Source organism: Corvus moneduloides, chromosome 6, assembly GCF_009650955.1.
Source record: "Corvus moneduloides isolate bCorMon1 chromosome 6, bCorMon1.pri, whole genome shotgun sequence".
In the NCBI taxonomy this organism is placed as follows: domain Eukaryota; kingdom Metazoa; phylum Chordata; class Aves; order Passeriformes; family Corvidae; genus Corvus; species Corvus moneduloides.
In genome coordinates, this window is record NC_045481.1 from 23,381,946 (window position 1) to 23,661,696 (window position 279,751).

The 279,751-nt window shown below is 46.7% G+C and overlaps 15 protein-coding genes across 27 annotated transcripts; 9 read left to right on the top strand and 6 right to left on the bottom strand.

Annotated features, from left to right (window-relative positions):
• Nucleotides 1-24,150: 24,150 nt before the first annotated feature.
• FOS (Fos proto-oncogene, AP-1 transcription factor subunit) lies at nt 24,151-26,854 on the bottom strand. Its single transcript, XM_032112661.1, has 4 exons — nt 26,556-26,854; nt 25,910-26,155; nt 25,676-25,783; nt 24,151-25,555 (listed from the first exon to the last, which is right to left on the bottom strand). Exons 1-4 carry the CDS (start codon nt 26,694-26,696, stop codon nt 24,938-24,940), a joined length of 1,113 nt encoding a protein of 370 aa, XP_031968552.1. The 5' UTR covers nt 26,697-26,854; the 3' UTR covers nt 24,151-24,937.
• Nucleotides 26,855-50,017: 23,163 nt separating this feature from the next.
• On the top strand, nt 50,018-66,041 carry TMED10 (transmembrane p24 trafficking protein 10). Its single transcript, XM_032112138.1, has 5 exons — nt 50,018-50,299; nt 54,362-54,482; nt 58,890-58,963; nt 63,261-63,387; nt 63,821-66,041. The coding sequence occupies exons 1-5, from the start codon at nt 50,066-50,068 to the stop codon at nt 63,940-63,942; spliced, it is 678 nt and encodes a 225-aa protein (XP_031968029.1). The 5' UTR covers nt 50,018-50,065; the 3' UTR covers nt 63,943-66,041.
• A 4,303-nt stretch (nt 66,042-70,344) lies between these two features.
• NEK9 (NIMA related kinase 9) lies at nt 70,345-97,551 on the top strand. 2 transcript variants are annotated; one of them, XM_032111669.1, is made up of 23 exons: nt 70,345-70,623; nt 71,016-71,045; nt 71,799-71,976; nt 75,019-75,074; nt 75,918-75,988; nt 79,789-79,894; nt 82,813-82,944; nt 83,920-84,030; nt 84,594-84,658; nt 85,610-85,660; nt 86,384-86,576; nt 87,788-87,932; nt 88,938-89,138; nt 89,556-89,602; nt 90,426-90,581; nt 90,969-91,077; nt 91,617-91,778; nt 92,153-92,323; nt 92,539-92,598; nt 93,172-93,362; nt 93,593-93,757; nt 94,431-94,643; nt 95,043-97,551. In XM_032111669.1, the coding sequence occupies exons 1-23, from the start codon at nt 70,435-70,437 to the stop codon at nt 95,163-95,165; spliced, it is 2,925 nt and encodes a 974-aa protein (XP_031967560.1). In that variant the 5' UTR covers nt 70,345-70,434; the 3' UTR covers nt 95,166-97,551. The 2 variants fall into 2 exon arrangements, with proteins under 2 accessions (XP_031967560.1, XP_031967561.1); XM_032111670.1 differs by lacking the exon at nt 71,016-71,045.
• Nucleotides 97,552-99,197: 1,646 nt separating this feature from the next.
• ZC2HC1C (zinc finger C2HC-type containing 1C) lies at nt 99,198-102,580 on the bottom strand. The gene is made up of 3 exons (XM_032111671.1): nt 102,430-102,580; nt 100,717-101,956; nt 99,198-100,050 (listed from the first exon to the last, which is right to left on the bottom strand). Exons 2-3 carry the CDS (start codon nt 101,947-101,949, stop codon nt 99,790-99,792), a joined length of 1,494 nt encoding a protein of 497 aa, XP_031967562.1. The 5' UTR covers nt 101,950-101,956; nt 102,430-102,580; the 3' UTR covers nt 99,198-99,789.
• A 147-nt stretch (nt 102,581-102,727) lies between these two features.
• Nucleotides 102,728-104,020, top strand: ACYP1 (acylphosphatase 1). The gene is made up of 2 exons (XM_032111147.1): nt 102,728-102,976; nt 103,363-104,020. The coding sequence occupies exons 1-2, from the start codon at nt 102,731-102,733 to the stop codon at nt 103,576-103,578; spliced, it is 462 nt and encodes a 153-aa protein (XP_031967038.1). The 5' UTR covers nt 102,728-102,730; the 3' UTR covers nt 103,579-104,020.
• A 229-nt stretch (nt 104,021-104,249) lies between these two features.
• LOC116445070 (DNA mismatch repair protein Mlh3-like) lies at nt 104,250-112,092 on the top strand. The gene is made up of 3 exons (XM_032111144.1): nt 104,250-104,350; nt 105,144-108,485; nt 110,738-112,092. The coding sequence occupies exons 2-3, from the start codon at nt 105,203-105,205 to the stop codon at nt 110,836-110,838; spliced, it is 3,384 nt and encodes a 1,127-aa protein (XP_031967035.1). The 5' UTR covers nt 104,250-104,350; nt 105,144-105,202; the 3' UTR covers nt 110,839-112,092.
• A 348-nt stretch (nt 112,093-112,440) lies between these two features.
• On the top strand, nt 112,441-125,119 carry LOC116445452 (DNA mismatch repair protein Mlh3-like; the record flags this gene model as incomplete). Its single annotated transcript, XM_032112036.1, has 11 exons — nt 112,441-112,450; nt 112,754-112,824; nt 113,804-113,908; nt 115,886-115,958; nt 116,603-116,674; nt 117,644-117,752; nt 120,847-121,006; nt 122,171-122,194; nt 122,395-122,476; nt 123,752-123,903; nt 124,649-125,119. Coding segments are annotated over 11 exons (936 nt in total), but the record flags the coding sequence as incomplete, so codon positions are not given.
• A 363-nt stretch (nt 125,120-125,482) lies between these two features.
• EIF2B2 (eukaryotic translation initiation factor 2B subunit beta) lies at nt 125,483-131,525 on the bottom strand. Its single transcript, XM_032111146.1, has 8 exons — nt 131,342-131,525; nt 130,588-130,708; nt 129,899-130,047; nt 128,993-129,156; nt 128,613-128,708; nt 127,585-127,722; nt 126,862-126,928; nt 125,483-125,972 (listed from the first exon to the last, which is right to left on the bottom strand). Exons 1-8 carry the CDS (start codon nt 131,502-131,504, stop codon nt 125,815-125,817), a joined length of 1,056 nt encoding a protein of 351 aa, XP_031967037.1. The 5' UTR covers nt 131,505-131,525; the 3' UTR covers nt 125,483-125,814.
• A 9,498-nt stretch (nt 131,526-141,023) lies between these two features.
• Nucleotides 141,024-151,716, top strand: PGF (placental growth factor). 2 transcript variants are annotated; one of them, XM_032110848.1, is made up of 7 exons: nt 141,024-141,184; nt 141,345-141,384; nt 142,035-142,231; nt 143,685-143,761; nt 145,431-145,460; nt 145,551-145,613; nt 146,350-151,716. In XM_032110848.1, exons 1-7 carry the CDS (start codon nt 141,119-141,121, stop codon nt 146,369-146,371), a joined length of 495 nt encoding a protein of 164 aa, XP_031966739.1. In that variant the 5' UTR covers nt 141,024-141,118; the 3' UTR covers nt 146,372-151,716. The 2 variants fall into 2 exon arrangements, with proteins under 2 accessions (XP_031966739.1, XP_031966740.1); XM_032110849.1 differs by having other exon boundaries at nt 145,551-145,570.
• A 647-nt stretch (nt 151,717-152,363) lies between these two features.
• RPS6KL1 (ribosomal protein S6 kinase like 1) lies at nt 152,364-161,552 on the top strand. 2 transcript variants are annotated; one of them, XM_032110845.1, is made up of 10 exons: nt 152,368-152,685; nt 152,985-153,106; nt 153,933-154,025; nt 154,863-154,910; nt 155,678-155,810; nt 157,146-158,054; nt 158,883-158,972; nt 159,126-159,208; nt 159,493-159,588; nt 159,715-161,552. In XM_032110845.1, the coding sequence occupies exons 1-10, from the start codon at nt 152,448-152,450 to the stop codon at nt 159,823-159,825; spliced, it is 1,923 nt and encodes a 640-aa protein (XP_031966736.1). In that variant the 5' UTR covers nt 152,368-152,447; the 3' UTR covers nt 159,826-161,552. The 2 variants fall into 2 exon arrangements, with proteins under 2 accessions (XP_031966737.1, XP_031966736.1); XM_032110846.1 differs by lacking the exon at nt 157,146-158,054 and having other exon boundaries at nt 152,364-152,685.
• Nucleotides 161,553-162,553: 1,001 nt separating this feature from the next.
• DLST (dihydrolipoamide S-succinyltransferase) lies at nt 162,554-178,934 on the bottom strand. The gene is made up of 15 exons (XM_032110847.1): nt 178,817-178,934; nt 174,381-174,414; nt 173,029-173,077; nt 171,980-172,035; nt 171,545-171,619; nt 171,089-171,144; nt 170,279-170,390; nt 169,626-169,784; nt 169,259-169,344; nt 168,490-168,587; nt 166,496-166,626; nt 165,854-165,927; nt 164,920-165,003; nt 164,221-164,388; nt 162,554-163,755 (listed from the first exon to the last, which is right to left on the bottom strand). Exons 1-15 carry the CDS (start codon nt 178,883-178,885, stop codon nt 163,621-163,623), a joined length of 1,386 nt encoding a protein of 461 aa, XP_031966738.1. The 5' UTR covers nt 178,886-178,934; the 3' UTR covers nt 162,554-163,620.
• Nucleotides 178,935-182,928: 3,994 nt separating this feature from the next.
• On the top strand, nt 182,929-187,699 carry PROX2 (prospero homeobox 2). The gene is made up of 4 exons (XM_032110850.1): nt 182,929-184,542; nt 185,123-185,230; nt 185,675-185,869; nt 185,970-187,699. Exons 1-4 carry the CDS (start codon nt 182,950-182,952, stop codon nt 186,153-186,155), a joined length of 2,082 nt encoding a protein of 693 aa, XP_031966741.1. The 5' UTR covers nt 182,929-182,949; the 3' UTR covers nt 186,156-187,699.
• Nucleotides 187,700-196,494: 8,795 nt separating this feature from the next.
• YLPM1 (YLP motif containing 1) lies at nt 196,495-241,280 on the bottom strand. Of its 6 annotated transcripts, none has more exons than XM_032110702.1 (21): nt 240,216-241,279; nt 234,727-234,960; nt 233,604-233,798; nt 231,686-232,428; nt 227,217-229,526; nt 224,184-224,289; nt 221,897-222,140; nt 220,623-220,715; nt 220,075-220,249; nt 219,781-219,926; nt 219,234-219,421; nt 218,574-218,636; nt 218,164-218,283; nt 217,708-217,884; nt 217,400-217,483; nt 217,085-217,168; nt 215,541-215,627; nt 212,475-212,526; nt 207,537-207,667; nt 205,903-206,082; nt 196,495-205,514 (listed from the first exon to the last, which is right to left on the bottom strand). In XM_032110702.1, the coding sequence occupies exons 1-20, from the start codon at nt 241,242-241,244 to the stop codon at nt 205,936-205,938; spliced, it is 6,408 nt and encodes a 2,135-aa protein (XP_031966593.1). In that variant the 5' UTR covers nt 241,245-241,279; the 3' UTR covers nt 196,495-205,514; nt 205,903-205,935. The 6 variants fall into 6 exon arrangements, 5 of the variants coding, with proteins under 5 accessions (XP_031966593.1, XP_031966592.1, XP_031966591.1 ...); XM_032110701.1 differs by having other exon boundaries at nt 219,234-219,388; nt 221,897-222,377; XM_032110700.1 differs by having other exon boundaries at nt 221,897-222,377.
• Nucleotides 241,281-244,754: 3,474 nt separating this feature from the next.
• FCF1 (FCF1 rRNA-processing protein) lies at nt 244,755-252,012 on the bottom strand. Its single transcript, XM_032110943.1, has 8 exons — nt 251,941-252,012; nt 251,784-251,851; nt 251,554-251,625; nt 251,150-251,298; nt 250,664-250,736; nt 249,453-249,540; nt 248,905-248,999; nt 244,755-246,816 (listed from the first exon to the last, which is right to left on the bottom strand). Exons 1-8 carry the CDS (start codon nt 251,941-251,943, stop codon nt 246,768-246,770), a joined length of 597 nt encoding a protein of 198 aa, XP_031966834.1. The 5' UTR covers nt 251,944-252,012; the 3' UTR covers nt 244,755-246,767.
• Nucleotides 252,013-252,015: 3 nt separating this feature from the next.
• Nucleotides 252,016-275,329, top strand: AREL1 (apoptosis resistant E3 ubiquitin protein ligase 1). Of its 5 annotated transcripts, none has more exons than XM_032110938.1 (20): nt 252,016-252,100; nt 257,001-257,262; nt 258,421-258,480; nt 259,146-259,372; nt 261,020-261,257; nt 262,244-262,413; nt 262,492-262,672; nt 263,346-263,593; nt 265,323-265,400; nt 265,905-266,046; nt 266,453-266,574; nt 268,541-268,616; nt 269,037-269,146; nt 269,645-269,824; nt 269,973-270,098; nt 270,293-270,422; nt 270,504-270,562; nt 270,753-270,842; nt 271,813-271,988; nt 272,173-275,329. In XM_032110938.1, the coding sequence occupies exons 2-20, from the start codon at nt 257,172-257,174 to the stop codon at nt 272,273-272,275; spliced, it is 2,607 nt and encodes an 868-aa protein (XP_031966829.1). In that variant the 5' UTR covers nt 252,016-252,100; nt 257,001-257,171; the 3' UTR covers nt 272,276-275,329. The 5 variants fall into 5 exon arrangements, with proteins under 5 accessions (XP_031966829.1, XP_031966831.1, XP_031966832.1 ...); XM_032110940.1 differs by having other exon boundaries at nt 259,146-259,342; XM_032110939.1 differs by lacking the exon at nt 252,016-252,100 and adding an exon at nt 252,443-255,637.
• Nucleotides 275,330-279,751: the final 4,422 nt, after the last annotated feature.

Below are 279,751 nucleotides of genomic sequence, written 5' to 3' on the forward strand. Positions count from 1 at the left end.
TGTTTACTCTCTTCTGGAAGTGGATTAAGCAAAACTGAAGGACGGTAATGCAGAGTTCAGTGTCCTTGCAGGGAGCTCATGCAGAAGAGCCACTGCTCTCACACTCTTTGCCCTCAACACCCACTGCTACATGTGGTAGGGAGATTGCAACAGCAAAGAGAAGAAAAAAAGGGAAAGAACCATCCTTTTGATGCCTGGTGGTGAGAGAAAGCCATTTCCAAACAGAGCAATGGGCATAGAAAGAGGGAGTATTAATTCCTCTCCATTAAAGATCTGGAAAGGACTTGTGAACGTTTCCTTTCCTGCATTATTAACAGTTCTGCAGGATGATATCATCGGGGCCTTTTCCAAACTCAGAGCGTCTCAGACATTACAACACCAGGTTTGGGCTGCTTATACATATCACCAGCTACACCCACCCCAGCCCTCTCCCTGCAACACCCCCAGAGGGACCAGTGAACCCCCACTGCCAGACTCACCAGATCTCTGCTCAGCATCTTTAGCAGTCATAAGCCTCCAAGCTCTCATCCCTGGACACTGTACCTATACCTTACTCAACTGCCCTCAAAAGCAAGCTCAGCTAAAAATAGACCACTAATTGTTGCAAAGAGCCTAACATTCTGAGTCCCATTGTTTTTAAGACCAAGAAAGCTAGTAGCTCATGATGCCATGCACCAGGATGCTGAGAGGTAGGTTTGGAAGTCGGAAGAGGAAGGAGGAGAGCAGGTGCCTCTGAAAGATATCTCCAGCCAGGGAAAGGTGAATGCAAAGGTCCATTTTCCTAGTGCTCCAGAGCAAATCCTGGGGAAATTAACAGCTCCCAGTTGAAAACCTGCTCTTGGCAAGGCTACTTGCAAGCTGGAGAGGAGGAGAGCAGCTCTTTCTAGTCCCCAGCATTTATGTGCACACATTCTGCACTCCAGCAAGTTCACCTCTCTTGCACAGATCTTGATAGTTGCAGCTCTCCTCTAGGTATGGTGGGGCTCATGTCCAAACTAGCTCTGCAACCAGCATAAAGAGGAAATATCTCCACTGACATTAATGAAATTCGTCCCAGAGTGTCAAGCTAGTCCAAGTGAGAGCAGAATCTGGGTATGGTGGAGATTTGCAGCCACAGAGCAGCCTACCAGCACGACAGACAAAAAACAGTGTGTCAGCGAAGAGGTTTTTAGTTTCAATTTGTCCAAGAATCACAGAAAAGCAGCAGTCATTTAAAAAAATGCCTGAGCTGGGTTCCTCAAAATAGTGGAAGTTTCATTTAGTGCTTACCCCAAGCAGTGTGTTAGCAACACACTCAGGGGCGCCTTCTGCAGAGACAAAAAGTGCCAAAGGCAGAAGAAAAATAAACAAACCAAATGCCTGGGCTGTTCCACTGGCCAGCGCAGATGTCAGATTTGCTGTTAATAATGCTCGATGATTTGACCTGCTTCCCTGCCTGCAGTCACGCCCAGGAACGGTGTGAAGAGTTGCAGGACAGCCCCAGAGTTGCAGACAGCATGTGCTCTGAAGTGTGAGATGGTCCCCCAGTGGGTTTGCACGACAGCCCTGGCAGCTCTGCTCTACAGATGTGCTCTGTCAGTTATAAAACATCCCAGGGCTGTCAGCCTGCTCCCAGCAGCCTCATCTACTCCCCCTTATGCTTAAGGATCACAGAATTGCAAGGCTTTCTTCTGTTTACTGTAAGGACATGTTGCCTGGATCCTTTTTGGATGGAAACTCGCTGCTACATTTGCTCTCTAGCAACCTTAGTCAAGGTTTCCCTAGAGTTTTTTTCCAGCCCACCAGACAGTTTAGTTGCTCCAAAACAAGACTGGTTTAGTTCAATTGCAGTATTTGATCCAATGGCTCAGCTACATTCCTGCTAGGATATCTGCCCCTCAGTAGCACCACTGCCTGTTTAGCAAGCAGTCCACGATGAGAAAGACAAGTGCATGCCAGCGGTTACTGGGTTCACCAAAGCGAACTAACCACAAAGGTCCAGAGCTGGCAGCCTTTCACCAGGAAGAGATCTGCTCCTAAGGCTCTGCTTCTTCCATCGCTCTGGCAGCTTTCTGCCACTATTGTTTCCCCTCTCTCTCTCTTCAGAGATTTATTTTAGTACTGACAGGGACCACTGCAAGGACCTTTCTTTCCTTTCTCCATTCTAAGGCACTTCCTTTTCTCTCTCTCCCCACCCTCTGTGTAGAGAGAGGGCCCATTTCCCTGCAGTAATTAATTCCTTTTGCCCTTACAACTCAGAGATTTTCTGTTACTGCTGGTTTTGTCCCTCTCTGATTCAACATGCACCTTGCATCATACAAATAGCTCCAAGCACTTCCCACTGGGAATATGGGTTAAATCCAGCCTGAGTCCTCACAGCAGACAGTCAGAGAAGAACACGGTGGGTAGGGGTAAAGAAAAGTACATGATACCAGTGTACAGCACTGGCAAAAGCATCACTTCCCTACTTTAAAAGGGATGTTGACCACTGGAGAATGGAGGAGGAGAGAGACTGCAATGGCTGCACTATTTGCCCCACAGTAAGCTCAGCCTGTTTAGCGTCTGGAACAGAAGAAAGTGTCTTTATTCCACTGTAATCCCAGGGAGTAAACATGAAGCACTCAAAAAGTCTTAATCTCCTGAAAGTAAGGAAGAACAGGAACCACAGCTGGATGCCACTACCAGGCAACCTCTGATTAGAAATAAAACACTGTTCTGTAGAGTGTGGCTGAATCAAGCTGTGCACACGGTAGATTCCCTGTCTCCATTGGATTCTGCACTGAGGCTGGTTAACCTCCCAAAAGCACTTCTGGAAAGCCCATATTATTGGGTGTGGGGACAGAGGTAACTACTTGAAATAAGGGGCCCAGTCTTATACAAGAGGTGAGGCTGGATGATTGGCCTGTCAGACCTGGGGAGCCTGTGAACTGCCAGAGCTCTCGTTTTTGCCTGTGGCATTTTCTGTAAACCTGCCACTGCTGCTGGTTCAGTGCTGGCATGTGTCCTGGAAGCACACTTCTCCAAGCTGTTCATTGTTCCAGGTCTTGCCAGAGGACTGAATTTGCTCCCCTGCCTCTGGCAAGAAAGTTCAGCTTTCCTTGTATAACCTTGCAGAAGCAGGGAGCATGGCAACCAGAGGGGGCTGGCTTACGCCCTCGAACCACAGACAAGAGGCCATTACGCTCCAGATCCAGAGAGGAGGGTGGCCCAGTCAAGGTGACCCCAGAGTCACAGAGCACACGGCCAACCCAGCAAATCAGCTCAGATGATACGCACTGCAGTGTGGCACAGATGAAGGAGGAACTCCCAAGGTATGCAAATAATCTCAAGGATCCACTGGCAACAGTTGTACAGCAGATCACCTTGCAGCTACAGCCCTCCCAGAGTAATGAGCTAAGGTGCTCCATAAGGCAAAAATTATGGTTCCTGCTTGGGTATCAGGCTGTTTATGCCCAAAAAAAAAAGAAAAAAAAAAATCAAACAAACGTAAGGCTGTGGGGCCATGAAGTTTCTGTATGAGCAATACCCAAGGGAAACTTCAGCTTCTATGTAGCACCCCCCTAGTCTTTGTTGACCCATAAACCTGATGCAAGGGGACAGCATATCTATAGACCAGGCAGGGAAGGCTTCCCAGAAAAAGAAGCCATGCCACCTTGAAAACTTGCCAAGAGCTGATGGGTTGCACCTAAATCCCTGCCAAGTCCCTCAGGATGGAGGCACTGCTTTCAAGCTTCAAGCCTGATTAAAGAGGAGCTTAGAAAATGCAGCCAACCAAGTGAGTCTTAAATGCATGAAGGCTACAGAGAGGTGTATCTAAATCTTCACTCACGAGCACAGACTGTCAAGATTTCTTTCCAGAATTAAGAAGCTCAAGCCGGTCTAGATAAGGATCTTGGAAACAGAAGAAAACAGCAGGTGAGCCAATTTCCACACTGGTGTCCCCTGCCTTTGTACACCTCTCCCACCACAGCATTAAATCCTGGCTTCCTCTTCCCACCTCTCCCATCCCCTGTTCTGGCTAGTTCTGATGCATGTGTGTGCTGGCTGTGGTACCAACACACACCTGCTGTGCGTACAGGGTGTCTGTACATCCCTGGACACAGCAGCCAGACCAGGGTCCAAAACAGCTGCACTCTCCATGTCTTTTCCATGGCATGCACTGAACTGGGGCCTGATTCTTCTGTCCACATGTCCTCACAAAACCTATAGAAATGCAACAATCTTTGGAATTTCTGCTCTTTCTCTCAGATTTGGTGGAAACTGTTTCCACATGTTCAAAAGTTGCAGAAAGGGTCCCACAGTAAACAGCATGATTACATAAACTTTGTCACCTTAGGAAACCAATCCAAACCAGCCAAGAGCCGTATACATCTACCATCCACAGCCCTACAAGGTATCTTGCTGTGACAAGGCCAAGAAGGTGCCCTTTGTGCATGAAGTACAGCCTGCCAGTGGTGCTGTGCTGCCTTTCCAACTCACTTGCACACTGTAGCCTGGACAAGAAATAAACTGCTTATAAGCAGGCAACCCCAGGTTTGTCTGGTTTTTGCTAATGGTGGGTGTCAATCCTCTGACTGAGATGATTCACAAGTTGACACTATTTTTCTGTTCTCCCCTTCTGTCTCCAGCCAGAGCTCCGATATCCCTGGCTCACAGCCAGGGTGCAGAGTGAGTGGTCTCTCACTTGTTTATAGCATGGGCTGGGTGGATGTTTTAAATGAGGGTGGTGATGGGAATCTTGGGAATTTCACAGCACACATAACTGCAGCTACAATCCTTCCTGCAGCTGACAAGTTCCACTCAGGCCAGAGTATAGGAATTTCTTTATCTAAGACAAATCCATTGACCAGCAACTTCTGAAATGAAGGCACACTCAGGGATCACACTAGTTCCAAAGCAAATTTAAAAACCATAATCACTCATGGCCTGATCTTTAAAAGGCAGGAGTACAAATCAAAAACTATGTGTGCAGCTGCATGCTTAGTAGACACATGCAGCTACCATGATTGCCTGCAAAAGAAACACTTGACAGGAGAGAGAGAGTCTGGCTGGACCTCTGTGGCCGAGAGCAGGTCCATGCTGAACTGCACAGCTTCACGTGGTGATGGTGTCAGAGTACAAATCCAGCTTTAAAAAAAAAATTCTCCAGTCATTAGTTTAGTAAGGAAGGCCTACAGATTATTACTAAAGCTAAAAGATTTGTTTAGATCCATGCTGTGTTTCACTGTAAATGTTTATTTTCTTTCAGCACTTCATTCAGCTTGGACAATGACACCAAGCTAATTAATTTCATATTTGTCCATACTTCTAAGCCTTTCTCCTTTACAGGATTTCATGACTGCAATACCAAGATTGTAAGCATGAGTAAAGGCATGCTTGACTTCTTTGGAAAAAGTCTTCACTTGATCACTTATTTTTTATCATCAAGTGATTCCAGTAAGTTTGCTACTAGCTAAAGACTACACTAGAGGGTCAAAACTGACCTGATCATGTTTCCTTACAAAAAAAAACCCAAAAGCCGAAACAAAACCAAAAGCCTGAAGTCTAGCTTAGGAAACTGAAAAGCTTGCAAGCAGAAAAGCTCTTGGAATCAGAGGAAGAGGAATCAACTCTGACATGATACATTATTATTTTTTAATGCCTTACTATTCGAAGGTCATACTTGAAGGGTATGGGTACCCTTCAAGTGGAAGAGTACCAAATGCCAAGACCAGCAACATCACACCTATCTATGCAGTTCAAGACAACAAACACATTCAGGGGCTCTGCAGAACTGTCTGTTTAATGACCCTTTCAAAAAAACCCTTGGGCTCCTTACAAGAGTCTCAAACACAGGAGTCTGGGAAACCCCTAGTCAAACAATGCACTGGAGTGCCTGAAGCTCATTTGTGCGAGGGCAGTTCTGTCTGAGAGTGCAGCTTAGCACCAGTTCAGTGCTGAATTGCTTATTTCTGGGGATGCAGCATTAAAGCACAGGATCCACCACTGGCCATGAGTGCATCACACAGGACCATTTAAGAAGAGAAAGAACCTGAAGACAGAAGGAGCTTGGGCAGCAGCGTGGTCTAACTGCTGCATGTTTCCCACACTGACATCACCAGCACCACTGGCAGAAGCAGTGGCACAGCAGCCTGGGTGCTGAACATCACTTCTCTTTAAAGGTCTCGGTTCACCTTACTAGGGACCTGTAATTGCTGGGGAACTCCTGAAGCAGAGCTGGGTTCCAGCCACCACATGGCACCCTCAAAGTATCCACATGGATCAAGTAATTCCACAGGACAATTCTCAGCTACCTACTCCTCCCTGGACCCACAGTAATAACTCCCCATAAAGGCAAATGTCCCACCTCCCCTTCCCTCCCACAATTACCGTGTATCAAGCCTAATTTCTTCTCTCTGCTTCCTTCCCATATTCTGCCCCAGCTTCCATGTCTCATCTTCAGTAACTTCTACTGATGGACAGTCCTGTCATCACCAACCTTTTGAAAAATAAAAGCTCCATACAGCTATATCACAAGCAACCAAAGATCCTGCATTGCATCCATGCAAAACTTAGGGAGCAGCATCACAAGAGCTGATCCATGCACTGGAAACAGCCGCCTATCTGCGTATCAGCAGGCTCAGGGCTGCCACTGCTATTGCTGCACTGCCTTGACCTGTGCCACTGCTCTGGCCCAATCACTCGGTTCAACAGATTATCCACAGCAGCCACACAGCTGGCAAGTCTTACCAAGTGATGGCACAGCATCAGGGTGACAGGCTGCATGGGAGATGAGGCCAGATAAATATGTAACAGCTGAGACTGGGGGTAACTTGGAAACAAAGTCCGCCTCAGCATTGCAGTGATGAGAAGCTGCGGGAAGCTCTAGAAAAAAAGGTCCTTCTGACTTGCCTAAAACCCCTAAATCCTTCTCTGTTTGAAGCCTAAAATAAAGAAGAACAAGAAAGTGGGTTCCTTATAGCAGAAAGCAAGAAGACAAAATTCCCTCAGAAGAAGCGCAGTATTTTCCACACTGGTCGCTGTCTTATGGAAAGATATCTGAGACACTTCATTAGTCACTGCCTGCAGTTTGCCTCCTTAAACATGTCCCCAAAGCAGTAGAGACCAAAAATAAAATGAGAAAAGAGGAATCTCTCTATCTCCTCAAAAATGTGGAGTGGCAGTTAACTGGAATGGCAGTTTAGATACCACACAAAGCATTTTCTTTGTATATTTTATGAGCCAAACCCTGACCTCTTCTCCACTGCTACTTTCATCGCAAATAACTCCTTTAGAACAGGGGCCAGGTTCAGAACTGCACTACTAAAAAAGCCCAGAAGTAGTTTTCTTCAAACAGGTGTCTTCACTAGTAAGTCCAAATCCTGAAAATAATTTAAATCTGCCAGTTCTCACTGGAGCTTCCCTCACAAGTTCGGAGATGTGTTGGTAAAGAAGCACACATGCTGAAAACTAGGCTGGATGTGAGTACTCAAGGTCCTACCAACTGCGCCCCTAAAGGGAACTGCAAGCCTTCGCTGTCAGGGTCAACAGAGACCACTGGGAGGAGACAGAATAATGGAGAAAGGAGGGATGGAAGATGGTACCGCAGTGCCTAAAATATTTCTTTGCAAATCTGACTTGTATTTTATTAAAATGTTAAGAACCAATAAGGTACAGGACAGGTATTGCCCTTCCAAATCTCTTCTAGACCCTAGTCTGCACATACAGCAGCCACCCATACATGAGATAAACAAAAATACCAAGTGAAGTATGGACAAAGGCTCAGTATCTTTTCTGAGCTCTGACAAATGGCAAAACCACTACATGAGAGTCTTCTAAGCTCACTGGCATTCTATGGTTCTTATCTTTCACACACTCATCACTTCAAAAATAAGGAATAAAATTGGACCTGCCCTTCCAGCTCTGGCAAAAACTGTATGTGAGAATCAGAATTGTTTAGGCTGGAAAAGACCCTTAAGATCATCGAGTCCAACCATTTACCCAGCACTCCCAAGTCCACCACTAAACCATGTCTCTAAAAACCACATCTACATGTCTTATAAATACCTCCAGGGATGGTGACTCTAACATTTCCCTAAGCAGCCTGTTCCAATGCTTGACAACCTTTTCAGTAAAGAAATTTTCCCAATGCCCAATCTAAATCTCCCATGGTGCAACTTCAGGTTGTTTCCTCTTGTCCTATCACTTGTTACTTGGGAGAGGAGACTGACCCCCAGCTCACTATGACCTCCTTTCAGGTAGTTGTAGAGAGCAAAAAGGTCTCCCTTCAGCCTCCTTTTCTCCAGGCTAAACAACCCCAGCTCCTTCAGGTGCTCCTCACAAGACTTGTGCTTCAGACCCTTCAGCAGCTCTGTTGCCTTTCTCTGGACATGTTTGAGCACCTCAATGCCTTTCCTGTTGTGAGGGGCCCAAAATTTGACACAGGACTTGAGGTGTGGCCTTGCCAGTGCCAAGTGCAGGGAGACAATCCCTGTCCCGGTCCTGCTGGCTACACTATTTCTGACATAAGCCAAGATGCCATTGGCCTTCTTGGCCACCTGGGCACATGCTGGCTCATGTCCAATTGCTGTTGACCAGCACACCCAGGCCCTTTTCTGCCAGGAAGCTTTCCAGCTGCTCTGCCCTGGGTCTGTAGCGCTGCCTAGGGTTGTTGTGACCCAAGTGCAGGACCTGGCACTTGACCTTGTTGAACCCCGTACCTGACTGCCCTCAGCCTATCAATCCAGCCTGTTCAGACCGCCCCTGCAGCGCCTTCCTAACCTCCCGCACATCAACACTCCACCCCAGCCTGGCGTCATCTGCGAACTCAGAGACGGGGTCTCCAGAGCCAATCAGGCCCATCAGAGCAGCCAGATGGTTTGGCAAGGGGAAAGCAAGCTTAATTCATCTGTCCTGGCAATCAACCCATGGTCAGCTCTTGCTTGGCCATCCCTCCCTGTGACTGACGGAAGGAGAAAGCCTGTCGAGCCAAGCCAGGCTGCAGAACACGCTGGCGGAGCTGAGAGGCAGCTGCCCGCCCCGTGCTTCCCCGGGTTATGGGGCGGCTGTCTCTGTCCCTGCCGGCGCCCGCAGGCCGTGCCCCGGCCGTGCCCAGCAGCTGCAGCCCCAGGGCCGCTCGCAGCAGCCCAGGCCACGCCGGTGTCCCCGGGCCGGGCCGGGCCGGGCCAGCCGGGCTGCGCGCGGGGAGCGGCCCGTCCACGAGCGGTGGGATGGCGGGCCCGGCCGCGCCCGCGCCCTCTGCCGGCCGCCGCCCGCAGCGCCACCGCAGCCCCCGCCGCCCTCGGCACCACGTCCCGGGACGCCGCCGCGCCACTTCCAATGCTGGAACGGGATGCTGGGGTCGGGGCGCCTCATTTCAGGCGCCACGAGTGTACTCTGGACACGGCACAGCAGTGACCTGTTAACGCCACCGCCTCCTGCCAAGCCTCCCTGCCTCCTCTCTGCGCCAGGAGCACTCTGCAGGCAGACAGATTCCTTCTGCCTGGATTCCCCTTTCAGGAAGAGGAGCAGCCCCAGCTGTACCAGAGCAGAGGGCTTTGTACATCCAGCCGCTGCAGGTTCCTGGCTTTTGTCATCAAATCTTCATCGTGGGTACTCATCAAGCCCCAAACCAGTGTGATTTGCTAAACCACAAGGCCTAGAGTTCACTTGAAGAGCAAACATCCTGCCGTCCGACCAAGTGTGTTCACTTTGGTATGACAGCCTTCACCAACACAAAGACTGAGCCTCTATTTAGGCACCTACAATGCTCTCAGTGCTCTGCAACCTCAAAATAGGATCCAAGGAGCTTCCAGAAGGGAAACAGGGCAACAAACATTGCAAAGAGGGCAAGGGAAATAGTGATGGGGTAAGCTAACATACATTAATTGATCAGCTACAAATTTCTGGGGTGGCGGGAACCTGTATAGGTGCACAGCACTCCCCACAGCTGGCAAGTCATGGTCTCTGCAGGACAGCATGCTGTGAGACATGTTATCAGCCTCAACACAAAAAGATTTGCCGTTTTCCTCACCACCCTTCTCCCACAGGGCAGCCTGTAATTCCCAGATGCAGCTAACAGCAGTCAGTTATCTGGAAATGACTAGTTGCAGTTTCAGGCTATGATAGATGGCACTCACTGGTAATCCTTCCCTCCCTCTCCCCATTAATAATCCTCCTCCCTCCAGTTACCAGAAAATACAGCAGTTCTGCCTTCTGCCTGCCCCTCTCTCCTCCCTCCAGGCTACTCCTTTGGAGAATTGGCTCCACAGCTGGATTGTAAAATAATCCAGCTGTTCCTATGACAACGTGCTGGCAGTGGGCAGAGATGACGGCAGCACACAGTGTTGGCCCATTCACTACCAACACCCAACTCTGTTTTGGTTTGGGAAGCATTTGTTTTTCTATGCGGGCAGCTCTGCCGAGTACATTTCTGAAGGCCGGAGGGGCAGGAGGAGCCACAATCCCAGAGATGCCAAGAAAGTTGCTGGCTCTGTGATTTACCCTTGTTTTGGTTTGGCTTCTTTTTTGCCCCAGCTCCATCTGATGTGAGGATAAAAACCCCTCCAGCAATCTTGCAGCTGCACACAATCTTTGCAAGACTTGATCCAGAGCCTGATTTGGAAGGCACAGTGCAAGACTTTGCGTGTCAGGCTTCCACACGAAAAAAAAAAAGAAAAGCCTTGGGTAGAATCAATAGGGGCCACACTGTCTTTATTTTTATATCTTACCTGTCAGCAGAAGGTTTGCGGGGTAGAGGGAAGTAAAGGAAAAGCTTGGTCCTTGTAAAGCATTAGCCAAACACCTGGCTGGACTCACCCAGCCTCTCCAGCTCTGACAGGAGCTTGCTCATGTACTGAGGGATTTGGACAGAGGCCATTAGCAGGAGCAGAAGGACCTTCTTGTCAGGCTCAGCAAACAGAGGAGGCTCCTCAGGTACTGCAGCTATTAAACCTGCTCAGCAAAGCCAGCTCCTTCAGGGTCACTGAGGTAATTCTGCACACATAGCTCGCCAATTCCAATGACAGGGTTCCCAAAGGAAAGGTCAGGAATATGCCTGACATTCCTCAGGAGAGAAAGACAATTTCTCCAGGACTATTACCCTCACAAGGAAACTCAGCACAGCAAAATGCCCCCATTCTCAGCATCAACAAAACAAGAGGCAGCACTTGCTGCTGCCTGTACATTTCACTATGCCTTCATTTTTATTCTGAAGGACTTGAGAACAGAGCGGAGTTTGTAAGACAGGTGGGACTCCGTAGCTGAGTAAGTGCTAACAAACTGTTTCCTTTCCAAGCCAGGTAATTACCCACCACTACAACCACAACAGTGGCAATTTCTATCGCACAGCTGCAACCACTGCAACGGTTGTCTGGCTGCAGTGACCAGAGCTCACTCTGCTCTGCCATCAACCTGCGGAATGTCAGCAGGTAGGGGGGAAGAAAGATGGTCCTCAGTGGGAAAATAAAATAAGGATAGTGGTCATGTTGTTTTTGAACAGAGACCTCCACGGGCCTCTCTGGCTACAGGACACAAACAGCCAATCAACACAAGTGCAACAAAGGGATTGTATCTCAAACTACTCAGGGTTAGTTCTCTGACTTGGCATAGTGAGCAGCTGAACATAGCAGATTGTTAGGTACGAGAGAAGTCAAGAGATCAACTTAGCTTAAACTTGTAGATGCTTCTTAGATGAGAACAAGAAAAGAAAAACAAATAGAAGCATGACTGTTTCTGGAACTGCCTTAGAAATTGCAGACCCAATTGCAGACCCAATAAAGTACCTATCACGCTGTTTGGACAGACCTTTGCAGGTTCAGGAAGCTACTCTTCCAATGCTGCACCTGGCACGTCTGTAACACTGCTGCTCCGGGGTGCCTCACCTCCTCAGCTGTCCACAGCCACTTCCAAATTGCACTCAGCATCTGCCCACTCTTCAACCATGTAAAAGTTCTGGCCATCAGAGATAGTAGCAGCAACAAGTCAGTGCTGAGTTCAGAAGTCTTCTTAATCCCAGCTTCCCTTCTCACCACACAGGGATTTCTGTCCTTAGCTCAAAAGATCAGAAAAAAATGTAATGTGCCATATGTTGACAGAGCTTTTCTCTTGCTATCCATTTTGCAAGGATGTAAGTAATTTAATAGCAGTGCAGAAAGTTTTGAGGTACCTTTCACCTGGGATGTATTTTCCTACATTTTTACATCCTTTAGAAATGACCCACAACTTAGACTCGCAATGCAATATTTGAATCCAAGAAGCTCAACAGCCTCCTGTCAGCCTCAGTGCCACCTGAAGATCCAGCACAGTAATTACAGCAAGACACCCCTTCCAGGATCTAGTTTCTGTCAACTGTTCAGTATTGGGCTCTCTCGCTGGCCCAAGATAGGCTTCATCTGTTATCTCTCTAAGTCCTTCCTGCAGAACACAGCTCAAAGAGTCAAAAACCAGTAAAATAAACAAAAGCAAGGCTCTTCCCCTGACTAGCACAGCCTGTGGTAGTCCAAGCCCCTTGTGTGATGTGCTTTAGTTTTCAGCACTTCTCAGAAGTGCCAGATCCCAGCCCCACAGTCCCTGCCAGATCCCACTTTTCAGTCTCTCTAACTTTTTACTATTTCCTAGGGCAAAATCTGATGAGAGGTTGCCAGGGCCCTGGTCTGTATGGTGTTTACAGGAACACTCTATCCAAAGCTTCATTAGATAAACAGGACTCAGTATCAGCACATATACGTATTTGAGAGGATTAAGAACAAGATTTCATCAAAAGGTGTTTCAGTTATCAGACAGCAGATACACAGCAAGGCAAAGGACTGAGAGCAAGTCTGGCCATGTGTCAACAACCTGTCCATTCCACGAAAAGTCTACCTGCCTACTTGGTCCTGCCCCAGGAAGCACCCTTGTGAGGCTCGGCAGTCATGGGAAAGCAGATTGGTGAGAGGAAGGACGGGGCAGCCTGAGCGCAGTGTCAGTGGAGACGGGAGATGGGATCAGGTGAGTGACTAGGAAAGAGGTTTTATGGAGAGGACTAGAGGGTCTTGGCAAAGCAGACTGCTGCACTGGGGATGGACCATCAGCTCTTTGGTTCTGATTGAGCCAGCAATTGACTTTAGTTAAGCTTTCAATGCCACCTAACCTAATAACTAAGCTTAGAGAAAAATTAGTGAGATAGGTAGATATTTGCCTCGTGAATAATGAGGTGGGTTGGAAACTGTCTGGATCACCACATTCAAAGGCAGTCAGCAGCACAAAGCCCAAGTGACAACCAGTGGACTCTAGTGGCATCTCTTAAGGGTCAGTACTCTGTGATGCCCTTAATAACATCCTGGAATGGTGTGACAAAGCTTACAGACAGCAAGTTAATGCACAACACCAAATCGGGGGTAGTGTCTGACATGCATTCAGACCAGCGCTACCACTTGGAGGAATCCAAATAGGCTGGAGGAATGGCTGATAACAATTTCATGAAAAAAATAACCAAATGCAAAGTCCCTCACCTGGGAGAGAATAACTCCATAAAACAGTACTGGGTGCCACCTGGCTGAGGAGCCACTTCACTGAAAAAGTGTTTGGCATTTGTAAAAAGTTTGGGAAAGCAGCGAGGAAATACTAACTCTTCAGAACATGTCCCCAGGATCGTGATTGTTTACCGAAAGACTGATCAAATACTGGATTAAGTTGCGCAGAAGTGTTGTAGAACCTCCATTCCCAAGGATATCCAAAATCCAACTGGGCAACAGAGTGAGCAACACACTCATGTTGGACCTGCTTTAAGCCGATGGCTGGAGTAATGACCTCTGGGATCAGAGCACCCTGATTCAATACTCCTCAATGGGCACTAGCCGCTTCTGCTTTTCTCCCCCAGAGTTCAGCTTCCCCGAGACCAGCAGGGAGCAGTGAAAGGCGAGGAATTGAAGACTTAACCCACAAGACCAGCAGCATTCCTGCAGGGCTGCAGACACATGCCGGGACCGCCCAGGGCTGGAGTTCTGAATGCCCAGCCCAGGGAAGCGGGAAAGGGCCCCGGCCAGCAGCCGGCCCAGAGCGGGCATTGCGGGATGCGCCCCCCGGGCGCGGGGCACGGCCGGGAGCGCCGGCGGGGAGCGGGAGCTGCCGCGGGGACGCGGGAGACGAGCAGGCGGCGGGGAGCGCGGGTGGCGACTCTCGCGGGACCTGGCCGAGGCACGGAGAGGCCGGGGGCGTTTTCTACAGCCGGGGCTCGGGCGGAGGGGCTGCCCAGCTGGCTGCACCCACGGGTGCCAGCCCACGAGCCTGATCCCCAGAACTCCCGAGGTCTTCCCGATATTGCTGCTGTCAGCGTTGGATGTTGCATATTGCTGCAAGCGTCTGGGGCTTCAGGGTTCGTATTGCCCAACTCTCCTCCTTGATCTCGAGATATAAACACATGCTTGACAAAAACGGAAATTTAAATTCTTACATAACCACATGACTCCAGGCACTGGGATGATGAAAGCATCAAGTAGCATCAAGACTCTTCCACTGACAACGGACCTGCCAAAACCCAGGAGACAGGGGCCGTTTTACTGGTCAGCTTTGCTACAGCTCAGGGTAGTGCAAATGAGCACCAAGGCCACAAAGACATTTGCACACTGCTGTCAGTTCCAGTATAAATTATAGCGTGTTGATTTAAACTGTAGAACTTTATCCACAAATGACACCTATGGAAAATCAGACACTGGGCAAAAAGAAACCCCAGCAAATGAATGTCTTGGGACCCCAAAAATCTGGGTTTAGAGGTGGCTCAGCTTAGAAGTGCTGCCTCAGGGGTCTAACTCCGGGGTGGATGACTATGACTGGGGTGATTTCAGGCATTCCCATCTAAGTCTCTCCATCCTGCTCTCCTGTCCTGGGTTAACACATCGGTTCCAGGGGAGGCAGAAGAAGAATGGGAACATGAGTCTTTGTCACTGGGCATCAGGGAGCTCTGCACAAGCCCCTTTCCTCAGCCACCTGGTTACCTAATAGCTCTGGGCATGGGCAAGGGTACAGCACAGGCTGTCACCCAGGAGAGCTAGCAACCGTATACACAGCAAAGATAATATTTTAAACTGCTAGTTAGATCTGTCAGAACATGTCATCCAGATCTTAGAGATGCTCATACATATACATAGAGACATTTCATACATCTGGAGTAGTTCCTTGCCACAAACCCTGTGTGTTACCACTCAGCTGCTTTCACACACCACCAGGGCATTACTCAGCTCTCCGTGACCCAACTGATCCTGCCATTCATATCCTCAGTGCATTGGCAAAAGCTGGAAGGGGTCTCTGAAGGCTACCCTTCGATCCCTGCTCAAAGCAGGGTCAGTTAGAGTGGGTGGCTCAGGGCCTCAGCCCTCAGTTTGATTACTTCCAGTTCTGGAGGTTCTACAGCCTCTCCAGGCAACATGCTCCAGTGTTTGACCACTTTCATGGTAAAACATAACGATTTTAGTGCATGATCTGAAGAGTGAACCCTCCAAACTGAACTTAGGCAAATCACTTAGATCCTGGATATGCTGTTCCACTGGAGTTTATACAGCTCTGTCAGCTACAGCACTTTACTGGTTCTGCAGTAACTTTGGCTGGGGATTCAGAGCAGCTTAACTCTCTCACATAAATACATTTGTTGTGCCAGTGTAACTTCCTAAGCCATTTAATTGAGAGGTCATACAAATAACTGCGTAGAAGCCAAGAACGAAACAGAATGACATGGATGAGAGCAGACAAGATAGCAGGACCACACATGAAGATTGACTTAAGATATCCTGAAACTGTAGCTTCTCTACAATAATGCAATATTGGCCTTTGCAAGGGACACAGTTTTCCAAAATTTGGAGAATGAGCTCCCTAAGGACTAAGGACCCTACAGTACCTGCCCGTTCAGACTGCAAGCTATGCTGCTTACACCTGTAGCACAAACACACTGCAACACAAAATCCACTGGGGAGGGGAGAGGGGAGCAAAGCACATATTTGTGTATTAGTCACTTTTGAAGTTAATGCAAAAGTGCTCAGATGCTGCTTTGAATGGTTCATGGTAAGCTGCAAACTAGAACAGAACACTTCAATCATTAGTGCCAATAAGGAGCTCCAAGATCCTCAGGTGGAAATCATTATATAATAAATATTTTGTTCTCATACACACAAATGATTATTTCAGTGCATAGTGTATCTTAAAAGAAAATACAAACCTTTGCTTAAGAGTCAGAGCTAGTCTTTACCACATTCTGTGCCTGATCACCTGCAGGGCACAAGCTGTCATGCAATATCCAGTAATTAAGCTATATTTATTACAAGATTGGAAGCTGTGAGGTCATTCCCTGTGCTACTACACGTGCCTTAAGTTAGCTATGATAATCATTCTCACATGCACCCAACAGTCTAGGCCGTCAGCCACAGTTAATGTCTGATGATAAAACAGCAAGTAACAAAGCGGCACAGAGTGGAAAAATATTGCTGACTTTGGTCATACAGTGATTTGGAAAAAAGAGATTTTTCTCGGTTTGACTGCATGGAGTTACACTCTATTCCATACATCCAGCAGATGGAATAGGTTGTCATTTTTATCGCAAACACAGAAGTATCACCATTCCAGAACCATCTTATTGGTTCCAGAACCATCCTTACCTACTCTATAAGGAAGAAGAATATAAGTTGCATTTATTTTTGGCATGAAAATACTTGCATGGTAAAATCCTTCTCAAATTATAGGTTCTGAAAGATATAAAGAAAAAAAACCCAGTTCTGAAGTGATAAAGCTTTCTTAGCAAATCTTGACTTATGTTAAAGACATATGACTATATGGCAGGTTTATGAAGAAGCCATGTTAATACTATTCTGGTGTAACAAGCAAGAGTCTTGCATTCCTGTAGTGCCTTTCTGCAATAAGGACTAAAGCAACAACAAAAGGGATTTCATTAGGTCTTGACTAAATGTGTTGGGACTAAGATCCAGTGAAGCATTTGCCCTTGGAACCTAAAGGTATGTAGAGTATGGATAAAACTTCTCAAATAAATGTTCCTAATCAGGATCATCCCTTCTGAGGGATGAGGGGTACGTAGCTCATGTGACTATTATTCTGTGGTTCTTAAAGTGTGGAAACCACCCCATCAGCTTGCCATGCCCCTTGACTTAGCTCCCAGACAGAAACAATGCTCTTGAAAATAAGCAACCAGGTAGAATTACATGTTTCCTTGTATGTTATTTCACCATGTTTGCCACCAATTACAGCTACATATCTGTCACTCAGTGAAAAACTTCCATCAATTTTCCTTTAAATCCCTCCCCATATTTAGGATGATTTGGAGATAATTTATCAAACACTGCAGTCATCGGGATTCCTTCTGGAGCACTGAACATGTTACACAACCCTTACAGCAAGGTAAATCTCTAACCTGCTTGTTTATAGCCTGACACAGGCAGCATCTACAATGCCAAGTGAAGCTGCGCCAGGAACTGTTCTGTGGTGGCATGGCTGTGCAGTCACTCACCACATCCACAGCACCTGGCCAGTGGTCACCTCCAAACTACACGTGGTCTTAAATAAGTATTACTTCAGGAGTGTTATTTCAAACACACAGATTTTAATAAAAGAGAGCTTGTGCTGTAGCCCAGAGAGATGATTTACAATATGAAGCTAAAAGAGTTATCATATGCCAAAGCACAGAGGTGTGTTTGACAGTGTGAAACCTGCTGGGATATTGCTGGATCACCCTGTAGAGTGGGGGAGGCCCAGTCTCGCAGAGTCTTGCTCATTGGACACATGCTACCCTCTGAACTACTCCCAACCACCACCTTGGGGGTTGCTGGTTGACACATGCCAAGACTGTTTCAGAAACCAGAATTATTACTGTGTAGGAGAGCACAGTGGAAAAGCAGGAGTCAAATGCCCAAGCTTGGTTCCTACCCTCTTTGATTTAGCAGCACAGGCACAGCCAAGGAACCCAAGCTTGCAGCACCTGGAAATTGCTAACAAATAGCAGCAAAAAAACCATGATGGGGGAGGGAGGGGAGGAGAGGGGGCAGGGGGAAGAGGATGGGAGGATCTGAGAGTCCCATGAATAAAGCTTTGAAGAACTGAATTCTTTGAAAGTCTTGGAGTGAAATCCTTATCGGTGCCGAAACCCCATTCTTGGCTTTGTATTCAGTTCTTATGTAATGACAGCAAATTACTTTGGTTTATCTTCCCTGGTGTCCTCGAGGTTAGTGACACACCATCATTAGGTTATGTTACTATTTTAATTCAATTGCCATACCACATGCCTAAATGCAGTAACAGAGTTTATCCTTCTCTACCTGGCAACTGTTATTTTTCCCACAATTAGAGTTCAAATGCTTCATAGCAGGAATTTCATCACTCTCATGCTGAAGTACCCAATATACTTCAAAGCAGTGTCAAAATAATGTTTTACTTGAAAACCCAAATACCCTTGCAATATCTGAATTCCGTGTACCTTTCAGATGATATGCCTTAAGACTAACACTGCTGCTTCATGACCTTTGCAATACTGTTACCTATTCAGGAGAAATATTTAATTTTGTAAACAAAACCAGATAAATACTGTATTATGAGTTGCTTTCTCTTCCCTTCTTCCCTAACATGAGAAGATTCAAGATGGGCTATTTAAAAAGCACTAATCCTTACCAAGTGGAAGATGTGATGCAATCAGAATTAAAATCACTCTTTTAATGTTGCAGCTGGTTGTCCATAGCCAACAGACCAAGTTACAAAACATTTGTATAAAAGCAGAGCTCAATTATAATTAGTGACAAAGAGCTGAAAATCTATTGTTGTGTGGACTAAAGATGCCAGGGGGTGGCAGGGGACAGGACACCACATCACAGAACAAGAGCTCCTTAATTGGAAATAATAAAGATACATTGTCCACATGCTAGTTACAGCCTTCTTTTGTTTTCCCATGATATCCTGTTGATATAATATCCAGGTCTCTTGTGAACATCCGCTGTTTCCCAATGAGAAGAATGGGTGTTGTTGGTTTCACTTCAGCACCTCACTGGGTCACCAGCCTACCTCTGCCTGGAAAGGTTACCGGAAGCAGCGCCAAAGAACAACCTTATCAGCAAAAGATCTGAACAGATAAGGTGCATAGACATATGAGATCACATCTTGTGGTAATTTAAACAAATTTCAAACACCATTACAATATGGAAGCACAGGAAAGAGCGAAAGTTCAGCTAAATCCCTACAAACCCACATAGAAATAGTCATAATGGATGAAATCAAGCACAGATTTTGCCCCTCTCTTTTATCAGCCACAGTCTTCTGACACTACATGGCAGCAACCACTTGAAGAAAGTAGTAAGGACAAAGTGGTCAGTGTGTAGTGCTGCCTCACCACAGTATTCCCTAAGGCCCCAGAAATTTCAAAATCAGGATTTGCACAGACGAAGGGATTATTTGTGCATTTAATAGTCCTCACTAGCTTTTACCTGTGCTCATTTTCTAGACTTTTCGTCTCAAAAAAAAACCCCTTGTAGTATCCACAAAATCAGGCAAAAAGGTTTTCTGCAAGTACCCACAACATGGAATGAACAACCTTGTCAAGTCTGGTTTTATTCCATGTTTCCCCAAGTTTTGCTTATTGTATGTCATTCTTACACTGAAAGAAACCTCCCTTCACTTGGGTCTGTGAAGCTGAAGAGTTCTAGTTAACTTACCTGCTTCTGGCCTAGAAGCTGTCCCACACCTCCTAACGTTTATCTACTTCTCTGAACCTCTTATGGTGCTCTCTGTCCTTCTAAAGATCAGAACTGTACACAACATTCAAAGCACTGGCACACCATGGATTTATCCCGTGCCATAATGACACTCTCTGCTTTTATTCTCTTGCTCTTGTTCCTTACCTCCTAACACTTGATTTGCTCATTTACCAAGCCTTGAACTGAGGTTTTCACAGAACAATTATTATGCCAAGATCTTGTTACCAAGTGATAAATCAGCTTCTAGGCTGTTTCTGTATGATTGAAATGGATTGTTTACCTCCGGTTTGAAACACTTTACATGTATGTACATCAAATTGTAGCACCCACTCACTTTGTATTGTGACATTTTACTACCTTTGCTCTCAGTCCATGTGCTCCAATTCAGATCCTTGTGGAACTTTGCATATTGACTCATTCTACTGAGAAATACTTTTGCTCCATCTTACAGAGACCTATCTTTAATGCAGGGTCATCTATCCACATGAAAACTTCTCTTACTCCACAGTTTCTTCAGAAGTTTTGCTCATAGATTTTGTTGAATGCTTTTTAGAAACCCAGGTAGAAAATATCAGCTGAATGTCTCTTGTCCACATGCTTTGCTGACTCCTCATAGGACTCCAAACATGTGAGGCCAGGACTTCTCATTAGAAAGGCTCTGCCAGCTGTCATGGTACCATTTTCTCCCTGCACCCACTAGTTCACCTCTTTAAAGTTTTCACTAACTTGGCTTGTACAGAGAACAGGTTCATTTGTCAACAGCTCTCCAGAACTTTTCAGGCTGTATTTTTTTCAAATTGGCATATTGACTATCTTCCCATCCTCTGTTATCAAAGCCCTTCTAAATGCAATGTTACACAAAAACCATTAGTAAGCAGATCAGTTATTTAAGTCTTGACTTCTCTTAGAACTCTTGGATTAATATAATGCAGTCCATTTGTTCGATGTTTTTTTTTTTTTTCCATTTGTTTCACTACCTTTTCTACAGGCCTCCAGCTTGAAACATATCCTCTGATAAATCTTTCACAAAATAAAGTATAAGCACAGGAATATTCTTAAGTTCCTCTACAGTGAGCACAGAGCAAAACACTGATTTAATTTTTCTCCAGAACCTTATCTCCTCTGAATAATCCATTTATTTTTGACTGTCCACTGGCTCTGATAACTTTTTTGGCAGGCTTCCTGCTCTATTTTGAGAGAAAGCAGTAGAGTCAGATTTATTGTAACAAGATAGTAACAAAAAATAACAAAAAGACAAACGGCCCGAGAACTGGCAGAGCAAGTGTTCAAGGATAAAGGTGCCTGGTCACCTGGTATGCCGCAGCCACGTTCGCAGGGCAGCTCTTGTGCCGCAAATGCAGTAAAAAAAAAAAAAGGTAATTCTTTTCTTCCACCGAATGGAGATAAAAGCCAGTTGTTTACTATCGGGGAGGGGGGTGGGTGTGGGTGGGTGTTTTTTTGGTTTGGTTTTATGTTAAGCCAAATTGTATCACTTTTGATTTTCCACCATCACGGATCAATTCTTCCAGCTCAGAGCTGACTATGGAGATTTCGAGGTGGAGGGGCAATGTCACGGAAGCCTAGCTAGGGACAGCGAGAACAACAAACCGCGAGGAGCCAGGCTGGGCCAAGGCAGGGACCCGGGTGCCCGTCCCGGTGCCCGTCCCGCCCTCTTTCCGGATCCTTCCCGCCGCACGCGCCCACCGCCGCCCCGGGAAGCGCGGCGCCGCCGCCTTGCCATATATGGGCACGGCCGGAAGCGCGCGCGTCACGGCGCTGGCTCGCGGCGTCCCCGCGGGGAGCGGGACGTCACGTCACGGCCCCGGCGCGCCCGCGCGCGGCGCCCCGGCAACCAAACAGTAAACAGGGGCGCGCGCAGGCGCGGCGGGGCGGGGCGGGCGCGCGGCGGGCCCGGGCTGCTCTGTGCCCGCCGTGAGGGCCCCGCGGGGCCGGCCCGCCGCGGGAGCCTCGCGCTGATCTCAGGTACCGGCAGCGGCCGCCCCGCCGCGGCCCGGGGGCACGAGCGCCGCAGGCGGGGGGGATGGTGTGCACAGGAGCGAGTCGGGACTGCGGCTGCTGTCAGCACCGCGGCAGCCCTGGATCCGCAGCACCCTCCTGTACCCGGGCAGGAGGTACTGCTGTGCTGGCAGCCCTTCTTTATTCTACCATAAACGCGTTTAAGGATCTTCACGTTGTTTTACAGCTCTACTTTCTGTAATTCGTAGCAACAATCCCACTGTGCCTTGCGTTGTGTTGCAGTTGCATTTCTAAGAATTAATTACACTACTGCCCTCAGAGGGATCAGGAGCGCAGGAGGCGTCAGAAATAACACGAGCGTTACCTACGTGTCTTATCTCGTTCCATTGTTGTGTTTCACAAAGGTCTGTGCCGGTATCTGTGTGATGTATCAGATACAGCTTGTAATTGAAGCACATGCTTATAGCCCATTGCAGGCAGAGATTGCTGCATTATTCCTCAGCTGAAGATAGTGGCAAGATTCCCACTGTTTTAAGTGCAACTTTACTACATAATTCTCAAATGCTAGGAAGCAGATAAATCACATTTATAACACACCATAAATTTTATGTAGCACATCCTGAATTCTGGGTTGTTTGTGACAGAAGGCAAGGACTAAGGCTGGACCCTGGAGTTAGGCATAATGTGTCTCATGTAGTGCCACCCCTGAAGATGACATCTTTGCGTAACAAATGCAAAAGCTGACACTTAGATGTGGCACTTGCTATCACTGCTGTTAAAAAGACAAGCCTTGGTTAGGCTGCAGGACTGCTGTCTCTCTGCATTGAGCTCTAGATTTTGCTTTAGCCTGTGCAGTGATCATGAGAGATGATGCGACCAGGATCACTCCACCTACTATGAGGGAACTGTGTGGTATTTTTGAACTTCGTGGACCCCTGTTCCTTTCTGCCTCTGCTGAATGCCTGGTGATTTTCAGCAGCATGCATGGGCTCCCAGAGACCTGAGTTCTTCAGCTCTGAACTCGATGGTCTTTCAGCAAGACAGCACATTGTGATTCCATATTTACTGACTTCACAGGGTTACCTGTCACTAAGTCTGACTCTCTTGCAGCATCACCTACCACCTACATGACTGCTTCATGGTTCATTGCTACTATGCATTTGCTGCACCTGGGTGTTGCCCGTGTAAACTCAAGTGGCAGCATGAAAGTAGCTCCTTCTCAGTAGCAAGTGGGATTACTCTTCATCACTTGTCAGCTCTGCCTACAGATTAATGTTGAAAGACGGGAAACTGCCCTTGTAATATTTGCTTTTGCACAGGGCAGGCCTTGCTGAGCAAGTCATGGAGCTGCAATACTCATTACTGAGATGAGGTAGATCCTCTGTGTGTGTTCTGATTAGTGAAGGGGTGAAAAAAGTAGAGCCTGCTGCAGTGACCAGGAAATGTGGACTTACAGAAACCCAACCCTGAATGCCAGCCTACAGAGATTCCCTGAGAGCACGGTGTCAAGATGGCCTTCAGCTGGACACACATGCCAGCACAGGTATTATCTTTGCTTTCACCTTGAGAAAGGAGTTCTCAAATTGGAGTGACAGGGCTGGAGACTGTCAGGGGGGCCTTGCTACTCTCAGGGGACTCTTCATGTGTAGCTATTAGGGAGTGAGCAGACTACTGCTCTGCACGCAGGGGTAACCTGGCCCAGCTGCTGTCCTGCCAGCAGAGCACATTTCACTGCGCAAGCAGCAGGGGGAACAGAGGGTAGCAGCCCCTCTAAACTAACTCAGCAGGAGAGACCACATTTACAGAGACCCCAAGGAGGCAGCACATTCCTAGAATGTGTGTGTGCGCCATTTGCCAAAACTCGTTCATTCAAGGACTGGGCTGGCTTTAATAGAAGCTGAAAGGCCAGTGGTTTGCCTTATACCACTCAGCCCAAATTGAGGAGTGCTCTAGATTTTTCTCCTCCCCTCCTGTCCCAAAGAAGATAGGCCATAGGTACTGCTGGAGGAACCAGACCACATCCAGGGGCACCCAGAGCCAGGGTGCACACCCCCTTCTCAGCAGGGGGAAGGAAGCTGGGCTGTTAGGGACATGGAAATGATCATGTGGGCCCCAGCCTAGAGGTGGCCTTCCTGATTCAGAGGCACAAATTCACCTGCCTTTTCACCACCTTTCCAGCAAGGCCTCCAGATAGTTGGTGAAAGGCCACAGTAGGTGACGCACAGACACAGAGTGGGACCAGACCCAGACAGATCAGCTGGGGAAGGCCGTAAGGAGTGACCCTGCTGCCTACCAGGATGGGTGTAACCACAGCCAGCCCTGACTAACACCAGGACAAGGACAGGGCTGGCCTAAATGGTATTCCCACCCTGATGCACCCTAAACCTCGGGAAGATTGCAGTTGTCTGCAGTTTATAAAGCCCAGCCAAAATTAGAGGCTAGGGAACCCCTTTGAGGTCGCAGGGAAGCAAGTGCAAAAGGTAACACAAGGACAGCTCCAGCAGTCAACTTAAATGTTTTTATTGACAATGTCTCTGAACAATAATAAGCAAACAATGCTTAAGGTTTCATCCAAATTCACTTTCCACATGTCAAAAAAGACCTCAAGGTAGAAAAAAATAAAATAAAAATATAAATATCTGAGAATCCGTCTTAATAAATAAATTAAAAACACAATAAAAACGTTTTCATGGAAAACTTATGTCAGAACATTCAGACCACCTCAACAATGCATGATCAGTAAAGTTACAATGAACATCAATGTAGAACTACAGTACATGGATATAGCTATTTATCTACCTACTAGAAAATAAAATAGTCTCTTTCCCCCCACGTAAGATGGGTCATTGCTAAGTCATCAGAACACGATATTGCCAGGAACACAGTAGTTATTGTTAATCAGCTGCACTAGATACGAGTTGGAGATACCCAGCACCAGGTTAAATTCCAATCATTTAAAACCAAGAGATTAATTAGTTAATGCTAGTGATACTAAGGAGGGGAGGGAGTCACCTACCCAGCCATGTGGGACATGCTACAGACTACCAGCTCTCATGGATGGGCCACTGGGGACAAGACAAACTCCATGCGATTTGCTACATCTCTGGAAGAGGTAAGAGACCTCGGTGCATGACGCTCTGCCAGGCCCCGGGGCACCAGGCCAGACAGGGGGTGGCGGTGGCAGGACCCTCCCCAGGCCTGGGGAGCCCCATGGGGCACAGCTGCAAGTCCGTGGGGGTGCATGGGCAGGGGAGGGGGCCCAGCAGGTCAGTCAATGCTGGAGCCCTTCACAAGGCCAGGAGGGTGGGGGAGCTGAGGGAGTCAGACGAGGGCTCATTGCTGCTGCTGCCCTTCCGGTGCGCAGCAGCGCAGCTGGGGAAGGCGTCTGCCTCGGGGTAGGTGAAGACGAAGGTGGAGGTGTAGGTGCTGGGACACGGGGTGCAGGTCACCACAGGGGTGCAGAGGGGCTCCAGCTCTCCGCTGGTCCCGGCAGTCAGCGACTCCCAGTCCGAGGGGTAGAAGGAGGAGGCCCCAGGCAGGTCCATGTCGGGCACAGAGCGGGAGGCCTCCCGCGGCCCCGTGGAGAAGAGCAGCTCGTCGAAGGGCTCAGCCTTGAGCTCCAGCCCGCTGCTGCTGGTCTCCTTGGGCGGCACGGCCGACGGCGCTTCAGGCATCAGCGGCAGAGCAAAGGCAGCCTCCTCGGTCATGGGGGGGCTGGGGGTGCCCAGGTCCAGCGCGGTGGCAGCACTGGCAGCTGCCAGCTCCTCGGAGAAGCACAACTCCTCGGGCATCTTGCAGGCGGGCCGGTGGGCCGCCAGGATAAACTCCAGCTTCTCCTTCTCCTTCAGCAGGTTAGCAATCTCCGCCTGCAGCGCGGACTTCTCCTCCTCCAGCTGATCGGTCTCCTGCAGACAGAGTAGGCTGTCAGCCAGGGCCGGCGTCACTCCCAGCTGGAGTCCCCTTCCTCCTGCCACCGCCGCCCCGGGTACTCCCTCTTCCCCCGCCACCTCCCGGGCAGCACTTACCGCCTGCAGTGTGTCCGTGAGCTCCCGCCGCCGGTTGCGGCACTTGGCCGCTGCCATCTTGTTCCGTTCCCGGCGGATCCTTCTCTTTTCCTCCTCCTCCGGGGACAGCTGCAGGCAGAGAGAGGCCGCTCAGTCCCGCTGCCAGCCCGGTGCCCCCCCGGCCAGGGCAACCCGCCGGCCGCGCGTCTCCCCAGTCCCCCCCCCGTGCCCCAAACAACTCCAATCCGCGCTCACCTGTTCGACTTTGCCCCGGCGGCCGATGCTCTGCCCACGGCCGCCCGGCGCCTTCAGCACTGCGGGGCGGGAGTAGGTGGTGGGGGCGGGCGCCGAGACGCCGTAGGGGTGCCCGCGGCTCTGGGAGGGGGCCACCGAAGAGATGAGAGTGGGCTGCACCAGCCACTGCAGGTCGGGGCTGGTGGAGATAGCCGTCACCGTGGGCACGAAGCTGGCGCTGGAGGCGGCCAGATCGGTGCAGAAGTCCTGTAGGTCAGAGGAAGGGGGGCTGCCGTCAGCGGAACGCCCGGGCCGCTCCCCGCCGTCCCCGGGGCCGCGGCGCCGCGCTGCCAGCGCCGGCTCCACACGAGAGCGGCCTGTTATAAATATCTCTGACGTCCGCGCTGACGCAGACGCTGCTCCGGAGTCTCCTCAATGAACTCGCGTTTTATCAATGAAGCCGCTTTACACACCCGCCGCAGAGCGCGGCCCGGGCCACGGCACCCCCCGACCGCCCCGCCTCGGCACCGGGGCCGCTCCCCACGCCAGTTCCCGACTTGACCTCCTCCGCGGACACCGCCTGCCCCGCGCCACCCGCTCCCGCCCCGTCCCCTACTGAGTGCTCCTGCCCCGGGCAAGAGCGCAGCCGGCACGCTCGGCGACTCACCTGCTGGTTGACAGGCGAGCCCATGCTCGAGAATGAGTCCGCCGGGGAAGGGTAATAGGTGAGGCTGTCCCCGGCCGGGGAAGCGCTGCTGCAGCGGGAGGACGGCGCCTCGTACTCTCCAGCGAAGCCCTGGTACATCATGTCGGCTCGGTGAGCGCAAGCCGGAGGTGAGAGGTGATGCGACGGTGGCGAAGCGCCCTTGGGGATGAAGCGAGGAGGGGTCGGCTGCGTGCGTCCCTGTGCCCGGTCCGCGCCGCGCGTCTCTCCGCTCGACCGCCGGGGCTGCCTGAGCTGCTGGAGTACCGCGCCGCGCCTCCCTTTTATACCCTCCCGCGACGTCACCGGGGACGCGCCACCCGCGCCCACGGGGGGGGGCGTCCCACCCCGCTCCCGCCCCGCGCCTCCCGGGGGCCGCCCCGCACGCCGTCTGCCACCGCCCCCCGCGGGACAGAGGCACAGCATGGGGCGGGGGGCGGCCGCAGGGGCGGCGGAGGCCCCAGGGCAGAGCAGGAGGGAGCGGCCATAGGGTTTTCCCCCCCGCGCGGAGTGGTACGGCCGGGCTCGGGAACCCACTGACGCAGATATCCTTATATGGGATACATCCTGTGCGAGGGGGCGTGACTGACGGGAAGCGCTCCAGGCTGCAGCCAAGTGCGGCGGGCGGGCGGGCGGCGCGCGGGACAGGACGGGACGGGACGGTTCGGGACGCGACGGCCCCTCCCCCCTCGCCTGGCGAGACCCTGCGAGGGCTCTGGGGCACCGACACTGCCCTTGGGGCTGCCGTCCCGCAGCAGGTGACGCCCTCCCCGGGGGCGCCGTCCCGCCGCAAGTGACCCCTCCCCTCAGCGGGACCCCGCACAGCCTTTCCGCGGAGCAAGGTGCTCCAAGAAAGGCGGCGAAGAAGGGCCCCCGCCGGGCAGCGGTGCGTTTTGCGCTGCAAGTCAAGCCCCACCGCCAGCACAGAGCGGGGTCTGCCCGTAGCTGGGCACAGGTACTCGGCGGGCCCCACGCACGGAAAGCTCAACCTACACCCCTCCCCGTAGCGAGGAGCGCGTTACGCTCATGTGTCACTACTGACTTGTCTATTATGTGTGCTTGTAATTGTCGAGAGCGAGGGTAATGGCACAGGGCGGTGGGAAGCACTGCCAGGGAAGCCTGAGGGGCCGCAGCCCTCCGGGAAGGTTGGAAGATCTTAGGAGCAGTGCTCGGGGGGGCTGGGATATCTGCCAAGAGCATGGGCAGGAGGCCACCGGGAAACCACCGACGAGGAGAGAGAGGGGCGAGGTTCGTCCTTTCCTCCAGTTTGGGTTTTGTTTTGATCCTTGTTGCATCGAAGCCCGGAGACACCCACCCACGACGGGGATGTCAGGCAGGCCTGGCTCAGGTCAGGCTAAGGTGGGAGCCAGACCGCAGACTCGCCTTGCACGGGAGCCAAGAGATCGCGGCTATAGATAGTAACAGGGAAGCTGCAGCAGGGAGCGTGTTTACAGCAACAAACAGAGCCTGCAGCGCAGTCTCCAGGCAGGAGCGTCACCCAGCCAGGCTGGGATCCTGCTGGCAGCCTCTCCCTCTGTTTGAGCTCATGGGCTAAATGCAGCGCTTGATGCTGCTGCTGTTGCTGTTGCTGCGCGAGCAACCTCCGTTCTTAGAGATCTGGGCCACGGGGGCGGGAGAACTGGGCCAGCTGCTATTTCTGAACTGCCCGTCAGAGCAGAGGGGACAGCCAAGGACTGCCGCAGCTCACGGCCCGTACCTCTCCCTGGGAAAGGACCTGCGGGGAAAGGACCTGCCAGTGCTGCTCTCATCAGTTCAGCGCTGGCCCGTGGGCTATTCCATCTCGGGGCAGGCATCAGTCACCCCAGGTTCCTGTGCTGCCAAGGGTTCTTTGCCCCAGCCAGCATTCCCCTCATGCCAGCTACCGAAAGAGCAGGGCAAGCATGATCTCTTCGGCAGCCCCAGGGTGCAGGTGAGGAGGCCCTCAGCATTGCCCAGAGGAGGGATGTGCCAGCAGATTAGCAAAGCCATGCTCCTGCCATCCCTGCCACCAGTGAGCACCAGGCCAAACCTCTGCAGCCACATCCCCAGCAGGGCCTAGGTTGACACACTGGTGCCCAGCAAGGGCAAGAGCCTCAGACACAGTTTCCAGTCTCAGACATTTGCCAGGCACATTTCAGAAAAACACTGCTTAGCCCTGCTGTCTACAAACTGCCCCAGGGTTCCTCTAGCCAAACTACCTTCCCCAAAAGAAGTGTCTGGAAATCAGGGGGGGAATCCACTTCACCAAAGCCCACAATATTTTTGTGGTGCCCATGCAAACCATCTGTTGCCATCTCCACTGGCGACCAAGCATGATCGGTTTGTACCAAACGGAAAGTGCACGGATGCCACACATTTCTAACATGTGGAGGCAACGAAACAGAGAAAGCGAAAACACATGACGTGGATTTGTTGTTTGCTCCAAACACAGGGTGCACACGTTTTACCGCAGTATGTGTGAGAACAAAAAAAGGAAGCAGGCAGTACCGCAGGGACAAAACAGAGTCAGAGCGTGAACCCTCCTGCCTGGGTGACAGGGTTACCCTCACCAGCATGCCAGGCTGATGGAGGCTCCTCACCTCCCTCACCAGCTGGGAACAGGAAGAGCCATTAGACCCTCACAAATTAGTGTGATCTGTGGAATGGACCATGAATTCAGTGAACACAACATTATTAAACCTGTACAGCCAGGGCCAGCAGGGTTTTGCCAGGCTCTGGTGGTGCTTGGCTAGGCTGCAGCTGCACAGACACACCCCTCTAGGGACTTTTTCCTTGCTTCAGACAAGCCCACTGCACCTCTGGATCTGGTGCTGGAGGAGGAGGTGGCTGCTGACTATCATCAGCAGGGAGATGGCTCTTCCCAGATGCCTGGCCAGACAGAAGAGGCCATGCCCACTGCACTTCTTGGGCATCACAATGGTGCCAGCAGGGCAGAAGGACAGCAACAATCCAGTGAGGATCTTGTCCGGGATACCAACAGAACCCCTCCACCTGCTTGGCCTCCACTTCTCCTCTTACCAAGCAGGGAGATGGGAAAGCTTGCAGCTCTGAGGCTTACAACAGAACAGCGAGCTCCCAAGCCTCAAAGTGCAGCATGGGAACTTGGCCCTACTTTCACACCCCTCCTTCATTTGAGCTGTCTACTGAGGCTGGCCTTGGAAAACCACACCAGAAAAGCACCTGAGATGTGTGGGCCAGTGCAACTGCACAGCCAAAACCCACTTCAGGGGGAAGAGATGGCTGTGCCTAAATTTGGCCATGTACCAGGGGAAAGTTCATGCCAGCAACATGGCCCTTTGGTAGTCTCATGACCCACTCTCTGTCAGCACCCACTCTCTGTCAGCAACACTGACTGTAGCATGGTTCCATGTTCCTTCTCTAGGCACACAATATGATGGACATCTGTCTCCAGCTAACCAGGGACTGTTGGGGTCACTGGGAAGGAGACTGGACAGCCAGAGTTCAGCAGCAGAGCTGGCATGCAGGGGGCACTGCTGTGGACACCAAGAAATAGCTCCCCTGCACTGAGAATTCATCACTGCCTGGCCAACCATCCTGCCCATACCATCAGAGGATATGCACAACAACTTGTTGTGCTACAGACTTTATGGGCAGGCTCCAGGGGCATTAGTGAAATTCTCCCTGCACACACCTGCACACCCACTGTTCCTGGTGTCCTCCACTACATTCACTCCCAGCATGGCACAAGGGATCCCTTCCATCCACTTGGCCCCAGAGAGGCTTGTAGAGCCAGGCAGAGGCTGTGGCGCCTCAGAAGGAAACAGGATGGAAAAGCAGGAAAGGGGGCTGAAAAACCAGTGGTGGGAGCCTGCCCCCTTTGTTGATGTGTCTGGGGAGCAAAGGGTGGAAGAAGGGCCCTTGGTACATTATCCCAGTGGCCTGAACTCCCCACAAGACACACTGCAGCTGTCACCCTCCCACCTAGCCTGGGAGCCTCCAGGAGGGCAGGGTTCCCACCTCTGCTGGTCTTAAAAGCACAGTGCATACTCAAAGAAAAGTATAAATAGCAATTAATAATCACAGCAGCTGGGTGTGTGACAGGGACATCCTAAAGAATAAACACCGTGAGCAGAGACATCCCGGCATCTCGTGGTCGCACAGCCGCGTGCCGTGGGCCGCCAATTACTGTGGATGACGCTGTCGAGCCATCCCACTTATTCTCACTACTCTGTGCCTGCACCATGGTGGATACTAACTCATCAGGCACGGCTGGTCCTTGCTCCACACACTGAGGAACCCATGCACTGCTCTCAGCCAGCAGGCGTGAAAGAGCTTCGCCCATCGCAGCGCTTCATCTGCACCCCATTGCCCCAGGGCGGGGCTGGCAGCCATTGCCCCACAAGCCAGGGTTCATAACCTGGAGCTATTCAAGCACAAAGTTCTCCAGACAAAACTCCAAAACTGCTGCTGCTGCTGCCACTGATGTGCTGTGTGTGCCATGGTGGTGAGACAAAGCCGGAACACCATGGCCAAGCTGGCCTCTTATCTCTCCACCAGCTCCAACATCATAGGCCCATCCCAGGGCATTGTGCATGCTCACAGTTATAGTCCAGGGCACTGACTGGCTGGGAGGAAAGGAGAGGAAAACGTGCTCAGTGAGAAGCAGCATGTTCAAACCCAGTGACAGGCTAATGCAGGACTTTTCTGATTATCAGACAAGATTCAAACAAGGCAAGTACAGCTGTGATTTCCTTGATGGAACCCCACAAGATGCCTGCAATAAATCCCCACACAATCAAGAGAAAGCTTGGGTTTCCTGTTGTGTCCAATAGCTTTCTGGAGGTGGGAGCCGGATGGTCACATTGCCAAGCTACCTCTTTCCTGTGGGGCTGGGCAGCGATACCAATGCTTGTGCCACGGGCTGGGTAAAGGGACAGGGGTTGGGTAAAGGGGTCCTGCTCTTCTGTTGGTGCAGTGCCTCTTGAGTAAAATGGGCCAAAGGTAGCAAAGGAGGAAGTGCTGAGAAGGAGGAGGAAAATGCCACTGTGCTTAGCTAAGGAGATTTTGTTGCAGATGCAGAACAAAGCTGCTGAAGTGAAGGGACAGGATGTTGAAGATTGTTTAGCTCAGGACAGAAAGAAACCTTCTAATTGTTGTGACTGGGGAGTGCTCTGGGGAAAGAAAGGCTCAAGGGGACTCAGGACAAACAAAGGATCACAACGCTGAGGATAGTCTGGGAGGAAGAAGGACAGTCTGAGCCTTTGTCACTGCCTGGAGAAACAACTCTGCTTCACTGGAGGTAGTCCCCAGATCTTACCTTTCTCCTGTGCCATTCAGCGTCAGACACCAGCATGCCAGGTGGGCTGGCTGCCCTGGAAGACAGTCATGAACACAAGTAAGGTCTCCCTTTTTGAGTCCTCGACTCCTGTAGCGATGGGGCTGTCGCAGGGACTCACAGAGACTCAGCCCGTGGGCGAGTCACATTCAGTTGGTGCTGCTGAAAGGAAATGGCAAGACTTGAAAGCAAGGTGTTTGCACCCTTCTGCAACTGAGCCATGTCTCTGGCTGGACAGTCAGGCTGCACTCCAGGCAGAGCCAAAGGGAGCAGGCAGCTCAGTGCAAAGATGCTGCCACAGCAGGAGTAGAGACCCCCAGTAATAGAAAGAGAACAAATAATAAGGCATGGCTACACTGTGAGTTGGCCTTTTTTGTCCTAGGAACAAATATTGGGAATACCCCAGGAAGCTGAGGTTCCTTAGATGGTATTTAAGAAATGTAACAAATACAAAATTCAATATTATTAAATTGTCTGGGGTTAACAGTGCCATGAATATGTAAACATGTAAACAGTGCAGAGTACTGCCAGCCCAGCCCCGAGGCTTTGATCGTCCCCATGCATCCAGATCTGCCAAGCAATTTGGTGTGGCTGGGGGTAGCTGCTGGAAGAGGAAACATCTTCTGTGTTAACTCATTCCTAAGTATCTGTGCAACCAGAGTTAAGCATATGCTTGTGCAGAGAGACCTGGGAGTAAGACATTTACAGATCATCTGTATGCTCTGCTCCACCTCAGAACAGTGAACAGGGTCTGGAGGAGAGTCTCTCTTGCTCACTGCTAGCAGCTCACAGCTCTTTCCAAGTCGAGAAAAAGCTCTTGCCATCCTCCAGGCCCATACCAGCCTCTGAAGAGATTGTCCATTTTCTTCCCTGTCGAGGTTATATGTTAAACACGTAGACAGTAAACATGTCAGAGAGTCTAGGCCTGGAAACTCAAGGACCTTTCACAGAAGAGGTACAGCAGTCCAGTTTGGGACTGTTTGACTTGGTGATTGCACATGGAGGATGTGCCCTCTGTACTCTCCTCCCAGGAGCCTGACTGCCAGGGGCACAACCGCCAAGCCAGTGGGGTCAGGTTAACTTGCTTCGTCACTGTTTGCTTTAGGATCCATATAGAGCGCAGCGGGCTGCAAAACCAGCTCCTCTCACCCATGTGAGACACCACTTGACAGTGCTGGCCTCTCTGGGCACTGACTGCCAGTGCAGATGTGGGCGCTTGGAAAGAAAGGCGCCCTGTGCTTCAGCACAGAGCCTCAGTAGAGGGCCTGGAGGGCTCCCCCCCCCCCACCCCGGTTCCTCTAAACAGGGGTTCCCTCCTGCCTTCCCCAGGCAAACCCACCATCTCCCAGGGAGGTCTGGAGAGAATGGCCTGGTGCTGGTGAGAAACTGGAGTATGGAGCTGTGAGTTTGGGCTCATGCAGCTGAAATGGGGCACCAGGCACTTGGCCCCACGCAGCACACACCACTGTCTCCCTCCTGCCGTGCAGCACAGCTGTGCAAGACCCTGCCAGGCTGCCATGCCCACCTGCACTGGACACCAGAGTTCTGGGGTGCTTGCTGATACCAACATCCCAGCCAGGCTTCCAGATCTCCCCACCCGACAGCCTGCAGTTTCAGAGTGGCAGGTAGTGTGTGTGGGATTGTATGAATAAGTACGTAGTGCAGGGGACACCTTCAACGTGTTTGCACCTTACCTCCAGACAAGTGCAGCACCCAGAAAAAACAGTAAAACATCGTAAAAAGCTGTGCTGTCAACCTGGCAACCCCAGAGAGACACAAGTAACTGCAACATGCTGGGGTCTGGCATCGGCCAGCGGGTGGTGAGCAATTCTATTGTGCATCACTTGTTTGATTTTATCTCCTTTCCCTTTTATTATTATTATTACTACCATTTGCCATTATTATTGCATTTAACTTTGTTTTCTATTATTCTACTGTTCTTAACTCAACCTACAAGTTTTACCTCCTCCCCGTTTCACCGGGGTGCTGGGGAGAGAGGGGAGTTGAGCGAGCGGCTGCGTGGTGTTTCATTTCCAGCTGGGCTTAAGCCCCGACAGTCCCTTCTGGCCCCGCTCGGCCCCTCAGGCCCGGGGCCAGCAGAGGCGCGCACACCGCGCGCGCGCCGCACCCGGCGCAGCCGCGCAGAGGGGGCGGTCCCGGCGCGCGCGGGCCCCGCCCTGCGGCGCTCCCGGCCAATCGCGGCGCTGTTGCCGAGGCCGGGCCGGGCGCCTGACGTTGCCGGGAGACGGCGGGACGTTGACAACACACAAACCCGTGACGTCGGCGCGTGGTTCCCGTGGAAACGGACCGGCAACGTCATCGCCTCCCCCTCCCACCTCCCCCCGCCGGAGCACGCGTCAGCCGCGCGGGAGGGGCGGGGCCCCGTCGCCGCGGCGGCGGGCGGGGAGCGGTCGCCACGGCAGCGGGAGCGGCTGTTGTTTGTTTGGGAGGCGGCAACCGAGGGCGGGCGGGGCCTGCGGCGGCCCCGACCCCCCCCCCCGCCGGCGTCCTGCCCACGCGGCTGCCGGCGGGGCACCTTGGCCCGGCCCGGCCCGGGGAGCCCCGCGGCCTAGGATTCCCCACGGGCAGAAGGCAGCGGTGTGTGTTGTGGGTTAGCGGAGGTCCCTCCAGCCGGCAGCCCCACGGGCGGCTTGTGGCTGCTGCGCGCCCCTCCGCCGTGCGCCGGGAGGGCGCGGGCTGGTAACCTGAGCAGAGGGATGAGCCCAGGGTTAAAAATATTGCCGCTGAGGAGGAGGATTTATTTTTAACTGGGGTCAGCGGTGCAGCCGGCTGCACTGAGGAGCCTGGCCGGCAGTGCGAACAGCCCAGCTGCAGGAAGAGCCCGGAGCTTGGAGGGTCAAATGGATGGATGGATGGGTGGATGGATGGATGGATGGATGGCTGGGCCAGAGAGGCCACTATGCAGGCACTGCTCTGAGAGAAGTGCGCATGAGCTCTTGCCCTGCTGCAGGTACTGGCTGAGCACCCCCAGCACATGTGCCACAGGTCTGCTGTGCCCATCATCCGGGCTGCTGAGTGGAGCGTGGCTATGAAGTGCATGTCCAACAAACCTGAGAAATCTAGCCTTGAAACAAGTGGAAAGAAACTAAGAAGTGAACCACAGATGTTGCAGTGTTTTCTGGTCCATCTCTTGAAGAGTGGCCTGAGCCCTCAGCATCCTTTCCCAGCAGCATTCTCTGAAAAGCCTGCTCTGCCAAATCTGCCCAGTAGACCACCTAGTGCCATCCATGCTCCTGTCACCAGCAGAGGCCAGACAGACCGAATGCTCCTCTCTGCGTTCCGGGGCACCAGGGGCTGCTCCAGAGAGCCCTGCTCTTGGTGCACCGTTTCCTCTCCGGCAGCCGGCCTTTGGGTGTTCCTTCGGGCGTCTTTCCCTCTGACATCAGCTTCCTCCCCTACAATGTGTGGCGGCCAGAGCCCTTCTAGGTGAAACACCCGACGAAGAGAGCGGCTGGCGGAGGGACCCACCCACCGGCATCCCCGGTTTCCCCGTGCCAGGGTCGGCTGGGTGGCTCCCTGAAGTCCCAAAAGCTGTCTTTGCACTGGGGGTTGCGCAGGCGCTGCTGGCAGACAGGAGAGGAGGGAAGCTCGGGGCCGCCCCGGCCTCGGCCGCTGCGCCGGGTGCCTGCGGGGTGGGAACTCCCAGCGACTGTTCCCGCCGCCGCCATCTGCTGAGGCCAGCAAACTGGAAACCAGCTGCTTGCCCAACCCTCACCAGCAGCCAGGCTGTTGTCATTGCTGTTTGCTTTACATCAGCTCTGTTTAGTTTGGCAGGCTGAGGGCAGCAGGTTCAATCCGGGCGATTTTACGAGGGCTGGTTCCTGTCCCACACCCCTCGGTGGGGAACACGGCGTACGTTGAGGATACCCTCGCCCTGCAGCCCCAGGGCAGGAAAGGGTGCGGCTGAAATTAGTGTTTGCTTCTCAAGGGCAAGCCTGAAGTGCCGGTGTTTGGGAAGGTAATCCGCGGGCGTGAGAAAAGGCTTTCCGCATGGTCACGGCAGCTCCCCGCATTCCGCGGGTGCCCGGTCACCCGGAGACCACTGGCCGTGTGGGAAAGTGTGGGTAGGTGGTCAAAGGCAGGGATCACGCCTGGGGTTTGGGGCTGCAGTACAGTGCCTGTCCAAAGTCACCTGCCAGAGGGACTGAAGCCAGCCAGAGGGATGTCCCGCCAGGACGTGTACTCTCCCACAGCCCTTGCCCCTGACAGTGCCTGCTACTGACACGTGCACAGGGGGGATGCTCCTGATGTATCCAGGCAGCCGGTACCCATGGCAAGAGGCTTCTCCTCTTACCAGTATTTCACATTGACATGAGGAAGGAAAAATATCACTAACGACTCCAATTATTCCTGCTCCTCCCCTTGTCCCAGAACAGGCTGTCAGCCCTCTGGCCCCATCCCATCCCAGGGCGCAGGCAACAGTGCTGCAGGTACAGGCACTCACAGCTCCTGGGCTGCAAGGAGCCACAGAGACCAATTAGCCCAGTGTCCTCCTCATTTGCTCATTCCTGATCTCAGTCCACTGGACATTTTCAGTGCTTTACCCTACCAGCCAGGGCTGCCACTGGGTTGCCACCCTGTCTACTACAGGACCTCATCTGCAGGGAGGGAGGGAGCAGTGGGGCAGAGGACAGGGAAGGAGCAGCAAGGCAGAGGACAGAGTTCAACACCCAGAAGTGCGTCTGCCCAACCCTGCCCAACCCTGCCCCTTCTGCTCCATCCCAAATCTGTCCTGCCCTGTGTCACATAGGCCTGGCTGAATGATGCTGTGGGACAAGAGCAAGCAGCTGGAGACCTGAGATGTGAGGGGAGTGGCAATGTAGCCCTGTGGTGCTTCTAGTCCCCCCCTGCTCGAGTCATGTATTTCATTTCTTTGCACTAGATGTAGGAGCATGTAGCCATGTGGCAAGCCAGTTCAGAGAGCTGACATGGATGGAAACAGAACACTTTATTTCAGCAGGCTGAAGGTCAGCTCAGTCTGCTTGCTGCTCAAGCTTGCCATGGGCTGAGCTACTGCTGGGGTACCCTCCCCACTGGGGGACTCCATTCCCACTCTTTGCCAGGTCCAGTTCTCAGCTGTGGGGTGAGGAGTTGCCCTCTTGTGCTACCCCAAGAGATAACCCTTTGCTGTCTTTTGTCAATCTGTCCTCTGCCATTTTATCATGGTGAACTGATTGAGAGCAGAGTCAGGAGTCAGCAACCAGTGCAAGGAGAAGGCTAGGTCCCATGCCAGGAGGAGTGGGAAAAGCCAGCCTACGGCAGATTGGCTTGCATTGCTGCAGAGTTGCAACCTGGACGGATGGGCACTCGCCTGTGCTGGCACGACACAGGGTGTGGTGCTGGCAGCTGCCCAGCTCCTTTTATATCAGCTGATTCAAATCTGGGAGGCACAGCCAGCACCTTCCAAAACCAGCCAGGGTGCACAGTGCTGCTCAGGAGCCTTGTAATGAGCTGTGCTGGAAGACGACTAACCTCTCAAAGAGAAAAGATGATGGCTCCTCTGACAGAACGGTTCCTGAATCTGGTTTGCCATGTAGTTGTGTACAGTGTTGTGCTGGCACAACAGGGAGGATCTGAGCGAGCTCTGTGGAGCTGGTATTGCTTAGACCACCTCAAACAGCCTCAGCACAAAAAAAAGTGTAAGCATGGCCACAGGGGCAACCTCATGCTATCAGGGCTCCAGATATCAGTGGAGACTCTGAATCCAAGCCTGGGACCAGTCTTTACTGAATTGCTACACTGGGAAAGGAGAGCTGGAGATGAGTTCCTGCAGGAGGGCTTGTCCTTTCACACAATATTTGAATATATTTGCACTTCTCTGCAGAACTGAGTGGAGGCTAGTTGCCTGCTCTCCTGTTCCAGTATATTCCAAGTCTAACATTTTTGCTCCCTGAAGTATTTTAGTTTATTCGTCCATTTCTTGTTTGCTCTGGTGCCAGTTCTGGCAGGTTTAGTGACCTCTGCCCCCGGGCAGCATTCCACATCAGTACTGGAGGGGGCTGTGTTACTGCATTACTGTGCAATAGCATTACTCCTCTCCTGTGTCCACACCCCATCTGTAGGGGCTTACAGAGCTGCTGCACTCTCCACACAAATACTCTTCCTCCACACACACTCGCATAATCTTTGGGATGCTCCCCCGTATCCTACACTCCTCCTCTCAGCTCTGATTATCCTCTCCCTCCCTAGCAAGAAGGCGCACTCTGGAGTGAACTTCTCACTGCGATCGTGACTGTTGTAAAACAGTTTATCTTCCTACGGGAGCGGCAGCTCTTGCCTGTCAGCCTGTGCCTGGCGCTCACAACGCCTCCAGCACTCACAACCCCGCTTCCTTCTGCCTGACGTGCACATATGCACGCTCCTGCACGCACACCCGCCCCTCCTCCGGCATGCCTTTTGCGCCCGCCGCTTTCCCTGGGGATCGTGCCAGCAAAAGGGATGCGGTGGTGTGCTGAGGGGGCTGGGGCTCCTGGCGCCAGTGGGGGATGCATGAGGAAGACAGATATGGGTCCTGTTGGGAACACCCCAAGGCTGCAGTTCTCCCGCCCCAGCCAGTAGCAAATTGGGTGGGTGGGTGGTGGTTGCACATGGACCACAGCCCCCTCCCTTGTCCTGCGGGTTATCCCTCACGCAGCAATGCCTCCTCGGGAGCGGCCAGACAGAAGGTATGGGCATTCAGGCAGGCACATGCTCGGAGGGGGAGGGAGTCAGATGCCGTGGCCACCGCAGAGGCTCGGCGGTGTTCCCAGGAGGTGACTCTTTAGGAAGTGGGTGCGTCCTGCCGGTGCCACGACGGGAGGCCCAGCGGGAACTGCGTGGGAGCGAGGAGAGCCACGGAGCAGGCTGGGTCCTAGCTTGACCCCTGGTCATTAGGGAGAAGGCGGCTTTGACATGAGTCAGCAGCAGAGCTGAGCACAGGGTAAGCAGTACCCAGAGACTGGAGAAGCAGGGAGGTGCCAACTGACATAGTGACACGTCCTAAATACTTTGGCTTGTGCTATTAAATTTGCTTGCTTGGACAAGAAACAAAAGCAAGAGGCATTCCCCAAAACTCCCTCCAGGCAGTGGGCTCTAGCACCTTACCCAGATGTTGGCAGACTCTTCCTATGTCAGACACAGAAAGGAGTCCTGGTCATGCCGCCTCTTGCCAAAAATTCCCAAGCCGGCAAGCCCGAAGCTTGCTGCCCTGCCTCACTAGCCTGGTACCAAGCACCGGAGCATCTCTGACGAACACACCACCCGGGAGGGCCAGGTGTGGAGGAGCCGCAGCCCACACGGGCGGGAAGCCCTGCGTAATGCCTCCGCTCCCTGCAGCTGGGAAATGGCCATTGCGTGGAGGCCGGGCGCTGCGGTCAGCTAGCACAGGACAGGGTCCCCGCCGGCCGCTTACCACGTCGTGGCTTACGTGCGGGAGGTCAGCCCAGGGGGCGGCCCCTGGGGTTTCGCAGCCGTTCGGTCAGTGTCAGACAGAGGTACCCCAGAGCACCAGGAAGCACAGGTAGAAAGGGCAATAGTCCCCCACATCTCCTGCACCCAACGGCAGCAAGCTGCCCAGCACCCAGTGCCAGTCCCTGCCTGGCTCTGCCGAGCCCTTCTGTGGCCCCATGGGCCTCCTGCACACCCGCAGAGGTCCCACCGGGAGAGCAGCCTCCTCCTGCTGTGGCTGCTGCTGCTGCCACCTAATGGAGCCGCTCTTCTTGCCCGGCTGAGGTGAGAGCGGCAGTGTTCCACGGCGGCCGGCCAAAGCCCGCACACCCCGGGCAGCCAGCTGCCCGCCTGTGCCCGAGCCCGCTGTGCTGCTGAGGGAGCACGTATGATGTGCTGGCGCTGGAACGGGTGAAACCCCTGAGTGCATGTCACACTGCACAGCAAGGAGTAGAGCCAGTCTCTCCCCATTGATGGTTGCCCCTGAATCTCGTTGACGCTCTCTCCCTGTCCGTACACAGGGCGCACACGGCGCACACGGCGCACAGGGCACACACGGCACACCGGGCACACACGGCACACCTGGCCCACGCAGCCGCATGGAGGTCTCGGCTGCCGGCAGCGAGCGTCCGAGCCTCTGGTTTAGTGGCAGCTGAAAGCAAAGCAGCTCCCAAGCGACGCGGGTCATGGCAAGATGCTTTATATAACCCACCGCCACAGAGAAAACCAAAATAGCTGCCTCCCTGCTGCTCAGTTCGTCTCTTCCATCAAACACGGATAAAATTAGAGCAGGCCGTGACGTGCACCTACGTCTGCACAGGGACTCCAGGGAGACGGAGGGAGCCGGCTCAGGGCTCTGCCATTAGTGGCACAGCCTGCCAGAGCTTTCAAGTAAGATCTGTCAGCAAGGCTGGTGTGTGGCCGCAGGGGATAGATGTGTGGAAGAGAAGGCGGCAGGGGGGAGCACGGCTGCCGAAGGCTCACGGGGACGGCTCCATGCCTCATCGCTGCCTTTTGGGAATGCAGGCTGAGCGCTCACACGCAAGCTGGGCTTCAGTGCTGCTGCGCTGACCCTCGCTTTTCCAGCATGGACACCACCGTGGGCGGAGCAGGGCTTCTCTCAAGGCTCTGGATTCACTTTGTCTGAGGCCAGCCTCCCGAGCAGAGGAGTACTGGAACAGGAATACTTCTGCCGGAGCTTTCTAGCAAACCTGCTTCTGTGGGCTGGAACCCAGAGCTGCTGCTGTCCCCTGCGAGGTGACCTATAGAGCTGGCCAGCTCCCCTTGTCTGCTGACTTTGCAACCTGGTAGAGCCACAGCCTGTGTAGTATTGAAAGGAGGTGAAAAGCTGACTCAGAAAACACTGTGTGGAGACTCAGACCCTTTTAAGAAGAAAAAAAAAGAAATGAACAGGAAAATAAAGCCAGGAGGAAAGCCTAGATGACAAGCTGGAACACAGTCACACTCCTGTATAGACACATAGATTAGGTCTGAGACTTTCCCTGCTGACATGAGAAATCTCAATTGCTCAAAGCTCCTGATTACTATGTAAAAGTAATAGTGTCATTGTCCAAAGCACACACAGATGAAGGTGTCTATCTTCAGCTCTCTTTTGCATGTGTTTGTTTTTTGCCTGGTTTACTAGTCTGAACAGAGGAGAGGAGCCAGGAAAGTGGTAGTCTGTTATTGTGTGACATTGCTCTGCTCTGTTACTGTGGGCACACTTTCCCTGATGTCTGTGTGTCTGTATGGGTGCTTTGGTATCCCATCCTCAATTCTGGGGCTAATGTTCTCCATCCTCATTTAGCTGACATGTTAAAGACTTGTGAAGGGGAGCAAGTTAATATGATGTCAAACACCAAACATGACTAGAGCCCTGGAGAATATCGCTGCATTTTTCCTTATTTATGGAAAAACAACAACAACAACAACAAAAAAGACAAAATGTTTAAAACTGTTTTCTTGGCCTGAGGGACAAGTGCCCACTCATGAAGATAATATATGCTGCATCCTCTGGACCTCTGCCACCTTCTCCCTCCACCTCTGTCATGTGACAGTGCTGAATACCTCTCCTTTTGGAGAGGTGGCTCAGATCCCAGACAGATCCTGGAGGCAGGAATCACTGATATATATAGCAGCATGGCAAGAGGTGAGTGAGGCAGCTACAGGAGCAGTTCCTCATGCTGGGCTTGACAAAAAAACCAAACCCCAAACCACCCAGAACAAATGAAGTCTGTTCATCTCCCCCATGAGTTCTTGGAGGTGAAAGCTCAACAGGAGTGAAGTGGCTGGATGAAATAAGGAATATCTGTGTCACATGGTGAGGTCCCTCCTCATTCAGTCCCACCCTCAGCCTGGCAAGGCCAGGGGAAGTTGCTTGCATGTTCTTGGGGACATTGTTTGCTGAGTATCCATTGATGACTGTTATCTCACTGATTTCTGAGGAATTGCCCTGCTGCAATCCAAGTGTCTACCATACAGTGCAGAACACGTGGTGTTTCCCTGTGTCTTCTGTTATCTTCTTCTCCTTTGGCCCATGCCAATTCCATAGGATATGGAGTGCCTGGAGTGGCACAGGCTGGTGTTGTGTATTCAGTGAGTCAGTTTAGAGAGTGTGTTTGGGAATCAAAGGACTGTACAGCAAAATCCAGCTTCCCTGGGTAGCTACCAAGGTCTGTGTGACTCCCCCTGCCACAAAATCCTCAATGCACAACTCAGTGCAACCTCATGCCCCTGCGATGCTGCTCCCAGAGGGCTCTGCCCAGTGCTGCCCATGACAATTACCCTATGTGCAAGCAGAGCTCCTGGTGCTTCCTGCCACTAGACAGTGGGCATTCATCTTCTGGCTGCCCAGGTTACCAGGTTCCTTCATTTAACTGAAATTGCTTGTTTATTTGTAGCAGAAAGCCTCTGAGAGAGCAGAGAAGATGGAAGTGGAAAAGGGCAGCAAGGATGGGACAGGCCAGGATGGCCCACAAAACGTGTCCTTTCCCCACAAGCCACAAGTCAGCCCTGCTCAGGCCAGGCTAGCTGTTGCTGAAGAGTTATGAGATACCAAAGGCAGGTGAGGCAGCCAGGGACCAGCTGCTGGGAAAGCAGAGAGAGGGTCACACATCTCCACAGCACAGAATATTGTAAGCCTTTTGTGCTTCCACTGCACTCACACCTTGCCTGTGTCTTCTCCTACAAACCAGCTCTTGAGGAATGGAAGATGTAACACATGCACATGAAATATCAGGGTATATTAGTTGCAGGAAAGGGCAGGAGAGCACCATGATACGGTCTGGGATTTCCCTGCGGCTGTTGGAGGACTGGTTTTGCTAGCGGGACCTCTGCTGGGATGAGATGAATGGGAAGCAGGATTAATTTGCAATCCCTCTTACGTCAACACTTGACAGAGGACTTAATGACTGGGATTTCCCTCTGATTATCCTGGGGGAAATGGAGATCATTCTACCGGCTCTCGCCCAGTGTCAGGCAAAGAGCCATTCTCAGGCTGTTTGAGTCTCTTCAGAAGTCAGGAATAAAAAGTGTTTCCTGTGAGCAGCAGCAATGAGTGTCCTGGCACAACTGTGGTCTGAAAAGTATACTTAAACAGGAGCATCTTTTTCCTCAAAGCCTCAGCATATTCCTCTTTCGTAACTGTTCTGTAGCTCAAAATATCCTGTCCTGGCAGCTGGTTTTACTTGCATAAAGAGGAAGCTGAGGCCCTCAATGAGGTCAAAGGGAAGAGCACCCTGTCTAGACCAACATCCCTGGGGATTTCAGCCCCTGCCTCCTGGAAAACCCCCTGGTCCAGAATTGCCCTGGTGAGTCAGAGCCACTTGCACAAAGCCAGCACTGAGACAAACTCCAGAGCTATCCCACCACTCTGACACCTCTTGGGAAGGCTTCTGCAGGGCAAAGGAAATTTCCACTTTGCTCTTACCACTTGATCCTCATCAGCTCTTCATAGCCATGCTGCAGGATGGATGAGAACCTGTGATTACACATCCTATCCATCTTCACTGTCTGTTTTTCCATTCCCTCCAGACAGAATGCGTCCCCTGTGCAGCTCTCAAAAGGCCTGTCTACTGATACTCTCCATATCAGACATCGCAATGGCCAGCCAGGTCTTGGGTGCTCACTGAGACAGGCACGCTGGCAAGGCTCACATGGCCCACTGGCCTTCGTACGATGCTTAGGACTGACTTGTGACCTATGGCCAACAGTGAGTAAAGCAGTATCCCCAAAGTACTTCTTCCCTGGGTTTTGGGGTGCCTCCTGCAGCCCCACCCAGCCCAGCAGCTCAGTTTGCCTTTGCAGAAGGAACTCCTCAATGCAGAAGTTGCCCATCTGCACCTAGTGGCCACGGAGGCTGTGGTTTGGGTGAGCCATCCTGCCCCCAGAAATCTTGCTGTAGAGGAGTTATTAATATTCTATTGCCCACGTGCCATGCTGACTAGCTTCCAGAGATAAGTGTTCTGCTCATGTGCCTGTGGAGAGAGGGGACTTCCCAGGCCTAATTCAATGCTTCCCATTCCTGCTTTCTTACACACCAATCTCTGCCGAGGCTATGAATATATGCTGCTGAATCAGTGTTCATCCAGCCAACTTCCCTTTTTCACAAGGGGAAATATTTATAATCTAACAGTCAAGCCACCACACAGTGCAGCTGGTGGAAGACATCCAATAAACATCCCATCTAACTGCTGCCTTTGCTGCCAAGCCTCCTCCTGAGAACTGGTGACTTGAGTAGCATTCAGCTGCACTGTTGTTGATATACAAGAGCTAATATTCATTATGCCATTTGTTAGATGCTGGCCATTCTGATGAGTTGCAGGGAGGAATGTTCTTCATGCTAATCTTCAAGTAATCAGCAAGGTTGTTCTGAGTTGAAAAAAATATGTCAGTCTGGAAGAATTAATTAAGTGTTGTCTTCAGTGGAGAACCTGGCCTGGTACTCTCCATTCAATCTAGCATTAAGAAATCTTGGAAATAGATAGTGTTGCTGCACATAGATGTCCTCTTTTTATTCTTACCAGGTGATATGAGGATAATATCATTCAGAAATCATGTCTCCGTAGCTACAGCTGAGATTAGGTCTGTGTTTCAAATAGAGATTTGAGCTCTCTATTGTCTTGGTATTTACTCCCCAGTGTTCTTGCACTTACTCTCTATGTATAAGAAGGAAAGATCTAAGAACAGACAGATATAAATGTTAAATATCTGAGAAGTTAAAAATAATTAAAATTAGCCCTTGAAGAAATATAGCCTCTAGTAACAAAACGTTTTGACGTTTAATCATCACTGTAGTAGAATAACAAAAAGACTTCAGGCTTCCTACACAGTAAAAGCTTCCTGCTCTAATGTGCAAAGCCTACACAAGAGTGTTTATTTTTTAAATTCCTGAGTATTTTTCGCATTACTTTTGACATGTGAAAGTCTCTCTGGATGGTTACATTAAGAATTCAGTTCAGAATTCTTCTTTTAAAAATGCCACTGAAATCACAGCTTGTCTTAACTGGGGATCATTTGGAAGAGTTGCCCTTAGACACACTGATACTCAATCTTTGCCTGGTACCTAACCTGGTACATTTCCTCATCTATTTCCCTCAGTTGCTGTCTCCTCGCAGCTTAGGCAGCCACTGTCCTTGAGAGTGAAATCGACTATGTTCCCATCGGGTACAACTGGAGGACAGGTTCTGTGACAGGCTTGCAGTTACCAAAATCTGAAACTGATTTTAAGGAAATACCTTTACAGACATTGGACTGCAGATCTGGAAAGCACCTGATTAAAGAGTTCATCAATATTAAAAAGCTTTGAAATTTATATGGCTGGCAGAAAGATCCAGTTTTTTAAAAGTGAGTGTATGTTTTAAAAAGGACAGTGAGTCTTCTTCTGAGGGCCTCTAACTCACAGTCATTTGATGCTGAAGTAAATATGTCCTTTCTGCTATGGACTTCGCCATTGTCCTATGCCATATCCATCTCTAGCCTTTATCAGAGAGAGGACTGTGGAGGAGCTAGTCTGAGTGGTCTGGAAGCTGGCCTGGGTGTCCCCAGCAGTTGGCAGGGATGAAGTGAGTGAGGACTCAAGCTGAGCTGCAGGGAAGTGGACCTGGCCAACCACCTCTTATTTAAGATGCTGTACACTGGGTAAGGAGACAGCTCAGTCAGACTTGTGCAGAGCAACAATGCACAATGTAACTGCTGATTAGAGCTTGATTTCAGCATAAATTCAGTTTGAAGAAACCTGGACTGGGATTTATCTCACCAGATTTAGATGTCTCGTTCAGGATGAGAAGACCTCTCTAGGATAATGTCTTTCTCTCCATTGTTTAGAAAGGGGCTGCAGCCCCCAAGGCCCATGAGATGCAGAGATAAGCTTTTAATCAGATGGTTCACAGCTCTGGTCTTTTAAGAAAAAGTAATGATAAAGTTATGCCCCAAACATTAAATGTACTCTCTTTTGTGTTGTTTTGAGCTGGCACTGTGATTCACAACTGAAAGAAAAATAATGGTGTGACTTAACATTGGACAGTTTGCCTGTTGAGACAAGACAATACCCCAAGCTTCTATTTTTTTAGAGTCATGGCTTAGGTAACAAAATCTCTTTTGTAGAGATTCTTGAAAGCCTGTGTAAACAGTAATTTGTTACCCACCCTGAGCAGAGGCATGTTTATCACAAAGGTCAGAGGAGGACAGGGCTGGGAGTTGAGAGGAGGTAACAAGGCAGCTGCTTCTTGCAGAGGTTGGGAGTTTCTAGGTGAACTTTGTATTGGTGTTTGCTGGAAAGTTAATCCCAACACAGCTGCTGGTGAGCAGGAAAGGCCAGCAGGCCTCTGCTGGACAGGGAGCTGGCATGGTGCATGCTGCTGGGGCTGTGGGAGATGCGGGGCTTTGCCTGGAGCCATCTGTTGGGAATGGAAAGGGATATGGGCTTCCCTTGAGTTCCGGGAGGGCAGTAGGTGAAAGTTGCCAGGAAGTGAAGTGGGAGATCACCTCAAAAAGCTGGGAGGCTATTACTTAAAAGCTGAAAACCTGCCTGGCAGTAGGAAAAGCACTGGGGAGAGATGAGAGAAGAACTGCAAATGCTCACTTCCTCAAAGTGGTTTGTGTGTGATTGAATCTGGCTGTCTTTGATGAAGGATGTTTTGTTTCCCTAAATGAACTCCTGTTTTAGATTAAGCCCCATACACTTGATTTCAAGCAATTCACATGCTTGCAGGATTTTGAAGTACTTTGTAGGAATAACTTTAGTCACTGGGTGAAATGGAAGCAGATCTATATAAATATATTGTAACAATAATTTGTCTCCTCAAAGGATTCAACTTAAATGCTTCCTGATATCTAAAGGTTGTTTTGTTCTATGCTTCTTATCCAAACACTATATATTTTAGCTATATGGCCAGTACACAGTACATGGGATCTCTGGGACAGATTACAGGAGAGGTAAAGCAGTGCAACGCTGTTTTATGGCTGTTTAGCCACTGATTTATTTTTAGGTGATTGAAAAACATTTCTGTCTGGATTGTGATCGTGATGGTGACTGTGAGAGTTATATCCCAGCAATGAGTTCAAATATAGCCCCTTAAAAGAAGTGGCCTTGCACTTTCCAGAAGTGGTGGATGAACAATTTTGCATGGTTAGAAAAAACACTGATTAGCATAGTAAAGCATATGTAATTTTTATAGAATTTTCTCAGTATCTGGTAGTGGATTGCCAGGTGCAAGGCAGAATGCAAAAGGATTAGAGCATAAAAGTGTAGAATAGTTTTGAAGGGGAACATTGTTTCAACTTTTTATTGTCCAAAAGAAGAAAATGCAAAAATGCCACAGCAGCTGACGCAGAAACAGTAAAAAAAAGGTCTAATTATGTAATTCATACACATTCATACACATTGTTTCACAGAGGGAGCAAATTAGTGTTGTTTTCTGCCATTTACCATAGATAAAAGATACATTTTGGTATGGCAGGAATTGACTACTGCTAACACTCTGTGAAATTTGTCAGTTAGGAAAAATTAGAAATTTAGTGGGAAAAGGCATATTTTCTTCAACGGCCTTTGCTGCCTCAGACTATAGAGATATTCAAAGGTTTTCAGTGCTCTTCTGCTAAAACAGAACTGAAAGCTGAATAATTCATTGATCTCTTTATCATTTTCAAGACAGCAATAAAACTGCATTAGGGATATTTGGAAATATAAAAGATATACACAAACAAAATGGTTTGAATTTTGTCAGTGTGTCGTGATTGGCAGCATTAATATTTACTTTGGGGATACACCCATTCGTCTATGGATTAGTGCCAGCGAGAACGAATACCTGCTTCCAGCTGACTGCCGAGCTCCCACAATGCTTAACACAGCAGATTGAGCTAAAATAGGTCATCGCTTCATCTGGAAAGTTGTGTAACAAGTTATCAATCTCTCCTTCACCTCTGTTCAGTGTTTCTGAATTACAGGAAGCATTTCATTTTGTGAGTCTCCACTATGTGGAAACATTAAGGCATGTCCCTGCAAGACTGCTATTTCCTAACCTGCAGCTGAAAGGATCTTCAAATGCTTTCCCTCTGCTGTAAGTTACTTTGCACACTCAAGGGAGATTGCCCCATTGCAGGCTTAAATGCTTTAAAGAGCCAAAAACTGGGGATTGTGAAGAGACTCACGGCATCTCTGTACCATTTTCTTTCACAACACACTGAAGCACTGAAGGATCTCTGAGGGGTTTTATAATTAGATCTGAACTTGCCTGTGTGGCAGTTTCTAGAATAATGCCTCCACAGGAGGAGACTACAACAGAAAACAGGGGATAAATTTGTTGGTCATAAGTGTAACTCATCTAAAAATGTACCATGACAAAATGGCCTCAATAGGAAGGGACTGTAATCAGTCACATATTTGCTCTTTTATGGTTGAGTTCACACTTTGATTTTAGAAAACAAGGGTACCTTAACATGAATGAGCAGTTTTCTCTGGAAAATAAGGCATTATTGAATGTTTTAAACATGATAGAGGGCTGGGTACCTGTCATTGGTTTGAGGAGTGTTCTGCATGAAGAGATTTGTCATGCTGTGCCTATTTCATCAGGAATTTTATGGTACAGCATTTCATATCTTCATATTCTAATAGTCTGTGTTTCTTAAAGTTTGTGAAATAATAGCTATTTCTGCCTTAAGTGCTGCAATGGAAAGAATGTTTTCATTGTTCAAATATACTTCGACATATTGCAGAAAGAGCAAAATATTTATTTTATTAGGTTACATTTCCAAATAATTTAATTGTCCAAGTAAGGGAAGGTTTGTGAACTGATAAGAGAAATAAAAATGTATTGAAATGTCCATCAAGTGACTGTAAATCCCACTTCAAACAATAAACTAGAGCTTAAAGTAAGGGCAAAGGTCTAGTGCTGGGAGGTTTTTGTTGTTTTGGGGGTTTTTTTGTGAGGGTTCTTTTTATTTCCCTCCAAGCAAGGAGGTCACTCCACCACTGTACATTTGGGCTTAGTGCCATTTCCTGCAGGAGGGCTTCATCGTATTTTCTCAGTAAGTATGAGCACAAGCAGGCAAAAGTGCTGAACTGTTCTTTAAAATGCTCTGCAGGTGAACATCCAGACATGAAATTCACTGCTTAAAGCCTCTTTAGATTGAAGTTTGTACCAACTCCTTGTTATTGCTTGTCATTAAAGACATGTTTTGACCAGAGAGGGAATGCAGCTGGTGATGTTTAAGGAATAAAAGTGGAACAATGGTGTCATTTTTTTTTACTCAAGCTAATAGAAATTTTTAAAATATTTTGCTTTCTAGCAATGTTACTATCAATTTCTTTCTTCCTGCTTTTCCTTGCATCTCAGCACACCCAAATATTTGCAGCTGATCCTAGGAGCTGACTGCAACTGTGGTGATGATAACCACGCACCTGTGCAATTTTCCCCTCCCTGTTCGCCTGTGTGAAGGCAGGTTACGCTGCAGAGCAAGTCACTGCTCCCGCTTGTGCGTGTTCTTCCTGGCAGCCCCACTACCAACACGGGAGGCCGGGAACAGAGGCGGTGTGGTACCAGGGGGAAGCAGCAGCCCAAAGTTGGTCAGTGGTTACTTAGTGCTACCTTCCTAAAGAGTAAGATATATCAAGAGAAAAAAAAAAAAAAAAAGTAAATCTGAGTACATGCTGGAAAGGGAGAGAAAAAAGTAATGCTCTGTCTTCAAAAATAATCATAATTTTATTTGCTGTCAAAAACACTTGGATACTTCTATCGAATGGCATTCACAAGGCACTGATTCAAAGAAGCAAGACATCTGATAAAACTGAATTTTCTTGTGTGAAGAAATCAAGAGGGAAGTTACTCAGAAATAAAAAAACGCATGCAATAAACAGCAAGTGTCTCTCCCAGCGAAGGACTTCAGCTGCGAGGCAGTCTCAAGGAAATTCAGACTGCTTGTCCATCCTCAGAATGCTCCTCTGCCTCAGAGCAGGGTTTGGTTTTGCTCTAATTTTCCAATTCTTTAACGAGCGAAACCGTTGTTACTCGTTACCCTCCGTTATTACTGGATTAACTCCATTACTCATTTGTTTCATAACGAAACAGCCCCCCCGAAGGGTCACGCCTCGAGGCGCCCAGGCCCGTACCCCGCACCCCTCAGCTCCGTCAGGCCCCGCCCCGGCCCCGCCCCGCCGTGACGCAGCGGCGGCGGCGGCGGCGGCGGTCACGTGCGGCGGAGGCAGGCCCGGCCCGCCGCACCCGGAGCCGCCGCCATGCCGCTGCCGCCGCTGCCGCTGCCCGGCCGCCCCCGCCTCGGGCGGGCCCCGCTCCTGCCGCTGCTCCTGCTGCTCCTGCTGGTGGGCCCGGCGCGGCCCATCTCCTTCCAGCTGCCGGGCAAGGCGCGGAAGTGCCTGCGGGAGGAGATCCACCGCGACACCCTGGTCACCGGCGAGTACGAGATCGGCGCCCCGCCGGGCTCCTCCACCGGACCCTCCGCCAACCTCAAGGTGCGGCCCCGGCCGGCCGGGGGGGCGGGGGTGGCCGGGGCGGGCGGCGCGGCCCCGCCTCCCCTCGCCGGCCGTGCGGGGCGGGGAAGGAAGGAAGGAAGGAAGGGGTGACGTGTTCCACGCGTGACACCGGCCCACGCGGGAACCGACAGCCGCCCGGCCCCGGCCTGCGCCGCACCGCGGGACTCGTCCTGCGCGAGGGGCCACCAGCCCGCCCAGCAGCTCCGGGTGCTGGGCAGCGACGGACCAGGGCAGCGTTTTACTTGGATCCAAATACGAGCTTTTTCTCCCCAAAGATCGAGTTGCAGCGGCCCGTCCCGCCATCTGCCATATAATCCGCACACGATGCAGATTATCCGGCGCCTGGCGAGATGGGCCGCTGCGATAAAGCTGTACCGAGGCTGCTGACACCGTGTGAGCAGGAAAGAATTATGGTGACGTGGCCTTCCGAGGGCTCCCTCCATGCGTAGGGCTTGGCACAACGGGATCCTGGCACAGTGGAATGGGGGCTGAGAAACCAGGTTTTGGTACACAAAATGGCTATTCTCATCTTGCTGTGTCGTGGCTTGCATGGATTTTAGGTAGGCAGGTGTTTGCTGCAGGGAAGAAAATGATCCTGAAGGATCTTAAGGAAATACAGGCTTGGCAGAATATACGTGAATAATACACTTGTGTGACAAGTAGCTATCAAAACTTCAACAGCTTCACTTTTAATTCAACAGCTTCACTTTAATTCTGCCCACAACCTGCTTTCCCTAGGCTTTCTTCAAATTCCTACGTAGCTGAATAAGGTCTGTTACTACGTAGTCAGTTCATAACAGCCTTCTGTTCCTTTTTCTATTTCTGTCTACATTCCCAAGGGTTTCAGTAGTAAGCATGCAAACAAACAGAGGCAGAATGGTCTGCTCAGGAGTTTCTGAACTTGGTGTTCTTGAGTATTGTAGACGTTCTGAAGTCAAGTTGCCTTTCCAGCATCTGCCTGCCAATGCCCGAAGGCCCTGGGTTATTGGCAGTTGTGCTTGGTTATGGCTGGAGAAGGCTTCTTCCAAAGCCCTGCTTTTTAAAAAACCTTGTTCTTCTGTCCTTGCATAATTTGTAAGAGGAAACTTGTCTGTATATGGGCAGAGCCAAGCCGCGTGAAGGCTTTAAAGTGTTGATGTAGTATTTGCTGGGTAAGGCACATGTATTTCAGATGGAGTGCCATGTTCTCACCTGTCTCTTACTGCTTGGTAACCAAACCTTCTGGTTCTCAGGTTGCCCACTCTTAGGTCAGTTGACCCCAAGGTGTCTTCCAAAACTCACTTTTATCACACAGGACTTATCTCGGGAGGTGATGGTGAACCAGTGAATCCCATGTTTAGGTCTTAATTGGCTTTGCTGATGAAGCTGATATCTGGGTAGTACTACTTACAGAAGTTCTTTCTTGTTCGAACTATAAAATAATTAAAAGAAGCCCTGTATAGTTTGAAAAGCTACAAAGGACAAAAAAATAATGAACGCAATTCTTGCTTTCCTTCTTCTGGGTCAGGTATGCTGGGTCCTCCCAATATGATGGGCTTGTTATAAGTGCTGAAACCCCTCTGCTAGGTGCCTGCTTTCTCTGTGGTCTGTGTGGGAAAGGTCAGTTCAGGACATCGTGGCTGCAGGTACTCTCTGTTCTGCACTGGATGGTCTGCTTTGGCCCCTTGGGTTGGGCCACCGAACAGAGGAGGGAGGAGATTGGTACTTAATTCTGTCCGGGCTCAGTTCGGTTCCTGCCGGTGAGCTGAGATGTGTGTGTGTGTGTGTGATACCCAGCGCTAACAGTGGCACCCTCTGTTTTGGAGGAACCCGTGGGCTCTGCCAGCTGGCTGCTGCGGGGGCGTCGGGCGCCTGAGCTCTCACTTGGCAGCCACGTGCCTCTGGCCCATTGTCAAGCCCGACGGTATCGGGCTGTTTGTCAAGGGCAAACAATGCCCTTTCTGTAGGGGATTGCCTTACCGTAAATAACGTTAGAATAGCATGAAAAATCCCTTTCAGGTCGACTCCCCCACAAGCGTTCTGGCTGGGCTATTAGCAGCTTCTCCCGCCCTCGCACACCCGGCTGAATGGGCAGTGTATTTGGCTGATTTGGGTAATGCTATTCAGTTTCATGAAAGCGGATAGCAGAGCTTTTACTCTCCAGAATGCTGTTCATGAGCTGCAAAGGGCAAAAATTGATCAAGCTGCATAAAGAGTAGCTCTGGTGCCTACCAAGCCATGGGGAAATAGTGCTCAAAATAATGGGGGCATCTGAGAGCTATGTTGTTGTGACTGCCTGTTGTGATGGAGGAACAGGTGTGCAGAATGTATGGTGTCACGCTGCTGAGGCATCTTGGTTAATCGGGACCGTTCCACTCAACAGCATGTGCCATGTGGTGGCCAGATCACAGGCTTTTACACAGTGTTGGCATGGTCAGACACACAGTCCCCTACTGCAGATGGGCCTGCTCACTTGGGCCCAGTGCTTCCCAGTGCCTGGTGGCTTCCAGGCAGGAGGTGGCTGGTGGTTTGTGGCAAGGGGATGGCAGCACAGCTGCCTGTGCCTGACTGCGCAGGCGTGCTTTCATCTGCTTGCTGCTTGCAAACAGGTACAGCGCTGAGCAGGAGCTGCTGCGCGGAGAGCAGTGCTCCTCATTGTTCTCAGATGCTGACAGCATATGGTGCCGGGGCAGCTACAACAAATCCCCTAACAGGCAATTTTGGGATAATCTGTATATACAGGAAGCTTGTTCCTGAAGTCTTGCCTGCTATGGTTTATACCATAAAGTAGATGAAAACTTACATACTTGATCGTTTTTCCTGCCTAATGCAGCAACTCTCATCCATGAGTAGGTTCACATTTGTTTCAAGTCCAGTGACAGAGAGTTTATTAGGTGCTTTAATAAGAATAGAGAGTGTTTCCTTAGAATAGTTCTGGGTACATAGCCCTTTTGCATGGCCTTTGTACAGGGAAAAAAGGGCTGGAGTGAAGTAAAATGTCTGACTTACTTTTTCCGTGCCACAAATTATTTTGTGTACTTTTGTCTTATATACCTTTAAAATTATTCCCAAGCTTTTTAGTCCGTTCATCTCTAAGACTTTCAAAGATCCGCTAGTAATTTTAGTGTCTGTGCTGTTTCAGACATAGCTGTTAAAAATTAGAGTAGAGGGAAAATGGGAAGCGTCTCAGTGGAACACACATTGTTCATTTTCATGCAGTGTTGTAACACCTTCCGTTTTTTTCACCCCTCTCCCTGGTCAGAGTGTTTCAGCTGGATGGAGCCTTTAATTGAGCACAATTATTCTCAAGTTTGCGTCATGAAATGTGTGTCCTTTCTTTTTATACTCTTTGTTGAAGCATTTTTGTAGACCTTCCACAGTTTTTGCCTATTCTTGGTAGTTTTATAGACTTAGCTCAAAGCAGTAATTATTCTGTCTGTGTAGTCTGAATTGTCCTCTGAAGTGGCCACTTTTATGGATCTTGGCACCCAAACCTTGTGTAACTCAGGGCCACACTCGTGGTTCATTTCTAGAGGAACAGATGTACCCTTCTCCATTTCGTCTTCTGGGGAATGTTACCCTTTTGTCCCACAAGTCTTCTCCCTATCTTTGTTGCTATGAGAATTTATTAATTTTGCTTGGAAAATAAAGGCAGTGAATGACAGTTTGGTTCAGCTATAGTTCTTACATGTAGTCTGTAGTTGGGATTCATAGGAGGAAGAGAAATTAGTGTGGGTTTCAGTTTGGGATTTTTTTTGATTTGTTGGTCAATTGCTTTTTCGTGGTGTATTTTTGGTGGGGGGTGTTGTTTTTTGATTTGTTGGTGTTTCTTTTGGATCTAAGAGTCAATAATTACTTATAGTCACTCTGTCAGCTCCTGGTGTGTGGATGATATTGATTTGAATTGATATCAGTTGATGTAGTCACAAAGATGGAGGGAAACTGTTGGAAGGAGAAAGCATCAGATCCAAAGGGGAGGCTAGGATTACTCTTCCTGCACAGGCAGCATGAGCTCACGGCAGCAAAGTACTGTGTTTCTTACCTTCATTGTCTCTCTTACAGATAACTGACTCGGCTGGGCACATCCTGTATGCCAAGGAGGATGCCACCAAGGGCAAGTTTGCCTTCACCACTGAAGACTATGATATGTTTGAGGCCTGCTTTGAGAGCAAGCTTCCTGTGGGTAAGTGAAATGAAAGGTATGCTGGCTGTTTCTAGCTTCTGATCAAGTTCGTGTAGACATGTGGATTAGGAATACGAGTAAAGTGATCCTGAGTGTGGTCCACAGAACACTTTTTGACTTTTAAAGCTGATTTTCAGGAGCTTGTGGCCAGTCTCATTGCAGAACATCTTCTGTCTGTGTTGCATTTGAAGTAGAGTAATCCTCTGTGACAGTTGTGTAGAGCACTTGGGTTTCCTCTGAAAGAGGAATCAGGCATTCCTCCCACAGAGGTCACCACAGTTGCAGCAAGTGGCAATACCAGTGAGCAAACCACACTTCTTTTGCCAGTTTCATGCTTCTCTCCACCTTGCAGTCAAGCCAGGACAGAGCTGGATGCCATCATCTCCAGGACCTGTCTTTCACCCCAGCAGGCCATTTCTTCCCCGTTTGGTAGAATGTGATCTATACACAATGTGTTCTTGGCAGCTATCCTGCGATAGGTTGACGACCATTTTATGAGGTTGGACAGTGTGAGTATAGGGAATGTGTCCTTAATTTGCACCCACAACTGCTCTTGAAGTGGTCCATAAAGGGAAGGGGAAATGAGCAGGACGTCAGCTTTGCATTTGTGCTACAGGGATGGTTGCCTAACGAGTGCTGAGGCTTGTTTCCTGTGAGTGTGACGCATGTACTGCTTTGAATGCCCGTGCTCAGCTTCAGGACAAACGTGCTGAAAGTGGCCAACATGTGGGCTCTAATCTCATCAGTGGTGGTGTAAGCACATGCAAGTTCGTAGGTGCTACAATCCTTTTATGGTTACTGTCAGAGTTCTACTCCTTGGGTTCAGTTTTTCTTAGGTCTTATCCTAAAAGATCCCAGAGTGTTTCACAGAGCATTCACTAGCAGCATTTCTCATGTCAGTTGAAATTCAGCTGCTGTTTTGCTGTTTCTGCTCCACGTATAAGATGCAAACAGCTTGCAAGTTGAAGGGAACTTCACAGAAAGAGAAGGCTATATTCTTTGCTGGGTTTGGGAGGGATCTGGCTTGTAACACCTCTTCTATTTTACAGATAAAATAGTGACCTCAAATGGTCAGGATTACGTTTTTATTTTACTCCAAAGGTAGGACTTCCAAATGTTCCTTAACACATTGAGACATGCAGGCACTGATGATTCATCTGGGAGTCACTCATGCTATTTACTTTCCAACACCTGGGTATTGGAGAAGTCTCCAGACAGTCCTGCAGATCTTTTCATAGCTTCCATGTGATCACACACTGAAGTGGGGAAGGTTTCTTTCTTTAGTTGTGTCTAGACTCTTAGTTGGGTGCTTTTGAGCAGAGGTTTCTTGCCTAGACTGAGCCCCTTACAACTGTTTTGATTGTAGCAAATGTTTGTTCCCTGACTCCCTTGTTGCAAGTTTGTTTTAAAGCTTTCAGTATGGTTGAGGATTAAGTATTTCTAAATGCAGCTTCTACCTTGATGACCTGTGGGGTGCTGAGATGCCAAAATCTAGAGCTCATCAACTGAGCAGCTGGATCCTCTTCTGGAGGCTTTCTTTTTTTGGGCTTTATTTTTGGACCCAGGTGCCCCAAATTCCACCTAAAGTATCTCCAGATTTTCCATGTCTGTGCTGGAAGTCAAGGAAGTATTAAAGTAAGGGACTTTAAGACACTGTGGGGCTTGATCTTCTGCAGGACTTGGTTAAGGTACTTGGAAAGAAGTAACCACATGACAAGGAAGTACCTTGTTTGCTCTATAGACTCAGCATGGGAGTGGGGGAACTTACCAAGTCTGTTTAATTCCCATGTTTCTCTTTAAAGGTTATGGTTTTTTTCCCAGTCTCATCAAGTAAGTAAGCAGGACTTACGGCAGCCGCCAAGGAGGATGTTTCTGGAGTACTGGAAGAGATAGACTGTTGGTAGGGGAAACCTAGAGCTGTTGGATCTGAGGGGTCCAAGCAACTGGTATTTCTCCATCCCTAACCACAGAAATGAGGAAGTGAGAAGGAGAGCCTGTATTGAGGGTTCACCTTATCAGAGTGGAGGAGTTCTTAGGGTGCTTCTTGGAGCTGTGGGTATTTGCATGATGGGCTTTTTACCTCTTCCAGGCAGAATGGTCCTGTCTTCCTGACCAGTGAGTGCTCTGTTCCCAGGCACATTTACTCTCCCACAATAAGATAATCTCAGATGAACAGCCAGGCCTCACTGCATTCTCCCTCTAGGGCTCTTCTGTGTGCTAATCTTTAACTGTTAATTTTTAAATGCTCCTTCTGTAATCCTTCTCTTCCCAAACTTTCTTAAGTGTTAGGACTCATTTTTTCTGGAATTCCTGTGGGAAAACTTTTTGATGTTCAGTTCAACCGTCCTGCTTTCCCACTGACTCTGCAAATTAAGAGCTCCCCTAGTTTCCCAGGAAACAGTTCAGTGCTTATGTGAGATGGCCTCTTGAAGACCTGAGGAGTGTACGTATCAGTTTAGTTCATGATCTCTGAATCTTGACTGTTTTTCTCTTTGCTGCTGCTCCAGCCTGCTCTGCTGAGCTTTGGCTGCAGGAGAAGCAAGGGGTTTCTGAGGATCTGATGAGTATGAAGGGAGCTGCCTTGCGCTTAGTAAACTTACAGAAGAGCAGCTTGAGTTTTTCCCTGCCAGTTCCTGACAACATTAACCTCTTGCAAAATGTCTCCTCTCCATCCCTTTGCACCTGGCAGCTTTAAGGTTTCTGGTTTCTTACTGCCTCTTGGCAGCTCTCCCTTCCAGTCTAGCAAATTAATTCTTCTAGTTCTGTTCTTCTGTTCACTGGCCTTTTCATCTTTCTCATCTCTTCCTCCAAGCTTCAGCTCTTAACTCAAGTTGCTATAATTTGGGCACCATTAAAAAAACCTCTCACTTCACTGTGTGCTGTGAATTTTTTTCTGCAGCTACTGTTGTCTGTCCTACCTGCCTGTCTCCACCCATGCTGGTAACATGTGTGGCATAAGCAGTCAAAACTTGTGGTTGGGGAAAGGAGTATGGGGGGGTCGTATGCAGCCTGTATGTTAAAGAACAGTGCTGGGACTTCAGGGTGTTCTTACAGTAATCGGTCTTTTGTAAGAAAACAACAAAATTCTATCCTAATTGTAATTAACTGTTGGGCTCTTATATAGTGCATTCCCATAAGGAAACTTAAGAAGCGGTCTGTAGTTGATATGCACCATCTTATCAGTAGATAATTCATTGTCCTGCTAGCAGTAGAAAGCGATTCTACTCTGGTGTTGAAGAGCTGTTCAATGAGCGGGTAGAGAAAAAATTTCGTGTATCGATACTTGGTTGTATCGAAGATCTGGAATATCTTTCTAGCTCCAACTGGAGTGACCCAGCATAACCTGTACATTGAATTTGTTTGTGGACTGAGGGAATGCCCACCTGGCAGCCTTCAGAGACAAAATGTGAGTATTGGACATGGTCCTGCATAGTGACTCTGAAATTCATAGTTTAAGTAAATTCAGACCTTGTGTTTTGCTGTCAGCCAGTTGAGGACAGCTGTATGTCCCAACATGCTGGGATTTGGGAATGTGTTACATACAGGCATTTTCTTGGTGGGTGGTATAATATAGAATGATGCTCAGATAAGCTGATGTGCTGCATGTTTTAGAGTATCTGATGTGACTATCTCATATATATTTTTTTCCTCTTGCGAATGTTCTCAGATGTGAGAGTTTGTAGCAGTTGAAAGAAGCTGTAAGCCACAGGTTTCCCTAGCCTGGGGGTTACAGCCTTGAAAAATACCTACTCTGCGAGTGACTGCAGCCTTATGTGCTGTTTATGGGGCTCCAGCTGGCAGCTCTCTGAGGCAGTGTTTTCTCAGCTTCAGAAGCCTCTTGCTCTCTTGGGGTTTGCATTAGCAGTGTGGTTCTTGGGTATCTGAGATGGTTGATAAAGGGATTGCATTGGCTTCTGCAGATACTCCAGCATGTGAGGGTTCAGTAGTCCTCATTCAGTTCCTCAGTAGGAGAGTTTATCATCTGCTCCTTTGAATGTAAAGTCATTTACAGCCCCAGTAACCTTGACAAGTTGCTGGTTCACTTCCTGTGAATGTGGGCTTCCCAGTTGACTATTTGTCCCTCTGATGACTTGTCTGTCATTAGGCTGTCTCATAGCAGCTGGTGTTCATGTTCTAATCCTCTGCAGTTTTTACAGTGATTTGCATCCTGTAGGCACTCAGTGCTTTTAGTTACAGCTTGTTCTCATTATCTTTGGAAGGCTCTCCTTCAGCCAGGATTCATTGTGAAGTCTCTGTATTTTTAGGCTGGACTGTGCTGCCTCCGCAGTTAGATGCAGACATGGAGGGAGGGGAGGGATTTGAGTTCTTCCTCACTGGTGGGAAGAACTGGTGATTTCCTGGCAGGCTGAATGTTTTACACAAGGAATCCTTTCATTATGCTTCCAGGAACAGGGAGGATGCCGGACCAGCTCGTGACTCTGGATATGAAGCATGGCGTTGAAGCAAAGAACTACGAGGAGGTATGTCCCCTGGCTGCCTGCGCTGCAGGCTCCCCTTTCCCAGCACTCACGTGATGCCTTTTGTAGATCTGGGCTCATGATGGGAAGCTGTTTTCCCAGCGGTGATGAAAGCCTGTCTGCAAACTACAATTGCAGTGAAGCTTTGTGTGTTACAGGATGGAAAAAAAAAAGGCAAACATCAACTAGAATTGATTCTGTACTCTGGAAACTGGAGCCTAATGTGTGAATTTCTTTGCTAGAACAGCATGACACAGCTTCTAGGCATAGGCATTAGAGGCAACAAGACACTGAGAGGTGAAGTTTCCCCAGCCCAAGCAGCAGAGGTTTTTTTAGGTTAATATCAGACCCTCTCTTAAAGGTCAAGTTTCATTGTTACTGTTCTTACCTTCCCGACTATAAGGTGTACTGGCTCAGCAGGCCTGAAATGGTGCTTGTGTGTTTCTAAGAACTAGCAGTGTATCAATGTAAAGGTGTTTGGCATAGTAGTAGCTGCTGTGGAATGGCTGTTTGGTTTGAAGGCGTGACATTGGAAATAGGCGTAACAGCCTAAACATTTCCATCTTAAGAGGACATAGCTTGCTTAGACCCAAGAGCCAGCTGTGTAGAGTAGCAGTTGCTTTGTACTGAGACAGTCCTGGCTGGTTTGGATACTGAATTTTCGTGGCAGCTGTCGTGCTTTTGGCTCACTAGAATTTGAGATCAGTCATCCCCCAGTACAGAGCCTGTGCCTGAGAAAATGAGAATTACTGGTAGAGAAAGAGTCCTGCAAATGCTTGCTGTGTCCACTGTGCATAAGAGCATGGGAGATGCCTTAGGGAGGAGAGTGGGTTGCAGAAGAGGCTGTGCATGGGTCCAGTTAGAAAATTAACAAATTTCTGACATGGTCATGCTGGTGTTTTTATATCCTTTTGAACTTTGGGCTATCTGGACTTGCATGGCTTGAGTTGGTTGGGAGCACTTCCTATGTGGAGTGTAAGGAGGTGCTTGGGGTCAGGGAAGAGTGGAGCAATCATGGCTTAAGCAGTCTGGAGCACATCCTACGTGGAAAGTAAAAATGTGCTTGGGATCAGGGAAGAGTGGAGCAGTCATAGGGCCAGCTATCTGTCAGCCTGCTGCTGAAGGATTGCAAGAAGTTGAAATCTTATGGGGTGAATCCCTGAGAGTGTAAGTGGGGGGATTATGATGGCTATATTTACAGAATCCCTTTAAATCCCACCCCACAGCATAGTCTAGAGTTACATTACTGTAGTGCTACCTAGAAGCACTGTTGCTGTGCAGAAAGGTTCTCATATGCCTGTGTATCTGCATACTCACTGGTTGTACTGGTAAAACTGTGTTGGAATAAATGCATCTGTTATGCTCACAAATGTAGTTAGATTGAGGAAAAAGGTCCATGGACAAATACAAGAAAAGAAGAATTTAGACTTTCAGTCCCACTTGATGCCAAATGCAGATCTTGGCAGCCCTGGCAAGCATCCTTGACTTGTGAGGACCTCTCAGAGTGGTAGACTGTATTGAGCCTTGTTGAGTGGCATGTCTACAAAGGACTCAGACTGATTTATTATTTGTACAGCTGCTATAGATGTTTAACCACACTGCTTTGCAGTGTGTTTTCTTTTTTTTCACCATCTCTCTTAGTTTGCTGTAGTAGTTGTGAGTTTTGACTTGACAGGTTGCTGTAAGGTGTCAGAGGGCAGGGATGTTGCTCGAGTTTCTCTCCTGGAATTGCAGCCTTTTTGAGCCTTTTGCTTGCGATGTTCGTTTGTTGATGGGTACCAGTGACCTGTTGTACAGCCCCAGTTCTTCTTGTTGGATTGCTGCAAGGAGACTTAATTCAGGGAGTTTAATGAGGGTCACTGATACTGTCCAAGTCTGGCTTCATAAACTTTCATAGATCCAGACATTCTTGGAGGAAAGCAGCTGGAATAGTGAGCTGGATTAGAAAATCTAACTGTAATGTCATACCTTAGTTATCTGGGTTTGGGAGGAGTAACTTTATCCATTCAAGAAGTAGAAATGAAGATAGGGGAAAGTGAAAAGATTTCTGATGGCACTAAGAATGCTTGATGATCTAGGTTCTTTTCCACATCAGCTACTCCTTGACAATTCTTGGCTATAGTGTATCTTCTTCTGTGCTAGGAAGAGAGAAAGGCTTTGACAAATCTTTAAAGTGACCCGTGGGAACCTCATTGCAGTTGTTGTCTTGGTTCTGGTGGTCCAGATGTTCTTTCTAGGATGATGATGTTCCACCATCACAGATGCTTGGTGGGCTTTGTTACAAAATCTCTTGGAGCAGCTGTGCATATTGGCTTCATTAGGGGTAAAAGATTCTGGGACTGCCCAGGGAGGTTGCGGTATTTAAGGAAAGACTGGACATGGTACTTAGTGCCATGGTCTAGTTGTCATGGTGGTGTTAGGTTGGACTGGATCGCAGAGGTCTTTTCCACTCTAATTGATTCTGTGATTCTCTGATTCAGGATACACATTTTGGAATACATGCAGGACTAAAAGTAGCTATTAGATGTTTGTAGCTACGCCTATTAAGAATGGCTGAAGGGATGCAGATGGAGCAGATAAACCTTGTTTTTTCCCAGTGGAACCCTTGTAGCCTTCTGTGAATGAGGAAATGAGCCCTCAAGGAAGATAATGGATCTGGTCAGTGCAAGGCTAGCTTGTCAGTATAGCTGCCCCAAGACCTTGTGTGTGTTACAGACTGGCTGCTCTAGCAGTGTCAGCAGAGTCTGGGGCACAGGCGTGCCCAGACGCTGGTGCCAGTTTTTCAGCAAAGCTGTCTGCTGGCAGATATGTGTCCAGGCCACAGGGTTCTGTCATTACAACCTATTGGCTAGAAAGCAGGAGGGGGTTAACCTGCTGCTTCCTACCCCTCCTCTCAAACACACTCCAAACTGACACTGCTGTGCTGGCAGAGCTATAATATACAGCTTGCCTCAGCATAAAAATCCTCAGATGATTGTTTGGTGGCTTGCTGCTTGCCAGGATACGCGTGTCATGTGGAGACCCTTCAGTGGAAGGGCTGATTAGCTAGCACTGGCCTGGTCACGAGCATCTCTTCAGCTCTTGCTCTGATGCCCAGGCAACTGCCTCTGGAAGTGGCATTTTGGGGATACCTTCATGCTGGGTGCCCTGTTGCCTGCCTGTCAGTGTGGATCACTGAGAGATGCCATCATGCAGCTTATACCTGAGTAAACCTGTGAGGCTGAGACTGGTGGTGAGCTGCAGGTGTTCTGTGTGTTTTCTGTAACTCATCTTTCTTCTGCTGCATTACTTGGGGACGCAGCATCTGGCCTTCATGGCAGGGGCCTGTCACTTGTTGGTAATAGTGACAAATTCTGTGCAAGAACCGCAGTTGCCCAAACCTTGCTCTGGAGAAGTGGCAGGAATTGCAGTTAGCTTTGAGTGTCCTTGTGTCACAGGTTTTATGTAACGTGTGTGTGTCAGGTTACAGCCACAACTGGGGCAGAGACACATGTCTGCACATTCAATTTAAATAGTTGCTGTTGTGTGCTGTGCTTTCTAATTGAATTTTGCTGTGGGTTTTTGTTTTTGGATACCAAGCGTGTGAGCTGTGGGACGGGGGCTGGGTGCCGTGCCCAGAAGCGATGCCTGGCCCAGCGTTCCTGAGGGAAGCGGGTTGCTCCCGAGGGGGGCCGGGCCCGGCAGCGGCCCCGCAGCGCCACCCGGTGGCGCGAGGCGGTCGCAGCGCTTGGTGGCTGCGGGGTCCCTGCCAGGAGCCTGTGCTTCCCGGGAGGCTCCGTTTGAGAGGTAAAAGTCCCGAGCTCTTGTGGGATAATTAAACCGCTGCTGCTGGGAACCGGGCTGCCTGGGCTTTCCGGGGCATTAGCAAAGGGAGTCTCGGTGCTAACAGCCTGTGTGCCTATGGAACTGTATCATACGCATATGTAAGTTAGTCACCTGTATCTCAGTCTGTGATTTATACTCACTGGAGGTTTAGTCATGTGGCAAGATCTTCTACCCACTCCTCAGAAGCCAACTGTGAATAAGTTAACATTAGGCCGAATAAGGAAGAAGTGTGCTTGTGTGCATGCTGTGCTCTTCCATTGTGTAGGAGGAGTAGTAGGAAAGTGTGTTTCTGAAAATAGGTGGGAGAAGTGATAGTGTTTTATGCAATGGTAGTTTCTGGCTTGTAGAGGTATTTCACGAGGGGAAGGATGCCCCAGATCTGTAGTGTGTGGGGAGGAGTAGTTCAAACTGGCAGTAAAAACCCATGTGGGAGTTTTTGGTTTTGGTTCAGTGATTTGACTTTTCTGTTTTCTAGATTGCTAAAGTGGAGAAGTTGAAACCCCTGGAAGTAGAATTGAGGCGCTTGGAAGATCTTTCAGAGTCCATCGTTAACGACTTCGCTTACATGAAGAAACGAGAAGAGGAGATGAGGGACACAAATGGTGAGAGACCATGTGCCCCTTCAGAGGGATGAAAACCCCTTATTTCTGCTAAATGTGTTATTAGGCCAACATTTGGAGATCAAGTCATTATAGTGGTCTCTGCCTGTTCTGTTCCTAGTAAGGGAAACCTGAAGTAGTCCCTGAGTCTTGTTGTTCTGTCTCTAGAAATCATTTCTTTCTGTCTCCATTCATAATGTGAATTACTCTGTTCCATTCAGTGTTGCCCATTAACCACAGCTTCACCTTGTTCCCTGCTATTTTCCTTCTCGTTGTTCCCTCTCCTTTTATTCTCAAGTGCTGCTGGTCCTCGGATGCCCTCGCCTTCATGCTGTCTTGCTTTTGCATGTGGGAGGAGAAGTCCTGGGAACTTTGCCATCTTTGGGTGCATCCTGTGATGCCAGACTCAGGTGCAATGGTTTGTTATCTGTTTCAGAGTCGACAAACACCCGGGTTCTGTACTTCAGCATTTTCTCCATGTGCTGTCTCATCGGACTGGCTACCTGGCAGGTTTTCTACCTGCGTCGCTTCTTCAAGGCCAAGAAGCTGATTGAGTAAAGGAGAAAATCTTCTTCCCCTTCCTCTCAGACCCAGCTGGACACCTCTGGGACCTAGCCATGGCCCCCTGGAGCCATCTCACAGATGATACCCACTGACTGGAGCTTTTCTGGAGGAACTTGGACCCTAAAGGGGGAGGGGAGCCTAAACATCAGAGGCAATGGGGGACTTGTGAAATCCTGTTGGATGTTGAGGGTGGGGGAGGTCGTGATGGGTTTGGGTATTCCTGGGGCAGCGATTAAATAAAAAAAGATGTTTCCATGACAGCTGCAGCAAGTTTTTTGCGCTGTCTATTCTCCTTTTATAATCATGGCTTGATGATGTCTCCCATCTGTCTGTGACTGCAGTGTTACTCAGAACCACTTGACCCTGCTGCACTCTTTAAGTGGCATGCAGGTTGCTCTGGGGCAGAGCAGGGGAATCCTGTCCTCAACAGCAAGGATCTAAGCCTCAAGCAAATGGAGACAGGATTCATCATTCCAGCAGGGCCTGAGGATAGAGGGTCTTCCAAGCTTTGGTCCCTGTCATGGGCCTCTGTGTTTCTCCCTGTGGGAGCTGGTGTCTTTGTGCTGACAGGTCAGAGCGCTTGAGCATACAGTGATTCAGCCTGGAGGAAGGGGAGCCTTCTAAGGCGAGCTTGGAAGTGTGTTTGAGCTTGGAAAGAAGCCTGCTTTGCTCAAATAAGCTATCCAGCCTTGGTCCCACCCTTCCCCCACGTTTGTCTTGGATTTGCCTCTCTTGTTTTGAAATGGTGCAGCAGCTTTCCTGAAAGCCTTGGTCAGGAACAGCCTTTTATGCAGGAGGCCTTGGTCAGATACAGTCACAGAGCAGATGGGAGCAGGTCATGCTAGGAAACTTGGTCTTACATTGAGCAGGAGACTTCTCATCTATCCAGGCAGCTGGCTGAATGTTACTTTCTGAGACCTCAAAGCAAGGTGAGCTGATGCTCACATGAGGCATGAAGGCCTGTACCCTGCATTGAGGTCTGAGGGTACAGTAGTGCTGTGTAGGGTAGCAGAGGAGTTGGAAGAATGTGGATGAACTGAAAAAAGGCAGTACAGAGTGGGAACAGGCTAATTCTACATCTGAGGGGGCAGTCTGAACTGTGCCCTCAACGGAACTATTTTCCTATGCAGTACTAGACAGCAAGAACCAGCAGCTTCTCACCATTTCTCAGCTGTCCAGATGGCATGATGTTAAATAAACCAGGCTGGGAAAAAGCAGGCAGGTTAACTTCCTGGACTTAACTTGCTGCAGTTTTTAGGCCATGATTACATTTCTTTCATTGTCTCTGCATTCCTTCAGAGCAAGTGGTTCAGCAGCACAGCATTCTGGTGTCCTGTGTCTAGACACTTCTGGGTAGGGATGGGGTTGTCATGGCCCTGGGCCCAGCCTAGCAGTTTCAAAAAAGCATAGTTTTATAATTTCTGGCGAGTCTGATCTATTGCTGGGAAGGAAACAGTTGTCTGGGGTGAGGCAATGGAAAAGAGGATGTAAAGATGATCTCCTGTCATCTAAATACATTAGTTCTTTGCCATTCCCAAGTTCCTGGAGTTGTTAGTTCCACTGCAAGTACTTTGATTGCTTTTAATTTGTTTGGTTTTTGATAAAGCCATATTAAGATCCTGAGTCCACTCCTCTGCCCTTGCATCCATTTTATCCTTGTACATCTTTGGAAGCTGTTACAGTGCAGAACAGCAGCAGTGCCACAGGACTGAATTACAGAAGTAATTTGAAGGTAGTTTTAGGTTCTACAGTTTGAAGCCTGTAGATCTGTTAAGGTTTTGCTTTTGTTTTTATATAACTTGAAAAGACGGTACAAGAAAGGGGCTTTTCCTGTCTTGTCTGTTTTGATACCCTCTCCTTGTCCTTATCTGAATACAGAGTTATCTTAAAAATGGTGGTGAGGCCTTAAGTTCCCCAGGTGACTGTTACACCCTCATCATTCTGGTGTTATGTTTTGATCTTCACTGTACTGGTGTGGTTACTGGGGAGGAGGTACAGAGGTGTGGATTTACTTGTAATGATTGGTTGGGGGACTTTTGTCAGCTTTCTCAAATAAAATTGTTTGGGGGAAAAACAACCCACCTCACCTTGTTGCTGTGAGTCTTGTCCTCTCTGTGCTTGTTCCTACAGACTGCTGTTTCCTGAAAGTTGACCTGTCATATGAAGCAGCAAGTAAACAGACCCCCCACAAGCCTTAGGCTTCTCTAGTAACAATTAATTCTAGACTTGGGAAGGGTGCACAGGCTTCTCTGTGTAGTGGGACCAGGACAGCAAGTAAGGTGTCCTAATACAGGTTACCATTTTTTGCCTTTCTCCCTCCCCACCTCCTCATTATATCGCTCTATGTAGAGGAATTTTAAGGCTCGTAGTGAAACAGGGCTGGTGCTCTAGGGTACAAGATCCAGTTTTTCACCATCGGCTCCCATGTAAAATTTAGTTCATTAAGACAAATATAAGTACGTTCAGTTTTGTATTTTAGAGGAGACTGAAAACTGTTGCAAAGATGAGTTGGTCCTATGTGAGTGGCAGAGACCGAAGAGAGTGGTTAGGTATTTATTGGAATGCTGTCAGATCTCCTCTGCTGACCCTGCAAGCCTTTTCTTAATGCAGTAGCCAAGTGATACATGCTGCTAACAAGACTGGGGACACATAAATGCTAGGTAACTAGTTAGTATTATCGGGGAGAATTTCAGGAAGGGAAATCCGCAGATCTCTAGATAAGGATTAGCCTCTGCAAGTTCTTTCCCGGATGAGTATTTTGAGTATGTGAAATCATACAGCTGCTTGCATGCGGTAGGTTGGTAGTGGAGTCTTGGTTGTTTTACAGCACTGCAGATGCAGGGCTGGTGTCTTCATTCCATTTCACTTCTGGGAAATAGGCTAAAGTTGAGCTGTTGCAGATACTTGGGTCTGAGCCCATCTTTGTGTGTGACAGATGCATCACTGGTGAATCGATGATTGCCTGTAGCAAACTGCATCAGACGTTTCCAGCTTCTCCCACCCACTTGTCAATGTGACTAACGATTTAATTATCACAGTACTTAACACAGCACGTGAGCATTCCTAAATAAGGTTTATCTTTGTGTATTCCCCTTCCTGCTCTGCCAGCATGGGCTGCACCCTGTACAGGGTGCCCAAAGCAGCTGCTGTTTGCGTGCATGCGTGAAGGGATAAGCATTTTACACACTCATTTTTTGTAAGCTGCTCAAGTTTGTGAGAAGTAAACCAAGTGTACAACATCTGTGTTTCCTTCTAACTGGCAGATGAGAGACATTTGATTCAAACTAGTTTGGCAACTGGTCAAGATCATGAGGGGATTCCCACCCATACATTTCAACAGGTCCTGAGGCAGAGGTTTGGGAAAGTAGCATGGCCTCTCTTTACCTCTGTCATTTCATGTGATGTATTTCTGTCTCCCGTATCTTTAGTTGTGTCCCTCTGCAGTACTTGTCTTTCAGATGCCTGAGATGGCCATGCTTTTAGGGAACAAAGTCTTTGGGAAATGAACTTCCCTTATGTTGAAGGTGGCTTGTTGGGAAAGAGAGACCACAAACCTGAAATGGATAGATCTTTCAGAGGAGAAAAAGAAGGCTGGGTCCGGTGAAGACTACAGGAGTTCAGCATTGGCAGGTTTTTTTTCTGCTGCCCTTTCTCCACCGTGACTTGTGCTTGTTTTTTCTTCCCCCAAATCACTGCATGTGGTGGTGTGGTAGCTCTGGCAGACCAGAGGCAGGTCACCTTTCTCTGAGGAGGTTGGAAAGAGCAGAGGACTTAGAAAAACTGCCAGTTGGCTTTTCTTAAACCTTTTTGTAAACCTGAAACAGGTGAGCCCAAGCCTTTGCTGCTGCACTAAAACACTTGTATTTGCTCAGTAGTCTTTGTAGGAATCCTATTTTGCTTTGCACTGGAAGGAGTGGCAGGAGGTAGAAGTTTCCCTGTTTCAACTGCAGCTGAAGTGACTTTCTGCAAAATGGTAGTAAGATTCCTGTTCGCTCCTTCTATTGCCAGAGGTCCATGTGGTTTATCAGCTCAAACTCAATGCATTAGCTTCTGCATTTCCAGCTTGCTGACAGCCTGCCAGAGGACCTGTGATATCTTGGTGTCCATCCCAGTGATCTTTGCTATGTTGGTTTAGCTCATGTTTGGAGAAAGCTGCTATGTCCTAAAGGACTCATCTGTCTTGTATTTCAGTTTCTGCAATAAAAAGTACATGTTGAATAACTTCCTTTGAGGGCACATAACCCCCAAAAAAGCAATGACAGGACCATGCTCACGTTGCTTTGTCTCACTTCTGTGGTTTCCTGTCACTTAATTTCCTTTCACAGCTGGTATTCCTGAGGTAGCTTTCCCCTGAGCTTTTAAATCAACTGCATTATGTGATCTCTACATAAACTCTGCACCAAGATGTTCTGTTGGAATTGTAATGGTAAGAACTTGTTTTTCCTTGGTTATTTGGTGGATGCTGTTCCTACAGCTGCCAATAGACGAGGCAAGCAGAGGGGACCAGGTGCTTGTGTTTTCCTGCTATATCCCATTGCAGCTCTGGTCTGACCTGCTGCAGAGTTTTACCCTCTAGCATTTTCTCACCTATACCAGCTGCTTGGGCTTTTATTTCCTCCAAGTGTACTTCATTTGGACAATCTTCCTTCACACATAAAGTATTTGCTATACATATATAACTACATTTTCATGGTGTTGTCTTCTTAATGATAATCAACCATGTAGATGCCTTGTCACTTCTTTCTCAGCGTGGGCTGATCTTTGCTTGGCTTACTAATATAACCAGTGTACTACCTTGACTCTGCAAACCATGAATGAGATCTTTGAAGTAAGGCAGATGCTTGCCATGATTTGGTTTAAATGGCAGCTTCCTTACCCTTACCCAAATTCATCCTTCAATACTCATTTTGCAAGAGGCAAAATGACACGTTGCCCCTTGATGGGGGCTTGATGGTCTGATTTCTTTAAATGCTTGAGTAAAAAATACAGTGTAAAGTGAGAAATGCATTCTTCAGTTGTATTCCAATAAACCTGACTGAGTATCGACTGCTACTTACCTTAGGGGCATCTTGCTGGGAGAATTACTGCCTGCTTCTTAAAGGGTAGTAAAGGCAATGCTGTGTGGGGTGGCTAAACCTGATTGTAGCTACTATTGTAAGCATTTTATGGAAGAATTTGTAAGGTACTGTAGATAATAATGGTCGAGATAGCTCTACTTTTCAAACAGGAAAAATGAAGATTGATTTTTTTAAATTAGTCTTCTGATTTTCTACAACTGTTCCAAATTCCTTAATCCCATTTTCACGAGATTTTTGTCATGCAGATTTTTTTTTTTTTTTAATTATTACTATTTGCCAGGTGACATTTTGCCAAGTACTCTCCTTGCAAGGGAGGGAGTAAATGAGCCTTAGCAAGACACATCTGAGCTTTTTCATCCATTACTGCAAGCTTCTTTATCCCAAAACTGACATGCTGTCTTTGCTGCTCCTAAGGACGTCATCTTTGTAGGGAAATAGTTTCAATGCACAACAAATAGATGTTGATATATAAGTTACTCACAAACAGGTGCGTATAATGCTGAACAGCTCTTTAACCTTCAGCACCTTGCAAGGAGCATTGCTCATTCTTTCAAGCATCTTCCTAAGGTAGTGAAATAAGAGCTAACTGGGCTCCATTGTGCCTGGGTTTAGGGCTTTGTGCTTCAACTCCTGAAGTCTCCTGTAAGCGTTGGATCATTGGTCTTGAAGAGAACATTCTGCATCATTCAACTCCACTTTCCCACCTGTAGTTGAAAATAAAACGTTGAAATGATGATAGTGTGCATCATTTGTGAAGAAAATAAACGACAAACCTAAGATTAGGGTTGCAAACACTTCTTCATGACAGAGAAGTCATTGCAGCTTCAGCTCTAAAATATTTATGAAGCTTATAGTTTATTTCTATATCAGAGAGAGGATCCACGAACTGTGAGTGGCACGGAGAGGGAGATTGCTATGCTTTATTAACAGCGTGAAATGTGTATCCACTGCAAGTGCTCCAAGTGCTCCAGCAGATCTTTGTGCTTGGGGTGCAGTCGTGGTGTTTATCCATGCGTGTGTTCTCCCTTGTGTCAATTATTTTCCAATAATACATATTATGTGTAGCATGGCTAAGCAAAAAGAAACATTAGCATCTGTACAAGAAGAAGCAGTAATTACTTTTTCGATACAAATCAGTTACTTCAGGCAGTTTTTTATTCTTACAAGCTTTTTAAGAAACTAACGTTGAACGCTTGTCTTCCTGGGAAGTGAATTCGCGCACCGCCGCGGCTCTGTGCGCCCCGAGCCCGCTCCCGGGCGGGGCGGGGGCCGGGCCCGGCGGGGCGGGAGCGCGGAGGTCGCGGCGGCGGCAGCGGCGGGAAGCGGTTCCGGGTCGCCGTCGGGAGCCGACATGGAGCCCGCGGGGCCGCGCTGAGGGAGCGCCGGGCCGAGCGGGGCCGCCATCGCCATGTCGCTGGGCGAGTACGAGCGGCACTGCGACTCCATCAGCTCCGACTTCGGCAACGAGTCCTCGGGCAGGGGCGGCTCCCGCGGCGGCGGCGGCGTGCCCGGCGAGCAGGAGGAGCTGCACTACATCCCCATCCGCACCCTGGGCCGCGGCGCCTTCGGCGAGGCCACCCTGTACCGCCGCACCGAGGTAGGTAGGCGGCCCCGGCGGCGGGAGAGGGGCCCCGCTCCGCCGCCCCCGCCAAGGGGCCCCGGGGCCGCTCCGATGTGGGCGGGGGCCGCCGCCAGGGGCCGGTGCTTGAAGGCGCCGGTGCCTGAGGAGCCGCAGCGGAGTTCGGCCCCTGGGGTGACCGACAGCCCCCAGAGTGACACTGACAGCCCCCAGGATGACATCCCCCGGAACCCTCTGAGAACAGCTGGGACACGAAGTGACAACTTCAGCTCTCAGTGTCCAGGGGTGCAGGGTCTGCGTTTTGGCACGTTTGGGTACTGCCAATCTCTGGGTCCCCTGAAGTTTCGCAGGGAGATGTGGAGATTCTTCCGACGCTAGTAGACTACTCATTTTTCTATGTTTTGTTCCAGTCACAGAGGACATGGGGTCATCTCACACAGGTAACTCGCTCACGTACTCAGCATTTCAATGTAATCAGGGGAGACTGGATGAAAAGCCACTCCTCTCGTTGCTCCCAACTCGTTTAATACCATCCAGTTCAATTGTAGTTGTGGTTTTTAGCAGCTGTCAAGGAAAAATAATTGATTTATTTCCAAAGGGAAGTTCTTCAGTTTTTTTTCTGGCCATCTTGAGGTGTTACGGCTTGGGCAATAAGTGAACACTGTTCGCTTGAGAGGTCACTCATAACATGGCTGACAATGTGTGTGGGCCTAATAAGGGCAAACTAAATTAATTCTTATTTCCTTATTGGCTTGCTTTGCTTTTTGTTTTTTTTTTTTTTTTTTTCTCTATGCTTTTTCCTTTGAATATTTGTAACAGCTTATGGTCTTGTACACTATCCTACAGTTACAGGATTAAAAATACAATGTTGTCCCTTTATTGAATGGGAGTATGTTTAGTCTTTATTGAAATAAAACAGACCCTGTGTTTTTCCCTTGGTTTGGTGTTTTGGTTTTGTTTTTTTTTTCCCAAAGTGAGTATTGGCCAGCTAGAAAGATGGCTTCAGGCCGTTGCTATTTTTAATGACAAACAACAAACCTCAAAACGTAAGTTGTTAACAATATTTGTCTGAAATCTGTAAGAGACAGGAAAGTCTTTTGCTTTTCTTGATATTTTAATTTCCTGCTGTAAAGGCACAGACTGTTTTCTTCATAACAGTGTGTTTTTAATTGAAAGATGTTTTTGTGTTTCAGGATGACTCACTTGTAGTGTGGAAAGAGGTGGACCTGACCCGGCTGTCAGAAAAGGAGCGTCGTGATGCTTTGAACGAAATTGTTATCCTGGCCCTGTTGCAGCATGAGAACATCATCGCATACTACAATCACTTCATGGATAACACCACGCTCCTGATTGAGCTGGAGTACTGTAATGGTGAGATCCCTACTCCCGTTTATAAAGAGGCAGCTGCCATGTGTCCAGGTCACCCTCCTGTAGAACCTGCAGCAAGTATTTCTGGGGTGTCATCTGGAGAGCAGAAGAGTAGAGGTGAATTCTGCTGCATAGCTCCTGAAGAAGGGACTGAGAACCCTTTTGATTTGTGTCTCAGGTGCTAAAAAAGGAAGCCCAGTAGGGCTAGGTTCACTTCTGCTAGTGGAGGTAGTCTATGCAGTAGATGATTTCTTGAGTTTTCTGAATGGCTTGTGCACTGGAAGGAGTGGGTTTTTGGTGATAAATGCTTCTAGTGCACCTTGCTGTATTCTTTTAGGAGGGCAGTGGAAAAAGACCATGAGTACAGAGCTGGGCTGTTTTTTCAGTACCGTCACTTAAATAGTTTCATAATTTGGCAGTTATAAATCAAAGCTTAAAAATCTCCTGGTACACTGCAGTTATGACTTTTTCCTGCCTTCTGCTTTCAGCTTCTACATTTACTATTAAAAAAACACAAACAACAAACCTGGTCCTTCTGGTGGTGGAGAAAATTTTGAAATTCTGTCCAAGAGTAGCTTAGATGGTGGTGTTTGGAGCTTGCAGGGGAAACAGTTGTAGCTCAGATGGAGCAATAGAAGGATTTGGTATGAGCTTCTGACTAGCAGCTGCTCTTAGACAGCAGGAAGAGGAGCCCATATACAGCTTACACTGCTGGAACAGGATACGTGCCTAGAACGTCAGTGTGGTTCCTGTTTGGGTGAGTGGGACAGCTCCCCAGGCTAAGTATCTGATGTTTGTATAGGGCTTGCATTGAGCCTTGGCTCATTGGTAGAAACATTTTTTGCTGGAAAAGGCTATCATCATGTTGTGATCACCTTATACAACAGATTGCTTCCACTGGAACAGGTTGGAGAGCATAACAGAGTTATGCAAAGTCTTTTTGAAGGGTGTCAGACACCCTGGTTGACAGCTTGACCAAAGCCGTTTTTTCTTCTCTGCTTTTTGTTGTTATGGAGGGTGGAGTCCAGTGCGAGCATAGGGGAATGTTAGCTCTTTGAGGCACCTTTTATTTTAGGGGTTCTCTCTGTGTGTGAGTTACTTACTTGCCCTGGAAAGACTGCATGCTTGAGGCCATTATAAATTTGCTGGAGAGCATAGAGAAAAGCTGCATAGTATTGATGTCTGTGCACATTTGTAAATGCCTCTGTTGGCTTTGGGATAATAACCAAGAGATGAGTGTATAGCTGGTGTTGCCTGAATGTGTCTGAATGGTACAGAACAAGGGACATGAGAAAGAGGAAATCTTGTTTGGACTTCCATGTAGTGGTTTTGCCAATGCATTAATAGTTGTTTCTTTGGCTTTTTTTTTCAGTGTACAAACCCAAGATAATTTGTGAGTAATTTTTAAAGTAAGACTGGACTAGTCACTGTCAGACATTGCTCAGAATCCAAAGGTTTTACTGTTTAATTGGCTTGTCTCTTCTGAAGATCCAGAAAAGAATTTCAAGTTTCAGTAAATGTTGCCCCTATTTTACAGAAGAGGAAGCCAAGTTATTGATTTTAGTTCCGTGTGTATATCATGGTACTGTAAGACTTGGATTTGCCATGGGATAACATCAGTGAATACAAATGAAATATATTTGGGAAGAAATATCCTATAAAATACTGTAATTGAAAAGAGAATAATCTATGTCAGAAGGTTAGATGTGATTAGATAAAACAAATACTAAATTAGTTTTGTTTTCACATGTGTGCATAGACACATGTTATATGCATTGGTTATATGAGTCAAGACCTAACTTGTCTTCTTGTGTAGGATTTTGGTAACTTAGTACCTATCATTTTGGCTGCTCTTTGGTTCAGAAAAGCTGCAAAAAAGATGGGAAAAAAAGAGAGACGAAGAACACAATTGACTAAAAGCCTGCAAAGTTTGAATGGTTAGAGCAGACATTTATAAGAAGAGGCAGAAGTAAATACTTCGATTAAATTGTGAATGTGAAGAGTGATTTGTAGCTAATTTGTAAATGTGAATGTAAGGCAGAAAAAAAAATGTTGGGAAGTTACAGCAAGGCTGAATGAGAAGAAATTAGGGGAATCTCAATTAGAAAAATCTTCCTAACATGGAAGTTTGAATTAAGTCCCTCAAGTAGACAGCGGAGTCATTGCAGCCTGTTTTGGACATTTATCACTTGACAGGCCCATGGAAGTCATACAGCCAAAAGCTGTCTTGCATCATGGGAATGGTCCTGGTGATCCATTACAATTAGGACATAATATATGATAACTGGGAATTGGAATGGCAACAGGAGGTGATCAGAGTTTTGGGATTTACTGTTTGGATACTGATCTGACAGGGAGTATGTCTACCTGCAGCCCTCAGCATCATTTCTTTTAGCTCTCCTTGATTTTCAGTCTGCTGTCTTGAAGTCATGGGGCACCCTGAAGATTCTGCTGATTTCAGGCTTCTGTTAGTGGTACTGCTGTTGTCAGTGCTTTGTGAATTCTGCACCAATGTTTTTGGTAGGGCAGATAAAGGAGAGGCCAGTCAGAGCTGGGCAGTAAGTAGCAAAAGACAGTAAATTGTGCTTTCAGGGACTACTCTGACCTTAAAATTGTTTTCTTTCTCTTTTTTAATGTGTTATTTATATATATATATATATATATATAATGCTGAACAGGACAATCTCACGTGATTTGGTGTAAGTTAATGCATGTTTACATGCCCCAAGAAACACTTTAAAAAAGTAAGTAAAAAAGTAGAGACTGCTGGCAGAGCTTACTGATTTGCTTCGCAGAGAGTATTAAAGGGTGCTGTTAAAGATTCATCTCTGCTTAGCCTTGATTACACCACTGAAGTTCTTAGATGGAAGAAGAACTTAGTTTTGTGGATGCATGACCAGTTTAAGTGAAGAATGCTGAGAGAGAGCTGTAGTGACTGATCAGATCTCTTAGGGGATTTGAGTATTCCCAGCAGCACTTGAGCAGAGTAACTGTTGCCATTAACTAAGATGAACCTCTGTTTTTCTCACTCACTTATAATTACAGGAGGGAACCTCTACGATAAGATTCTGCGACAGAAAGACAAGTTATTTGAAGAAGAGGTAATTTGGACTGGTTTGAGGGAGCAGTGGGGCTGGCTTAATGTTCTGGGGATCTGTAGGGTTATTTGAGTATTTCTTCAAATTTTTTTTCATTGCGATGGTGGGGAATTTCTGTGTTTATCTGGGGGCTGGCATCCTCCTGGTTCAATATTGTAAGCATTTATGGACTATCCAAAACTTATTTTAACTGTCTATAAGCAGTACATAGTTCCAAGGGAGGAATAATGAAAGAGAGCTGGCTTTCTTCACCTTACCATCTTGGCAAACATTTAACTTTTAAACCTCTTTCTGTGTTTCTTCCTAGTGGGCACTCTACTTCTCTCCCTTCTTAATCATTTTGTAGGGGGTTTTTTGAGTAATTTCCTTGAATCTGTCTTACTATTCTCTTTTTCTGTCTTTATTTTATTTAAACTTACTTTCTGCTGTCTGCTTTCACTGCATGCTGAGCTGATTAATGATTACACTTACTTGTCTTATATAGTGACTTCTAAGACTTTCTGGCTTATGGAGAGTATTTAATGGCCACAATTCATATTTTGGAGAGCACAACTGTAGATGTTTCCCAAGTGGTCATTAGTTGTCATTCTTAAGTCTTTTCACTTAAATCTGTGGCACTTGTCAGGACAGACACTACAAATGGCAGTAGAACAATTTACCTATTGGAATATCTTTTTTAGAGATTTCCAAACCAGGAAATTCTAAAATTTTCATACTCCTGAAAGAGCATCTAAATGGTGTGGCCAGGCCCTCTTGCTGTGCCTCAGTGTGACAGGGACAGGTAGGGTTTTGTGTTTTTTTATTTTTTTCGAGCCTCACGTAATGCTTATATTCCTACCTATGCAGATGGTGGTTTGGTATCTCTTTCAAATTGCATCAGCAGTGAGCTGCATTCATCGAGCAGGAATTCTTCACAGGTAAGTGTGGCATGCAGCAAAGCTGAGGTAACCAGTGCAGTTCATGGGGTGAGTGAAGAACTCCTTTGTTTCTTTGTTTAAAGCAAGCGCCAACCTTCTCTCCAAAGTGTAATAGGATCTCCTAGATGTTAAGTATCCTTTTTTTATTGGGCTAGAAACCATCTTGTGATAAATGTGCAGGAAATCTTGTATTTGAAAATGGAACTGCAGCTGTGTGAACAAAGAGTTTATCCACATAGGAAGGCAGTAAATTTGCCCTTTATTGCTATAGCACATAAATGATGTTTGTTAAAGTGGGTAGGAAGAGCAGTTACCACAGGCCAAAGGTACTTCCGACCTGTTCCACAATTAATAGCTGCAATCCAGTGTGTACATCATTCTGTAATTCCTGGAGGCTGGTAGTGACGAAGACTTTGCATTTATCCATTGCTGCAATATAACCCATGTGAAGATTTGTCCTGCATTTGTCTGAATCTTATTTCTTTGGCCTGTTGCTTAAGGACCTAGTACAGTCTGTTAACTTGTAGTGGTAATTTTGACAGTTATTCTGAGATTTTAATGTGTAGCTATTTACCTTTTTGTGTTGCCGTTTTCTGTTTGGGAGCAGTAAATTTCATGTCTTACGTGTGTTTCAAGGAGGCTGTGATGTTCTGGGGAGTATTGCACGTGTAGACAGCCACTTCCAGCACAGTTGGATCGTGTGCTGCACTAACTTATGTGCATAGCTGGGTGAGGATATTTTCTGTAGGATAGCGTCCTGGCTGCTGCCATTCTGAATCTTTAGTAATTGGCAAGCCTTGCTAATGAGGGGTTGGTAGCCTACACTCAGCAAAGTAGTGCCTAAGTTTTTGGCCTAAAGCAGATGTCATGTCTGTCCTGCTTTGCAGTGATTTCCTACTTATCACTTCTGGACATGTGTGGCCCCAAATCCTTCCACAATAACGAATGGAACAATTATTTAAATGTTTGCAGTGATTTCCTTCTGCTGCAGACATTGTCAGAGTGACCCAGAACTTTGCGATGCCCCAAGTGGATGAGTGCAAAGTGCTGCTTTACTTGATGTTTTCCTGATCTACACTGGGAAGTTGTTGATGGTACGTTAGGAAAAGAGGGTGTTAAGGGTGCTATGAAGTGTTGGCCATGAAAAACATATCATGCTGCAGGGGCTTCCTCCCTGTTTCCAGCCTCTTGTGTTGATCTGTGAAACTACATACAGATTACTCTGTCTGGGAGAGTGTTTTCAGTGAGTTTTGAAGTTGGGGGTATTTGTGGCCATCAGCCTTTTGATCTCTTGGGCACAGTATGTCATAGAATCATGGTATCATTAAGGTTGGAAAAGACCTCCAAGATCTGAAGAGTCCAACTGAGCACCACCATGTCAACTAAACCATAGCAGTAAGTGCCATGTCTACTTGTTTCTTGAATGCTTCCAGGGATGGTGGCTCTACCACTTCCCTGGACAGCCCGTTCCAATGCTTAACAACCCTTTCAGTGAAGAAATTCTTCTGATGTCCAACCTGAACCTCCCTTGGTATATCCTGAGGCCATTTCCTCTTGTGACAACTGTCACCTTGGAAAGGAGACTGACCCCCATCTTGCTGCAATCTCCTTTCAGGCAGTGGTAGAGAGTGATAAGGTCTCAGTGGAGCCTCCTTTTCTCCAGGCTAAACAACCACAGCTCCCTCAGCTGCTTCTCATCAGACTTGTGCTCCAGACCTTTCACCAGCTCTGTTCAGAGAATCAGCCGTTCTGCAGCACCTCAATGTCTTTCTTGCAGTGAGGGGCCCAGAACTGAACTTGAAGTGTGGCCTTGCCGGTACTGAGTATAGGGGAACAATACCTGCCCTGGTCCTGCTGGACACGCTTTTTCTGATACGAGCCGGGGTGCCATTGGCCATCTTGACCACTTGGGCACACCCTGGCTCATGTTCAGCTGCTGTCAAGTGGCACCCCCAGGTCCTTTTCTGCTGGGCAGCTTTCCAGCCATTCTGCCCCCAGCCTGTAGCACTGCCTGGGGTTGTTGTGGCCCAAGTGCGGGACTTGATATTTCACCTTACTGAACCTCTAAAGTTGGCCTCAGCCTATCGATCTAGGCTGTCTAGATCCCAGTGTAGAGCCTCTCCTAGCTTTCAGCCCATCAACACTCCTGCCCAGCTTGGTGTTGTCTGCAAACTGACTGAGGGTGCACCCAATCCCCTCATCCAAAACATCAATAAAGATATTAAACAGGAGTGGCCCCAACACTGAGCCCTGGGGAACCCCACTGGTGATTGACTGCCAACTGGATGTGGCACCCATCACCACTATGCTCTGTACCTGGCCACCCAGGCAGTTTTTAACCCAGCAAAGAGTGCACTTATACAAGCCATGGGCGGCCAGCTTCTCCAGCAGCCTGCTCCTGCATCTCTAACATTTCCTTCTTAAAGTATGTCCAGCCTTCCTAGACCTCTGTGTTTTTAAGAGCCATTTCCCAAGGGACTGTCTGAACCAGTGTCCCAAAAAGACCAAAGTTTGCCCGCCAGAACTCCAAGGTGGAGGTTTTGTTGGCCCCCTTCCTGACTTCACCAAGAATTGAAAACTCTGTCATTTCATGGTTGCTACCTAAGACAGCCTCCAACCACCACATCTCCCACCAGCCCCTGTCTGTTCAGAAACAGCAGGCACTGCCCCGGTAGCCTTGCTAACCAGCTGTGTCATGAAGTTATCTTCCACACACTCCAGGAACCTCCTAGACAGCCTCCTCTCTGCTGTGTTGAGTTTCCAGCAGACATGCAGCAGGTTAAAGTCTCCCACAAAAACTAGCGATCATGAAACTTCAGCCAGCTGCTTATGGAATCTCATCTAGCTCTTCATCCTGGTTGGGTGGTCCTCCCCCTGATTCTCACCCATAGGTGGTGAACCATATCGTCACTGACCTTGGCCTCTGTGCAGTCAAAACGCTCCCTAAGGTACAGAGCCACCCCCCACTGCCTCTCCTTGCTCACCTGTGCCTTATGAAGAGCTGCATTGGAGCACTCCAATAGTGCGAGTCCACCCACCACATTTCCATGATGGCAGCTGTGTCACAGCTTTCCTGCTGCACAGTGGCTTCCAGCTCCTCCTGTTTGTTACCTGCATTGTGTGCATTGGTGCAGATGCACTTCAGCTGGGCTATTGATTTCACCCCCAACACTGGCATGCAGCCCACAGCCTCATCTCTAGTGAGCCTGGTCTTATCTCCTTCCCCCTTCCAACCTAGACTTAAAGCCTTCTCAATCAGCCCAGCCAACTCATGGACTAGAATCCTATGTTGTGTTATAAAGAGTACTTCTTGAGGGGTAAGGACATTATGCTTAAGTTCTAGAGTGACATCTGTTTCACATCCTCTGTGTATGTGTTTATATTTGCAGACGTACATATTCATACTTACACTTACGTTTTTAGCGAGCTCAGGGACTCCTGGCTTGGGTCTATTTATAAAACTAGCAAAAATAAGATCTGCTCAATGACCTTCATATGAGAAGAAACTGAGAGGGGGGGAAAGAACTATCTTTGATCTGCGGCCTTTACATGGGTGTCTGGAGCCTGAGCTTTTGAAACTGTGTTGTGTTTGTGTGGGGAATGTGATAAAACATGGATAACTGCAGTTGCCCCCAGTACTTGGGGCAAAATTGCCTTTGGAGAGCTCTGTGTATGTGCGTGTTACAGAGTGCTGGCAGAGTAGCAAGTAGCTCATTTTGGGGGGAAGGTGTAGTAATGCATGGAAAACTGTGAAATCTGAAAGTGTATTTGAGTGTTTGAATTTCTTTTTCTTGTTTCAGAGATATAAAGACATTAAATATCTTTCTAACGAAGGCAAACCTGATTAAACTGGGAGACTATGGATTGGCAAAGAAGCTGAACTCTGAGTACTCTATGGCTGAGACTGTGAGTATCTGCCATCTTTGTGTGCAAACCGAGTTGTGTTTTTCTTTCATCTCTGCATGTCTTGCAGAAGACCAGGGACGCTGTACGTTCTTGCTGCTTGTTTTCTGTTACTTTCCTTTCCCTCACCCCTCCATTTCCCTCGGTGTTATGGTATCATAGCATTAAAGTTGGAAAAGACCTCTAAGGTCATTGAGTCCAACTGTTAACCCAGCACTGCTGTGTTCACCACTAAACCATGTCCCCAAGTGCTGCATCCACGTGTTTTTTTGAACACTTCCAGGGATGGTGACTCAGCTACTTCTTCGAGCATCTTGTTCCAGTGCCTGACCCTTTCACTGAAGAAATTTTTCCTAGTGTTTTATGTAAACCTCCTCTGGTGCAACTTGGGGCCATTTCTTCTTGTCATGTCACTTACTACTTGGAGACCAACACCCACCTCGCTACAACTTTACTTCCTAACTTTATCTCACTAACTCTGGCATATTTGCTGATGTGTTGCAGCCTGCAGTTATATTTGCTCCCAGGTTACCTCTTGGAGGTCTGTCTCTCTGGAAAGCAGCAGTAGACTAAAGATAGGTGCCACTGTGGGAATAGAATTGTACTAGAGCTAGCGTAGCCATGCTAGAGAGCGCTGCTCTTCTTTCCCTTAGACATGGAACTGAATCTGTGAATGCGAAGGCAGTGCTAGCTGAAGGACAGAGACAGCATTATAGTCACATCAGAACAGCGCTCTCCCTCTGGGCTAGTTAAGTCCAGCTTAACATATTAAATTAATTTTGTCATGCTGCTGTGCTAACAGGTAAATTTTACCTCGGGCGGATCTGAGATAGCTTGGATGTGCATGCCTGACATTGTGCTGTGCCATAGGCATGTCTCATATCTCTTTAATATCCAGGCTCTGTGAAGAAGCAAGAAAGGCACTTGTGCTTCTTATGGGAACCAGGTGTATGGTTTATTGGTAATGTTCCTAAAGGGGGGCAAAGCTTTATAGGAGAGATTAATTCTACCAGAAGGCTGTCAAGCTTGGCCTCGTTCCAGACCCTGCCAGAAAGCATTTTCACAGCCAGTTTTGACACAGGGTAAGCTGTATTGCAGGCACCTAAAAGGTTCAGCTTGGATTTCTCAGCTCCATTAATTTCTCTGGTGAGTGTTAGGCTTGGAAAGGGAGACACTGTCTGGGGTTCCTATCTGCTGAAGGCCTTTATTATAGTTTGGTGCACAAGCCAGCTCACACTTCCCCTTACCAGGCTGTATTATTCGATTAGATGCCAGGTGTTGGTGTTCTGTTAGGATGTGTAGTTAAATATTTGCCACTCCCCTTCCAGAACATGAGCACTATTGTGCAGTTCCTCTGTAAGTGGGAACTCAAGGCTACTGCATAAAGCCATCACTAGGCTGGGCTGCAGCAGAACCACTTCTGTTTTGACACACTTTTCGTGGCCTTCTGGCTTTCAGAGGCAGTTTGCTCTGTGCTATGAATTTCCAGGTTTGTTTTTGCCTGTGTTGTCTGTATTCATCTATACCTACTATACCTGCAAGTATTGTTTTTTCCTTTTTCACATACAAAAAATTTTGAACTACACACCTTCCACCATATTTTGGGGTTTTTTTTGCTGGCTATGCTCTGGTCTAGTTGCTCAGTTTGTAACCTAATGACCAGTGGCAGACTGGAAGTCATTGTTTTGGGAAATGAGTGCAAAACATGTTATTGTCAGTATTTGTAATTGTAGCAGTCAAATTGTGATTTTGTAGAATGTTCACATCTTGCTTACTAAACACTGATTTCTTAATTTATCATTCTTTCTCCCATTTACCCAAGAAGATACGGAAAATAATCTGTATCTTACAGAAAGCTTACATTATCCTTTGCTTAAAAAAGGTTTAGGTGCAGTGTCCTAGTGCTCCATGTGATACTCCAGTTCTTAGGGCTTCTAAACCTTCCCAGGGCCAGGACTCTGTCATGCTCTGTAACAGAAAATGGGAGGGAGATGGCAGATTCTGAATGCACCCATTTGATATACAGTGTACTAGCAGAGTCTGATGAAGGGCAGGCTTTGTAGTCCTTGGAGTTTTGCTGAGAGAGTTGAAAAGAGGTCATCTATAAATATTTCTCCTTTTTCTAAATTCTGTCTCATTTTATTTTGCTGTCTAGTTTCTTTCTAAGGAGTGAGCTCCATTCATCTGGAAGCTCCATTCTTAAATCTTTTATCATGTTTGTTCTGCATCTCCTTGTTGTGACTTTGAGTTAAGCCACTATTTCTGCAGTACCCGGGAGATCTTCTGTATTTACATGCACGGTTTTGGATTTTTTGTGTGGCGGGGATATTTGTTCTACACAAAACAATTGTTCAGGAAAGTCCACTTCTGAAGGGAAAGCCTGTTGGGTGGGACTCAAGCCAGCTTTCTACATACTGACCCAAAAGGAGCCCTTCTTTTCGTTTGAGACAGAGCAGCCTTTGTCCTGGCAGTATCTTGTGATCAGAGTGGCTCCATAGCTAAGGTCTGGCACCTGTATTTGGAAGCTTTGCTAGATCCCTTTTTCTTCAGCCTCGTGGGATGATTTCCATGTCAGTACATAAGGCCCTGATTACCTCTAAATGATGTGTATTTAAGAGAGGGGAAAGTCACTGCTGCGTTTTTGTGACTACTGCTCTATTGAGAAGTATGTACTACATCAGGTACATGAGAAGAGAGGTGTCTAGGATCTTTTAGGAAGCTCAGGGAAAGACAGGTTTGTGGATGAGAGGGGAAGAAGTGTGCTTATTGTTCCCATCCCTCCAGCACATTAGTGAGGTATATCACTTCAGTGCTGTGTCAGAGCAGTGTCTAGCTCTGTTCTGTATGAACGTAATGGGTACAGAGCTCCTGAATTGAAGGCTGCTGGGTCATTTCTGATTCTTAAATGTTATTTTTCCTAGCTGGTGGGAACTCCATATTACATGTCCCCAGAACTCTGCCAGGGTGTGAAATACAACTTCAAATCAGATATTTGGGCTGTGGGCTGTGTCATCTTTGAACTGCTTACTCTGAAGAGGACCTTTGATGCTACTGTAAGTCTGCAAACCATTATGGACTGAATAACCTTATTTTTTTATTGTCCTAAGACTCAGACTTGGCTCATAGATTTCTTCAGCTGTGTTTTTCTTTCAATGTTGTTTAAATCTGCCAGTTAAAAAAACAGTGGCCTGAGAGTGACAGCTATAGTCAGAGAAGATGCATGATTTCCCTTACCCTTCAAGCAAATTTCCCTTCTGCCTTCATGCAGCAGCCTGTCTGGCTTCTGCCAAACCCACCCTTGTCTTCAGCCCAGGTTTACTAGTTGCAGAATAATAACTGTGCTAATTTGTATCATGATTGTGAATGAAGTATCCTTTTGACTACAAGGAGGAGGTTTGTGACCGTGTAGTCTTTTTGCTCTTTTAGCATTACTAGCTGGGAATTTTCTGTGTAGCAGTTTGTAGCAAAAAGTTCCAGCCTTCAGATTTCATAGGACCTAATCCTTTTACTCTTTCGCAAAGCTTGGTTGCAAGAGAAGTCTGGTCAAGCTGGCATAGGGAGGGTGAAAGGAGCATTGCTGGCTGACACATGTGATTTGCCAGCTTGTGCCATGTCATGGGAAAAGCTGCTAGTTGCCATAGGCAAGATTTTGTAACCCTGAAAGACATGATGTGAAAATACCATCCTTGCCTGACTTTCTCTTGTGGTGGCTCTTGAGGACCTAGCAACTTTGCTGCTGTGCTGTGTTTAGTGGCAATATGCAGCATAGGAGATTTCATGCAGAGAGAAGCCTGTTTTCCCTGCACTGTTAGAGAATTTGGTGAAAAGCTGGATGTTGCCACTAAGTCCTAGCTACCAGAGGTACCATTTCTGCAGGAATTGTTATTAGGTTTCTGGAGAGCCTGCTAGGCAGGGAAGAAGAGAGATGTGTCCTGATCAGAGATGGAGGAAGAAAATAATGGTGGCCTATAGCTTCTCTCCCCATGGGACACATTGTTCTGGTTCCATTATGTCTGGTTTCTGCCTAGAATCCCCTGAACCTTTGTGTGAAGATTGTACAGGGAAATCGTGCCATGGAGGTTGATTCCACTGTCTACTCCTGGGAGCTGATCCAGATGGTAAACTCCTGCCTTGATCAGGTGGGTGAGATACTTTCTAATTTTCAGATACCCTTTCCCAGCTGTCTCAGCCGTGGAACTCAGGGGTGAAGGGGAATGACATGCCTGTTTCAGTATGTGAGCTGTTGATGCAGGGTAATTTTTGTGAGGCCTGAGACATCTCTAAGGATGGGCTTTCTCCAGTCCTCTGAAAGCTTTGTCTCAGTCCTGCAGGCTCTGGAGGTGTGCTGGGTTTACTCTGTTCACAAGTATTTAATGGGCTGGCAGAAGCAATTATTTTTTAATGCAGTGCTGTGGAGGTAGGAGCATCACGTCAGTGCAGTCTCTTAAGGCTCTGGCTTTCTGTAGGGAATTGATTTCTTGAAAGCAAACATAGTATTAATACCTTTGGAGCATGCAAGTCCCTCCTGCACATCTGTAGTATTTATCCCTATTCATTCTAAATATTTGAATTAATTCCTTTCCCTTCTGAAGGGAGTCAGGGAAAGAGGTCCATGCAGGCTTTAATGAGGTCTTCTACTCCAAGATTTTGTTGTAGATGATGAGTATTTCGCAGAGAATTACTTGTTGCTTCCTTCTTTCAGGACCCAGAAAAGAGACCCACTGCAGATGAATTGCTTGAACATCCCCTTCTCAGCAAACGCAGGAGGTAATCAGATGGTCTTGCTCGAAACCTGGATGGCTGACAGGGAAAACAGGAGGGTTTGTGCAGGCTGGTGGTGTTTATGCTTTTATAGCAATGTCCTTAAGTGAATTTAGTCTGATGTGAGGCAGTTGTTTAAGTACTTCATTCTCTTTAGGGCAAAAGTGCATTTTTGCAGTCTTGTCTTCTATCTGATGTTCTGTTGGTGCATGGGAAAGGTTTCTGCATACTTAGAAGCTGTTGTATTGAGAACCTTGAGGTATTCCATTCTGAGACTCTGAGGAATGCTGCTTTCTACTCTTCAAATTTCTGAGAATGAAGAGTCACAGAGGTCCTCTTGTAGTCATTGGAAAAAGCCATTTTGAATCTATATATTCAAAATATATGGATCATTCAGTATAGAGACCCTCACTTTTTCCTTTTGTTGCCTTCCTCTTTGGGAGAGACTTGCATTGAAAGTGGTCCATTTTTAGCTTAGTTTGACCATCAGCCTGCACGCACTATCTTGTCATGAAAGGTGGATGATAATTCTGGGCTGTTTCTATCCCATGTTGGTTTCTTTGGGAACAGCAGACTTAGTCCTTTATACCAATACTCTTTTGCATGATGATCAGCAGAGTTTGAGTTTTGTCTTGCTGTATGCATTGGTAAAAGCCCAAATCCTGATAATATTTAGCCATTTAAGGTTATTCTTGTGCAATATGGGTATTGGTTGGCCACATTTTTATACCTACATAGTTTGTTGTCCTCAGCTCTCCTGGAAGTTTGGTAGCTGTGTGGTACATTACTTCTGCCCTATTTACTTTGTATTGCTGTGAGCTGGTAAACAGCTGCCACATTTCCTCCAAGAGGCAGCAGCATTTTATTGGAAAGGAAAACACTCTGTGTGTGCTGCTTGTCAGTATATTGCATAGAGCAATGTTGCTGTTTCCTAAAATGCTTTTTCTCCCTTGGCAGGGAGATGGAAGAGAAAGTCACGCTGCTTAATGGGCCAAATAAGCGACCAAGGTAATTATTTAGACAAGTTTGAAAGGAAGCATGGAGAGAACAGCTCCCCACAGAGGAACTGGGACTGTCAGCCTCTGACAACTTTAATGGAATAGTGTAGTTTAGAAGTTCCCTGAATGCTAGAAATTTGACACAGTTGTTGCATGCTTGTCCTGTGTTTTACTCTGCCTTTTATATCCTACTTATTTGTATGGCTGGAGCTGTACCTCAGCAGGTCCCATCCAGCTCTAATCTGTCCTACTGAGGATGTAGTCTTCACAGCCTACATATCTGAATTGTAAAGTAGATCTCTCCTTTCACACAGATTCCCTTCAGCAGGAGGAATATGACTGTCTGAATGATGAATATTACATTAATATAAATATCTTCTATAAAACTTGGTATAGCAGAGGTTCACCACAGTTCCCAGCAAACCTGTAAGCAGGGTTGCTCTGTGAAGCAGATAGCTTCTGTGAGATGCATAGCTGGTTGTCTGGTATTTATCAGATAGAGTTTGACCAATTTTTCCTCATAAACTTGGAAGTACTAACACTATCTGAGCACCTTATGTGAAGTTGTCCCTGTTCATGGGTTGTTCAGAGTTTGCTGGAAGAACAGTTTTTGAAAACAAAACCCATGAATGGTTGTGAAGAGGAAACTGCTAGGCAACAGCAGGAAAATGGATGATGACAGGGAATGCAAACTCAAAAGCATGTGTATTTTGTTTGGGGGGGTCTTGTGCAGGTCAAGTACCATGAACGAGGCTCCCATTGCAGTGGTGACTTCACGCACTAGTGAGGTGTATGTTTGGGGGGGTGGTAAGTCCACCCCCCAGAAGCTGGATGCCATCAAAAGTGGCTGCAGCGCGCGCCAGGTGTGTGCTGGTAACACTCACTTTGCTGTGGTGACAGTGGAGAAGGAGCTCTACACCTGGGTGGTAAGTGAGACAAACTGCAGGAGGCGAGTAAGAGTGGGAAAGGAGGCTTCACATCTACTGCTGACCATTCACGAGCCTGTTTGACTCAGATGGGCAGGAAGCTTGGAAAGGGAGAAATCTGACTGCAGTGGACACTGAGGCTATCTGATTTGGGGCTGACCCAAGTCTCCCAAGGCAAGTGTGTTTCTGGGAGACATTTTCCATTGTGACAGGAAGTATCTTGGAGACTTGCTGTGCCCTTGAGGTTTGTAGATGGTGGTCTTGTAGGCCCAAACACTGAGTCAAACATCTCTCCATTCCCTTCCTGACTACTAGACAGGCAGTGGAGACTTACTGATTCTCTGGCCTTTGTATTTTTGAGGAGGGTTTTTCAAGATCAGAATGGGTGGGATGAGTGACCTTTTTGCAGTACAGTTGTCATCTGCAAGGCAAGTTGTGTCTGAAGGCACAGGCATCTTATGCTAAACAACTCTGCTTTTTATGATGAGTGGAAATTCTGGAATAGTTTAAAGTGAATAAAAAATGTCGGCATATAATGCATTTTAAACAATTGAATCCAGTCTTCTCAGGTTTAGATGGTCAGTGGCATGGAGATGTTCTCCATTTCCAGGCTTCCATGGATTTTTGTATTGATTATACAGACTCTGTTAAGATAGATTAGAAGATAAGTCAGTGAGAAAAGAAAGAGATCCAAATAGGAGAACAACTTGGACTAATTTGCTGGATATTCCTGCAAGAACAGCCACTGAAAACTTTCAGCTGGCAATTAATAGTTTCAGTTTCAATGCTACTTGTTTTGTTTTTCCTGTATAATTGCTACGTCAGGCCACTTCAGTGACGTTTGTTTCAGGTTATGCATTTCTTTGCAGCTGTTAGGATTTACAAAAGTAGCTCAAAAATCTTAAGGATGAATTTCAGTCCTGCAGTAGGGAGCAGGTTCTGTAGCCTGGCAGAAAGGAGCAGGGGTTCCTCACCAGCTGGTGTCCTGAGACTGGATGGCTCCTTGTTAGTGCATCACTGCCAGAAAGCCTGTGCTGCCACTGAGAACATTGCCTGCTGTGTGCACAGAGATAGCAGTCTCTTCCCCAGAGTAGACAGAACATTTCCTCTTGCTCCTTGCAGTCTTCTGTTGTTTGTTTGTGGTGCTGTTAACTATTGACACCATCTCTGGGATTGTGGAAATGTAACCTCACTAGGTGTTTGTCTTGCAGAATATGCAGGGGGGCACCAAGTTACATGGGCAGCTGGGACATGGAGACAGAGCTTCCTACCGGCAGCCAAAGCATGTTGAGAAGCTTCAGGGAAAAGCCATTCGTCAGGTGTCCTGTGGAGATGATTTCACAGTGTGCATCACGGGTGAGAGCTGGAAGTCCTTTGGCTCAGACTATTATGGATGCGTAGGCATTGACAAGTCCCTTCACTTTGCTGAGCTGTTGGAGGTGTTTGCCTTCACCATCAGATTAGCAAAGCAGCTTTGTGCACAAAGGAGAAAGCCCCATATGCTACTCATCCCTCAGTTTTGAGGATAGTATCAACATTATTACATTTGGGATAGATTATGTCTCAACATTTGAAATATATCAACATTATTACACAGAGGAAGATACTGACTCCCAAGAAGGATGGGGTTTTGCTAAGGACGTGCTTCTTTTTGGTGATAAAGCTGGGTGTTGACCACAAATCCACGTGTCTGTGCAGAATCTCTGCTTTTACCAGTGCATGTGTTGCCTCCAAACATGCTCGTACTAAAGATAAAGACAGTGAAGCCTGAAGTCAAGAATGTAGATGTGTTTGAAACTCTCTTTGGACTGCGTGGGGAAAGAATCACCCAGTGATGAAGAAGAATGTGTATCTAGGATTTGCTGTTTAATTCAGAATGCTTGACACCTGGTAGCTGCCTCTAGTTCTAACCCTGTTCATGCTTTTTAAAAGATGTGTTAGGTGTGGTGTTGTCTATTGCAGAAGAATTTGACTCTCGCTTTACCCATGCAAATGATTCTCAACAAGGTAGTTTCAAGCTTATTTTGCCAGTGCTGAAAAGGCAGAGATTTGACAGAGATAAGCTCAGGTGGTCATTTTGAGGAAGGAGTGACTTAGGGAGCCACAGAATCAATATGTGGGTTACTGTTAAAGTGGCAGGTTCAACCAAAGATTTTTTGGCACTGAAGTAGCTGCAGGTTGTCATGTAAGATCATCCATCTTAACATGAACAAGAAAGGACTCCATAGTCTCCTGATGACATTCTTCTGCACTAAAGAGGGTGACTGCAGAAAAGAAGTTGCTCTGACCATGTCCTAAGAAGTTAATATGCAGCCTAACACAAGCTCTGTGTGCTGACCAAGCTTCCTTTATGTCCTTTAGATGAGGGCCAGGTGTATGCCTTTGGCTCCGACTATTATGGATGCATTGGTGTTGACAAGGCTTATGGCTCTGAAGTGCTTGAGCCCCTGCAGCTGGATTTCTTTCTTACCAATGCTGTGGAGCAGGTCTCATGTGGAGATAACCACGTGGCAGTGCTGACAAGGAACAGAGAAGTCTACACATGGGGCTGTGGAGAGTACGGTAGGTAGAGTCTCCCTGATCCCTAAGGGCACTGGGGCATGCCTGCCAGAAAGTGGCTTGGTGCAGGTGTGTAATGCAGGGCCTGAGTGGGGGCTGCCTGGTACATACCCTGGGGGCAAAAAACATTGTTTCTTTGGGACTTTATTTACTTGTAAAATTGGGAACTGGAGACTGAAGCCTTAGGACTTTACTCTGGAAGGCTCTAGGCTGCCACTTGGCTTCCCTGTGGGTAGGGCAGTGGTTCTGTGAATGGGGTTGGATTCCCTTGAGGATTGGCAGGCGATGATGGATGTAGGGGAGCAGGGAGATTCTAGTTCTGTAGGGAGATTCTTTTGGGACTATGGAGAGACAATACCAGCTCCTAGATATGGGCACCTGGTGAGGCCATTTTTAACTGCAGTATTTTCACGGATGCAGGACGCTTGGGCTTGGATTCAGAAGAAGATCACTACACCCCTCAGAAGGTAGGGCTATGACTACTCAAAATCCACAAGGGCATAAATCCAAATGAGTTGCTGTTTGGAAATACTATCTCTCTGAGGCTCAGGTGGTTTTTTTGAGACATCATCCAGTTTGCAAGGGTTTTAATTTTGCTTTCTCACTTCATTTTGCTTCATTTCTCTGCTAGAGTTCATGGCAGAGTCATACCACTCACGAACCGAACAGCATCATAGCTTAGAGCTTCATTGCTCTGATTTCCATGATGGAACTGGAAATGCTACCTTAATGTTGTAGAAATCATAGTGAGAACTACCAAATGGCTTACCTTGGGTCTGTAGAGGAAACTCACAGCAGTGCAATTGCTGCGAGTCTTTGAATGTAATATAATGAGTTAAAGATTAAGTTGAAAGTAAAACCCTCTTGAAATACAGTGCTGGGGTAACTGAAAATAGAAACAAATAAGGATGTGCCTGGAAGCCAAATATCCGTGATCACACAGATCACACAGTATCACACCCACACAGCACAACCACAAACCCAGCCCTGCTCACCCAACTGGGTTTGGTGTTTGTAGGCCCCATCTGGCCAGGTTGACCATGCATCATGTTTCAGGTTCCTGTGCTGGTCACTGGTGTCTGCCTTGAATTTCTGCACTGTGACCGGAGTTTCCATATGCTACAGGCTTTATGGTATTCTTACACCTTCATTCAAAATAACTGTGTTGGCTTTTGATAGTGTCCAGACTAGCTGTGCTACTGCTCTACCCCCATATGTTTTCCATGTGCCAGCTTCTGTGTAATAGGTGTTGGGATTTTTATTTTCTTAGGATGTGTTTCTTCCACCTAGGTGGATGTTCCGAAGACCTTAAACATTGTGTCTGTTCACTGTGGCTGTGATGGAACTTTCCTGCTCACCCAGACAGGCAAAGTCTTGGCATGTGGACTCAACGAGTTCAACAAGCTGGGCCTGAATCAGTGCACATCAGGGATAATCAATCATGATGTAAGTGCATTTGGATCCCTTTCATCAGCTCCCAGCAATCAGTAGCATATGGGGAAGTGGAAGTCCTGTGACAAAGTGTTCATTAGCTTTGTGCCAATGCTTTAGTTCAGTCAAGACAATGGATACTGGGATTGTGGGAAGAGGCAATTTGTTCCTCGTCCTCAGTTTTCTGTCTGCCCTGTGGGCTTATGTGAGATCTGAGGTAAAACACAGTGAACTGCTCTGTGGTGACTTATCCAATGATAGGGATTCTGGCAGTTCATTACCATGCTTGTGTTAGGACTGTCTAGGTTTAATGTCATGGTCAGACCTGGACCTGCTTGAGTAGGCTTTAGCTGATGAATGTGTGGTTTTTTTCACTCTATGCTTACCCACGTCTTTTGTCAGACATACTGTGAGGTGCCATACGCCACTTCCCTTACTTTGGCCAAGCAGCTGTCCTTCTACAAGATCCGTACCATTTCTCCAGGGAAGACACACACAGCTTCTATTGATGGTGAGAGCCTTGTGCATTAAGAACTGAATGTTGGTTGCTGAATTACATTACATCAACTTTGCCCTTTCAGCCTGGCCCTTGACACTGGGGGTTTTGCTCTCGGTAGCAAGGTTCATGGCTGCTCCAGGAACTCAGGATTCCTGTTTCTCAGCAGTCTTTGTTTCCTGGCCAGCTGAAGCAGCAATGTCAGCCTTCCTGTTTTATTAAAGAGGAGAAAAAAGTTTTGGGAAGTATCATGCTCTGGGCTAGCAGAGGAATAATTTATGATCAACTTAGGCTTTGCTCAAGCGACATCAGTCAGAGAGCTGTGAGGAGTCCCAGCCCCCAGCATCAGAAAAGGGAAGTAGTGGGAGAAGGAACTGGGGAGGTGTTTCCAGGCTAAACCCCATTCCTTTTGGCTGGTACTGTTCCCTTCCAGCCTGGCTGGCTGCTCAGCAAAGCCCTTCCTGTTCATGGGCTGTTGCTGCTCGTGCTCTGTATGCATGGCTGCTTCCAGAGCTGGGCCCTTGCTGTGACTGTCTCCTCCTTCCTCCTGTCAGAGCGAGGCCGCCTGCTGACCTTCGGCTCCAACAAGTGCGGACAGCTTGGTGTTGGGGACTATAAGAAGCACCTGGGAATAAACCTGCTGGGAGGCCCCTTGGGGGGTAAGCAGGTGATCAGGGTTTCATGTGGAGATGAATTCACCATAGCTGCTACTGACGGTGAGTGGGTCTTTGCCAAGTTGCGGTGGGTTATTTTAAACTTAATCTGCAGAGTGGTTAACTGGCTCGCACTGATCATTTCCTTTACCAGCCCCGCAGCACATTGCCGAAATAAAGAAATCCTCCTAGACTGGGGCTGTCTTGCCCTGGTAATGGCCCCAGTGCAGCCCCAAGTATTTGCTGTCCCTAAGGCTGTAGAGTACTGACTTGGTGGCTGTTGTTAGGTTTGTTATTGGTTTGTTCTCCCACTGTCAAAACTGAGCTGGTGGATTAGATACTTTGGGATAGCAGTTACAGCAGAAAGACTGATCCTTACGTAATTACAGGCCGAGAAGGAGAGAAGAAATTGAGCCCCTGAATTTCTCTTTCCTCAGACAACCACATCTTTGCTTGGGGTAATGGCGGGAATGGGCGTCTGGCAATGACATCGACTGAGAGAGCTCATGGCTCAGATATTTGTACCTCGTGGCCTCGGCCAATATTTGGATCATTGCATCATGTTCCAGACCTGTCATGCCGTGGCTGGCACACCATCATCATTGTTGGTAAGTGTAAATTTAGGATGAAGTTTTGGGATCTTGTGTATGATGATATATTCCTTGCCAGGACTGAGAGTATAAATCCTGCTTGGGAACAGGCCAAATTTCTGGGAGGAATGTGGCAAGCTGCTCTGAGCCATAGGCCTGCAACGCTGGCTTTGTAGGAGTTGTCTTGCTTTCTGTGTGGCACTCAACCTGAAAGCATGCTTCTCTCCTTGCAGAAAAGGTGTTGAACTCTAAAACAATACGATCCAACAGCAGTGGTCTATCCATTGGTACTGGTAAGTAACCTGCCCTGGGGAGCTCTGTTTTAAGTCCATCCAGTGGTTAGTTTGAGTGGATGAAGTTTGGTCTTGCAGCATGCTTTCTCTGTGTTTGAAAGGCCTCACAGAAGAGCTCAAAGGGAAGAAATCTAGTTGGTGCCATGCATGGGAAGGGACGGCCCAAAGCTGAGAAAGCAACAACTGAAACAGAGGAGAAACAACATGGGTGCAGAGAGGCCTTTGTGGTTGAGGAACTTCAATTTGACAAGGAAAAGCTGAGAGGAATTCACTGAAGGGAACTGATGTGGGAAGGGGCTCTATGGGGGTAGTTGCTGGAGAGATGGAGTCCAATTTCTTGGACCTGTGAGAGGGCTGGGGCCAAGAAACTGCAGAAGACTGCTGCACACAAGCCCTCGTGGAGAGGTCTGCAGGGAGTGTTAGGAGCTAAAGTGCTGAGGGAGATAATGCTAGCATGTGCTCTCACCATGACCATACAGCACAAATTTATGCATCTTCTCTGTTCCATCTGGGGTTTGGCAACAGGAATAGCAGAGGTGGGAAAAGTATAAGGTTTTCACTTCTGTTTGCTAGTGGCTCAGAGCTGCACAACTGGAGGAGGAGAGGAAGAGGATAATGAACAGGAAGCAGAAACCCCCAATCCCAGTGGAGGCTTTCGGGGAACCATGGAAGCAGATCGTGAGCTGGGGGGCTGGATCAGCACTACGGAAGCTAAGGGAGGCAACAGTGCTGACAGCAGCTCCTGCCCTGGCTGGCTGCGGAAGGTAACGCGGTTTCTCAGAAATGCCTTAAAATGGAGATCGAGGCTGGGAAAATTGGGTGGCCCTTTCCACCTTTGAGGGATGCTCTGATAGGTTCTTAGAGCCGTGTTGTATGGAGCCCTTAAGGCCTCACTGCCTGTTTAACCACAAGAGGGTGTTGGTGCATCGACTGAGAAGATGAAATGAGCTGCAGGAAGTTGGCAGTCCTGACAGTGCTGCTTTTGTGTATCCAGGAGCTGGAGAATGCTGAGTTCATCCCCATGCCTGACAGCCCCTTTCCACTGAGCATGGCTTCTTCAGAGCCTGAGAAGGAGACTCTTCCTTACCAGAAACTTCAGGGACTCAAAGTGGCCTCTGAGGAACCTGTTGGATTAAACAAGCCCAAAACGGAGCCCTGGGTAAAGTTATCCAAGTGAATGCATGGCTAAAAGCTCTTGGGGACCATAAATGGCAATGTTTGAATTGTGGGAGAGCTGAGAAGAGACTGTTGGATTGGCCTAATTCATCTGGATGAGGAAAAGAGGGCTGGTGATAATCAGAGATGAGGCTGCAAAGAGAAAAATTCCCAAGGATCTAGAACACAGAGCTGATTCGTGGTCAGATTTAAAGTAATGAGATCAGTTCTGTGGAAAAATGTGCTTAATGCAATTGGAAAAAAGAAGCCAAGGGCTCAGAAGCCTAGCAGAAAATAGAAATTTAGAAAGCAGAATTTTCTGTGAGATAGGAAGAAGAATTGATACAGAAAATTGCTGAAAAATTACAACCTGTGGGACTACCTAGCTCCAGGAGTTTTCCGTCCCAAGAGGAGACACAGATCCTACGCTTAGGGAAATGGGGGTAAACTAGATGGATTTTGGTGATAGGAGGATGGGAACAAGCTTCCCAGGAAAAGGAGGAAGCTAGCAGCTTTGTACAGAAGACAGAAGGAGAAGTAGCTTGTTGACCCTGGCTGCTAGAAGTTTGGCAAGCGGGGAAACAAGATAACATGCGGAGCATGTTTTTTTCTTGTGGCATATACAACTCCTGGCCTTGCACTCAAACCTGGCCTGACTTCTTTCCATATCTCTGCAGCCTACTTGCCTGAGTCCAACCTTGCCGTGTGGTGAAGGGAAGGATGCATCTCCTGGGACAGGCTGCGTGTGCAGTGCTCTGCAAGTGGAGGTGACACACCTCCGAGGCCTGGTTTTACAGTGTCTGGATGATCAGAAGAAACTGCAGCAGGAAACCATTCGTCTGAGTGCCCAGCTCCAGCGGTTCTGCAGGAGGATGGAGGAAATGCAGCAGGTGAGAATCTGTCACCTGAGTGCACATCATGCTCAGGGCTCACCATGCTCCTGCAGATTGTGGAGGCTGTGCAGAAGGAAGCAGCTCTTAACAGCCATCTCCATCAGAGCAGAATTTGGTGGGACTAAGAATGGTGCCTGTTTCTTGTATAAGCTGCTGATGCAGGCTCTAATAGTAGCAAATTAGGAATGAAGCCAAGAAGAGTTTCTTCTGAGGATAGCCCACTCTTTGCGGGACCTGGGATTTCCCTTTATTTCTCCTGATGAGAAGGGATGGGCAGTCAGATGTTGCGAAGGGCCACAAATGGCTGTGGAGAATACAAACTGGGCACTGTGCAGCTTCTAGCTTTTTTGCAGCTAGTCCTGGCGCTGTTTGGGTAACTGCTGTGTGTTTTGACAGGTGAAGGTTCATTCCAAAGGAACACAGACTACCAAAGAGGAGATGGAAGTGGATCCGAAACCTGATGTGGATTCAGATTCCTGGTGTCTCCTGGGAACGGACTCGTGCCGCTCCAACCTCTAGTCTCCTGAGCCCACTGGGATCCATCTAACTTCACAGCACACTAACCGAATGCAGAGAGCGGCTTTTCTGGCGTCAGGTCACTCGCAGACAAGGAGCGAGGCCAGAGGCTCCAGAGCAGCACCCATGTACGTTTGATATGAACTAGGAGTGAGTTTGAGAGGGGGAGGGCCCTTGAGCTCTAGGCCAGCTCAGTGATTGAAGCAGCAGCAGCTCCTCTTTTTACCTTATCTGTCAGTTCTGCACGTGAGGCAGAATGGCCCCATTATGGCGATGGCTCCAGTAGCAGCTTGTGGCCCTTTCATTGTTTCACTGTTTCCTGGGAGCTGCCTTTGGGACCCCAGTATTCATCACTGCATCTCTAGATGAGAGGAGGAAACATGTTTTGTACTGAAGCTGGCTGAACCCTAAGATTCGCCACCTTCACTTCAGAGGGGTGAAGGACTAGGATCCTCTCCTTACCACATGGTAAGGCCCCGCCGGTGAGGCTGCTTCCCTCTGCTCAGGGGCAGAGGGACCAGCGAGCGTATCATTCTGGAGGCAGTGGAGATGTTCCTCTTAGGGAGATAATGGCAGACAGCATGTCCCTGGCCTTGAGGCATAGCTTCTGGCCATATGGCTGTGTCCACTGGTCTGTAGAGACAGAGTTTGAAGGCTGTATTCTGGGTGCTGAGGGCTTTCCAACTTCCAGGCAATGCACCGAGATGAGTGAATCAGGTGTTTCCCATAGCAGTAGTGGGAACTGTCTGAGTTGGGATCTGTAGTTCTCAGTTTCAGACCACCTGCTTCCCAACCAGATGCCAAGCATCTGGGCCTCAGACTAAGTTACCCGTTTCTTGCTCCAGCTATTCAACTTTGTTTGGGTGCCAGAGTTTCTGGTTTCTTGGCATAAGCCTGTCTGCTCCCTGCTTGGCTTCTCTTCTGCTCAGTCCCTGTGCCTACGCTCTTGTGTGGGTGTGGGAAGAATCCGTGTTTTTCCACTCAGTGTTTTGATGAAGCTGGAATGCCATTTCCTACCCAGAATAGGTCACTACTGCTGTGGTCACAGGATGTAGCCTTCCCCAAAGACCATGAATGATCAAATCTCAGTCCGGAATTCACCTTCTTTCAAGAAGTGAGAAGCTTTCCCAAGAAAATTGGAGATGGGAAGAGGCACGGTCTGATGCTCAAGATTTCCTCATTTTCTGTTAGAGAATTAGGTTAATTTTATTCCCCTTAAATTTATTAGCAAACTGACTGTGAAGTAAAGCTTATGGGATTGGTAGAATCCCTGGGAGCAGCTAGCTTCCCCTGCCATACATGGCGCCTCTAAGGAGTCCTGCGTTCCTCTCACCTTTGCTGTGAGAGTGGGGTTGTGATTTCATCAGGCTTAAATGATCCCCATCAATGGCATGTTACTAGAATTGCCTTAGGTCTACTGGAGGTGGATATCGTGTCACCTCTGACAGATCTCTTTTGAGATTGTTCCGGGGCATCCAGCATTCCCCATTTGTCTCTAGAGGTGGATGCCAAACCATTTGCTTGTAACGTAATGCTCCTAAAATACTTCTTTAGTGTCCATTGCTAGTATCTGGGAGCTGAATCAAGTGCCATCTTCCCAATGCAGTGTCCAGGGCAAGGATTGTTCCAGTGTGCCTGTCCATTGGTACCAAAAGCAGGGCAGGAGAGCCCTCCTGGGAGGGGGTGAGCCTCAGGTGCCCTGGTACAGCCAGGCTTGTTTGCCCTTGTGACTCTGCTCTCCTTTCCCCCGTGTGTGTTGGAGCCAGTTCTCAGTTCAGGGTCCCGGCTTGAGGGTCGTTGGTCACATTGCAAACAGTGCCTTCGAGGAGTGAAAAGTTGAGCCTGAGCCATGTCCAATAAGCAAGCACCAAGCTGATGAGAGTCGCTCTTCTGCAGTGCACTGCTATCCTCATTTCTCAATGCTCTGCAGTTGGGAAGCTAGGTGCACAGACTGGATTCCCCTTGGATCTAGTGGAGGATTAGGGTTCCTGACAGAAGATGCCCTGTGCTCCACAATCTCATATGTGCCTTAGAGGATTCACGCTATCCAGGTTGTGCCTGTTACAGACCACAGATTTCACACCAGCCAGCTATGCAACAAAAAAAGCAGTTTAAAGGTAGCACCTTTGTCTTGGGCTGAAAATGGAAAGGCAGGTGGGCAGAAGTGCCTTCGAGCAGTTTCAAGCCCTTTTTACTTCTCCCCTTCTTGCAGTGCTAGCTCTATATGTGTTGGTCTCCTGCTAGTATTGCTACTGAGTTGTTGTAGTGGAACACAACTTACACCTGCTCTGACACTCTAGCTGAAAACTAGTTTGTCGTCATCTTTCTTTGAAAGGTTAAAGGGTGGAGTGGTTTGGAATTTCTGTTTAAATAAATGTTTAAACTCATATTTCTGTGTTTGGAGTTTTTTTCTTGTCTTTTTTTTTTCCGAGAGGGGAAAGGGAAATATGTATACAGTTATCTGGTTTTGTGGCATTCTGGTTTTGATTATTTTCTTTTGCTTATAGAAAGAGGGTGAAAGGGCTTTTAGGTTCTTTCCTGTGGTAAAAAAAAAAGTCAGTTTCTGTGTCCCTTCATTTAAAAAAGCCAACAACAATCAAACAAAAAACCAATTCTTTTCTCATACTGCTACATCTCCTCCTAGTGACGTCAGGAGCTTTTGTGTGTGTGTGTGTTTATTTCCACAGTTTGAGTGCCAAGTGGGGAAATGAGTAACAGGAAGAAAGGCTTAAAGGGAAGAAGTACCTGCTTCTCTCAGAAGAGCTTCACTGATCATTAAGGCCTACAGAAGGGAGAACCTGCCTGACACCTGCTCAGCCAACTGCTCCTGCACTATGCTTAAAGCCTGTCACTTTTATCAGGAGTTGTATTAAATTGTGACTTATCTTGAAAGGCGGAGCAGAGTTAAATACTTAAAATTCACTAGAGGTGTGGATGCTGAAAATGCAGCATGTCTCTGAGTGGGGGATTGTACTGCAGGAGTAAAAGAGGAAGCTGAGCTGGCGTGAATGACATGGCTTGAGTAGAGTCAGGGTGACTAAGCATGATAGCAAAGCAGCACCCCAAATCTCTGTGCTGAGCCTGATACTTTGTCTAATATGTTACTAAGTTTTAAACCAGTTATCAGAGACTTTCTGGATACTGAAACAACAGCAAAGAGGGGAGAACTGCCCTCAGTTAGCTCCAAAACAGGTATCGAATGAAGCCTGGTGATTTAATATTAATAACTTTTTCTTAATCTACAGTTTCAGTCTTTTCAATCTCAGTGTTAGCTATGTACCTGCCAGTTATGAGAAGTCCCCAACACATGGGCTTATTTTACAGCATCAAATGCTTTTCAGTGTGTATCCACATGTCATCATTTACAATCTGCTGACCTTTAGGGTCCACTAAATATAGTCAATAAAACATAGTGCAAGGGAAACAGTTAATATTAGAAGACAGGCAGTGGTGCTGAATTTTTTAACTAGTGTGTTCAATTCACTTATACCTTTCATGAATTCAGGGAGGCTGGCATAAAGGTTTCAGTTTACCCCTTTCCTACCTCTTGCTATCCTGTTTTTTTGAAACACTGCAGTTAAAGCATTGGCCTTGCTTCTCTGATCAGTTTGGATACAGCAAATTATTTTCCCTTCTTTTGAGTCTGCTTTTTCTCTCAGGTTTGTACACTCATCGTTGGCCGGCACAGTGCAGCAATGATCCTTTCTGGAACCTTCATGCTTTTCCAGGGTGTGCCAAGGGATTGATATTTCTGCTCACATATCTATAGGACAGAAGCTCTCCAAGCTCTTTCAGGAGTCAGGTTCACACATTGAAGGCCGGAATATTTCTTCATATTCAGCTTCTGACTATTCCAGCTTAATCTCATTGCTTTAGATCTTTCCCTAGGTTCCCATGAGCTGCTGCTCTGCTACCAGAGGACTTGCAAAAGGAGCCGCTGGAGTTTTTTTGTTCCTTGTTCACTTCTTGTTGCAACTTTCTCATACAAAGTAGTCTTTCTTACTGTGAGAACACTCTGTGACCATTTAAAATAACTTTTACACAAGAGAACTAGTTTAATATATTTAATAATCAGAATCTAGAAAAATCTCGGGAAGAAAACAAAGAAGGGATATGTTTTTGTCATAATTCCCTACCATTGCAGCAACCAAGATGAATATAAGCAGATGACTTAAGGAAGGGTGCAAGCTTTGTTTTTTAGAAGTCCCTAGCAACTTGGCCTGCAGGAAAACTCCATTTTTAAAAATACTAAATCTGAATGTGATGCTTGTTCTGTTACCTCAAGGGCCTGGTTGGTTCAGCGTATCCCTGTTGTTCTATACACATGAATTGACATATGGATTTGAACAGTAAGTGCCTGCTAGTGCTAGGTTTTCTAACCCCTGGAATTTCTGATCCTGAGCTTCTTGTGCTGAGGAAAGGGACATTTCTCGTAGGGCAACTCAGGGCACAGGTCAAAGTATACAAGTTCTGTTATTCAGCTTATACATCCTGAGCTGTTCACTTGCTGTACATAGAAGTTTGCAGCCAGTGCTGAGACTACAGAAAACACAAATGTCTATTGCTGGGAATTGGCAAAAAAACAGGTAGGGAATCAGAGCAGCAGGTACAGTTGGGCACTGCCTCATCAGCGCCTCCTCTGTGGTGGAGGTGGGGGCCTATTCTTTATGTTCTTGCATTTGGGAATGTGTCTCTCGGCTGCTCGGGGAGCAAACTTGCGTCCACAGTAGGTGCAGGCAACGTAGTCTGGATTTTCAATGGGAGGCAATGGGGGCAGGTCCTTCCCCCCCTTAGCAAGGATTTGCTGCACCTGGCGGGCCTGTGAGACGATGTGGATGAGAGCCTCGTGCTTCTGCTTCCAGTTGTTCTTTCTGAGTGGTGTTTTACTCTGCAGAAGGGAAAGGCAGTCAGAGCAACTGGGACCACCATCAGCCTCCACTCTCAAACACACTCAGAGCCCAACCCATGTCACCTGGTCCTGTGCATTCCCTGTTGACGTAAAACCCAGCCTGACAAGCTCAGTCCCACAAAGGGAATCAAAAAGACCAGCACAAAGGAGGATGTAAAGGAAATACTGATGGAAACACCAGTATTTACAAAGAGCTTGAGGATAACTAGAAAAGCAAGCAGTAGGGCCAAGGAAGTAGAGAGGGTTGCTATATCTGCTTTGCAGGAACAGAGCTGCATGTTTCCACTACCTTCATTTTAACAGACTGTGTTATTATCTGGATTTTCAGTCAGCTCCCTGCAGCCCCTGATGTCACAGAGCTTTACTGCAGCAGAAGTCTGCATCCTAACTACAGCAAAGAAGTGAGCTTTCTCCAGTAGTACACCCTTGACACATTATAAAGCTAAGTCAGGACTCCTGCCTCCATCTATGAGATTGCAAATGGATCTATTAGTCCATTTGGCAAGAACCTTTCAGAGGCAATAGCTGGATTTTATCCCTTAGCCTCATGTACATGGGAAGGCGCTTGCGTCTCAGTCAGATGTTGAAGTGGAAGGAGTGTGAGCAGTACATGTGGATCCAGGGAGGCAAGGGACTACACATTACCTGAGGACTCCTTGAGCTCTTCCGCTGCTGATATTGTTCCAGTTCTGTTCCCCTAGCTCTGGCCTTGCTGGAGTCAAACACTTTCCTCTTGGAGTCTTGGTTCTTGCCACAGATACTCATGTGTTTCTCAAGCCTGGTGCAGAGAAACTTACGTTTGCAGAAGCTGCATTGTCCAAACCCCTCCTGCTCCGCAGCACTGGCAGACTGCATGTATAGCATCTCTGCAGATGGGTGGTCATCAGAATCTTGGTCTGAGAGGGCAGAGAGAGAAAGGCTATGTTTTGGGGCCAGTTTTGAACAAGAAGCTAAATGCTCCATGGGTATGTTGTCTTGCATTTTGCTGTTGTTTGTTTTGTTGTATTTCGTGGCCACCAGCCACTCCTTGAGTTTCCCCACAGCCAGTTCTTGGGGGTGGAGAGTGGTGTCAGGCTTGGGGATAGTGTCCTCTGCAGACTGTGCTCCACTGAAGATCCCGACACCTGGCCTGTCTACAGCTCTGAAAGTTTTCTCTTCAGGGTGCCTTGTGGCTTTTTGCTCATGGGTCCTTTCCACTTCACTGTCTCTTCTCTCCACTACCTTGATACGCTCTTTCTCTCTTTGAATCCTCCTAAGTGTCTCCACTGTCCTCCTCAGCTTCTCTCCAAGAATGGCCTTTTTCTTTTGAATTGCCTCTTCTAGGTTCCTTCTATCTGCCTCCAGCTTTAGGATATAGGCCAGGTCTGTCCTGTATAGATGGGGGACTGATGGTTCAGGCTTTCCTACCCAAGGGCGGAGCACTGCAGCTAACTGAGACCTCCCTGCTGGAATCATCCCTTTGCTTATTGAGCTTGATCTACTATTTGGAGCTTCCTGCACATACGGGGGACTTCCAGTGCTGAGCAGTGGAGCACTTGCACTCTTGTGGTGAGAAATTGGTTGCAGGGGATATGCACGGTCCACTCCTTCTTTCTGTCTGCCTAGTGATTCAGCTGACAGAGCACAGGCCTGGCGGATGAGATACTTGCTCTCTGGTCTGCCTGAACAGAAGCCTCCATGCCTGGGTCTGTCCTGAGCGCTTTCTGCAGACATTGAATAGGAATATCTTCGGTTCTTTTGGGCACAGAGATCTTTTAAACTTTCCTCTTTGTCAAGTATGAATCCATGCTGAAAGTTGTTCTGCTGGTGTTTTGGCTGGGAACCAGGAGCAAGCTTAGTAGCTGGCGCCACAGGAGCCACCGGTGGAAAAAAAGCCATTCAGCGCCTGAGAAAGAGCCTGAGGTTAGAAGCAAAGCCATTACAGACAATTTTATCCAAAAACTGGACAAATCTTCTCCTAATAGTTTATGCGTGGAGGCTGCAGACAGAGGTTATAATAAGTATTAGTGAAGGTTTTGTAACTTCTCTGCTTTCTATAAATCTTTACATTCCTTCCATTTAGGGAGCTCCCATGCTGCCTCTACTGGTCCCAACGGTTTATACAGCCAGAAATAAGACACACTTTTATTTCTCTTTCCGTCTGAGCCCTGCCTTATCACGGTAGCAGCAGAAATACACTGCAGTGACAGAGGTTTCCCTTAACGCGTCCCTCCAGTTCTGGCAATGTGATCCACCAGTATGTCACACAGATCTGACAAGCAGGAGTCCGACCAAGCTCGGCACAGTCTTCCTGTGGCTGGTTCCACCACATCCCCCGAGGTATGTCGGGTGCTCACGCCGCGGGGCGAGCGGGGTTACCTGCGGGGCTACGCCCGGCGCTCCGCCGGCCTCCCTCCTCGGCAAGCTGCGTCGCCACACGCTGCGCTTATGGCCCGAGAGACCCCTCCAGCTGCCCGCGGCCCCCGGGGCCCCGGCGCGGAGCCGTGCCCGCCGCGCCCCCCGCCGCTGCTGGCGGCTGTTGCCGGGAGACCGGCGCCGCTCCGGCCAGCGCGCGCCCCCGGACCGCTCCCGGCCGCGCGGCCGTTCCACGGCGGAACGAGCGCGGCGGCCGTGGGCGGGCCTGATGCATTATTCATGAGCCGCCCCGTATGCATTATTCATGAGGTGGCGAATGAGGGACCGGCCCGGCCCCGCTGCGGCTCTTCATTGGCCGCAGCAGGGGGGCCACGCCCCCAGCGGCCGGCAGGCGGCGCAGGCGCAGCGGGGCGCGCGGCGGCTGCAGCCGCAGGCAGGGGAAGCGGGAGGCAGTGGCGGTGCCGCCATGGCGGAGGACGAGGGCTTGGTGTCCGTGGATTACGAGGTGTCCGGCAAGGTGCAGGGCGTGTTCTTCCGCAAGTACACCCAGGTGCGTGCCGCGATCCCTCAGGGCGGGCTGCCCTGCCTGCCGGCGTGCGCCGTGCCCGCTATCAGCCCTCTGCGGGCGCCTTGGAGGGGCCGAGCCGCGGGCGGGCGGGGTCGTGGCCAAGGGCTGAGCGCTGGCATCGCGGTGCTGCTGGCAGCCCGGCCGGGTTATGTAAGCGTGACTGAAGAGTGAGTTTCAGCCGCAGTTTTTCGCGTGAAAGAATATGTTTAGTAGTCGAGTGAATCCTCTGCTGCTTTCCTGCTGCCTGAGCCACAGGAACTTCCTCGGAGGTCTGTGTCTTGCCAAAATTGGCTCCTGGATGCGAATGTTGTTTTATTGCTCTTTTGCAGTTTGGATTAACCTCATTTTGCTTTGCATTGTCTTCTCAGGGGGAGGCTAAGAGACTGGGGCTTGTTGGCTGGGTCCAAAATACCAGCCACGGCACTGTCCAAGGGCAAATCCAGGGTCCAACTTCCAGGGTGCGGGAGCTGCAAGAATGGCTCAGAAAGATAGGAAGTCCCCAGTCCCGTATCAGCCGAGCAGAGTTCAGCAATGAGAAGAAGATCAAGGCGCTGGAGCACAAGGAATTCCAGATTTTGAAGTGACTTTGTCCAGGAAGAAGCAAAGTCTGGAGCGTGAGCTGCCCTCACGGAACATTTCCCCTTTTCCTCACTCATCAGTCAGCCAGTGTTCAGTTCTAGAGAACTTTATTTTATTGAATTTCTAATTTATTGTTTTGCTGCGCTGTTAGTTTGATGCTCAGCTTTTCGCAGAATTCTGGTGGGTAGAGGAAGAGCTATGTTGTCTCTGTTGGAGGGGCTGTTCAGGGGCAGAACCTCTGTTTCCAAGTGTATGTGGTTTGGGGAGTTGTACATGAGATAAATCTGAAATTTGTAGAGTGTGGTGTTCATGTGAAGGAAATCACAGGGTCAATGCTGATAGAAAACCCCGCTAAAAACATTATTTTTGTGCACTAAATGCCTCAGAAACAATTTATTGTATTCCAGAACTTCACATTTTCTGTAGAATAAAATTGCTTGGATTTCACCTCCTGTGTGGAATGGGAGTCAGATGGAGGGGCTGAGTGGATGACGGCCCTCGGAGCGGGATCTTGTTGCCAAAGCTGCCCCCTTTCCCCGCTGGGTGCCGCCGTGCGGGAGTGGCCTGGGGGAAGGCGTGCTCCCCGCAGCCGGGCCGAGCTCCCGCCTTTCCCGGCCTCTGTGGGCCGGGTCGGGGCGGGAACTACAACTCCCGGCGTGCATCTGCCCCGGCTCCGCCCGCTCGCGGCTGCGCACGCGCCGTCGCCCCCCGCGAGGAGCCCGGCGGCCCGGCGCTGTTGGTCTCGCGCAGCGGCCGTTGCGGGGCCGCCCCGGTCCGGTGCGTGCTGAGGGGGCGAGGGCGGGGCGCGGGAGCGGGGCCCGGGCGGCCGGGAGGAGGAAGCGGTGGGCCCTCCGTCTGTGAGGGGAGGGCGCGAATAGCGTGTGGTGGCGAGCTGAGCCGCGGGTCCGCGCTGCCCTCCTCAGCCCCCGTGGCCAGGGAGCCTCGGGAGACCTGTGATAGCGGCGGCACCGGATCCCCAGGGACGGCAAGCAGCCCCCTTGAATGCCACTAGGAAACCAGTAGGCGCCAAGGATTGGAAACAGTGGGTTCTCTTTCGCATAAACAGGTTCCTCTTTGCCTGACGCCCATTCCCAAGCTTGCTTTACTCCTTTCGTGGATAAGTAGCAGCAGATGCTATTTGACCAGGGTGAACCACTGTGGATTTTTATGGGGACTTAGAGGTAAAAACAGGAATAAAGCAGCTTTCTGCCCAGTTCTTGGTGATGTTTACTCTGTAATTCTGATGAAAATTTCAGTAGAAACCTTTTGCTTGCAGGTCCTTTGAGTTTTGCCTCATATGGTAGGAGTTTGATTTGGGCATGTTGAGTTTGAGAACACAGTATGTTGTTAGTAAGGAGCTTAGACTCAGGCTCTGGCCATTTACCCTAAAGGCACTGATGGTGTGTAGTCAGAGCCTGAACATGAAAATAATCACAGAAAAAGCCTCTGAATGCTAAGAAAACTAAGAAAAGTGTATTTATGAGGGTGAATGAAATAAATGAAAGTCTTTTCGGGTTTTTAATTTGAATTTCTTTAATTTCTTTTTTTCCTTTTCTCTCCATGTTTTAAGGAACATGGAGCAGTGAGCTTCCTGCAATTTCCTGTGTTTCTCATCTATCAGATTTTGACATGATCAAACGTTTGGTGGAAGATGTGCGAGCCAGGCTGCGTTCTGGAGTCACTGTTAACTCACTTGGACAGTGTGTTGAGGAGCTTGTTCTCAATAGCATTGATGCCAAAGCAACATGTATAGCTATCAGGGTGGATTTGGAAGCTTTTAAGATCCAGGTGGTGGACAATGGCTCTGGGATGGGGAAAGAGGACTTAAAGGCTATTGGAAAGCGCTACTTCACCAGCAAGTGCAGTTCAGTGAGAGACTTGGAGAACCTGACTTTCTATGGCTTCAGAGGAGAGGCTTTGGCAAGTATAGCCAACATGGCCAGTGTAGTGGAAATCTCATCTAAGACCAGCAGGACAGCAAAAACATTTATGAAACTGTTTCACAATGGGCAAGCACTGGAAGTATGTGAAACTGAATTGAACAGACCAAGTGGTGGAACTACAGTCACTGTGTGCAATCTGTTCCATCAGTTACCGGTGAGGAGAAAGTGTATGGATCCTGCGCTGGAAATTGAGAGAGTGAGACAGAAGGTAGAGGCTGTTTCGCTAATGCATCCTTCTGTTTCCCTTTCTTTAAGAAATGATGTTTCTTGTTCTATGGTGCTTCAGCTCCCTAAGACAAGAGATGTATACTCTCGGTTTTGTCAAATTTATGGACTGGGCAGATCCCAGAAGTTGCGAGAAATAAATCACAAGTCTGGAGGATTTGAGATAAGTGGTTTTATTAGTACTGAGGGACATTACAATAAGAATATGCAGTTCTTGTATGTGAATAGAAGGCTTGTTTTAAAGACAAGACTACATAAACTAATTGATTTTTTATTAAGAAAAGAAAGCGTAATTTGCAAGGCAAAAAGTATCCCTGCAAGCCGACAGGCTAGTTCAAGTCCAGGTTGCCATCGCTGTGGGCCAGAGTTGTACGGGATCTTTATTCTCAACGTGACCTGTGCGTACAGTGACTATGATGTGTGCCTGGAACCTGCAAAGACTCTGATTGAGTTCCAGAACTGGGATGTTCTTCTAACTTGCATAGAGGAAGGAGTGAAAATATTCTTGAAACGAGAGCATTTATTTATTGAACCGTGTAGTGAGGACATCAGAGAATTTAATGAAGATAATGACTTTTCTTTGCATAATGCCCCAGTTCTGAAGCCTTCAATTCTTGATGAGAAGAGCATCCAAGAAAGTTTTAAGAAAGCATGTAATGAAATTGTTGATTCCTATGAAATGTGTACCTTGCAGTCAAAAGATGTCAAGAGGAAATCCATTACTCAAAAAAAAAGTTCAAGTCTTATGGAGTCAAGTAAAAATATACAGGAAACTGCAAATGCCCCAATTCAGAACACTGCTGAGTCATCTGATCCATGTAGAAACAATATAGCAGAGATTCCATTGCCAAGCAAAGATGACACCGTTTCTAATTTAATTAAATCTAATACCTCAGAACAGGAGCCAAAATACACTAACAGTTCCCAGAAAGTATTTGATACTCATTTAAAACCTTCAGAACATCTTCGTTCCTCTTTCAGTGGAGGGGCCAGATCAGAAATAAGAGATGATTGTGGTGACCTAGGGGATTGTGCAGAGAATAATATAAAAGATGTGGGCAGCCAGCAAGGCCAAGTAATACGGGAAAGCAGTAAGGTCTGTGTGTTAAATAAGGATGTTATTCAGTCACTGCCTGAGAGAGAAGACCCTACTGAAACAGCAGTGGGACCTGAAACTGTCTGTGGAAGTTCATTAATGAGACTGTGTAATGAAAGAAGAAACAGGGAAACAGCTGAAGTGATAGATGATGCCAGACGAGGGGCTGTTAGTTCAATACCATTAAAGTTGTGCCTTACAGGCCTCATAAGAAGTGTCATGCAAAATGAGCCCCCACGTGACTATGAACAAACAGAAACAAGTCTTCAATTAAACACACAATGTAGGCCTGGCCCTGTCAGTGCCAAGGATATTTTTGGCCACAAAGTGAATGTTGTGATTCAGTCTTCAAATGCTAAGGGTATTTCCGGTAATACAAATAAAGAATATACAGCTTCTTTTACCAGAGAAGTATGCATGACTGATGGTAATGAGAACAAACCTTTGTCACATCAGGTGAGAGATAAGATAGCTATGCCTACTGCTACCAATAAAAGACCTTATGAAACATTGAATGATACGGAATTGCCGCAGGCAACTTTTTCAGGTATTCCTTGCAAGAAAATTGTTATTAAAACCACTAGAAAACAGATAGCTGTGCCAAGACCTCAGCCCTCTAAGAAACTGAGCTTGTCCACACAGCTGGGATCATTAGAAAAGTTCAGGAGGTATTATGGGAGAATCAAATCTAGGCTACCAACACCCATGTCAGAGCAAAGTGAATCTGGTCTCCCAGTTCTTAGTTCAGAAACTAAGAGTGACTTTTCTAAGAATGAGAATGACAATCATGATAACTTCAGCAGTTGTGAAACTCCACCTGCAGAAGATGCAGTTTCTAATAATACTAGCCAAGGTTTTGGTTCCTTGGAAAAGACTTTATTTTGTAGTGGAGAACTGTCACAGGACAAACGAGCCCTTTGTCAGAGTCCTTTGACATTGTCTGATTACTCTCTGGTTAGTAACAAAAATACAAGTTGTAAAAGATCTTCAGGATCATTATCATCCAAACTATCCAGAATGAAAACTGATCACAAAGAAGTAGAACAACTTGATGAACAGTTCCAAACAGACTCAAATAGAAAAGATGACCATTCTTTTGATCTTGAATCCTCAAATGATTTTTTGTATAATGTTTGTCAAACATATAAATCCTCGTTGGAAAAAGTGAGAGAATCTAAGTCCAGCATTTCTAAGGGGCCTGCGTGCTCACAATCAGATGGTGTGATAGCAGAGTCTATGAAGAGTCCTGTCAACTCATCACCAGTCAGCAGTATAGAAGGAGAGTACACAGTCTCTTCAGGCACTGTTTTATCATTACCTGCTAAAAATGATTGTACTAATATAATCTGTAATGATAAAAGTACATTAGGTGAATCCTCAGAACAAAATATGAAGGATACTGAGGTTCCCCATGAGACCTCACAAAGGAACTTGGAATTCTCTGCCGACAACACAAGCACAGCCAATCCCAGGAATGATTCCTGTTGTTCTGTCTGGCTGCAAGATTTTGATGCTTTATCGGGTAAGACAATATACATCAATAAAGCAACTGGACTGAGCACCTACAACACTCCTCCTAGTGAAGGATTTCAAACTGCCTGTGTTCAAGATATAACAACAATGGCTGTGAATGTTGTTTCAGAGAATGGTAAGAGGGGTGGCGGATGTAAAAATGGGATGAGGAAAACTGTTCTGCTAGGTGCATGAAATAATCTTGCTGGCAGCAGCTGAGAGTTTATACTGAAATAGTCGCTGGCTTATGGATAATAGCTGCATGGAAAACAGGAAAGCATTGGGGACTATGGAGACAGTAGAACATTAACAGATCATTTTTAATGAAATGGTGAAAAAGAAATGTCAGCATCATGTCAGTTAACACATAGCTGGCTAGTTTCCATGGGGCATCCTGACATTTGCTGTGATAACAGTTACATGTAATTGTTGTCACATATAAAATGAGAAACATACTTCAAAGTAAGCATACCAGAAAAATACTGTGGTTTTTACCATTTTGTTCTAAATGGTTGTATTTCTAAGAATGTGTTGTTACAGAGAGCCTCATATTAAAATTTTTTCAAACTGCATACAAAATTTAAAGCAACCCTTGAGAGATGAATAAAAAAATCTAACTTCATTGAGAATGTGTAGTCTCCTGTCCATGGAGTTTGGAAGGCAGGCTGTTCTTTCACACTTTGTAGCAGATGTTGTGCAGCATTGTTGGTGTTTTGATGGTGGACCTTTTCCGCTAGTGAAGACACTGTATTGTATTAGTTTTTCAGGGGCACGGTGTTCATGAGACTTCACTGAACTATCTGTTAGGTTTTGAGTTTCTGTATCTTCCTAATCTAGTTTGTCTGTCTAGTACTGTCTTTGATAATTTTCCTTTCAAGGGATATATCTATGTTTGCAAGTTGTTCTTCATTCTGTCTATAGGCAGATTTTATGAGTGAGGATGTAGCCATTCCTTATGTAGACTCTATTTTCTGCCTCATAATTTGTTTTGGAAAAGTCGTTTGGACTTCTTTCTAGATAGTTATCATGCAAAAAATTTGTCTAATCAATTGTCATAGCCTTTGGTTTGTTCCATTTTTGTCTGTTACTTCCTTCTTTGTCAGCAGTCACAGAAACACTGCTGCAGCAGGTGTTTCAGTTGCTGTGTTATTCCCTTTTATGTATAATAATTGATGCCAATAGTTTTTAATATTTATTGTGTTCTCTTGAAGAAAATTTGATGCAAATTTTTGTTAAGTGAAACAACTTGCAAGCGCAAATATACACTCCTTGACTAACATTTTAGTTTCTGTGGTATACCAGTTTTGTTGCCCACAGTACTGTCTAGTAGCCAGCCAAAGCCATGAGATGTAGCACTTGACCTTCTATCTGAAATGTTTGAATAGTGTATTCATGTTTATGGGCATAATACCTCATGTACCCTTATGCTTTCAGATGATGTGTAGTCTGTAGGCTTTGAAGACATATATTGTATTGCATCTTTGTACCTCCCATGGCATTGTTTTTAGCCTTAGCAGTGGTGTTACTCTCCATTGTATCGGTGGTGCCAGTCTTTCTTAACTCTTGTCAGCTCTTTGGGGAGACGTCTGATTTTATTCTTTTCTTAGTTTGAGAGCTGGACCTCCAAAACCTTCACAAGGTGTTTGAATTGTGGCTAGATCCTACAGATCTTAGGTTTTCAAAGTTCCACAAACATGTTCTTTCATATGTTTTTGAAGCAAAAGATGTTTGTTCCTTTCAGCCATAGGAATAAACATAACTGTATCCTAACACAGCATTCATGTCTCTTAATGTTGAGCACTGTTTTGGTCTGTTATTAAGACCCAGGAGCAGAATGATGTCTTTACTTGTATGCTTTCATTTTGCTTTTTAGAATAGTGTCAGTAATCCCATGGTCTTCACTTAGAATTTCATAGCCCCATGATTTATTAAGAATAGTATCTCATACACAATTCTAGGGAAGTTACACTGCTTAGCAGTAAGTGGAAGTAGGTTAAGAATAATCCATATCCTCTTTTTCATGACAGCAGTGGCTGTCTGTCATCTTTTCCAGTCACAAGCCATGTGCTCAACAGAGATGTTAGATTTTGTAGGTTAGACTCAGGCATCTTGGCACTGATTAAATTGACTGCTACGGGAAAATTTATCAAACTTCATTTCACCATTGGAGGCCTTTTTGAACAATGCATTTGTAGTAGGATACTATACTAGCTCAACCTGGTCTTTGTTGTTATGCCAGCTATATTTGCAACTTTTGTTCCTTTCATTATGCTATGTCATTATACTGGTGTATCTTAATGGTCTAACTGAGGCAGGTGAAAATGAATGCTCAAATATGATAATTGTATGGGGTTTGCCTGCATAAAGTATATACATTATTATCCTCAGCACCTTTTCTGATACTACTTGTCAGAAGAATCATACTAATAATGTCGCTGCCAAGTCTGAAGTCTCACCTGCATTGGAGCAAGTCAGTCCTGACTTTATGAACAATGTATATCTTGAACAAGGATTTTCCCTGCAAGAAAAAGCAGGGAGGTGACTCTTTGTCTATTACATGTATAAAATACTGGACTTGTGTTGATACAGATGGTAGATTCTTCTGTGAACTTGAAAGATAATGTCTTTTCTTGACAATAGTTATAAAAGTTCTGTCAGAGTCTGAGTTAGGCAGCATTCTTCAATTTGCCACAGTTTACCAGGAACTACATAAGGCCATTTTGTCCTCTCCTCTGGGTTTTGTGACAATGGGATGCTGAGTTACTCTGAGTGCTGGGCTGCCAGTTTGGATTCTCGAAAGGATTCTCAGTCCCCAGGGTCACTAGTCCTCACTGGAATGGAGCCAACAGTCAGGAGTCTATGGACTGGCCTAAGATTTTATAGAGCCTTTTCACACTGAGCTTATCAGCACACAGCTGGTTTTCTTTGGCGTTATCACTCTGTCTCTTTTCCTGAATGCACACCCTTAATTTCTTGGTAGAAAGGAACTTTATTAATTCATTATTATTTCACAAAGAATAGAAGACTGGATTGTACCAAAGGAAGGGTGAAATGTTTACCAATGTGCTGGAAATCTGAGCCACTTTTCTTAATACTCTTGATAACAATACAAGTTTGTAATATTAAATCATTTCTGGATGGGTGGTAACATATTGACATATTGTTGGACTAACTCTGTTATCTCATGTGGGCTCACTGACTTGTAGTTTTCAGTTTTACAAATTCCTGATAACTGTGTCAAGTATTGATGGGAATGGTGCTAGACCGACAGTTTTGCCACTCCTTAACAGAGGGAATTCAACAGTGTTTTGATCTCTGATAGACTGCTATATGTGTCCTTTTTCTTTGGGGAAAACACTTCTGATTGCACTAATTCTGGAAATAATTATTACAAGTTTAAAACACCAGCCAGTTTTTAAATACAGTCCTGCAGAAGCCATGGTAATATTTTTACATTTCCCAAGGCACGTATATCTGATAATTCTCAGCTTTTTACATATGTGTTGTTATTTCTCAATATTAGGTTGCAAAATCTGTGGGATACTAGAAATTTTACAGGGCTAAGCACATGCTCCTTTATAAGAATATAATAATTATATAGCTTTTGTAATTTTGCATGCTGCTGATTATGCAGCAGTAAATTTATTTTTTTTGTTTAGGGTTTCAGTTCAGATGCCACCCCTTTAGAAGTGAGATTGTGCTTCCCTTCCTTCCTAGACCTCAAAAAGACAAGACTCAGGCAAGCCAGAATCTGAGAGGTAGGGCCAGCTTTCCAGGACACAGTGTTCTGTGGTAAAAACAAATCAAAGAATTCTCCCAGATGTCCCAACAGGAACCCAGAATTACTCAAGGTCTGTTAACAATGGGACTGTGTGAGTCATCTTAGATCTAGAACTGGAAACAAACCTTTTCGGGTTGAGGGCAGGTTAGGGGATACTTATTTACAGGATGAAATACCCAGTTCTTTGTTGAATTATGTCATGAGTTTAAAGAATAATTACTTACTCCCTTCTTTGTACTCATTCCAGCCTTGGAATGTGAAAAATAGCTTCAATCCTCACACTTTTTTTTTGCGGTGGAAAGGATGAAATAATCTTTTTGGTATGTAACTTTGTCCAGAGGGAGTGGGTAGCTAAAGAGATCTTTCTTTCTCTACCATCCCTCCACCCCTTTTACAGGCCTATTGAATTGTGCCTGCAGCATTTTTAGGGGGCAGAAAGATGCACATTGCCCTTCCTAGTTAAAACAGACAGTACAGAAGCCATGTTCCATTATTTATTTGTACACTCTCCCCTTTTTATGAAGGAAACAATGAAATCATATTTGTGTGAGGTAGAGGTACCCAGTGAACCTTTTATTGACAGATCGTCATAGTCCCTGTATAATCTATTTGTTCGTTCCTAGATGCTGAAGGGGAGTCTCTCCAGTCACTGCTTTTGGAATGGGATAATCCTGTTTTTATTCCCTGCCCAGATGTAAGTATTACCTTGCATCTCATGCTGAAATAGGAATAATTTTAGATTTTTGTTATTTTCTGACATTGGGTCCCAAATTGCAAATGTAATGATTGTTGCATATAAGTTATCCAGAGATATATTACACTATAGACCTGACAGTTTTGGTTTTTATAGACTGTTTAGGTGCAAATCATTATTGTGGATTTATTCAAAGAGAAACAGGTATCAGGCTAATCTTTCATTTTATGTAATTTCAAAACCAAAACATTGTAAAGTATCTTTCCCTCTGTGTAGGTAGTCATCTTAAAATTAAAAGTTATCGAATGGCAAAATTGTAATATAGTGTCTCTCTGCTTTGTGGACAGAGAGAAAATAACCCAGATTTGAACAGGTCTTAAAAGTGTATTTTACCATAGCTGTTTTTATAGCCTGGCAGGATTACAGCATGTGAGAGGGAAACAATGTTGGAGCTTTTAGAAAAACTTCCTTTGCTGTCATGAGGTAGCATTATCTTTAATCCTCATGTTGTGTGTGTGTAAACATATGCATGTGACCATTTCCACCTGCAAACAATAGGCATGGAGCTGCAAACCACCTGCTGGTGAGTTTCTGGAAGGGAACAGTTCTGTTCAGTCCTTGAGGTGACGTGTGCTCTGACTCATTCTGGGGTAATACATCCTCTGTAATGCAATCCCCTGAGAGCTCACGTAGGCTGATAATTAACTTCAGCTTTTGACAGGTACTTGGAATCAGCTGGATGCATTGAAATTAGCAGGTAATAGCCAGATGGGAAAAATAGATGGGGATAGAAAGAGAGGGATTGCCAGATGATTTTTTTAGTTGGTGTTATCCTTGTGTAGAAAGCTTGGTTTGTGAAATGCGGAGTTATTTCCAGTTTTCATTAAAGCTAGTTTGTTTGGAGTATTCACTGTGTGTGTTACGGAGTTTTTTGCCATATCGTTGGGCCTTTCCCTGATCTGGAATGCTGTTTTTACAGATTGCAGTTGATGTGACCAGTGGTCAGGCTGACAGTCTGGCTGTGAAAATTCACAATATCTTGTATCCTTATCGTTTCACCAAAGACATGGTTCATTCAATGCAGGTACAGTATAATTTATTACTAGTTTTCACCCCCAAATTCCCACTCAGCAGATGGGATTTGCTGATGTTTCTACCTGGTAGGAAAGAGATATCCAGAAAAACATTTCATATTCCTAATTTTCACAAGCACTAACAGAATTCTTGGTCATGTGATACCAGCAGACGTGTGTCATGCCATATCTTAGTATCATCTATCTGCCTGTGACTCTAAAATTACTTGACTAGCATGGTTAAATCAAAATCAAGAGAGAGTCCTGTTACTGCTGCTTAGAAACATTATTAATTAAATGATAGTTCAAAATACAGCTTTTGTATTTGGTGTAGACATTTGCTTAGTTCATATTTCTTTTAAATCTGTGAACTGTATCTTCCATTTTTATCGACCTTAGAAATTTAATGCCTTAGCAGAGTGATTTAAAAAGAAAATCCCAGATTTAATGGAAAAACTTGAAATTTTGCCTTAAGATTTATGTCTGCCCTTAGAAGTGATTTTTGAAAATGGCATAATAACATCAGGTTTTACTGTTGTAGTGCTTTTTTAATCAAATGTTTTGAATGTTAGCTCATAAGCTAATGTAAATATATGTCTTCAGCTTACATATTTGATGGTTTGCCTGGGTAGAAATGCCAGAGTGGATTCTCTCCCTCTCTTGCATTCCAGTGACAAGAGGCTTATTGGCCCAGCTAGCACTAGTCTTATGCAGTCAGGTGGCTGGCTTTGAGATTGCAGGTTCTGACCGTGTGAGGCGTGGTAAGGTTCATCTCCAGGGTGGACAAGGATCCAAATTATTCCCTTACTTATGTTGTGAGTGCATGAATAACAGGAGTAAATAAAGTTACTATAGTGAGTAGGTTATGTTTCACCAAGACAAGAGAGGAAAGATGGAAAATTGAAAGTACCATTTGTCTGTTTACTCATAGTAAGAACTGTTCTTTAAAACTTACTGAATGTTTCTGTGATTAACTTCACCTGTGTAATGTTTTCCTTTCTGTGTTTTTAAGAAGGCAAAAGTAGAGGAAATTACTACTTCCTGTCTCTGAAAAAGCTAAATCCTGCCTTCAGTACCCTATAGCAATTTTGAGAGTCTCTCTACAAAAGATTAAAAGCACAAAATGTTGCATCATGCGACAGGAAAATAATAAAAAGAATCATGAGTCTTGCATCTCTGCAAAGAAGTAGAGTCATCCATTAATTTTTACCTACCAGGTGAACAATGCACATGTTGTGAAACAGAGAATTCAGGGTGACCTCTATCTATGTGACATTGGGAGAAATTCCTCCATAACACCCTATTTGAGATCTAACAATAAGATACTGAAAGCATTGTGCACCCATCTCAGTATTGCCTGTTGCTCGGGTTGATTTCTGATGCTTGAGGGGAAGGTGGAATCAAGTCACAGAGGCAAATTCTACATCAAAAAATGAAGGGACAAATTGCTTCCTGTCTTCTGCAGTTGATTAGCAGGTTAAAAAAACATTGTTTTCATTCTCTTTTGGTGATATCAACAAATCAATTACTCAGCGTCACTGCACAGCTTTCATTCCCAACTCAAGGAGGTTTCTACATGACCATTTAATTCACCTTAGAACAATTAGTGCTCATGCCCTTATGACTATCTTTGAAAAAGTTTACCCAGATTTTTTTTTCTGTATTTTGAAACTTTCTCTTGGATCCAGAGTAAGCTGTTTCATGACCACTTAATGGTCATTTGACCTTCTGCCAGTATTATCTTTTATCTTAAATGATTTCTGCCTTTTCCATATTTAGCCCCCACTGTATTTACAAAGAATACTCTATAGCTTCTCAGTCTAGTTTTGCTAGGCCTTTTGGATTAGGAAAGATGTGGCTTCCACTCGTCTAGTTGTCCTACTAGCTATTTGTTGGTCTTGATCCATTTTGATTGTTGTTTCTTTTGTTTGCCTTCATTTAAAAAATAATTTTACTGCTCTGTAATGAGTTTTCTGAGTATCTTACAGGTTCTTCAGCAAGTGGACAATAAATTTATCGCTTGTTTAATTAACACCAGGAATGAAATGGATAAAAAGGCAGGTAAGACTGGTTAATAGCATGAAGTTGAGGTAGCTGTCAAGTGGACTGCAGAGGGAGCACTGTCCTATTTGTAATCTCTTCTTGCCTTGGTTGATATTGTTAGTAGAGGAAAATCTTAGTCTTTGCTTGAAATTTCTTGGATCTTCTTTATCTTTGTTTTGGACATTGTTGAGTGTTCCTACTGCCTTCAGATTAATGTTATAAAAATAGATTGTACTCAAATTGCTAATATCTTTCAGGATCTGTTCACAGTGTCTGGACGTATTCATTGTTGAAGCTCTCTGAAGCTGTTCAAAAAAGGCATTCAAAATCAGTAGTTTTTGTAACATTTTAAAAGACTGTGTCAAACAGAACTGTTTATGGGTGACCTCAGCTCTCATTCTGAAGTTAGATAAAGATGTCGATAGACAAAAGTTTCTGACTCAATTTAATTGCCTAATTTAACCACCATTTTGGACCACTGAATTTCTGTTCTGTAGTAACTTTATGTCCTGCCAACACAGCCTCCTCCTCACTTTGTTTCTGTGAAACAGGCTGATACTTATCTTCTAAATGTGGCCTCTGGGAAGTGGTTATTCTTCCTAACCCATGCAGTTGTCTGGTAAAAAGTTGCCTATTTCTCATCTGTTGTGGTACATTTTTAGATGGAAACCTCTTGATTTTGGTGGACCAACATGCAGCTCATGAACGGATCCGCTTGGAGCAGCTGATTGCAGGTGAGGATTCAGGTGATCTAAGAAACAAAGATAATCAGTGCACAGAAAAGTAGGAGTGAGCTATCTGGGATGTACAGAACCAACAGGATATTCATTTGTCATCTTTATCCTGATCCCTAGAAGAGTGCAGACATTCAGTATCTGTAGCAGTCATAATATTGGCAGCTGAAAATTCTTACAGCCTTTCCAAAAATAAAATATATACTCCCTATCCACAGAACTATTGAACTAAAATAGTCCTGACATAATGAAAGAGCAGGAAGACTGATAGGAAAAACAATGAAGAGGAAATAGAACAACATCAATAAGTTTGTGTGGTTATACTGTGAAGAATAAGACATGGGATGCCGAGTAAAGAGCATAGTTCATTTGGTTCCTTTTTAGCTGAATACTGTGCTTAAAGCCTGAAATTTCCACAGTCTGACTGTTTGCAAAGGGATAATAGTCTTCTGTGTAAGCTCATTAGCCATTGGTTTCAGTGTTAAAAAGCACAATAGCCATCCATCAAGTACTTAAAAATCATTGACCTTCTCTTACATCAACAAACACTGCGCAGTTCCTGCAGAGTGTTCCAGGAACTCTGCTCCTTTTGGTCAGGTACTGAAAAAAGGTAAAGACTGAAGGGAGAAATGCTTAATGAATAGTATTTTAACTCCATTTATATCTGACTTTTCTGTGGAAAAATTGTTCTCTCTGAGCTGAACCAAATATATCAGTAGGTTTTTTTGCTATTTAGGGTGACTCTTTTTTGGAACTGGTGGGAAAAAACAAAATGGCATTAACCAACCCTTCCCCAGAGACTGGATGTCTGGTTTGTGACATTCCCAGTCCTCCACAAGTTTCAAGAGAAGGCATTCTGTGGTCACTTTTTAATCCAAGCAGGGGATTACATGCCAAACCAGAGGGTCATTAAGGGTAATGCCTCCATAAATATTTTAAGAGGGATACTTCTAAATGTTTCATTCACAGATTCCTATGAGAAGGAAGCTGCAGCATGTGGCAAGAAGAAAATACTGTCATCCTCCATCTCTCCCCCTTTTGAGATTGAAGTTCCAGAAGAGCAAAGAAGATTTCTACGGTTAGTAATGACAAATAGTTCTCAGTTTTTGGGGATGGCTCTGTTGACCAGGAAGATCTCTATGTATTGCTGGGTTACCATGAAACTCAGGAGAAAAGCTGTCGATTCTTTCCTGAGCTCAGCCCAATTGGCTCTGTGCTGAGGGAAACAGATATGCTTCTTAGGCACGTTGTTACAACATCTCAAGACAAAACCCTGGGGTGTGCCAATTCTGTGCCTTTGCAATGTGCTCTGATTTCCCTGGGAAAGTAAACCTTCATGTGTGGGCCAGAAGACGGCCCAAGCAGTTTCCAACTGTTCCTCCTGTCTGGGGCTCAAGACTTGGGAGTGCACAAAGGAGTGCAATGCCCATAGTGTGATCTAGGTACTGATTTTACAGGCACTTTTTGAGAAGAGAAGGATGGGGTATGAAAAGTCTGTATTGTGAATCCTTCAGAAACACATTCCTTTTTCCTAGGTGCCTGCCAAGAGTAACTAATGAACACTGTTTCCCAAATGTTTCAGAATGGTGGCCTAGCTACAATAGGATATTTAACTTTTGTACTTCAAGAGTTTAGATACATATTTATTGTTGGACTATTGCTGACCTGTTGGACACTAATCAAACTTTCTTTTCTCCTAAATCCCTGTCTGTCACCTGCCACATGCATTTGTGGGGTTTTTTCAGTGTATTGTTCTGAATTTTCAGATGAAGTTCTGTCAGTACTACCTCGTTACTGTTGTGGGGTTTTTTTTTGTGATTCCTGTGGCAAGCTCTACAGCTGCTGATTCAGTCCTTATTAAGATTGTTGCCTATTACAGGGATACGTTTGCTTAGTGTTGTTCACAGTTCAGTAATATTTGGATGCCTTTGTTGTTCCCACCTCTCAGTTATGTTCTTGCTAACACCACAGTATTTGTAATGCTTCTTAGTCAACTTTGATTTATTTTTGCACTCATCTGTGAATGTCTTCCATTTCTGATAGATCTATTTTAGAGAATGGATGGCTAAAATTGAATACAATATACCAAGTGAGAGAATCCCGTTGATTTGTACAGTAGCTTTGCAGCTGTGCCCATATTTTCTGTTTATTATATCCACACCTGATATTTTGTCTGCTTTTTTGGCTACTGCTGCTTGCATGAGCTGCTTGTCTGTTGATGGTCATGACAAAGAAACACAGAGTAGTGGGGGTTATTTTTTTAATTTGTGCTATTTATGTAGAAGCCAGCCAAAAGTAGAAATAGATTAAGTTACTCCTGATAATTTCTATTTGTGTTTAGGATCAGTAATTCAATTTTTCTGCCCATTTTTCATTCATCCTACTGATTTCAATCATAATTTTTCTACTTGTTTTAAATTCTGATGGAGTTAAACTTTGTCTCCAGTCTCAGCTGACCTAAATAAGTTTGTGCTTTCTGCAAATTTGCTTGCTTGACCATGCCTCTTCTTTTCCACATCATTAATAAACAATCATGAGGATATAGATCGGGACTCGTGCTGAATGCTGACCATCTGCCAGCATACCTTGCTTCCGTAGTCTCTAAATCATAATAGATGTTGCTTCTCTATCCATGACAACCTTCTGCATTTCCTTTTTAAGCTGCTTTTAAGAGGTGGCATTAATGGCTTTTTGAAAGAGCTAATAAATTCTGAGAGCTACTTTTTTCATCAGGTAAATAACAAATATTCTACAAAAACGAGTAAGGAAGTAAATCAAAAAGGCATGTGTTTCTTCTAAGGACACTGGTTGAATATTCAGCACAGAGGGATGCCAGTTGTGTTTTTCAGCAAGAAGCTTACTGGTCCTGGCTTGCTAGTACTTTTACTGTGTGACTTTATAATTTTTCAGTCTGTATTAGCAGTTCATCCCTTTGCAATTGCTCTGTGAGAATATAATTACAAAAAAGTTATGATTTAAAAGTATTATGTGAAAATCTAAATTCTGGTGTTATTGTTACTGTCAGATTATAACTGTATTCTGTGGTAAAGTTTGGTGTAATGAAATAAATTAGCTTGCCTAAAAGACCTTTCACTTCAGCTATGCTTACAATTTAATTGTTCAGCTGGACCTCTGGTTCACCTGCAGCTTTGGTTCTGTTATTTGTCTACTAAGCATTGTAGTAATGCATTGTTCTGTTGACTCTCTTGAACTTCCTTCTTTATTTTTTCCCTTAATAATAAATTTAAAAAAAATAGAAAAGCCCAATTGACTTCAATAGCTGCTTGGATTTTGTAATTTCATTCACAATGGGCTTTTTGTCTTCCTGTGCGCTTGCTGAAGGCTATACATGTCTTCTTTTTTTGAGTAAAATTTCACAAGTCATCTTCATATGGAGGTTAATAATTGTATTATTTTCATGACTGATTTTAGTAAGTTTAGATTTGCTTCTTTCTTTTTTTTGTTCAAAGAATTTATTTTCTTGAACTAACCTTTACCACCTTTGTTTTAAGTGAATATTCCCTGAATTAATAAAGTATATATTGCTACAGTTGTTTTCATTTGGAAGATAAGTTCTCATCTGTCTGTGAATTCTCAATCTCATTTTCATGTGTATTTTTCCATCCACAGGCTGACATATGTCATAATTAACTAGAGGTTGTTCTTTCCTGTGTTCTCTTTGCTTAACAGGATATAAAGTTCATTAAACCATCATAAATTTCTTAAAATATTTTTTCCATTTTAAGTATTTTCTAGTACATGTCAATTGAAATCACAGTTCTTTTAGATTAGACTTAAAGTAGTCTTAATGCTGTGTAATTTCAATATCTGGAATGTTTGCATGGTGAACCAGACATCTCGTGCATCTTCAGAAAAGGCAGATTTATATATTTAGAAATAAAGCCTCTCTCCACATGATACAGGAGCTCCTAAATCTTGTGGTTGTGGAACATGAAAAATGCATGGTTGATTGGAGTGAAAAAACATGTCTGAATGTAGGCTGAAAGGGCAAAATTACTTGGAATCTCATGAGGCATGGATTTTGAGATGGGAAACTGCTACAGGAAGTAACATAAGGAAACCATATATGTGGATTACAGAAATACTTATATGTTCTGTGGAGTCATAGATACAGTGGTTGATGTCTTATTTCTGTTGGGTTTTTTCCTCAGATGCTGCTACAAGAATTTGGAGGACTTGGGTCTTGAATTATCGTTTCCTGAGACAAACAGCTCCTTGATTCTTGTGAGGAAAGTGCCAATGTGTTTTATAGAAAGAGAAGCCAATGAATTACGACGGAAAAGACAACCTATCACTAAAAGTATTGTGGAGGTCAGCTGTGGATATGGGTGAAGTTATGATAGTAGGTCTTGTTCTCTATTCATGGCCCAGGGTATTACAGGATCTCTCTTGTGAGTGAGACAATGAAGTCCCCTGGCAAATGTAAGTGCCATCCCTTTTAGTAGCTAAATAGTCCCAAAACTGAAATCACTGAACTATAACTGAAATGATAGGAGACTGTATCAGACTTGGACTAGGGGAGAAGCTAAGAAAAACTGTATATAGCAAAGATACTCCAACAATTTACTGCACATGGATGCTTGAATGGACAGTAAATGCTTGAAGGAACAGAAAAATTATTAAATGAAGGAACAGTAAAACGAATAAATCCTAACAAATAATATTTATGTATCAGCAATATTAAAATTGTTTCCATGAATCTCTACATGGGCAGTGGAGTTTTCTAAAAACCACTGTTCTAGATGTTCTGCAGTTTGAGGGAGAAATTCCTGAGGTGATTACTTGCAGTTTCCACTGTAAACAGTTCTCCACAATCATAACTGCTCATAAACTCCTTTAAAATTGTTTCTGGAGCACCATACTCAGACATTAGGCTGAGTTCTGAATCAGTCCAGTCTTGCCATACATCTCTTTTGATATGAAAATAAGAAACAGAGAAGACGATTAATTTGATTAAATTTTCTTTTCCAAACTTGCTATAATTGGGAAGCACTCAAAATGCACCATCCTCATGTGTTTTGGGAGCCAAGAGCACTCAGAGTGGTGGAGGAGGGTTCAGATCTGTGGGTCACAAACACTCATTCTTTGCAGATGCCTCAAGATCTCATGATCATTTTGGCATATCTGTTCTGCAGTCCTTTTTATTTTAATTAGATCTGGTAGCACCTATTCGGGATTGATTATGAATTAAAATTAAATCCACATGGACTAGTTATTATCTGAAGAAGGGCAGCTTTTCAAAGATAAAAGGCATTCATGGTAGTCTGAGGTATGAGTTCTGTTATGCCCATTCTGTAGGTTGGAAATGTGGGACTTCCACCTAGATCTTTCACACTGTGGTCAGTGTACTACCAACAGCATCACTTTTTCTGATTCTGGCAGTCACACAGTAAATTATACACAGATGTGAACAAAGTAGGGTGGGGGATAGAAGGGAGAAATAGCAACTGATGACATTACCTTTTTTCTTTCTAGGAGCTTATTCAAGAACAAGTTGAGGTGAGTTGCTGTCTACTTCTAAAGTTGACTATTACAATCCAAAGCTTACTGTGTGAATCAAAGGGTGCGTGTTGAGCTTCAAATGAGAGAGTGGACTAGATAATCCCCTAGCTTTTCCTCATTTTTAGTTTCCTTTCTGTTACAGTTACTTTTTCTCATATTAAATGAAAAGTAACATGATGTTCCCTTACTGCTTTTAGCTAGTGCAGACCACAAGAGGAGGAGCACGAGGGACACTGCCTCTGACGTTTCTGAAGGTGTTAGCTTCCCAGGCCTGTCATGGTAGGGAAATTGTACTTTTCTTTCATTCTTTCTCTATTTTCAAACCTTTCTCTCTATACAACACCCTCCCTGGGGCAGTGTTTGGATGTGTTTGCAGCTATTGCAGGGTTAAAGACTGTGCCTTTCTTAGGGATGAGGAGATAATGTTCATGGACAGCACCAAAGGATAAGCAGTACTCTACCAATTTATTAATGTATGGGCCTAACATACTTTCCAGCCTTCATGTGATTCATACAGTTCTGAGACGCATTCATCTGTGTGAACTCTAAACCATTCAAATAACAGCCCTGTGATGGGCCCAGGGGGAAAAGTGCTGGAATCTGCTTGAAAGCGTGCAGGAAATAACACTTAGCCACTCTCCCCAGATTTTTAATTTCCTTTAAGTATCACAAGTGGTAGTTTAGGTGTGCCTGCAACATTTCAAGTATTTTTGGAAGGAATGCGGTAAAAATTTGCATTTCAGGGAACTGTTGCTTTCCAGCACCTGGCAGTGAGCAGGCCTTACTGGTGTAGACTGCAGTAGCTCCAGCCTCTTGTTGCAGTTCCTGTGCCATATACAGTACCAACATTATCACACTGAAAGGGCAAATGTGAACCAGAAGTATCTGTTTTCTCAAGAGTGTCACTGCATTTAAAGTTGGCAGTCAATGTTTTGCATTTTTGTATCTAAAAAAGTCCCGCAGCTGAAAGGCAGATTGCAGGTGGTCTTGTGCATCTGTGAAGGCTAAAGTTTGCAAACACCTCTGAAATAACTCCCTAATGTTCTGCTTGAATATCCTCTGGATGCCTTTAAGTGCTCACTTGAGAGAAAGGACTTAGTGGCAGGGCTAGCACTTGATCTCGGAAGTAGTACCTGTCAGTGGGAGCCACAAAGAACCACTAAAGCCTATGAAAATGTTATTAACCATTGTCTTGGTTTAATGCTTTTTGATTTGTGATTTTTTTGCATCTTCAGCTGTAACACATACACACAGAAAAGCAAAAAAGCCTATTTGCCTCTTGCAACATTACCTGAAACACCAAAGCCTAATAATCTTACCATCCATCAGACTTGGGCTACCAGAAAGTTTAAGCTATGGAAAACTGATCTCCTTATACAACAGGCTGTTTAATTGAGCTAAGCCCTAAGTCTGCCACACTGCAGCATTTGGGTTGCCTTTGCAGCCTGTCAGCTTATCTTTGGGAGATGCCTTGTTTTCACTGGAAACCACAGCTGTAGAGGGAAGTGGAATCCTCTTTGGCAGCATGTGCAAGAATGCGTATCTCTTTTTCAGGAGCTATTAAGTTTAATGAGCATTTGACTTTAGAGGAGAGCTGCAGGCTTATTGAAGCTTTGTCATCTTGTAAGCTGCCCTTCCAGTGTGCTCATGGGAGACCTTCAATGCTGCCTCTTGCAGACATAGACCATCTACAGCAGGAAAAACAGGTACTGTGTGAGACACACCTCTGGTAATCCGTGTTCTGGATTACCAGAGGCACATCATGTGTGTGTGTTAGAACTAGGATCGTCCGGTTTGAAACCATCACCATTGGCCTTATATTACTTGACTTTTTACATATTGTTACCAATAAAATGAAACTTTAGGACATAAACCATCTGTCCTGTAAACACTTCAGCAAGGATCTTACCATATATTATTTGAATGGTCACATTGACTTGATTAATGTCCTTAAGGTTAAGCATACATTTAAAGTGTTTGCAGTTTTTAAGTGTAAAACATGGAAAACATGGAAATTCTGCTAGTGGCAAAGATGTTAATTAAACAAATGCTTACTTTCCCAAAGTTTAAGATGCTATAAAATGGGGATAAAGCACAGGAATAGCAACATTTCTTGTAAAATCATAGAATGGTTTGGGTTGGAAGGGACCTTAAAGATCATCCAGTTTGAACCCCTCCTGCCATGAGCAGGAACGCCTTCCACTAGACAAGGTTACACTTAAATTACATTTAAATCAGGTTACATTTAAATTTAAAACAAAATCCTTACTCCCCCGTTTTGCTGTTACTGTGCTTTATTGTTCTTAAATTGGATTCTGTTGAAAGTCAGGTGGGACTTTGAATTAGATATTAAAAGAACCTGGGAATGACTGTATTAGGGGAAAGAGTATGGAAGCATTGAAACTTATTTACTCAGTTATGACTTATGCTTCTTAATTTTTCTCCTTCCAGCCGAAACCTAATTTGACTAGATTGAGGAAGATGGCACGAGCATGGCAGCTATTTGGAAAAAAAAAAGAACCTATTTAAAAAAAGTTAAGTCTGTAGACTGCAACCACTAGAAGCATTGGTATGATCCATAAGCCCTGTTGTTAAACTACAGTACCCTGTATGGAGCCAAGTTCGGAGCCAGTGCAGTCACCAGAGAAGCAGAGACCAGCCAGGAGAACATGGCAGGAGGAGCCCACCCTTGGAGCCTGGAGAAGCATCTCCAACATTAAGGAATTGTGCTGTAAGTCTGGGCCCTATATCAGTGCTGGACTGTTGGGTGCAAGGAATTGCAGCCACTTGCAGTTACTAAAGCAAAGCACTTTTTTCCTGCAAGCACAGCATAATATCATAGAAAGAGGAGTTCTAATTACTGTATTTTATAGTACTTTGAAAATTGGAAGGTATTTCTTAATAAAGTTCACACTAAACTCACTCCTTGGGCTCATGGCAGTGAGGATCATGGAATGAGGATCGACCAGCTTCATAATGTATATATAGGCCAACTTAGAATCAAGAAACATTTAACTTGGCAATGAATGACACACCCAGCTGCTTTCTCCAGCTCCTTGCAGTTTGTGTTCTTGAGTGAGAGATTTCTAAATCCCCACACAGCCCCACAGAAATAACTAAATAGTTAAATATCCATTTTGAAGACAACTGTTGATGGATTCCGACTCCTATCACATTTGCATGTGAAAGCACACTGTAAAGCCTGCTACTGCATCATGTAGTGAGTGCAGGCAACTCACTACACTGGTAAAACTCCTGCTAGTTAAAGAAACAAAACAACTGCACAGGGAAAATGTGCTTAACAGTGAGATCACTGTAAACAGCCTTTATTGCAGCGTACTTGGAAGTAACAGCTTAGCTGCCCCAGAGTTACATATATATGCCTTGCTATTTCAAAGTGGGTTAGCAGCTCCACATGCTTTCTGACACAGCACAGAGATAAAAACCTGTACAAGGGCTGTGCCTTCTTTTGCTTTTGGTTAGGAAAGACATTGCTGAGCAAATTCCCCACTGGCTCCCCACAGCAACCTGTCTTTGCAACATAGACTTTGATTAGCTGTTGTATCTTTCTAAAGAGAAAGATGGGAAGAGTCTCAATAGCGATGTGCTTCACAGTATTAGAGTTCATAGTCATCTGGATGGTAGAGCTCGCTCATGAGGCGGTAGATGTAGGAAGGTGCATTACCCCCAATGTTAGAAATGAAGAGAGTAATGAGCTCTGGAGGGACGTAGTCAAACACTGGGCAGTGAACATTGATCTTTGCCAGGATCTCCCCTGTAAAGTGAATAGCAGCAATATCAGTCAAAGCAACTCAAAGTACATTTAGCCTTCTGCACAACTTCCTGCGTCCCTAAACAAACTGGCTATGCACATGCCACCCTGAAGTCAGTACTTGAACATCCTGAATACTTTACAACTTCTTCACTGATGTCATTGAATTACAGGTATACAGCAATCTTGAATGAATGGCAAAACTCTATTTCTGGTCATTTTTTCTGGTAGAAACCCCAGACTCCCTCTGATGTAGACTGACTAATTGCCAAAAACCCTACCAATATATAATACAAGAATCCTCATACTGCCAAAGTTATTTAAAGAAATGCTCTGAAGGCTAATCTAAAAACTGGTGCCAAGCCTGCTCTCTTCATTTCAAAAGTCTTCGTCACATAGAAATGGGCCTTTGAAAGAGACTGCTAACTAAAAATGGGCTTGGGCGCTGATGCCTTTCTAAAGATGGTACTTGTGTAGGAAGCCCATGGCAGAGATACTGTTGTTTCAATGGCTGTATCATGTAACAAAGTTTCAAGAAGTTGTAGGAAAAAAGGGAAGCTGCCCTTGGTGTTGGGCATCTGTCCGGCCCCGCAGGAAGCTGCTACCCCACCTGGCATCATTATCACCATCCTGTAATAAAACACTGATTGTTTCAGAGCAGAAGCAAAACTGCAAAGACAGTGTTCAAAAGAAATTCTTTTTCTGTACTTTACATAGTATACAGTTATAAAACTGGATGGTTCACAGCACTCTTTTCTGCCAAAGACAGTAAAAAAGGATTTTCTGTCTTGGGTTATAACATAGCCTGATGTTTAATTTTTTATGTGAGTTATAAAAAAAAAAAATTGTAGTCTGAACCAGCTTGACCAGATGTATAAAGAATAACCAGTACCTTCTGTGAATGGCAGCACTTCCTGTGGTGACACAAACTTGTGGAATGAATCTTCTTCATTAGGGAACTAAATGAGAAAGAGTACAGGAAGATCAGGAAAAAACCCTTACCTGATTATCCTAGTGTAAACAGATCCTGTCAACTAATGCAGAGGAAGATGACTTGCCAGGTGATATTACCTCTGTTTACAATAATTACATAGTGCCTGCGTCTAGAACCTCTCTAACATTTATAGATGAAAGGTTTTCCTCAAAGCTTTTAGAGCCTTCTGTGCACGGCTGCCCTTGCCAAAGCCTAGGGAACTGGAGAAGTGACTTCCTCAGTCTGCAACTTCATCTGAAAATACTGAAAAAGTACTGAGTGTAAGAAAGAGTTTTGAGTGTCTTATTCTACATTCTCTGCCTTTCAACACTAATGGTACAAATTGGTATCTGTCATGGTTGAGGAAAAATAAGTATGGCAATGCCAGTCTCATCAGTCTAGGCAGTGGTCTACATCCTTACACCCACTGTACTGCTTTGCACATGTGGCAGAGGACGGTGCTTCAAGGAGATCCTGAGGTGTGCCAGATTTGGGTGAGGATCTCCTATCTGAAGTAACAGCACTAGATGGGGGAGATGGCTCATTGACCGACCTTGCCTTGTGACAGATGGTGCTCTCCACTCTAAGCTCCCACAAGTAAAAGCCCCTGCAGGTACAGTCCTGAAGAGCTGCTGTACTTACCTGTGGTGAAAGCTTGAACATGGGGGCACACACGATGAGTGGAGTGGAGTGGTGCTTAGCTGCCAGCGCCAGAGTGTGAGTCCCACTCACAGCAATCAGGGCGCCATTGGCCAGGATTGTCTTTGTACCAATGATGACCTTAAAAGGGCAAATCAGAATTGGATAGCATGTTCCACAGCAAACTGGGGAAGGAACACTTCCTGGCTCAGACCCTGACAGATGAGCTGGAGGAGGACTGTGTCAGTATAGCCAGCCAGCCAAAGGCTGGAGTTATAGGACAGCTGAATGCCTGATCTGTTTCATCTGGCACTGGCTCTGCACTGAGACGTTCCTCTCTAACAAGAGCATGACTCCAGCATGGAGAGGCCAGCACAGAGAATTTCAGAAGACAAACGTATGCTCTATTGCAGGGAACACAAAGCAGAAACTGGGCTGTGGTTCCTGTTGTTCTACAGACCTACAAAGTAAGCTTTGTACAAGTAACTTGACTGCTCACTTCAAAAATTCCCTTGCAGTAAAATAAGAATAATGTAAAGCAACTTAAAATATATAGATAAGAATTGATGTGGCTGGATTTTAATATGTTACAAGTACTTTTTATTTTCCCCCACTTTGGGGTGCCAAAGTTTGCAGTTTTCATCTCTATAAAGTACAGAACAGGTCTGTTTAAAAAAGGCAAACCTTGGTGATTCCCTTCAACAGTCATCTTCTGTTTCAGGCAAAGGGGTGTTTCTTCCCTTTGGAAACACTGCTTTTTGTTCCATGTCCTTTGAAAGCTGAGGTTAATCCTTTGAGGCTGTCTGGCAACGGTAGCCACTAAGCCAGAAAAACCTATTGCCATGCAATCCGTCATCATACTGACTTGGAGTTCCACACTAAATCTCCACCCCAGCAGTGAACAGGGACTATTACAATTTTGAGTCTTCAGTGAAGAAACATATCCATCACTGCTGGGACTTGTACCTGATTTGAGAGGCCTAAGCACCCAACCAGCCATGAACTCCCTCCTCCAGTGGAGCCCTCCTTACCTTGTTGACTCGAGACATGACAGCAAAAATAGCTGCATCACTCATGACAGTAGTTTCAATATTCTCTTTAGACAGTCGGACAGCCATTTCATGACCCTAAAAAGAGGGAGAATCCAATTGGTTCCCTGTGACATAGCTCCTGCAGTGCAATTGCAGAGCTATCAGCACTCAATTCTTGTCTGAACTGCAAAAATACCAAGCGACGGAACCCGAACACAGCCCTTCATCTCAGGGATATTGGGGCAGGATAATGAGCTGTCTCCTGTCTCTTAACTGCAGAGGAATTTCCGTAATGTTCATCTTGATTCCAGTCTGAAGATTTCAGTAAGAATGTGCAGGACAACATGGTACCGGGAGAAGACAGCCAGCCTAGGCCTTACCTGGCAGAACGGCGCACACTCTGCCACGATGACCTGGAACTTCCGCTTGCGAGCAGCTTCCTTCAGGAAGGCCTCAACAGTGCGTGAGTAGCCAATGGTCATGATCACCTCATTGGAGTGAATGTGCTCCAGTGCCTGCATAGCGATGTTGTCAGTGGTACCCTCTGTAACAGAAGGAAGACATGAGTGTAAAAGAAGCCAGCAAAAGCAACATTTGTGCTGCTAGGACTGTCCTCCAAGAAGATAATTTTTCACTAAAGCAATGTTATGAGCACTGGTAGAGCAGGAGCAGCTTTTCTCCCCATTCTTTTTGCCAGTGTAGTGGGACCAAGAAGCTGGCCCTTGAATGCCCCATGCTCCCTAGCTATACCCTCCCCTATATACAGAAATAGCTGTACTGAAAACTCCATTGTGAGAGGAGTGGATTGTGTCAGCACTATTCCAGATAACCACCAGGCCCACAAAACTTCAGCAGTTTTGTACTTCAATAGCGGGGCAACTTGGGCCTCAGAAGGTGCATTGAATACCTGATTTGTCACAAGTATCACAGAAAAAGAAAATTGCATCACGATTCTTTGTGACAAGGGTCAGGTTATATGTGCACAGAGATTATGGTCCAACCTTGGCATATTTTTTACACTCTTCTTCAGAGGACTCAAGACTTCCCAGAAGACCAAGAGCACAGGCCAACAGTCCCCCATATCGCTCCTTCCACAATCTACCCATCTCCCTGTAAGCCAAAGAGGACTCATTTTAAGTCCTGGGAGCAGCAAGGCTTCAGTCCCTTAGTTCCTTCAGATTAAGCCTCCCAGATCCTTATTGTTTCCTTTTCACCTAGAGAAGAAGGAATTATCTGTCCCATCCCATAAGAATCTTCACTCAGGAGCAATTCAGACCCATCCATACCTAGCTCAATTAGCATCTCATTAATAGCTTCAATAACATTAGCTCTGAGAGAGGGGTAAGGGGTTCTGAAATCTTCGCTCAGTCCTCCAGAAGTCAGGAGTTTGTGCAGGGATTCTTGCTGGTCACTTTCCTCACTGCGCCCATGAAGCCTGTGGAGAGAAGTGGCCTCTTCAGCCTCAGGAAAGAGCACAGGGTGACAGCCAGGCTGAGCACCGTCCCCACAGTGTGCCACACCTGGATGTGAAGAGACAGGAAGGAAAGCCACACACAGGAGGCACACCATGCCACACCAAAGAGCTTCCCTAGCTGTCTCAGCAGAAAAGCACCCAAATCTCTGCCAAAAAGTGCCTTCTTAAGTCACGTGCAAACACAGCTGTCCACAGACAAGGAGCAGGCTTGCCGCTACTGCTCCAGTAGGATGGACCCCCTGGGTAGAGAGAGAAAACAGCCCAAGGACAGAGCACTGTTCTCATGCACCCACAACACCTTCACCAAGTGGTTTCTAAAGAGACAATGTCATCACCCACGGTGAAAACAACAGGGTTTCCTTCGATGTTAAACTCCCTGAATCCCTCTCTAGGAGAGGTGGGAAAAGGGGGTGATGGAAACTAAAGGGGTTTCACCAAAGAAACTTAAAAGCGAGGTTCTGGGCTTTCAGAGAGATACAAGGAGCAAGAGGGGCACTTTACCTGCCATATTCCTCACGAATGACCTTCAATACTCTTCGCACCATATTGCCCACTGTTGTCTCCGACGGCTGGGCTGCTGTCATCCTCTGGCCCTCTGTCCGGATCAGATCCATGAGCTCCCCTGAAAGAGGGGAGGGCCTTGGTTATTGCTGCCCAGAGCAAGCCCATGTGTGCATCAAAACAGTGCACCCCCCCTCAACATCCCAGGGCCAGCAGCTGCTCCAGCACAAGGACCACAGCACCAAGAAACAACAGGAAGGGGCGAGCAGAGAGCCCCTCACAAAGCAGCCCGTTCCACTGGTGGGTTTTGCAGTCGGAAACGCTTGGTCATAACACAGACTTAGGGAAGACCTCATCAGTGCATTTGGTCCTTCCTTTGAAGGAGGAAACCACGTGCTGCTGAAAGGTCCGTGCTCGGACTGACGCCGCTGAGGGAAGAGCAAGGCTGGAACAGGGCAGCTCCTCAGGTAATGCCGCCCGTGACCACAGCAGGCTGGGAAGGGCTCCGCCGCGGCAGGACAAGCACTGGGAATCCGCTGGTCGCTGCTAGCGAGGCCCCAGCTCCCGCGGGCCACAGCGCCAGCGGCACCGCATCGGGCCCGCCCCGGCCTTGCGGATCCCTCCGCACCCGACAGCCGCGATCGGGGCGCAACTGCCCTCCCGCGGCTCCCGCCGCCGCCTCGCGCCCGGCGCTGGGGGAGCCGCACCCGCCCGGGGAAAGCGCTGCGTCCGCCCGCCGCCGCCCGGCCCTCACCGGCCCGGCTCCATCGCCCGTGCCCGACGATCTTCCGCAGCAGCGACAGTGTCTGCCGCGCCGTGTCCTCGGAGCGCGGCCGCTCCCCGCCGCGCCGCAGCCGCGCCGCGAAGGCCTCGATCTGCTCGGAGAGCTCCGAGCCGCGCTCCGCGGCGCCCGGCATGGCAGCGGAACTTCCGCTTCCGCCGCCCCGCCGTCCCATTGGTGCAGACTGCCGAACTCTGCCCGCCCCCCGGCGGCCGCTCAGCCAATGAGAGGTGCGTCCGGCGGGTGGGCGGGAGCCGCTCCCGTATCCCGGGAGACGGGCGGTGCCCCGGAGCCCCAGCGAGAGCGCGCATGGACGGGTTTACTTTGGACCGGGTGGTGCGCTGCGTGTAGAGAGCCAAAGCAAATGGGTTGGGAAAGGCGCAGTTCCTGGCAGTCCAATTGTTCTTGCTGGCAGAGCCAGAACCGGCCCTGGATAAGGCAGGAATGTAGCTCCTTTGTGTCTAGTTCCTGGAGCAACGTGTCCAGGGAACAGGCAGGAGCCATGGAATAATTCTCATTGCTGTACTGCTTTACTGTATCTCTCTGCTCTGTGTCCTGTTGTTTCAGATTAGGAAATCAAAGCAAACAGGTTTATGCTGGGAGCTTTCCGTGGCTGCTTCATGCAGAGGCCTGTAGGGCCTTGGATGTTCATGGCATCTTCTTTGCATTCATCTGGTTACCTTACGACTTGCCCTGCAGCCAGCTCCTGTCCAGGGTCTGTTGGGTCCCCAGCAAGATACCAACAGCTGGTGTGTTCTGAGAACTTAATGCAGGTGATTTGTCACCCAAAGCCTGCAGGGGACTGAGCGTCCTTCCATACCTCTCTCTTCCTCCTGCTTCCTCAAGTGTCCCTGTGTGCCTGGAAGCCACAGAGCCAAGCAGCCTGGGGAAGGAAGCTCACTGTATCCCTCCAGTGCCTGGCAAAAGGCAACGCATTTGGATTTGGCTGTATGTGCCTGTGGGGTGCTGCAGCCCTGGATGGAATTCAGAGTTTTGCTCCATGATGAGCTTGTCCCATCCTTTGCCCCTGGAGAAAGTCAGTAGAGGGTGACAGGGTTTGCCCAGCTATTGGCTCCACTGTGCTGGGCCCCACTGTGCCAACTGGGCATGTCCTGGTTCTCTGCTGCCTTGTCTCCTCCTTCTCCTCGGATTTAGGTGTGTGTTTTTTTCCACAACGCATAAATCGGAGTCTCCCTGGAGCAAGGCCTGCATTTGTGCAGGGAAACCCCATTCCCCCTTTGCCCCTCTGCACAGCCACTTGCAGGCAGGGCTGTTGACGCTGCCTGTGCCCATCGGCTGCCTGCTGCTGCCCATGCAGTGCTGTGTGCCAGCTGCCTTGGTGTGCAGAAACAGCTCCCACACATGCACCCAGGGACCAGGACATGTGGATTGGCCAGAAAAATAAAAATCATTGCGTTGGAGCATTCCTTTGTTTGTTTACTTATCTTGCTAGTAAACAGAGCAGCTTTTGGAGATTAGGCAGGATGGAGAAGAGGAAGGGAAACCAGGCTCTGAGGTTATGACCTCCTTGTGGATGCTGGGCTGTTTACATTCCCTACTTTGGTCCCAGTAACTACTGCAGGACAGTTTTTTCCCAGAGCTTTGCCAAGCTGCAGAGCTTTTCCCGTTTGTGCTGTTTCTGTCCTTTTCCCTACAGCACTTTCTGCTGGGCACTGCTGCCACAGCTAGTTCAGGCGGCTGGCAGTCTGGCGTCCCTTGAGGGACAGAGTCCTGCTCTTGGTCTGCTGCCTTGTGTTTCATGAATGAAAGCCTCTGAATGGGGATTTTGGGAGCTGTTAGCTCTGTGTAGCTGAGCTGAGCCAAAACCTGTGGCTCTCTGGAGAGCTGCAAGGCAAACCCCAGGCTGCTGAGAGGGACCATGGTTACGAGACATCTAACTGTCACTAGCCAGCAGCTGCTGTCAGGACCCAGTGAGTTAGACAAGGAGTGCCCAGCAGGACTGAAAAGGAGGGATTGAGGAGGAGGAGTGGCAGCAAAGGCAGCACAGGCAGTGTAGCACAAGTGGGGAAGGAAAGATGCATGTTGGTGCTCTGGGGTACCCCGCTAAAATCCCACTGCCTTGCAGGCTGTGGCACTTCGGCAGAAGCGATGGGGGGTGGGGAGGTGCATCCCTGAGTAGCTGGATGGAGTCTCACCTGGTGGTCCACAGCTGCTGGGTGTTATGGAGCAGGACCCTCCTCTGTTGCCACAGGCACAGGCAATTGTCTCCTGCCCAGTCCACCCTCCTTCCTTTCCCGGGTGTACCCCGGGTGTACCCTGGGGCAGAGTTGGTGGCTGCAGCTCCCCAGCTGGTGCATAAGCAAGCAAGGAGGCTGACACAACTGCAGACAGTGCTGGTGATGTGGACAAAAGAGCTGAGCAGGGAATGAGCTGGCCAGCCGAGCATGGCAGTACGGTTTACGGGCCTGCAGAGGAGATGAAAACTGTCTCATCCTTGGAGAGCTGCCGGTCTAGCCAGGATGGCATCCTGTTCCGTACCATCAGGGCTGACTGCTGGAGACACTGCTTCCCTCCGCCCAGGGAATTCTGCATCCCTGGGGGCTGAATGTCATCCCCCAAGTGGTCATGTGAGGGAGGACGAGGCAGGACAGAGGCTGGGTAGAGCCTGGGAGCGCTGGAACATCGTGTGCTGGGAGGCTGTTTGGATTAGAAACTCTCAGCGGATAAGTGGGCTGGATAAAATGCCAGGGAGAGGAATCAGTTTGCTGAACTCTAGTCATTGGACTTATCTGCAAGAGTCGGGTAAGCAAAGTGAGCTGCTCATGCTCAGCACAGGCAAAGAAAAGGATCCAGCAGAGGAGAGCCAGCTGAGCCATGGCCCTGCAGGAGCAGCAGGGCAGGCTGTCAGCATGGCATGGACTGTGAAGACTGCGTGGGAGACATGGGAAGAAGCGGCATTACTGCTGGGTGCCTAAGCCACTTGCTGAGCACAAGTGACTGAGTTAAGGAGGTCATAGTGCATGGGTGTGGGGGGAACAAAAAGCATGGTCTAAAGGGACAGATGCGGTAATGTATCTTTGATGTGACATGACTGCTCTTTGGAAAACCCATGCTCAAAGGCCTGAGACAAAAACAAGACCAAAGCTCTTGCAGTCTCAGATGTAGAGGCAGGAATGAATCTGCTGAAGGGAGCCCAAAGCAGTGTTTTCTGTTTGCTACAGGGGAGAAAGTAGGTCACTTAGTAAGTGAAGGGGATAGAAATGATGAGCTGAACTGAGTGTGGAATTCATGTTTAAAACTCAAGCTCCCAGGGAAAGAAAACAAAAAGACCAAACAGCTGGTGATCAAATGCAGGTATGTGAATAGCTGGAAAGCTGAGCTCTGTGGCTTTGCAGGCGCACGCACACGTTGTCTGAGTCATTGGCAGTTTTGGCATGCTTGAAATTCGCGTCTGAGATGCAGGTACCAGGGCACGTTTTCTGCTGGTCTTTGCTGATGACTCTGGTAACAACTGTCTCCTGAACTGGTGATCCTCAGGAAAGCCTGGCTGCCATAACTGCCTGGGTGGCCCAGGGGAAACAGGCAGGGCTTGCTAAGGGGAATAACAGGATGGATTCAGTACCTCAGGTTAGCAAAGGAGTTGGTGCAGCTCCTGGCCTGGCCAGCTGTGTGTACGTGCGCTTGTCTCTGCCTGGAAAATGGCTGCTGTCTCATCCTCACGTCAGCACAGCACACACAGGCAGGCCAAGCCCATAGCCAGACCCTTGCCGTACCAATGGAGTCCACAATCCCTACAGAAAATGAGTAGGCGGTTCTGAATCTGGCCCAGGGACCGTCTCTCCTGCCAGAAAGTTTGTAATTTGTGCCCCACTCCTTTTAGGGGCCTTAAAAATAGAGACCAAGGCTGGGAAGCATGGCTTTTCTAGGACTTGTAGAAGCAGCCCAGGCTGGGCTGCCTCTTGCTCTTCCCAGCCCCTGGGAGAGGCATGGGAATCTGGTGTCTGAATGCCTGCCCTGGATGTGGAGCTTCACTCGTCGGCTCATTCATCTATGGCAGTTGCCCAGGTCTCCCCTTGTGATCCAGGCAGCTGGAGGCAGCTGGTTCAAAGGCCAGGCTGCTCAGGAAGAGGTGAGGGAAGTGTGGGAAGTCACTGCATGTCATGTACGAAAACAAGTTCTAGCAAGGGATGAGGGAACACGATGCAGAGCTGGGTGGGAGCTGTTGTCCTCAGCACTGTTATTAGTGTCCTGGACCTTCATACCCTGAAAAGGCATTGGCTTTTTTCGGTGACACCAAAGGCACAAGTGCTCAGAAAGCTCAGTGGCACCATGCAGGTGTTGGCTGTGACCCTGCCACCACTTCGAGGGTGCATGGCAGGCTGGCTGGGCCACAGAGGAGGTGCTGCTGGGGGCTCATCCCTCCGGGCTGGCTTCAGAGAAGCCCCGGAGCAAACCTGGTGTGGCTGCAGGAAGCCAGGCCCTTGGAGTGAGACAAAGTGTGGCCCGGACGCTTTGTGGTCACCAAGGGGTCTGTGACACCAGCAGTCTGGGCTGCTTCCTGGTCACCAGCCAGCTCCCTGCAGTTCCTCTGCTCACGCGCTCCCGGCGCTGCAGCTGGCCCCGGGCTTGCTTTGCTCATTGTCTGCTGCGGGTGATGGCAGCTATTCAGCGGCTGCCAGGTTTCAGGGAAAGGGAGAGATGAGCCACTCCTCCACCCACATTCTGGGAAAGCCTCTGGGATGAAGCCCTGCCGATACACACGTTCACTCTCCTCAGCAGGGAGAGTGTGTTGTGGAGCTTAGGTCCCCCTCCGCCCGCATCCCACATCCCCCCCTTATCAGCAGGAGTGATGCTGAGGAGCAGAGCTTGGAAGCAGCCGTGGCTGCTGCCCTGTCCCACACAATAGTGGAGTCTGCTACACTCCATCTCCTTGCCAGAGCCAGGCAGAGTCTTGCCATCACTATTATTTTGCTTTGTGTCAATATTATGACAACTAAAAGCAGGAGAACTGCATCCACATGATAAGCAGCCAGAAGCTCTGGGCTGGGTGTGGATCGGATTCCAGTTTGGCAGGGGAGAAAAGCGCCTGGCAGCCCCTGCCCACCGACCGACTGGGCTGGGAAAGCTGGGAGGTGAGGGGCAGCAGCAGCAGAGCAGCAGCCAGTTTGTGCCTGTGCGCCTCTCTTTTCTGATCAGTGCTCACTGCCCTTTCCCCAGGGTAGATGAAATGTGATAAATGTGCAGAATTTGCTTGATTCTCTAGTGGAAAAGTAACCTCTGCCTCTTTCCTGAGGAGAGGGCTGCTCTGCTCCTGCTGGGAGAGTCTCACCCCTCCCACGGTTGCCATACCCTGTGCCTCCAGCCGGTGTGGGCCCAGGGTGCTCCATCTCTGCCGGTGGCAGAAGGTCATGCACACTGCTGCACCAGTCTGTGCTGGCCTCAGCCTTGTTTTTCCCATGCACAGCACTTTACTGCTGCTGGAGAGAAATTCCCGCAGGCTTTCTGGGACTTGAAAATGCAGCTGCTACTCAGGGCTTCAGGAGAGGAACTTGGATGGAGCAGGGTGAGCTGTGCTGTGGTTACTATGTCCCTGCTTCCTGCTCTGGTTTCTCGGCACCTCGCACGCGTGGGGCTGTTGTTTTGGCACGGTAACTGTGCTTGCTGTTGGGGCTGCTGACAGAACGCTTACCTGTAGGCACCCACGTATGCTTGGGGCTGTGGTGTGGCTCTCCAGTGCCTCACCCTGCTCCAGGGCTATGCTTTTCTGCAAACACCCGTGGCCTGACCAGTCCCTGCAGTGTGGGGCTGCCCAGTCACTGGCCATTGAGCTCTAAGCTGAGTGACACTAGTCTGCTAATGCTGATCTGCTCCCGGAGCATTGGCTGGATGAGGGCCGTGGCTTCCCAGGGCTTAGGTCTGGCAGTCTCAGGGACATCCTTCTTGGTAGCATCGTCCCTGCCCCCATGGGGGATTTACGTCTGAAAGCAGTACCCAGGCTTGCCTGGGTCCTCTGCCTGGAGCACTCTCAGGCAGTCCTGGTGCTCATCCCATGCCCCTCCAAAACTCATGTCTGACCTAGGCCAGGCCCCAGTGCTCGTGACCCATGGGGACCAAACCCTGATGTCCCCAGGCACGGGGCTAGACTGTCAGGTGCTTGCAGTTTTGGTTGTGGGTCCTCAGGGAGGCTGAGCTCCCCTCCTCAGGAACCAAAACAAGCACCAGAGTTCCTGCCACGTGCGGCCGGGGCTGACTAAGGCCGGACGCTTCCGCCTGCAGTGGTGGCCGGGGCTGTGAGCCACCACCATCGGGCTGCACGGCCCGGCCCATTTCCCCCTATTGTCAGCCTCCCCCTCAGCAAACACATCCCCCTGCGCACCTGGGCTGGGAGAGGCACTGACGCCACCACTGCTCACCATCATGGACAAGGGATGTACTGCTGAGGGCATCTCAGAGTTGGAGCTGCTGCAGCACAGCTCTAAGGAGTCCTTCAGGGCCCAGGTGCCCAGGCAAGTTGTTTGCAAGCTGTTTCCTTGAGGAGCAGCACTGACCATTCAGGGGTTGCTGGTGCAGCTCTGCTCTGCCAGCAAGGGCACTGGAGAGCCCTGCATTTCTCAGAAGTTGGCAGCGGTCTCCTGAGAAAGAGGCCTGGGTTCCCTGTGCCAAGAGGCTGGAGCTGGGGAAGCCCCCGCCAGACCATTCCCGTCCTCACTCTCACTGTGGAGACACAAACTGCAGATGATTGACTTGGTTTATCTCAGTGCTAGCCGTGGACTGGCTCACTGATAGTGGAGCTTAGGAGACTCTCTTAGAAGAGATCACAGGACCAGGGAAAGCAATCAAATGAAACAGCGAGGGTGAGACGGGGGCTCTGGGATGATGGGCAGGTGTGAGGAGCCCAGTGCCTCACATCCTCATGCTGCTTTGACCTCGGGAGTCCCATCATAGTGCAGGACATAGGGAGCTGCTGGCGGGGTTCTTGCCTACAGGGGTCGAACACAAGAGGGTGACAGTGCCAGGCACAGTTTGACCCTTCCCTTGGTAGAAGCCTATAGCTTTGAAGAGACTGACTTCTGTGTCCTAAGTAGCACCAGAACAGAAATAATACCCTGAGGATTTCAGAGGTGTTCTCTGGAGGGCTTCGGGGGTGACACAGGAGGCCCTGGCTACAGTCGGCTTAAGAATGATGCGGGGACAAGTTTTTGTTGGGTTCTTTACATGGGAGATGCCAAAGGTGAGATTTTGCAGGGGATAAGATTCCTGTGAGAGAACTCTGATGCTGAAATTGGGCTGTTTTATTAAAAAGATGACTTAGAGGGACCTTGCCTGCAATGAGAAGGGTGGGGGTTTGCAGCAAAGAGCAGCTGCTTGCTCTGGGCTCCTTCAGCACTCATGGGCAGCCAGGGGCCCTGCTCTTGCCCCTCACCCAGAAGGTGTAGGACGCATGGAGGTGACCCTGTTCCCAGGTAGGGCTGTGCCACAGCATGCTTGCAGCTGGGAGCCAAGGCTGGCCTTCCCCACCTGGCAGCCAGGGCTCACCTGCAGCAAGGACACATATTTCCCCACCTGCCTCCTTCCCCAGCTCTGTGAGCAGGGCAGGAAGGTGGCATAGGCAGGCAGTGGCACATTCGAGGTGATGCTCTCAGTCAGCAGCCACTGCACGGGGCTCCCTGCAGGGGAGACATCTGCTCTTTAAGGAAATGTCTCTATTTGCCTTATGTCCCCGGCTGGTTTCTTGAGCTTCCTCTGTCCCTTGTTCCCAAAGTGCATAACTCTGCTCCCCAGAGCTGAGTGGGAGGCAGTGCGAGGGATATGCTGCTGCATTTATAGCATCGACCTCCAGCCCTATCCTGGCAGCTGGGGAAGGGGAGATTTGGCCCCCTGGGAAGGAGCATGGCAGAGAGGAAAGCAAGCAACTGTGGCTCCAGCCAGCTTGATGTTTCTCCCATATGCAGGAGGATGTTGCTGATCACAGGTTACCGGTGTCCAAATATTATTTCTCTTCTCCTGTGTCTGTTCCATGCTGCCTAGAAAGTGGATGCTCATCCCAGGAATGTAAACTCTGCCCAAGGCCTCTGAGGAAATAGCTTCAGACCAGGAACAGGACTGCACTCGGCAATTAAGGGCTGGTCTCCCCAGCCACACAGCTCCTGGGGGGAGAGCCCTTTGCTCCAGTGCCAGAGGCTGGCCTTGTGTCTGAGAGGTGGCCCCAAGGGACCTTCCTGCAAGGACAGGCATGAGGCCCTGTGTGGTCATGGTCTTTGCAATAACAGGATTCTCTCTGTCCAGTGAGCTGGCAGCAGCTGCTGCTCAGGGCAGCCTCTGCTCTGGGGTGGGAGGAAATGCTCTCTTCACCCCCATCTCACAACCATCCCTGGGGAAGTGGGGAGGGGATCTCCTTGGCCCAGGAGGGTCTGTAGGGTGGCAGAGAGAAAGCACAGGCATGCTCCAGTCACCACATTAAGGATGTTACCTGCTCTTTGCTGCCCAACCAGGAGCAAGAGTATGAACAGGCACTGAACACTGCCACAGCAGCCCCCGGCAGCTGCTGAGTAGGTGCTGTGCTGCTGAGTGATGAACTGCAGCACACCCGCTCCGCGGTGGGGCTGGGATTTGTGTGCTTATCTCTGCAGCATCTCCATGCTAATTTGCCATGCCTTGCTCCAGCAGCTTTGTCACACACTCCGTAGTACCAATACCTAGAAGCTCCTGATAGAGCCCAGCTCCTGCTGATGCCTGAGTCACTGTCACTTGCATGGCCCAACGGGGCTGAGGACAGGCAGCTGGCATGTCCTGCATCCCCTGGGGACAGATCCCACAGGGTTGGGAGCAGGCCACTGGCATCCTCATGCCACAGGGACAGACCTCACACAGTGTTGGGTAGGGAAGCCCTGAAGCAGCCTCCTCACACTCCCAGGAGGACAGAAACGTGAATCATGGCACGGACACAGAGCCCGTTATTTCCCTGGGACCTGCCTCCCACGGGGGATCGTGTTGCCTGTTGGCATCTCATCACACCTCCCATAGTTCCATCTTTCCTGGCCTCTGGGGCTTAAAAATAGAACAGAAAAGGCCACAGAGCTCCTTTCGGTTGGCAGCAGGGTTTGACCCCAGACCTGCTATGCCCCCTCCCCTTCTGAGCTGCAGACCAGAACGGGGATGCTGTCCTTGAGGCAAGGGGGGCTGGAAACCCTCTGATGGGTGCAACGGCAGGGGCTGATGGAACAGGCACGGGGCAGCTTGAGGGGGAAGGGGGTAGGTGGACAGTCATGGGATGTCTGAGTGGGGGAATCAGTAGGGGAATGGAGAGGATGGGTGGGAAAGGGGCTGTTGTATGGGTGCAGGGGAGCCGAGTGGGCGCAGAATGGCTGGATGGGCGTGGGGCAGCGAAAACAGCAAGCCGAGAAGCCCACCACAGCCCCGGTGGTTCCCGCCGGCCGGGGGTTCACCGGGCACGGGCCGGTGAATAGAAGCGCCGGGGCAGCCCGATGGAGAAATGGCCGGAGGCGGTGCGGGGGCGCTGGAGGAGGGGGCTCCGCTGTGTTCGGGAGCACCGGCCATCCCCGCGGCCGCCGGGGCCGGGCACCTGCTCCCGCCCCGCGGCGGGGCCGGGGCGGAGCAGCGGCGGGGCGGTGGCGGTGAAATACGGCGGCGGAGCGGGGCGCGCTCCCATGGCCCGGCGGCGGCGGAGGCGGCACGGCGGGGCCGGTGGCCCGGCGGCGAGGCGGCATGCCGGGAGCGGCACGTCGGTAGTGGCGGCGCCGAGTCGGTGCCGGGGAGGCGAGAGCGGCGATGCGGCTGCTCGGCGCCTTCCTGCGGTTGCTGGTGGCCGGGACGCTGGGGGCACCGCCCGCCCCGGTGAGAGCCGAGGGGTGGAAGGGGGGTCGGAGCGGGGGTAGCCCGGTCTCCCGGTGCCGCTGCCCGGGGTGGCCGGGACAGCTCCTCCCGGCGCTGGGTGGGGGGCGGCGACAGGTCGCCCTGTGCCGCCCCGCCAGCGCTCGCCTTTCCCTCCCTGCAGGCCCTAGAGGAGCGGGGGACTGCCAGCACGGAGTCGCCCGGTGAGTTGGCAGGGGGCGGCTGCCGGTGCCCCGGCTGGGAGGGGGCAGCAACCCAGGGAAGGCTTTGCGCAAGGCCGGGGCGCGCTCGGTAGCACCCGGCGCTGTGTTACCTCCGGAGTCCCGCAGTGACAACCGGGGAGACAGCGGGGAGCTGTGCCGAGGCTCCGAGCAACCTGATTTCCCCAGCCCGCCTGGCGCATCGGGCACCGCCGCGGGCAGGAGCGGAGCGCAGCCCTATCCCTAGACTGCCGCCCCTCCGGTGCCAGCGTGCGGGGTCCCGGGTGGGAGCACTCCGCTCCAGCTCTGCCTGCTGGAAAGCCGCAGGGGACGGCTGTCTGGCCGAGGGGGGTTCGAGGAGCGGGTGAGCCCCTTCGCGGCGCGGCAGGGGATGAGTAGAGTGCCTGGGCGGGAGACGGAGCTGGCGGATAGAGGGAGAAAGTGCCTATCGGGGTGGCTGTGTGAGCCCCTGAGCAGTGATGTGCACAGTAGGGTGACGGACTTACTGAGAACACAAGGGGGTCCCTTGCGTCCCTGTGCCCTGTGGTGGCTGCGGGACCCCACCGCAGCTGCTGCACCTGCCCCCGCAGCGGCCCGGCTGGGCTCTGCCTCTCTGGGCGCCTCCTTATAGTCCCTGTCCCTGTCTCTTGCAGTCCTGACCTTTCGGGAGATCTGGAATCGTAGCTTCTGCCGGCCTCTGGAGCAGCTAGTGGACGTCATTACCGAGTTCCCCAACGAGGTGGAGTACATTTTCAGACCCTCCTGCGTCTCCCTGCAGCGCTGTGGAGGCTGTTGTGGGGACGAGGGTCTCCGCTGCGTCCCCGTGGAGACAAGCACGGTCACCATGCAGGTACGTGCTGCTGCTGCGGGGCCGTGGCTGTGCCAGAGAGGTGGTGGGCTGCTCACCAAGCGCCGGGAAGGTGAACTTGCAGCTTTGCATCCTCTAGATATTGTAGCAGTGTGGCTAGCAAGGGAGAGGAGTCACAACTGCTCAAATGCATGCCAAGCCAGTAGGGTCCCTCTGCCTGCTCTCTCAGCTTGCCCCTGAGGCCAGGTGTCACCCCTGGTGGTACTGGCCTCACTCCCTGCTTCCCGGACTTCCCTCTGTGTGGTCTCTCTTGCTCATTGCTGTCATCTTTCGGACCTTCCCTGTCCTGCAGAGGGGCTGGGGGGTGTTCCAGTTGCCCACGACTGCCTGCTGCGACAAAGTAGGTACTGCCCTTGAATCAAAGGGAGGAGTGAGGCTCTTCTGTATCAGGTGATGCTTGGGGTGGTGCTGACAGTGAATGCCCCCACGCTGGGGCATGGTGAGTATGAAAGGTTGAGCCAACCGTGTTTTCAGTCGCCACTGTGTGAGCTGGGAGATGTGGGGTGGGAGAACCTGGGCCGTTGGACTCTTCCCCATGTTGCAGGCAGCAGTTGTCCTCACACTGCAGCCCTTGCACTGAGCTGCCAGGGATCAACTTATTTGATCAACCTGCTGATGCTGCAGGGACCAGGGAAAAGCTCTGCTTTGTCATGGATGATGGACTAGGGAGTGCCTGCAATAAATCACCAGTGATTTTGGTCTCTCCGGAGTTGAAAGTATGTTGGAAGGCAGGATGGCATTTTCCAAAAGCTCTTGGCTGAGGTGGATTAAAAGCCTGGCATGAACAGGAGGCAGCTCCCCAAGCACAGGTCTCCCTGTATGGGAGGGATCCTGCTGCTGTGTACAGGGTGGCAATGCCAGACACTTCTGCAGGGGCTAGTGTGGATCACCAACGATGAACATACTCTGTAAGGCCTTTGAATGTCCAACCTGAACTTCAGGCTGGGCTGTGGAGTGACATGTGACAGGGCAAATCCTGTACCCCTGGACTGGGGAGGCACTGAGGTACTGACTCCAGTCAATTCCAACTCAGTGCTGTAGAAAAGGGATCCAGGAGGAGGCATCAGCAATGGGATTGGTCTGGAAAATATGACTGGGGGGATATTTCTGTCAGAGAAGGGAGATGTGCAAAGGGGTCAAATATGTGAAAGCTCTCCAGGAAGGCAGAGGCTGAAAAATCTTTTCTAAGGCTGGGAAATCCCAAGACCATGGGACTTAAATTAAAGCCCTGAAGACATGGGGCAGCACCAGCCGGGGCAGCTGGGCCTGGCCAGTGCTGCCTACGTGTGGAGGAGGAATCTCTGTTGTTGGAGGTCCTGAGGAACAGGTTAGACATGCGTCTTCCCAAGAGGCTGGGGTGGCAAGGCAGTGGCGCAGGAGCCCTTCCAGCCCCCTCCTGCTGCTGCCTGGGAAGTAACCTTTGCTCCTCTTTCAGCTCCTGAAGATAAAGCCAAACGGGGAGGCACCCTATGTGGAGATGGCGTTCACCGAGCACAAGCAGTGCGAGTGCAGGTAGGGACTCCTGGGCTCCAGCAAGAGTAACCCTGCCAGATCACCCTGTGTGTGGAACAGGGATGCCCTGTAGGCACCCTGACTGTGCTGGGACCCCTTCTTGCTGTCTTTGCACTAAGGTTTGCTGGTGCTTATAACCCTTGTTCAGCTGGAGGCTGCACCACATCTGTACCTCCTCCCCACAGCCAAGGGATTGTGTGGCAATGTGAAGATGGGTCAGGCACCATGCACCATCTGCAGGGCTGTGCTCCCCATCCCTGCAGCTGCCTTGGCATGCCTGGCATATGCTCCTTTAGCCAGAGAATCTGCCTGTGGGTAGTGAAGGAAGGCTGGTGGCTCTGAGGCAGGTGTTTGGTGTGTGACAGCATGTCCAAGGTGGTGGCTCAGTGGGGATCTCCGTGGCTTAGCATGCCTGAGTGTGACTGTGGCCCGAAGAGAAAGCTAGACAGCTGGGTCTTGGGCAACCATTTAAGGGAAGATGCCCCATAAAGACCTGGGAAGCAGAGGTTTACATCCAAGCCAACAAATGAAAGCTTAAAACATGCAGTGCCAACCTGGCCCGGATACGCAGAGCTGGCCTGGAATGGATGTCCAGCACCAACCTGCCACAGACTTCTAGCACCTAGTCAGCCCCTTGGGGTGCTCACCATGTCCCAAAAGTGGTGAATGCCTGGGCAAGATGGGGCCTGTGCAGTGCTGTGGGAGCAGGACTGCAATGCTGTGGGAGCAGCTCCAGTGCTGCCTGCAGCTGGTCCTTGCAGTAGACTCCAGCATTGCCTGCATGAGGGGTCCTGGTAATCACTCTTCGTCATGGTGCAAGGGTGATTTAGTATTGCGAAAACTGGGGGATGAGTGTGCTGCTGGGCAGCCAGTAGACATGATCCTTGCCTGGAAGAAGATCCTGAGGATCCCTGGATTGGTATTCCCCTGCAGCTGTATGAGCAGCTGTACTGGAGCAGACCCAGCTCCACACTATCTCTGTCTGGAGCATCTGTCAGTGGATGCAGAAGGGGGAGTGGGAAGAAGCAGATGTGTTACTTGCCTCCTTCTCTGCTTCCAGCTATTTTCCATGCAGGGAATTTCCTAATCCTTTTGTGGTTTCCCTACCTACGGTAACTCCCAGGGGATCTCCAATGAGCATGTGTGCAGGCTGCCTTCTGCAGCAGTTTTTGGCTTCTTTCTAAACCGCTTTCCACACCTGTACATCGCTCCCTTTTGTAGTTTAGTGCAGGTGTGGTAATGTCCTGGCTGTGACCCCTACGGGGGGGGGGTGTGTCATGGCTGAGAGCCACTGCTGAGACTTTGCAGCAGATCCCCCATGTTTGTTACCCAGGATGTTGCATCTTGTTTAATTATAAGCTCTGTCACAGAGAGCAGCTAAGACTGAACTTGCCCTCCCCAGCCTCATTGACAAAATGCCATATCCCCAGGGTTGTCACCCAAGCTAACCAGCCCCTTTACTGTCTCTGCCTTCTCTCAGCCTGCTGCAATCAGCTCCTGACTGAGGGGTTGATAAGGTCAAGAGAAGAGATATTGGGTCTGTTTTAGACGTGAATGATAACAGCTAGATTGGGCTGTGCACTGGGGCGTGTTAATGGACCACCTCCTGCAGCTCAACATGCAGCACTGCCCAATAACCACTTCACTCTGTCTTTTTCCCACTCTGCAGGCCTCGGCAGGACCTGATGAGGTTGGGAAGGTAGGTGAAATCAGGGGCATTGTTACTGACTGGGATTGTGGGTCTCATCTCCCACACATCAGCACTTCTTGTGGTACTTTCCTTTTGAAGGCGGAGGTCCAAGGGCCGAGGTAAGAGAAGACAAGACAAGAAGGGACGGAAAGACTGTGAACTGTAAGTGAGCAGGGGCAGGTATGGGTGGTGTCTTCTGGGTTAATTTCCTGGGGATGATAGTCTTCATTAAGCATTTAGATCTTTACTGACACTGTAAGAAGTGAAGGGTTTGTGCAGAGCAGACACAGAAGAAAGCAGGAGGGGACAGTGGGTGGCTGTGGGGAAACACACCTTTTACTGAAGACTCAGTAGGTACTTGGTAGTCTCCAGGCTCAGCAGCTCAAAGCTGGGCAGAATGGGGATGGATGGGCTGGATGACTTGATGGTGCTTAGCTCTATTGCCATCACAGACCATGCTGGGTTTCCTGGATTCATGAATTTCCAGTTTCAGCCTCCTCTTGCTGCCAGCTGCTGTCCTTACTGCTGTCCTTGACTGATTGTTGTTTGGGTTACTCTACTCTTTCCGTCCTTTATCTCACTTTCTCAAACTGCTTGCTGTAACAGCACAGGCTGGACTCATTGTGGGCACTTTTGAGGTATGACACCTGTGGCTAGCACTTTCCTCCTAGCATTTCCCTCTTTTGTCTGGAGCCTGCTGTAGGGGGCTCAGCCTGCACCAGCCCCACCGCCCTCACTCCTCCCCATGAAGAGGCTGCCTGCAGTCCCTGCCCCTGCAGTTCCGTGTCAGAGGGACCAGGCACAAAGAAGGGGATCCAGGGCAGGGCAGGTGAGCCTGGAGGTCCAAGTGTCCCTTCCATCCTGGCAGTGCTCACCCCGTGCCATGCTCTCTTTGCAGATGTGGCACACCACGCAGGTAGCCTCTGCCCTGCCCCCAGCCTCGCTCCCGCCACCTGGGTTTGAGCCAGCTGCCTTTCCCCCAACATAGGGGACTTGTGGAGTCATGTCCCTCCAAGCTGCAGTGGGGAGCAGGACTCCGGCACGGAAGAGCTGACTGTACTCTTGGTTGGCCCTGGTGGGAACACAGCCTGGAACCAAGGACTCCCTTGCCCCATCTGCCCCACTGGCACCAAGAAAAAAGGACTCGTGACCAGGCCTGGGGCTGAAGATGAGGAGCTCAAGCAGTGTGTTGGTGTTTGAGGACATCCTGGGGGCAGTGAGGAGCAGAGCAGGTGGATGTGTTGCTGGAACCGGCTGGGGAAGACAGCATGATGTGGGAGTGGAGATGGCTCACAGGGCTGCACCTGCAAAACCTCTCTGTCCTGCCAGCACTCTGCAGCTGGGGAGGAAGGAAATCTGGGGCAGGCAAGGCTGTAGGGCTGCATCCGTCCCAGCTTTGGCACAGGGCAGCCCAGGCAGGTGCCAGGGAGCTTGCCTGGGAAGCTATTCTGGTGGGGAACAGAAGGGAACTGGGCTCCTCGTGTATTCACAGCCACATCCCAGCTTTGCCCTGCTCAATAAAAGCTGGTCAGACATGGGAGCTGGCAGCTCCTGTCTGCTTTCCAGCAACTGCAGGCAGGGAACTTCCCCATGAGCACCGACTCAGGCTGGAGGAGGGCAGTGACCCAGAGCATGCTCCCATCACCAATCCTCCAGCACCCAAGGGACTGGCCTTGGTGTGATGCTGGAGATGGGCAACCAGCAGGTTGCTCCCTGGGCTGGGGGCTATCCATGTGCTGGAGGTCAGGTGGGTACTGGGAGACCCTTGGGGGAACTGCCCTTCCCCTCCGCACCACAGTGTGGGACTGGTACCTCTCCCTGTTCACCATCCCCATCCTGTTCTCACCCCAGTCCAAATGTCTGGCTCAGTGTCCTGTCCTCCCTGGCAGGGCTGATGCAAAGTTTAGGGCAGTGGAGGGTAGGCTGCCCATGGGCCTTCCCACTCAGGAAATGCCCCACCAGGGGTCATTTACCTGACATCGGGACAGGCTGGCCTGGGGCTCCCATCCCTTACTGGGAATACCCTCAGGGTATAAGGAGCTGGTGCCCTCATCAAGGTGGCTGTGGGTACTGCTGTTTCCTGCTTTCCTCACTCAGCCAACTCTCTGCCCGGGTCCAGGGGGAAGCCACGGCCCCCATTTTTCCATGCTTTAAGCACTTCTCCAGGACTCTTCCTGTCCTCCTCATCCTGCTGCAGGGGGTCTGGGGCTGCCTGCCAAATGCATCCCATGCTGGTCTGTGCAAGCCATATCCTGGAGCAGTGTGTATAGCTGGAAACCCTAGGGTAGAGTTGGGCACCCACATGTTTGTGGGGCACCCCTGGCACTGGGTTAAAACAAAATCAAGGGTCATTCTTGAAAGCTTCAAACAAAAGACTGAAGGGCAAGATCTGCAAATGCCTCAAGGTTACCCTTAAATGATGGAACCTGTGGTTTATTCTGCTCTGAGGAACAAGGTGGAGCCTAACGTAGCAGGAGTTGGGGTCCGAGGCGGCTCCTTCCCACATCCAACAGGGCTGCCTGTAACAGGGGTTACATTGCAACTCTCTAAGCCATAATGCTGGTGTTGCCTGAGGCTGGCACAAGGAGATGGGCACAGGGCAGATCCCTGTCAGGGAGAGCTGGCGGTGGGTGTTGAGGTGATGTGAACCTCCATACTGCCACCCTGTAGCAGGGAATGGACCAGGTGACTTGCACCCGTGCAGCTGGGCATATCCTTCAGGAGCTTGCTGGATCCCTTTTGGATCCCATTTCCAGTTCTGGCATCCACAGTATCCTGGAGCACAGCCTACATGGGCTTTGCCTTGAAAATGGCCCATGAAGTTCCTCCTTCACTACCTCATGGATGAGGGGAACTCGCTGCTCCCCTTCCCACATCACTCAGAGTCTGTGTGGAACATGTGGTGTCCTGTCCTGGTCCACACAGGCTTTCCCTATCACTGTGTGTCATTTCTGCCTGGCTGGTTGTGCTCTGAGGCCAAGGAGAACCATGTGCAGCACTTGAGGATGTATGTGATGGTTTCTGCATTGTTTTTAATACCCCAGTAGTGTTAAACCTTTAAAAAAGCACGTTACATAAATCCAAGTATGTTAATTAATAAAAGTAAGTTTATCAAGACTGATGATTAGGATTAAACCAAATTCAAACACACGAACACACAGTGGCTTTTCCAAACAATTCCTGGTGTCTGGTGTCATCTCTTTGGTGGCTGCCTGGCACTGAGATATTCCAGGCAGCTCTGCCCATCAGATGTGGCAGGGCCAGGCATCTGCCTTGCACAGCCCCCCTCTGTTGCTTCTTGCCCTGCATCACCCAAGCCACCTGGGTAGTGTGTGTGGCCTTGTCCCCTGCTCCTCTTGTGGCATGGGGTGTTGGACAGCAGGAATGTGGGTGCTTTGAGGGATGTGGCTGTCCCACTGCAGCAGTGATGAGCAGAATAGTTGGGGCAGGGCAGGAGAAGGGGAAAGTGTCACACAAGAGGTTTGCGAGCTGCATCTCCAGCTGTCAGGGCTCCCTCCAGCTCCACGGAGGTAAAAGGAACCCAGTGAGCCCTAGCATGAAGTTACCATGACTACTGCAGGCATCACATGCCCAACCGAAGTGTTAACTCCATTCCCTATCCCTGCCAGAGGGGAGGGTGGCAGGGACTTGAGCAGGACATCACACCCAATGGAGGTATGAGGGTGGGGACTGCTGCTCTGAAGGGGAGAGCAGGGCTCCTGGCTTCAGGGCTTGTGTCTAACACCCATGTTTCCTCTCAAGGGGACCAACCACTGTCCCCACTGCCTGTCCCTGCTCTGTGTGCTCCCAGCTGTAGCTTTTTTATACCACTAGCTGCTGGCAGCCTTCCTTGGGCACAGCAGATGTGTGAGCACTCTGGCAAGGTCAGCTTCATCTGCAGAACCCCATACCCCCAGGCACTGCAGAGCAGGGCTGTAGGAGGAAACTGGTGCCCTTGTAAAGGGACCCTGACAGACCCCAGCTCCAAAGCCAGCAGCATTCTCCATGGACAGGCAGAAAACCTGCTCCAGCCCCAGTGCCCCCAAATCCCTCATCCTGTCCCTACCGGTGTACCCCTTGCAGACAGGCAGCTGTCCCACAGGAGCATCACACCACTGGGTTATCAGCATTCCTGGGCTCCCTGTGTCTTCCAGCCTTACAGGGCAAAGGTTTGTTTAATAAGGCTTTATGAACCAGAGCTGCAGTAAGATGGTTTAGGAGGATAGTTATAGGGAGACAAAACATAAAGCGGCCTTACACACCAGGAACAAAATATTACGTTTTTTGGGAAGTAACTGAAGGCGAAGTGGAGATTGGCCCAGAGATGTGGCATTGTAGCTGATGAAGCCCTGACATTAAACCATCCCTGGTTACCTCTGGTCTCCCTGATTGTAGCATGCCATCAGATGCCACCCACAGCCTCTCACGGCCATGCCGGTGCAGGTCTCCCACGCCTCCATGCAAATAAAGAAGCACTGAGGTCCTAACTTCTCGATTGTGACTTACAAGTCTTTGGCATCCTCACAAAGTTTGGCATAATCCTGCCTGCTGCAGCCAGTGATCTTTGCAGTTTCAGCATATTTTAAGCTTTTGCCAGCTCTCAAGCATCAATTTTAGCCTGTGAGAAAAAAGGCAGCTCTCACTCTTGTCCCTGTTATTTGTGCTGGTTTTCCTTTGGCAGTTCCCACTTCCCAACAAGGACCACAAGCTCTTCAACAGGTTAATCTAAAAGTAATCCCCCAAATTTAATGTCCTCAGTCCAGCACTGACATACAAACTTGGAAGCCCATAGGTAAAGGCAGTTGTGCCTCAGAGCTGGTACAAATCTTCCTCCCTTGCAAGGCTTTTCCTCACAGAAACATCCCTGGGGTACTTCCTGCTGATGCCTTTGGCTCACTCTCTTCTGGCCACTTCAGAGGTGTTTGATGACGAACTTAATCAAGTTTTGTATCCTCCCAGCAACTCCTCTTCACACATCTCTCTGCCACCATCACCCCAATACCTAAAACACTCTACAGATACATTGTGCTGCATTTGTAGTTTACCTGTCCTCTCTGTCCTCTTCAGACCCACACAGATCTCCTGAAGTCAGGCAGGTGAGTTGTGCCAGCAGCACCCCTGCTGTCATCCCTGACTGCTTCATTTCTTGCCTGCTCAGACTTTTCACTTGAAGGACGAGCCTCCAGGCTCTGGTGGGAATTAAAAGGCCCCAGAGACTGTGGGGTATAAATGGGCCAGGCAGAAAAAAATGGTCTCTGTTAGGAAGAGGTTGAAAAAGGAACCTGGGAGCATTTTGAGGAGAAACCAAAGAAGCAAGCACCCATATTATATTTGGGCAGGGAGTTGTCTTACGAAGCAGATGGCTTTGCTTCCTCCTAGACCTGCCCCCTGAGGCACAGTTAATACTTTCATATTCCCAAAGAAATCGTCTTTGTAAGAGAGACGGTATTTGGTTGGTGGATGCTGAGCTGAGCTGTGGGCACAGGCTCTACTGTCCTGTTCTGTTGCTGACAGACTGGGCTGTGCAAAAGAGCTGCCCAAGGGACCTGAGCCTGGGGAGATCCCCTGCAAGTGTGTGCAGTAACCACAGGTATGAAGTAACCACAGGTCAGCCACAAATGGGTGCCCTCTCTGCCAGTCCCACAGCAAGTACCAGCTCCAGCAGGGGCTGAACACAATGAGCAACCAGGCTGGTGTGGCTGTGATGGCACAGCACAGGGCCAGCTCCTGACAAAATTAAAACCCCAATCTTAGGATCATTTCTTGTTGCAATGGGACATGCCCATAGGCTAGCAAGGGATGGACAAAGATGCAGGGGCCTCCATCTTCCCAAACAATCCTAGCACAGTTTTTCTAAGGGTATCCCTTAGATTTCATTCCAGCCCTTCTGCCTTTGCAGGTCCCCTGCCACTCCTGTGGTTAGGCAGTTGTTTAATCTGGGACCAACCATCGCACAGACACAGCAAACCAGCAGGACAGTTGGCAGTAACCAGCTCACTCCTGGTTCAGCAAATCTCCTTCGCTAATAACTGTAGTGATCTAGCAGGCCCTGCAAGGACTCCTGGCCTTCCAAGAAAAAGCCAGGCCAAGAGGGCAGGAATACATGTTTCTAGGATAAGCCAAAGACTGATATTTTCCACATGCAAAGCATTCGTTAAGCACCATCTGGGATCTCGACTATGCTGTTACTTTACTGCACCTTAATGCATTTGTGCTGATGTTCCCTCTGCTGTACATTTGGAATAAACCCCAATTTTGTAAAACCCTATGAGTCTGCAAGAGCTGGTGGAAGGGTTGGCTGAGAGCCCAGTGTCAGGGCCAACGGCATCCACTTGAGAGATGAAATCGGGAAGAGCCACGGGCACCCTGGGCTGGCCATGATGAAGTGGCAAGACACCCACCACCTTAACTGTGGCAGTGGGGAGCTGCTGGAATGGGTGCACCTGTCGGGTGGCCGGCAGAGAAAAAGGCTAATTAAAACACAGCTAATTATGCGTTGTGGGAGGAAGAAAACGCGGCGGCAAAAGCAGCTTTTAATGAACGGGAGCTTGGTTAATTAAGGGCAATTAATGGTGAATAAGGATGACAATAAAGCAAGTGGAGCGACGGGCGCTCACCGCGCATTAACCGAGCGATGGAGCGCCTGCCTCGGGCGGGGGCGGGACCCCGGCGGGGGGACCCGGGCACGGACCCCGCGGGGGGTGATGATGATGGTGATGATGATGATGATGATGGTGATGATGGTGATCTCATCCGCGGCCAATCAGCGCCTCCCGCCCCTGCCGCGCCCCTGCCGCCCCGCCCGGCGGCGCCGGGGGATGCTGGCGCCCGCGCTGCCCAGGTGCGGGACCGCGGGGGCGGCGGGGGCGTGGGGCCGGGGGCCGTGCCGGCGGGGCCGTGCCGGTAAGCGAAGGGGCCGGGGCGTGCGTCGCTCCCCGGCGGACCCCGCAGCCCCGCTCCCGGTGTCCCGGCGGTGCGGGGCGGCGGCGCGGGGCCATGAGCCGGGCGGAGGCCGAGCCCTGCTCCCGGGCGCTGGCGCAGGCCCGCGTCTACCTGGGGCAGCTGCGGGGCCGCGTCGTCCCGGCGGGGCCCGAGGGCGGCGGGCGCCGGGACTACCTGGTGGAGGCGGCGCGGCAGCTGCGGCTGGCGCTGGAGCGGGACGTCAGCGAGGACTACGAGGAGGCCTTCAACCACTACCAGAACGGCGTGGACGTGCTGCTCCGCGGCGTGCAGGGTGTGTGCGGCCTCCCGGGGGCAGAGGACCGGGGCATCCCTCCGGGGACGCCAGCCAGGGGACCGGGGTATTCATATCGGGAGTCCCCTGGGGGGCCAAGGTATCCCTACAGGGAGAATGACAAGAGGAGGGGGGAGAAATCCCTCTAGGGATTGTCGTGAGGGCACTGGGGCGTCTGTCCAGGGGGTGCATTCCTACCGGGAGAAGGGTGAGGGGGCTGGGGCATCCGCCTGGGGGCTGTGGCCAGTCCTCCGGGACCGTGCCAGGCCCCTCACACCCACCCTTTGCTCCGACCGCAGTTGACCCCAACAAGGAGCGTCGGGAGGCCGTGAAGCGGAAGATCACCCAGTACCTGCGGCGCGCCGAGGAAATCTTCAATTGCCACCTGCAGCGGGCGGGCGGGGGCAGCAGCACCGCCGCGGTGAGGGGCCGGCGTGGGGCCGCGTGGGCGGCCTGGCAGCGGTTCTGTGGCGCTGGCAAACGGGGGTGGGGGTGTGGACACGCAGGTAAAGCAGCCCCAGTGGGCCTCCTTGTCTGTCTGCCAGATGCCACACTAAGATGGTGTAGAGAAAACGGCAGGTGCATCAAGCTGCAGAGTGTCCTGGCCTGCCAGTGGCTGCAAGGGAGCTGGCAGCTCTTCGCCCTGCCTGGATCAAGGAGCTGAGGTGGGCCCAGGTTGCCGAGGGTGCTTCTAGGATGCCACCCTCCAAAGCGTGTGTGCTTAGCTTGCTGCCACCATACCATAGTGGGTATGGACATTTTTGTGGAGACTGAAGCCACTGCAGGGAACCACCCTGTTAAATGTTAAAAATGTCCTATTCCCTGTCATCATTCCCATCTGTATGGAAACCAAAAACAATGGCTGCTTTCTGTACTGTGGGAAGGAGGTAGTTAAAGAAGGGAGAAGAGGGCGAGGTAGGGTGAGGTCAGAGCCTAGTGGGAAGAATACGGGGAGAAAGACAACTACCTTCCACACAGATCCCCTTAGTGTTGAAACAGTCCAGGTCTAGCTACAAATTTTGGTGTGATTTTTACCTCTGCTGCAAGTGCAAGCTTTCCCTAAAAAATGTAGAAATCCAGGGGGTGGCCAAGAAAATGGTCCAGCTGATGTTAGAAATGAACCATGGAGTGTTGACCAGCTAGGCAGTATTGCTGCCCGCTCTGGAAAATGCGGGGACTTTTTTCACTCACTGTAATGGACAGCAGCATTTCAGGGTCCTTCATCCTCTTCTCTTATCACCTTGCAGGGCTACAGCAGCCTGCGCTTCCGGCCAATCAGGACACTGAGCTCGGCAGTGGAGAACCTGAGACGGTGTAAGGTTGTGGGAGTGATTGATAAGGTAATGACTTGACCTGGAGATGGGGGATGAGGCTGGGGCTGGAACAAAGGGAGCATAAGCTGGAGGGTTCTAGCAGTTGGAATGGGGGTGCCAGCCCTCAGCACATCCATCAAGCAACATTGGGGTATCCATCCATACCATTCCCACCCAGAAAAATTCACAGGAGAGGACTCAAGACCCCTTAAGGAGTTATTTGGGAAATCTGTTAATGTCCCCATTACTTTTTCTTACCAGAGCTCCCAAGATACTTACAGGCAGGTTTATGCATCTGGTTCTTTCCCACATATGGGATTGTGCTTGATGCCCAGGTGCCATGATGGTGGGCTCCTGTGGATAATCTAGGCTTCAGCAGAAGCTGAGCTATCTGGATGAATAAACTAATTAGAAGTTCATTATCTTGGGGTGAAGATGCCAGACTTACTGTATCCACACACGCACTGCACATTGCTCTCCACTGATGTTCACACATCTCAGTTTGTCAGGACTGATGCGATCCTCCTGTCCTGCTGAGGCCCAGGTTTGAGCCCAGCGAATCTGCCCCCCCCCCCCAGCCCAGAAAGAGCACTGTGAAACCCTTGAGTGTGGAGGAAGCAAAAGGAAGCAAAACTGGAATGGGAGCCACCTCTTGGTTTAATTGATTTCCTGCTGCTTGGCTGCATGGCTATCTCCTTGCCAATAACCTGTGTTTTGTCTTTCAAGTCTAGGGGTCTGAGCCCCACCAAACTCTTCCAGTTGGGTGGGTGCTTGTTTCAGTTCCAGAGTTGAGTCCCTTGGGTCATTCCTGTAGGCTGTGTGTTGGGTCACCGCTTCTGACCAGTACTGTGTATACTGTCCCAGGTGCAGATTGTCCAGGATCCAGCCACTGGTGAGACCTTTATACTCAAGGTGGGTGTTTTCAGTTTTGTCTGCCTGCTTCTCCCTCTCAGGCTGGGGCCACCTTGTCCAAGCAGAGGAACAAAAACCAGCAGCTCTTAGAGGCTGGATGATGTTCATGGTTCAAAAACCTTCTTTTGGCTGCCTCAGCCATCCTCTGTGATCAGAAGGGAAGTGGTTCTCCTTGGTCATCCGTTTCTCTTGACTTGTAACGCTTCAAGCCCGTGTTAATCTGGGTCAACCTCTGAAACAGATTGTGGGTGAGGTGTGCTCAGCACAAGTCCTAGAGTATTTTTCAGTGCCCTTGGAACTAACAATGAAGGGCTTCAGTAACTGGACAAGGAGGATCTGGCAGGAGAGGGAGAAGCAGCATTTCCAGGGGAAGCAGAGAAAGGGCTGGGATGGTAGGTTCCTGCCTGAAGGGAGCAGGGCAGTTACAGAGGAGTAACTGCTTGACCAGCTGTGCCCTCTGGGCCCCACAGTGCAGATGGAGAGTGCCCTACCTTGGCAGAGCTTTGCAGAGCGCTGCTTTATCACAGCTGGGTGCTGGGGCCTGGCAGACTCTGTATGAGCTGCAGGTTTGAACAGATGGGGAGCTCCATTGCAGCTGACAAGGGAGCAGCCATGGGGCTTGGCAGAAGGCGCACTCCCTTCTGGCTGGCCTCCAGCCCTGCCAGGAGCTAGGCTGCACGGAGTCCAAGTCCCCACCTGTAACACCCAAGTTACATCCAAGGACACACAAGTCCTGCTGTAACACCCATCTACCTGTACCTCCTCAGAGCCTCCCCAAATCCCATGTTGAGACCCGTGAGCGACAGACCATCATCCCTCATGGGGTCCCCTTCATGGTCAAGCTGTTGTGCTACTATGTGAGTGAGGACTCCATCTTCCTCCATCTGGAGCACGTGCAGGGTGAGTGAGGACAGCCTTGCCTCCCATCTGTGAAGCATCCTGGTTTATCCCTAACCATCCTTCCTTTAAAATCTGAAATGTTTCTCCTACTGTTTTCGGACTGTTTTTTGTAGTGATAGTGTAAGCTGTCTTCTTCATAGAAGGGTGGTGAGTACCAGGGCTTGGACACTCCATGGACAGAGCTGCTCAGCTGTGAATTCCAGGAGTTTGATAAGAACTGACTGGGGATGTAACCTAGAAATGGGCCTATGGAGACCTACAAGGAAAAGAGGTTGTGTGTGTGGGGGTGTTATATGGAAACTAGCCTTAGTCTTTAGAGAGATGAGCCACTGGGCCTCATGGGAGGGAGCGGTGATGCCTTTAGGTAATGATGTGATCCACCATCTTGAAAAGAAAAACCTCTTCATTTTACTGGCATTGACCATAACAGGAAGGTGATGGAGAAGGAAAATGAAATGAGGTAGTTCGCTTGAATGTTGTAGAACAAAACAATCTTCTGACAAGACATTTATAAAGCATTTTTTTGTTTACAAAAGGTCACACTGGATTTTGAGATCATATCAAAGAGAGGAGATGGAATATCAGGGCGTAAGGGGCAGTGAGCATACTGGGATTTGGGTACAACAAGGAGGCATCCTTGAGGCTTGTCCCAGATCCTGGTGAAGAAGTATGACAAGGTGGAGGCTTGTCCCAAGGAGCTTATTTACTCTCTGCTGGTTGAATGGATGTATAGGGAACAGCGGCTGGAGTCCAGTAATGACAAATGGAGGCTAAGGTGTGTTGGAGAACAGGCTCTACTCCTTGGGCATTGCTATAGAATAAGTTTGCAGAAAGCAGCCAGCACTTAATGTAGTGAGGCTGGGAAGGCCTGGTGGCATGCTGTGGGCTCTGGAGCTTGCTGCACTGGCTCACTGCTGATCCATGGGCTCGTGCCATGCTGTGGGAGGTCTCTGGCATCTCTGTCACACAGGAAGGAAAGGCTTTCAGAGGAAAGTGGGGGTGGCAGTGGGATCAGGAGCATCTGTAAGTATGTGGCTTGTCTGTGATGTGGAAGTGGCAGAGCTGGGATCAAGAAGACTGTGCAGAATGGGGAGAGGGCTGCCAAAGGAGGAGAGAATGGGACTTTGGTGTGCCAGGTCCTGGGGAAGGTGTGGCATTGGGCATGGTGTGCCTGTAGAGCAGGAGTGTATTCTGCATGGACTTGAGCTTTGCTGCTGGGGACATAAATGATGCTCAATCACATCCCCACTAACCTGGGCCTGAATGGGCCATGTCCACAGTGGGGGAACCATGGATACTTTCTGCCTCATCACTTGTTCTCTTTCTGCTTTCCAGGGGAGACACTGTGGTCTCACCTCCGCTCTAAGTACTGTGTCCAGCAGGACTCTGCATGTTCAAACACTATGCAAGCCCTCAGGGACCATGACATAGAGGATGGTGTGGGAAACTCCCAGGGTGGCAGCCAACTATCCATCTTCCCTGTTTGGATAGGCAGTGGCCTCCCAGGCTCTGTGAACTACCGGGTATTGGGAAACACTGATGCCTCACTCCCTCAGGAGCAGTCCCCTGACCCCACAGACTCTGGCTCAGGGAACCACTGCCAGCTTCTCCTGGCTCCTGCCAGCAGCATGAGGGCTGCACACGGAGGACAGGATCTAAGCGTGACACAGACTGTGTCTGGTGTTGTGGACCATTTTCCAGCAGCGTCAGCCAAATGTCCTGGCCACCTTGCCAGCCAGGGCCTGGTTGTCTACCGACAGAATGATCTAACTAGTGGCACAGGCTGCATATCAGAGAGAACAGCCTCCCAACAAGGCCCCAGGCTTCCCCAGGGGCTTGTCCCTGTACCAAAGACTGTGAGAGGGGGCCAGCCAGGGGCAGGGCAACTGCCAACTCAGAAAGTGTCTGAGGCCTCCCAGGCTCAGCCCCTCCTGACCCTCGGTGAGAGGCAGCTTCCTGCAGGAGCTGCCTTGTCCAGCTCTGGCAAACCGCCTGTGCCTGACTCAGCTGTGTGGGAGCCCTCGTGGGGAGAAAGCCAGACCCGTGGCCAGCTCAGCAAACAGCCACCATCAGGACAATGCAGGGCTTTGGCTTCCCATGGGCACAACCGGAGAGCGTGGGCTGTAAAGGAGGAGCAGGTGCAGCTGTGGGCAGCAGAAATCCTCCTGGCCTTAGAGGGACTTCACCAACAGGGTATATTTTGCCGGGATCTCAACCCCAGGAACCTGCTGCTTGATGTAGCTGGTAGGTAATACCCTATACTGCTGCCCTAAGGAGAAGGAAATTGGTCTCTCAGCTGAGTGACTGCTGCTTGCCCCATTTCCAGAAAATGTGGACTTTCTTGAGGTTGCTTTAAGGGGGGGTGGGAGTCTGGGAAGGTTTGGATATTTCTGAAATTGGAAGTGTGATCTCACTTAGGTTTTCCAAGTAGTTATTACAAGAAATGGCTCTGCAGCTGGAGCATCAAGGGCCATAGCCACAGAAATGCATTGCCCCTGCTCCCACATGGGGGTTGGCTGCCTGGGAAATCCCAGCATGGGGAAGCTGGGACCAACTGAACTGTGCCTGAGGTTAGGGGGACTAGTGGGTTAGTTTTCCCCTAGTTATAGTAACTGCCTGCTGGGGGTGTTCTGGAGCTGTCCCATCCCTCTGAGCCACGGACATTGCTGTCAGTGCAAGTCCCTGCTCAGCTAGCAACATCTGGGATGAATTGGAGAGCTACAAATTGCTTAAGAAAATGAAAATGCAGAGTTTTACAAGGTGAAAGCTAACCTTCTCCCCCCTTCCCCTTTAAAATCTACTTCTTTCCTCACCACAGCCTGCACTGAGATCTGTGAGCTCGGAGCCCACCTAAGCAGGCTCTCCAGCTCTGAGTGCCTGTTGGGCACCTCAGGCAAGCACTGGGAGGCCAGCGGGGGGATGTGTGGTGCCAGGGGATGCTCAGTGCCTCTGTGTTCAGGGTGTGACAGGGGCCCAGTGTCTGGCGTTCCCAGTGGCAGGGATATGCCTTGGCTTCACGCTATGACCAAAGTCCCTGACCTCCCTGCTTTTGACTCTGGTGCTGCTCTGCAGGTCATGTCCGTCTCACCTTCTTTGGCCAGTGGACAGAGGTGGAGCCCCAATACTGCAGCCAGGCACGGGAAGAGCTCTACAGTGCTCCAGGTAAGGGATGTGTCCTCTGGCTTCTCCAGCTCTCTGCCCAGTGGCACCAATTGGAGAGAAAGGAATTCTGCAGGCAGTGAGATGTGCCCAGCACAATGTGACCACTGGTGCTTGCTGCCTCCAGCCCTAACCCCTCTCTGTCTCTTTCTGCAGAAGTGGGGGGGATCATGGAGCCCACTGAAGCAGCTGACTGCTGGAGCTTTGGCTCTCTCTTGTATGAGTTGCTGACAGGAGTGGTAAGAGGCTGAGGAGCTGTGCAAGGAGGACAGGGGAGGAGGAGGCTCAAGGGCTGCCTGCTGTGTAGGGCTGGGAGGGTGCCTTGCCCTGCTGGCACCTCAGTTCTTGGCCAGGTTGCTTTAGATGTGTGATTCCCGGTGCCTGTGTATGGTCTCTATGTGTTAAGGGCCCTGGCTTTTAAATCCTGCTGTGTAGGGCTGGGGTTATGTGGCAATGAAGACTCAACAGGGTGCTCCTACCCTCCTTGGTGCCTCTGCTTACCATCACCCTCTGCTTCCTGCAGCCACTCTCCCAAAACCATCCATCAGGGATTCAGCCTCACACCCAGCTGCATCTGCCAGAGGGCCTCAGCCTGGCTGCTACATCACTGCTCACCGAGGTGAGGGGCTTGGCTCGATGGGAGGGAGAATGGGACTAGAGGCTGGGGAAACGCAGGGTCCAGCCTGGGTACCTTTTCCAGTGTCCCCATCTTCCCATCCTCCTGTCCCATTGCTTTTCTCTGCAGCTCCTGCAGTACAATCCAAAACAGCGCTTGGGCTCTGGAGGAGGTGGCATAGCAAAGCTGAAGTCTCACTCCTTCTTCAGCACAGTCCCGTGGAACAAGCTGGTGGGCTAAGCAGGCTGTCCTTCCCCCAGGGAGCTGGGCCCTGGGCTGCTTCCCTGGCACTTGTGACCCCAGGTGGCACTGGCAAGTCTGCCTGCTGAGGAAGGTTTGCCTCAAGGGCTGCCCTGAGGTGGGGCACACAAGGTTTTGCAGCCTTACATGTTCTTCTGTCTGCTTCTGTTTGTTGGCATCTCCAAAGAGGAGGCAGCAGGCTGGGCCAGGCTGTCTTCTCCTCCAGGTCCTCCCTGGTGGCAAAAGGAACCTGGGTGCCCAACCCCAGGAAGCGGTGGTGGTCCCCTTCTTGGGCCATCCCTTCCTCAGCTCAGCACCTCGCCCTGGAATGCTCTCCCTGTGTTTTTTATCTCTGCTGCTCCCACAGTGGCCCCCCTGCTCTGTTACTTTTTGTGGCTTTCAAATGCAGCCCCTCCAGGCCCTGCTGGCTGGAGCCCAAGCCCGGGGTCTCTGCCCCTCCCTGACTGCATGTATGTGTGTGGGTCATCCCTTGCTGTGGTGGTGAGACAACAAGGAGCCCTCTGCTCTTCTCTCCCTCGCCCTCTGAAAAAAATAAATTACTCCATATCGCTTGGAGAAGTGTCCTTTTGTTTCTGAGCTGCACCAGCCAGGTGTAGGCCAAGCATGCTCAGTGCTGGCGAGCCCCAAATCTGTTTCTGAAACCTGTCTGGGAGCCCTTGGTTGGTGTCACCCCCAGCCATCAGCAGCCAAAACCCAGAAGGTGGCACTGAGTGCCTGGCCTTTTGCCCTTCTGCTCCTGCCTGCCTCACAGACTCTCAGGGCTGCACAGCTGTATGGCTGCAGCTCAGATGTGGGAGAAATGCACAGCGTGCCTAGGTTTTCTTCCACCCTTTTGGCATTGTTACTTGTTGTGGCTCCAGCCTTGCATGCCTGGGTGCTCCTTTCCTCTGGCAGGACAGCAGCCCTCGCTGCCATGCTTTGGGCATGGTCATCCCTGGTAGACCAGTGAGGATTGAAAGGGGTGAACTCTGACAGCCAGCACAGAGGGAAGGAGGCCGAGTGTACATACATTCAGGATCAAAGAAAAAGCAGCACAAGCACATGTGTCTGCTGACAGCCCAAGGCAGAGGCTGCCATGCTCAGCTGTGCAAGTCAAAGCCTCAGGCTGGAGGATGAGCACGAAGTGGCAGCGGTGCAGTTCTGACCCCCCTCTCCCAGCACTCCCTCACACTGCTCACTTATCTCCCTTAGTAAGGAATTACTGCTACCAGTGCCAGGTCTCTGTGGCTAGCTGGTTCCAGCTCCCGCTTGCTCGCAGCGGCAAGAAGACACCCTCCCTGGCAGCAGCAGCAGGAGCGCTCGTCCACCAGAGGGAAGCAGAGCCCTGGAGAAACCCATCTCCTGCAGCGGCAAAGGTACGGACACCTCAATGGCTGTGCAGAAACCGGAGGACTAAGCACGGAGCTGACCACTAATGTCACAGAAGGCCAGAGAGCAGGAGCAGCTGAGCCTGGGGCTTTTCCTCTCCATGGCAGCCTGCACTGGCTGAATCCTCCAGCTGCAGGCTTGCACCCCTGTCCACCAGCCTCCTAGCCCTGTGATTCAGGGGAGGTTCAGGAGGAAGGACCCTGTGGCCAAAGCCACAGCATGGCATCTTACAACTCAGCGCCATAGTGTCAGACATGAAAGTCAAACAAAATGAAGTTTCAAGCACAACTCTTACAGCAAGCCTTGACAGGGCAGATTAAATAAAGCAGTTTGCTAGGTTGCATAATTTCAAGAGCTTGACTGTATATTCACTTCCTGGATGGTTCAAAGGCCTCATTTATTGCAGCTCCACACAGAATCAAGGCTTCCCCAGGCTCATGTACAAAGTCAAGGTGGACCCTCTGTATCCTAAACCAGCACTGAGGCTGGGTGCAAGCACCATTTTTTAATCAAAACCTTCTCTTTCACTCGGTTTATTTGTGCAAGAACTAGACTCTCCACCCTTCCCAGAACAAGGAAGGGTTTTTTCCTCTTCCCCTAACCTACCTCAGCCAGGGCCAGGCAAAACAGCTGACTCCGTGCTCTGGTTTTGTCCCTAGCTGCCAGGAAAATGCAGGCACCAGGACTAGGAACTGCTCTCCCTTTCACCCACATGGCAGCTGTGGGTGCAATCGTTTTCTATTAGAAAGGGCTGCCCACCCGTAGCTGGGAAGAGCAAACTATTCTCTGAAGTTGATGTCAGAGCCGGGAAAACCCTGCCATGATCCAGGAATGATTTTGTATTGTTCCAACAAGGGCAGCTCCTTGGGGAAATGCGCAGCACCACAGACAGCTTCTGCTGTTCCTCATTCTTGCTTCCTTTCTCCCTCAGCCTTTTCCTCACTTGCATGAATTACAATTCTCCCCTGTTGCAGCAGTAAAAACTCCATCCAGCTCCATACCTGTACTTTATGAGCCTGTCCCTGGTCTCCCTCTTGGCCATCGTGCCCTTTAGCAAACACTGGGAATTCCTCACCCTCTGTAATGGTTCTGTTGCTAGACCAAGAAAAGGATGATTTCCAGCCCTAAAAAGCTCCTCTTTCCTGGGAAGAGCCAATTCTTTGGCAGAGAGTTTGAGGACAGCTGTGTTCACAGGCAGAGAAGCCTCAATTTAGTACCACCAGTGATGGGCTCAGCTCCTACTGCCTCTTTTCTCTCACCACCACGTAACAGGCCTCCTGTAACTGCACACAGGATGCTGCTGATGCCAGAGTCCTGGCCCCCTCAAACACACCCCACCTTGCAGTCGTTGCACAGTTTTATTTCATTTAAAATCCGCTGTGTTAAATATTTTTGTTACAAGTTCTGTGTAGGGGGTAAGAGTAATAGACTCTGCAGGCACTAGCAACCCCCTCACCCCTCAATTCATGTGTGCGCTATCAGATTAAGAACTGCCCCCCTCCCCCCAAAACCAGCACCCGTGGGCTGGGATATACATTACAGTGAAAGGCCTGGCCCCCCCAGCTGTGTGTCCGCTGGGAGCAGGCCAAGCCCCCGCACGCAGGAAGCCAGCAGTCAGATCCACCGCCAGTGAGCTGTGAGTCAAGGAGAGTTGCTGGGGGCTGGTTCTCACCCCCATGTGAAAGGGTTGTCCCCAGGAAGTGCTACCTCCACAGAGGTCACGGGCTCTGCCCACCCTCACAGGAACATTCATGCCACAGTGACTGGGCTAGTGAAAGACAATCTCCAAGGGAAAGCAGGGGAGATGCCACCCCGTGTTACTGTCTGTGGAGGGAGTGTAACTAGGGCGCTGCCAGAAGCATGACACCTACCTCAAGCCCTGCTCTGACCAAAACTTTTCCTGCAAGTGGCCTCAGGGTCAGACCACCCTTGCAAGGCAGATGAGTGTGAAATATTTTCAAGCAAAACATGGACAGGACAGTAGCCTTTCCTCTCCTCTCCTCTCCCTCCCAGAAACTTTAGTGCTAGGCAATAAAGCTGAACCCGCCATGGAGGGGCAGGGAAGGGTACCCTAGCACAGCAGCAGCAAGCAGCTTCCAGTGGTATAGGACAAGCTAGAGGTGAGTTTGGTGCTGAGAGGGAGAGGATGCCACACAGATGGCTCTGGAAAGGCAGTGCCATTCAGTGGTTGGCCCACTACATGGCAGCTCTTGTGAGACACTAAACCTTCATTAAACAAAATAGGAAAGGAGGTAGGAGCTATCCCCGTAATTCCCTCTGGGACAGCTCCAATCACAGCGGAGGGAGAAAGACTGGAATGACTCCTGCCAGTTCCTGAATGCCCTGCATTGTCCCTGCTGGTGCTGCGGCCCTGTCCTGGGTGGGTTGTGTGGGGGTGTGGCTGCCCTACAGGTCGAGCAGCAGCACGCGGGGATCCTCCACCGCTGCCTTGATCTTGCGCAGGAAGGTCACAGCCTCTCTGCCGTCGATGAGCCGGTGATCGTAGGTCAGTGCCACGTACATCATAGGCCGCACCTCGATCTGAGGAGGGACACGGGATTAGTGAGCTCAGCGCTCCTGCCTGCATGATCCCCTCCTCTCAATTCAGGGAAGACCTGGCTTTTTCCCGCCCTGAATCCATGGTTCAGGCCCTCCTGGATGTGTTCTGCCTGGCAAGGTTATCTACCCACCCACCCAGGCTGGGTCCATGCCACACACAAGATTAGGTCCCTTCCTGGAACTGTTTCTTATCACAAAGGCTACAACCTCCTCCTTCCCACACCTCAGCAGATTATAACCAGTTTGCCCCCACACAGATAGGACAAAGTCCCCTGCAACAGCTGAGGCAAGTATGAGGGCCAGGCAAAGGTGCCCTATAGCCATTAGTCTCTGCTCCTCCTTCACAGTAAAGCGTTTTAGAAGTGACACCAATCCCTTAGAAAAAGGTCCTCAATCTACTGAGCCCTCTCCTTTGTTCAGTAAAACTCCCTGTGCAGGTCCACCTACCTTGCCTCCCACAGCCACAGGCCTGTCAAAGATGGCATGCATGCCTAAGATGGCAGACTGGGGTGGGTTAATGATAGGTGTTCCAAAGAGTGACCCAAAAACCCCACCGTTGCTGATTGTGAAAGTGCCACCATCCATGTCTTCAATGGCCAGTTCATTCTTCCGTGCCTAGAAGAAAAAGTGAGGTCTTAGAAAGCCACACAGATCACAGAGACCAAAGAACAAGGGTTTGGACATTCACTCTCTCTAGGAATAAATACTGTTTGCAAGAGTTTTGCTTATTGATTTGCTCAGCTGAAAATCAGCACAAATTGCTCGAAAATGCATCCTGTCTTTAGAGCTGAACATGTAGTGGCTTTGGGGAAGGATTCTCTCGCCTCGGCTCTCAACTCATGCTTTTGTAGGAGACAGACACAGGGACTTCTACACCAGGGCAGTTCAGCCTTGGCCTCTAAAGACAAAGGTGAAGACACACAACATCACTAATGCATAGACTGCAGTCTTCTGGAAAGGCAACAAGTAGAGCTGTCCTAGAAGGCAGAGGCACAGCCAGACATATAACTGGATCACTCCCCACAGCACAACTCAGTGTGTTAGAGGTCAGAGATGATGACACAGAGAGACCAAATCAATACACGCCGATCCAGCACTCCCAATTCTTTCCATTCCTCCCAACCCTCTTCAGAAAACTTTCCTTACCTTCTCCCCCAACTCGTAGATAGCACGCTCTATGTCAGCAAAGTTCATGTTTTCTACATTCCTAACCACAGGGACCACCAGACCCTGGGGAGAAGCAAAGTCCATGAATAGTAAATTCAGTGCAGTGACACACAGATAGCTGTCATGGGGCAGGAACCTGGACACAGCCCTGGAGAGTTCTTGCCTCCCCCTCAGCCCACAGCAGTGGTTGGCAGAGCTGCCTCACACCCTGGCAGCCTGACAGGAAACCTGACATGACACACATCAAGGGCTGACACCTTAAACTGAGTCATCATCTTTGCCTTTTTTAGCCTATATCATAAAATCAACCAGGTCTGTCTGCATCCAGCTCCACATTAATTCCTGGGTGACGCACTGGGATATTTCAGCTGGCACCTCTTTCTCTCACCTCTTTATGCTGGGCATCCCCTAGACTTTGGGAGCAGTGACAGAACTTCAGTCCTTGTCAAACCTCTGCCTCATAGCAGAACCTTCTAATCAAGATGGTTACTCACTAATTCAACATCTGTAACTCCATCCCACACTCTCCCTGGACAGAAAGATGTCTGTGGAACAGCACAGCGAAGTTAGCCAAAGGACAGGACGTTCAAAGCCTTTACTGCCTATGTCATGGATTTATGACAAAAGAGGGTTTCCCTAATTTGGCCCGACTGATTAACAACTGAGATCTATATTGACCCTGTTACCACATCTCTTATCAAGATGAATATGGTGGCAGAATATTCTCTGTCCTCCATCTTCTCTCAAAACCTATCTCAGCAGTCCATAATGTATCAGATGTCTCATTTATACAATAAGTCTTATCAGCTAATTTCTGCTGCACCAGAGCACAAAGCTGAGTTGGCTCAAAGTGTATGACCATCCCATACCAAAGGCTGCAGGAAGCACGGACAAAGCATCCAAGGGTACCTACCCGGGGAGTTGCTACAGCAACACTGATGTCCACATAGTCCCTGTACACAATCTCTTTGGTCGTGTCATCAATCACTAGAAAGAGAAAACCTTGTGTTACATATGCAGAACCTAGGATCGAGGGTTTGGCAGGCTACAAATCATAAAAACTTGCTCATGTCTAGCTTTAACTAACTCCAGAGAAGAAGGAGCCGTTGCTGTACCTGTGGGAGAAGCACCAGGACAGACAGAAAGGAAACAGTCCACACAGCTTAGTCCCCCCCAGTTATTCTCCCCTTGGTTATTCTGCTCCTCTGGATTTCAGCAAGCACCTCTGACACCCCCAGGAACGGCACTGTGCCTACAGCCGTACACCACCTGTACACCAAACAGCAGGCTCTGCCCTCTGCAGGCTGCCTATGCATGGCCCCAGCCCCACTCCTGGTCACCCTTTCCTAATAGAGTACCTCTTGGCAAGCTGTCCTCTACCTACGTAAGTGGCTTTAGCAAAATCAGCTGCAGCATGCAGGACTGTCCCCCTTTTTCCTGTGTATTTGTCTTGCTTCTCCAAGCTACTACTCCTGCCATGGACTTGGCCATTTACTTTCCCACATTCTGCCACATTCCCTAGACATGCAAGTCATCAGCAAGGGTCCCCACTCACCTGCATTCACAACAGGCTGGTCCTGCAGAGCAAAGGCTGCAGCTTTCACAAAAGCTGACATGAAACCTAGCTTCAGGTTGTGCTTTTTCAGGAAGGTATCCTTGTGTACAGTTCTCATCTCCCGGATGTTGCTGCAAAACACAGGGTAACACTGGCAAACAGGGAGTCCAAGAAAACACTGTTCCCCCACTCTGTAACAGATTTGTTAACAGCCCAAGGATACAAATCTGCTCCACCAAGTGGGCAACCTCCAGTCTGCTGAAAAACCCTTCACATATCATAGGTACTGAACATGGCTCTAAGGTTCCTGCCAAAGGATCAAACAGAAACTGGTCCTGGACCACGAATTCCACAGGACAGGGTAAACCTGCATGGCCCACACTGCCAGGCACAGAAGCAAGATGGGGCATGGCATATTTCCTGTTTAAGCCTGATGTTGCCACCTATCCTCTGGAGACACCAGGGCTCATATCAGCGTGGCACCACAGACAGCAAATACAGGTGTGGCTGGGCTGACATAAAAGGGTGAAAAACTGGGAAATACCAACAGCAGAAAACATGCAGGAAAGGAAATCAAAGTGATCAAAGGAAAATACCTCAATCACTCTGCAAGTTCAGCACCAGGCAGCACACCATCACCTCTGTACCCAACTCTCTGGCTGTGGGAGTTGAGTGAATATGAAAAGAATTTTCCCAGGTGCTACAGTACTGGGTGCCAGTCCACCCACAGCCCTTAAGCAGACACATCATGTTTCCCCACTGCTTCTATTAATCAAAATTGAGGCCATTTACAAAACATCAACCAACCTGTGGCTGCAAGCGCTGCCTATTCCAGGCTAACACCAGATGCTGTGGAATCGCATGGTTCATCCCTTCCCCCTTCAGAGACCTTGAGTCTTTGAAGAGACAGTTTCACCAAGGAGCAGGGTTTTCCATGGTTTAGAGTGTTTGTTTTCCTGTGCCTAACCTTGTTTAGGGTTAGGATTACCGCCCAAAGACATTAGTGCCTCCCAAGACACAAGGACCGCAGCAATGAGGAGGCAGCTTGCTATGGAACTGGCTCATTATAGCCTCCTCCTTTCAGACACTGACCCCCATGGGAAGCAGGAGGCCCCAGCACAGGTCTTCACGAATCAACTTCACAGTAATCAATCCAAACCACATTAACAGATGCAATGAGAGCCCCAGGCTGGCGTAAAGCGACACCTCAGTGAGCCTCTGAGAGGAGATAAAGCTGCAGCACTTCCCTCCAATCAAGACTATTTTGCCAGACTTACTGTTCTGAGACCCAAATATTTACATGTTTTGTCTTAAGGAGTAGCATAGGATTTCACAAGGCAATTTGATTTGGGCACAATTTCCCCTTAATGCACTGTAACATAAGCTGCCCGCCCTCCAAAGACATTAGTGTGCTCAGTCCACGCAAGCGCTTGAGTCAGGAGCCCCCCACCTGCTTGAGGGGATGGGGAAGGGTGCTACTCTGTCTCTGGAAAGCTGTACCATCTGACAGCAAAGGCCTCATACCTATGCAATGCTCACCTGAAAGGCTGATGAGCCCTGGCCAACTCACTGGAAGTTAAATACCTCCAAAAGCAGTAACCTGGTGGAGTGGCAGAAAGCAGATGCTACATCTTGCTGTCTTCTAACAGCCACTATATGCAAGTGATACTAACCCCTCCTGGTCTTCTGCTCAACATTTACCAGTCTTCCACCAAAAAGCCCACAGAAAAGGAACCAGAGACTACCCCTATTACAAGCAGCAGATGACTCCCAAGGAATGACGGGCCATTAGGAAGCTATGCATCCCCTCATACCACACCACCAACATGGTCCTGAAGAAGCTGCACAGACTGTGGTACACACCTAAGAAAGAGGTCCTAAAAGACAAGTTGCCAATCTCTCCAAAGAGAACCTGCAAGGTTTTGACTGCTGTTTAAAGGTGACTGTCTTCACCTGTTTCTACTCATACAGGGAAAAAGAGGTTTGCTCCTCACCTCATATCAATCTCATTGAAAGTAGTCAGCATGGCACAAGTATTCTGAGCCTCTTTCAGTCGCTGAGCAATACGCTGACGCATCCTATTCATTTTCACCTGCAAATTAAAAAGGTATAAGCAGAAGCTGCCTCAAGCTCATCCAAGGGCAAAATGCACAAGAAACTCAAAAGGCCCTTCTCTTGCCATCTGACTGACTACTAACAGATGCCTAGGGCCAAGGTTTTCACTCCAGGTAAGGAGCATGATGGGCTGAGGAGTTTATTTCACTGCTCAGCTCAACACGCACTTGAAAAGCGGTGCTGAAATGCATCACAGCATAGCTACTTCTGACCTCTACATTCCTCAAGACCTCCAAGCATGCATAGCTTTCCATGTGGCTAACATGAGAAGAGCAAGACTGCTAAAAAAGCAGGTTGCTCAACCATGCTCTCTTAAGAATGCACACGGCAGCTTCAGCAGCCTCAACCCTTTGCTAAGGGCTTGTGGACAGACCAAGTGGATCACACTGAGTCCTTCTGTCCTCAGTCAGCAGAGCTCAAGACAAGACTTTTGCCTAGAAAAGACCTGTGCCAGATTGGTCCAAGCTCTTCCGCTACACCACTCATTAGTGGTTCCCTCATGTAGAGAATTTTCCCATCTGTCACAGCTCTACTGAGCTGGGTGTGCACAGGTAGATATGGACACATCCGGAAAACTCAAGGCTTATGCCAGAACAGATTATCACCTAGCCAAAGAAGTGCTGGCAAGGCCCTGTTCCCACAGCTTACCCTATGCTCTGATCTGGCACCTTTGGTGGGCACTGCCTCCCCAGGAGGGGCTGCCGCTGGGGCTGCAGCCGGCTTCACAGCAGACACTGAGGGTGAAAAACACATCAGTCAAAAACGGAAGCCAGGTAGAAAAAGCCCTGAGGTAGAAAGCACATTTGAGCTTCTTGCTTAAGCAACACAGTGTGGCAACAGCCTTGAATTAGGCTGGGAACGTTCCAGGCATAGCTGAGCAATCCAGTCTAGAGCATGCAGGGCAATACTGCGGGAGGCCTTCACCACAAATGCCTCTATTTGCTGTCTTTAATTTTACACACTCTCCCCCAAAGAAGAGAGGCTCGAGAACAGGAACAAATGGCTGTTGCCTCACCTGGTTTACTGTCGATGGGCTGAGTTGACACAGGCGGCACTGGTGGCATTGTAGTGGGAATTGCTGCTGCAGCGGGGGGGGGAGGAGCAGGTGCAGCTACAGGTTCAGGGGCTGCAGGAGGAGGAGGGGCTGCTGCTGGTTTAGCCTTGGCAGGAGCAGCTGAAAGAAAAGGAAGAACCATGGTAAGGGCACCAGCTTCCACTGGCAGAGATCTGTGAATCCAACCAACCTAACAAAAGTAAACCCTCAGGCAGAGTGCCTTTATGTGCTCAGCACTACTGAGCTGACTGAAGTCACCACGAGAGAAAGTCATTGCGAAAGTGTTCTACTCATTGACACCCTTGACCTCACTTGAGCAGAAGACTGGATGCTACAGAGATGTGGGCACAGAACGGAGTTAGGGGAATTCTCAACTAGTTACAGCTAAGAGCTCAATCTCCTCCAGAGGGAACAAAAGAGAAGATCCCCCTCAGAAGGACTAAAATTATACTTTTCTAATGGACAACAGAATAGGAGTATTTTCTTCCAGTTACAGAAGCAGATGGAGGAATTATTTAACCTCTCTCAGGATCCCTCTAAATGCTTTGCTTTCATCTGCAGAAAAAACTGGTGGAAACACAAAGGCCTATGCAAGTTACACATGCCTGACTTACCTCCAGTTTTCCTGAGTTTGAATAGAGGTGTCCCCCCTTCCACTTTGCCACCATCGGGTACCAGAAGGGCTTCAATCACACCAGCTGCTGGGGCTGGAACTTGCACTGATGTCTGAAAAAAAAGAACATCAGTGAAATTTTCCCAAACACTGGTTGGAGAACAAGTGCCCAAGAGAAGATGCCAATATGTGCAGACACACATTGTATTTGGCACAGACAGCAGCTATGTCTCACACTATTTGCACCAGCTTTCACACCCTCCACTGGGATTTTGTGCCAATAGTTAGAAGTTTTAGGAGATGCTGGCAGCGGAACATATAGCCTGATCTCCAGGGTACAGTCAAGGGTACTGACCCACTGCCAGCATCTTCCTGACAGCAAGGCTGAAAACAGAACTTGGCAGAGAATTCAGCAAGAGCTTCAAGGCTTAAGAGTACTTTAAGGGGCGGATAAACTTAAAGCCTAAATTTAAAACAATTTGAAGACAACCTATGGCTTGCAGATTTCTCCTTTGTTTAAATGCAAATAGGTTTCAAAACTTAGAGCACTCAGATTGGAAGGAGAAGTAGAATTACAACTCCAACAAACATCAACACCAGTGATGATTAATCAAATGGATGAGTAAGGGTTATCAAGAATTCTCACTTAAGGCACAGCAAGTTTTCATACTAGATGAGAAAAGCTTTTCTCCATGAAGAGAGCAGGAGACACAGTCAGGGCCCTGCAGGCTCTAGCAGCTCTTAGCAGGAGAGAAGCCATACAGGGTACCTGCAACAGAACTAGAAAAAGTTTTGGTCCAGAAACTCCTACCTTGTCTGTTTCAATCTCACACACCACTTCATCTTCTGCCACTGTGTCTCCAACAGCTGAATAACAGATATGAAGACCACTGTGAGGAGGCAGGTGTGCTCTGGCCTCCCCTCTTTACCCACAGCAGCTTCCCACACTAACCCATAACTTTATCACCCCAGTTCTCCACAACTTCTCCACAAAGAAAAGACTAGCTCAAACAATCTACTGCACAGTTAAGAGTCTGATTCCAGCTTAGGTATCTTCCTTCATCCAACATCACAATCACCCCTGACAGAGAGGTGATGAGGCAGTAACTGCAATCCTTACCCCTTAGGAGAGCTGCAATTAAATGCCTCATTTGTCACAGACTGCAAGGCACAGAGCAGGATGTCAGCCAGTGAACTGTAATGCACCCCCAAGGTGTCCAACACAGCAGTAAGTGATAAGAATTTCAGGGAAGAGGCAATTGCTTACCTTTCTCCCACCTGACATCTCCTTCTGTGACTGACTCTGCAAAGGCTGGTGTGTTCACCGTAACCACGTCATCCCCTGTGAGAGAGACAAACAGACTTGACTGCATTTAGAGCTAAAAATTTCTTCATTGCTTCATTCTTGTTATCACAACGCTGCTAAAGGGGGTAGGCCATCAGACATCAATTGCTATCCGTCTCCTTGCTTCAACACTGATCAACATTTAAACACCAGAGAAATTCACATTTGACTGAAAGCCACATTGTGACACGAATGCCAGACAAAATCTTTAGGGCCCTGGGGATATAAACCCTGAGTCACCCATGCAGGCAGGACAGCAGTGAGCCTTGACCAAGGACAGAAGGTAGCTTGGGCTGTTGGCAGGACAGCAAGAGGTAGCAAAAGAAGCATCACACTAATTCCTGACTTTTTACTTACTATGGACCGCAGTGGTTCTGAAGTAGCGGACAGTGAAGACACTGGAGCTATTTACTCTGCAGAAAGAGAGAAAAGTATGAACACAGAAGAACATTCCTCTGCAGGCTGCCAGCACCAAGCTCTGATGTGAAAGGCTGCTTGGCTGTTCTGATGTATTTGTTCCAAAGGACTCCTACTTACTGTTCAAGCTGCAACAACCCAGTAAGAAAGGAAACATTACATCCTACCATCACTAGTGCTCTCAGAAATTTAGTGAGAACTGACATGTATGGAATTTTAATTTAGACAGGCAACCCAAGAGAACCTTCATGGTTTAAATACTAATTAAAGGGTGACCTGGCCAGCCCACATAATGTCCAAGACTAGTGCAGTAACCATTTTTTTACCTCCAGATTAGGACTGTCATCTCTACAGGAGTTGTTAGATTGCCCAAAAAAAAATTAGAAAAGCATCATAAATTGCCTATGGCAACGCATCCAAAACCCACCTATTTCCCTCCACCATGTTTCTTCACAGGGAGCTAGCAATCCCAAGCATTCCAAAGGATGATTTTTGTATCTACTGACATCACATTTGGAAAACCGAAACAAACGTGCTTTAGCATTTCCTCTAGCCCAGGCTACTTTGTACAAACAGACCGGTACTTCAGGCTTTTATGCATGTACTCTTATGGTTATTTCCCCAAATATATTTTATAAGATCATCTCAGTAATGCAAACCCCGAACAACAGCTCTGTGAACGACCCCACTTCTCCTGACAGAAAACCTACCAGGATACCATCATAGAGCAAACAACACCTCTGGTCAGATAATCAAAGAGTAGAGATCCATTTATCGCTAGTTTCCTCATTCTCCTCCCTTCCCTGCCTCAGTTTCTGGTTGCAGACAAAGCTTGTTTTCTAGATTTTGTTAGGGCTAGCTCCACGCTCTTACGATGTGCACAAGGATTTCATGACAGCCAACCACGTTCTGTTTCTCAGACCTCAAATCTTATAATGGCTAGAGGAGCCCCAGTCTCCCCACATGACAGTTTTCCTGGGGATACTTACACAAGCTTCCTGCTGTTTGTGTAAGCCAGTCCTTGGCTCCCAGACACCCCTGTGAATGAGAAAGGAGTTACCCACAGGAATACTATCCAGCTGTCCAGCCCTCAAGTATCCCCATCAGATAAAAGAAGGCAGAGGACACCACTGCCCACCCTGAAAGAAGTTTGGGACCAAGTGGGGAATACATCCATGCAGAGACACCTGAGTGCCATCAAACCTGCCCAGAGCTTGCCAAGAACAGTGGTCTTGTCTTCATCTAGATTCACAGGGATGGGAAAAACAGTTATAGCTTGACAACAAAGCTAATAACTTTGAAAAGGGTAAACAAAGCAGCAGCTACCCCATTCAGAGCAAAACCAGAAAAGAGCTATGAGGAACCACCTCCAGGACTGCTGAGTTACTCACACCCATACAAAGGGTAGGAGCAAGGTATCAGCCCTGTAAGGGGCACCCGCAGGAAGCCTCACAGTCGCAGAGACAGCTAAGGAGGAAAAAAAGACTGAAAAGAGGGTGTAGGGCAGAGTAATGAGCCACCATCACCCCTCTTCTCTGCCCATTCCCTGTCCAGAGAAATTGTTTTCCAAAACTCGCAACAGGGAAATACTTGCACAGCTTCCCAGTTTCACATACCCCACTGTCCCCTTCCCACACTGCTCATATGCCCTGACACTGCAATTTTTATTACGAACTGAACTCCTTTGTCTCTTACAGGGTACTGAGCAGTTTTCCAGACTGATCTTAAAGAGAGTCAGCGTAGTAACTGGAGAAAATAATTATCTCAGTTACACAATGGCAGAGGGAAGAACCATTTCCCCACTTGATTTTTTAAAAAAGCAATACAATTTCTACACCATCCCCTACTAAAGAGTTTATATTGGAACTCTAGAAACCAAGAGATAAGCAGATTTAACTGGTTTCTCAAAGAGGAATCAGAAGTGAGTGAAATAATGCTATATAAACACAGTACAGCTAGGAAAAACAGAGCTCTAAGGAAAAACAGTTTAAACACTGAAGTGCAGTTCACAGGCACACTAGATTTGACATGTTACCTAATATTCACCCATCATTTTCAAAAGAGTTTATTAGAGAGCTAGGGCTCTGCAACAGCATGTGCTTCAAGCACTGCAATGCTTGAAATACATTGTGCTGCTGCTGTGAAATCTTCACCAGAGCCAAATGGATCAAGCAGCATGTACATCAGGCAAGCGAGGCACTCCCATGGAAACTTAGCTCATTGCATTGTTCTTCACAACATGACTGACAGAAATAAACCCCAATCAGACCTATTACAAACCTCCATCATCAGCTCTGTTCTTTCTAGGTTGTCTGAAATGAAATAAAAGTGTAAGACTCACCAGACAAAGGGCATCTTGCCAGAGTACAGTTCCCCTGTCAGAGAGAAGAGGATGTATCAGTATTGCAAGAAGACAAATCCATCCTAGAAGGACTTTGGTTCTTCCCTGAGATCTGAATCAGACACAGGACCCACCATTTCCATGCTCCAGTCTGCAGGCATGGCACTTCCCCACTGTGTGCTAAAGCAGGAGAGCACCTATGTCCTTCTCTTTCCTTTGTCTCCTCCCAGGGTGCTTTACGATGCAGTGATGTTAAATTTGATGCTTTTGTTTTTCAGTTCTGGCTCCAGCAGTTTTGACCTTCTCATGCACACTTTCCTCTTTAAGAAGGAATAAGATTTCCAATAAAATTTGCTATGAATGAGAAGGTGAAGGGTAGCTACCGGATATGATGAAAAAACATCCCATGATGTTTACTCCTACGGTCATGAATGCAGCATCTAGAGTTTTTAAAATTTTTTTCTAAAGCTATGGGGCCTTTGAACTCCAGAAGGCCAGAGTTCCTCTCAATGGCAAAATTTCTACTGCTGTCAGTAAGCCAGGAATTCCACATTCTTCGATGTTTCACTTCACGCTTGTGTAATCATTGACTGCACTCCTAGCTCAGCATAACAGTGCTCAAAAAGCAGAAGACATTTCAAGATATTCCAATTACTTCCCCTACTGTTACTACATATTTCTCTCACATCAAACCTGCAGGACAGAAGACGCTAAGAACTCTTTAAAAGTAGTAGGAAAATAGCACTGTAACCACGACTGGCTTAGAACAACAGCAGCTCAAGAGCTCAAAGCACCCTTATCCAGCAGCTAATGTAAAAGTTAAGATTTCCTTCACACCATCAGCATGTGAAGTTTGTATACAAGCCCTGATTTCAGCTTCAGCAAAGCAAGCAGGATGGGATATAACTGACATTAAATATCAAAATAATTTGAGGAGCTGTGTGGCAAGACAACACAGATACCAAGGACCGACAATATATTTAAGCTTGGCACACCTCCTACAGGACTGAGTGCTGTAGCATACAAAACCACGTTCAATGAACACTTTGTATCAAAACTACTAACAGGCCCGGAATCAAGCCCTTGGTGGTTTAATTATCCAAGTATAAATGGATTTGGCTTCTTGGATAACAACATAGAGTCAACTCAATGACCATGGGACAATTCAACAGGGTTATGATTAACTGTGCCAGGGATGGAGGCAGCCAGTCTGACTTACTGCTAAGCTCCAGTACAACACCATGCAGCTACCCTGCTTGCCAGTTCACTGCAGGGATCAACGATCCTGAACCAACAGTCCTGCAAAACCAGCTTCAGGCAGGGCCTGCTGGAACCCCTGTCCCAAGTCTGGCTGGGTAAGGGGAAGCAGGAAGTACTGTGCAGACTTTGTAGAGTCATCTTGAATGCTACAATGCCTAATCTTGGTGCACCACTGGCCCCTGCTAATTCAGATCTGGTTTGTGAAGAGCCAGTTCTAAGCCAGGATCAGTAAGACAAACGCCAACTTAACTCCACTGGGTCAGCTGTCTAGAGCACCACAATCCTCAGCACTCTGTATTGATCATATTTTTCTCACCTTCTGTAGTGTCCCAGATAACATGGGGTCAATCACAAATAGAGTATCAAGTGACTTGAGTTCCCCTCTACCCATTAATGTTTTCCCTGGTGCTTTATTAAAAAAGTGGTTAAAGGCTTTCCTAGCATGCCAGACAATAAATTATTAAGAAAGGAACAGCCTCAGACTGAAGCAAAACCAGACAATTTTATTTGCCCAGGACCAGTTTACCGTGGAGTTAAAACAAACAAACAAAAAGTTCAGAAGGCCTGTCCTAAAATAAATCACTGTGAGAAAACACATCTGCAGCTCTCTTCCATCAGTGGTGGCAAGTCTGTGTTCTACAACTGCAGCAAATTAAGGGAAAAATTGCTATCACTCTACTCTTCATCTTTTAGGTTAAGAAATTAGGGAAAGAGCTTAAAGTGAGGAGGAAGCCACTGATAAAAGATATTGAGATATTCTGCAGAACTGTTGTGTGTCTCTCCCTTAACCACAGTACCTCAGAGACGGACATGCAGCTTCAGGAGACACATGACAGGGCTACTTCCTGTTCCATTTTTTCCCTGAAGGAATCATTCTGACTGCACCCGTTTCTGGAGCACCGGGCTAAATCTGCCCTCTGCCTTGCATTGGGACTTTTTCAGCAAGAATGGAAGTATTTTGGTTTTGCTACCTGGCATTAGCACTTTGGGCCACTTTAAAAAGTGGGGAAAGAAATCTTGGTCTAATTAGCCAGTGACTCATGTACCAAGTGATTAATTTTTCCCTCTCGTTTCACGTGACTTCTCAGAATCGTTTTTCTAACTGTTATTACATCAAAGTGACCCTGGCACACACCGCCCCAGGCCACACCTTTCAAGGAGCCATCACCTTCCAGCAGGCCACTACGCACTGAAATAAATGATGGACTACATTAACTAAGGAACAGCCTGTATACCAGCAGTGAGGGACCAGTTCAGGTATGGAATCTGATGAACTTGACAGTGCAGCTCGTTTCAACAGAGGCAAACCAGAAGGCCAGTGCTGTGCAGCTCCAACAACAGGCAAAGCAGCAAATGGTTCTCCAGCCATAGCTTCTTCAAAGCAAAGCAGCTGCTGCTTCGACAAGGATGAGCACAAACCACTGCTACACACAAAAACCCCACTGCGTGGCTTTCATGGATATCAACACAATTATAAATAGCATGGGAGGGCAGATGCCAAGATGGGATGGAGATAACAATGCCGAGTGGTGAAGGATACTGTTACTAAGACAACAGGATGAAAACTCCTCCAGCATGAGGGGAGGATCGAACAGAGAGGACAAAAGTTCTTTACGAACTCCTCCCCAGATAAACAGAAGGATTTGATTCTCAAAGCATTGCATGCAGCTCCTGACCAAACCAATCTTTCCCAGACTAGCTCTTCTCTGGACTTCTTCATGTCATCCTTAAGTGTCTGTCTGCCCTTGCCTTGAGTCTTACGTGCTACAGGCTTTTGATGCACATTCATGGTTTCTCCTTGATGTATGAATTCAGGACCTTTTCTTCTTTTATAGGCAGTCAAACCTTCCTCACCCTCATTGACTCCACTCTTCTCCCATTCAATCCTCCACTTCTGAATTTTGTACATGTCTACTGTTCCCACTTCTGCCATCAGAGGTTTGCCAAGTTCTGAAATTTCTTTCTGTCTCTCCAAAAAGCATGTAGTACACCACAATCAAAATTTACTTCCCATATTGCTGCTCAAATGGAAATCAAACTACTACTACAACTTTTCCAGTACATCTAACAGGTTAACTAGCATTCAACCTAAAACCTCCTATTTTCAGACTAGTTTTGTAAAAGGTCTGAATACTCCATCTGACTTCTCCCTGGTCTGTACAATTACACAGCACCACTAAGAGCTGACAAAGTGTAAATATTGCTAAAATGCCATTTTAATAAGCTTGTTTAAACTGCATTATAATCAATTTGTCTCTACAGATATGTATAGCACACTGTAACTATACAGTTACTTGTAAGTTGTTCATAATGCAGTTTTACATGTATACACACATATTTATAAACACAAACCTGTCACTACCTTACAATCAGTTGTCAACACTTGCTTGCCTACATTTACAGATGTCTAAAATCAAGTCTCATGTTCTAAGGCTCCAGCTGGTCACTGGAAGAGAACTGATCTTTCTCATCCTGTCGGTATGCACATATATGTGTGTGCACATGAAGCTGTGCATGTTTGCTATTTAAATGGAAGATGTGTCCAGCAGTCACTGAACGACAGGACCCAGCTGGCCAAGGGCAGCCCCAGGGTTAAGTAGCTATTGGGCTCTGTCAGCCCACGCTGCAGCCAGCAGAGGTTACCGCCGTTTGCAGCGGTTCAATGACTGCCCTGAAAAGCGAGCACAGAATTCAAACAACAAACCAGATACCGGTTTGCTGCCGTTCCCGCACCGGGCGCACCCCGGCCGTGGGGGTCTCTGCCAGCGCAGCCGGTGGCTGCCAACAGCGAGGGGCCCAAACGCTACAGCCACTGACAGGCGGGGACAGCGGAGCCCGAGAGCGGCGGCGCTCGGAAGCCCTTGCCGCCGCTCAGCGCTGCCCGGTGCCGCTGCGCCGCCGCCCTTCCCGCCGGGCCTGGCCGGGCCGGGCCGGGCGGCAGCGGGGCAGCGGCACCCGCTGGGAAGGGGCAGCGCCGCGCTCACCGCGGCCCCTGCTGAGGGGCAGCCTCGCCGCCCCTCGCCGTGCCCGGCTCTGCCGTGTCCCCGGGGCGGCGGTGCCGAGCGCCAGGCAGCAGGGGACGCGTCCCGGTGCCCTTGGCGCCGCCGACCTCGCCCGCCCAGCCGCCGCTCTCCCTCGCTGCCCCGCTCCCCGCGGCCGGTGCCCGCGGGCCGTACCTGTCGGAGGGCGCGCAGCGAGCGGCCCAGCGCGCGGCCGAGGCAGCGGGACCGCCACAGCGGCACCATCGCGGCGGCGGCGGCGGCGGGAGGGGCCGCAGGGCGGACACCGGAACCAGGCCCAGCGCGAGCCGGAAGCGCGCGGGGCCGGACCAACCTCCTCAGAACGGGGGGAGCAGCCGGGGGCGGGACCATCGCCAGCGGGGGGCGGGGCTGTGGGGCAGGGCAGGCCGGGGACGCGGGGCTACTAGTAATATTCCTGTGTAGTACCGTACATGTAATAATACATGTGTGATCACATTCTACATAATATAATATGTCATATGTTATATTACATATTTTTAATGTATGGGTTACACACATATAAAATATCTGTGTGTTACATATATTTATATAAACACATGCATCTGTATATATAGATGTTATTATACGTAATAATATATGTATATGTGTAATAAATAACCCTATGTATTACAAAGAGTGCCGTTTCATGACGCTCGTCTTTGAAGCAGCCCCAGGTTGCTGCAGGGCAGCTGTACCCATGGTTTTCCTGCTTGCCTTGGCAAACCGTGCGGCTGAGCTTGTGTGGAATGATATTGCCGCAAGCATCACCCAGTGGGATGTTGCATGGTTAGAAATGGGCAATGAGGTCATCTCACCATGGCAAACAGGAAAATGAGTCCATAAGTAAGCCCTGTTCCTCAGATGTGCTCTGTATATTGAAAATATTTGAGAATTCCCCAGCTAGCTTCTGTTTTCCGCCTGCTTCCAGGCGGGGAACCACAGGTGGAAGAAAACCCAAGGAACCTATTTACAGACTCTCAGAATCAGCCTGGGATAGTTATAAAACGCTGTCTGGCAGCCAGGCATCTTTCAAAGAGCCTGGGTTACGCACATGTGCTTAATTTAGCCACAGCTTAATAATACATGAATGGTAAACTGCAAGCTGCAAAATATGAGATCATTTTCAAAGGAAAGAGGTTGAATAAAAATCAACAGGGGATAGTCTCTGAGGTTTTGAGGATGAGCTGACTGCTCTAATAAAAGGTAACTGAGCCAGAAAGGCTCTGCCAGGGATTTCTCTGTGATCTGTCTTTCGAAGGCTAATGTCCTTGAACAGTGTTGACCACCTGGTGTCATCTACTTTTAACCACAGCCTCCTGCCTACACAATGAATACACTAAACATTGCCATGCTCAGTAGGCATGTGGAAGCAAAGCAGATGAAGCCCCAGGCGTGGCAAGCATGGCTAGACTTTGCCCACCTATCTACAGCTCCTGTGTGAGGAGAAGTGTCTGACAACCACATGTGCTGCTGGGGCAGGCAGGTTTGTCCTGGGGCTGGGGCCAGGATGTGCTCAGCTGGGAGTGATGCCAGCTCTGCTGGTGCTGTCTCCAAAGCACGCTGCAACGAGCAAGAGACTCTGTGTTGCTGCTTTTCCCGTGTTGTCCCATTTCTTGGCCATGTCCTATGCTGCAGACCTCCAGGCCAGCCAAAATGCCTTCGTGCCCCCATGGATGCTGGAAACGCCTGGGCACTTTCCATGGAAGATGGGTAGCTGGTGGGATCTGGGCCACCTCCTTCCTTGGCTGTGGCACTGCTTGTCAGCTTGGTGTATTTCCATCGTCTCACCAACAGTTCACCACCCTGGGTCCTGAATTGGGCTTCCAGGCCAAATTCCAGGGGAAAATTGCTCTTCTGGGCCTCTGCCCACTTGGGCAGCCAGCAACTCGGCACCTGACAGCCCTTGTCTGTCTGGCTCCAGGGGCTGTAAGTGTGGGAGACGGCAGGGAAGGTGGCTGGACGCCGGCGTTGGACCTGACCTCCTGGATGTCCATCTGCATATTCAGAAGTCGTTCCCAGCTGGTTGGCTGCCTCCGGCCTCCCTACTCCCTCTTTAAAGGCCCTGAGCGCAGCGGGAGGACGCGCTGGCGCTGCCTCCGCGGCATCCCGCGCTCCCCGGCCCCGGGAGCTGCCACAGAACAGAGGGATGCGGCAGCTGGGGAAGGCTCTGGGGGGAATTGCCGTCTGGAGGGACGGCACGCTGCTCCGTGCACGGCTGCCCCACCGAGGAGCACCCGAGGAGCCCATGTGGGGTGGCTTCGGTTTTGGAGAAGGCACACTGCCCTGCTCTTCTGAACATCTTCATTTCGTTCCTGTCTCTTTCTTAAGGTAAGAGGAGTCTCGGCTGCTTTTTAGTGTTCTGGAAGGTGACACTAATGAAAGCTGGCAGTAAGAGTAGGAACCAAAGCACGCACCTGTTAACTTTGTGCGGAAAGGGCTGCATCAGCAGGAGGGGTTTGCTTAGGGCAGCACCTCCTGGTCCTGCGATGCCGGGGACGCTGCGAGGGGGAGCCAAGGCCACCCACAGCGAGCTGCCACGGCCTGGGACCGCAGGGTCTGCTCCCTCCCTCCAAATCTCCAGAAGAAAGATGGTGGTGCTAGAAACCTTAAGCAAGTGGAGGTCGCCTTGCCAGCTCCGAGTTGATCTGCTTACAAAGGGTGTATCATCCAGGTTCTGGGGGGCTGGGAAGCCTCAGCACAGGGGGCAGGTAAGCTCCCGACCTTGCTGTTGAGCACAGCAGGTGAGAGAAATTGTGAGCAAGTGTCAAAGAAGGTGCTTCTGTAAAAAAAATGAGTGAGGTTACAGGACCACGCCATTGCGAAAAGGATTAAGGGTGGATGGAATCTATGAGTGCAGTGTGTTTGCTGTGTGACTTTGTTGGATGCAGATGGCAGGCTAAGAGGCAGCTGCAGGCAATGGGGAAGCTTGTAACACAAGGGCAAGGTGTGGTGTTGAGAGCTGCCGGCACCCCAGCCTTGTGCTGGCTGTGGATAAACTGAGCAGTTTGAAAGACCCTACAGCAGACTGTTAGGAAAATGAAACCCTAATGGTCAGGCAGGGTGAGGAGACAACACAGGAGATCAACAAGTGGTGTCAGATAACCCAGAAAATGCTTGGTTTGTCAAGACTATAGCTCTGCAAAAGGCAGAGCTCTCCCAAACACCTGCCTAGAATTCAGGGGTGTTTCAAGAAAGGCAACCTGGCAAAAAACACTGAGAAGAAACCCATTTTCTACACTGCCTGGAGGATTTGGCGTGGAGCAGTTACAGGGACAGGAGACTGATGGTGTTGAAAATGATAAGGTATTTCTGAGAACAGCAAAAGAATCCCAGACTTTCAAGGTGCCTGGAAAAGACAAGAGCTGAACTAATTTAGTGGTGCAAAGCTACTGCTAATTAATGTGGGTACGGAAGAAGCAACCCACAGGGCCGGTTACTGTGGAATTGCCCAGGATACAATGTTTTACACCTTCTTTTGCAAAGCTGTCCAAGCGAGGAATGAGTGGAGGGGGTGGATCCCCGCTTGGAGTCAGCATGACAATTTTAAGCCTCGGGCTGCTGGCTCAGTATTTTTTCTCTTCCCTGATAATCCCTATCCTCATTTCTTTTATTCAGTGTTTTGCCAAGCACTTAGGAACCCCGTGTTGTGTTAGCCTGAACATCTCAGTGTGTCCTGCTTGCAGCAGGTCACACTGCCCTTTTACCCTCTCTGTGCCCTTCCACCAGCCTGCTTGTGCTGGCCCAGCCCCCAAGTGCTGCCACCCATCCCTGTGCCCTGGGGACTCTGCTGGTGGGTGCTGGGGCTGGCAGAAGCTGTCAGCACCCATGGCCTACCCATCTGTGTGCCGTGAATACCTTCACCAGGAATGCAGCTGCTGTTCTGTGCTCTGCCAACACCCAGGAGCACCCAAACCCACCCCTTTGCCCAGGTGTATGTGGCAGAGGGCTCTGCCTGGTGCTCCCTGCCCTTGTACCTGAGTCCACAAGCCCAGAGAGCAGTTTCCCCAAATGCCTCTGGTGCAGACGCAGCTGGTGGTGTGGGAAGTTTGTGCTGCCAGGCACATCTGGGGCCCAAAGTAGTTGAAACGTACTCTGGGCACGATGAATGTCTGGCTGCTAGGTGGGAGCTGTGGCAGTGCCCAGGGCATTGCTGCTGTTGTGTGACACCTGACAGTCTACTTACAGGTTTTGCAGTGCCTGGAGGTTTCTGCCTGGGTCACTCCCTTGTGAAATAGTATTTGCAGGGGAGCAGGGATGCCATGGAAATCTGGGAGGAAAACTCTCTGGCCATGTGCTTGGAAAACTGCTGTATGAGGTCCTGTTTCTTGCTCTTTCTCCAGTTCCACACTGCTAGCAGGCTGAAACATCAAACATCAGGGAAGCCTCCCAGTCTGTCCAGGCAGGAAGAAGATACGATGGACAGCAGGACTGGCTTTGAGCAGGACAGAGACTATGCCACTTCAGGGCATGGCGAGGGGCTGAAACTGGAGCCCTGTTTCCAGACTGACTCTCTCTTGCCTTCCTCCAATGCATCCCTGATACCACAGTTCCTCAGCCACACAGTGATTGGCAGGAACCTGGATCCCACCATCCTTTTCCCTTCCTCTCAGGCAGTGGCCCTGCCTCATGACTACAAATGCGGTGCATGTCCTGGAGAAGAAGTGCAAGCCCCAGCTTTCCCCAGGACCTGTGCCCCAGGTCCCGTGCCCTGTGCTGGTGATGGGGACCAGCTCTCCAACCAGCACCCACGGGACCAGCTCTCCAACCAGCACCCACGGGACCAGCTCTCCGACCAGCACGTACGAGCCAAGCGGGCCAGGGTGGAGAGCATCATCCAGGGCATGAGCCTCCCACCAACCCCGCAGGCATTTGACACGAACCTGGAGGCAGCTCTTAGGCATGAGAGGGAAAGGGGTGCTGAGATGCCCCAGGAGAGCAAGAGGAAGCCAAGGGTGCCCCAGCAGGGTGTGGGGGCAGTTGGACGAGTGGCTCCCACAGGGGGCAGCTCCCATGCCAAGGGTTGCCAGCAGCTGAAAGAGCAGCTCTGCTTTTTAGAGCAGCAGCTGAGGTGGCTTCAGGAGAAGTTCTACCAGGTCTGTGACTCTGAGGATGCTGCCCAAACCCAGGAAGATACTGAGAAAGTGCAGCCACTGCCTGGAAAGCCTAAAGACAGACTGAACAAGGACAGTGCCACTGCCACCAGCAACCCACGCAAAGCACCTCTCAGGGGGAGCGTCCTGGAGGTGCATGGGCTGGAGGAGGCTGAGGACAGAGGTGACACAGGTGGCCTGCCCTCGGCAGTGAGCGTCCTCTCACAGGCACTGAAGCACGAGCTGGCTGTGGTGACATCCCAGGTAGTGGATTCTGTCCTGAAGACTGTCTGGCCGAAGGCAGACAGCCACAGCCAGAAGCAGCACCACAGCCTTCTGATGCTGGGGCCAGATGCCAGGAGAGAGTATTCTGCTGGTGGGAAATGCAGAAAACCACTTGCTAAGCCATCTCCCATGAATGCACCAGGCTCGCTGGGGTCACCCCAGGCTGGGGTCCTGACAGGTGCTTTGGGGAAGAGCCTGGGCTCTTATGCTGGCTCCTTCAGTTCAAGGGGGGTCAGAAAATCCTCTCGGATACCCACTGTGGGTTATTCACTGGGCTCAGCCACCCCTGTCCAGGACAGCCAGCTGCTGAGCCAGCTGTTGGGATATGGCCAGCACAGCCTCTGGGGCAGTGACTCTCGTGAGAGCCCATCTCTGGAGAGGGGCTGTCCAGAGCCCCTCAACTTGCACTGGGGAACTGTTAAACTGAGGTCATCGACTGTGAGACAGCAGCAGCACCATCCCCTGCCCCTGAGCCCTGCCAACAGGGAGAGCCTGGCACTACAGCCAGCTGGCAGAGATGGCTGCAGTGAGCTACCAGCTGCAAATGACGGAGTGCCCTTTGCCTCAACCCATATATCCTTTGGGGGCAGCTAGAGGTCCCTGGGGAATGTGCTCCCCTTGTCCTCTGGGGCCACAGCTTGCTGGTCTCTGCAAGGCCAAGGCCCCTGCTGCTCTGTAGGGTGTTAAAAAAATGTATGGGCAGGAAAGGAGTCCTAAGCCATGGAGGGGCACTGCCACTCCTCAGGGTTGGTTAGATGCTGAACCGTAGTTGTGGGTATAGGTCAGGAGCTACCAAGCCTGTTCTTGGGCCATACTGGGGGTCCTGTCACCCTAAACCATGAACAGCTGTCTCATGGAAATTCCAGTCCTCATGAGACTGTGAAGTGCTGTGGAGAGCGTTAGCTTCCTCAGAGATTCTGAAGGGAAAAACCAGTAGCTGTCCAGTCAAGGATGAACCTCCTCTGCCCTACTGACAGGCCATGAGGGGCTATTGTGGGCACTGGGCATGTGTGTGTTAGGGCTGGTGCTCAGGGACATGCCAAGCTCAGGATTTGCTATGTGTAGGCTTTCCTTGACCCCAAGGCAGATGCAGGAGGCGCTGACCCCCGGGCACCTGAAGAAGGCCAAGCTGATGTTTTTCTTCACCCGCTACCCCAGCTCCACTCTGCTGAAGACCTACTTCCTCGATGTGCAGGTAAAACAGCAGCAGCCAGAGCTGGGGCTGGGCAGGGCTCCCATGTGGTGTGGCACCTAGCCTGCCTCCCTGGGGAACCTTGAGGAAAGGGCTGCTCTTGTGTCCCCCTGCCTTGCTGGCAGGAGATAGGGGACAGCACCCATTTCAGCATGGGCTGCCCAGGAGCAGGTGCACAGGCAGACCTTGGTTGTCACGTCTTCACTCTGTGCAATCAAGGTATTCAGATTAAATGTGCCTCCCCATTGCAGGGTGGCTGGGATCCGAATCTCGGTGTGGAGAGCACCTCGGACACCCTGATGTTGTTGCCCCAGCTGGTGCTTTTGCAGCCTTGGGCCAGGGCTGGGTTTGGGCCAGTCCAGCAGAGCATGGCTGGGTTTGCAGGGGCTCGTGGGTAGGGAGGATCCAAGCTGGCATAACACCATCCTCTGGCTCTCCCCCTGCCAGTTCAGCCGCTGCATCACCTCCCAGCTCATCAAGTGGTTCAGCAACTTCCGTGAGTTTTACTACATCCAGGTGGAGAAATTTGCCCGGCAGGCCCTGCTGGAGGGTGTTGTGGATGCTTGCACTCTCCAGGTCTCCCGGGACTCTGAGCTCTTCCGTGCCCTCAACATGCACTATAACAAGGGGAATGACTTTGAGGTGAGGAGGGGATCTGGATGAAGGGGGTGGTGGCATTTGCTGGGGTAAGGAGGCAGCAGCGACATGCTCGTGTCATTGGCTGATTCCTGTCTTGCTGCAGGTGCCGGGGCGGTTCCTGGAGGTGGCCAGCCTGACACTGCAGGAGTTCTTCAGCGCTGTCAGGGCAGGCAAGGATGCTGACCCCTCCTGGAAGAAACCCATTTACAAAATCATTTCCAAACTGGACAGTGACATCCCAGAAGGGTTCAAAGCTGCTGGCTGCTCCCAGGAACTGCTCCACAGCTGAGTCTCTGTGAAAGCAGCCCTGGGTCATGTGTGCAGCCACCATGTGCTAAGCACCTCAGGGGCACTCTCTACAGCACTTGTTAGTTGGGGTGTTCTCTCTCTGAGGGCCATGCACTCTCTGTAAGACAGCTCCTTGGGTTAGGCCTATCACTTGACTTATGTGCTGGGATTTTATGCTGTGTAGTTTTTTCTGCTGCTCAGAACTGGTGGGGACCCTCAGAAGGGAGGGACAGAGATGAAGCCATCAGGTTGGAGCCGGAGAAGTTGCCCATCCCCAGCTCTCCCCATGACCCTGGCTGAGCTGCCTTCATTCTCTCTTCCAGAGGGTCACAAACCAGGGCAAACAGCCTTGCTATTTATGAAACAGGAAGAGGTCCTAGTAGTGGGCAAAGTTTCCTTGGCACAGCAGAGTAGCGAATGTGCCCAGTCCAAAAGCATGACTCAGTTTCTGTCCAGATAAAACACACCAGTGTCCAAAGAAAACAGCTGGTGAATCATAGCATTTCAAGCACCCCGTGGGGATAGTTGTTCCTGTCCTGGGATATGTAAAAACTGTGTTTGTTGTAGCCAGCAAGAATACCACTCTCCTCTGCCTCCCCTGTGCTGTTAGACAAGATCCTCCATGCAGCTGTGTGCTGTGGCCAAGCAGGTGTGTGCTCCCCAGCAGTGTTATCTGGGATGCTGGAGGAGAGCAGCGTGCACAGCCAGCACTGCTTGGCACTCCAAACAGCCTCCGTCAGCCCATCACCTGGGAGGACAGCTCCACGTTAAACATCCACCATGTCCCCTCATACCATCTTCCTGCTGGCAAAACTGCCCCAAGCATCTCTGTTCTGCATCCCTGGTGAAAGAGGAGCACGTTATTTGGGATTCATGAGTCCCTGTGGGTTTAACACAAGCTGGGGAAGAGCTGGGCCCTGATCTCTACTGCCCCATTGCTGTAAGGATTGTAAACTCAAGGAGGTTTCTTCACCCCCTGACCAAGACTCAGTGGCTGCTTTTCTAGCTGATGGAGCATGGTGAAGTGTTTTGTGTTAAGGGCTCTCTAATCCTGACAGAGGTGGCAGTGGAGAGGAAAAGGCTGGGAAGAGGAGAGAGTCCTGACAGAGGCATGGCAGGAGGGCACTGGGAGGGCAGTGATGAGCAACAACATACCCATGCAAAACCCTCTGGAGAAGAAGACTGGGAGAAGGCCAAGATGATTTTGAATGTGCTGTAAGATGTCAGTTGGTACTAGAGTGCAGCAAGTGACTCCTGAGAGGAAAATCACAGTTCCAGCATCAGATGAGTGCATGGAGTGATCCACAGGCAATGCATCTGCAGGAGTTAAGGAAGCGTGTGGTAACATCAGGACACAATGGGGAGCTCTGAAATAGGGGCAGTTTGACAGTGGTTCCCCCCATCACGAGTGTGGCCACCCAGATTTTCTGCTCTGTTTGTATGTTTCTTTCTCCAAGTTTGTATATTTTACAACCCAAACACCAAATTTACTTGACTCCTCTTTAAATAAACACATTGCTTAAGTTACCCCTTTACATCCCTATAGATCTATTTGATAACCTCTGTTCTAAAGAGTTATCCTAGGAATTTCTTGCTTTTTGTTGGGAAAAATAACACTGCAGCAAAAGGGCAGTCCTTCTGCCAGCATCTCTGTGGGGCCAAGCGGGCCCCACTAGCCAACATCAGTTCCTTTAAACCCATCCCCTCACCTCAACGCCTCAAGGTTAGTCTGAAGTGCAACTTGTGAGGATCAGGAAGAGGGGGGCTGGAGGCAGACAGAGACATATCCCAAAGCTTACGGGTGCTGGATTCAAATGTACAACACTGGATAAATGCTGCTGGTGGTACCATGAAAGTGCCATTCCTGCAGGCAATAACAACCTCAGAACTTAAGTAATGCTTTGGGTAGGCAAAACCAAAGCTGCTGGAAAGGGAAATGATGGCCTGGCTTGGGGAAGGGTCAGCAAATTCACCTGTCGGTAGCTAAATAATTAGGGAACATAAGGTACAGGTTTACTGGAGGCATCCTGCTGAAACAAAGGCTTTTTACACAAAGTTCCTGGTGGGGGTAGCAGTTTCTTGCCTCCTGTGGTAATGTGCAAGTACTTGAGTGTCAGTAAAACAGCAGGTGGGGGACTGAGGACAAGGCAGTGCCCCAGATCACGGTCATGCAGTGGCTGAGATTGTAGGGTATGTCTGGAGGTCATCTTGTCCAACCCTCTGCTCAAGCAGGGCCACTGAGAGATGGTTGCCCAGGACCATGTCAGAGGGGTTTTTTGTATCTTCAGGTAAGGAGGGACTCTACAATCTGATCATTAATGAAGACGTTTAACAGGATTGGACTGGGTATTTGCAGGAGTATTTTTGCTCCAGTGGTTGCCATGTAAGTACAAGTGGGAACTAGAGAGCTGTGTATTACAGTGGTTTTTGTGAAATGTGTGCCAGTATGACCACGACAAACAACATCTGGCATCAGTTATCCTTTGCCTGTGATGAGGCCTCACTAGTTGTATACATGGGTTCAATTCTGCCCATGTAGATTTTCCATCTAACAAAGAACACACAAAAAACCAAACCCAAGAAACCCCAAAATAGACAAAAAAACCCCACAACCCCCAAAAAAACCCCAAACAACAACAAAACCAAAACAAAAAAAACCTCCCAAAAACCAAACCAAACCCCCCAGAGCCTCCCGGTGTGGGGAATGCCCAGCCACTGCCCTGGAGGGACGTCTGCTGAGATAAGGAGATTGAGCAATCTCCCAGCAAGACTCCCTGGAAAAGCAACCACTCTGGTCACGGCGAGGAAAGACAAACCCACAATCCTTTGGGAGACACTATGCAGATCATTTGTAACCCATTGGTCTGTACCCATCCCAGACCCTCTGTAATCCATTGGTCCCCTACCGATCCCCTGTATCCCTATAAAAGCAAGCTCCCTGGGGCCCCGCCCAGAGAGGGTTCCCGTCCCTGGCTCCCCCCTTCGCCGGAGGGGACCCACAATAAAACTACCACCGTGCGGAACCAGCCACACGAACCTTCTCGTGTCTCTCTCTGGTCTGGCTTGGCCTGGAGGCTGCCCTGCAGAGCTGAGCTGGAATCACGAGCTGATATCACTAAAGAGCTGACAGTCTCTGCAAGGGCCCTCCTGCCAGCAGCTGAGGGAAGACACTGGACCTCGGGAAGGCGATTCCTTTCGGGACCACCTCCCCGGACCGGTCACCTCTTCCTGGGACAGAGCCGCTGACCCCCTCTCCAGCTGTAATACCCCCGCATGGCTACAGAGACTCTGCAAAGGACCCAAGACCACAGGGCACTTGTATTGGCTGGCGTCTTCTCTGGCAGCTTTTTAATCCCTGTCTACCTTCAGCCAAGTGTGACAGAGGCCACAGAAGTGACAGAAATGCACAGGTAGAATCTACCCACCTTTTTGTCACCCTATGGTCCTCCTGCAAGCAGAGATCCTGTCTGGGGAGTCTGGGGTGCAGCTGCCTCCTCCAGGACCACTTGTCTGCTTGGACGCAAGGGGGTTGCACTCAGACAGGCACAACTCTGCTGCTGAAGTCGAGTGAGCTGAGTCAAAAAGTCTTGTGCTCCTGTGAGAGCCTTGGAAAGCAGCAGCCAGCTGATAAAGAAGGAGCTCACACTGCCTTCCCTCCTATCTAGGTCACAGAAGTACTGATATGGAGAAGGCAGTACATCTGCTGGGAGGTGGGGAGAGCTGGAGTTACTCTAGGGGCAATGCAGCCTGAAGCGTGAGGGGAAAAAAACCAGGGTGTGAATTCCACACTGCCCAGTCAATAGTGGGGTTCTACAGGGCTCCAGTTCTCTTCAACATCTTCATTAATGACTCCAATTCAGGAGTTGAAAAAATACTAAGTAAATTTGTCAATTCCCTTGAGGGCAGAGAGGTCCTGCAGAGAGACCTTGACAAGTCAGACAGATGGGGAATCACCAACTCTATGAAGCTGAACAAGGGCAAGTGCCGGACTCTGCACCTGGGATGGGACAACCCTGGCTGTGTGTCTTCAACATCCTCAAAAGGTGGAGGGGCAGGCACGGATTTCTTCTCTCTGGTGACCAGTGACAGGACTCAAGGAAATGGCATGAAGCTGAGTCAGGGGAGGTTTAGTTTAGATATCAGGAAAAGGTTTTTCACCCAGAGGGTGGTTGAGTACTGGAACAGGCTCCCCAGGGACATGGTCACAGCACCAAGCCTGACAGTGTTCAAGAATTATTTGAAAGATGCTCTCAGACACTCTTGGGGCGTCCTGTGCAGAGAGAGGAGTTGAATGCTGATGACCCTGATGAGTCCTTTCCAACTCAGCATATTCTATGATTCTATGAAATTAAGGTTTCACTACTTGTGCTGTGCAGGGTATGGTGTGGAATTTCATTTACATTCTAGCTGTACCCAGACACAGAAGTTAGTTTTCAAACAAAGCCTAATGGGTGCCCATCACAGAGAGATTTCTACTGAAAAAGTGGGTCTGCTTGCAGGGCTGGGGGGAGAAGGGAGAGCAGCTGCACACACAGAGACTATGGTCATGACTCCCAGGCTTGGGTGGGCTCTTGCTTCACCATTTCCCACTAATTAGCCAAGGAAGCAATTTGGGTAGTGCAGTCACTACTGGTGACTGAGTTTCATCTTGAAATAAAAAATCCTTTCCTTCTCCCTATCCAAATTTCTGTGGTATATGCAAAAAACCCACAGGCACCTGTAACTATCTCCTCTTGGAACAGTTCCTCAGGGCTATCCTTTTACATTTCCACATTCCTAGCCCATTCACAACAACCCACTCAGTCCATACAGCTACACAGCAGCAAAGGCTGCTAAATATTTAGAATCACTGATTCCTGCCTCCAGGCTGTGGCTGCCAAAAGAGGGAGGTGTAGCCACACTGACTAAGCTGGCAAGGGCCTGAGAGCCCTTATGTACTCCTCTATGTTAATACTTACCATAAGAGCCCTTATTACTCATGTGTAGCTAATTAGAGCTTGAAGAAGTTCCTAGTGAATGTTTGTCCTGTGTGCCAAAATAGCTTGGGAGAAACTGACAATAAAACATATTTGGTTTTTCTTTTCTTCTTTTAATGACTTGCACCTGTCTACAGTAACTGAACCAGGCCTAGAAGTTCCCAGCTCAAACAAATGTTCTTGAAAGGGTCCTTCCCTCAAATACACATCTCAGACACTTATTTGACATCAGGGCAGCTCTCCATGTAAGTACCCCTTGGTGAGCCAGTGGCCCATGTTCATGAAAACTCAGTATTTGCTGCCCCATTATATGCATTGAAAGGACAGATTAATCCAGGTTACAGTACAATTACCACATTTGAGAGATCCGACATCACTTTTGCTCTGGAGAAGGCAGCCCTTCCTCTGCCTCTTGTGCGCAGAGCTGCCCTGTGCTGCAGACCCGCCCTGTGCTGCAGACCCAGCACCACTTGGGAAGAAGGTGAAGCGATGCACAGAGAGACTGTGGAGAGCAGTCTCAAGGATAAAACAGGCCATGGGGTCACCCAGGACAGACTGGTATGTCTAGCTGATAGCAAAAGCTTTTTCCTTTTGCACACCAAGAAATACTGTATTAGCATGAACCATGGACCAGGAGATGGGAACTGGGGCTGTGCCAGGTGCCAGCTTCATAGCAGCAGCCAGGAGAGCTGGTCTCCCCTGACTTACTCAATGAAAAGCCCTGTTTTGATGAGATGGGGGAATGGAGCCACACAGCCAGGGCTGTGCCCCCACTTCCAGGGTGCCCTGGCTCATGAGCCTGCTGTGAAAGCTCAGGTGCAGAGATGAGCACAGTGGAAAAGGGAGCTGTGCCCAGACAAGACAGCACAGGCTGGCGCACCATGGCAGGGAGGCCATTGTGTAGCCCAGGGGCTTTTGAGGGAGGTACTCTGATCAAAGGGACACACAGGAGAGAGAGCACAGTCAGCCTCTGCTGGAAGCTGTCTCCACCACTCAAACCCCACAGGTTGGTGCTCATCTTGGAGAGGGGGTGGCTGAGGTGGGAGAAGATGACAGGCAGGCTGCCAGAGAAAAAGCACACATATCCATGCATACATAAACACCAAACCAATAAATCCATTTTTAAAAGCAGGCCTGATAAAGAATGCTTGAGAATGGCTATTCAAGTAAAGCCAGGGAGAGCTATGCACAGATCTCAAGGAAAAGCAGATTTAGGTCAGCACTCAACATGCGTGTGGATCCAGTTCATATTCATATACTAATTCCCTCTCATTGAACTGTACAGGCTGCTGAGTGGCAGGTGAAGTCCCATGTCACTAAGTCCCATGATCAACATTTTTCTTTTTCCTGGTAACATAAAACATTAGAGAGACTTAAAATTTGAGAAAATGTCTTATTTTCTCCTTTTGAGATGGCTTTTAGCATTTTTACAGCAAGCAATCCCACCTGTCATCATCTTCTGCAGTATTTCTACAGGCTTCCCAAGTTTAGTCATGTTATTTAGCACTATGCTTTAGATTAAAAGTTCAGAGGGTAATTTTTATTTTATGTACAAGGGTTAAACACTGTTCTTGTTTTTGCTAATCCAATAAAACAGGCACTACAGATTACCTACCAAGCAACTCTTAATGACACAGCATAAAGTCCAACTGGCATGAGCTGAAAGTGGCAGCTTCCCTCCTGGTGTTTACTGCTTTCTCACTAGCTGTTCTACTAGATTTAAAAGGATAATTTTTAAAAGTGCCAGCCTGTACCCAACAGCGTCAATCTTTTTGTCTTATTGCAATCATGGAAAATAAGCAGCTAAAACTAAGTGGCGAAGTGAAAAGCTGAGAACATGAAAAATACAAATAGAGGAAAAGCCCTGAAACTTCAAGGAAGGTATTTTACTGGATTTGCCAAAGCACATTTGTGTCATCCATAGCTTTACACAAAAAAATAATAAAAAATAATTTGTATTATTTAAAAAAAATAAGCTAAATATCTAACATGTATGCATATAAACCTCTATACATCCCAATATAAAATCTCTCCTCATTTGGTTCTCAGAGAGCAAGCACAGAATATTCAACAGCTTAAGTAGTTGTTTTTCATTTCTAGTTTCCAGGTCTCTAAGAAAAAGTAACCATAAGGAGAAAAATAATAACCACCAAGAATTCATGCTCAAGGGAAAAGTGAGGCCAGCCCTATGCATCTCTGCATCTACTGAGTCCCTATGGTTGGCAATGCAACCTGTGTTCAAATAAAAACAAACACAAAGGCTGGTTTTAGAGAAAACACTTTTGGAATAGTACCTACAGTTACAAAAAGGTAATGCTGTAAAATGGTATTTTTAAAAGCCAGAGTGCTTGCCCCTCTTGGGCAATCATTTTAAAGCAGAACTATCATCTGTTCATGTTTCGCAATGTCCCAGGCTGCAGCTGTGAGCCCACAGATTTTTCAGTTTGTTTCTTCTTTGGGGGAAGGCCGTACCCATAAAATGGCATTTCCTTCTGAGCACAGAACACCAGGTGCTTTTTACTTGGCAGTGGACTCTTCAAATGACCTCTTGGGAAAGCACAAGCTCCAGTGCAGCACCCAGTCACTGCTGCTGACAGAGCTTCACTGCGTTTTGTTCCGTGACTTCAAACCATTTATTCTGCAGCTATCTAGCCCCTGAGCTTCAAAGCAATCACCTTCATTTCTGACTAAACTTTTAATAAGCAATGTTATCCGAAAGACCAGGGCAATTTTTGCAGGAACTGGAAGCATCAGGAAGTAAGAAACACCGAAACACCATCTCAGTAATGGTCTAGTCAGTGAAAGCATTCATGGCAGAGGTTCTTGGCTGTAACAAAGCTGTAACAAACTAGGCCAAGGTGGGAGTGATCTGGTGACAAATGATCTGGAGGGATCTGGTGACAAATGTTCTGTTTCAAGAATTCATGGAGCTTTGATTATTTATTGAAATGTAAAGAAGCGACAATACTATACTCACCCATATGTTAGCACTTAACTGCAGACATGTCCATTAACCCTGTATGATTTCTTGTGTAAGCATCTTCCAACCTGCAATGTAACCAGCACGCTGCTGGCAACGTTTTCTGCATTTGAATGGTCATCCTGACCAGGGAAACAAAATCCTTGCAGATCCTGGGCTTACTCATAAAGATGACTGCATGTCATTTTTCAGAAGGGGCCACCTCATGCTGGGAGGAATTATCTTTGGACCAGCATTTCTTGAGCAGCTACTGTGGAGAAGAGTGCAGTGGCAAGGAGCATGTGTTTGGTGCAGAAGAAATTGTTGCTGTGTGAACTCTTGAGTAGCTAAGACAAAACTACAGAATTGTCTTTGTCCTGAGATGCTGCAAGGTTGTCTCTATAAAACTGCTTTGGGTATTTCAAGCAAAAAAATAGCAATTTCTTTCCTTTACACCCTCAGCAATGCCAACGACTATCCCATTCCCTGGTAACAAGTACAGTGGTATTGATATACTCCAAACACCACACCACCATCTCTGACCATTTGCCCCCAAATTTATTGGCAATAAAAAGCAAGTTTAGCTCTTGACTGTGTCATGAATCATAGGCCAACATTTATGTGGGAATACTCTGACAATAATGAGTATGAAGACCTCGGTCAGTCAGTAGACTTGCAGTTACCATCACAAGATCTTCCCTCTCTTGATATTACTGTGTGGCCTGTTATGTCAGCCACAGCCAACCATCAACCTCAGGGCCATCCAACTGCTTCTCTTGCAACTACTGGCAGTAGCAGTCCTTTGCAGATCAGCTTCTCATTGCAAACAATGCTGGAACCAGTGTGGGAGGTGTTCCTTGGGAGCACAGCACTGACATCACCTGAAAGCAGTGTGTAGTGCCCCGAAGACCTTTTCAGAAAAGTTTACTGTCCCTTGCATCATCCCTGAGACATAGTCATGATCCAAGGATCTTGCTGCTTCAGCAGTTTGCAAAACTCAGTTCATCATTTCACAAAGCTGCTCCTATAAGCCTTCTGGTGCCAGTTCAATTGTCTTTATTCAGTCTATTATTGAATGGCCATATGTTTGCAAGCATTCAGTGGCTTTTTCCACTGGCAATAAACCACAGAATTAAAAGTCCACATCCAAAACACATCTTTAGCACACTGGAAGCTAAAGTCAAGAAACGATTCTCAGACATAAAAAATAATAATTAAGAAAGTTGGGGGAGAGGGAGGTAGAGAGGATAGAGAAATGCAAGTACTGTAGATGTAACTCAGATACCATGCAGGTGTAAAACAGAAATCTGCAGAAGTAATGGAGTAATGACAAGGTAAATACGGCATTCCAAAAAATCAGGTCCTACATGGGAAAGCTCTACATATGATAGCTCTAAATCGTGGTACAAATAAAGGAGCACAGAGAATTAATAAGGAGGAAGGTTTTATGCAGTTGCCTCTCCAATGTCTGTTTTTCCCAGTAAGACATTTAAACAGAACTATAAGCATTGGGAAAGTGTCCTGCCATGACAACTCAGTTCTGCACTGTTAAGATTGAGCACACAGTTATGTTATCAATACATACAACTGTAACATGGCTTCAGACATTCGGTGTGCCTCAGGACATGAATCCACACCATACACAGTTCCAAATTACAAGAGATTCATCCACTATTCCACACGAAGATGTAGCATTCCCCCAAATGCAGAATGGAAGAGGACTAACTCGACAGGATAAACCCCTAAATAAAAATCAACTTAATTACTCTATGAGGAGTTACAAGGTGATTTCTGAGAAGCATCCCTGAAGACATGCATCTTTGTGCCATTCCTGCTCAGGTAACGGGGCTTATCTGCTCCACATTAACTGTTCAGAGCTTGGCTCAGATGCATCCTGGGGGCAGGATGGAATCCCTGTGTGCATAGGGCTCAAGGGCAACATGTCAGTGACTGCCAGAGATAGGATGCTGCTTCCAAAAGCAAAACTGCTCTTAAAAGAAACCAAATTCTGTGACAATGACATCAGCAAAAAACCACAGCCAAACAAAAAAATACCAGCTGGTAACAGTGTAAGTCAAAAAACTGCGGTGCCTAATTACAAAAGCAGTATTTTACATATTATCCTATTTTAAAAGCAGTATTTTACATACTATGCTATTTTCAGAACCTTCATCTTTTATCACAGGTAGAAAATCAGCAAAAAGAGAGGAATCTGACATTGAATGCTGAATTCAATTCTAATTTTTTCACAATGTATTCCTACCCTTCTACACTTTCCAAAATTCCCTAGAATATTGTCCAGTCTTGATTTTGCGGCTAATTATACTCTTTTTGCCAGGGAAGATGCCAACCATATGCATATTTGTAAAGTATTTCAATAATGTTAATTATTTTAAACTAGTTACTTCCATTATTGCTTGTGTATCAAAGATTGGGAACAGTGAAACTAGTAAAAAAAAAAAGCAACCTCCATATTGCAGAAAGTTAATAATGTTTCTACTACATACAGACTCCATGTGTACATTCAGCTACACTGAACTCTACTTGCCAGGTGTATGCAACTTGACACTGAGAAAAAAGAAATTACAGCAAAGTCTGAAACTTCAAAAATAGCAGCGCAGCAGGCTCTGAAGGCCATGTACAGGTCTTCAATCTCTGCTGCATAGGACTAATCCAGCTGGAGAACTGAATGTAAAGGAAATTAATTTCATCATCACCACACATTTAAGTTTTATGTAATACACATGAGGTGCATTACACATTTGTTCATGACCTGTGCTAGAAAATGCATTAAAAAATGATGCCCAAGTAGGTTAATTATCACAAGACAGAAGTTCTTTGTCTCTCCTGTACCTCAAGGCTAACAGGTAGCTTTCACTGTAGAAAAAGATGCCCCCTCATCTTGATGCACATAGCCAAGGACAAGTTAAGATAAAAGGAAATGCTACAAGAGTCCAGAAAAGGAAAACCAATGAGTACTACAGGAGATAAGCTATACATTTGTGTCTTAGAAAGCCAAGTTTCCTAAACTGAAGGAGCTAATATACCAAGGTTTTAACCTAAAGCATTCATCTAGATAAAGAGACTGATAAGGAGCTGCTGCAAGAAGAGTCTTTGGCAGGCAATGACATTTGAAATCAATCACTCTGTCAATAAAAACACCCAGATGAAAAACTTAAATAAACTACACTCCTCCAAGAATGTAGTCCTCTCATTACTAACCCTGTACCTCATGCAGACTTGTAAGTAGTGTGAAGTTTTGTTTCACTAGGAATGATAAACAACTGTCCATGCACAAGAACACAGCACCCATATTTTCTGTGTACAGAACTTAACACCAAAAACTTCATACGCTAAGAAGAAACATCTGAATGAAGAGAGAAATGTTGCAATATTCCTTGAGAAAGACAACTGGTATGAGATTGTTCAGCAGTAACAGACACTGTTGAGGAACTCATCTCCAGAACTCTGACTGCACTGGCTGCTGTTGCATCAGAGGATGTAGTAAAGAATAGCCTTTGAGAGAGATATTCTCTGAACAACTGTACCTTTTCAAATGGAATTACTTCTACGTAGAATCCAAAAAACTATCAAAGCAGAGTGCAAAATGACATGATACGATCAGCATTTTTGCATAAGCAAAACATAAATCGTGCCAGTTTTAACTTCTAGAAACTCCTTTCCTTCAACACAGCACATTGCTAAGTCTAGCTGAGGAACAAGAGAAGGACGGAAGTCTGCAGGACTCAGACAACCTTCTACAAGCCAGCACTGGATAAAACTGATAAAGAAGGCGATGAAGAAATATTTATCACTGAAGGTCACAGGTCTCAACAGTTCCCCAAAACTGAACCGAAGTCAAACAGTCATTTCTGGTTTTACTGAGGTAAATCTAGCTTTTGAGTTAATTTTTATTTTGCTCCAAGTTTGTCTTCAAGCAGAACATAACACACATGCACTGTTAGCATACTGCTAGCAATGCAGCATACTCACCAATTTAGTGCCTCTTCCAAAAGATTACTAGAAGAATTGCTTAAAAGGTACCTGAATATTCTTCTCAAACTACATCTGAACCATATACACTACAATGAGACCATAACAGACAGGCTTTGAAGTAAAAATGAGGACGTTTATACCCAAGTCAACTTCAGGGCCATCCCTTCAGCCTTAGAGCAGACTTTCTCTGCATATTGGGAGAAGGGAAAGGAGATATAAATGGTTATATTCTTAATAAAGGAACATGTAGATTGTAAACTTCTTGGAAAAAAATATTCACATTCCTCCCTAACTATAAAGTACCTCCTGCAAACTGTGCAGCAATCATATTGTATATTGTGGAAACCCATTTGAACAGTTCACGCTAGAGCTGCAAGTTTGCTTCATTATGACAGATCTCAGTAGTGCCTCTGGATCAAGCTGAAGTTCTGGGACTTCTTAGCCACAGTAAAGTTAGCAGGTTCTTCTACAAGAAGTATCCTTAGTGTTTTGGCTTGGATATTTATCCCTATTTTTCTTCACTCCAAGAAGAAAAAACCCAAAAAACAAAACTCACAAAAGATGCAGTAAGAAAACCTGTAAGGCTTCAGAAGCATTATTTCTTACTACAGTGCATTTAAAGACTTTACACTCCAAAAGCAGCTATTAGCAAATTAAATCCCATTTTCCATTAGAAGTCAGCACTTGTCAAGCTTTTTAGGAGGATATATATGACCATTTAATTTTGATGCCTCTCATTAAAGAAGAAGAAAGAGCTTGTTCCATGTTTACACAGGCTGTAGGTTCAACGGAGCACAAAATCTTGACTGTGGGCTGCAAGTGATACTCCATACAACAGAACAATGATAATCCACTGATTTTTTTTCATAGAAAAGTGGTCACTTTCCTTCATGAAGTAGAAGTTACTGGTTTGTAAGTGTATCAGCCAATATGAAACCACAAAAATCAAATTATTGTGGAATCAATATCATGCTTTTTTTCCCCAATGTAGTCCTAACATGAATTCAATGCTTTAGTGCCATCTGGTTGTCATTACCTGAAAAATCTTGATTTCTGTGTGACTAATTGTAGAGTACAATGAGATCTGCTACCAGACTAGTTGATCTGTCCATGCCTTTAAAGAAAAGAATTTGGCAACTGCAGTTCAATGGAAATGGAAAAACAAACACATCAAAGCATAGCGGTAAAGACTCATCGCTTGCACAAGAGTTTTGAGCATCCACAGATGAATACATTGTAACAATGCAGATGTTTGTCAGCAAGGTTATGTTTTCTGTCCTTCAAAGAGTAATACAGTCTTCTCAAAATAACAGAAGCCACATCTATGCAAAGGCTTGTACCTGGGTCAGCAACAGCAGTCAAACAAAACTTTTATTATTATTTGCATCAGACTTACCAAAACAGAATAATAAAAAAAAAAAAATTTAACTGCTGCTTAAGATATCTTGTCATCCACATACGGTGTATGTCACCACTAAAGTAATTTTCAATACAAATATTTAGGTTTGCTGCAGTTAAAGGCTATTTACACCCTGACTCCAGGAAGACTTGCAGCTCTGCTCCCTTTCTGTGCTAATCCCAGACATTTAATGTCCTACAAGATTTAAACAGAAAAAATGTTAGATTTGAAAGACTTTTTTTTTTGGCAATGTTTCAGTTCACATGTGACCCTTAAAAGGCTTCTTCAAGACAAGCTGCTTTCTCAATCAGCTTGCTCAACTATACTCTTGACCTTCAGGCAAAAAATGGCAGGGATTAATTTAAGATTTTCCTCCATAAATGTATATGCAGCCAGTAGTAGCTAAAGCAGACATCTCGGACAGTGGAGCTGCTAGCACATTCTACCCACACAAGACAGATTCCAGCTCCGATAATTAGAGTAAAACTAACTGAACTCCCGTTTTTTTTTTTGTTTGTTTCTTTTGCTTTATTTGGGTTTGTTTTTGTTGTTGTTGTTTTTTTTTTTTTTTTTTCCCCTCCCCAAGGACCACTGCAGTTTTAATTTCTCTCCAAAGACAGCAACATCACAGGAATTGGTGAAATGATGACAACCTTGCAGTCTTCATGTATTCCTTAGTGTACTAACTGTTCAAACACAGTAACTTCATACAGGAATATACTGGTCACAGCAGACAGTTCAGGTGTCATCCTAATGAAAAGCATTAGGAATTTCTTGTGTAAAGCTGAACATCCATTCATACATGTGTATCTTGACCAGTTATGGAAACAAAAGTTGTCCCTATACACACATACAAGGCAAACAGTATGGAGAAACACTTGACTGGCTGACATTCCAGAGCACAAGTCATAGGGAGAGGCCTCCCCTCCCAAAAAGATTCAATCAGAGTTCTACAAGGCAGAAAAACCTTAGGAAAAAATGAAACCGTGCCATTTCCACCGAGACAGCTTTGGTTTTGCATATTGAAATACTAAATCCTAAAATTCAAAGAGACTAGAGCCTCCTGACTAGAAACCTAACACAGAATAGAAAATATAAGCAACTTCAAAACACTTTTGCCTCTCCATTTGCAGTAACTTGCTGTGCCTTTGTTTGTTAACAGTACTTTGAGCTTACCTGATTTAAGCAAAATCATGAATAAAAGCACATTCTGCTTCCAAACAGTATTAATCAGCTAGAAGGTGATAATTCACCTGAATGGAATATTGTCATTAGTAATTTTCCAATCTACATACATGAGGAAGACTTAAGGCTCCAGGCTGCAGACCTGATACCATGCAAATTTGGAAAAGACATTACAATTGCTGGAACACTACACAGGTAAAAATAAAACAAAAGTTTCACCATGCAGAACTAAGTGATTAATCTTGAGCAGAACCTAGAAGAGTTCCTTGGAGTAAACAGTCCTTTAGTTGGCTGAAGGATTCTGATTCATGCATGTAGAAATAGACGAGTAGAAGAGAAAACAATTTTGATTCAAATTTTATGAGAGAATAAAGATGATTGCCCTAGAGACTCAAACCAGAAATGTGCCATTCATATTTTAAATTCTATGAAACTTCTGTTCTTTCTCATTTCTACTATGATAAGAAAACTAAGTATAACCACAATTTAAGAACTGTTGATGCTGCAAGTGTACAGATCTCAACTGAGATGGCCACCTCTGCTCCTCAAATATTTTCTCATAGTATGCAAGTTGCCCTGCTGCAGTTTGATCCCAAATTATCAGTGGACCACAAGTTCAGAATTTAGAACTCATTTTCCAGAAGTAATCTGTGAAACATTAAATAGTGAAGAGAGACGTAACAGAAAGGAACCATGTATCCGTCATTATTTACCTTCCTGAGGATGCATGCCATGTGAACATTCCACAAGCAAAGAAAACTCAGTACTGCGTCTCCTTTCCAGTCCATGTATGCTGAATTACAATAGTCCTGGGAGTTCCAGGGCTTCAGTTCAGTCAGCTCAGAGTTAGCTAGCTGCATGCTGCCAGAGACAGTAGGAACTTCATAGCAAAAAAAGCACAGCTTGCTTCCAAACCCAGCTCAACCATGTTTCTTCAAATCCTAAGGTCTGTCCAGTATTGCATAGGTTTCCAAAATTTTGTGGCAGCAACATGAATAATAAGATGGCACAACCTGCTAAGGGAAATTGTGTCCTAAGGGCATGAAATTATTCACCACGACAGCCGCATTAAATAAATGAACAAAGTATTTTTTCTTCTGGTAACAATACATTTGTTTAGGTGACAACAAGGCGTCCCACAGGCAGAATTACTTTATTCCTTTGAAAAGGATTCTCCAAGTGTTCCAGTGATGTTGAAATCTCGAATTGGGAAAAACTGATTTTGGCTAGTGAGGTCATATTCTTCTCTCTCACTTAAAAGCACACTACCAACACACTATTCTTCTGCAGGAATCATACTTTCTAATGTGACTTGCAACTTACAATTCCATGATAATTTTTAACTATTCAACTGGATTAGATGTGGGCTTTTTAGGGATAGGTTAATACATCTGTTTCAGTGTAATGTCACAACTCTGCTTTTCCAATTCAATCCTTTCAGAAAAGACTCTACTGAAATCCTGCTTAGTATCTCCATGGTTACCTAAATGATTGCTCAGAGATAAAAAGGCTTCAGAAAAGAGTTAAAACAATGCCTTACAATGAGACAAGAGCAGTTATGTATTTTATGTACCAACAGACAGGCAAGGAAAAACTAACGCACAGGGTTAATAAAGATGACTGAAGCAAAGTTCAAAAAATGCCAAACCCACCTTAATGTCTGAGAAATAAAGCTTGTACCAATACCAATTCTTCCCTTCTAAAGACTGGGAACTAATAATGCAAGGTAAGTTATTTATCTATGTTGATGTAAACATTCAAGGAAACAGAAAACCAAATTTCTAGAACTGATCTAATACTCTCAGCTATTATTTCACTCTTTCTCACCATAGTCAGAATATCACTTAATGAGCAATCCTACAGTAAAACACAAGATGACTGAGATGACAACTGTGCTCTATTCACGTAGCACAGCATGTTGCACATCCCTTGCAAAAACCACATGTACTTCTATCATGAGACAGGTAGCTTCAATATTAAAAAAGCAAATGGACTTGAAAGAAACTGAAGTGTCATAAGAAACTGTAATTCACAGAAAATACTGTTTCAACAGCCAACTTTGCTGAGAAGGTAGCAACACCATTCTGCAGCAGCTGATTTTTTTTCAGAGCTGAATTTTTCCACGTGATGCACTGCACAGAAACAACTCAACTTAGAGTTAGCACAATTGCATGCATGGTCAAAGATGGATCACTACATGAGAGTGCTAAATGCATATCTTTCTACTTAGTCATGAATGAAAGTTGGTATTCTTTCTGCTCTGTGCTGTGAAAGGTTACACTGAATATCAGCAAGCAAATGAGTAAGAACTAAATCAGAATCAAGACAATGTATTCTGTACTGAAGGACTTTCCAGACAAAAGTAAAATCCCTAATCACCAACCTCTGGTTATGAGCCAAGCAAGGGACTAGCTAGCTATTCTCAGTTCTGCCAGCAGCAATGATGAATTTTTCCTTTTTGCTTGATTTCTTCAGTCACTGAAGGTCTACAGTATGTAGAATCTGCTATAGGTTGTAGTTCAGGCATAAGTTATTTTCTTTCAGAGCCACTTGCCATCAAGAAATTGAAGACTGATCTGCTAAGCATTCAACTGAAACAAATGGCAAAGCTTATGGATATATTGATATTTCTGTACTAAAGAAGGGGAAAACTTCTGAACTTCAGGAAAACAACAAAACCCAAGCCCTTCAGCCTTTTCTGGTCAAACAGTCTACAACGGTAAGTCTTCATAACTGAATTTTGCCTTAAACTTCAAGACTGATATATTTTCTGTCTGTTCTCATCAGAGTAAAGAAAAATTTTACGTATATTCTCTGCACATTTTTCTTTAGTTCTACATGCACCACAGAATAAACAGCATGACATAACCAGTTGGTATTATCTGCTAAAATAATTTCAAAATTGGTAAAACCAATGAACAACTTCTGTCACACACTATCCATTTGAATGCTCCAGAAATACTCTTTAGTCTGGAAAGAAAAATGTTAGAAAAGGATCTGGTACAGTTGTATTACCAAAGATACAGACAAAATCACTATCAGTTCCTAAGAGTCAAGAAACAGCATCAACTCGTGCGCCACAAGAATTCCAGTTTTGTTATGGAAAATTGAGTATAGACTGAAACTCATTTTACACATACCTGAGAGTAACTTCTCCAAAGTGAAGGTCACCTGAGTTCCACAGCAATACACAATACTGATTTCTTGTTAACTATTAGTTTCCCTTTGTCACAACAATTCTCTGTCACAACTCAAAGAGTACTTACTTATCAACATTTTCAGGAATATATATGCTATGTAAAGTACACGTACACAGAAAATGTACATTTAATACCTTCTATTTTAAAAATGCTGCAATCAGGGAGCCTAATTTTCTTGTATTAAACATATTCAGGGCATAACGCACATTCAGCTATTCCCCTTGTTTACTAAAGAACTTTTAATCATGCATCACAGACAAGGCTGAGAAGCAGGCAACAAACCAAAACATTAGAATGTTTTCTAACCCATCTATTACAACCATGCTCTCCTTTAACAACCTGAACTACCACCACACCAGAACAAGTTGATTTACCAACCTAGATGCAAAGCACAATGTAATCACTCAACAGAGAAGGAAAATTCAGGATTTCATTTTCTTTCCTCAGAAAGATCAGGAGAAAAAATTCAATTCACCATTAAAACAGCAATTATTTTCAGATTTAAACCTCTTGCCTGGTTACAACACTGTTAATGCAAAGCATTTGCTTTGAAACCTGGGAGGACAAAAGAAAGTTTTCATCAGCAAAACAGATGCTCTGCAGAAGTGATATCCCAGCATCTATGAAGAATCTGTATCACTTTTAATAGTGTGGACTGTTATTCATTTATCTTTTTTTTAGCAAGCTTAACACATTCATCAAAGGAATAGAAGGGCATAACTTCTGGTCTTTGTTACTTCTTTTAATGATGTATCTCTATGAGACAGTAGTCTAATGAATGGAACAAAACACCCTGATAGGGATCACTGTTGACTAAAAGACATAATAAGACCAAAACAAATTTTGTAGGCTGTCCTTCAGAGAAGCCTGTAGTACCTGTTTTCATGTTGAGCATTAAAGACAAGTTTTTCATACACTGCTACCTTGAACATTATAGAGCCACCCAACAGAATTCATACTCACGTAGTAACGAAAATTTGACATAATTGAGAAACTAGGATCCAAAAAATAATGATATTCCTGCTTTCCAGGAACATGAACTCCTAAAGGGCAGGAAGACCTGGGGTCTTAATGGATCTGTCTATGAGAAGAAGAGCAGGTGAAAAATCTAGAAGACAGGACACATTCCAGAACATGAGCACACGACATCTTCCAGGTAAGGATGGTTCTGAGCACTAACATATGAACGCAGACCACATTTAAAATGTCAAACATAAACCATACTATATGGTCCACCGAGAACACTGAGTTTATAGTGAAATTTATTGTTCTGCTTCCTAATACAATAAGCTACAAGGTACATACAGTATAAAACGAGAACATCCACAGAGCAAAGGTGATAAACATTCTGTGATGGTACAGTGGAGGTAACATCTGTCTAATCCTTCCACTTTATCCCACAAAGAGCAGCTAAAACTACTGACCCTCCCCCTCCCTCCCCTTCAAAAATATTAAAACGTAAACTGTCTCTCTCACTTAGGAGCAGTGGGATTCAACGAGTTTTTTGAGGGCACCGGTTATCTGACAGTATCCCAAGAAAATTGCTGAAACTAAAGTAACAAAGAAAAACTGTGAAGGTGGGAGTGACATGACCCATGCAAGATGCTCATGACACCTTGGTTCACTTCTCCTCAGAGCAAATGGCCTGTAAAAAAAGGAAAAGTTTGTTACGTCATGTAAACCAGCAGTTAACATGGTTAGAATTAAGATCTAGCAAGCAAAAATCTGAACTCAACAGGACTAGTAGGCACACAGCTAAACTACTCTTAATGAAACCACAGGCTTCCTTGTAATAAGGTTGGGAGATTTGATAGCTGATAATCCTTCTCCCTTTATTGTCAGATGCTGTACAGAAGGGTGCATGTTGACATAGGCACAGCTCACACGTATTATACAAAGTTCCAAATCAATCCCAAATCAATTCCAAATCAATCCCAGCCCTGTCTGGGAGAACTCTAACAATGGTGTGAACTGCAGCCTGAACTCTCGAAAAACATCAAGGCTATCAACACACAAGAAGACTGAATATTTACCTTAAAGGCACAAAAATCCACTTAACCACTTTTTCATATATACTTGGTGCGGTTGAGGGCTCTCTCAGCAAGATGACCACTTTCATCTGTTATCTTCTCCCAGTCTGTTTGTCCAACAACAAAACCAATGGCCCTTTTCCTGTCTGCATCTTTCTTTTCTTCTAGATCTGCCCATCGCACCTACAGAGAACATCCTATCAGTACAATAATCTTTCAAGAAATCCTGATACAAGTCTAGGCTTTCCACTATAAGTAAGAGTACAAGAATACTAATTTCTACTCATTTTCCTTAGAACAGGTAAGTTTTTTGGGGTTTTTTTTTGGTTTTTTGGGGGGTTTTTTGTTTTTCTGATAGGTAAAGAAGAGTAATTATTTCTAATTGAATATACCAGGTGTTCTATGGAGTAAGAAGAAAGGTATAGATGATAACCTTTTTCCATTTCAGTGCTATAGTTTTGAGAATTGAAGTGTAACTACTACAATTATTTCTCTGTTCAAAGCAATGCTTTCTGCAGGAAGAATTATCCAAGACTCATTTACTGTCTTAATTTTCTGTGAAATCTGTCTTTCAATTGCACAACAGAAACATATAGAAGATGACTATGAAACTACAGAAAGACAGTGTTAAAGAGCAAGTCAGCAAGGAATAAATGAATGAAGGACAGTTTTCTTCTCTATCTTGTGTAGTACATTTCTATTTAAATCTTTCCACTATTTCTTTACACTAAACTTTTTCATACATATGTTATTTACCCATCTTTACATCTCCATATCTACACTGCACCTCTTCATGGTAATGCAGATCCCTTGCATTTATCCTGTTCAAACATACACAGTGACACCCACAAAATGAGACACCGATGGGAGGGAGAGCAACAGGGAGGAAGGAGTGAGAGAGGCAACGAGGAAAGGCTGCAGTCCAGAAACTCAGCTGAAACACACCATTGCTGGACAAGAAAAAAGAGTAAGTGAAGGAGCTCTTCTTTACATACTGATTAGTCTCATTCAGGCCAGTGTGTTACTGGGGAACGTAGCCTTATCAATTTTCTGCCAGCACCTCCCTATCCACAGTCTACCTGGACTACTCCTGACATTCCTACTGATAAGAAATGTAAGCTTTCTTCCACCATCATCTCCTTTGCCAATGTCTTAAGTATCTCCATTTCTCTCAGGGACGCTGTCCAGTACTACCAGTTTTCTATTTGACATTACAGAGCAAAACAATACCCGAACACCGAAAGTTAATTCAAATTACTTCTAGTGGCAAAAGCTGTTCTTTTTATTTTGGAGAAAAAAAAGTATTACCTCTATTACCTCTCTTTCATCTCCCTCTATGATTTTCCTCTTTTTTCACAATAGAATTTAAACATGTAGCATTTTGTATTCAGACCATGTCATGCCTAGTTAATCTGTATAATCTACAATTCCTAGCTTCGTTATAATTAATGTGTTTACCTCTGGAAGACCCTACTTGCAAGAATACTCTCTTACAGAATCTAATGGAACAGCAAAATGAAAAGTGAGTCACTGGAATTCCCATATTCATAGACATTGAATGACTTGATATAAACTCTCTTTCACAGAGACCATTAAAGGGCTATATACAGACAGTAAGTCATTTGAAAATTTATTACCCTTTTCTTTCCAGGTTCAGAAGCACGTGTATCATAGTCATCTGGAAGCTGCAGATAATCTTCCATTCTGCTGGCAATTGCTTCCCAGTCACGTTTTCTTTTAGTGCCAGTCCGCAAACCATCCAGCTTGTCTGAGAACAAACACAGAGCCTCAGCGTTAAGGGAGATTATTTTTTCTATTATTCACACAAACAAGACGAGAGTGGAAAACTTTTCAAAAGAACGAGCAGCAGAATTTGTACATCCAGCTTGTCTTGACAGGTGGAATGATGAGAGTTGAAATAAACTAGAGAAGACTCAACACAGTTTTCAAGTTTTATTGATCTTTCACGTCAACTGTGTGGCAATAACAGTGTTGTTATCTATACGAGGGAGAAAAAAGTTTGCTCCTCTGTATCTATATGGAGTCTGTCCTTACAAGTACAATATAGCCAACAATAGCTAGGAACCACAGATCCATCTTTCTATATTTGAACACAATACTAAAGCTGTAGCATTTTTCCCAAATTTGGGGATCAATACTGTGTCAAACATGGCATACATGCAGTATCAGGGAACAAGTGGCAATTATATAATTTAATGCATCAAAGACAAGTCTCGAGATACTGTTTCTGCTAAACAAAAAGCTCCTTGGAAAGCCTGATCCTCCCCTTTCTTTTTCTCTCCCCATAAGGCAAACCACTTAAAAAGTCTTCCAGGACTGGGAGGAAAACATCTCAGAATCTTTTCTTTCATGGTGTAAGAGGTCAGTCATAAATATTTGAGCAGTACATTTGTCCAACAGTCCTCATTTTCTTCTTTTTCTTATTGAACCGATACAACATGAGGAGAAACAATTCCGTTCCTAGGTTCTAAAATTTTGTTCCTCTTTAGACACTTATTCTCAGTAAAGAAAACAACACCTTCTTGAAATTATGTGGCAAACTGTCTTTGGAAAGGAGATGAAACACTCATTGTAAGATTATGAACAACAAAGCATGAAAAGGAAACCAGCTTTACAAGTCAAGGGAAATTCTGTTACTTCTGTCAACATAAGCTACCAATTTATAAGCCAACAATTCAAGTATGTGTAGAAAGAACACTAAGCTTGGCAATTACATTCATTAAACCATTACCGGTGATGTAAGAAATATTGTTTCAGAGGTCACTGTTGTAATTAAATTCACCCACAAAAGGCCTCAGAAATAGACCACATACAAGGCAGCATTATTTTCTGGATAGCAGAAGATGATGTTCAAAGGTATGTACTTAAAGAAGCTCAGTTCAGAGATGAGTTTTTTTACTTAATATGGGAGAGAGAAGAGTAACAATGGAGATAATGTGAGGCAATGGTACTGTAGACATGCTAGTATAATTTAAATGCCATAAACTAATAAAATTATTTGTCCCTCATACAGCTGAAAACCTTTTAAAGACTCCACCTTTGCCCCATTTCCCTGGAACAGATACAGAACTTCTTCTAATAAAACATTATAATCTCCCTGCTTCTTAAAATAGCCAACATTTAAGAAAAGTGTTCAGAATATTTGTATCTATTACATGATTTAGTTAAGGTTCTTCTTTTGCTCTAAGTTAAATCTGCCAAATTTGATGCTCAATCTCCACAGAAAGACGCCACTCCCTCTAGAAGACAAAATTGATTTATATAATATTCCTCTGTTACTCCAGCACATAACGTACTTGCATTGTTTCTCAGTATTATGTTCAGTCAATGTAGGTAATTTGTAGTGTTAAGTGTTTCCAGAAAAAAATAACATTGAAAAGGAGATCAACAAACTCATTGAGGAGCATTTAGGAACATGAAGAAGTGAAAATTGAGGAGCTCTCTGTTGGCAAATACCTGTAGACAGACATATTCCTGTTGGAAGACAACATGCTATGATGCAAGTTCACCTCATTACCAATGTGAAAGTAAGTTCAGTCTCCCGCTCCCTGCTGCACACCAAACAACTGAAAACATCGCCAAGAAATGTGTAATGCTCAAACAGCAGCAGAGGAGCTCAGAAGCTGTTCTGAATATGCAGTTCCCCTCTGTCCCTTTTGTTACTGCTACACAGAATTTATTTTAAAATGTTATCTCCTTCCATGTTTGAAGTTTGTTTTTCCAGAGGGGTCTGCTTCCATCCATACTATTGTGGTTCAAGGTACATGTGTCATGCAGTAGACACTACACAAATGTCAAAAACCTGCCACGAAGGATTATTTCAGAATATTCTTTTCTGAAAATGAGACAAGGTGTCATTTTATAACACTGGTGCTTGTGATTATTTATGGCTGATTATTTAGTGTTAAACTATTGAACATCATTTTATCATTTCAAGTTTTAAAAACAACAAAGCAGCATCATTTTTGAAAATCCACAAAACTTAAGAACTCACCTTTAGAATTTTAAAAGTAACATCTGAAAGTAACTAATTTAATTAGCTCCTTCAAAACCTAAATAAATCAGTTCAGTTTTGCCCTTTTTATAAAAAAGCCACAAAGTTTTATGTAGAATGCCGTTTGTATTCTAGAGCAGATTTTACAATGGTATCAAAGTTCCAGCTACACCAAACCTCATTTCTCCATTCCTGAAAGTTTGTAGAACTTGCCACTAAGCCGCACCTTGAAACAGAGCATTGCACTAAACACTATAGTCAAATTTTAAAAGTGAGAGTCCATTACTTTAAATTTCAGTATAAGAACCCATGTGCACTAAGCACTGAGAAGACCCATGGGTAGACTCGCAGAATAAAATTGTGGCTGTGCACAGCATGTAAGGAAATGATAAACCACACATATACTCAAGAAGAATGTAAGAGTAAAGTAAATCTGTGCTAAAGCGAGAGCTCTGGGGCATATGTTTGGCAATTGTCACAAGTCAGTGTTTGCAGCTAAAGAACTTAAACTTTCGAGACATTTTCTGAGGTTTATTACAATCAGCAAGATCTTACTGTGCTTTCCTGTAACATCATCTACTTGGAAAGAAAACAAAAAAGCAAAACAGGACTCCGAACATCGTTTTTGGAGTCTGCACTTACGTCATTCTGCAAATGTGTGCCCTCTGGGACTAACACAATAAACCTAATGGGCAGGCCAACTCCCAGGAAATAACTCAATTTTGGAGTAACAAATGCATCCCACCGTTTACATGCCTTTCCAGAAATAATTATAATTGGTCATCTACAATGAAGTCTTATTGTGAACTAAATATAGTAATTCTTACTCACAGACTGCAAGTGCTTCTAATGTACACCTTGAGCTAAAAGTCGTCTGCCCTGGCCAAGCAATTTTCCAAAGAAACTGCATTCATTACATAGGAATGCCTGGCTTTTTTAAAAGCTAAGTTCTGTCAGAATTTACTTTTAATCTATAGTCCTACATATATATAAAACTGAATCTAGAGGGTAGTTATAAAAGTAGAATTGTGAATACAGATTTAACAGGAAGCCCTTCTCAGCACTTGTATCTGTGTCTCACAGCAAGCTAACATCTGGTTTGTTAATGAAGTTGACTGTTAAAGGATTATTGCAAGTAACTTCAGCATAAAAGTGACTGCTGCTTGCTCCCCATTTTACATTTAAGTGGAGACCATATAAAAATCCCGTGGTTTACATTATGGAGTTTTCATTACGGAAGGAAATGCAATACAGTTCTTAATATAAACTTAAGAAAAAATCTTACATTATTAAAGAAATCATTGCTTGTAACAAAAATGCAGAGCAATCCTGACTGAATTGTCTAACTGCCTAGCTGTTTGGTATGCCAAAATTATTGAGTACAAGGTGCCTCTGCTTGTACTGCAGGTGCCTCATCATCAGTATAATCCACAACTATTTATATGACTTAAAAGAGAGCACAGCAGCAGAAGAGATGGTGTAGCTAAGCCCTTAACATCACAAGATGAAAGGCTGCTTTATGTAATCCAGACCTTCTAATGCTATTTCTATGGTGCAGTTGTGATTTTGGTTATTGGAAAGTAATGATGCATAGGGCTGTACCACACATGCAGAAGCAAACCTCAAAATATTAAGACATGCTGTGTCCCATTCGGGTATTTGTGGCTTCTCACGGACATGATACAAAAATAGCAGTTCTGAGCAGACTGTCTAGATAAAATCTTCATTTAGAACCTTTACTGTTCAGTAAAAAAAACCATAACAAAACTGATCATAATGACCAGAAACCCCTTTCCATGAATAATCCTTTCACCATAGGCAAAGTGCATGCATTTCTGCCTGAAAGTTGCTTTCGACTTTGACAGAATCCTAATGTCAGCACTAATCAGAACAAAAAAGTGCAGTAAAAACCATGCCCTTGTGCCCCTGGAAAGTCCAGTTTGCATACTACTAAGAAGAATTCTATTGCTCTCCTGGAACTGCGAAGGATAATGAACTTTTAACTTTTCAATGCCTAAGATGTTGAAAAGATCCACTGACACCTAATCATTCAGAACCAACTTCAAAGCATGCCAGTACTTTGTCCTCACAAATGTCAATTTTGGAAAGTGAGGAACATCTTCAATACAGTTCAGCTATGAGACATGTCTCCAAGAATGTAAGAAGTTACTGATGACACTTAGGAAAAAAGGTATGCAATATGAAAAAGAGTACAGCGCAATGTAAGTTGACTCTTTGCTTATATAAAAACAATAAACATGGGAAAGATGAAGAATATAAATACTGCTTTTTTAAAATTTTAGGGCAAAGTACTTTCCTTGAACAGATGGAACAACAATTAATGAGTATATAAAACAGTGATGATTAGAAAGTAGTAAAGTCTCTTGTCTCTGGCAGAAGATAAATTCCTTTTCTGTACAGACACTTTTGCAGTTTCAGACATGTATGAAATCAACACATTTATTTGTCTTTGTAAGGAGGCACAGTTAAAACAAAAATTCAGGTCTTGCAAACATCATTAGATACCAACTATAAGAAACAGGAAAAAATAAATACCCACCTAGCTTTGCCTCAGAAGTGTCCATCTCCCATTTGCTTTTCGGAATGTAACCCTAAATCATACACAGAAAGAAGCTCGGAGGATTAGAGAGAGACACACATGCATATCACTTTTGAACTGGAAACAGCATTACAATGGGAGTTTAAGGTATTTCTTTTTGTAAGGCACAATTCTCATTATCAGGTGAAGGAGACCAATTACTCGGTATTTCAGAACTTCTGCATCCACTTCCCATTCAGTGATTTTAGCAGCCCTTGCAAATCATTACAAGAGTGCTGCCCCCTGCAAACACAGAACTCCAGAATGAGTCTAACAGATAGCAAAGGCACTGTGTGCACAGTTACTGTATTGCATTATCCTAGGTGGCAAAGTTACTGCAACACAACGTTCAGGCATAAAGAATACCCAAAGCTTTACAAACACAAATGAAAAAGTTACGGTAAGCTTTTATGAACACATTCCCAGATTCACTACACACAGGCTTCACTTACTCCTTTCGAAGGGACATGCTAAATTCATGTATGAGTGGTTAATCCACAATTAAACAACTTTTTTTGTTTAAATGAGAGTATCTGCTAAGTCACTAGGATTTAAGTATTATTTTTCATTTTAAACTAGTACTCTTAGCTCAACGATTCTTTTAAAACAATTTTTCCCTACAAATAATGTCACCATGTGTAATGATCTTTAGCCAGTTTATTCTTTGTAAGTGAGCATAATGATAATAAATTTGGCAAAAAGGTTATTTATTCTAGTTAGCTTCCTGTTATCTTTTCTTTTTATATTCTTTGACAAGTAAATTGTTACTAAGCAACTCTCATTTCAGCTGTTCAGATTTGGTATAAAAGTACTTATGTTCCTCTGCAAACACATAAAAAAGCTCAAGGTAGTGACTAGAAGCCCTGTGAGAATTCCATTATTTTTAGAATGTTTTTAATAGAGAGGGAAAAGAACTACTCTAGAAGATTTCAAGAAGAAAATAAACAATCCACGAACCAGTTTTATTACACTAACTTCTTTCCTGATTTATTTATAGGTCGCTTCCACTGTGGTAAAAATATACATGTATTTGTTAATACTACGTGTTACGAAATTAGTGTATTCCAGTAAATTCCAGAGAGCCACACTGCATTTGGTTATGTTCAGCACTGCTCTTACAAAGTCCTTGAATGACCTTTTTGCTATCAAGCATATATCAGTGACTTGAGGTTATCAGATCTCTGGATTTTCTCGTTTTTAATCAAATCTGTAATTAATGCAAACCAAGACAGTTTGTGCTGAAATATTTCCTTGTAACAAATAAATAAATGTCATGTATATACATATATTTATACTTTTAAACCAAGTTGCTCCTTAAAGTTTGCTCAGAAAGTTTACACCACAGCTAAAAGCCTGCATTAAACAAAGTGATGTGTGATACACTGGTGAGAACACTAAGTTAAATGTATCAATAATTCATACCATCAAGCACAGAAAAGCAGGAATTGTCTGAATGCTACAAACAATCCTATGGGAGTTGATAATAGCAAGAACAGTGACTTTGATGGTGTGAAATGGCCTATTGTGTGCTGAATCTATACAATACCCCGGTCCTCAAATAGGATAAGCAAAGATTCAGACTTTATCCTTTGGTACAAGACAGTTGGATTTTTCAAGGGTATCTGCCAGATGGCAGGAGCTTCAGACCTCCCTTTTCCCACAGGATTAAATGCAGCAAAATGAATTGCAGAACCCTTACCAAATGCTCTCAAAAAGGCAAGACATACCAAAGACAGTGTCCTGTTTCACTTTCTGTCAGACATAATTCTCTGAGATTAGCCATCTGACTGAATTCCAGAGATTACATACAGCAGATAATGCTTTGCTCTTTTTCATATCTTGTGAATCTGAACAGAACACATTCTTATATGCAGATTACTTTTAGTTATTTAATAATTTGCATAGTTTTCACCACCAAGCTTTCTCTTTGTCTCAAAGAAAAGGCCTATTGTTATATGTGCTGTACATTAGGACACTCCCCCGAACCCATAAACACATACATACACACAAATTTATGCACAGATGTCTCAAAAGCTAAAGACAACTTTCTCTTTTGGCTATAACTCATGGAAATGGGACTAGCAGCCATATTCTTGTAACCATGGATGTCTTTGAAATGTTCTAACCACACTTCATGCAGTCTCATACTCTGCACCAAAGAATAATTTAGTAAAAAGAATAAATGAGTCATGTTGAAAAAAACAGACGTTTATTAGAATCCACTTTTCCTAAGCTTTTTTTAGATTCTATATTTCAACTGCTTCCTGACCTGTCACTCCTGAGGAAGAGTAAATTTCCATCAAGGAAAAGCACTTTGCTCAACTCAGACATTTTTGGTTACTTCCTGTTTATTGAACTTTAACTGCTTGGTTGTGGGAACCAAGATTAGAGACATTCAACTCATCAAGCACGGACCAGTTGCAGCTCCAACACATACCAAGAAGTTACAGCAGGAAGCCTTTTGTAGCCTTTAAAATACATACCTAAAAAAGCCAGCCCTCAGGGCAATTCTATAACCTTCATTTATCCAAGAGACCTAATGCCTCACCTTGGAAATACCACCTGACAAACAAAGTCAGTCAACCGTGGCAGAAAAAGCAGTCTTCATAACTGTTGTCATACACTGTGACAGTTGAGGAGAGTTCTTTAGACACGTGAAAGGAAATAAGCTAAATTAATCTTTGCCCATTGTTCCCATCTCTCCACTTAGTGTAATTCTTAGATTATCTGGAAGACAGCACCTATTACGTACTGCAATTTAAAATGTCTCTAAGAGGCATGTTACCATGCTCCACTGACAATATTGTTTGTGGCACATACTCACATATTCTTAGAAATAAATTAGGAAGAAATAATATGATTTATCATTAAAGTTCTCCTAGAAATGTTTAAGTAAGAAACTACTAGAAACATGTGTATTAAGATCGCACTGCTAAGAACAGCAGTGGGTTGGCACTTGTAAGACTGAGATTCTCCCTCAGACACATTAATGAACAATTTGTTAGAGATGGCTGATGTGTCTCCTACCAGTTCACTTTCTTCCTCCTCTGCTGTGTCCTTCTTGACTTCTTCTTTCTGGTCTTCAATATTTGCGTCAAAATCCTCCATCTCCACCTGTTCCAAAGCACGTGCACAGACTTAGAAGGCATTGCCTGGCTTTTATTATTTTCTTTTTAACAAAGTAAGTAGAGATGTCCAAATTCAAATAGAAGAGAAAAGAAAGGATTCATCTCTGAAAGCATGATGATGCAATATATATGAATACTGTGTCCATTCTGGCTTTCCTCAGAAGCAGGTTCCCTTCTAGAAACAGAGTGACAAAGAATAATCTTCGCAAAGATTTTCTGGGGAAAAGCAAAAATTTTTCATTCCCTTCCTTCACATGCATTCCTTGTGTTACCAGTATCTGTAACAGCAAGATACTACTCCTGCTACCCACAAACTTGCAATCTCAGAAAAAGTTCTTAAACTTGCCATTTACATATAACTGGAATGTCTCTCTCTGCATAGAACATCTCTACTGAGCCTTTATCTTTTATATATTTTAGAATCACAGTAAAGAATAATAGTAACCGCAGAGATCAGCATAATAAAATACATGAACGCTTGAAGCCATATATCATCTAATGCCATACTTTCTGGGCTCCACAGCCCTAATGGGGACTCATGCATATACTGTGGAATACATAAAACTCCCCAAGTATGTACATTTTTTTACATAATTTGCAAAACCTTGTAAACTCCAACCTGCTATTCTCTGAGCCTACTTTAGAGTGGAGCCTTTTGCTGTCCTCTTGAAGACTACTATTTTCCAGTGCAAAAAATCTGGAGATTTAATAATAGCCTACTAACATCATGACAAACCACAAAGACCCTCTGTCTACTTAAGCAGTCCACCAGTTTCTATGGCCATCTCAAGAGCTGTTCTGACAGCAACAAGCAGCTATGTCTCATTCACAAAGACCATACAGTTAACACACTAATTTATTCCCAGAGCTCCTGACACAACTGCCAACGAAGAATGCAACAGTAAGTAAGCTGACACACCAAAGATGCATGTCACGGCAAACTGCAAATGAAGTAAAAAGGCAATTGTAACCTTCTGCTACATGTTACTTATTACTTCATTCTCGGCTACATGTCTGTATTTCTCAAAACAAGAACTGAGTTCCAATTTATTTCCTTATCTTACTTTCTTCAACTACTTTTTCAAAATATGATCTAAATAATCCAGTAACCTAGATGAAACTCAGCACTTCTTCCAAGAGTGCAAAGATTCTCTTTAATCTCTTTAATTGGTATTCAACAGTTGCTAAGAGCAAAATGACTTCAACTCTTGCTCAAAGATGCCTAAGTCTGAGCTTCAAAACGGTGATAAAAGGTAACAATGTACCTTCATGTTTGTGGTAATTCATAAGAATAATGGAATACACTTTCCTGACACAGTGATTCTAGCTTTCTACAGTGCCAACTATAACTGCCTTGATGTGATGATATCTTTGTCTGCTTCGTATTTTCAATATCATCATATTGACCTAATTTGTAGTTTTAACAAGCACAGAGATTCTCACCTCTTCGATAGCAGCATCCTGCAACAGAGAACGAATGTCCAAGCGCATCATGTGGCGTGGTGCTGCCTCCCAGTGATCAGACATCTAACAAAACACACACAAAAATGAAGCACCTCTAAAAGTCTAACAGATCCATTGGGGAATATTTGGTTTCTGATTGCTAACAAGATGTATCTGTACTTCGGTAATTTTAATGAATTCCATGAAATAACTACCAGTACTTCTTACAGGAAAAGCATAAGCATTATGTAGTCTATAGTTTTTAAACAACAGCAGGACCAAAAGCACAGTATGACTCCAGATTTATATAGTTACCCTGCTGATATCCTTCAGCTTGCGTCCATGAATATTCCTCTTGGAACACGTCTGGTTATCTGCACTCATTTCAGCTAAGTAGACCTAGAAAGAAAAAAGACAATATTAAATACTATAAATTAATTTTTAGAGCTCTTTTTCTACCTTGTGATACTCTGCAGTTTTAAGTTGTTTACTTTACAAAAGGTAAACTTGTAACTGTACACCACAGCATTTTTCCTGAATGTGGGAGACACCTTCTACTCAAAAGTTTAGAAACATCAGCATATGGCTGTTAGCAAGTTCAAATGCTATTTAGGCTCCATTACCTCAAACCCCTTTGTTTTTGCAGCACTCCAAAACTGTTCAAAGTGTCGCACTCTATCATTGATAGCATCAAGGATAATGAAGGGAAAGAAGCCGTCATCCAAGGTCTTTTTGAAAGTTTTGAACATGCTGGTACGATAAGTCTCTTCCATATCAGCCTCATATTCGTACTCCATCACCTTTACCAAGGACAAAAGCATTAAGAAAGAGGACATCTGTAAAATGGCTAATATTCAACATCTGAATGTTACGACCACAAAGTACACTCGTGTGAGAAAAACACCTTTCAGGTCGGTTTTTAAGAATTTGCTCATACCACCCTAAGTTATATTGGCTTGTTTTGAAAAACAGCCCAGAGACCTCTGCACCCTTCCCAACCCACAGACTGGAATTCTGATTGCCCCTGTTTTTCCAGTGTCTTGTTTCTTTGTCAAGAAAAGCAACAGAATTAAGACTACCTTCTTTTTAACTTTTTTCCCTGTATCTGGGTCTCTCTCCTCTTTCTCCACTTCAGTGATAAAGTAGTCATCCAGGCTGAGCACTCTTGGTGCAGGTCCTCCACATTCTACTTCCTTATCCTGGGAAGAAAGCAAAAAGAAAGCATGTATCTTTGCTGTAAAAATTCCATTCTGCTACACAGGATCTTCAAAATACTTTTGGCCAACATCAGTTCCCTGCTCAATACTCAGAACAAGAAGAGAGTAGTATCCCTCCTGCTTGCTAATAGTGGTGGAGATTCACACACCACATGAAGACATGGAACATGAAGTAACAACAGACTTGAATTCCAGGCAAACAGAAAGCAAACAGCAGAGGAAGCACATGTAAAAGGCAAGCAGCACTACAGAGTGAGTGCCTGTTTACATACCCTGATGAGTTTTGCTACATGTGTCTTTCCGCTGCCAGGTAACCCTCTCATGATGATCACAATCTGAAACAAAGATCATGTAAGAACATACGATATTGTACTACATTTAACAGAATCTCTTTTGCAAAGATTTTCTTCTAGAGAATTATGTGCTGTGAGCTCCCACTTTTGCACATCATCAAGCACTCACTGCCTGTTTCAGAAACCAGGAAAACGGTAGTAGTTCCACAGAATTCAGAATTTTTGATGTTAATCATCTCAGCAGTTTAGGACGCATGTTATAGATCTGGTTCAGTTTCACTTACTTCATGCATTCAACTGAAGGAAACTTATCTAAATATTCCATAGCCTAAATTGTGTTCTTTCTTATATAATATAGTACATTTCCCCTGATACATCAAAAACCCAAGTGAAGACCTCAGAAGAGACCAAAATACTGTAATATTACACACTAATTTGCTTTGAGCATTCCCAGGAAGTCTACCTCTCCTGTGGACTCCTAATAGCTATGCTACAACACTCTTAGGCATTTGCAAAGGAACCAAGCTAATTTCCAGAGCTTTCTCAAACGTACACTTGTTCACAACATACTACATCCACCAGCATTTCATCTGAATACACACCTTGTAGAAACCTGTAGCTTTCAGAATGTATACTCACCCTCTCTGGCCTGCTATCCCGTCCTGGCGGCTTTAAAATATCATCTACATTTTTAGATTCTGGCTTCCTTTCTACTCGTGGAGCAGGTGGTGGCTGACGAGGCATTGATGGAGCAGAAATAGGAATCCTTTCCTCAGGGTAATTTCTACGATCACCTTCAAATTCCAGTGTTTGGACAGAAGAATTTTCTTAGTTCAGTAAAATAAAAAAATTAAGATGTTCATACCCAGCTGAGCTGATTTAAACAGACCTTCATTATTTTAAGTTAAATTCACAGCTATGTCCTCAAAATAATTAAAATTTCTAATCTTAAGCCTTATGCAATCACAGACAGTTTTTAGCAGAGTATATAACTGTTTCATTCATGATCTCATCACCACTGAGAAACAAAACTAAATGCCACCACCTAAAGAAATTTTCCTGAATTATACATTCTGAACAAACCAATACTGCAAATCAATTAATCTTCTACCAACTGATCTTCACCTCTGCAAGTCCATTACTTTTCATAATATTCCAGCATGACTTCAAGATTGAGAAACTGTACCTCCAAACATGGAAGGCCCATGATCATATGCTGGACGATCTGTCTTTCTTTCATATGATGGCCTTTCAAAACCACCTCGCCTGGAGGACGGATGGTCTTTCTTGTCACGGTAAGACTGAGTTCTTGAAGGTGTAGTAGGAAGAACCCTGCCAAAAGAGTATTTTGTGTATTTCTAGAATTTCCACTACGGAATCCAGAGCGAAATGAACATGTACCTCACAGGCAAAATGGACAGCCTGATACACAATACAGCCTCAACTGTATTGATTTTAACGGTGTTCCAAAATCACCTACCTATCATCTCGGGGATGCCGCTCTTTTTCAAATCTCTCTCGTTCGTAGTCCACAGAACCACGGTCTCTGTGCAATTCCCGCTCTCTCTTGAAGTCCCGATGATCTGTGTTGGAATTACCTTGACGCTCAAAATAAGGCTCACGATCTCTTTCTCTGTTGTAGCGACCTGGATGCTCTGAAGGGAGAAACCCATGGAAATCCAAACTACTATTTTGGAAAAAAAGGCAAAAGCAAGAGTGCAAGAAAAGTATACAGAAATACATGATATGTGAGCTAGGATGGACTTAATCAGACCTTATCTCTTTTCCAAACTGTAACAGACAACCACACTGTGCAATCCTACTTAGAGCTATAAAACTGAATGTTTAAAGTGGCTAAGTTATTGACTGCAGTACTCCTCTTGACAATATAAACTGTTATTCTTATGGACCTCTGAAGAGGTGGTTCTTGCTTAAACAAGAGTTACCTAGTTTGAACAAGCTTTTAGTGTTTTACAACTTTTCTTAAGAGCTAACTAACTGTTTGAGAGCTAGCCAAACACCTCCTACCTTTTTGAAATGTTTGCCTGTCTGGTAGAGGTTCTGGACGAAGGGTTACCCTCTCCCCATATGGAATCTGTTCCACTTTACTGGTGGTTATATCTGGTTGAAAATAAACAAAACAATAATTAAGGCTTTAAAACACATGTCTTCCATTTTCTTTCCTCTTCATGAAAAGTCATCAGTCAGTGGCATTAAAAGTGACTGGAACAAGCTACCATAATTTCTTTTAATGGATAATGCAAAAAGAGCTTTACATAAATAAACAGCACCGTGGTTTTTAAAGGCTGAAGTGAGTTTGTGTGTGTGTAGGTAAACAGCTCCATGTTAATGATGGGACTTCTGCCTTTTCAGGTGAGTTCAGGTAGCACGCAGTGTCAGAAAATTATAAGCATTAAAATGCTCTGAAAGTTTCAATAACTCACAGAACTACTGTAATGTCAAGAACAGTAACTGAAAGTCTCACAACAATGACATTTTTTCTAACAGCTTTTAGTAAAACATCTACTTAATGGAACAGATATGGCTTCCACTCTTGTTTTGGTACTTTAGAGAGAGAAAAAAACACTCTTTAAATGACAATGCACAATTTAAGAACTTCTTTATGCCATGATTTCACTCCTGTTAAAACTTAGATTGAGGGAGATTAATTATATTTAAAAACTAGCATTGAATTTTAGCTTTGATAAGCTCAATACTAAACAGCAGAGCCCTCCATTACTTACATGTTAAAAAACTGTACAGGGTGCATGCCCTTCAGAACTAGACTCTGTCTCCCTCTCTGGCTAGAGGGTACCTAACATCCATTATGAAGTATATAAATAATGCAAACACCAGCCACCTTCTGCTTTAAATCACTAAGTCACACCTAAGAACTGTAACCATCCGAAGTACCTTCTAGCCCAGTTACTTCCATACTCACCTACAAAGGGATTAAGGGAAAGTATCAGTATCAATCTAAATACAACACATCATTTTGTGTTTATTAGAAGCAGCCATGGCTATACACCATTCATGGAATAGCAGCCATGGAATATACACCATTCACCAACATGAAATAGCTCTTTTGAGAAGCATTAAGAAAAACACTAAGCTCAGGGTCATAACTGGTTAGAGGTTAGAGACTCCTTAAAACTGCACTGCTCAGCATTACATCATTAATGCACACAAGTCTACACATCAACTGCAGAACATGCATACTTTGCATGGCACACTCCTTTAAAAAAGAAGTCAGGAGAACTAATTGGCTCTTTGATACAGATCAAATACACTGTAATACCCACCTCGCCCGTGGCCATAATCCACCGTTTGCTGAATGATGGGTGCTTTAGGAACTGGTGGAATAACTGGAGAAAGGGACACTGGTACAGCTGATGGAATGGAGGTGTGGACAGCAGGTACTTTCACAGGCGAGGAGACAGGCAGAGGCATCACTGACTCCTGTTTACACAACTCGTACTCCATATTTGCACCTTTATCCTCATTTGTGTCCCACAGTCCATGGAAAGAGTCCTCATCCCAGCGTTCCTGTTCCACAGCAGAAGGTGATGGTTTTAAAGATTGACCATGACTTGGGGTTGTAGTTGGAGTAGAAACTGGAGCATGTGGCCTTGTCATAGGTGTAGTAGGCCTTGCCAGTGGGGCACTTGGTCTTGTCACAGGGGTGGGCTGTCTGAACAACACGGGAGGCTTTATAATAACAGCAGGAGAAGGTTTAATAGCTTGGGCTTCTACTGGTGCCTCTGAAGATAGCTGAGAAGAGACCTAGATGCAGAAAGCACTTTTAATGTAGATCTGTAAACTAACCTTCTCTCATCCTCAGTAAGTGCAATGGCAATCAGTAGTCAAATCATACACATTTTCTAGTGCCTCCACCAAGGTGCTACAGGTAGGAGGACTATTTTTAAAAACTGGTGGACTGATTTAATTTCTTGTTTGCTCACTATGTGAAGGCTCAAACACTACTTATTTTCTTCTTCAAAATAACCTTACCAATTTTAGCTCCAGTAGGCCTATCTCAGTTCAAAAGTGTCTACTGTTTTATTCCCAAAGACTCCTGCTGTCTGCAAAAATTCCTGCTGTCTGTGTGAAGGCAGAAAGTCTGAAAGTAGGGCAGCTTGGTGAGATGCAAAAGGATTGATAAGGTCAGTTTCTTTGCCGAAACCACTGGAAAAATTCACAGAGAGCAGAACTACCTGGAAAACCCTTAACAAAATCAGTATCAGAAGAACGTAAGAAAATGGAAGGTCTTGCCTAGTGGAAAAATAAATCAAACCAAATCCTTCGTGAACCAAACATCCACAAGAAACCCCATGAGTTACAAGACTTTTCAGCATCACAGCAGGTGCCAAGTTAGAGGCAGCCTTATTAGCAACATGCAACAAAAATTGCAGAATGGTTGTAGATACAAAGCTGAGCTCTATAATAACAGCTCAAAGTCACAGCAGAAATATCTGGAGGCAGGAATTCCAAGAAAGACAAAAGTTGTTTGAAAACCTCTAGGCAGATGAGTGAAGTAGTCTGAGATACAAAATACTCAAACTGAGTAAAGTAACTTCCTAAAGGTATCAACATACCTGCAGTTCTTGGTAGCAAATCAGTTCCATTATTTTACTTTACAGAAACTGTAAACAAGGAAGAGGTCACCCAGGCAAAAAAAAAAACCTTGCAGTGCCTCATTCACTGCATAACCCTTCTCTGGACAGAGGGACAAAAAAAGCTTGGTCTGGCTAAATGTCAGACGCAGAAGACCTTATGGCTAAGTTCATTGGTACGAGTAACTTTGGGGTTAAGACGTGATGAAGAATAAAGACTTTGCACCAACTCAGATATTTCCTCCAATACACATTTAACAAAACTGTTTGCTCATTCTAGGAAGGACTTATAAACCGAGTTAGCATGACTGCAGAAGATTGGTTGATTTCTGAATTATCAAAAAACCCAAATATAAGCACCTGAGAAGAGTTCCCAGAACTACATAGGAAATTAAGCAGTAGAGGAGTAGTTGCATCACAACAGGATGAAGGTACACAAACATGAGTTTTCATGCACTTCATGATATTCTAGAAGGTAGTAAGAATTCCCAATAAAAACAGCAAACAGAAGGCTAATGCCCATGCTACATTGAAATATCTCAATTTCTGATTGACGTATCCCCAAATTTTTCCAACTTCAAAGAGGAGATAGCTCTTGAAGTAGGAAAAGCAGTGCAAATTGAAATAACTTAAGCAAGGAAAAGCAGAGTCTTCTTGTGACCCTTACATTCCTGGTCTGGAAGAGCTCACCTCTTTTTGTACATTATCCTGCTGCAGTCTAGACTGTTGAACTTCATGTGCCACCATCCCTGATGGGTCATACTCAGAAGACAGGTGGACTGACTGAGCAGAAAAGGCTTTGGAAAATTTGAAGAAACTAAGAAGTTGTTTTGCCTCAACAGAAGATAGCTCAGGTTGTAAGGATTGCTGGGGAGGCATTCCACACTGAAATTTGACCATCAGTGTGTAGAACTGGTTCAACATACACATAAATAGTAATTACTACCAACATGTTATTAATGTAAGATGAATTTACCTGAAAGGCACCTGGTCTTGTGCTTGTGTTCTGTGATCTTGGAGAGTCCTGTGTGGCAATGTCAGGTTTGAACTCCTTCAACTTCTGTAGCTGTTCTTTCTGCTCTCTGCACATGCATCATAAGAAAGTGTTATCAGTCTATAGCTTAAATGAAAAATTAAAGAAATCAATGCTCATGGTGAAAACATATTAACTAGCATCAGAGGCCCAGTCAAAAGAAGAAAAGGACACAGCAGGCTTTCTGCTGCAATTCAGAAATCCCTGTTTCACATCCACCTAACCATGGAGGCATTTAGTGTATTAGCTGCATGGTTTTTGATCACAGGTTGCCTGAGTTACGCAGTTATGCTTTTGTGCTTTACCAGAATCTCTCCCCTTGAACAGTGTCCTGGGTTGCAGTGTATTCTATTACCATCCCCATCAGCTGTTGAAATCAGGTGGGGCAGTGTTTCCTTGCCTCCTCCCCCCAGACTATCTTTCTGTTAATTGCCCATCATTGTCCTGCCGCCTGACTCAGACATAACTCCCTCCAGACTATCTTCTGTTAATGAGCCTAATCAACACTTTGCCTCATGACTCGTTATCCCATTGTGAGATGCTCCGCCCAGAGGGAGGAACCAAGCATCCCATCCTGGATATAATCTGAGGCTGAACACCAGAGACACTGGCTTCCCACTGGATTTCCAGAGGACAGGAGCTACACAGCCACCATTGGACTTCTTGAGGAAGAGCACTGTTTTACTACAGGATCACTGCTTCAGAGGACTGCCGCCACCATTCTACTACCAGACTGCTACCACCACCCTGCCTAACAGGGTGTCAGGTTGTACCTTGACTCTGTCAGTTTGACAGTGTTTTCTTTTACCTTTTTTTTTCCCCTTTTCTTTAATTTCCATTAAATTGTTATTCTGACTTGGTGCCTCCCACTGGTTTGTTTTCAAACTAGTACAAACAGTAAAGAGCAAAGCTGGATTTTTAGCTTCCGTCAACACCTTCTGCAAGCAAGAAACCCCTTGGAAATGCATACGTAAGTGCTCTCATTTACTTGCTCTGATTCACGTGGTAACAGGATTGAAGCCAACAAAGCACAAGAGATTCCAATATATAAAAACCAGTGAGTCTAACTTCTGCTTCTTTGGTTTATATATCAAAATGCTATTCAATATACAACCAATGCATAGTCTACAGAGCAGAGACCAGGTTCAGCTGTGAGTACTACAATCACTGGATGACAAAGTTCTAGTGAATATGTTTTCCTTTCCCTTCAGTATTTGTTAGATTTTTTAATCTAGGTTTTTCAACTGCTAATTACTCTGTGTATTGAAGTAGTTTCTAAATAACAACTAAGCATGGGATCCCTCTATAACAAGACATAATAGAAACCACCCTAACTACTAATACATCTGTTCAGTGTTCAGCAGAAGGGGAACTTGGCTCAAAGAAAAGAATCCTCAGTGCTTTGTGAGTACAAAGAGTAAACTGAGCACTACACTAGATCACAAATATAGAACAGTCTGCAGCTGAGAGTATGCTGTTTCACATACAATAAAAGCAAAGCCAGAAGAAGGCTTTACTTTTGGAGATGAAAGCAGTTATGTACAACACTACTGGTATAACTCTTGGCTCAAAAAATCCCCATAAAAATTAATAAGTAATCTCCATAAAGTTGTTCCTACTGTTCAGACTTAGATCACCTGCCTGTAAGAACCTAATGAGAAGTACCAGTGTTAACTAATCTTAAGATTACTCTCATATTCTATTAAAAATCAGTATCATGCTTATATTTCCCCTTACTACTGGCTTAGAAAGATGTAACTACTTTTTACATAAAATGTTTTAGTGCCTATGTTTAAAATATTTCAGCCCTATTAAATAATCTACTCTTGTAGTGATTCCCAAACTACAGTCCTAAGCCTAAGTCCACTGGCTTGCAGCTAGCCAAAATAAACAGCAAAACATATGCCTGGCAACTGAAGCAATGGGAAAGTCAGGAAGCTGAAAATAATCTATTACTCCAAACTTTTAGCAAATACTACTTTATAACACAGATTTCACAGTTACTAACACTGTTGAATTAATCTAATTGCAGTGAATGATTAAATTATTCAGAATAAAAGTTCTCCCTTTTCAAAAAAAACGTTTTTCTTGCATTTTGGCATGCAACTAAGACCTTCCATATGGGACAGATGCTCAGCAATCTTACGAGTCTGAAAACAAAACAGCCTGAAGAAAAGTGCAAAACATCTCTACCATGAAATGGTTTGGGTTGGAAGGGATGTCAAAAATCATCTAGTTCCACCCCCCTTTCACTAGATTAGGTTGTTCAAAGCCTCATACAGCCCAGCCTCTTCTATTACAAACTTTGTAACAAACATTATTTGTTTGCTTATTGAAGCCTTAGGAAGTCTAGTAGCTGCTTTATAAAAATATGGTCTTGATGAACTCCTGCATTCATATCCTCCTAATTGTTATATCATTCCTTTTATGCTGATTCCCAGAACTTAATATCAACCAAATTTGACACAATGGTTCACTGACAATACTGGGTTTCAAATAAGAAAGCACTGTAAAAAAAACCCCAAACAAAAACCCACTTAGATTTTAACTAAAAAGTGAGCAATATCCAAAAAATCTTATAGGTCTTAAGAACCACATTAATGTAGGTCTTGAGGGGTAAGTACTAAGAAGCAATTATCATTAAGCTCATCTGACACCACCAAAAGGACTGAAAAGCAATTATCTACAAGTTAATTTGAGGATAACAAAAAGATTGGTCAGGTGATGGGACAAATCTCATCTCGGCGAGTAACATACAGGGAATGCCATGTTCATGGCAAAAGGGACAATCATCTATTTAAGAAAAAAAAAAAATCCATCTATGAAAGCTGTGATAAAGGTACTCCAAGTAACTTCTTCCACATGAGCTCCTACTACCATGCTGTGGGTGAAAGAAATGAAGCCATTACTGTGTTGATTCAAATGGATCCCACAGAATGGGATTCCTATTCAAAATCACAGAACCAGGCAACTCACCGAAGCATTTTGAGCTCCTGGGCAGCCTTCAGAATTATCTCATGCTGTCTTTGGCTTAGGACCATCACTCCTCCCAAGGACTGATCGGAGTCCAGGTTTGAATCTGCTCCCAGCATATCAGAGGAATGTGAAGGTGGAGGAAGGGATGAATCTGAGCGATCGTCCAAAGACCGCAGTCTCTCTCCATCATCTGGATACCACCTATCTGACAACCGTTCCCTCTCCCAGTCAGTCCTTTCAGGAAGGTAGTCTTGCTTCTCCCGCCATGTGTCGTATCTCTCTGGATACTCTCGAATCCTAAGCTCCCCCCTGTCTCGGAGATCTCTGTCATAATGATCTCTGTTCCTATCATCCCTCCACCTATCTTCACGATACCTGTCCAGAGGTGGAAGGGGTGGTAATGGTGGTAAAGGGGGGATATCCAGGTCACGATTCCCCATTTCTCTGTCATCCATAGGTCTCATGTCCCAGTCTCTATCCCATTCTCTGTCTAAATCTTGATCATAAATATCTGAGGATCTTCCAGTTCTATCAAGATCCCTCTCTAGTTCCCTTTCTCTTGGCCTTTTCCAATCATCCCACCACGAATCTCGTCTGTCGTGATCAGATGATAAAGGAGGTAGTGGTGGTAGGGGAGATAATGGAGGCATTGAATGGTGGGATTGCAACCTGTCATCTCTGTCATATGCATCTACAGAATCATCATGATAATCAGAGTTGTGATCTCTCCAGTATTGTTCTCTTTCCCAGTCATCCACCTGCTCATGCTCCAAAGATGGGTCATCTCGACTATCTAAAGGAAATTCCTCCTGCATCGTATCATCTTCATGACCCCAAGAACTCCTGAATGTTTCATCTCGATGGTACGGAGGCAGTTTGTCAGGGTCATCTCCTAGGTGAATGGGTTTACCCATATTGCCTGTTTCAGATCTTCCTGCTTCCCTCTCATGGCTATCTCCCCTCCTGATGGGACACCTCTCGCGGCTACCTGCTCGCCTGACCAGGTCCCTCTCCCGGCTACCTGCCCGCCTCATGGGGACCCTCTCCCGGCTACCTGCCCGCCTGACGGGGACCCTCTCGCGGCTACCTGCCCGCCGCATGGGCTCCCTCTCTCGGCTACCTGCCCCTCGCATGGGCTCTCTTTCCCGGCTACAGGCCCGTCTGACAGGGCCTCTCTCCCGGCTTCCAGCCCGTCCCCTGTCCCAGCTGCCTGTCCGTCCAGGTAGCTCTCTGTCTCGGTTAGAGAATACTCTCTCATGGCTATCTGACCGTCCACCCAGTCCCTTCTCTCGGTTGCCTGACTGTCCATCTGGCACTCTCTCCGTGCTGCCTGACCGTCTATCTGACATCCTCTCCCTGCTGCCTGCTCTCCTGAACATTCCCCTGCCACGGATGGATGCCTGCCTAGCCTGCCCTCTGCCTCTGTATACATATCCTCTACCACGGCCATCGTCCATCCTGCCCATTCCCCGGCCATGGCCATCATCCATCCTGCCCATTCCCCAACCACCATCCATCCTTCCCATTCCCCGGCCACCATCCATCCTTCCCATTCCCCTGCCACGGCCCATTCCCCAGCCGCGGCCATCCCCCTGCCCTCTGCCACGGCCCCTTCCTCTGCTTCCGGGTCCCTTTCCTCTATCTTCATGCATAAATGGCCCTTTTCCTCTGCTTTCCGGTCCAGGTAGGCCCTGGGTGCTATCTGAAGCACTCAACTGGCCATCTGGTGAATCCAAATCCTGATTTCCTGTTACAGGGGTTACTGTATTCTGGTTCTGAATAGGGGGGGTGGGTGCCTTAGACTCGTCTACTTGCTGGTTGGGATCACGTGAACTCCATGTCCACTTTTTAGGAGGGTCTGAACTAGGTTCTTTGACTTCAGGTTTGGATGCTTCCTGTTGAATGTCTGTCAGGTCCTCACTTGGCTCAGTGGGACCTGCACTCTGTGCGTCGGGAGCAGACTCTGTTCTGCTTACAGACTGCTGATCGCCAGCTGTGTCTGTGAAAGGCTCTTTGCTTTCTGACTGCGAGTCTGTCTGTGCCTGCTGCTGCTGCTGTCCCAAATGAGGCCTGGGCCCCATCCACCGTGGACCACTAGGTCGGGAACCGTGTCCCTGTGATGCATTTGTTGTATAAAATTGTCCTGCTGGTCCTCGTGGGATAGAGCCCCATCTACTTGAAGACTGTCCATCTGTATTCTGTCGGTCAAAACGTGACCTGTATCCTTCTGAGCGCTGGGAGTCAAAACGAGGTCCTCTCTGTCTTGAGCCTTCGAATTTGTCATATCCTCTTCCTCGAGGTCCATCAAATCTACAGATGACACAACAGAAATTTTATTCAAATGAACATGTCATATTAAAATCCTATAGATTAATTTTACACAAAATAGAGAACCCATGTCTAAAATCAAGTTGCTTGGGTATTTGGGATTCACAGTTGTACATCACTGGATGAGTCAGGAAGGCCAAATCATGGCTGAAGCTGAACTTTGCAAAGGATGCAAAGAGTTCCAGGAAGGGCTTCTACAGATAGGTCAAAGAAAGTGTACCCCTTGTACAAACATGACCGGCAAACTGGTAACGATGCATGAGGAAAAGACTCAGATACTCAACAACTTTTCTGCCTCAGTCTTCACTGACAACCCTTTGCCCCTTGAGTGGATGGAGTGCAAGACAGGGACTAGGGGTGCAAAGTCACTCCCACGGTAAGAGAAAATAAGGCTCATGATGACCTGAAGAACCTGAATATATGTAAGTCTCTGGGACCTGATAAGATACATCCCAGAATACTCAGGGAATTTGCTACCGTACTTGCCAAGCCACTCTCTGTGATATCTGGAAAATGGTGACAGTCATGTGAAGTACGTGGGGACTGGGAAAAGGAAAACACTCTACCCCTTTTAAAAAAGGGTAGAAAGAAGGACCCTGGAAACTACTGACCTGTGAGTCTCATCTCTGTGCCTGGCAAGATCATCCCAGGAGCTATGCTAAGGCACATGGAGGACAGGGAGGTCATTGGAGACAACCAGCATGGCTTCATCAAGGGCAAATCCTGCCTGACCAACCCAGTGGCCTTCAATGATGGAGTGACTAGTGGATAAAGGAAGAGCTGTGGCTGTCATCTAGCTGGACTTCTTTACGGCCTTTGACACGGACCCCCACAACATCCTTCTCTCTAAACTGGAGAGATACGGATTTGATGGATGGGAGTATTTGGTGGCTGAGGAATTGGCTGGATGGTCATATCTAGAGGGTAGTGGACAATGGCTCAATGTTCAGATGGAGATCAGTGACAAGTGGTGTCCCTCAGACTGGGATGAGCACTGTTTCATATCTTCATCAATGATATAGACAGTGGCATTGAGTGCACCTTCAGCAAGTTTGCAGATGACACCAAGCTGAGTGGTGTGGGAGACATGCCTGATGGACAGGACGCCATCTAAATGGACCTGGAAAAGTCTGAGAAGTAGGCCCATGGGAACTTCATGTGGCCAAGTACAAGGTCCTGCACCTGGGTCAGGGCAGCCCCTGGTTTCACCACAGGCTGGGCAATGATGGGATCAAGAGCAGCCCTGCCAAGAAGGACTTGGGGGTGCTGGTGGATGAAAAGCTGGACATGAACAAAAATGTCTGCTCACAGCCCAGAAAGACAACTGCACCCTGTGCCTATCATCGCATATCACTGAACTCTAAACTAACACACATAAAAGACATGCACTAGCAAGTCATGGAAACAATCTGTTCAGAACTGTACATCCAACAAATCCCCAGGAACAGAAACAACACTTTTTTAAAACTATCAGGAAGTAGAAAATGATTCATTTATATAAAGCTCATGTACTTTGCCAGCAATTCATAAATTATTATTCATTATTGACCACTTTGGAAGAAAAGAGAAGGGAAATAACCATGAAGATATTATTGTAAAGTCTAGCAGAGTATGCAAGGATAGAAACAATTGAACGGAACACCATTATCCTTTGATTCAGCAGACACCACACCAACCCATCTCGAACTAATGACCAGACAGAACAGATGTCGCTTTTGCAACCTGATACCATGTATTAAAGAAAAACATTCAAAAAACAAGATCTTGGATTAAATCATATAGCAGGTATAAAATCAGCAAAGACATATCAAATATTTACAACAGTTTTCCTATTTTCAAAGAAGGAGGATTGTGTCTCTGCGAATGAAAAGGGGGCAGCATCCCCAAGCACTCTACCAAAAAAAAAATGCAATCTACCCTAGATTATGCTCAGGTCAAAGACATCTAGATATCCTTGCTTTAAAAATATAAATACAGAGAGCATGGTGTACATATATTAAAAAACAAAACCTCCACTGAACAAGTACACACTTAACACAACCTCAAAAACATCTGAGAATAAGATATATGTTTAATTTCTTAATAAATCACTGGAAATCTTGTAGCCTGGAACGCCTATCAATCAACAAAAACATTCTTACCTAGGGCCTCTAGGGCCTTCAAAACGCGCTGATCTGGGAGGATCTGGAAGCAATCCACCCGACCTCACTGGTTTATCCTGCACAATAGGTGTGTGTGTCGAAGATACCGCAGAAGTGCCTTTCAGTTCCCCACACTGTTGTTCAGATGAAATAGACACAGTTTGTTTACTAAGATGAACTTGAGACTTTCCATGATCTGATGAGCCAAAGGACGAACCTACTTGAGAATGATAAGGTGAATAGCTAGTTGAACTAGCTATTTTTGATGCATAGGTACCAGGGGTGGGAAGGAGAGCTGGCCTTGGTGTTTCAGTAGCTTGACTGCTTTGAGAACTGGATCCTGAAGGGACAGAGGAATTGGATAACTGAGAAAGAGAAGGGAGAGGCGGGGGGACCACTGGAGGTGTAGTTGAAGGTAAAGTTGGAGGCATAATAGGAATGCCACCTTGACCAGTTTGGGAATATGGAATAAATGGAGGTGGCAGTGAAACATTTGCAGGGTATTGATTCTTCAGATTTTGGAGTGAGGTCACTTTTTCCTGCAGATGGGACTGAGTGACCTTCATCTGCTCATCCCATGCTTTCCACTGTTTCTCATACTCTTGAAGCTGGTCTTTGTGAGGATAGGTTTGAAGCTGATGCTGCCACTGTTGGTTCATTGATCGCTCCCAGTCTTTATGAAGCTGCTGGAACTGTTTTTGCTGTGCCTCATAATGTCGCAGCTGCATGTCCACAGACATTGTCTGCAATGAGATGACAAGAACAGGTTCAAAGTACCTTAGATAGTCAGTTACTCTCAAAGCAACGTATTTCAGGATCACTTGTAATATCACAATTTCCGATGATTTGGCTGCAAGCTTGAGGAAGAACTACACCAAAACAAAAGCAAACACCAACAGTGACATCTCAAGACATTGTGAAAATTTTCACATTTTATGAGTAGATACTATACATATGTATAGGAGACTTCAACAGGACAGATGAAGAAACCTATAATCTGTATAAACTGTATTATTATTGGATCCTAACAATGGCTAAATCTGAAATCAATCTTCACATGTATACACTATGTGACTTCTCAAGGTTTCAGTTTTTGCTATTAACCTGCTCAGAATTGCCTCAGCTGCCTGCAATTACTTTTCTCTAAGCCTTTGTCAGATCTTCTTTTTTGCCCAATGAAGCTTCTTTCAAGGAGTTCTGTCTTTCATTACACGTAGATATCGTAATATTCATGGCTTGATCTGCCTGAGATTTTTACGGTTTACCTGAAGAGGTTTTTTTTTAAAAAAAGAAGACAGCCCAAATTACAAAGAAATGTTTAATGTACCAACTCTACCAACCCACTAAAAGCTCATTCAACTCTCTAATGCAGTAACCAACTTCTACTTAAAAGGTTAAAGATTACAACATTGGTTGCAACTGATTATTTGAGTTAAAAATAATGTGAGATAGTGATTTTCTTAATTACATTTACTGCCTATTTTTGGCATTTATATTTATCATTGTACATATTTATTCTTGTAAAAAAGAGCAGCTTTCAAATGACTCTGTGCAATCATCTGTTTACCTGACCTTTCTGAATTGTTTCTCCAGTAGTAAAACATTCAAAGCTGAGTAAATTCAATATTGTGTTCAGCTTTGCTCCTGTATCACCCAGGAACGTCTGAAAAATCTTACAAGAAGTGTAAAGTCTTGTATTTCTCATCCTACTGAAGCTTCATCGCCATCTGTCAAGGCTGCTTTCATTCTGAAGTTGAGTGACAGTAGGGAAAGTGGATATAAACTTCTACCCAAGCAGAAAAAGTAGCTAGACAAATGAGCCAACTATCACAAATTATTCAGCTACGTATTTTTCAGCAGACCATGAGTGCTGGGTCACCCAGGATGCATATCAAACACCACCTCCTTAGTGTCTCACCTCTAAGTGTGGAGGCTGTTGCATGATCTGTTGATACTGCTGTACTATCTGCTGCAACTGAGCATGCTTCTGCATTATTCTCTGATATTGAAATCCAACCCGGTGATGGGGGTGCTGCTGCCATTGAGCTGCTGCCGCTTGCAATTGCTGCAACCTCAAATCCTCCTCAGGGTCACCAGGAGGTTCAATATTGAGCTACAGAAAAAGGCAAATACTATAAATAAAGGAAAGTTGCTTCAGTCAGAAAAAAACTACACTTGGTGACTACACATTTTACAGGAACTTTTTCACTGTTCCTTACTTTATCATCCCATTTCAGTGTTCCAGCCACCCACAGCTTCTGGAAAGCTGATTTTTATGTCATCTTTTCTTAATGTGAACAGCCTAATCTAAAGGTTAGGCTGATGACAATTAGGTTATTCATACATACAGAAACTACCTACAGGAAAGAGATTAATGAAAATCTGTTACCTGTTGCTAGCAGGAAATGTAATGAGGAACAATGGTTTTTCATGATGAGGTAAAGTGACTCCAAGTGCATTATTTTTGCCACTTTGTAGGAATCTGCATGCTGCAAGTTAAAGTGGAGCACCCTACCTGCAGGGTAATGCACTACCCTACAGTAATCTGTTCAAACATCAATCATGACCTCCATCTATTATACAGTAACTATTACTGAGCATGCTGACAAAAAATATTCAGTGCAAAATTCTTGGCTTTCAGACCAAGTTAAAACACACAGAGAGAAGGGGAGCCAGAACTCACAAACTGCCAGAGAGAAATTAAGAAATAGTTTCTTAAACATAACATTCCTCATCTACTGAGTACCTGATTTTGCATTTCAACATCATGAGGTGTTCTCACAGACAAAGATGACAACGTTGTGGAAGGTGCGGGGGAGTCAGCTCAGACTTGCCTGGTGCATGTGTGGGTGAATATGTAATTCTATATACAAGAAGGGTATTTTCTAATTGGTGCAGCTTTAGCAAATTTTTTTTTAAGACCACTTCACAACATTAAGTTATTGTTACAAAGTATACACGAGAATTTGATGGCATTAATTTTCCTGCGGTTGTGGCTCGTCTAGGATACAAATGGAGCGGCATCACTTTCCAAAGCCTACCTTAGTTTCAGTGGATGTAAGAGAAGACTCGTCTTCTTTGGATGTTGGAGGCAGGGATTCATTAAGAGGAGGTTCAGACTGCTGAGTTGAAGCACTCATTTTCCCTTCTTCAGGCTTTGCTCTCTGCTCATCTGTCACTACTGGACTTTTCATCTGCTGCTGTCCCTGAGCATGGGCTTTTGCCCTTTGCTGCAGGCTAAGCAGGTGCTGCTGGTACCAGTATTGCTGCTGTTCCTGTAACAGACATGTATTTTCTAAGACAGTTTTCACAAAAAAAACAATAGAAAATAATTAATGATACTCACTAGAATCATACTGTAGAAAAGTTTTTAAAACTGTTTTGAGGAAAAACTCACTTCTTCAGCAACAGTACTGCAACGGATGTCAGAAGATCAGACCAAAATTCAGAAACCACTATGTGATGCACACAACCCACAGCAGAATTTATTTTTTACCCCAACAAGCTTACTATTCTCTAACTACAGTTAGCAAACTGTTAGTACTGTTAGCAAACAGTACTAACAAAAATCTGGTGCACAGGCAATAATAAGCAAAATTACTACACATGCTATAACTACCATATTCATTGTTTTTAGAGCTTTTTATATCTAAGAACTACAGGTACTTTTATGAGACTAAGGTAGATAAAATGAAGGGAAGATGGCAGACAGGAGTAAGAGAGCAGTAAAGAGAAAAAGGAGGAAATGTATAGAAGAGATGAAGAGGATGAATAGAGAACACAGACATCAAGTAGACTGAAAATGATGGCTGAAAAATTGTGGTGAAAATGTTTGAATAAAGCTATGGAAAATAAAAAGAACAATCAGAACCAGTATATAGTGAGGATTACGTATCATCTGAATTCTTATTAATCCTGATTCATTCAATAGCTGAAGAGGAAAGTGGATATGGTTGCACCCAAAAAAATTACCCATTTAAGAAATAATAAGCTTTCCATTTTAAATATTTCAGGGTAGAACTAAGAGAACTCAAGGCAGATGACAGAAGCTTCAAAAAGTAAGCTGCCACTAACATAAAAAACAAAAGACTAAAGATAAGTATCTCTACACTTAAGTAGCAGTGTCTTAAAGAGACCTGAGTAAGAAACCAACAGTTCTGTATATCTTCCAATATGAGAAATATCAGGCATCAAATGAATGGAAAGACAGATGTGGGAGGCTGCTCTTCACCTGACATGGTCTTGTGCCACCGAAGTCCCTGCTAGAGACCTCTCCAACGGCTAAAAGTTTGTGGATTCAAGACACAGCTCAGAAAAATCTACATATTTTAAAAATAAATGCACCATTTACAGCTAAGACAGCTTCTGTATCTTAGGAAAGTATTGCTATACCCTTGATTTTTAAGCTGTTCTCTTAGCATCTGCTTTTAGTCACTGTCAAAGACAGAACGATAAAATACTGTACTTTTTGGTCGAACCTAGTGCAACCATTCTTGTGCTCTCAACTCCATCACCTCTGAGAATCTGTGACTGATCTCCATCTTTTATACCTTTTGGTCTTCCTTTCCATCCAACCATGCACAGTTAAGAAAAAACACCTATATAAAGCCCAGTCAGAAACAGAAAAGAATCCAAAAGATGCAGGCATTTCAAAACAAAAGTGTGACAATATCAAAGCAGAAAGTGCTGTCTGATGAGATTTCTCAAAAGTGAGTCTGCCCATCTTAAACAAGTTTAAAAGAAGTGTAACTTTCTGCTAGAAACCTACCTCGTGCTCAGATCAGGAATGATGTTTTCTCTTGGTAGGAAACACAAACATGGAGTTGTATTTTTAAAAAAATACTTCTGTAACTTGGAAATGAGGTAAATGAAACGAGAGACTATGCTTCACAGACCTTAAACTGATCGTGCAATTATTCCTGCCATAAATCTTTTTAACAAGAATATGTCTCAGAAGAGCTGCCATACCTTTGGGTGGAAGATGTGCATTTACATTGCAGTGTGGACTCTGTCAGAAACCTTCAACGACATGTTGAAATAAGTGCAACTCAAGGGAGGAGCATACTTTCCCAGCTGTACAAAACCTGATTCAATTATCCATCTCAAAAGGCACTATAAGGTGATTTGCCATTGTGGTACTAGGTGCTATGATGGGTGACCACATGTTCTACTGCCACAAAATTGTTGTCTCCACAGATCCATTTTGTTTCCTCCTCATTCCACCAGCTGGACAAAGGGCTAAAACTCATAATATGATATGGGCTTCCCAGAGCTACGATAATATTATTATTTTCAGCAGATGAGTCAGTGATACCTATTCCTGTGCTATCTGAAAAGCATGAGAAAAGCAGAAGGGTAGATTTTTACAGCTTAGTTGGAGCAAAACAGAAGTGCTAGTGTAGAAAATTTTTCATGATGAAGAGTTTAGTTATTTGAGTGCTTATTTCCTCACAATGACTTGTCATTCAACTGGACTTGTCATTCTTCAAGTTCAATTATAATCCTTAAGCCCAAGGAAAACACCAGCATCAACACAGGCCTTTTTCCATCTTTGGCTGACCAAGAGATCCTGTTGCATTTTACAGGAACACTGAAACCGGCACTACCAGCTCCTGACCACAGGCCATACCACCAATGTTAATGCAAAGTCCACACCAAAAGACTACTCCAAAGTTAATATAGGCGACTCTAGACCACACCATAATACCTATTTTGGGGGACACTAGGTCCTTCCCAGGTGAAGATTACACAAGAATGGTTTAGCACCCTCTATAAAACAAAAGGGCTGTTTTAAAGAGTGAAGCAGTCTGCTAAATGGTGAGGTGGTAAAGCTAAGGCAGCTTTAACAGATGTAGATAAACGCATATTTATGGGTACAGATGTACCCACACATACTTGGAGTAGGAAGGGCATTGCCAGCAGGTTGAGGGAGGTGATCCTGCCCTTCTACTCAGCGTTGGTAAGGTCACATCTGGAGTGCTGTGTCCAGTTCTGGGCTCCTCAGTACAAGAGAGACTTGGAACTCCTGGAACAGGACATGAAGATGCCAAGGGAGTGGAACACCTCTCTCTAATAAGGAAAGGCTGAGGGAGCTGGGCCTGTTCAGCCTTGAGAAGAGACAACTGAGTGGGGACCTTGTCAATGCATACAAGTATCTGAAGGGAGGGTGCCAAGAGGAAGGATCCAGGCTTTTCTTGGTGGTGCCAAAGAACAGGACAAGGGGCAATGGGCAGAAACTGATGCACAGGAAGTTTCACCTGAATATGAGAAAGAACTTTTTTACCATGCAGGGGACTGAGCACTGTAACAGACTGCCCAGAGAGACTGGGGAGTCTCCCTCACTGAAGATATTCAAGAACTGTTTGGAATACACAATCCTGTGCCATGTGCTCTAGGACGACCCTGCTTGAGCAGGGAGGTTGAACCAGATGACCGCCTGTGGTCCCTTCCAACCTTGCCCATTCTGTGACACTGGAAAAAAATAGCAGCATACATTACCCAAGTATCAGATGGAACATTAAGGGAATACCATAGTTATTTTAACTGGACTTGACAAGAATCCAGCAACTTAATCCAACCATACACCTATGGAAGAAACTATGTTAAACTCTCGATACTGTCAAGATGAAGAACAGTATCTTAGACAGCAAAGGAAAATAGTAAAACACCAACTCAGGGCAAATTGCGTAATATTTTCTGAATTAAGAGAAAAACACTGATGTATTTGTCTGCAGCCACTGTTACTGTGGGATGAGAATAGAAAGAACTGCTTTCAATTGCCAGTTTAAACAATGGCTTAATAGGATACTACAAATGACAAATTACTGTTTCTTTACTCGTCTTTTCAGATTACTAACATGAAAGCATCACGACGCTTAGCTTTTCCTATTCCTATTGTTACTCCAAATTGTGTCTCATTTTACAGCCTAAGATAGCCAAAATCGTATCAATCTATCATTACAAATTTATGACCAGAAAAGTATCATATTCCTTTTGAATTAACACTGAAATGTGAATGAGAGCAAACAAACTACTCAAGACAGCAGCTATTTATATATACACTCATAAACCAGACAATGTAAACTTCAACAGTATTCTGCTGCTTCCACGTGCACACCACAATAATGCATTGCTTGCAACTCTTCTGGAGAGTGTTTAGTGTTTTATTACTGAGCTCAATAATTTAAGAAGTCAGTAAGCTGCCTCAATACCAAATTAATACCACTTTCTATGTGTGACTTTTTGAGGTTTTGGTTTTGTCATTAAAAAATTAAGTCTTGTTGTTATCACTGTAAAAGATTAATTAGTACTGTCCAAAACCTTCATAAAATTAAGTGAAATGAACTGAAAGCACTACTTTGCCAGGCAGTAATTAGTAATATGGTAGAAATGTAAAAGTGAAATTTACATAGATACAATTAAAAGGTGTCCCAGCAATTAGCAAATTCAAAGTGTCAGTGACTTCTATATGACACAACAGGATTTCTGCAAACCTAGCTTCATATCAGAATCCTAAGATCAATTTGCTGTAAAAATAGATTTAAATAAAGAAATCTTAAAGCATGCACTTAAATTTTCTTCTTGCAGGTGAATCTCAATAAAATAGCTCTAAACCCATGCAAAAGCCTCAGTGAATCTGCCTGACCCATGTACACAGCTGCGGGCCTCAACACATGTGCTTTGCTGTGCATGCTTAACCCTAAGTCTAGATTGTCCCTGACAATGCAGATGAATGGTTCCACCAGTTCACTGGAACTGGTCTCATTTAGGTGAAGCGTGCAAACATTTTGCAGGTATTTTGGCCTTAGTGTACACATAAAAAAACCCACAACAATAATAATTTTTCACCTCAAGGCATTTCAGAACATTTCCCTCCAATGCCCTATGCAATTTTACACTGGAAGATCAAGCACATGTAGCACAAAATGTAGATATAAGTCTAAGTAGAGAGCAAGTATGTACTGCAACAAAAACATTTTTGCAGCTTTAACTGTGTGTGATAAGATTAAAAGAGTCACAACTCTACACTGATCAGGCAGACAACTGCAACTCAATCCCTTAAGAAAACTAAATAAAGAAATGACTGAAGACAAGTGACACTCATCCTGCAGTGTGCAACAAGCAAACAGACTGCAGCATCTCCCAACAGGCCAGACAAAGCCAACGGGGGTTAGGTGCCAGGTTGCTCACATGCTGTACTTTGGAATACATTCTCCAGAGACCAACACACGCTCCAGAAAATTAAAGTCAGCCAGGATTTACACTTTTCCCTAAACAATTTTTCTCTAGAAATGACAATTCGTTACATCCCTACCACCACCACTGGATAAATCAGCATTTATGAAGCTTCCCCTGAGCTGTGCCATTACCAGACTTCCACGGGTTGCATCCAAATCCTTTCAATATTCTGCAAATACGGTGTGTTTATTAACTGCCCTTGCTCGGGGACCTTTGCAACACCCCGTACCTGCCAGCGGCTCATCGCCACCCCTGCCCTGGCGACTGCCCGCTGCCGGCCGGGCCGCCTTACCTGGGGAGTCATGGTGGAGGGGTCCGGCTGCTCCGTGCCACCGCCCTCCTTGGCGGCACCTTGCGCGGCCTCCGGCTGGGCAGCGGCGGGTGGGGGCAAAGACGGCTGGGGTGGGGGGAAATGAGCCTGCGATGGCTTGACCGGGGGTGGGATGGAGGGGGCCAGGGCGGGCTGCGAAGGAGAGGCCTGGGAAGAGAGCAGGTAGGGCTGGGGGTGTGCCATGTAGCCCTGGGCAGGAGGCGGCAGGTAGGGCTGGGAGGCGGTGGCCGGCGGGGGCTCCAGGTAGGAGGGTGGGGGCTCGGAAAAGGAGGGGGGCGGCTGGGAGGGCTGCGCCCGGGGCAGGTAGGGCTGGAGCGGCGGGGACTGGGCTGGGGGTGGCTGGGCGGGGGGCAGGTAAGGCTCGCCCTGGGGGGGCGGCAGGTAGGGCTGGGCAGGGGGCAGGTAGGGCTGGGCGGCGGGCTGCGGGGACTGCGGCGGCGAGGACAGCTCCATGTCCATGGGCACCGCCTCGGCGGGCACCGGCTCGCCCCAGTCGCCGTGCCCGCCCGGCGGCTCCTGCCCGTCGCGGTCCCGGGCCGCGGGGGGCGGCTTGCGGTGCGGCGGCTCGCGGTGGGCGTACTGCTTCTGGTAGCTGCGGACCGGCGGCGGCACCGGCGGCACGGGCGGCTGCTGCTGCCAGTCGGTGAAGGAGCTGGGCAGCGGCGGCGGCGGCAGCCCCGGCGGGGGCGGCCCCGGCGGCGGCGGCGGCCCCAGGAGTACAGACTGCAGCTGCTTTTGATGCATCTGCTGGAGCTGTTGCAGCTGGGCCAGGTGCTGCTCCTGCAGGCTCAGGAACCCCGAGGAACCGGCGGGCGGCGGGGCGGCGGCGGGGGGCGCGGGCCCTGGCGGCGGGTAGCTGGGAAGCGGCATCGGCGGAACGGCGGGAGGCGGCACGCTGGGGGGCGGGATGGGTAGCGGCGGGGGCGGGATGGAGGTGGGGGGCGGCGGGTAGTGCCCAGCCGCCCCGTACAAGCCCCAGGCCGGGTACATGGCGGAACGCGGAGCGGACACAGGCCGCGGCGGCGGCGGCGGGCGGCGCACGGCGCCTGCGCGGGGAGGCCCCACCCCGCCGGGCAGTGGAGCGTGAGCGCCGCGCCAGAGCGCCCCGCTGGGCGGGTTGCAGCGCTGCCTAGCGGACAGCTGCCTCCAGCGCGGGGCCGAGGGCGGAGGCGAGCCCGGAGCGGCAGATCCCGGCCGCCCCGCCGGGAACCAGAGACGAGACGGGACGGGACGGGACGGGACGGGACGGGACGGGACGGGGGCAGGCGACAGAGGGGAGCCACTGCGGGCCCGGCGCGGGGGCCTCCGTTGTGCGTAGAGGTGCCGCCAGCCCCTCCGCAAGCCAGGCTGTGTATGGCGGGCCTGGCGCTCCGCGGGCCGCCGTGTCCCTTGGCGGCCGTGTTCCCGTGCCTGCCCGCCGCACCCGGCAGCGGCTGTGACCCACAGGCGGTGTCGCCGTGCTTCCGCAGCCCCGCGCAGCCACAGCAAACCCGGTGCCGGCGACGGGAGGAGCGATGGCAGAGCTGATGAGTTGTAGCGATTGAAAGGTGACATAAGTGCTGCCACAGGTCCCGGTGAGCCTGGCCCCGGGAAGGGCGCACAAAGGCAAAGCGATTCTGCAGCCCCTGCGTGGGGAGGCGAGTCCTGCGAGATGATCCAGTCCCGCTGATCCATCCCCAGAATGCCATGAACGATCGTGTTTCCAGGGAATATGCTAGTGATTAACCTGAGATACAAAAATTAAAATGAAGCAGTGGACATTTGAAATTGCTTCATCCATTAGAAAAGCCACTGCATTGAGGGGAAGGAATTTTTTTTTTTCTTGTTCCTCTCTTCCCACACTGAAATATGAGTTAAACATACATTCTGTAGTCAGTTATCAATGATTTATGCCAAGTGCTGTACTCCCATCGTAGGGAAGAAGCGCGTGTGTGTGAGTGTGTGTGTGTGAATTCTAGTAGCTCGGCAGTGAAGCCTGGTGGCTACGGGTCAGCAGGACACCAGCAGGGTGATGTATCAGTGCTTGGTCTCCTTTACAAACACAGAAAACCTGAGCAATTTTTGTCGTGTTCAATCCCTAGTTCATGCCTGTTGAATCAAGGATCTCTGGCCAGTGGAGAAAGGCAGGTGTGAAGAAAAGGTCCTAAGACTTTTCAGTCAGGAGAAATATCAAGAAAACCACATTGTTAGGTAGTGAAAAAGCTTTGTCCTCTCTGGTGGAAAAGCTGGACTTTATGTTCATTTGTTGTTAAATTTCAGGAAATCCACAGAGAAGATGCACCATGAATCTTCAAGAAAATATTTGACTGTGAATTCAACTGAGATGCAAATCTTCAAGAAAACGATCTTAATTTACTACTTACAGAACTGCCTTTTCTCTTCTTTGGTATTCTTTCTTTTCACTTAGAGGCAATTATTGATCCTTTTCTATCTAGGATGGTCTGTTTAGATTTCTCTTGCAGTGAATATGACTTTCAGATTTTTAGCCTCCCATCTACTGTTCATTGTACTGATACTTAGCATTTATATACCTGAGTTCTACGGGCCAGTTTACTCACTAAGCTTTGGAAAGTCAGTTCTTCTCAAATAGGGAATTCCTGTTGCAAACATCCTTTAATTTATCCTCCTGATCTGTTCACTCTATGTGAGTTCTCTTGTGATCAGTTTACTCAGTTATTTCCTGCAGGCAGGTCTCTCCCACGATTCTTGCTGTTTGTTGTGGTTACTCAATATTGCCAAGAGACTTGTTACTTTCCTTACGAGAGAACACATGTACTTGAACACTTTCAGTGGCATTTGTTTTCCAGCCCACATTATGGAAGCCAAAATGTAACTTCCAAATAACTTGACAGATGCTTTTTCAATATTCAAATCTGGTTTGGGTTGCAGTACAGTTGACTCCCACCAGACAAGATACACTGGCTTTACCCAATGTTACCTTGTCCTAAAGCAACCCTGTTAAGTTCACATTATATCCTCTTATTATTCTATTCAGAAAAATTTATTTTTATTCTTTTATTCTATTCAGTCTGTAACATTAAAGGGTGCCATCATGTTGGTTTGGGTTATTTTTTTTTAATGGCTCATGTTCTTCCTGCTTCTAAACACTATTATACCACATTTCAGTTATCCCTCAATTAACCAGTGTCACATCTTGGATCAGCAGCTTTAATTTCTTCATCTGGTAATGCTGCACTAACCTTAAACCTTCTGGTGGCTCCAGAAAGGAGTAGAAATTATTTCCTACAATTCTTTGCATATATTCAGATTTTCTTTATGTGATGCTCCTGAATGTTCTCTGTCTTCTGAAGCTACGGAAACTGGCTACAGCAAGAGACAGGACCTTAGTGGGGAGGCTGAATTCTCTAGTTACGAAGAAACACTGCAAGCATCTGATCTCTAACTCCTGTGCAGGTTTAAACCAACTGCCAGAGTTAAGTCAGGAAGGAATTTCTCTTCTGGTTTGGACTGACAGTTCTGCACTTGTGGGAACATCAAAATATTCTAGCTTACCAAACTCTTTCCTGTGACAATGATCTTTCCTCCTCTGACACACCGTAAATTGGATCAGACACTGGGATGCCATTGTGTGCATGGAGTAAGTATTTTCCTCTGAAGCAAGTGTTTGGTACACAGGTTCCCTGGCACTGTAGGAGAAGCAGTTGATCATTCAGGTAGTCCTCTCCTGTCCTATTTATCTTCTATTTATCAGGCTCTTTGAGTTAATAGCCAAGTTTTTTGTCTTACCAATTATACTCCATTATGAAAAATTTCCTGAAGTGTTTGCTCACTGCCAATACTTTCTTCCACTCATCCTCCAACCCTCCTAACACATATTTAGCAATTGCCTTATACCTATTCCAGATTCTTCCTCCTTTTACTAAAACAAGGCAGAGTAAAAGGAATAAAATATTTCAGTTAATGAGCACATTTACTTTGATTCCTACCCATAGTTCATGCTAAATACATATATTTTCATTAAGTCCTTGCAAAAGGCATTCTGCTGGCAGATGTATGTTGCGCAAATTCATCAGGCTGCTGTGCCTTTGACTCATTCTGTGCCAGAAAGACTTTTATCAAATGTTACCATAAGTGCCCATTCCTTTGTTCTTTCTTCTCCACTCTCCTTCCATTTGGATTAATTCAAGGGAAGTTTTTTGCACTGGAACCATTCTAGTTAACTATTGACTCAAAGAAGTCTTTCAAAACTAGAATTATTCTGAAAAGCAAGTTGCAGAGATCTAATCCTACAACTGTTTCTCAGTCCTCACTTGACTAAACATGGGCTTCAAGTGTTCATGACAATACTTGATCATTAGCTTAAAGAAATGTGGATTGGATTGAGAGAACAAAACTATGGATATTATTTTTGAAATGTACGTATTATACACTAACTGTAAAATCTCTCCAGTGTTGGCTACTTTCTTCCTGGCTGGAGATGGAGAAAATTAACTTCAATTGTGATTGCCTGGAAAGGACTAAGTTTTCAAAGTGTCAGTATGCTGTTATTTCAGGGATGTTTAATAGGTGAGCCTGCAACAAGCGAAGAGCTAGCATGAGAGGTAGGTCTGATGTGTTCTCAAAGTTTCCTGCAGTACCTGTAGAGGTAGGGTGCTAGCAAGGAAGTTACTAGGATGTCAGAGCATTTCCCAAGGACAGGAAATTATCTTCACTGCATGCTGTTCAGCATACAGCCAGCCAAGTTCAACTATTATAGAATTGTTAAGGTTGGAAGAGACCTCTAAGGTCATTGAGTCCAACCATTAACACAGCACTGCCAAATCCACCACCAAACCATGTCTCTAAGCACCCACATCCACACTTTTTTTAACACTTCTAGGTACATTGATTCCACCACTTCCCTAGGCACCCTGCTCCAATGCTTGACCACCCTTTCAGTGAAGAAATTTTTCCCAATATCCAATCTTCCCATGGCACAACTTGAGGCCCTTTCCTCTCATCCTGTCACCTGTTATCTGGGAGAAGAGACTGACACCCATCTGGCTACGTCCTCCTTTCCGGTAGCTGTAGGGAGTGATAAGGTCTCTTCTGAGCCTTCTTTCCTCCAGACTAAACAACCCCAGTTCCCTCAGCTGCTCATCAGACTTGTGCTCCAGACCCTTCTACAGCTCCACTGCCCTTTTCTGGACATGCTCCAGCACCTCAATGTCTTGTCTTGTAATGAGGGACCCAGAACTAAACACAGGACTCAAGGTGCTACCTCACCAGTGCCAAGTACAGAGGGAGGATCACTTCCCCAGTCCTGCTGGCCACACTATTTCTGATACAGGCAAGGATGCTGGTGGCCTTTGTGGCCACCTCTGCAGCCAAACCAGTGTAAGGGACTACAGGATAAAGCTCTATTAAGGTTTGGAAATTTTCTTAATTATACCAAGAATATAAATTTTCAGTCTTCTCCTGTACTATACCTCCAGCATTTTGGCCAGGAAGTGTGCTTTAGCATGTTGGCTCCTGGTGACCCTCTCCTCACCACACGGCAGAGATCGTAAGAGCAAATTATATTGCTAAAAATGAAGGAGTAATGGAGGAGCTATGAGAATGCAGCTATGGCTTTGAAATACTTTCCCTCCTGCATTTCTCCGTGTGGCTTAACCATTTCTTTTCCCTCCCTCCTCTGACCACTTCCTTCCCTGCAGCAAATTCTGCAGGTCTCTGGAAGACTCTCTATCTGTAACCATTGTTCTTCTTCCTCCACAATGACTCCCAGCCCACATTAATACCTTTGCCTGTTAGACACTTTCCTTCTTGTCCCTGATATGTAACAAAAGTGATAAGGCTTTGAGGTGCGTCGGACCCAAACAAACCCAAAGGAGGGAGAGACCTGTCCTGATCCAACCCTGCCCTGCCCTCCGCCACTCTAAATGTAAGCAAAAGGACCAGGCTGCCAGCTAACCAAGTACAGAAAGGGCAGTCTGAGCAGGACACTTAACCAAACTTCATTCACTCTGCAGTGGAATAAGAGCCCAGCAATTCTGAATTAAAATCTAGACTGCTGTTCCAGAGAAAGCCACCAACTTGTGCAGATCTGATGTCTTTTCTCCTGTATGCAGATTCTGATTTGACTAAACAGGTGTGAGGGAACTTTCCAGAGGAATACCTGTCCCACTCCAGGTGCAGCAGTAAGAAACTTTTAAAATCTCTTGTGGTTTCATTCTCAGCCAGAGTTGCATCATCAGGATTTAATTCAGAATGCTGAAATCACTTTTTCCAATGGTCCTGATGCAGAGCTAGGCACATTCTTGGTACTGCCATCCTCTGTTTCCCATATGGTTCTCCCAGCTGTAGGTAATCAGAACAAGGCAGAGGAAGGATGAATAAAAACAGACTATTCAAAATAGCTTTTTCTTAGAAAATCAAGTTTAAGAAGTCAGTTTAGCATTATCCACAGTCCCATGAGCAGAGTTCCAACAAAAGAAGAAAGCAGGAGGGTTGGAATCAGAAGGATCCTTATCCTGGCTTGTAGTCCTGGCATTGATGGCTTGACTGGACAGATTAGAATCGAGGAGCTCCGTAATCATCTGGCATCCTCTCAATATTGTATCTGAGAAAGAAGGAAAACTTATGAAGACAACATACTCCACATTGCTCCCCTCCCCACTGCAGTGGTGCATTTACCCCCTTCTCCTCCTCAGGGCCACGCTACCATCTCAGGGATTCCTGCTAGGCCTTGGCCTTTGTGTAAGGAGTTGGGTGGTGAAGCATCCCTTGACCATACCAGGAAATCTTGCATGACTAAGGTGAGAACAGCACTGACTGTACTGAGAACTCCTGTTGCCTGGCTATGATGAAGAATGAGATTGTCAGTCATCCCGTGACAATCCTATGTAAGTCATGGCCTGAGTGGAATGGTACCATTGTTACCAGAGCCTTGGAAACTTGGAAACTTGGATTATGGCCAAGATGTAAAATTTATGCATGACTAAAAGCAGTCATCTTGTGACCCTATAAGTAGTGGTCTTAAGTGAGGCTCTTAGAGCTCTCCTGGACTGCCATGCGCTGCACAAGCACCTCTCTCTGAGCAGAATGCCTCTTGGTCTCAAGGCTGAGATACTTCAAGGACCGTTGCTCAAGCCTTGCCCGTTGAGAAATTCTGTGTTATTTCACTGAACCTGAGGAGAATTTTTAACTGGTACCTTCATACATTTTCATATATATGTCTTTGTGTCAGTGTGCATGCATGTGAATTGACTGAAATACTTTTTACTGAGTATAGTATGAATATTGCTTCTTGAAGCTATAATTAAGCCACTGTTGTAATTGTAGAAAACCCTACTGAATCACTTTATAAATGTTAAATCAGTCAATGATTAAGTGCTTCTAAAATCTAATTAAGACAGAGACTGTTGACCAAGTCTGGGACTAAGATTGCATGCAGCTGCACCTGGACTCCACCAGGAGTTTGGAAGGCAAGGAGATCCTCACTGAACCTGGTGACTCAACAGGAGAACCCTTTGCACTCCTGGTCTCCGTGCAAATCATTCTAAAGTGATTCTAAGTTGATTTTCCTTTGTATGTTTCATCCATGTAGTAACAGAATGAACCTTGCCATTGAATTCTGTTAAGTTGCACTGCTACAAACTTATATTAAAAGCTGCTTTTGCTAGTGTACCTTTCTGCAAGGTGATTCTTCAAGTGGACTAAAGCACTCGTGACACCCATGCAGCAACAGGTTTACAAGCAGACTGAATAGCAAGAAGCTTTGTTGCATTTCTATCTGCAGCTCAGATCCCCAGGAAGAAAAATATTACTTCTGATAGTAAAAAGTCTTCATAAGGTTGCTGTTATTCCTCACCTTAAGCTCAGCAATCAGGCATCTCAAAAACTCACCACCTCCAGAGAAGGAAAAAAACCTGTAGTTTTGTAAGATCTGACTTAGGATTTAAGAGCAGGTCACCTCAGAGAGTGAAACTTTAGACATTCAACATATAATTCACAGAATCATTTAGATTGGAGATCAGTGAGTCCAGCCTTTGACTGAATACCACCTTGTGAATTAGACCATGGCACTAAGTGCCATGTACAGTAATTTCCTGAACACCCCCAGGGGTGGTGACTCCATCACCACCCTTGGTAGCCTATTCCAGAAATTCATGGCCACAGTGAATAAGGGGAAAAGGTGTTTTGAAAGAAAAATCTTTTGAGCCACATTCTAAGTATAGATCAGTTAAAACTTTACATATTTATAGCAGTCAAGCTCCTCATTTCCAACACTAGTATCCTTCTGAGCTGGTTTGGTTTTTAGCTAAGAAGTAAATTCAGTCTCTTAGCTGAGGGTACACAAAGCTACCAAATAGAATATGGAACAAGAATGGTTTTTCCTCAAGAACCTGTAGAATGCATTTGCCTGGTAGTCCTGCTGCTGCTGCTAAGTAAAACTGATCTATGGAAACACTGGCCTTAAGGAAACTACTTCTCCAGGTAAAGACAAGTGAACATGTGGACTGCAATAAAAGAGGGTCTGTGACCAGTCTCTTCCCAGCAGTAGATGTACTTCAACTTCTGTGTACACACCAGGCCCTTTACTGCAGCCTGCACTACAGACAATGAGGGAGAGAAGTACATGGTGACAGAGTCTCTGTCAGACAAGGATTGCACTGGGCAGGGTTCCTTCTTGTCAGGGGGCCCTTACCTGTGCCTGGAAATATACATTATAGGCACTCCAGGGATTTTTCGTATTCTCCGCTTGAGCTCTTTATCCACTGTGGCCACAATGTAACATTTGTGCTGCAAAAGAAGAAGGCAAGTCAGATTCAACACCCACAGAACCCACAGAAAGGAGTCATGGCTGACCAAACGTTCCTATTCAGTGAGCTCACTGAGCACAAGAAGGCTAAGAGTCCTTAGCAAGGCATTACCAGGACTTGTACAGAATTCTACAGCAGACTAATAACATCCTTCTGCCCATCAAAATGGACCCAAGAAATCTCTGAAAGTCTGTCCAGCCTTTCAAGCTGACAGTTTGCCCATCCTAAGTGCTTCTTGATGCTGTCCTATACAACAGGAATGCTCAGGCAAGATAATACCTTGCCCCAAATAATGTCATGCTAAGGACTGAAAGTGCCCCTTGGTGAGATTTTATAGTTACTTTGTGGGAAATTTAAGTCAGTCAGCAATTAGGAGCGTTCAGGAGTTTTTAGTATGTTAGCACAGTATAGAAAATGTCAGAAAGCAAAATACCTGAGTGACCCTCTGCACCAAGCAGTCATCGGCGTAGGTTCCTTTGTGCATACATGGCAAGCGTTCAAACCGAGGGTCCTTGGCAATTCTGTGGGGACATAAACAGCAGCATCACAGCAATCAGACCAGAGAGTACAGTAACACAGTATGGAGGAAAAAGAACAGCCCTTCCTGTGATACACAGAACATTGTTCTCAGAACAAGGGCTGAAGGGATGGAGTAAATGGTAGACAAAGGTCAACTGAAATGACCTACAAAAAAAGAATGCCATTTGTCTAGTTATTATAGCTTAAGTATTTCTTAGTACTGGTTTGTTGGATTCAAAATCTGTACAATGTTAGGCCATTGTCAAACAAAATAATCTGAAACAAGTTATCTGTGGGAAAAACTAGAACTTCTGGCATCTGATCATTTGTACCATGAATAAAGGGACACTTCACCTCCTCCCTAAAGGGCAACATCAAAGCTGTTTAGGGTATGCACTCATACACTTTACAACACAGCAGGCCAAAATAAAAAGTAAAGAACAATACATCTGAGTGGGGAGCACAAACTACACTGGACTAGTTTTGTACATATCACACAATAACCTGTCTCTAGATTATCAGTACTTGGCACCTACTCATACAGGAATAACACGAAGTATGAGTGAAAGGTTCTGTAAGACTTGGGTCACTTCTTTATTCATTTCCAGAAATTCTATAATTAAAATTTTTTTTTTTTTTAGAAACAGGAAAAAGCATTACTTTAAAAGTTGTAAGAGGTTAAAAGATTTACAGATTAATATAGTGTACTCATACCTAGCATTTAATTTCTAAAACTTGAGCCATTGTACTGATCTCATAGAGCCAGAGAAATGAAACCAAGTTCAGGACCCTGCAACAACCTAACCACTGGTGCAGGAGCACCAGTCACAGTGGGCTGAAGACCTCCGTAACATCCCAGCTCGGCTAAACAGAGAAGAAGAGGGGGAAGGAGGGCGATTGGTGTGCTGCGGTTCCCCTTCCAGTCCGCACCAGCAGCGGGCTCGGCGGGGCCACCAATCCCCACGGCCTTTCCACAGGCGCCTGCTCGCTCCCACCTACCCCCCATGCCCCGACACCCCCGCAGCGCCGCGCAGACGGCGAGGCCAAGCCGAACTGAAAAGCCGGAGTGTTTGTCATTATTAAAGCGTTAAGTTCTAGAAATAGAGAAGAACACTCTGCACCTACCTTAATGCCACACGGTACTTCTGTCCTAACTTCTCGATTTCGCCCATTACGCAATCTGTGATACATGGAATACCTAAATGCAAAAAAAGCCAGTATTGAAACAAAGCAGTATTTATTCCCAGACCCCTACATACTGGCCACGTGCCATGGAAACATCATGGAACACTATAAGGTATTACTTACAGTGACAACTGATAATGTTGCGAGGTGATGAAATGTAGAGCTACTGAGTTTAACCATGCCATGGTAATTTTAATTTTTTAAGCTACTAGTACTCTACTTTTGCTGAGATCAGCATTTTAAAACTATTACTTGACTGAAACCAGAGACATTGTCAGGGTTACCATAGCTCCATGATTATAGCACATACTCTTTTTGCAAGATTTCTGTTATTCTCAGCCAGTGGCACAAGGCTGACAAAGCACATTATGAGCACACTGTGGCACTCTGTGGTCAGAAGAAGCTGTGAGTGGGGCAGACACTCACACTTGGCATAGAGACAGTCCATCATCGACTGCACTAGGTCCAGTTTGGCCTTGATGGAGAAGTTGATGAAGTTAGTGTCAACCAGGATGTGGTAAGGGGGGCCCAGCTGTGTATTATACTGGAAGAACAAGCAAGAGGGATGCTGGGGGCTGCCAGAAAGACAAAGAATTCAAATCAGTTAATTGCATTTAACATCACGTCCAATCCTACAACTTGCACAGAATAAAAGAGGGATAATGAGCAGAAAGACCCATCAGGCCTCCTGCTGCTTCCCAAGCACAATCCTTTGGTTTGGGGCACCACTTCTTACTCTGAGAGTCAGAAACACCACCAGTTCCAGCCTGCAGCGTGGCCGGCCCTCCCGCCTTTCTTCTCTCCCTCCCCAGTGCGTCGGCAGCACTTACACCTCCCGCTCTTTGATGGCACTCGGGTCCTCCTTCTTCTTCACGGGGGCTTTTGCGCGATCCTTCTCTTTACTGCAAAGAAAGACAGGCACTACTTGGGTACAGCGACAAGGAAGGGCTGCCAGCGGCGGAGAGACCTGGGCCGGGATCTCCTCCCGCCTCTCCCGAGCGGGACACGAGGCCGCTCCAGGGCCCCGCGGGGGACCGGGCCCAGCCGCCGCCACACTCACAGGCGCTCATCCCGGAGGCTGATCATGCGCTTCATGACCGCGTACTTCCGCGCCTTCTTCTGCTTCCCCTGCAAGGACACGGACACACGGCCGCGATGAGCTCAGGAGAGACCCGGTGCCAGCCAGCCAGCCGCCCCCCGGCCCGCTCCCGGCTCACCATGCTGATCCTGCTGATCCCGTCGGTGCCGCCGCCACTGCCGGTGTCCCTGCTGCGTCACTGGCCCCGCCCCGGGTGCGCGTCACCTCCGGCTGCCAGCGCCGAGCAGCGGCAGCGCGGGGCAGCGGCTGCGGGCTTGCGGCCGCCGTCGGAGACCACGGTAACGGCGGTACCGGCGTTTCCCTCCCCGCCGCCTCGGGCTCCGGCGTGGGGAACGGGCTCCCAGGGCGAGGGAGCTGCAGCCGCAGCACGGCCGCCCCGCCGTGACGGGCGTCCCCCTGGATGACGGCTCCGCTGCCGGCCCGGAGCACCCGCGGTGGGCCTGAACAGCCGCGACGGGGATCGCTCCGGGAAGGCCGCGGCGGGGCCGGGCGGGGCCGGGGCTCCCGGCGAGCGGGAAGGGCCGGCTTGCATCCCGGCGGCGGCCTCCGGCTTTTCAGTTCGGCTTGGCCTCGCCGTCTGCGCGGCGCTGCGGGGGTGTCGGGGCATGGGGGGTAGGTGGGAGCGAGCAGGCGCCTGTGGAAAGGCCGTGGGGATTGGTGGCCCCGCCGAGCCCACTGCTGGTGCGGACTGGAAGGGGAACCGCAGCACACCAATCGCCCTCCTTCCCCCTCTTCTTCTCTGTTTAGCCGAGCTGGGATGTTACGGAGGTCTTCAGCCCACTCACTTGAGCTTGCTGGACTGTTTTGGTTTCTTTAAGAGTTAATGTAGTGCTGGTTTTCCCACGCTCTAGCTCATGAGCTTCCTAATGAAAAGCAGTGGGTTGTCATTATCGTTGAATCTTACCTGTATTTGTGACCAGAAATCTTAGCGAATGAGCATAATTTTTTAGCTGTACTTTTTGCAGCCATAATGGTGTCGTCTGACCCAAAATGTCTTTTCTGCACATGAAAGGAAGTGTTCTCCAAGTTCTTGGACTGGTCCGGGGCACTTGGTTTCTCGTGCCCTGTGCAGGGAAGGGAGAGAGCGAGGCCCTTCTCACGGAAGCTTCCGGGATTAGTGAGATCTTGTAGCTGTTGTTATCTTCCAAATACAACCGGTTTTATCTGGTGTGCTGGTCAGAAAAAGCAGCCAATGAAGAACCACTAAGGAGTTTTTTCCTGAAGTGGTGACCTCTGTAGAACTGTGACTGATGCTCTGTCAATGAGGAAGAGAATTAGACTGAAAGAAAAACTGTGTTTATTAGGAAAACCACAGCTGAGCTTTCCGCCTGAGTGATCATACCTAGCTTAACTGTTGGTTGAGGAAATGCAGTTGGTGGAGCTCACATGATGCTGCTTAAGTTTCCCTCTGTGGTTTGGGAAGCGAAATAATTGAGGGAGAAAGGGGTGATCTACTTTCCCCACTGATGTGCAGCTGGGCATGGTGCTGAATTTTGTCCTGGCTCAGGAAGCAGAGCTGGTGTTAAGATGAGACTGGCCTGAAAGTTGCCATCTGGCTGGCTTGCTGTGTTTGAGGACAGGAGGAGCTGACAGTGCTGGTGGTGGTTCATTTGCAGTGAAAAGTCCTTAGACTTAAGCAGCTGACAGAAGTCTCTTTTTTTGTTGTTTGTTTTCTTGTTGCCACTGTTTTATAGGGCTTGTATGTAAATGCATATGACAAATTCCATCCCTAGTAAGAGAATGACTGTTTTCTGTAGACACTGACCATTGATGCAGCTTTTGTCCTTGACAGCCGATATTGGATCCTGCTTAGTGCTTTTTGCGCTGACTTTTCAGTTTTCTGTGAATGTATTTTAAAGTTAGGGTCTCATGGGCATTCCTGTTTGTTGGTTTGTGCATGCTTTACTTAGTGTGAGATAATACTGTCTCTTTCCCTAGAGAATAGTCATCTGTACATGGCATGAGACAGACGTGCCATTGGTGGTTGACATTTGTGCACGTGGATAGAGAGAGATTCTGCATAGAGATGTAAATGGTTCTCTTATTTTGATTGGATGAGGTAGTATTAACCTGCAAAAAGGCTTTAAAACAAAATTAAAGGTTTGTTGTTAAGAGAAGAATGGCAATTTATCAGTGCAAATAAAATTAAGAGGCACAGCAGATTTCCTAGGAGCTCAGTACATCCGTTCTGTATGGCATGCCCCTCGCTGGGTTTGTAGCTGTAGCCACATGAACGTGTGTTACTGTGTTACAGTTCCTTTTGTATGTGTGTGGTTACACTTTGCTTCCTTCTGGAGCTCTGCACTGTGTTCCTCTGGCTTCAACAGCAGCAGTAAGACAAACTAAATGTATTCCCATCACAACTTGCTTTCCTTGCTGACTTGAGAGAAGCAATGGCACTAATGCAGTTTATTTTATGATTCCATGCTGTCTATCCTGATTATGCCAGTACGTCTCCTTGAGTCAAACCAAGGTGAAGCTTCCCAAATCCCCATTTTCCCTGCAGGTGGCAGGAGACCATTGCTTGCTCTGTCCTTGGATCAAGATTACTAAGGCCTGTTGGATAATTCAGCACTTTTTTTTCCAGCCTAGCTATGATGGCCCCTTATATTGCTGCTTTTCAGAATTTGTTTCCCAGATTGTTACCCAGGAGTTCTTAGCACAGATACGGTTTTAATTCACACCTTCATTTTGTCGAGTGGCAATGTATCTTTGATACCACCTACTTGCAGCTAGGTTCTTCACTTCAATGTATTCCAGCTGCAAGAGCACCCTTAAAGCTTTTGGCAGTGAGTAAGCTAGAAGGAAGTTGACTGTGTAAGAGCCACTTCATCTCTGGTGACCACCTGAGTTGGTATCTTGTTTACCACATCATGTAGGGATAATAAAATGTCAAGTTGCTGTGCTGATTAACTAATATACCTGAGATAACTGATTCCCTTTGTCCATCGAGTTCAGAAATTGTGCAAACCAGATCAAGAGATTCAGGTTCCAATTTACTTTAAAAGCCCTGTAGTTTAAATGATGGATCTTTCTTTTTATGCTTGAGAGAGAGGCTGTGTGGCCTGTGGTGTACCTCACAGAAGGGAAGGAGTTGTGGAGTGAAGCAGAAATAGCTTGAGTAGATGAACCCACAGAGACATCTTTGTGGGTTTTTTGTGACATGAAGAGGTTCTGGAAGATGCTGGAGGGAGACCTTGTGGATTCGTAAATATTGATAAGTTCCTGTGAAATTCCCCAGCTGTGTGGGGAGTAACCACACACCTTCCACAGCCAGGCCAAGCTGGAGCAGAGTTTCAACCAGTCATTTGTAACACATCTTGGATATGTACTGTGAAACAACTAAAATACCAAGGAAATTGCCCGGTCTGTGGTCCTTAACACACAGAGATTTGTGAGCTTAGAAACCCGATGCTTTACCTAGGAGGAGAATGAGAACTTATGCCCTGGGGACTGCAACACTGTTGCAGTGAGAAAAAGTAGAGGAAGGAGGAAAATAGATGAGTGGGTGGGACTTTCCTTGAGATGTGGGTGAGGAAAAGACAGTGAGTCTGGCTGTTTTCTGCAGCGCAGCCAAAAAGCTCCGCACAGGCTTACCGGTTGATTTTCATGTGCATTAGAAAGGTTAATAGAAGTGTGTAAAGGCAGCCAGATCTGTATGATTATTGTCATGGAGGGAAATAAGAGCCATCTGAAGAGGAAGGCAGAGGAGGAAGGACTAAGGACCAAGTGACAGCTGAACTGGCAGCTTGGCAGGTGGGAGGAGCACATCACATCCCCAGAAGAGGTGACTATCTTAACAGACAGCTGCCTTGGTGAGCCTGACTCTGTTCTTTTCATTCTCACTCCTTTTATGTAATCTGTGCTCTGAATGAGTAGATACTGATTATGTAGGCTCTGTGGTGTTTCTTCTGGCATGTGTCCTGGTTTTTGTGGGCTGTGTCAATCCTTGCTGTTAAATTTTAATTTTTTTTATCTCAATCCTGACAGTAAACTGTAATTTAGTGGATAGTGCTGCTGAAACTGAAATCCCTTATGAAGATCTCAGTTTCCTGAATACCTAAAACAACAGTACCAAACCCAAAATCTAGTTTGCTTTGTGGTCCAAGAATTGTGAAAAACTTTTTTCTTTTTTTTTTTGAGGCTTGACTATAAATAGCCCTTTAAATCTGGGCAAAATCGTTTGAGAACAGAATATAGCATTTTGTTGGGTATGAGGACTTGAAGGGCTACCTGATCATAGAATGGTTTGGCTTGGAAGGGACCTTAAATGCCATCTAATTCCAACTCCCCTGACATGGGCAGGGATGCCTTCCACTAGAACAGGTTGTTCAAAGCCCCATGCAACTTGGTTGTGAACACTTCCAAGGATGGGGCAGCCACAACTTCTCTGGGCAACCTGATCTGGTTCCTCACTACTCTTATTTCTTCCTTATATCTAATCTAAACCTACCCTCTTTCAGTTTGAAGTCCTTCTTTTTGTCCTATTACTACAAGCCCTTGTAACAAATCCCCCTGATCTTCTAGTATAGTGTTCATTCTCTCAGTCCCTGCCTTTGTCTTCTGTGACTTGGTTGGTGTGGCTGGAGCACTCACTGGTGAAGACTGAGGGGGAAAAAGTTGTTGAGTACCTCAGCCTTCTCTTTGTCCCGGGTAACCAGGTCTCCTGTTTCCTTCTGGAGAGGGTGCATGTTTTTCCTGGTCTTTCTTTATCACCAATGTACCTATAGAAAGTTTTCATGGCACCCTTGATATCCCTGGCAAGGTTTAGTTCTGTCAGGGCTTTAGCTTTTCTAACCTGATCCCTGGCTGCTGAGACAATCTCTCTGTATTCCTCCTAGGCTATCAGTTCGTGCTTCCATCCTTAATACTCCTTTACAAACAGCATGCAGGTTCTTAGCTGCTCTGTGAAACCTATGGAGGCAAGGATGTGTTTTGTTCCATCTTGAACGTGCTAGTTTCAGGGGGTTGTATAACGAAATGAGATTGTGACAGATAGAGGTTGAGGATATGATGAAGCCTTGCACCTCATCAACAGTGATACTTTTATAGCACCTCTCATGGACTTGATGTCTAGTGATGCTCTTGAATCTTGCATCTCTCATGTGTTTCTGCTTGCTAGATTTATCCATAATGGAGAGATCTAACGTTTTTCTCTCCTTTTTTTTACTTTTCCAGGAAAGCTAGCTAACTGCAGGCTAAAGGAAACAGCACTGCAGGACAACCCTTTTCCCACAAAGAGGAAGAAACTGCTGTGCTCAAGTCCTTGTCTTTCAGCAGTGATTCTGTGATGCAAGTTCCAAGAATTACTCTTTCTGTGATGATCTTCTATATGGTCTCTTCTTGCTGATGTTTGTCCCAGATTGGGGCACAAAGTGGAAGGATGCTGAAGAATGGGTACCTTCTTTTTGGCTTTTAGAACATGGGCACTTGTGTAAAGGTATGTGATTGCTCTTTGGTTGGAGGGGTGGACTATGTGCTGAGGCCAGCAAAGGGGATTTGCTGGGCTGGAAAGTCATGGCTATTGTTGGGGGGAAATACCTTGTTTAAGCTTTCTGCATGCTGATGTCCGTTACTGCTGCTGTCGAGATGACTGATGAATAACTCCCCTTTTGTGTTTGTTTTAAAAAAAAAAAGGCAGCTTGGATGCACCATGTAGCTTCTCACTAACTGAATGGTGACATGGTGAGCTATATTGTATGCATTACTGTATGCCAAATCCTTTGTCGAATTGTCACATGTGTTCCTTGCTGCTGCTCTTGTTCCATCTGTCAGCTATGTCTTATCAACCAAACAGCATGTTGTTTTTCTGGGTGTGGTATTTTTACTACATGTTTGTTTAGCAGTCCCCTCAGTGAAAACTTGAGTCTAGACTGGTGTCTCTAAAAATTGCTCTAAACTTAATGGTGTACAGACAGAAGGTTTTAGCTTTTGTGTTGATCAGTAAGAGTTTCAGCAGAGATGCTCCACTCCGCAGAATTGAGTTGGAAAATGCAAATGGACTCTTTTCCAGTTGCATTCGTATGTTCTGTAGTAGACTTACAGGGCAAAAATAGATTGAATCTGCCCTAGAAGGGTTTTGTTTGTTCTGAACAAATGGGGATGGTCTTGTCTGCAACTTTTATTCCATAGCTTTTTCTTCTAAGGTTGTTGGTTAAGGGTCAACTTCTGTCCATTTTGGTGGTGGCTCTGTAATGTGCTTTCGTATCAGAGTAGAAGTTAACTTTGTGACTTGCAAGTAGGTGTGACAGTTTGGATGAGTGGCTTTGGCCGCTGTTGTTGAAGTTGGTGATCCTGCAAAAAGTATCTCCTTCCTGCAGTACCCAGAGCCTGCTCTCACTGTTTTCAGAGGGATGATATGTTGTCCTTCTTATCGATCCCTGAATCTGAATGGGAATCTGTGACGAAGGGAGAACTGTTAATTGTAGCATGTTGTGCTGTTCACATATTTCAATCTTATGGAATATGCTTTAGGAATGTCCTTGGAAGAAGGACAAATGATCAATAGGCATTTTTTCTGAGGAATCATAGATTAAATTTAGGCCAGTGTGTGTGAGGAAGAGTCACTGGACTGGACTTGGCCTATTCTGTGTTCTAGATGCAGCTGTGATCCTCGGCTGTCTGTCTCACCGAAGGGACCTGATGTTTTACATTATTGGTAAGTGAAGGAAAGGCTGCCACTGTATTTGTTGACCTCTCCATAGGCTTTAGAAGGGTTTCTTGAAAGCCTTTGATTTAATTTTAGAGTTTACCTAACAAACATGAAGTTACTGTCACCCCACACTGTGCCCTCCACCTGGCAGACTTGCCTCTCAACCATTCTTCTTGTTCCTAAAGTCCTTTCATTGACCAAATTCCTGATCCATCCCCTTACTTTTTCTTTCAAGAACTAGTGGAGGGTTGTTGCCTCTGTGATGCTTCTTAATCCAGCCCTTAATGTGATGTGCAGGAGCTTGTGTGGTTATCTGACTGTTTCCCTTACAGGAATCTCTGTAGTTCTAACTTTGCAACTTGAAGGAATTCCATGTCTTTGTTGGGATGTCTGCAAGCCTTACCTGAGACTCTCTACCACCTTTAACTATTTCCTTTGTTTGAAGTCATTTGCAGAGTTTTAAGAGATTTGGTAATTTTCTAACCTTACTTGTATCATAACACAAACCATAAATGTGTCACGGCAATAGCATCTGCCCTTAAATACCTAATTTGCATTTGAGTAGAATATCATTAATGAAAAGACATCTTGGGCTGATACAGAGGGGATTTTAGAGCCTGACTCAGCCACCTTGGCTGCTGCAACCACCCTTTGTTCTCTCCTTGCTGCAGGTGGGATCACAGTATCTGTTGTAGCTTTCTTCTTCACCATTAAGTTCCTCTTTGAGCTTGCCGCACGTATAGTCAGCTTCCTTCAGCATGAGGACCGGGAACGCCGAGGGGAGCGAACTATTTATGACTACGTGCGAGGCAACTATCTGGATCCCCGGTCCTGCAAAATCTCCTGGGATTGGAAGGACCCCTATGAGGTGGGCCATAGCATGGCCTTCCGAGTGCATGTAAGGCAATATTTTTGTTTCCATGCAGCTTTGTGGGCAGGAACAGAGGTCTGAGTTAGGGATGGGCTCTTCAAATATTTTTTTGTTGGGGCTAAGCCAGATGTAACTGAGGAGTAGGAAAGCTATCTGTGTATGCCTTCTGCTCTGTTAATGTGTTGCAAAACTCTGAAAGGGCATATTTGAGGTTTGCACTTCTTAAAATCTAATCTCCTGTCTTCAGAATCCTCTGAAGAGCCAGAGGAGATCAGGCTTGTCCTGACTACTTCTTTCTTTGCTGGGAAGTGGGTAGGCTGAGCCTTGCCTTCAACAAACCTTTTGCTTTTTTGGTGCTATCTTTTGGTTGTGCAGCCGAAGTTGAGGGTGTGGGAATGGGCATTTTACCAACCCAAGAGCTGTAAAGCTTCATGACCGCTCCCCATTACTGTAAAATGGACTGTTATTCTGTCAGACCTGGAAAAACCTGCCAAAGATTCTTGTTTCCCTCTAATCCCAAAAGGCCAAGTCTAGGGGAAGTAAGATGAGTGAACACAGAGAGTTTGGAACTATGTGGAGAAAGTTTGAGCAGGTTTTGCTGGGCTTATGTGCCCATCTTTCTAATCCCACCTTCCCATCCAAGAGGGTATCAAAATAAAAAGAATGTTCATACTAGTTTGCCATACCCATCCCTCTTGGGAAGGTGAAGAAAACCCCTCTGCTTGGTGGTGAGTGAAGAGTTCTAATTCCAGGGCAGGCAGTGAAAAAAGCTGAGGGGAAAGGGACTTGTTCTGTTCCTGCTATTTAAATTTATTTCCTTCACCTTACTGACACTCATGCAGCTCCAGCAATGTGCCCTTCCACTTCATGCTTGTGTCCCATTTGCTTAGCCCTTTATTCATCAACAGTAGCTTTGCATTCACTAGTTTCTCCTGATGTCAGTCAAGATGCAAACGACTTCAGGCCGCACACCCTCCCTTACTTAGAAACAGGGAAGAATAGTAACTTTCTTCTGACTGCAGGCTGATTGCAGATGGCAGGCAGGCTCTGGCCAACAGGCTGCTGGCTCTTGAAGAGCCATGCATATAGAGTTTCAAGGTGTAATTCTTTCCTTGTAAGGAAGTAGTGGTTGAGGTATGTTACCTTCTGAAATTGTCCAGGAGATCACTTCTGTGATTGAGCTGCCTGTGATTTTATCTAACGTGTTGTTTTCATTATGATGCTTTCTTAGCAGTAAAGGCTGGGTCAGCTCCTTAGGTCAGCATCTTCATCACACTGTTTTCTGTAACAAATTTGTAAGAGTTTTTTCAGAGCTTAGCTGTACAAATGAACAAGATCTGCTTGTTTCTCTGAAAGGGTATGGCTTTACTTTTTTCCTTTTGCTAATGGGTTTTCATGATTTCCACTTGCACTACAAGTGCAGATGGGAAATGCCTAGAGGCATGTTCTTTTCAGGGCATGCATTTGAACCCCAGCACAAAAGAGAATGGGGCTGTTCAATGCCCACTTGTCCCTGTTCGTTTTGGAGAACACGGTCTGTGTGACAGAGCTGTCTGTTAGTTATTTTTCCTTTGCTGAGCTGAGGTACTTGCCCTTCCCTAAGGCAACTTGTTTTCTCTTCCTCTGTGCACTGTATGTTTTTTGCTGACCTGGACTTCTGTGTTTCCCATGCAGTTATTCTATAAAAATGGGCAACCCTTCCCTGCTCACAGGCCTGTGGGGCTGCGAGTTCACATCTGCCATGTGGAGTTAGCAATTGATATTCCTGTAACCCAGGAAGTTCTTCAAGAGCCCAATTCCAATGTGGTGAAAGTGGCTTTCACTGTGCGCAGGGCTGGGAGATACGAGATCACTGTAAAACTCGGTGGCTTGAATGTGGCCTACAGCCCCTACTACAAGGTGTTCCAGCCAGGTAAGATCTAAGTGGCCCGGTAAGGATTCAAAGTAGATATGGCAGTATTGGAGGCCCTTAGGTAAATGTGTTTCCAGCTAAAATAGGTAGGTGACAGGGAAGGGGTTACCCTTCACCATTTTCCTCCTGCCACGTGTAGATTCCAGCAGCAGACCCATGAGTAAAACACACTTGTGACTACCAGTGCATAACAAAACAGAAACTGCTTTACAGAATAAGTCATTAGTGCTACTTAAAATCCCTATCCACTTCTGTCATGTTCTCCATTTTGTAGTAATTTCTTCATAATCCATCTAGTAGTCAGAGAACACCTTTTGTGAAGGTATTGAGTTACTTGTATCTGAATTGGAAATACTGTCATAATTTGCCTCTTCTTTTTCTGAATACTCTATTCTTGTAAGCTTCTGGAGCAGTTGATACCTTTGATTACACACTTTTGTAAAAACGTTTCCTTTTTATCCATCTAAAATTTGTTTTTTTCTACTTTTGTTTTTTTGACCCCAATTGGCACCTTTTTTGTCTCATGTACATGTTGTCATCGAAAGGACTTCTATTCATTGTTTTGTGAATAGATACAAAGCTTGCTAAAATATCCCTTCCGAAAGAAGAAGCTCAGGTTTAACCCCAATAAAGTTTGTTTGGTAAGCTGCATTTGCAGGTTTTCTTAGGTGTCAGCTAGCTTATATTTTGTATGAACAGTGGGAGCAAGTTCCTGAGCAGAAAGTTAGAATGGTGGAAAAGCATTCTTTAGAGGACTAGTAACTGGGTTTGCTTTATTAGTATTAAACCTCTGATCCAAGGCACATGCTGTGCACTACACCATATACTTCAGTCCTCAGATACTTTGCTTTTTTAATATAGGGGTACAGAATGTGTTTAGATTTGATCCATTTTCAAGGGTATTGTGTCCCTAGTTGCTTTTCTTTTGCTTTTTAAAGCTTCACCTTGGAATTTGTTTGACTCTAAATTATTGTTGTCTGCTTCAGGAATGGTGGTTCCCTCCAAAACCAAAATTGTCTGTCATTTCTCCACTCTGGTGCTGACCTGTGGGCAGCAGCACACTCTGCAGATAGCTCCCAGAGATGAGTATGACAATCCCACCAGCAATTCCGTGTCCCTGATAGATGAGCACAATTACAGCCTCTCCATCCATGAGGTGAGTGCAACCTCACCCCTGGCTGCTTGACTTCAGGTGAGCTGGAGAGCTCCTTTTATTAATTTGTTTTCTGTTTAGCTGGGTCCTCAAGAAGAAGAGAGTTCTGACGTGGTGTTTGAGAAGTCTGTGGTGTCCAATCGGCAGACTTGTGAGGTGTTCTTCCGACTCACCTTGCACTCTAGGGGTTGTTTCCATGCCTGCATCTCCTACCAGAACCAGCCCATAAGCAATGGTGATTTTGACATCATTGTTCTAAGTGGTGAGTCAAGACCTACTCAGTATTCATTCTCCAGGTGTTCTCTTACAATGTGCTTTGTACACTCATGTAGCAGAGCTATTTGTGGCTTCCCTGCAGGCTGGCCATGCTGAAGGAAAGCCTATTCATTTAAAAATACTAAGGTAAATTAATTTGCTTCTAACAGGGGAGATCTCTGAGGGCTGATACTCTCTGCTCCATCAGCAGACAAAAACAAGTGTTTTTCCCCTATTTCAGGAGGTTTACCTCTGAAATTAGGCAATTTTTATTGCTTGCTAGTAGTTGGCATCTGAGCCAGTCATGTATTGTGTGTTATAAGTTGTATGGATGAAGAACACTGCATGTAACCTATGTGAGGTTTGTTTTTTTTTTAACAATGCTATAATTCCTGGTTTCTTCAGGAGTGAGCCAGACTTCAGTGTTAAGTGGCTATGCCTTCAGGCTGGTGCTCTGAGAGAGAGGTTCTGTATGCTTTGTCACTAACAGACAAACTGCTGTCTTGAAATCTTTTCATCCCACTCCTGGGTTCTCTTTATCAAAGTTTCACTTGACCAGGTTTTCCTTTGGATCCTTTTCTTTAAAGTCATAGTCACTGATTTGGTGGTGGCCTGTGCATTCTTTTTCACTCTTGTCTCCATTAGGATTTACACCACTCTTTTATATCTATTTCCCTCAGAGAATGAAAAGAACATTGTAGAACGCAATGTGTCCACCTCAGGTGTCAGTATTTATTTTGAAGCTTACCTTTACGATGCTCCTAGTTATACGAACACTCAGTGGCAACTTCCACCGGTGCATCTGAGCTCCTCCCAGCGCCGTCCTTCTACTGCAATTGAGGATGAAGATGAAGATTCTCCTTCTGACAGCCAGACCCCCGAGAAAGTGAAGAAGCCTAAAAAAGTGTACTGCTATGTGTCACCTAAGGTAGATATAAAGTTACCACACTTGAGTGCATGTTTAAAGTGTGCTGTAACTGAAGAGCTTCCTTGTGCTCTATATCTTAGCTCCAGATTCAGGTGCCTCAGATTTGGTTAAAAAATGGTTTGCTTGTGGCAAACATGGAACTTGTGACTGAGAATAATGTTAAAATGAGCCTTGGAAGTTTTAGGATGGTGTTTTAGAACTTGAATTTTTATGGTCGTGTTTTTAGATTTTTAGGATCTTTCTAGGACTGATCCAAAGCCTACTGGAAACTTTCTTGCTGATTGTTCAGTAGATATTCTGTTTGCCTTTCCTTTGCTTTTGTCAGGTCACACCTGCAATTCCTATTCTCAGTTTCTGATACCTGTAAATTTCAATTTAAGAGAATCTCACCTTCTCAGATTTGATGTCTCTGTTCTGTTTCTGGAATGTTTTGCTCAAAAGAAAAGGGAAAAAATGGTCAGAGAACAAAGCGTAAATTTGTAAGTAGAAGAAACAGGAGACACTGAGGATTCTCTTACTATAAGAGTATGTTAACAGTAACTATTTTCCATTATTATTGCCTAAAAGCATTCAGAAACTAGAAAGAAAATTCCTCTAAATTTACTAATGAATTTAAATTCACTTTGTTCATCTATCTATTAAAATGTGTTCTGAAAAATGCAGTGATAAATATCCAAGTGAAAGACTAATCCAGGAATTTCTTTCCTGCCAAAGGGAGAAAGAGGACTGTGAAACAGTTATAGGATGGAGGGAGCTGCTGGAGATTTCTAAATCTGTGCTGCACATGGCTCTAAGAACTGACTTTGAGTGCTGTGTCCTTGGGAGCTCAGCATCTTTTCATCTTTGATGCATTGTTTTGGACTTCTGTACTCTTTTCTATTGCATTACCTGGTAAAGCAGATCACCACAAGTGGGTACTGTTAGAAGCTCCCTTTAGGTGCCAAAGTTGTTAATGTGATTCTTAGGATTGCATAATTGTATCCCTGGGTGTCTCTCTATATAGAAATAGAAACAGTAGAAAACTGTTACTGTGCTGCTATTTCTTTTAAGGAGTTGCTGTTCATATTTGGCTTGTTTCTGGACCAGTACTGCTTGTCAGTTTTTCCAGTCATTGCAGCTAGGACAGGTTTGTGCAGGAAATGGTTTTCTTTTGTCTAAAGATGCTAAAATTTCATCTTCACTTGCTCTTCAGAAGGCAGGAGTTGCACAGTAAGTAGTTTGTTCTGGCAGAAATAGACTGAGAATAAATTTCTGCAAATCTCATGGATTTAGCTATTGCAAGTTCTTTTTAAAAGATGCTTGAAATGGTTGTGAAAATTAGGGAGTAATAGCAGTAGTCCATTGGTGTGACTTTTACCGAAACCTTTTTGTTAGTGCATTACAATCTTGTCCTGAATTCAGCTTCTCAAGTGTACTTAAGATTACTTTCCAGTTAGACTGGTGACGTTCTACTGAACACAATAGCTTACTGCTATAAAATCTGTGTCATGCTGGCATCCCACATGCGTCATAAATGCACTCAGTGAAGTCTTGCTGACAAGTGCTTACAGTTCTGTGGAGCTTTAAAGGTTCTCATGTATTGTGCCAAATGCTACAGAAACCTGTTCCTGGGGTTGAAGGGAGGTCTAGCCTCATGGATGTGTCCTCTGCCTAATGTGTTTCAGGGACATGGGACAACCCTTAACAGATCTGTGACATTTAACATTTTCTTTTCCTTTTGGTTACTCAGCAATTCTCAGTGAAAGAATTTTACCTGAAGATCATTCCATGGCGCCTTTTCACCTTTAGAGTGTGTCCTGGCACAAAGGTGAGCCTCTTTCCATGTACCTGTCACTGCACCTCCATGTTGATAGCTTGTCATCCTTGTGAATCACAGTCTATTTTTTCCTTTTGGAGAGAAGGGTGTCCGCACACAGAACAACATTTTGTGGCATGAATTTCTGCTCTGGAATTCCCTCTCAGTGCCTAAGTTTTGCTAATTGTGACTAAGAGCCAGTCTTATCACTCTTTCCTGCCTTTTGTCCCAATGCTAGGCAAAAATCTTGATTCCTTTGCATATTTCTTGATTATTTTCCTCATAACCTTGCTAAAATGCTGTAATTGTGTCCATTGAAGCCCTTAGACTTGTGTGTGAAGTTTAAAGCAGCCTCCTAACTGGAGTCTGGATGCTAGAAATAGTTTTCCTGTTAACTACATACACATGAGTGAGCAGAGAAAGTCTTAAGAGCACAGATGGTGTTGCTCTGTCTACTGAACATACTGTGCCTTCTGCATGATGGGTTTACCCTTTCTTGCATCTTTTTGCTGCTAGTTTTCATACCTTGGTCCTGATCCTGTGCACAAATTACTGACACTGGTGGTGGATGATGGGATCCAACCCCCTGTGGAGCTGAGCTGCAAGGAGAGGAACATCTTGGCAGCCACTTTCATTCGCTCTCTGCATAAAAACATAGGTAAAGGGACAGTGAGGTGGGTACAGTAGTCAGGAAGTTAGCGCTTGAGCCTGCTAGTTTCCCTGGGGAATAAAGATTGCCAGCACTGAATAACTTCTGATGAGAACTTTGGTTCCTGGAGTATCATGCTCTATTCCTGTTGGTGCTTCCAGTGAATGTACTTCATCACAGCAGCTGTTCCTTTTCAGCTTGGCTTCTCTGTCAGGCTCTTTGAAAGTGCACCTGTGAGTATGAATACCAGCAAGACTAATTGCAAAACTACCTTGAGAGTTCTGTCTCCAAACCTTGCTGTAGTAAATGCACTTCTGGGCTGTAAAGCTGATCTGTGCAGTTAATCTTAGGAATGCTCTGTATATGTCTGAGGTGCTGACAGCTCAGGCCTCACCCAAATTGTCACTCTTCTCAGGAGGCTCTGAAACCTTCCAAGACAAAGTGAACTTCTTTCAGCGAGAGCTACGTCAGGTGCATATGAAAAGACCTCATTCGAAGGTCACACTGAAGGTCAGCCGTCACTGTCTGCTGGAGTCGGTGAGTGTCTGAGTCATTTTACTTAAGCCCAGTGCTTCCTCCATCCTTTTTATTCCGCTCAGTGCCTAAAGAAATCCAAACTGGAATGTGCTAGGGCAGCCATGCTAAAAATGGTTAGTCCCTCTGTTTCAAGGCAGATGCCAGCAGGCAGCTTGAGATGGGAAAAAGAAAAAAAAATCAAACTAACTAGCTCCTCTGTGTTCTGGTGTGTTGTTATGTGGAATGATGTATTCCTTCCCTAGAGCAGCAAGGTCTGATCAATTTCTTAAATAGTTAAGGCAACTTCAACTTTTTAAAGAGCTTATCACAGAGTAGGTTAAGTCCTGAGAGATGTCTAGGGTAAATTAAATCGAGCTGCATCAGAGAAGGTTCACATTGAACATGGCGAGCAATTTCTTCATGGAAGAAGTTAAACATTGGAAAGGACTGCTCAGGGAGGTTGTGGAGTCACCATCCTTGGAAGTGTTCAAGAAACGCCTGGATGTAGCATTTAGTGCCATGGTCTAGTTGACAAGGTAGGGATCAGTCAAAGTTTAGAATTGATGATCCTAGAGGTCTTTTTCAGCTTGAATGATTCTGTGATTCTGTAAATGGATTCATAGCCTGTAAAAGCAGGAGGTCTTCTGATGCAGTCCCTACTTCACATTGGAACTTGAGACCTGGAGAGAGACTGTCTACCTGGACTAGATTTGGGAGCAGAACATAAAGCTCCCGAGTCTTTATCTACTGGTTTTCTGGCACAGAGCCATTTAGCAAGATAAGATGTCAAGTCAGATGTTCCTGAGCTGCATGCGTGAAACTCTTGCATCAACAGGCTACTAGTAGTGGTTCAGAGTGATGAGAAAATATTCTGTAGAGTCCTTTGGTAAAATCTTCATCATTTCTGACCTGAACTGTTGTGTTTCCAAAACAGAGCTTAGTCATTCATATAATACAGTTCTTAAATTACATTCTAAATGCTGTGTATGCTGGGGAGGCAGTTATCCTGACTTATTGTTTCCATGTGTATCTCACAACAGTAATGTTACAAAGATGGAAAGAACGTTTCTGAGGAAAACAGGAGTAGCTAGGATTTCCCTTAATTTACATGCAATAAATCTGTGTTTTGGAATATTTTCTGCATGTACCAGCTTGCAGTGTTTATGAGACTATGTTTCAGTTAATAGCTTGGAAAAATTACTTCATTTCTAAACAGTATTTCCATTACTAATTTTTCCTATTATTTTGGAAATTCCTGTGCTGTCTTGAGCATTGGTGTTACAGTCTAGTAAGACAAATCCAGTGCCATAATAATAAATATAAGCTCTAGTGACCAAGGTTGATAGGCACAATGAATGTGACCAATGTGTTTAGTCCAGAGGTGTGAGTAGCGTGATGCTCTAACCGACTTGAGGTTAAACTAAGCCAAAACTACCTGTGTGACTGAAGACTGCCATGTAGCTTCTTAAATTTCTCTAATTGGAGTCCAGAATCAGGGCACAGGAAATTTTAGACACTTGGGGTATTTTGTTACTTTTTTGCATCGTGACTTGCTGTAAGTATGAACTTAGTAATTCTCTTCAAGCTATTTTGTAGTGCTCTTTGAAACATTCCTATTTTAAATCTAATTCGTGGGCTGAAAGTGCTTTACAGAAATTGCTCCTTCCCACAGGCATTTTAATACTTTAAACAATACTGTACTGCAGCCTTGAGAGTGATATTTCTGTGCTAAGACCTCACACTGGTTTTAGGATGGAAGTGTATTTTGTGTGGATAATGTTTCTCATAACAGAAAATGAGGAATTGGCTTCTGTGGCTTTGGACAAATAAGAATTAGACCATAGGTATTTGTAATTTTCACTTTTATACTTTAGAGTGCTAGACTATTGCGGTTTTGCGTTTGCCTGTTCACATGTACAGGACTGCATATTGGTTATCGGATGCCAAGCAGTAATGGTTGCTGCTGTTTTCTTTTTCTATTTTTCAGTCTTTTAAAGCAACACGAAATTTTTCTGTTTCTGACTGGAGCAAAAACTTTGAAGTGGTTTTTCAGGATGAAGAAGGTGAGTTATCCTGTGAATATATATGCAGAGGAAGCAAAAGGAAGGATAGTGGAGTAGTTTTAGTCTGAAATTCTGGTTTCTTGTAGTACGTCCATCCTTTTGTGGCTTTCCAGCCCACTGATTTTCTCACAGATGTTAGTGATTTATCCTGCTGGTGCTATTCTATACCTACTTCATATAGGGACCTGAAGCCTTATGTAAACCCTGCCCCTCTAGCCCTAAAAAAATCCCAAACAAGTCAAAAAACCAACTAGGACTAGGTTTGGGAGAAAAACCTATAGTTCTGCAGTCTCTGTCTACTGCCACGTTGCTACAGAGCTGTTCATTGTGATGAACTCTTGCATTGAGTAATACTGGGCAGCATGCATGAAACTCTTGAACTGATGACCCATGGATGACCAAGCTTGTTTTATTTTGTAGCTCTGGACTGGGGAGGTCCACGCAGAGAGTGGTTTGAGCTCATTTGTAAGGCATTATTTGATACCACCAATCAACTGTTTACCCGCTTTAGTGATAACAACCAGGCCTTGGTGAGTCTGTAGTTCCTGTGCTGAATGTGGCCATTGATGGTTAAACAATGCTGCTGTTAAGTGGTGTGCTACCTTACTCATGCTTTAGCTTGCCTTCATAGTCACTTCCAGTGGCTTTCTCAAAGCTTTGCTTAATGATCTTAACCCATTGAAGTCTCAAAGAACTGTCTGGATGAGCAGTAGAGGGTGGCAAGTCAGCAGAGAGGGCTGGATTTTTGGGCAAGAGGAGGTGACATCAAAGTGTTTAGAGGTTTTGTTGGGTCTAAATATTTCAGAATCCATTTCTGCTCTCATACAGCTTCTTGCCTGTGCATGTGAAACATTCATGGTCTTCCTAGGCGGGCTTAGGCATTTTATTTCTATAGCTTGGCTTTGAGGACATTACACTAAAGCTCCTTGACCAGCTTGAGAGATGTAGGAACTTGAAATGGTCCCGTATTTGCTATTTGTGCTAGTCAGTCTGGTACTTGGATATTTCATTTTGCTGCTTCTTTGCAGGTGCATCCAAACCCAGGGCGTCCCACATATTTACGACTCAAAGTATATGAATTTGCGGGCCGCCTAGTAGGAAAGTGTCTTTATGAATCATCTCTAGGCGGTGCTTACAAACAGCTGGTTCGAGCTCGCTTCACTCGGTCCTTCCTGGCTCAGATCATAGGACTTCGTATGCATTACAAGGTAGAGTTTCCCAGCCCTGTCTGAAGCCTGTGTTGGTTTGGGGAGAGTTGAATGTTGGTGTAGTAGCAGACACAGAATTCTGGCTAACAATATAAGGGGTTTTTTTGTTATTCCCTCTATGTCCCTGCTTTCTTATTCTTTCACACAGTATTTTGAAACGGATGACCCAGAATTCTATAAATCCAAAGTGTGCTTCATACTGAACAATGATGTGAGTGAGATGGATCTGGTCTTTGCTGAAGAGAAGTATAGCAAAACAGGACAGCTGGAGAAGGTGAGGGAGGCAGTTCCCGAAGGTGGGATAGTTTAACCCCTACTGTGTGCAGCAGTGGGGACCGAGAACTCTGCTATGCCCCAGAAAATTGAGCTTACTCTGGAAAGTAACTCCTTGCTTCGTTTTTTTGTGGTTGGGAGTTCAGGTTTGGGGAATGCTGCTGGTCACACTCAGGTCAAGTGTTCTGTTTTCAGGTGGTAGAACTGGTGGCAGGAGGGGCTCAAGTACCAGTGACCAATGAAAACAAAATCCTGTACCTAAATCTGCTTGCACAGTACAGGCTGGCGAATCAGGTTAGAGAGGAGGTGGATCACTTCCTGAAAGGTAACATGCTGCCTGCTCCCTGCTCCTGTCTTCCTTTATGTCCCAGGGCATAGCACATGCTGCTCTTCTCTTCTCTTCCAGGTCTTAATGAATTAGTTCCTGAGAACCTCCTGGCTATTTTTGATGAGAATGAGCTTGAGGTAATCGCTGCCTCCCTAAGCAGCTCTACCTTTACTTCCCCTCCTCTCTGACAAATGAAGTGCTTTCTGGATCTGGGAAAGAGCCAAAATGTTTCTTCTCTAAGCACGTTAAACATCTGTAATTTGCACAGTAGCTGTTGCCTTGTTTCCTGGGCTCCTCACTTTCTGACTGCAGTCTCTTGCCTTTCAGCTGCTTATGTGTGGTACTGGAGATATCAGTGTCTGTGACTTCAAGGCACATGCTGTAGTGGTAGGAGGATCTTGGCACTTCCGTGAGAAGGTAAATGAAAGGGTTTCTCCTTCCTGCTTGTTGAAACCAGTTATCCCAAATACAGCAGAAGACAGATTTCTTGGTTGGAATTTAGGTTTTCAGAAGGACAAACAGAAAAATTCAGGGGTCAGGTAGGACTGCACACCTTATGAAATAATGTTTCCCCCTAGAGAGATCCCTTCAGCCTGGCTGACTGGAGGTGATGTTTAATCAGATACCAGTAAGTAAAAATTGTCAGCAGTGGTCTCTTCAGAAAAATCCAACACAGCACTAATTAAGAACAGGTCAGCAGGGAGTCAGGAGGAGTTGGTGTGGATTACTGCTACTGAAGATGTTCGTGGTGATATACTTAGATATACCAAGAGATGCTTGAAAAACATGTTTGCAGCCCACATGCAATGTTTTGAGTTCAGTGCTATGGTAAAGACTACTGATGTAGTAGCCTAAGTTTGTACCCCCTAATGGTTCTCATCCCTTTCTGCATTTCCCAGTGGGAGGGGTATGGGAATAGTAGCAGCTTTGTGTAGAAAAATAATGGGAGCTGCCAGAACACCCAAGATGAAAAGAGATAGAAACTTGTATTTTCAATTTGTAAACACTGGGATGGTTCCCCTTTCCTGCAGAAGTACCAGATGATGTGAAAAGCCAAAAAAATAACATAGTGCAAGAAGGAAGTGCGTTTTCATTGCCTATGCAGGTGCTTCTAAAAATAAAATCTCTGTGGGGAGAGTAGTAGCAGAAGAAGCCTTTCTGCATTATGGGAAAGGATTGGTGGGAGACAGTAGTGTGGGACATCTCTTAACTGATTAGAAACTATGTCATACTTGCCTCTATGTGTCACCCTGGTAAAACAAATCAATTCTAACTGTTAACAGAACACTTGCTTGTGAGGGCAATTGACTGATCTTCTTGCAAGTTGCTAATATGCTTGCTTGATTTCCCTGGCTGACCTGTCTTTACCTTTCCTGGTTTGTAACAGGTCATGAGGTGGTTTTGGACCGTGGTCTCCAGTTTCACGCAGGAAGAGCTGGCCAGGCTTTTGCAGTTCACTACTGGTTCCTCCCAGCTGCCCCCAGGAGGGTTTGCTGCACTCTGTCCATCTTTCCAGATCATTGCAGCTCCAACTCACAGTACTTTGCCAACAGCTCACACTTGGCAAGTATCTCGGGGTGGTAGGACTTCATTGTGCTTTTGGGAATGACACCAACTAGCTGTGGTGGGCAAACAGTGTATGTCATGTAATATGTGTGATGCTTGTATCAATCCATCTAAAGGCAGCTGATGGGGATGGTTCCCTCTCAGACCTGATTCTGAATGGAATTTTTCTTTTGTTTTACAGTTTTAACCAGCTGTGCCTCCCTACTTATGACTCCTATGAAGAAGTGCACAAGATGCTGCAGCTAGCTATCAGTGAGGGTTGTGAGGGATTTGGCATGCTGTGATTTCCCCTTCCCAGGAGACCATTTAACCTCTTGGCTCTTTGTGGCAAGACCCAGGTTCAATCCTCTGCTTGTTCTCCTTCCCTTCACTTGGGCAGTGGAGGCAGAGCAAAGACTCCATGTAAAGGAATTTGTCATCCAGAAGATGTCGTGTGGCCTTTCTGTATCCCAAATACGTCATCAAGAGCTCATCTTTTCCCTTTTCCTTGTTCTCCCCTTGGTTCAATGTGAAACAGCAAAAGGACTGGTGCATTTGTCAAGGAGATATTGCACTTGATTTCCATGCACCCTGTACACCCATCCTTCTGTGAGAAGATGAAGTTCATAAGCAGAAGTTACACTGAGGTGCAGGAGATCTGCTGAGCTGCCTTTACCGTAGCTCTCTAGGAGGAAGACGGAAGACCAGCATGGAGCTCTGCTGGAAGCCTTGGCTCATAGGAAGTCTTAGTAGCTTCCTTTATCTTGGCTTAACTCCCCCAGTGATGCTCCCTGAGATCTCATCTCACTATGACTCGTGAGGAGAATAGAGTTGTCCATCCTTTCAGCACCTGACGCAGAAGGGTTTCTGGTTCTCCTTCTCCATCTTGCTCTGGATGCTGTTTTTGCCTGTGCCACAGAGAAAAAAGGGCAGTATCCACTGGAGGGAGTAACCCAAAGAGGAAAACAATCTCATCGGAGCACAAGTGCTGGCCCTGACAGTGATCCTGTACTACCTCCGCCAGGGTCCAGCCGCAGAAGCGCCCTTCTCCAGCAGTGGCTGGTAATTAGCCTCTGCAAATGAACTGGAAGAGGAGTTTCTCCTCCACTGAATGTTTCTGACAGTTGATGTTGCACAGGAAGCTGTTCCATGCCCTTGCCTTCTTTTCCCTTCCTCAGGAGAGAGAGTATGGGCATGAGTGTGATTCCTCAATGCTGAGCACCAATGCCTAGCCCACATTCACCTTCAGGGTATGTATGTTATGTAGTAACAGTGACAGATCAATAAGCAGCTACAGTGCGCACTGGGCTTGCGTTCGTTGTTGGGGTGATGGTACTGGGCAGAACGTGGTACCTCCGCCCCAGCATCCCACAGGATCTTGGCTTCTACCTCTACCATGCAGCAGCCTGAGGCTTCTCTTTCTCTACTGCATTTCAGGCAGAGTGTCCAGAGAGTTGCTGGTGTCTGGAGAGCAGCTAGATTTCAGCCCTTCCAATCTTCTTACCATCTTTCTTCATTTTTCCTTTCCACATGTTCCATTAAGTGCTGTTGGCTTTCCAGCACAAAATGCTAGCTAGAATTTCACTTAAGTGGTCACTCAACAGCCTGCACCCACCATTGTCTGGCTCGTGGGGAAAGGAGTGGGTAGACCAGAATGAGAAGTAAGCTTACAGTCTGTTGTAGTTGGCAATCCATTCAGCCCTTCCCAGGGAAATACAGGGAAGGGGAACCCGGGAATCTTGATGAGTTCTTCAGTGAAGCAAAATTCAAGACCTTTGCGTTCTACAGTCCCTTAGTTCAAATCAAAGGCCTGCAGGAGTCAAAGTGGGAGAAATGTGTTGCTACTACCTGCAATGTAAGCTTTCACTGGATTATGGAATTGCTGGATTTCTTCCAGAATGGATTCTCAGACTGGCATCCCTGAGCTAATTTTAGAAGACTGTATTGGATAAAATGTCACATCATCCTCTTCAGTCCCCTTCTGCTGTCCTCAAGCTGATCCGGTCAGACTTGAGCACAGTATGGATATTTTAAGTTTACTGTGTGTGCTTTTCAAGTATAGCTTAGTTGAATTGACTGGGAATTTGTGGGAAATATTCTACATCTATAAAATGTTTTTAAGGCAGCATCTTAGTCATTCTTGGGCTGTGTTACTTCTGTACAGAAAAAAACAATAAGCCATTTTGGTGCCAAAAAGCAGTCAGCTGAACATTGAGACTACTCAGGGGGATTTCTTTGCCTTGTGAATTCATTCCCTCACTGGCACTGAGGTGCTGCGAGGCTGCCAGCTTGATAGTTGCCACTGTTGTGCTCTGACAGATCACATTAGTAGTGGCTGTTCTCCCATTTTTAGTGCAGGCTGCATTCTGCAAGGTTCTGACCTTCTCTGGGTGGAGACTACGGTACCATTTTATTTATACGGCAGGTGGCTTCCATGGTCAGTACAGTTACAGCTCCTGTGTTCACCATGCCACCGCTTCAGTGCTTCCTCCAGGGACTGAGAGGAAGTGGTGGTGCTCAGCTTAACTCCAGTTTGTTGAGAGGCATAGCTTGGTGTTTTTTCCATATTAGCCTCACCTGGTTGAGGATGTTTTCAGCCCTGTAGCTATGGGCCAGCTCTGACAGTGACATCTCCCTCAGGAATCTCCTCCCTTCTTCTCTTGAGCTGGCCTTTTTTTATTCTGACATGAAGTAGCTGACCACTGAGTGGACTTCTTCTGCTGGAAAGAGCTCCTAAATGCTTCTCATTTCATTGCAGCCAGCACCCAACACTTCCCAGCAGCTGTGAAGATGCCAAGGACTTTCTTCTTAATGCAAGTGTGGTCAGAAGTAGGATGGGTACTCTCAGTCAGCTAAACCCATCCCTTCTGTTTGCACAGGCCCCTAGGCTGCCCCCATGTTCCTGAGTTCCACCACAATATTTCTAAACTTGTCTCTAGCTTTACACCCTTTCCCAGTACAGTCACTTTTAATGCTGCCCTTAGTGCTGGCAATGGGGATGTGCTTTGGTCACCTGTACTGTATGTTACTTCTGGCAGAGGCTCGTTACTTTTCTTTTTTACTCCTTATTTATTGCAACTTAATAGAAACTCTTCTGTAGAAATCCTTAGGGTCCTGATACCATCTTAGACAGGTTCTGTGTTTCCTGAAGCTGCTTTGAGGTGCAGGGGGCCTGGCTTCAGCCTGCACCTGCAGGCCACGTTGCATGTTTATAGAAACCAGGAGCTGTGGATGATACAGGTCAAATCCTACTTCCCTCTGGTGAATTTCTGGCAGAGTTCAGCCAAAATTTGGAAGCCTGTGGTTGTAGTAGCTGATTTTGTAAATAGTTTGTATAATAAATAAATATTTTAAAAATGCGGCCTTCTCAGCTCAGCATTCTTTCCGGGCTTTACAGAGGGAATCAGACTGGTGCTGTCTGTGGGCAAGGGGCCTCTCCAGGTCTTCAGGTGTCTAACAGAGGTCTGCTGCAGGGGGGAGGGTGTGGTTCTACACCTGCAGCTTTTCAGGATGACTGACTGAAGCCAGGACCTGTGAACTTTTGGGAAGAGGCAGGACTCTGGGCTTGCAGGGCACTGTGAGGCCTCACTGCAAGTAGGCTGGAAAATGTTGTGAAGCAGCTAGTAATGCTAGAAAGAATTTTAAGGACTTTAATGTAAATTAATAATGCAGTTGGTGCAATCACTTTTCCATCTCATTGTGTATTACCTGACTCTTTGAGCTTCAGGTACTTGTAGGGCTTGTGCTTCACTGTACTGTCAAGAGGATTAGGTGAAGCCAGGAGAAGAGGGGGCTTTTGAGTCCTCTACACCTTAAGGATTAAAATCTTAACTTTAAAACTTGAGATGATCCTGCAACATGATTCTGTGTCTATTAGCATTTCTACCTGTAAAATGATGAAACACTGTTTCCTGGGCTGTACAAGATTTAGCCTGTCTTCAGCCAGCAGAGCACTGGCTGGTTATGTGTGTTCCACCATATAATTATGTGGATGTTCTCACATGGGAAACCAGCATCTTGTGTTGATTCTGGCTTTCAGGCCATAAGCACTGACTAAAGAAGAGAGTGAGTGGTACATGCGATTCTTAGGGATTGCCTCTAATACTGTGTTGGGTCATGCTATTACTTAGAAGCTCCTGTGGCAACAAAATTGTCTTATGCTGGATGCAGATGAAGGAGGTTACATAAAGCAGTGGTGACATTATGAGTACAGAAACTGAAGTTCCAGTGTCCCCTGAAAATTGCAGAGATTGTGAGTCTAGAGCTGCTGGAGTTGGGGCCAGGGTACTAAAAGGTGGGTAGCTTTGCCAGCAGATCTGGCATGAGCAAAACGATACACAGCAAGCCATGTGGACATGCCTTTACATGCAGTTCGTAAGAAGGGGGCCAAGTTGAGCCTGGAATTTTCAGAAACTGTTTGGGTGTGAAGGAGAGAGCTCAGCATGCTGGATTACTTTAGCATGAAGTAAGTTCTAAAGTTTCAGCCGCTCTTTACAGAATGCATGATATCATCTGGCTGCTCACATTGTCCATCCTGATCTCCAGTTTCTTATGATGTCTTGGACTGGTGACAGTGCCCTGTTGCTAACTCCACAGCTTCTACTTTATCCTGACACTTGGCATGGAGTTGGGGCTCTGAGAGGAATCATGCCCATGCACTTCATGCTGGAATCCTACATGCCCCAGCTTGTATATTCAGCAATAGCAGAGTTGTCTGATGTCTTTGGATCCTTGATTCTATACACAGCCACTTGACCTGAGGTGTATTGTGATGTGCTGCTTGGGAAAATAGATTTTTGTGCATTCAGTTCCTCTGCTCTAGTGGCTTTGCCTCAGTTGTGGAACTACAGAGAATGAATTTTTTCAGATACCTAAATGAGAAAATGGGGAAATGATGCTTGGTTTGGATAAGATCTGTTCTTATTTCATAGTGTTATGGTCAGTTGAACCAAGCTGTAACTTCTGGTTCCTGTGGTGAATTACTACATTTTGTATGGTTTGGGCTGTTCTACTACCATCTTGTGTCTGGCTGACCTGGCACGTGAGCACAGAAAGAGTTTGAATGTGTGATTACAGGACCTATAAAAGGGAAACACTTATGGGAAACAGCTAAGCCGACCAGAACCTCAGCCTGTCTTGGCATCAGCTGTACAGTGCAGAATCTAAGATTTAGCATCTTCCTCTTAAACTCTTTGGTTTTTTCATTAAATGCGTGAGAGACACTAATCTCTGCTTTCCAGAGCATGAAACTTGATTGTAGGAGAGGAGGTGTTACTGCATGAACATGTTCATTTTTAGACATAATTTGCTATAACTTCTTTGCAGTAAAACAAAACAGCTGTAGCTGAAGTTCACCCAAAATTCCCTATCAGCTGTTTCCAGCTACCCTTCTGCAGGGATGGCGTGCTGCAAAGTATGTTGAGGCGTGGGCAGTTGCACACAGGGTTGGAAGTGGGGAGTGAGGCTGAGAGCCAAGCCTCTCTACCTTGGTATAAAGCTGCAATGAATACAGACAAAGGAAGAGGAGCTCTTGCACTGTATGAGTGATGGAGAAACTGGAATTGGCCTAAGATTGCTCCAGAGTTTTCTCTGAGGTACATGAAGGCCAGAGTGAGTTTAGGTGGTTTTGGGGGGAGTGACTCTGCATGGCCGAAACCAAATTCTTCTCACTCTCTTGAGGCAATTCTCTGCTAAGCTGTGAGTGTGTTGGCCCATACCTGCCCTTTATTTTAGGGATTTGTGCTAACATAATACTAAAGGCCTGTAAACTCATGCAATTTTCTGAGTAATTTTAGAAATCTCATCTCTTACCAGAAGCAACAGTTGTTTGGAGCTTTCTTGTGCTCCAGTAGCTGAAGTGTGAGGTTGCCTTGAGATAAGAGAGTGCTGCTTTTACAGCAGTGGGTGAAGAAATGTAAGGATATAGATTTCCCTGCAGTCCTCTTGAAGGACGATGAAAGTAGCTGTGGGGGCTTCAGGATTGTCTGAAGAAGTGGCTTGCTGAATAGAAGCTAGCTCAGATTTGCAGAGGACTTTATTGCTGGTGTGGAACAGACTCGGACCCCCACTTAGGGAAAATTGGCAGCCTCTTCTTGTCTGTCAGCAAGAGCAGTCAGCCTTCTCTCTCCTAGGCCCTTGGGAACAACATGCAATACACTGGTAGTGATTGTCTACATTGTGGAAACTAAAAATTATAGGCCAAAAATGTTGCCTTGGTGTCTTCTAGTAAGACATTGAATGGTTGCCTTTGTGCTCACCCGTTGAGAGCATCTCACTGACTGCTGTCGTCTATGCTGACCAGTGCTATCTTGTTTCCTTCTGCTCACTCGCTTCCTGTCCGTCTTCTGTTCTTTCTCTCCATCTTATTCCCCATCCTAAAGAGCCTATGGACTCTCTGTGTCCAGATGTTGCATAGTTCCATGCACAATGGGGCCCTGTTTCAAGATGGGTGCTACACAGTATTGCTATTAAAAACCGAGGGCTTAGTTACAGATAGTCCTAAGGCTGTCAGGGTGGAGGGACTGGGCAGCTGCTGGCTGTTCTTGTAATGAATGTTATCGATTTTAGAAGACTTCCATGACATCCTACCCGGAGCCCAGGTGTGCCCCGCTCCCTGACTCAGCTCTGCGCTCTGAAGCCTTGCTGCCTGGCAGCTTTCCTAGCCCAGCCATGCTGCCCCGGCCCTGGGATGCTCGGGTGCCTCCCTCGGTGCAGGGACAGTAGCCATGTGGCAGCCCTGTCGTGCCGTCAGACCCTGACTGCGGCTGGTTGGCCACCAGAGGGGGACCGGTAGCCTACTTGAGCTGGTCCCGTTTAAGAGTGGCCAACCTCAGCTCTCTTGAAACCGTGGGGTTTGGGTTACAGTTGCCTGGATTTGTTGTTTTGTTTTTGTTGGTTTTTTTGTTCAGCAGACCTCTTAATCTAGCAAACAAGTTGGCTGATAGAGTCACCTGCTGTGCTTCTGATCCCCACACTGGAGTCTGAGAAGTGAGCATCTAGAAAGCATCCCCTGGTTCTGCACAAGTCCCTGTTGCACCACTCCCCCTTGCCCTTTTGTTTTCCAACAGGCAACACATTTAAAATGCATGAAAGGAAGTTGGATTTACATATGTATGATTAACCTGAAGCATTCCCTTGGGAGACTCAGCACAAATATCTTAGTAAGAATAATATGCTTAATATGAACAAACAACAGCAGTAACACTAACCAGATTAGATGTGCTCCCTCAGGCTTTGAGACACAGGTTAGTCATCAGTATGTGAGGAGAGAGGGAGTTTAAATATGTGGACCAGGAAAGCAGAACTGAGCTGGTGCACAGAAAGAGCTGATACTCTCTTTTTAGGACTCATTATAGCATAATGGACTTTTTTTATTAACTGCAGGCACCACTAGCCTTTACAGAGAACTTGGGAGAGTGGAAGCTGACATGAGTTTGGATGAATTGCAGTAAGTGACTGGAACAGTGCAGAAGCTCCAGGGACAGAAGGGAAAAAGAACCCTGTTACCACCCTCAGGGGGGCAACTGTCCTGAAGCTGTCCCTGCACAGGCCAGTGCCTTCCTTGAACATTCTTGGCATCAGGTTGTTTTTGAGGAGAGGTGGCTTGGGCCAGCTAACCTTACACTTTGCAGTTAGTGGTGTCAGTAGCCTGTTGGCAGTGCCCTTGGAAGGTGCTCTAAGAATGTCTTTCTAGGAGTTGGCTCTGCTGTGCCTCATCCTGGGCAGGGCTGAGCTTCATTTCAAGTTTGAAGTGGCATAGTGTCAGAGGAGCTGCGTGACAA

Bases quoted from the DNA above. Each gene is read 5' to 3' on its own strand.
- ACYP1 (XM_032111147.1), top strand. From the start codon at position 102,731: ATGAGGTGGCGAATGAGGGACCGGCCCGGCCCCGCTGCGGCTCTTCAT. The intron at 102,977-103,362 runs GTGCGTGCCGCG...TTGTCTTCTCAG, and splicing joins TCTTCCGCAAGTACACCCAG to GGGGAGGCTAAGAGACTGGG.
- AREL1 (XM_032110938.1), top strand. From the start codon at position 257,172: ATGTTTGTCCCAGATTGGGGCACAAAGTGGAAGGATGCTGAAGAATGG. The intron at 259,373-261,019 runs GTAAGGCAATAT...TTTCCCATGCAG, and splicing joins GCATGGCCTTCCGAGTGCAT to TTATTCTATAAAAATGGGCA. The intron at 269,147-269,644 runs GTGAGTCTGTAG...GCTTCTTTGCAG, and splicing joins GTGATAACAACCAGGCCTTG to GTGCATCCAAACCCAGGGCG.
- DLST (XM_032110847.1), bottom strand. From the start codon at position 178,885: ATGGTGCCGCTGTGGCGGTCCCGCTGCCTCGGCCGCGCGCTGGGCCGC. The intron at 165,004-165,853 runs GTAGGTACCCTT...GCTTCTCCCCAG, and splicing joins TTGCTGTAGCAACTCCCCGG to GGTCTGGTGGTCCCTGTGGT. The intron at 163,756-164,220 runs GTAGGTGGACCT...GTCCCTCCTCAG, and splicing joins CTGTGGCTGTGGGAGGCAAG to ATCGAGGTGCGGCCTATGAT.
- ZC2HC1C (XM_032111671.1), bottom strand. From the start codon at position 101,949: ATGGCTTTTTTTCCACCGGTGGCTCCTGTGGCGCCAGCTACTAAGCTT. The intron at 100,051-100,716 runs GTAATGTGTAGT...TCCCTTCTGCAG, and splicing joins AGAGCTCAAGGAGTCCTCAG to AGTAAAACACCACTCAGAAA.
- YLPM1 (XM_032110700.1), bottom strand. From the start codon at position 241,244: ATGTACCCGGCCTGGGGCTTGTACGGGGCGGCTGGGCACTACCCGCCG. The intron at 222,378-224,183 runs GTAAATTCATCT...TTCTGCATCTAG, and splicing joins CAAGACCAGGTGCCTTTCAG to GTCTCTTCTCAGCTATCTTC. The intron at 217,885-218,163 runs GTAGTCTTAATT...TCCTTGGTAAAG, and splicing joins GGAAAAAAGTTAAAAAGAAG to GTGATGGAGTACGAATATGA.
- TMED10 (XM_032112138.1), top strand. From the start codon at position 50,066: ATGCCGCTGCCGCCGCTGCCGCTGCCCGGCCGCCCCCGCCTCGGGCGG. The intron at 58,964-63,260 runs GTATGTCCCCTG...TCTGTTTTCTAG, and splicing joins AAGCAAAGAACTACGAGGAG to ATTGCTAAAGTGGAGAAGTT. The intron at 63,388-63,820 runs GTGAGAGACCAT...TATCTGTTTCAG, and splicing joins GGAGATGAGGGACACAAATG to AGTCGACAAACACCCGGGTT.
- PROX2 (XM_032110850.1), top strand. From the start codon at position 182,950: ATGTGCTTGGAAAACTGCTGTATGAGGTCCTGTTTCTTGCTCTTTCTC. The intron at 184,543-185,122 runs GCTGGCAGAGAT...ACCCCAAGGCAG, and splicing joins AGAGCCTGGCACTACAGCCA to ATGCAGGAGGCGCTGACCCC. The intron at 185,870-185,969 runs GTGAGGAGGGGA...GTCTTGCTGCAG, and splicing joins ACAAGGGGAATGACTTTGAG to GTGCCGGGGCGGTTCCTGGA.
- EIF2B2 (XM_032111146.1), bottom strand. From the start codon at position 131,504: ATGCCGGGCGCCGCGGAGCGCGGCTCGGAGCTCTCCGAGCAGATCGAG. The intron at 126,929-127,584 runs GTAAGTACAGCA...TTTCTCATTTAG, and splicing joins TGTTCAAGCTTTCACCACAG to TTCCCTAATGAAGAAGATTC. The intron at 125,973-126,861 runs GTACTGGTTATT...TTCACTTTACAG, and splicing joins AGTGCTGCCATTCACAGAAG to GGGAGATCCTGGCAAAGATC.
- NEK9 (XM_032111669.1), top strand. From the start codon at position 70,435: ATGTCGCTGGGCGAGTACGAGCGGCACTGCGACTCCATCAGCTCCGAC. The intron at 71,977-75,018 runs GTGAGATCCCTA...TTATAATTACAG, and splicing joins TGAGCTGGAGTACTGTAATG to GAGGGAACCTCTACGATAAG. The intron at 89,139-89,555 runs GTAGGTAGAGTC...TCACGGATGCAG, and splicing joins ATGGGGCTGTGGAGAGTACG to GACGCTTGGGCTTGGATTCA.
- PGF (XM_032110848.1), top strand. From the start codon at position 141,119: ATGCGGCTGCTCGGCGCCTTCCTGCGGTTGCTGGTGGCCGGGACGCTG. The intron at 141,185-141,344 runs GTGAGAGCCGAG...CCCTCCCTGCAG, and splicing joins TGGGGGCACCGCCCGCCCCG to GCCCTAGAGGAGCGGGGGAC. The intron at 145,461-145,550 runs GTAGGTGAAATC...TTCCTTTTGAAG, and splicing joins GACCTGATGAGGTTGGGAAG to GCGGAGGTCCAAGGGCCGAG.
- FCF1 (XM_032110943.1), bottom strand. The intron at 249,541-250,663 runs GTAGGTGCAGAG...ATGTCCCCACAG, and splicing joins AAGTACCGTGTGGCATTAAG to AATTGCCAAGGACCCTCGGT. The intron at 249,000-249,452 runs GTATTTTGCTTT...CTTCTTTTGCAG, and splicing joins TGGTGCAGAGGGTCACTCAG to CACAAATGTTACATTGTGGC.
- FOS (XM_032112661.1), bottom strand. From the start codon at position 26,696: ATGATGTACCAGGGCTTCGCTGGAGAGTACGAGGCGCCGTCCTCCCGC. The intron at 26,156-26,555 runs GTGAGTCGCCGA...TCTGACCTACAG, and splicing joins GCTCGCCTGTCAACCAGCAG to GACTTCTGCACCGATCTGGC. The intron at 25,784-25,909 runs GTGAGCGCGGAT...CTCTGCCTGCAG, and splicing joins GCCGGGGCAAAGTCGAACAG to CTGTCCCCGGAGGAGGAGGA.
- LOC116445070 (XM_032111144.1), top strand. From the start codon at position 105,203: ATGATCAAACGTTTGGTGGAAGATGTGCGAGCCAGGCTGCGTTCTGGA. The intron at 108,486-110,737 runs GTAAGAGGGGTG...TATTATCCTCAG, and splicing joins GAATGTTGTTTCAGAGAATG to CACCTTTTCTGATACTACTT.
- RPS6KL1 (XM_032110845.1), top strand. From the start codon at position 152,448: ATGAGCCGGGCGGAGGCCGAGCCCTGCTCCCGGGCGCTGGCGCAGGCC. The intron at 153,107-153,932 runs GTGAGGGGCCGG...ATCACCTTGCAG, and splicing joins GGGGCAGCAGCACCGCCGCG to GGCTACAGCAGCCTGCGCTT. The intron at 158,055-158,882 runs GTAGGTAATACC...GCTGCTCTGCAG, and splicing joins CCTGCTGCTTGATGTAGCTG to GTCATGTCCGTCTCACCTTC.